The 288,358-nt window shown below is 42.9% G+C and overlaps 1 protein-coding gene across 1 annotated transcript; it reads right to left on the bottom strand.

Annotated features, from left to right (window-relative positions):
- Nucleotides 1–132,072: 132,072 nt before the first annotated feature.
- KIF26A (kinesin family member 26A) lies at nt 132,073–264,465 on the bottom strand. Its single transcript, XM_073349797.2, has 16 exons — nt 263,894–264,465; nt 259,849–260,115; nt 217,396–217,896; nt 195,611–195,777; nt 166,559–166,742; nt 149,050–149,259; nt 147,029–147,122; nt 146,289–146,551; nt 145,866–146,049; nt 145,389–145,548; nt 142,840–143,002; nt 138,820–142,207; nt 134,397–134,587; nt 133,900–133,920; nt 133,381–133,531; nt 132,073–132,754 (listed from the first exon to the last, which is right to left on the bottom strand). The coding sequence occupies exons 1-16, from the start codon at nt 264,026–264,028 to the stop codon at nt 132,576–132,578; spliced, it is 6,258 nt and encodes a 2,085-aa protein (XP_073205898.1). The 5' UTR covers nt 264,029–264,465; the 3' UTR covers nt 132,073–132,575.
- Nucleotides 264,466–288,358: the final 23,893 nt, after the last annotated feature.

The raw sequence follows: 288,358 nt of genomic DNA, 5'->3' as shown, positions 1-288,358 counted from the left end.
AACCCTAAGCCTTACTGCATGATGAATTTTTTCCCTTACCAACTGTATTCTCTTAAAGCTGACCTGCAAAGGCATTTTTTAAAACTGGGCTTGTGCTCTTTTATGATTTGTAGAAAAGGCCTAAGAGGTTGCTTTAAAAAACATTTTAAAAAAAGGGTGAGGGGAGCTCTGCTCAGTTTTTGCCCAAGAAATATCAAGTCTAGTATCCCTAGATGATATTTGAGCTCTCTGTCTAAGGCAGAGATATCTGAGTATCACCCAACCCCCCTGTGAGGAAGGACAGTGCTATTATCCCCACTTTACAAATGGGGAGCTGGTGCACAGAGAGGCAACATGACTGGGACAAGGTCAGACAGGAAGCCCAGGGTGAAGCAAGAAATTGAACCCAGAACTTTCAAGTCCCAGGCTAGCAACCCAGCCCCTAGGCCATCCTTCTGACACCTAACCTGAAACGTGGGGGATAACAATTCTTTAACAAATATCTTTTCTCTAAAATGTTAATCGTTTTTCGTAACACCATTTAATATCAGAGGCGTTAGCCAGTCTATCTAGAAATCCCTTCCCCCACTCATTTGTTCAGTTTGTAATCAGTTCTCCCACTCTCCATTCATCATAGTCTTTAAAAGGACAGAATTTCTGATATTAAAAAAAAAACCCTATATCATACCTGCTTTACCTATCACTAATAAAAACAGAAAATGGCACAAGATTTTCCCCTCCTTTGCGGACCACCTTAATACAAATTTATTTTTAGGGCTAAAATCCTGACCCCAGTACCTGGCTAAGTAGACAGGCCAGGCACTGGGGAGATGTGCAGGGGCCTGGAAAGAAATCCTATGTCCAAGTTAATGAGCAGTTAAGAAACTACTTAATAGAGGTTACTTCAGTCCAATAGCTTACATAGCCCATCCCCCTCAGGGAGACAAGGTGATCTTCACAGCTGTTCCCGTGCATCTGCCCATGCCTCACTTCCTAGACATTACCCTTAAAGTGCTTGCAACAACTGGGACGCTATGCCACACATCCACACTTTGTAGAGGCTCTCTCACTGGCTCTCCAGGGCCCTGGAAAGGAAGGGGAATGAAGTAAATGCTGTACTCAAAGAGGAGGAAGATGAAATAGGTTTGATATGAGGCCTCAAGTCACTGTGAAATAAGTTTACAATACAAGAGAACTTGCTGCAAGTCCAGCATTTATAATATCCCAGCACAGATATACTTGGAACTGTAACAGCAAAAGTTAAAGACTGCTTCCTCAGTCCTCTGTCAGTCCTTTTGGGGCTACAAAGAATGACCTTGCTCAAGGAGTGAAGACGCAGTGCAACTCAGGAGCAATACACAGCAATGGAAGGGCTGTACTATGGGGACACCAGTGCCATCACACAAACTCCCGCTACAAGGACAGAAGAATTAGGACAAAGCAGAAAGGCCTCTGCATGAAAAGAGGATAACTGAAATTGCCTGAAATCAGATTTTAATCACAATTTGGATTGTCTGTTCATTTTTCCATTGTGCTACCTGCTTTCACAGGTAACATGAACCCTTAAAACATAGCAAGAAACCAGAAGTCGAACAACTCACTATAGATTTTTTATGTTTGTACTCTAATGTGTACTATATGGCACAAAAAATCTTCTGTGCAAGCCATTCATATGTACATTGTAAACAAACAACCAGGGTATCATGCTATTGAAAGTAAATTAAAGAGTATGAACTAGGATATTTTCAATACATTTAAATGTGTTTACAATAAGTTGTGTCATCTTATATTTTAATTACTGGGAAAATAGCTAATTTCAAAATACTTAGAATATATTTAGAATACTGCCATATATCTTACTAGAAAGAGAGAGATGTTTATATTGCACACCAATAGAGTGACCAGATAGCAAGTGTGAAAAATCGGGACGGGGGTGAGGGTTAATAGGCGCCTACAAAAGACAAAGCCCTGAATATCAGGACAGTCCCTATAAAATCGGAACATCTGGTCACCTTACATACAAATGAGCCAGATTCTCTTCTCAGTTATAAGGGTGCAACCCTATTGTCCTCCAGAATTTGCACTAGTGTAATTTTTTAATGAACTATAATGGGTATTTGTGAGACAGATTACATGAAGACACTTATCCAAGGCCATTGGCAAGTTTTGAAGGATGACCATTGTGCAAGGGTTTTCAAAGTTTGTGTTACTGGTACTGTAAATTTCACTATTAGATGTCTAACTGCCACATCAGAGGCTGGGAGCTTGTCTATAGTGGGGACATTTTCAAACTGGATTGAAAACCATTTAAGCTAAACCAGTTTTAAAGATTTAGTGCCATTGGGCTAGACTCTCTCCTGCACCAAGTGGCCCAATTCCCAGGTCCAAGCCCAGCCCTGAGGTAGTTTAAAGCTGCTGATAGGCACCTTTACATTGTACAGCTGGGTTAGGTTCCTAAGATGCTAAGTGCAAGATGGTCATGATGGCAGAGAGCTTCTCTGCTCTTTTATGGCCCTTACCCTACCTCGAGATGCCATCTCCCACCTCCAATGAATTCCTTATTCTGGAAGGGAAAGATTAAAGGTGTAAAACCTGGAGTTGGCACATCTGTGCCAGTAGGGAGTTCCCATCCTACAGAAGAATTCTCTACTGGCCAGCTGCAGTCAGTTTCCAGCTTTTCACACCTCTTGAGTGGCACAAAAAAGCCAGAAACTGAGAGAGAATCCCGCCTATAGCATAAACTTGTTTTAAGGTGGTCTGACTCAAACTAGTTTTCAGGCCATTTAAAGGTCCCAGATGAAACTTTTCCCTGAATAGACAGGGCCTTGAGTGCCAGACTAAAATAAGGTAGCTTCTGTGCAAGACAGGAAGGGTGCCAAGAAGAGCAATAAACAGACAGAGCTACCATTCAAATCACTTCACAAAGCTTTACTAATGAAAGTATGAAAAGATACCCAAGTTCTGTACAAAGGTTATGTATATCATTTAACCATAAAAACAAATACTGTCATGTGTTCACAAGAAATTAAATCAATTCTGCTATGGGTTCAGTCCTTGATGTGGCAGATAATCCTATGTTGCTTGGGTATGAACTTTTCACGTTCATTCACAGTGAGATTTGAGTCTTTTTGGTGCATTGATAAATTTGCACAACACTAACATAAAATGGTGATAACCTTGCTTCAAACTGCAGTTCTGTCTCAGAGCAATCGGTTCTGTTTTCCCAGCACATTGATTCAATCAGCTAATCCTAATTTTGGTATAGAAAAAGGCAAATCCTCACTTGAAGCTGGAATTCTCCTGAAGAATTATATAAAGTTATGTTCAGGATCTTCTTCACATAAAGAAGATCCTGAACATAACTTGGCAGGGTCTCATCCCCAGAGAGTTCCACAGAACCATCTGTGTGACTGTATCCATCTCAGCCAATACTGTGAATTGACCCAAGGACCTCAAGTCTCAGCTAGGCATTGTAACTGGGAGCTTTTACAGACTGAAGTCCACAGCAGTTCAAATGCTGGGCAAGCCCCCACTTCTGTGATAGCTGCCATCTTTGCTGATACTGTGTGATGAACCAGAGACTTTTAGATCTACAACTTGAACTACAGAAGCGGCCTTATTAGCTAGAGGCTGTAATAAATTCACATCCTCTGTGGATCAGGCACAGAAGGGGAAGCATAACACACTCACCAGTGGGTTTACATCTGCATTTTAGGGGTATGCCTTCCTCTTACTCGGGTGTCATAGAATCATGCGTACATGCATACAAATTGGATAATCACATTCAGTAAATCATACCTTTCCCAATGATATCTTACATGAGCCATCTTGCATAAAGTGTATCTTAGTTATGCCATAATCATACCATAACCATATTTCTATGAATAATATGGGGTGTAATGTCACAGCACCATCAAACTAGGCTGAGAGGGTTTTGTGTGTAGATGGTAGGGGGGCTTGGGGCAACACCAACCCTTATTTTTCCCAGCATTTAGAGTGTTCATGCCCAGTTGAGGTTCTGTATTAATCAGAGAGAAATCAATGCCTAACTTCCACCCTGCACCTGTTTTCACTTTAGTCAAAGATGCTTCTTTGTACATGCTCACTGTACAATGAACTTCAATCACTGTTAAATACCCTATGTAGTTTGCCACCCAATATTAAGTAACCTGTATTAATTGTCCATTATGTATAGCCAGAATATTAATGGATCTTAACATGCCAGAGTGTGGTGCAAACTGCAAGCAGTTTAGTGAAGTGGTGTATCCTGAGTATTATTTAAAGTAGTGTATTGTACTACTAGAAAGCAAAGTTCAAACAGATTCTTTTGGCTTGGTTTACTTTTTGAGTTAAAACATCAAATGAAAAACAGGATGCAAAAATAACCTTTTGCTCTGAAAAAAGCCAATATATCAAGTGGCTCTAAACTAGATTAACAATCATCCCCATTGACATTATACAACTTTACACTTGGATTCCTTAATATTAGAGAGGTACAAGATCTAGTATTCCAGATCTCTGGGTAATAAAAAAAGATTCTTTATTGCACTTATGGAAACTTCATAACTACAGAAAGAAAGAAAGAAAGAAAGAAAGAAAGAAAGAAAGAAAGAAAGAAAGAAAGAAAGAAAGAAAGAAAGAAAGAAAGAAAGAAAGAAAGAAAGAAAGAAAGCGGTCATTGGAAGATTTAGGAAAAGCACTTCATTCCTCATCTGTTTTAGGTGCTGTACACACACTGAGTAGGAGAGATCAAGCCCCAAATCGCTTACAACCTAACTAGACAATACAGACAAAGGAAGTATTATTAGAGCTGGGAGAAATTTTCTGGACAAATAGTTTATTCACCAAAACCGGCATCTTTAGGTTTACTAAAGCTATTTGTGAAGTCATGTCAAATTTGCTTAATCCCTCAAATTACTTCTAGTTTTAACCTCCCAAAATGTTTTTCGGGCTAGATTCTCAAAGGGACTTAGGCTCAAAACCAGCTTGCAGGTTAGGGAGTTTACCTGGGACAGGGGGACACATGGGCTTCCAGTCACTGTTCCAATGAATAGCTGAGTATTTACACAAAGTGGAACAGCTTCGACAGGAGAGATTCCCCACCCTGGAATACTGTATATCCTAATGGTTAGGGTACTCAGCTGCAATGTAGAAATCCCAAGTTCAAATCCTTGCTTGAATCAGACAAAGTGGGGGTTGAACCCAGGTCTCCCGCATCTCAGGTGAGCACTCTAATCATGGGGCTATCGGACATAAGAGAAGCACCTGTTTTGTGAATGGGATTGCCAAATTTCCTTCAATATCATTTTAAATATCTGATAAAAATACCTGAAATCAAAATAAAGGGTCTTGTTTTGGGTTGAGCAAAACATTTCATCTGACCCAAAGTGAAAATTTTAAACTTTTTGTTTCCCCAAAAATTTGAAAAAATGTTTGTTCAAACTGAAAGGATTTTTTTTCAACCATTCATTCAGCCAGCAAACAAACAAACAAAAACAATTATGCACACAGCTCTAACCAGATCCTTCTTGGATGTCTGTTGGGGTAATGCTACCGAAGTGGGTGAAGCGATGCTGACTGAAGAGCTGGCTTGCCGTGTGCACAGTTTGCAGCTTCCAAGTCAATGTTGTTAGCTAAAAAAAAGAGTCAAACACAAAGTATTAATGATACTAGTAATCCCTACAGGCTAGACATTGTCTAGTGAGCTGAACACAAGACCTATACATATCTTAATGTCAGGATACCTCAGTCTAACTGACAGAACATTTCCTATTGTGAATTTCATACAAACTATTTGGGAAAAGCTTACTAACAGTCTAATCTAAATCAAGATAAAAGCACTGTATGAATAGGGTTGGCCTATTTAGTTGTCATGTACATTTTACATGGTGAAGATCAACACAATTTTCCCATGTAACTTCAACAAAAACTGAGCATCAATGAGACATAATTTTGAACGTGAAAAGGGCCCTTATTAGAATACACAGCATACACTTTAATATACTGTATGCAGACATCAACAGTACAAAGCATGAGCAGTACATTGACAAGCTTGTGAAGGAGTGATGTTCTTTGCAGTCATCATTGCATAGTTGAGCAGGGTATAAATATTTTATATTCATGCTGTCATATTGCAAGTTGAGCTGTTTATACTAGAAAGGGGTAGGTGCAATGCAACTATTCCCCTTTTATATCTACTTGCAAAGTCAGCAAAACGTTTGCTTGTTGTACGCATTGGCCCCATTCAGACATAAGAATTATTCAAAGAGAGCACATGGCAGCCAGTTGAAAGCTGTTGGAAATGGCATCTGTGTGTCTGATCATGAGAGGAGCTGAACCACTGGGTCTTAATCCAACATCCATTGAAGTCAATGGGAATCCTTCCATGGACTGCAACAGACATTGGATCAGGCCCCAACTGAGCATCCACATCTCCCAGTGGGGTTGCAAGTGCTCGGCCCCTTTCAGGATCAGGCTCTGGGTTTGTGCAACCTGGAATCTATCCATGGATTAAAAAGAAGAAAAGAAAGGAGGCTATATGAATAGCCTAGAAAGGAGGCTATACGAATCCATATATAGAAAGGAGGCTCAACCAATCCAGCTGTTCTTGAAGGAGTCATCAGAATCACCTACGCATCACACTTCTAGTGGTGGAAGAGCATCTACACCTGTAGGAGCAGATATCAAAGAGAGACATCACACTCAGTGTGTGTGTTTGGTACTGATGAGTACCTTCACATGAAGCAGTATTTCTGTAATGATCATGGAACCACTTGATAGAAATATCAGCAAGACCGGACACATCAGGATTTTTTTTAAAAAAACGGTTCTTTGACAGCTCACTAATCACTTCCTTCCAAGAGAAATGGAAGTGAAGATTCGACAGCATGCAGTGTTGGGCACTAATTTGTACAAGCTGTACATTTTCCCTGAAGGGCACTGAAGCCTTCTAATGAAATCAATTAAAAGTTTAATACTTGCATGGCTTTCTTTCAAACACTGGATCATGTGGCAAGCTGAAACCTCTCATTAAGTGGTCAGCCAGATTTCCAGACATCCTGAAGCATTGAGAGGGATTGAGTAGATGACATCCCAATTGTTCTGTTATATTCCTCTACAAACCAAAAACTTTAGACTTCAGTCCTCCCCCGACCTTATTAAGTGTTATAGGGGAGGATTCTGGTTTATTCAGTCAACCAGAGCTTAAGGTGTCATATAACTGCTCACCCTGGTACAAAGGTTGTCTCATGTTTACAAATACAAACAAGTTGCCGAGACCATCTTGGTATTGCTATTAATTTCCATGCTCTGTATTGGCTTCCAACTGATCACAATCTAAGCTCTAGTGTAACACTTCATAGAATCAGAGAATATCAGGGTTGGAAGAGACCTCAGGAAGTCATCTAGTCCAACCCCATGCTCAAAGCAGGACCAATCCCCAATCTTTGCCCCAGATCCCAAATGCCCCCCTCAAGGACTGAACTCACAACCCTGGCTTCAGCAGGCCAATGCTGAAACCACTGAGCTATCCCACCCCACTTACATCTCCAGCTCTTCCTCAGCACAGACTTTGTATTTTACACATCTGCAAGCCTCTGAGCACAACAACAGGTCTTCATTTTCACCAACCTCTTTATCTGAATTTATGTTTACTAGGCAAGTATTTTTCTCCTTGGAGTCAGCATTTGGACACAGTCAGACTTCTTTCTAGTACTTCCTCCAGTTCTGAGCCACTGAAAACACTTTTGACTGAAACCATACATGTTTTTTGGCTTCTATTGATTGGGAGAGAAATCAGGTTCTAGCACTCTGATTTAATCAGCACTTGAATTTTTCAGAGCAATACTGCAGACTATAGTGTCACTACCATTCAAGCACCTTATTTGAGTGGATTTTCCTAATGACTGTCATTTTAGAACTGGTCCATTTTATGGAAGAGGGTTTTGGTTGTTTTTTTTTAAATGGTTCTGAATAAGGCAAGCCATCAGATAATGGAGAACTCACCATGATCTGGTGACAGTAGTAGTGACACATGAAAAGCTAAATGTAGCAGGTGCAGAGAAAGCATATATCCACACACCTTGCTGCACATTCCCACACTCATTGCAATCTACTAATGGGTGCATAACTTTATATGCAACTTAAAGGGAAAAAATTGAGAGATTTCTGTTTTTTCTTCAAATATCTTTTCTTACATCATAAGCAGCTCAAGTACTGCATCATTCTTCTCAGATAATATGTACTGGACAATAGGAAGCAAAGTCTCCTCTCTGCTACACCAAATAAAAGTGTACTGCGTTAACAGGAGTTACTCAAGCAACTGATTATGCCAGTCAAGTATAAGTGAGGAGGATCAGACCCTGGGTATTTCCAAGTTATTAACTAGGAGAAAAGACCATATATGCAACTTGATTTTACCATGGAAATCCTTTATTCTTAATAGTACAACAGATTTTATAATATGCATTTATTTTGTTTATAATCACACTGCATAGCATTTTTATAACCATTACATTATCATCAGTACATGGTTTATAAACCAGCTCACCAAGTTTAGACTTGAGGGATCCTACATAGCACTATTGCATCTGTTTTTCTTTCATACATGATTATTAGACAAAATTAATTTAATCTACACTGCTTTGATGCCATTAGTACTTCTGTCCTGAATACCTTCTACTGTCTAAAGAGCTGGATTCTCTCTTGTGCTAGAAGATAATGAAATTAAAAGCAGCTCTGAGATCGGGTCCATTCACCCCAGGTGCGCCTCCTTGTGGCTGGTAATTAGCTATCACCCCATCTGGGGCCCCCTTCCGTCTGCTGCTTGCACTATGGCCAGTCTTGCTCTCGGTGACTCAGGGTACTCCCTTTTCATGACTCGGCCCTCCAGCCAGCTCATTATATCATACCCCCTCTTTCAGGGAAACGGAGTCCCACCAGATAAGCTGTGTGAACAATCTCAGAGTGTCTTCCCTTCCAAGTTTCCAGCCATTTTCACCATGGTTAGGAGAGGAACATGGGCCTTCTCACTGCTCTAGCCCAGGGACCCTATGACTAGCAATCCAGGTCTGCTCAGTCTCAGACCCCGTTGCTGTTTCCTGGACCCCTTCCTACCCCACCTCTCTATCTTCTTGGCTATATCTGGGTTTACGACTGGTGATTCTTCTGCTCCCATTCTCAGCCTCTTGCCAGGCTCCATAGTCCAAGGTAGGCCCCCAGGGTTTAGCTTCTCCTTGAATCTCCTCCTTATCCCTGACCAACTCCCTTTTCCTCTAGGGAGAGACTGTAGCTCCCCTCCCTGCTCTCACTTCCTGTTTTATAATCCTAGCCCAGCTCCTCCCTCAGCTGGGCTTCATCTGCCATTATGTTTTATTAATCGTTGGTTTCCCTCCAGGTGCAGTATATATGATTAACTGGCCCCTTCTAATCCATATAAACCCACTCAGGGCTTGTGCGAGGTGGACCCCACATAACAGGATCCCTTATATCATTTACAGCAATCCCTGTTTTTCTCCAGTAATGAAACAAAAGGGGGCTCCATAGTGCCCAATCCAATGCCCACCAAAGTCAATGAGAGTCTTTTCACTGACTTCAATGGCCACTGGATCAGACCACTTCTTTAATTAGGTGTTCTTCATTACTTCTTTGCACAAGTCCACTAAATCTGCAATATTAGTGGGCTGATGTTTTCTTGAGGAGTAGAGCATGTACTGTCTGAAAACACACACACTGGTATCACATAAGCCATTGATTATCAACCTTTTTAGTGAGCCACACAACTGGGTGGTTCCTTTGGATGGTACTAATTATATAAGGCACTATAGCATAGATTGAAGGCACAGTAGATGTTGTTCAGAGGCTTTCCTTTGGTTCCCCTCTCAGATGGGCTTTCTACTCCCTTATGTGGATGAACATTCAATAAAATGAGAGATTTCTATGACCTGCATACAACTGTTTGTGACTGATACAGACCATAAAGCCATCTGTTAGGAAAGCTCAGTCATCAAATTATTAATGCCCATAGCCTGAAACCAGTCCTAAATAAATAAACAATACCAGAAGGCTTAGCAAGAAATTCTGGGAAGTTATATACACATGAACTACACAGGGCAAATAAATCTCCTTAGAAGATTAAGAATGGACTTGATAAATCACTACACTTGCCTAAACCTGAGGAACAGGCCTCTAAATGACTAGAGTGCAGGATTGGTGGGGAATGCTGCATGTAGAACTCAGTGTTGCCACCTCTTGGGATTTTATTACGAGTCTCTCAACATTTAGTGTTTTTATTAAAGTCCAAGCTCCCAGAGTCACATTATTATGTGAGATTCTCAGTTTTCATTTTTAAAAAAGTAAATTTCTACACACAATAGTTGCAGAGACAAGCTTGAAAACATGACCTATGTCTATCCCAATGGCTCAAAAACCATACATCAAAGAAAAAGAACCCAACATTTTATTTATTTTAAATCTCATGATTTAGGGGGCCTGATTCATGATTTTTGAATACTTCAGGTTGGCAATATTGAGAACTACAATGCAGCCCCACCATCACCACTATTCCAGCCAAATCCCTTCAATAGCCATCACAGTGACGACACACCAGTTGTGCGGTGTTGGTCACTGGATTTGTGTAAATTTGGTCACCTTGATCCTCTCATGCCACATACCACCTCTCTTTAACTGCATCTGTCCCCAGTGGCCCATGAAGGGCTGGTGTGGAGACCCTTTCTGCAGAACACATGGCTACAGAGAAAAGAAGGTACTAGCTGACATAATAATACCATTTTACTAATAAGCTAGAAGTAGCACAGGAAAACATGGTCTAGGACCCAGGGCACCACATCGGCCGCAAGCAGAGGGTAAGGCTAATTTTTCTGAAGAGGAAACTGCCTGATTTAGGGCTGGCATTGATGATTCCCCAAAGGGAGTTCTATGCAGGCTCCCCTAGCCATATGTTAGTCGCCATGCTTCAACGTTTCATGGAAAAAGAGTTGAAGGGAAAAATTCTAGACTCAGCTTGGGGTGCAAAGAGCGCCAAATGAAACAGGAAACAAATTATAAAGAGGGTATTCAAAAAAAAATCCTCTCTCTCTCTGTGCAACACCCAGAGTAACACAAGGGGAAGATGCTCATGTTGTCAAGCTACAGAACTATGATTTAGGAGAACTTGGTTCACTTCTTGGTTCTGCCACAGAGTTCCTGTGTAAACTTGGATAAACTACTTTAATCGCTCTGTGCCTCAGTTTCCCATTGGTTAAATGAGGATAACAACCCCTTCTGTTGTCAGCCTTGTAAGCTTCTGGGGACAAGACTGTCTCTTTGATGGGTTTGTACAGTGCCTAGTGCGATGGGCCCACTCTGCATACCGCTGTATTTTCAAAAGGGTAATATTACACTGTGGGGGAGATGGGGAGAGAAAATATTGCTGCCAGTGTCAGAAAAGTTCAAGCAAGCAGTGATCAGCTTCCCTTAATGACATCTTGTGCCTCTGAATTTCCTTTTAGCTATCTCATCTTCCCATTGCCAAAAGGCTATTTTCTTATGTTTTCCAGCACACTGACTGAGCCATTTATATACAGGCCTCTATTTTAGACCAAACGCATGCACAAATCATTCCCTGCCAGGCAACTGAATCCTTCTGCTGCAAGCAGCAGTGTTTCTCTGTAACTGGAATGCTTTATGTGAAACACTATTGATAGACAGCCACCAGCATTAGGAATTCCCGCCTCCCCTGTATTCATCCCACCTGTTCCACAGAGGTTCCTTTGTGAATCTGGGTCAAGCCCCACATCCTCTCAGGAAAGCTATAAAGTGCATTTTTCACCTACTGCCATGCAACAGGTTTCCTCTGAGAGCAAGGAGACTCAATAGATCAGTATTTTCTAAATTACACATGTCGGAAGATATTCCAGGCACTCTATAATTAGCCAGCAAGGAAAAGCATTTCTGATTCATTAGGTCAACTTTAATGGTTTCCTCATTAAAAGTTTTTGCTGTTAAGCTGACAGAAGCTAGAATTTAATAGTAGCTTCCAGCACTTTCTTTATTAGCTGATCTCTACTGAATCAGTCTTTATCACCTGAAGAGAGATTTTAAATAGAAATTCCTCAGCCCCGAGCAACCTACATTGACCAAGGGCCTGGAGATTGTTCTGCCCCTGCTTTAATAAACTGCCCTTATATATTGCTGCAAAGGTCAGTCCTCATTAGTGATGGTCAGGCAAGTTTTAATGGTTTCTATTCCAGTGCCCACCCATGTCCACTTCGATACTAAATGGACATTATATATGTGGGAGTTTATAAACATGGATCTCCTCACTAAGCAGGATTTTTACTAACACCTCAAATCACTCCAGCAGAATGACAAAAAACACATTTTCATCAATGCACATGATACTTTTCTTTTCTTACCCCAGAAATCACTTTCCCCCATTCATAAGTGAGCCATGCTACACATGACATGGTTTCAATCTCCTATGTCTTTACCCATCTGCTCTCCTTGGTCCATTAACAAACTAGTTTCTGTAATCTGGCAAAGCAGTCCAATAAATTCCTGATTGATTGAAATCAGGATTTAAGAAGAGCAAGAGGCGTGACCTCCATACCTGTAGGTAGAACACTTTTGTGGATGGCTCATTTGACCCTAAATGATCATGGGTAGTATCTCACCCAAACCAAATCAGACCTCATTCGAATTTTGGTGTGGATATGGGTGGGTAGGAGTGTTTTAAATGGTCTGTTTTCACTTCTCAATAACAAACAAATATACAAGAAACCACACTTATTAGACAGCCTTCTTTCTTAAGAGAGAAAGCCCCTTAAGTCTCTCTATATATTGAGCCTGATGCACCCTGGTGTTACAACTGGTTTATACTGGTGTGTCCCATCTGTTTGAACAGAGTGACACCAGTATAAAGCTGGAGTAATGTGGTGGAGTATCTGACCAATTGAGTACAACGCTGCTCCATCTTTATTAAAAGAATTGCCTCCACTGAGCAACCAAATGGTTGATTCCCTCAGTGGTTCCTTAAAACAGGCCTACTGTACTTTAGTGCTTATGCAGCACTTTATAGAGGAAGGTTGGTCTTGTGATTAAGACACTGAACAGGGACGCAGGAGACAGGGGTTCACTACTTAGATAGGGGTTCACTTACATGGATTTCCTGGGTGAGGCTGGTTAAGTGATTAAATCTCTCAGTGCCTTAGCTCCCCAATGCAAAATGGAGGAATTCTGCCTTGTCTATTTAGATTGCAAACTCTTTGTTGGCCGGGACTGTCATTGACTCTGTGTGTGTGAAGTGCCTAGCACACTAGGATCTTGATCATATTTGGGGCCCAGAGCAGCTAATGTGAATACAAATAAAGAACATATTAACTATTATTTTAAGTGTCATATGAATATTAACCTTACTGGGCCACAACTAAGTATTATTTTTCTGCGCTTTTAGAAGAGGAAAGAGAGGCAGAAAGGTGAAGTGACTTGCCCCAGATCATACACGAGGGTTGTGGCAAAGGTAGTTCCTGACTCCAATCTTTGTGCTCATTTCTTGGCACCATGTTGCCTTACATTCTAATTGTGTTAATCTGGAACTGAAAGGACAGTTCACTAGGAAATCTTCAATTACACACCTTGAAAATGAGAAGAGAGGAGTATTTTGCCTTGGCCACTGCACCTGACCTTGCAGACTGCAGTTGCTTCAGTAGAACCATTATGGGAAAGTTGTATCATGTCTGTGAACCTCCTGGTGGGTTACACAATACAATATTGGAACGCTCAGCATGGAGAGGTGACTGGCCATATATGAGCAATCTTGCTGGCACAGAAATGACCTTGGCATCCTTCATCAGCTCCTCATGATGTTAAATGAGGATTAATATGTGGGAGGAGGGACAGAAAGAGAGGGTGGGGCAGAGAAAATGTGTGGGCCGTAAACTAGCAATAATCTTTAGAAGTCTTTCCCGGACTCCCATGCCATAAAAGGTGGCCGTTGTTCTCAGTAACCTCGCTGAAATAACTCACCATGATGGCATTTTACAGACCTAGCATAAAAATCTCATTTTAATGATGAATGAGGAAAGCAATGAGTTACGGTTTATCAAGCGCTAGAGTAGCCCTGATGGGTGGGCACCTTTGCTGCTTCTCAAGCAGCCTCTCTGGTGCTATCCTATTAGCTCTCAGGCTTTCTGCTGCTGTACAAGAGCTGTAACCTTGATCTCTCCATGAGGAATTAACTGTGTTGCATGATCAGAGCCACTCCAACAGGTTTCTGGCAGCCACAACAGTGTCAGACTGAAGCAGGGCTTTACTTTGAATGAAGAGCTGCAAAGCCACAGATTATTCACACCACATTTTAAACATGGCATACAGTCCTAGACCCTTTCCTGTTTATGCAATGTAACATTAGCCAGGCCTAGATAAGCTGCTGAATGGCATATTCCAGGCTGAACAGAACGATCCCAAGAGTAGAGAGGGGGAGGGAAAGGGACGGGGAGCATATGGAATCAATTAGAAATGGCATGTTTGCAAGGATGGGTTATAATCTGAATCATCTATTAAAGCATCCGAAAGAAGCTTTTCTGAAATTCCGTCTTGCATGGTGTTGCATAAATCTGGCTGAAATGTGTTTAAATGTGGAGATTTTGTTTCTTCATCATTTTATGTATTGTTTCTTCATCATTCATAGAAAGCACCAGAGCTGACAAGAGCTGAGACCCTGCACACCATTAACACCTGCGTACAGGGACCAGGAGTGGAGCAGTCACCTACGCACCCTGCTTAGTCAAGAGAGGAAGTCTACGATGGGCCTACTGGAAGGTCAGAGAATCCATGTTTATGCAAATCCACCCCATGCAACTGCCACAGAGGGTATATGCTTACTGTTCCAGCTTAACACTCTGTTCTCTAGGGGTGCTGCAAAGCAGCCCTGCTGCCTGACACTGGGCCCTCTGCCTTCCACCTGCCTAGAGCTCAAGGGCTCCTGTTTTATGCAGATTCAGTGGATTTCACCCTAAAAGAATAACAACCAATCGCTCATTAACATCAGACATGCAAAACAAATTTAGCTAAGCTGATTACTGTAATGTAGTAGCCAAGAGCACTGTTCAAATTGACATGGGAGACAGAACATCTTTGATACCTTTAACACAACTAGCTGTCTCTTTTTGTGGAGTATCACATTTCCTAATTATCTTAATACTTTAAGAATTAGGTAATACCCATGTGTAGTCACTCACACAGGGCTGAGTTCAGTGTCTCCCAAGTATTACAAAATACTTACTGGGAATGCTAATCTGATACCAAAGTCTGACTGCAGTAGACACAGCAGCAGGCATTGTTTCTTTAGATTATGCCCATTCAGAGGTGAAAGTAAACCGGTACTGTCCAGTACAGCGTACCAACAAGAGCCAGTATGCCGTGCCAGACCGGCTTCCCGAGGCTGGTGCTTTAAAGGGCCCAGGGCTCCCCTGGGGCAGCGGCGGCAGAGCTCCGGCACCACTTTAAACAGCCAGGGGCTCCGGCCGCGGCGGGGAGCCCCGGACCCTTTAAAGCGCCCCCCGAGCCCCGCTGCCAGAGCCCCGGGGTAGCGGTGGCAGGGCTCCGGCGGTGATTTAAAGGGCCCGGAGCTCTGCTGCGGTGGCGGCGGCCAGAGCCCGGGGCCCTTTAAATCGCCCCTGAGCCCCAGGGCTCCCAGCTGCCCCTGCAGCTGGCAGCTCTGGGGGTGATTTAAAGGCCCCAGGGCTCCCCGTCGCAGCCGGAGCTCTGGGGCCTTTAAATCGTGATTTAAAGGGTCCGGGTATTAAAGGCCCTGCCTCTTCCAGTTGAGGCCACGCCCCTTCCAATCGAGGCCACGCCCTTTGCTCAGGACTCCGGAGTACCGGTAAATCCTTTAAGTTACTTTCACCCCTGTGCCAGTAGGAGCACCTGGGTAAAAGGCAGTGTGGGGCAACAGGAGACAGAAAGCATCCTGTCCCCTTGTAGTGTGGAGGCCACCTTACTATCTCCTTTAGGATGGTATAAGTCCACAGAGGTGGAGGTGAAGCAGTCCCTGTGCTCACCTACGTGCACAGACTGCAATTCTGCCTGGCCCTTATATGGGCCAACAAGTGAAGGAAAACTCCTGATATCCCCCTTCCCCAGTACCTCCCTCTACAATACATGCACTGCAGGTCCTGCAGAATCCAGCTCTTCCAAATAGAGTACAAACTAATTATTGCAAGTGTGCTAATGCTCTGACTTAACCAACCTAAGCAAATTTCCAGTGAAGGTTAACATGCCATTCATTCACCCTATTACCATATGTCTAGGTCTGGAAGAGCAATTGGCAGGTGAGGTTACACATCAGATACAGCACATGCTGCAATACCTTAACACGACAGGGCTGGTTAAGGATAAAAACGGAGGCCTTAACTCTAACCCCATTTGAGTTTCAAACCCAGATTTTTTCTGGGCATGTTTACATGCAGGGTTTAAAGAGGAAAACAAAGAGCCCTAGATGTGATTTTCCTATAGTCCCTAATCATTGTAGGTCAGAGTAAAGAAGCATGTAATGCTGATGAGTGTAGCAACATACAATACAAGACACTGAGCAAGGTAGGCTGATGAGCAGTTACTACTTTTCATTGCTGAAAAGACTGGAACTGGTTCTCTGCTCACTTTACACTGATGGAATTATTCCTAGTTTATTCTAGTGTGAGTAAGGAGGGTGGTGGGGAAATCAGACCCCCATGTGTGACATGAACATAATCACAGCTGAGATTCAAATTTGGATCCTGGGGAGAGCAGAAAGTTAGACTGCAAAGAACTGTGCTAAACTTGTCCCAAATATAAATCGCTCTTCTGTGCATCATATTTACAATTAGAGCTTCCTTAATCCCTGGATTATTGATACAATAGACAGTAGCTGCTTCAATCCAAGAGAGTCACTAAGCTCTGTCACTTCAATGGGAATTTGCATACTTAAAGTATCTGGATATCATACAGTCCATCTGTGTAACATGCATAGTCCATACGCTCAACTGTGGTAATTAACTGTGGTAAACTTCCTCACAACACATTGCTATCATGTATACACACTAGTATTTTGGCAACATTTTGTCTTTATAAAAAAAGATCTAAGGCATTAAAGCACGCTATGAATTAAAGTCCAGCAAATTTTACTTGTCCAAAAATGGAGGTGCAGAAAAGCACTGAAATCACACAAAAGAATTAACTGCATAATGAAAGCCTAAACATTTGAAACATCTAAAGCAATTTAAACCATATGTGGCAAATCACTGCTCCCAGGCTGAGCCTACATATACCAAGTTTTCGCCTCCGGCAAATTTGTATAATCATAATTTAAATCCTTTAAAAAGAAAATCTTATAAATAAAGCCCAGACAGACTTCTAACTATCAAATCAGTGAGTGAGCCTAGAATCATGAATTGTATTCACCAATTAAAAAGTGCAATGAGAATCACTTGCCTCTCCTATATATCTCTTCATATCCAAGAGGGAAGATGTATTTCAAGGTTGAATTTTTAATAAATAGGATGCTAATAAAAGTAAGCCATGATACCTGGAACAATGAGCTCGCTAGATTTTACAGGCTAAGCAGAGTGAAGCAGTAGCACTGATCCAAAAAAAATCAAGATTTCTGTTCCTTGGAAAATTCCAATGTTTCGGCACTTGTTTAGGTCCCAGATCAGGGTGAGAAGCCAAAATATCAATTTTTTCACAAAATTAGAGTTTTTGAAAAATTTTGATTCATAAACTTCTAAACATTTCATGTTTGCAGTATTGTTGTAGCTGTGCTGAAGAGAGATAGGAGAGAGACAAGGTGGGTGAGGTAATATCTTTTATTGGGCCAACTTCTGCTGGTGGAAGGAACAATCTTTCAAGCGTCACAGAGCTCTTCCTCAGGTCTGGGGAAGGTAAATACAAAGTGGGACAGATCGATAAGCATAACAGATTCACTCTGGGTACCTTCCCCAGTCCTAAGGAAAAGCACTGTGAAGCTTGAAAGCTTGTCCCTCTTATCAACAGAAGTTGATCCAACTCACTCACCTTCTCTCTTTAAACATTTCAGTTCAGTTCAACATTGAACGGCTACCATTCTGAAACCGCAAAAAGAAAAGGAGTACTTGTGGCACCTAAGGGATTAACAAATTTATCTGAGTATAAGCTTTCATGAGCTACAGCTCATTTTATCGGAATGAATGCATCTGATGAAGTGAGCTGTAGCTCATGAAAGCTTATGCTCAAATAAATTGGTTAGTCTCTAAGGTGCCACAAGTACTCCTTTTCTTTTTGCAGATACAGACTAACACGGCTGCTACTCTGAAACCTGTGTCCATATTGAGCACCTTGATTCTTTATCAGAGTTGTAATTTGGATGCCTCATGCCCTCATTCTCCTCTTTTGGCCACGCTTCCTGGTTGGACTATCCCTCCAGTGAAGCACCATGGCAGCTGAGCCAGAGGGAGACCCTGGTGTATTATGGGAGGTGTAGCCCAGCTAGGGAGTGAAGCCCATAGGAGATAACAGAGTCACGAGGCATCCAGACTTCAATTCCCATGAGGCACCATGGCCAGTCAGGGGGATAGATTCACACTGAACTGAGGTGATACATCCCAATATTATCTGATAAAAACATTTTGTTTTATTCTAGTTGACCCGGCATAAAATATTTTGTTTTCATTTTCCTGACTGAAAAATAAATATAATTCTGCAAACAAAATTTTCCCATCAAAAATTTTGATTTTGCAGAAAACATGCAAATATGGGCAATTTACATTCTATCTAACTTCCCTTTGTAATTTCAACTGGATATGGTAGTCCTCATGCCACGTCATGTCCTGTCATCTAACATTTCTTATGCTGTAATCATTGCTGCAATTCAGCCGAGCAGTGGCTGCACTTTAATTACTAGTGTATATTAAGTTTGCACAATCAGTTAGAAATTGCTTTGGGGCCCATCTGGAAGCTCATGTAAGATCATCATCACTATACTGATACTTAGGGAAGAAAAAACAAATGCACAAATTCAGAATGGGAGATAACTAGCTTGACAGCAGCACTGCTGAGAAGGATGTTGGAGTTGTGGTGGGTCACAACCTCAGCATGAGTCAACAATCTGATGCTATTGCAAAAAAAGCAAATGCAATGTTAGGTTGCATAAACTGAGGCATAGCATGCAAGTCATGGGAGGTGATAGTACCACTCTACTTGGTGCTAGTTAGGCCTCAGCTGGAGTACTGTGTCTAATTTTGGTCACCAATGTATAGAAAGGATGTGGAGAAACTGGAAAGGATCCAGAGGACCGTGACAAAGATGATCAAAGGGATGGAATGCAAGCCATACAAGCAAAGGCTGAGAATTTGGGTATGTTTTGGAAAAGAGGAGACTGAGGGAGGACATGATAGCAGTTTTCAAATACTTGAAAGGCTAACATAAAAAAGATGGAGAAAAGTTGTTCTCTCTCGCCACAGAGGGCAGGACAAGAGGCAATAGGTTCAAACTACAGCATAGCAGATTTAGATTAAACCTCAGGAAAAACTTCCTAACTGTAAGAACAACAGGACAATGGGACAGACTGCCTAGGGAGGTCATGCAAGCTCCTTTGCTGGAGGTTTTCAAAAGGAGTCTGGATAGCCATCTGTCTTGGATGGTTTAGACAAAACAAATCCTGCATTTTGGCAGGGGTTAGACTAGATGACCCTTGCGGTCCCTTCTAATCCTGTGATTCTATAAATATCACACCCAGGATAGATGGGTTTGGAGAAAAAACAAAACACCAAAGTAAACAGAATTAATTTGATTCCTACTTTGTTGCAAACCTGATTGCTGGCTTTATATTTAGTGTAAGAATGACATAGACTCAGACGTGTAGGACATGAAGGGACCTCAATAGGTTATCCAGTCCCCTGCACTCAAGGCAGGACTAAGTAATAATTAGACCATTCCTGGCAGGCGTTTGTCTAACTTGTTCTTAAAAACCTCCAGTGAAGAAGATTCTACAACCTCCCTAGGCAATTTGTTCCAGTGCTTAACCACCTTGACTGCAAGTTTTTCCTAAATTCCAACCTAAACCTCCTCTGGTACAATTTAAACCCATTGCTTCTTGTCCTATCCTCAGAAGTTAACGAGAACAATTTTTCACCCTCCTTATAACAACCTTTTATGTACTTGAAAACAGTGATTGTGTCCCCTCTCAGTCTTCTTTTCTCCAGACTAAACAAACCCATTTTTTTCAGTCATTACTGGTTCTGAACACCCAGCTCATAACACTTCACAAACATGTGGGAAATAATGACTAGAAAGCAACAGAAACTTTTTGATCCTGACAAAGGCTTGCTGTTGTCAAGAGGTGTAAATTGTTCTGGTGCTTTATAGGTACAATGCTTTACCTGTTTATTGCATGACTCCACTGCATCTGGATCAACAAAGTATTCATCCCAGCTGTGGGTACTTCAGCTCTAAGGCACCAATCAAGATTTATAACTAATATTTTGAACTGTGAAGTGTTACAGCACAGAAGGGTTCTGTGAATTTTCCCACCAGTGTTTTCCTCTTACCCAACCTATGCTGAAGAATTTCAGTCTACATATTGCAGAAGGGATGCAGAAGTCAATGCAAGGCCTGCTTCCTCTGAAAGGTTACTACATGACATAAAAGGTAGGAGTAAAAACAGTGCTGTAAAAAATGAAGCAGGTGGCTTATCACAAACACGGAAACAAAACTCCCCGATCTTGGAAGGGAAGCAAAATCTTATTAAAGAACCAAGAGGAAATGCTTAGGCAAAGCAGACATCTTGCAAAGCAGTTGGTGAAGAGAGAGACAGATTTCTGCATAGTAAACAAGCTACAAAGTTCTCCCCAAGAAGAACCAACAAGCCACTTTGAGCTACTGCTATGTTTAAAGCATTTCTCCTCCATTCTGTATTTTAAAATCTTATTTTCCTGTCTGTGTTTTTACAGCAAGAGACGCTAGAAGGTTACCCATTTTGGGGAGATCTACTTTGAAGTGCAATGCCACAACTAGATGTCAAATTGTAGCAAGTTTCTCTGGATAACAACACTGTTCAAGAAACATACCAAAAGTTATCTTAAAAAAGACATCTGTGTGGAGAATTTATTTTGAAAATGACTAAATGATAGTACTACTCAATTTGCAAAATCTTGCAAGGAGCTTTGTTGTAACCCGGGTCTCTGAAGTGGGAGTGGTGAGAAGGATTTGTCCATGAAAAACCTGCTCTGACAATATACCATAGAAATCCTGGGACAGCGTGACAGACTTATGATAGCCCAAGGCTGTATTTTATCCTCTGTATTACACCAACTGCTGGTTGAGCTTCTTGCTGCTGCAGGCCTCCTCACACACCAGGGCTGCAATCTTTCATCCTTCCCAGCCCACACAACTTATAGCGACCTATATTCTCCATATATCAGTGTGTGTCATTGATAGAGCAAACAAAATCTATACGTAATTTTTAGTGAAGGAGAAATCTAGCTCCTTCCATCACAGCTGCAGAGTAACCCATGGCAGAGGGATCTATCTATCTGATTCCATTGTGCATAGAGAGCGCCAGCTGCGATGATGCCATTCAGGAACCTAGGCAGAGGAGGGCTGGGGGAACGGGGGGGCCAAAGCATTTGCTTGCTGCACAGATCCTCCAGGCTTTGCTGCACAGATCCTCTGCCACCACCTCCTGTTGGATACACCAAGGTCACAAAGCCGACGTGATCTCTGTGGAGCAGCTCTGCAGCCCAAGGAGGAGGATGTCTCCTCACATAGTTTCCTTGTGAATATAATAAGCATCCTGCCCACTGCTTCATCTGGACCTCTAGCTTAGAGACCCAGTTCTATATTCCTTCCCTAATTACTTGGAGCTGGCGTTTTGGACAGGCAAACAATGTAGAATTATACCACAGAAAAGGAGGGAGAAGCTACCACAATTTTTCTTATGCTCAGGCGTCAAAGTCAACAATGAATGGGAAACAGTCTCACATGTCCTGCCTAATTCTGAACCTAATGGGTTAAATTAAAAGTTTAATCGAAACTCCATCATTACTGGGAGTGCAGCATCCTTAAGAGAGAGATTGGAAAACCAGGAAAGATTGAAGGAGAGGGATACAAAATTCCAATACAAAGATACATAGAGCCCCCTAGCAGTATTGCGTTTATTTAACATCTGCATAGAGCATCAGCAGGCTGCACAAGGTTACAAAGAAAGCAAAGGGTTTGCTTGACAAGACCAACAGTATTATCACTGGTGCTTAGTGTAGAAAAGTTACATCACTATTAAGGAGGTACCATAGCAATTAGGAATGCAATCAGAGAGCATGAAGATCCTTATTCTGTAGCAGCACCATGGTTCTTCGGCCAACTCTAAACAAGCAGCAGAGCTATTATCATATCCCCGAATAAATGCTTTACTGTTTTGCAACAGCCATTGTTGCAAAAATCATAGTATTAGAGGGACACATCAGGACCTGTCCTTTGCAGGGAGATCTCATACTCTGAGGTGAAACTTTTCAAAGTAAACTTGACAAATAGTTTTTGTAGTTAATCTTGAATTACCCACTGTGACTCCTGGGAGACTGGCAGCTGCTGTTGTTTTGGTCATGCTCCAACTGGCAGTTCATCTCCCACACACACAAATCATTTATGCCCACTGGCTCGGACAGCAAACAAACTGCCAAATAAAACAGAGAATAAAATAAAAGGGAGAACTTTAAATTTAGACTATTTTGAAATGACTAGATCTGCTACCAAATAATCTCAGGGTGTATTGATTCATAAACTATATGAGTGGAGCAGAGGTGATAAATTGTATGTGCCTACCAAGGGCTATATTTTTTTGTTGATTTTTATTTTTGCTCGAAGGCGATTAACAAATTGCATTTTTTAAAATATGCCACAGGCAGGACTAAATCTCTTCAGTTTGCATTAGCATAATGCAAAATATGTAAATATTGTGGTAAATGAAAATGGTTTTTATTGCGTTTTGGAGGGGCTTGGGGTTTTTCTTAGATCAGGGGTAGGCAACCTATGGCACACGTTCCAAAGGCGGCATGTGAGCTGATTTTCAGTGGCGCTCACGCTGCCCGGGTCCTGGACACCGGTCCAAGGGGCTCTGCATTTTCATTTAATTTTAAATGAAGCTTCTTAAACATTTTAAAAACCTTATTTACTTTACATACAACAATAATTTAGTTATATATGCTAGACTTATAGAAAGAGACCTTCTAAAAACGTTAAAATGTATTACTGGCACACGAAACTTTAAATTAGAGTGAATAAATGAGGATTCGGCACACCACTTCTGAAAGGTTGTCGACCGCTGTTTTAGATGAAGCCTAATTGTGAGTGGTTTGCTTCTTAATTTGAAACGTATAACATGGAGAGTGGCTACCATAGATTCCACATTGGGCCTAACCCTGCAATCCACGCTCCTTTTTCCTCAGGCACCATTTCCATAAAAGTAATTGGGAGTTTTGCCTGAGCAAGGACTGCAGAACTTGGCCTGTTAGAGTGACAAGCAGATAGCATTAGCAAGATAGTGCTGGTGTGCAGTCACCAAAAAATAAAAGCAACTCATGTCTAGACATTTCACACAGACACTGGTCATCAGAAAGAACAATTACTCTATTAAGCTCGAATTTATGAATAATTCACTACTTTAGGCTGATGACAAACCCAGAAGTGGTGGAGTATTTGATCAATAATGATTTCTGAGGTTTTAGGAAGTCCAGCATTTTATAACTGAAGCAGAATTTAATTAAATTCTGCATTTGCTAGTTTAATTATATACTGTGGATTGTCAGCTCCTCATTTTTTCCTCTGAATTGTGTGTGAGGGGATTAAAAACAGTTCCCCTATTACAGAAATAACAAACACACTTCTTGCCAGAAACTTGTGACATGACTATTAAAATCTGATTCCCCAGGGGGTTTTCAAATGCTGCATTTTTCACATTTCTGTTGCCATTAAGCATCAAATAGTCTTTGAATAATAAACTATTAGATAACATAACTGTGGATATACTGGAATCACATTGGAATCTGAGCTTCTGGCACTGAGGTTTGCTGTAATTACAACAACCAAAAGTGAAATTGATTTTGCTATATGCTCACATCCAACACCGTGGTACCCCAACCCCAGATAAAAATTCCAACTATAGAGCTAGAATCTTTCTCTGGGGTTTCAGTCTGAGGCACATCCTTCAAACCTGTCATAGGTCTCTCAGTACTTCAACCATTTTTTCCTCAGTGGGACTAGTCCCACTATAAAGAGACCACTTTAAATACGGTATCATGGGATTCCATGTTTATTGTCCCACAAAGACTCCAGATTCAATTATCTCTGCAACTGCTGGTCCTGCAAACTCAGCTTGGGACCTAGAAATCAAGCAGGGTTCTTTCAGTGCTTGGGGCAGTTCTTTCAGGAAAATGGAAAAGACCTCGTTAGCCATTAAGGCCAGGCCTGTCAGTGCAGGCATGTTCTCTTCAATATATTTCTACTGCTCTTTCCACTTTAGTTCTAAATATTTCCAGTGATTAGTCTTCCACCACTTCTCATGGAAGACTGTTCCACAGCTGTATAAATCTATTACTATACCATGCTCATCCATGTAATATCTGGGCTCTAATGTCTCACTGTCAGGATATTTCCCTCCAATATTTAGCCTAAGTTTTCCTGTTCTTAATTATTCATTGTTACCATATACTCCTCTGTGCCAAGATGAATAATCTCCCTTCTTGGTATTTTCAACAATTAAATCTCTATAGCCAATTATCCTACTTCCCACCATTTCACCCTCGCCCCTTTTTCCATCCTCTGCTAAGACAAAGACTTTGCTCTTTAAATCTTTCCAAATAAGTCACTCCTTCCAACCTTTTAATAATGTTGGTTGCTCATCTCTGACTGCTGTTTGTCTACACCATTCTGGTAATGAAATGCCCAGAACGGAACGCAGTTATGATTCTTCACTCACAGAGATCCTGATCCAAACTGACCCTTCAATGGGCATTGGATCAGGTGTCTAGAGTCTAACTCTTAGAGAGCATCTCCCCTCAGCGTAGCACCAGCATGTACAGTGCTTAGATCAATGTAACTTATGTCGCTTAGGGGGGTGACTTTTTCACACCCCTGAGCAATGTAAGACACATCGACTTAAGTGGTAGTCTAGACCAGCCCTTAATGCCTTTTTTGCTCTGTGGCATAGTACTTTTGAATGGCCTTTCTTGCTGTCATATTGCACAACATACATAATTCGCTGTCCTCTTCTTTCACCTCTACGTCTCTTTTAGTATTTTTTAAAACATTAGGAATGAAAGGGGAAAAAACTGACCACCACTTTCATTACACCATGGGTAGCTAAGCAGTCAGATCATCAACTTTCAGTCACTACTAGCCTTGGGACAGATTTTCACTAGCAGCCTGGTAGTGAAAGGCTATACAGACCTGTGGCTGTAGCTGAAGTGTGCAGAATACAAGTCAATTCCCACATTCACACTCTTCTGATCCTGTTGCATCTCTGTGCAAGGCTGGCTCTGCTGCACCATTTTAGAGCAGCCTCAGGGCTGTTCTAACTCACTGTGTATTGCATGGATCCTGGAGGACATAGTCAATGAACAGCAGGTCACAGCAGTGTCCCAGACAAACCCTCTTTTTCACTGGTATGTTGGCAGTCATTGTGGGGAAATAACATACGAATCCCTACTTTGGCTCTATGCCATTGAAGGATCATTCTTACATAGGGATGATCAGACAGGCTACTTATAAAATGCCAGTAGGGACCAGATTGTGCCAGCAGTGCAATACAGAGCAGACATACTACACTGGAAAATCTGCCTTCCATATCATCTGAATGGTCACACGCTACAAAAAACTCCAATCAGATCTCAGCTTCCACAAGTACGGTGACAACTGGGGTTCCTTTTCTGTCTGTCATAAGAACTCACGTAAATTCTATCCTGTGAGATCTTGTAACCAAGCTGATTTACTGTGGGCCATTATTCCTTCCCCAGTAGAAATAATTTCTTATGGTTGTAGTGACACACACTATGCCCACTGCTGTTTTAGTAGATATGAAATCAACCTGTGTCACCACTGAAGTAACACTTAACAGAGCACTCGAAGACTTTCTTCCTACAGCCCACTCCATTCTGCCTTTCATCTTGGTTTTATTTAGCAATTGTTCCAAAAATATTATTTGATTAATTTTTTTTTATCTAATCTTTCTCTGACTATTTTGTTCACCTTCTACAAGTAATCTACTGCCTGCCAAAAAGCTTCACGGGCAGGAATGTTCAAAGCACTAAATATTGCAAAATATTCACGGAACAAAAATTTTGAATGCACATATTCACCCTGAACACCTGATCGTGTTATGTTCTCCCAATCAGGGAGAAAGCCATACTATAATCTGGGGTGGGGGGGTAATCAAAAGAACTATATTGCCAAACCAAAAAGAGATTTTAAAAAATCAATCAGGCTTCAAAACATCTAAGATTTCTTTTAAAGCCAGAAGTTTGTTTTAAAGACTTTTTTATGGGGAGGGACCAGTGTGTTAATAAACCTGCCTTCTGTTTTTGAGCTTCTGGAATGTGCTAGGGGGTCACATTTTCATGCTTTTGTTTGCGATCATGAGGGCTAGAAACTTACTTTTTAAAAAAAATTTGAAAAGTCTAGATTTTTCAGTGTTCACATGACTTTTAGAAAAATACCAATTATTGTGAGACTCACAAAACAATTGGTTCTATGGCCCATATTATACAGGAGGTCAGACTAGATTCTTCTTCTGGCCTTGGAAGCTATGAATCTATGAAGCTGTGAGCATTGGCAACACTGTACATTCTGAATTACAAATATTGAAGACTCAAAGCAGTTCTTGCTGCAAATAACCGACAGTCTGCAAAGTGTCTGCATAAAACAGATTTGATTATGAACAAACACACACACTTACTTTTATGAAAAATGTTAGTGAACAGGAAGTAGGGCTATATTCAATTAATAAATTATTCATTGCAGATTGTGCTCCCAGGTTCACCTTATGTTGGACCTTCATTCTGTATTTTTGCATCTGGCCCAAAGGATGGTTCAGTCTCACTATACATGATAGGAGAAATGAAATTGCCAAACACTGTACAGTACTTCTGTGCTTTCAGTTTTTTCTGGCAGGTGGCACTTTGTTAATTTAGCCAGTTGTCACTATAGATAAAAATCATGATGCTCCACAGGGACATGTACCTGGGCTCCTCGTTTTTCCGTGTGTATGTGCCTCCACAGAGCTACATTTTGCTTATGCGGGGATAACTACATTTACCTGTTGGTTATTTTGATGATTCACCTGTTTCTGCTCAAGACTGTTCCATTAACAACAAGAGACATGGCAGGGAGGCAAAATTGTAGTAGGAAAGATATTTATTAACAATGCTGAGTGCCCGGTGTAACATGCTGGGATTCTGGAGTTTAAGGGGTGGCAGCGTGGATTCAGATTGAATTGCTGAGCCCTGAGGTGCTACACTGAACCAGATCACTCCTGAAACCTGAACCTCTTTCTCCAGTTCCACTCATCATGCTAAAAAGACTCATTTATCAAGGCATGGAGGAATAAAAGCTTCCTTTAGTTAAACTCAGCCACAAAAGTGAGCTAAAAGGAATTTTAGAGCAAGCCCAGCTGCTTTTAGGCCTAATCCTGGGAGGTGCTGACTGCTATCAACCCCCTTATTTCATCACAGTAAGAATTTCCACCAGCTGGTGCTTTTCTTTGGGTATGTCTACACTACAGAATAAGGTCGAATTTATAGAAGTTGTTTTTTTAGAAATCGGTTTTATATATTCGAGTGTGTGTGTCCCCACAGAAAATGCTCTAAGTGCATTAACTCGGCGGAGTGCTTCCACAGTACCGAGGCTAGAGTCGACTTCCGGAGCGTTGCACTGTGGGTAGCTATCCCACAGTTCCCGCAGTCTCCGCTGCCCATTGGAATTCTGGGATGAGATCCCAATGCCTGATGGGGCTAAAACATTGTCGCGAGTGGTTATGGGTACATAACGTCAGGCCCCCCTTCCCTCCCTCCCTCCGTGAAAGCAAGGGCAGACAATCGTTTCGCGCCTTTTTTCCTGAGTTACCTGTACAGGCGCCATACCACGGCAAGCATGGAACCCGCTCAGGTACCCGTCACCATATGTCTCCTGCATGCTGGCAGATGCAGTACGGCATTGCTACACAGTAGCAGCAACCCATTGCCTTCTGGCAGCAGATGGTGCAATACGACTGGTAGCCATCATCGTCATGTCCAAGGTGCTCCTGGCCACGTTGGCTGGGAGCGCCTGGGCAGACATGGGCGCAGGGACTAAATTTGGAGTGACTTGACCAGGTCATTCTCTTTAGTCCTGCAGTCAGTCCTATTGAACCGTCTTATGGTGAGCAGGCAGGCGATACAGATTGCTAGCAGTCATACTGTACCATCTTCTGCTGGGCAGGCAAGAGATCAGGATGGCTAGCAGTCGTACTGTACCATCTTCTGCCAAGCAGCCATGAGATGTGGATGGCATGCAGTCCTTCTGCACTGTCTGCTGCCAGCCAAAGATGTAAAAGATAGATGGAGTGGATCAAAACAAGAAATAGACCAGATTTGTTTTGTACTCATTTGCTTCCCCCCTCCCCTGTCTAGGGGACTCATTCCTCTAGGTCACAGTGTAGTCACTCACACAGAAGGTGCAGCGAGGTAAATCTAGCCATGTATCAATCAGAGGCCAGGCTAACCTCCTTGTTCCAATAAGAACAATAACTTAGGTGTACCATTTCTTATTGGAACCCTCCGTGGAGTCCTGCCTGAAATACTCCTTGATGTAAAGCCACCCCCTTTGTTGATTTTAGCTCCCTGAAGCCAACCCTGTAAGCCATGTCATCAGTCGCCCCTCCCTCCGTCAGAGCAACAGCAGACAATCGTTCCGTGCCTTTTTTCTGTGCGGACGCCATACCAAGGCAAGCATGGAGGCCGCTCAGCTCACTTTGGCAATTAGGAGCACATTAAACACCATACGCAATATCCAGCAGTATATGCAGCACCAGAACCTGGCAAAGCGATACCGGGCGAGGAGGCAACGTCAGCGCGGTCACATGAGTGATCAGGACATGGACACAGATTTCTCTGAAAGCATGAGCCCTGCCAATGCATGCATCATGGTGCTAATGGGGCAGGTTCATGCTGTGGAACACCGATTCTGGGCTTGGAAACAAGCACAGACTGGTGGGACCGCATAGTGTTGCGGGTCTGGGATGATTCCCAGTGGCTGCGAAACTTTCGCATGCGTAAGGGCACTTTCATGGAACTTTGTGACTTGCTTTCCCCTGCCCTGAAGCACATGAATACCAAGATGAGAGCAGCCCTCACAGTTGAGAAGCAAGTGGTGATAGCCCTGTGGAAGCTTGCAACGCCAGACAGCTACCGGTCAGTTGGGAATCTGGAGTGGGCAATTTGGAGTGGGCAAATCTACTGTGGGGGCTGCTGTGATGCAAGTAGCCCACGCAATCAAAGATCTGCTGATATCAAGGGTAGTGACCCTGGGAAATGTGCAGGTCATTGCAGGTCCCATTGCTGCAACGGGATTCCCTAACTGTGGTGGGGCCATAGACAGAACCCATATCCCTATCTTGGCACCGGAGCACCACGCTGCCGAGTACATAAACCGCAAGGGGTACTTTTCAATAGTGCTGCAAGCTCTGGTGGATAACAAGGGACATTTCACCAACATCAACGTGGGATGGCCGGGAAAGGTACATGACGCTCGCATCTTCTGGAACTCTGGTCTGTTTCAAAAGCTGCAGGAAGGGACTTTATTCCCAGACCAGAAAATAACTGTTGGGGATGTTGAAACGCCTATATGTATCCTTGGGGACCCAGCCTACCCCTTAATGCCATGGCTCATGAAGTCGTACACAGGCAGCCTGGACAGTAGGCAGGAGCTGTTCAACTACAGGCTGAGCAAGTGCAGAATGGTGGTAGAATGTGCATTTGGACGTTTAAAGGCACACTGGCGCAGTTTACTGACTCGCTTAGACCTCAGCGAAACCAATATTCCAACTGTTATTACTGCTTGCTATGTGCTCCACAATATCTGTGAGAGTAAGGGGGAGACATTTATGGTGGGGTGGGAGGTTGAGGCAAATCGCCTGGCTGCTGGTTACGCGCAGCCAGACACCAGGGTGGTTAGAAGAGCACAGGAGGGCGCGGTACGCATCAGAGAAGCTTTGAAAACCAGTTTCATGACTGGCCAGGCTACGGTGTGAAAGTTCTGTTTGTTTCTCCTTGATGAAACCCCCCGCCCCTTGGTTCACTCTACTTCCCTGTAAGCTAACCACCCTCCCCTCCTCCCTTCAATCACCGCTTGCAGAGGCAATAAAGTCATTCTTGCTTCACATTCATGCATTCTTTATTCATTCATCACACAAATAAGGGGATGACTACCAAGGTAGCCCAGGAGGGGTGGTGGAGGAGGGAAGGAAAATGCCACACAGCACTTTAAAAGTTTACAACTTTAAAATTTATTGAATGCCAGCCTTCTTTTTTTTTGGGCAATCCTCTGTGGCGGAGGGGCTGGTTGGCCAGTGGCCCCCCCCACCGTGTTCTTGGGCGTCTGGGAGTGGAGGCTATGGAACTTGGGGAGGAGGGCGGTTGGTTACACAGGGGCTGTAGTGGCAGTCTGTGCTCCAGCTGCCTTTCCTGCAGCTCAACCATACACTGAAGCATACTGGTTTGGTCCTCCAGCAGCCTCAGCATTGAATCCTGCCTCCTCTCATCACGCTGCCGCCACATTTGTGCTTCAGCCCTGTCTTCAGCCCGCCACCTCTCCTCCGGTCATTTTGTGCTTTCCTGCACTCTGACATTATTTGCCTCCACGCATTCGTCTGTGCTCTGTCAGTGTGGGAGGACAGCATGAGCTCGGAGAACATTTCATCTCGAGTGCGTTTTTTTTTCTTTCTAAGCTTCACTAGCCTCTGGGAAGGAGAAGACCCTGTGATCATTGAAACACATGCAGCTGGTGGAGAAAAAAAAAGGGGACAGCGATATTTAAAGAGACACATTTTATAAAACAGTGGCTACACTCTTTCAGGGTAAACCTTGCTGTTAACATTACATACATAGCACATGTGCTTTCATTACAAGGTCGCATTTTGCCTCCCCCCACCGCGTGGCTACCCCCTCAACCCTCCCCCCTCCCTGTGGCTAACAGCGGGGAACATTTCTGTTTAGCCACAGGCAAACAGCCCAGCAGGAACGGGCTCCTCTGAGTGTCTCCTGAAGAAAAGCACTCTATTTCAACCAGGCGACCATGAATTATATCTCACTCTCCTGAGGATAACACAGAGAGATAAAGAACGGATGTTGTTTGAACGCCAGCAAACATACACTGCAATGCTTTGTTGTACAATGATTCCTGAGTACGTGTTACTGGCCTGGAGTGGTAAAGTGTCCTACCATGAAGGACGCAATAAGGCTGCCCTCCCCAGAAACCTTTTACAAAGGTTTTGGGAGTACATCCAGGAGAGCCGCAAATGCCAGGGCAAAGTAATCCTTTCACATGCTTGCTTTTAAACCATGTACAGTATTTTAAAAGATACACTCACCGGAGGTCCCTTCTCCGCCTGCCGGGTCCAGGAAGCAGCCTTGGGTGGGTTCAGGGGGTACTGGCTCCAGATCCAGGGTGAGAAACAGTTCCTGGCTGTCGGGAAAACAGGTTTCTCCGCTTGCTTGCTGTGAGCTATCTACAACCTCATCATCATCATCATCATCTTCTTCATCCCCAAAACCTGCTTCCGTGTTGCCTCCATCTCCATTGAAGGAGTCAAACAACACGGCTGGGGTAGTGGTGGCTGAACCCCCTAAAATGGCATGCAGCTCATCATAGAAGTGGCATGTTTGGGGATCGGACCCGGAGCGGCCGTTCGCCTCTCCGATTTTCTGGTAGGCTTGCCGCAGCTCCTTAAATTTCACGTGGCACTGCTTCGGGTCCCTGTTATGGCCACTGTCCTTCATTCCCTGGGAGATTTTGACAAAGGTTTTGGCATTTCGAAAACTGGAACGGAGTTCTGATAGCACGGATTCCTCTCCCCAAACAGCGATCAGATCCCGTACCTCCCGTTCGGTCCATGCTGGAGCTCTTTTGCGATTCTGGGACTCCATCATGGTCACCTGCAGCTTGCCACGCTGGCCAAACAGGAAATGAGATTCAAAAGTTCGCGGTTCTTTTCCTGTCTACCTGGCCAGTGCATCTGAGTTGAGAGTGCTGTCCAGAGTGGTCACAATGGAGCACTCTGGGATAGCTCCCGGAGGCCAATACCATCGAATTGTGTCCACAGTACCCCAAATTCGAGCCGGCAAGGCCGATTTAAGTGCTAATCCACTTGTCAGGGGTGGAGTAAGGAAATCAATTTTAAGAGCCCTTTAAGTCGAAATAAAGGGCTTCATCGTGTGGACGGGTGCAGGTTTACATCGATTTAACGCTGCTAAATTCGACCTAAAGTCCTAGTGTAGACCAGGGTTTGTGAGAAAAGTTGGCCATTTAGGTGCATTTGGATCTGAACTCAACTTCAGAACAACATATGGGAACAACTTAAAATTGTTCACCTAACAGCAGGGAAACAGCAAGTCACTCTGGACAATGATTCAGAGGTGTTGTTACATATATGCTTATGTTGTACTGTCATTGTATCAGTGTAATTCTTTCTTGGCAGGCCTTCCAGATCAGACTAAGTACTACAGGGTCTAGCAGACCAAAACTCAGCTCATAAATCTTACAAGTGTAAGCGGGGGAATAGTCCCACTATTGTGGGGAACTTTCCTGGCTTCTGCATTACCCCGGGCTAGCGAAAGGATCTGAGTCCTCGCTCCCACTTCCTTTACTCAGTGACCTCCCTGCCCTTGAGGGCTCCCCTTCCACTCTCCTGTCTGGCAGAGTCCTCGTAACCCCAACAAGGCTGGGCCCAGGATTCCTGGGGGGCTCGACCCACAACCCTGCTGTGGTCATCTAGGACAGGGGCTTCGGTGTCCCCACTCCGGGGTACTCTCTCTGCACTGGGCACTTCTCTGACCCACTGACCATTACATACAAGTTAAAGCAAATGCAAGTTATTTCATCAACAATTAATTTTAAAAAGAATAAGGAAAAATGGGAAAGGTTAAAGGGAACACAACAACCGCTCTATGGCAGGGAACATCACAAACGATGTCTCTGGAATGTCAGGGCAGTTCACAGTCTGTTCCTTGTAAGTCCCAGGCCTTCTTCTCAGGCCCTGGCTGTGCTGTAGGGATGCTGTGGGTTGGACACTTGCTCTGGTGGTGGCCACACGCTCTCAGGCTCTAAGTGGTAGGATCCTTCTTCCCAGTGTCGCCCCTGCCCTGTCAGGGTTATGATCCAAGCCTGGCCTGCAGAGCCTCTTGGCTTAGGCGTCTCCCTGTGGTGGGCCCGCTGCCCAGGGTCCCCCTCATTCTCTCCAGCTGCTCACCGCACCCAGCTGCGGACTGGTCCAGCCCCAGCTCCACCGCTCTGTCTCTGCACTGCTGCTGCTGCTCTGCCTCCAGCTCCCTGGGCTGCTTCTTTGGCCCCTCTGATTGCTACAGCTCTGCTCCCAGGACAGGTCCGCTCTGCAGGCTGCTTCGGTGACTCTGCTCCCAGCACTGACCTCTTCCTGGGCTGCTTTTCTGGCCCCTCTGGATCTGGCACAGCTCTGCTCCCCAGCTCAGCTTTCTCCTTAGCTTGGCCCCACTCTGTCTGACCCAGGCAAATCCAGCTCACACGGAGGACGGGACCTCCCTGGCCTCCTGACTCTCTGATAGCCTGCCCGCCCTGTCATTCAAGTTGACCTGGAGCATTGGCCTCTCCCCATTGTACCCGGGGGCTGTCAGTCTCAGGGTCCTGATTCCCCATCGACCCTTCCCCCTTTTAGTACTGGGAGATAGCCACTAAAACACCCCCACTGAACAGTCCCCTTACACAAGCAAAGCCACAGGAGCACTCCGCTCCCAGTTTAGGCTTGCCACAAAGCAGGATTTACAAAAACAAAAAAAAAAATCTTCTAACTTTAACCTTCAGTGGCTGCCACCATTTTCTCTTTCCTGACTAACCAGCTACTAATCAGACCAGCTATGCTGGCCTTCTCCCCCCTGCATGGAACTCCCATTGAAGTCAAGGGAGGGACTCATATAAAACTTCATGGCAGGATATGACCATGTAGGACTCCTGGCCTGCCTCCACCCGTCCAGAAAAGACTAACATACCACCCAAGTCTCTTCTAGGCCCTTCCCTCAGGGAACAGGGTGTTAGTTGGAGTTTTTTTTTTGAAATAACAAAACTATCCCCCCTAACCAACACAGGCTATAGGGGCCTAGAGAACTTTCACTGTGCCCCACTCTCTGCTCCAGAGCCAGTCACAGAAGCCAACCTCCTTCCTGCAACTCTCCTCCTCCTCTCTCAGCCCTTTATAGGCAACACTTGACCCCTCCCAGCAGGGTCTAATAATCACACAGGGTGAGCTGACTTGCCAGTGCCAGGCCTTGAAGGAGCAGAGCACCCTGTTACAGGCCCCCTCAACTGAATATGGCAAGAGAACACCTCTAAAATATCAGCAACAGTGTCACTGTCAGACCCAGGTTTATTTTAATCAGGTTGATAGCCAGGTATACCACAACTGAATACTGCAATCCATTGCAAATTGCTCGTTGGTATCAGTTCTAGAAACAAAACCTTGTGAGCTCAGTTGTGGCTAATAAGCCACAGCCCTGAATGAGGGGCGGGCTGACAACTCTGCCTTATCCCTTCCCCTTTCTTTTGGCCTTGCTTTCCCAGGGGAACAGGAACAAGCAGTCTTGCTATTGTGCCAGGCACAAGGAGCACAGAAATTGCTATCGTAAGTGGTCCCTGCTCAGCCACACATGGTGGACGGTGGAGAAATGTGTTTCTAACTCCCCTCCTTTTTAGGCTGTAAGATCTTTGGTGCAGGGAATGTCATTCACTCTGGCCTCAATCCTGCAAAGTACTGAGTTCTCTGGCCCCAATTCAGCAAAGCACTTAAACAGATGCTTAAGTTATTGGGACTACTTGCAAGCTTAAAGATAAGAACGTGCTTAAGTGATTTGCTGGATCACTGCTAGAATATTCAGCACCTGCCAAATTAAGTCCTATATATTTCTACAGTATCTGGCACAATGGGTCCCCAATATGGTTAATGCCCCTGAGTGCTAGCACAATATAAAATGCTACATTTAAAAAAAAAAACTATGTTAAAAAATAATTTAAGTTGCAAAGTCAAGCATTTACAAGTTAGGAAATCCTTAACTTTCAACCTTAAGTCTGCCCCAGTGAGAGTCCATCTGTGCACTGACTGAGGCAGGGTACTATGGAAAAAATAGCATGCAATCATGTAATTAAAGATTGTGTCATAGGATATATGCACAAGCGACAGAAGTCACATTGAACAGGCAACTGTAAATCTCACGTTTCCTACCGTTCAAATACTGGACTTTGCCACCTAAATATTGTTTTTAATAGTTATATTTCTTAGGAGGGAGGGGTGTTTTGTTTTAAGAAAACAGGTTAAAACAAATTCCATTATGTACAATTATAACAACCCCCTCATCATCAGGATTTGGACGCTTACCCTCTATCAATGACTTCTCCCACTTGATCTGGGGTCTGGGGGACAAACTGCATTAGCTTTCAGCATGAAAAGTTTGTTACTACAAAGAGGGGATGGGCTACTGGTGCCATGTGCTTGGTTCATGAGTGGTCAGTGGGAGCCCACCCTGGCGCGCGCTCTCGCTCTCTCTATCAAAATTTTCCTGAAGTACTCAAATGAGAAATGGTGATTTTTAACTGGTTTTAATTCAGTCAAACCTGAATGAAAATGCCTATGTCAAAGAAAAGGCACTTCTCTAGGCCAAGGGCTTTCCCACTGCCAGATTTCAAAGGAAGTGTTGGAGCTTCATCAGCAACAACAACAACAACAAAAAAGGGGCGGGAGGAGTCCTGCAAAAAAATTTATAATGAAAAGGGATACTATAGGGATCATTACCATCGCTCCTATAATATTAAAATAATAATAATTAATAAATCCCTTCAACTATATCATTGCACAGGGCCTTTGTGATAGAGTTTTCTGACCCTATAATGTAGATTATTCTTGTTGGTTCATAACACAAATTCTGTTGTGCCATTTAAATCTCACTTTATCAGTTACATACAGTTAATCCTGAGGAGTAATTTGATTATTTAAATTGCTACTCTTTCAATTCATCTGCATTATTTTTAGTTCCTTATAGCCTCTGTGCTTCTCTGTTATTCACCAATTCTGCACTTGGTTGCTGACTAGTGCCTCATTAATAGTTAACATTTATTGTATTTTATCTTTGTCATTAATATTAATTCATTTGAATTTGGAAATATAAATTTGGCTGATAACCTCTCTTATTTGATTATTGAACACCCGTCTATGGGCCCGGTCTTTCCGCCTCTACTCATGTTAAATAATACCTTACTCCATGACTTGCCATTTCTACTCATGTTGAGTAGTGCCTTACTCCATGACCAGTCACATTTCCTATTCACAGAGTGCTAGATTTTTACTAACATGGCAAGAATACGGAGGAAGTAAAACCACCCAACCCACCTGTGCAGCCACATTCAGGCTGCAGATGAAGGACAGAGAATGGAAGGAGAGCTGGATACTCCTCCAATGAAGTGGATAGGAAGTGGATGGGGCCACTGCCCTGCTCCTCCAAAGCACCAGCAAGCAGGTGTGACCAGGTGCAAGGAAGGGACTAAATTGCATTCCAAAAAGTGGTGAAATAATATATTCCCTCACCAGAGCAAGGAAGGACTTGTAACTCTGATTCACAATTCCTGCCGAGTGCTCTTCCTTCTACATGCGATTGTATATTCAGGGCTGAGTCTGAAAGCTTGATCTTGCCCACAGTAAGTACTACTCACCTGGAATAAGGTGGCACAATCAGGTTCTAGATCTGCTGAGTGACAATTTAAATTGTTTTTGTTAAGACTGGTGTATTTGTTTTATTCTAGCAACATGTAATTTTATGTCCTAGTTGACATTAAGCACTTTGAGACCTTGGAAAGAGAAAAATGGATAAGAAGGCTAATTAATGCAATGATTATTTTCACAGCTGCAAAATAACTTTTCTGAATTTTTCTTCTTACAGTTCTCAAATGCTCCTCACAAACCTTCCTGATGTACAGGAGGTGCTGAGATGACTTTTACAAACCAAGGCCAAATTGAATGAGTAGTTTATACATACAATATAGTTGTAGGTGCCAAATGGCACCAATCATCTTTCCAGTAAAGATGGAAAACCCAGAAATAAAAATAACTAGAAGCCCAGTCATACAAGGTTCTCAGTGCCCTCTGCATGCACAACTTCTAGTAGAGGGCACTCAGCATCTTGCAAGATCAGACTCCAACTGCCCACCTCACCATTAAGTAAATCACTAAACACACATCATTGCTTCAATTTTTCCCAGATATTTTACTTTTGAAGAGCTGACACTTCTATACTGCCTGTCATCAGTTATGTGGCTTACCCCTTAAAAATTCCAGGTATCCACAGATGAGTACAGATACTGACCAAACTAGTGAGTGATTTGTCTATCCCTAGTTGCTTATCTAGATCACGATGATGTCTGAGCTAAATATTAGCTTTAAAACTTAATGTTCATCAACAAATGCGTATGTATTCGACAACTCCACCGAGGCACTACCCAGAGTAAAGGGCAGTGTGGAGTTACATGCCCCCAGAGGGAGCATGGAGAGGTGTGCTGCCTCACAGAAAACATCCCTGAACTCCTCAGCATACTTCTGAGGGAGTAGAGAGAGCAGCCCATGTACCCCTGAGCACAGAACCTGCGGTTCCACCTCGCCTTTACTTGGGCTACAGAATAGGGAGCAAGAAAGCTCCTTGCATCTGTACCCCGCTGCCATTGTGTATTCAGGTAAAAGGAAGGCAGACCTGGCCATTAAGTGCGCAAGGTTTGTGGAAGACCAGTACAGTAACTGAGTTTTAAAGTGGATACAAACCATTCCCCTGTTTAAAAAAAAAAAAAAAACAATCCAAATGATAAAAGGAACAAGTCAGCATTTATTATCATCATCATCTAAGGCTGCAATAAATGCTGATGGGGCTGTACCGTGGAGAACCAATGCCAAACATAAAATAGGTCCCTATACTCTTCAGACAGAGAGAGAAGGGTAATAAAACTAGAGCACACAGAGTGGAGAGCAGCCATTAGAGTCAAACACTTCATGGGAAAGGCTGATTTTGAATAGCTCCTTGAAGGTGGAGACAAAGGGTATGTCTACACTACAAAATTAGGTCAAATTTATAGAAGTCGGTTTTGTAGAAAACGTTTTTATACAGTTGATTGTGTGTGTCCCCACACAAATGCTTTAAGTGCATGTAGTCGGCGGAGTGTGTCAACAGTACTGAGGCAACCGTCGACTTCCGGAGCGTTACACTGTGGGTAGCTATCCCACAGTTCCCACAGTCTCCGTCGACCATTTGAATTCTGGGTAGAAATCCCAGCGCCTGATGGGGCTAAAACGTTGTCGTGGGTGGTTCCGGGTACATATCGTCAGGCCCCCATTCCCTCCCTCCCTCTGTGAAAGCAAGGGCAGACAATCGTTTTGAGCCTTTATTCTTGAGTTACCTGTGCAGACGCCATACCACGGCAAGCATGGAGCCCGCTCAGCTAACCGTCACCATATGTCTCCTGGGTGCTGGCAGACGTGGTACTGCATTGCTACACAGCAGCAGTTTATTGCCTTTTGGTAGCAGACAGTGCAGTATGACTGGTAGCCGTCATCGACATAGTCCTGGGTGCTCTTTTAACCGGCCGCCTGGGCAAACATGGGAGTGACTCAGCCAGGTCATTTCCCTTGTTTTGTCTCTTGGCGATTGAGTCCTACCGGCAGTGCACTGTCTTTTAACCTCCAGCTAGCAGAAGATGATGGCTAGTCATCATACTGCACCGTCTTCCGCCGAGCACCCAGGAGATGACGATGGCTAGTGGTCGTACTGCACTGTATGCTGCCAGCAAGATGTATAAAGATAGATGAAGTGGCTGAAAACAAGAAATAGACCAGATTTGTTTTGTATTCATTTTCTCCTCCCTCCCTCCCTCTGTGAAATCAACAGCCTGCTAAACCCAGTGCATCTGAGTTGAGAGTGCTGTCCAGAGCGGTTACAATAGAGTACTCTGGGATAGCTCCCGGAGGCCAATACCGTCTAATTGCGTCCACAGTACCCCAAATTCGACCCGGCAAGGCCAATTTAAGCGCTAATCCCCTTGTCGGGGGTGGAGTAAGGAAATTGATTTTAAGAGCCCTCTAAGTCGAAAAAAAGGGCTTCGTTGTGTGGACAGGTGCAGGGTTAAATCAATTTAACGCTGCTAAATTCGACCTCAACTCCTAGTGTAGACCAGGGCTGAGGGAGCTTGGCATATCTTATTGGGGAGGTTACTCCACTCATAAAGGGTAACATCAAAAGTAATATGGACATAGGCATGGGCAAAGGGTGCTGTTAAACAGGGTGGAATGTTTAGAGAGGGAATATGAGAGGAGACACTAGGAGATGCTTGTCAACACAATGCATAATCAGCCTGTGGAACTCACTGAAGCAAGATATCACAAACCCCCAAAACGTAGTGGGATTTTTAAAGGCTTAGACATTTATTTATATGTATATATACATACACACACATACACACACACACACATATATATGGCTAATGGATATATCTACAATTACATTAGAAAGCATAAAAATAACTGATAATGGATAGAATGCCTCCTGCTCCAAAGCATAAACCAATTGCTAACTGACAAGGATTATTCCGAGAATTCCTCTATGGGCAGGCTACATGATGGGGTTTATCATGCTTTCCTCTGAAGCATCTGTACTGGCCACTGTCAGAAACAGGATCCTGGAATACATGGGCACTGATCTTATCCAATATGGCAGTTCCTATCTTCACTGTGTTTCTTTGTTCCTCAATGTAGGACAAGGCCTGGAAACTCTAGGAAAAGATGTTTTGAATTTGATATAGTGCGATAAAGTGAAGAGTATGTTACTGGATTGGTGAAATCTTATTATAGAACATACAACCAGTTTGGGATCTCTTCCCTGCTTCTTGACAGTCTGACCTGAGTTTGGCACTCACAGTTGGTTGTGAGCCACTCCAGACAGCACGACACCTGGCAAGATGGATTATATGATAGATGGTCACTTTACACCCAAAATCACAATAATGTTCAGGTTACTCCCAGTCCCAGAGGACCAATCACCGCAGGTCATTTGTACTCAGATCTCAAACCAAAGACAATGCCTGTAGCCAATCCTGTAACGAACTAGCTAAAGATTTATTAACTAAGAAAAGGACTGAGAATTATAAGACTAAAACAGGAAACATACACACACAAATGAGTTACAGTCTTAGATTTTAAAAGGTAATATAAAATATTCTATAATAAGCAGCTCTACATGTCCTTTAGGACAGACCCATGAGACGCAGCATGGAGATCTCTTGCTTATGTCAGAGTCCAGACAGCAAAGAGAGATCCAGTTTCTCCTTGTCAGGGATTTTTTATACCCTTCACTCCAGATTCCACATTGATGGGATGAGGATTCCTATGCAGGCCTCCCCTTCCTGGAGGGAGTTAGGAATGCAGTCAACAAGGTCTCAGTCCTTTGATGAAGGCAAATGAGGCACTGTGTAGCAATGGGCCATCTTGTGTGCAGGACAAGCACTTTACGATAATGAATGCTTTTTCCCTGATTAGTGACTTACACAATTACAGAGGTTTACAATACACTCAGTATAACTTTATACCATGGAATACACAGATATGATAAGTAGGCTAAATACATGCAGCATCCTACAAGCATTCCATAAAGTCTACACACTAAACACATTCTTAATAGCTAGTTTAACTGTACTAATCTAAGTAAACCAGGCTGGTTTCCAACTATGCCTTTGTCAGTATTCAGTGAGGCCCTGAGCCTTGGTATGAACTGGCACCCAGTCTGCCAATGTCACAGTTGCATCTCTAATTTATGTTTCACCTGGTGAGAAGCAATGACAATGGCTTTCCTTGAAAGTTGATACGTCTCTCTCTCTCTCACACACACACACACCTCAATACAGGGTGTGTGTGTACGGAAACTTTTAATTAGAGGAGGCCTTTTTGCACTGCATTCAAGGACACTTTTGCTAGAACTCTCATTTACAGGAGTGGTAATAAGAGTACAAATAATTGTAGGACAGTAAAAGGCACTTGTCTCAAAAAGACTGTCACATCTATGTTAATACTATACCAACCTGTTTGATTTCTTATTGTGCTCTTTCCAAAAGAATGTTGAGCCAAGTGCATTCATGCAAGGCATTGAAAGAAACAGCTTGGTAACAATATGTATAACATTCAGTCTTCTTAGTGTGAAATAATGCTGTCTGAATTATCTGCTTGCTCAAGATTAGAGATAGTCAAATTATTTGTAACAAATAAAATTGCAAATTTAGCTTTTTCTTCTGTTTGCAAATCGTTCATAAACTGATCCTGATATGAGTAAGTATTCAGTGAATTGTTAGGCAAATAGCGGTTAGGTTATGGATCACAATAACTTTGACTATGTGATTGATCACTAAAGTCACATGGTGTTCTTTCTGCTCCCCGACTAGATGACTGAAAGATTTTAAATAGAAGAGTAAGAAATGCCACTTGATGAACAGTGAATAATTTTTTTTAAAATGTATTTTTGATATAAATTTTCAGAGAAATAATCTTTCACGTTAAAATTCATGTGGCTTTCAGGACTCAAGACCCCTGAGTGCTATCATCACCAGGCTACAGATTACTCCTGGGGGAATTCTGTGCCATGCACATGCACAGAATCATGTCCCCTGCAGATTTCCTTCACTCCCACAGAAAATACATTCTGATCGGGAGGCTCTTCAATTTCACCCATCACCCACCAGAGACTCCTTTGGCATCAGAAGAGAGAACCGCTAGCTCCAGGCTGAAGCAGCCAGCTGCGGAGAGGGGAGAAGAGGGGGAAGAGACTGCTTTCCTCACAATGCCTTGCCCATGGGGCCAGGTGAGAAGGCACGGGATATGGAGGGGACGGACAGAGCAGGGTACACAGGGTTGCTGGAGGTGTCACAGATCGGGGTTCAGAAGGGCTAATGGAAGGCACAGACTGGGGTGAGGGCACAGGAGCTAGTGGGGTGACAACATTGAGCCAGGGGCTGAATGGGAGTGGGGGTGCAATGCCACATGGGGATGGGAGGTGGGAGGTTGCAGGGCCAGATGGGGGTGGATGAGTGGTTGTGCAGGGACAGGGCAGATGTGTCTGATTGAATGGGAAAGGTTACGGGTCAGCCAGGGTCTGCATGGGGGAGGCTCCCCAACTCCCTAAAAATCCCTTCCCCTACCAAAAAACGGTTGCATCCTTCTCCCACTCACACGCAACAACCCTCCAGATTCACTCCTAGCTTCCTTCCCAGCAATTAGTTCCCTCTCCCTCAACTCCTCCATTACTCCTGACTCTCCCAAGCCTTTGCACTGCTTCTGAGGGATGCGGGAAATAAATTTCTGTATTGTAGTTTAAATGAATTATTACTCAAAGTTCTATATTAATATGCCTAGTAAGGAATCTATTCATCAAAAAATATTTCCTGAATCTTTTTTGTTGTCTGTATTGTTACAAACATAATAACGGGTATTTTGAAATATATTACCAAAATAATTGGAACTGGCATGATTATATTGTTATTTCAACAAATAAAATATGCAGAATTTTAAACTATGTGCAGAATTTTTAATTTTTTACACAGAATTCCTCCAGGAGTAACAGAATCTCTCTCTCTGGCCCAATGACAATACAAGTATTTTATACTATTCTAGTATTTTATACAAAGTGGAACAGCTGCAACAGGACAAATTGAGAGATACACTTCCCAAAATACCCTGCAAACTGGTGACTAGGGCACTCATGTGGGAGATGAGACCCAGTTTTAAAAATCTGCTTCACATCACATAGAGGAGGAGGGGAATTCAGGCCCAGATCTCCCACATGTCAGGTGAGTGCCCTAACCACTGGGCTAAAGGTTATAAGGGAAGCAGCTGTTGTGCCAGCCATTTTGTGACTCTAGCTTTTGATTTCCCTTGCTTTTATTTTTAAAATGTCTAGACGCAAAAGTTAAATACAGTAAAACCTCAGCGTTACTAACTCCTTGGCAATGGAGGTTGTTCGTAACTCTGAAATGTTTGTAATGCTGAACAAAACATTATGGTTGTTCTTTCAAAAAAGTTTACAACTGAACATTGACTTAATACAGCTTTGAATCTTTACTATGCAGAAGAAAAATGCTGCTTTTAACCATCCTAATAAAATGAAACAAGCACGCAAACAATTTCCTTATCTTCTCAAACTTTTTTTTTTTAAACTTTCCCTTTATATTTTTAGTAGTTTACATTAAACACAGCACTGTATTTGCCTTTTTCTGTCTATGCGTGTCTCTTCTGCTGCTTGATTGTGTTCGAGAGTGCCTGGTTACAAATGAGGTGTGTGGTTGACCAGTCAGTTTGTAACTCTAATGTTCGTAACTCTGAGCTTCTACTGTATTGAACAAAATGTTTTATTCAGCCCAAAATGAAATGTTTGTCAATTGTTTTGATTTGCTGAAATTATTTGGAATTTTCAGTTCCATTTCAGGTCAAATAAAAAAATTCGATTTTTCAGAATTGCCAACAAACTGAAAAAAGTCAGTTATTCATTCAGCTCTCATTCTGGCCTCATTATGAGCAGTTTTTCAGGGACCCCTTTATAAGGACCCTCACATGACAGCAATTATCAAATTATTATTTGATCCTCGCATCTCTGTACATGCTTGTCTAAGCCTGTTGCTGCAATATCACACAAGTGACCAAACCAGTCACATATGGAGGAGAATTTAGCAACCAAGTGCTGATTATTGTAAATAAAGACATTGTAAAAAGAAAAGGAGTACTTGTGGCACCTTAGAGACTAACCAATTTATTAGAGCATAAGCTTTCGTGAGCTACAGCTCACTTCCTCAGATGCATATCGTGGAAACTGCAGCAGGCTTTATATATACACAGAGAATATGAAACAATACCTACTCCCACCCCACTGTCCTGCTGGTAATAGCTTATCTAAAGTGATCATCAGGTGGGCCATTTCCAGGACAAATCCAGGTTTTCTCACCCTCCACCCCCCCACACAAATTCACTCTCCTGCTGGTGATAGCCCATCCAAAGTGACAACTCTTTACACAATGTGCATGACAATCAAGTTGGGCTATTTCCTGCACAAATCCAGGTTCTCTCACATCCCCCCCACCCCCATACACACACAAATTCACTCTCCTGCTGGTAATAGCTCATCCAAACTGACCACTCTTCAAGTTTAAAATCCAAGTTAAACCAGAACATCTGGGCGGGGGGGTAGGAAAAAACAAGAGGAAACAGGCTACCTTGCATAATGACTTAGCCACTCCCAGTCTCTATTTAAGCCTAAATTAATAGTATCCAATTTGCAAATGAATTCCAATTCAGCAGTTTCTCGCTGGAGTCTGGATTTGAAATTTTTTTGTTTTAAGATAGCGACCTTCATGTCTGTGATTGCGTGACCAGAGAGATTGAAGTGTTCTCCGACTGGTTTATGAATGTTATAATTCTTGACATCTGATTTGTGTCCATTTATTCTTTTACGTAGAGACTGTCCAGTTTGACCAATGTACATGGCAGAGGGGCATTGCTGGCACATGATGGCATATATCACATTGGTGGATGTGCAGGTGAACGAGCCTCTGATAGTGTGGCTGATGTTATTAGGCCCTGTGATGGTGTCCCCTGAATAGATATGTGGGCACAATTGGCAACGGGCTCTGTTGCAAGGATAAGTTCCTGGGTTAGTGGTTCTGTTGTGTGGTATGTGGTTGTTGGTGAGTATTTGCTTCAGGTTGCGGGGCTGTCTGTAGGCAAGGACTGGCCTGTCTCCCAAGATTTGTGAGAGTGTTGGGTCATCCTTTAGGATAGGTTGTAGATCCTTAATAATGCGTTGGAGGGGTTTTAGTTGGGGGCTGAAGGTGACGGCTAGCGGCGTTCTGTTATTTTCTTTGTTAGGCCTGTCCTGTAGTAGGTAACTTCTGGGAACTCTTCTGGCTCTATCAATCTGTTTCTTTACTTCTGCAGGTGGGTATTGTAGTTGTAAGAAAGCTTGACAGAGATCTTGTAGGTGTTTGTCTCTGTCTGAGGGGTTGGAGCAAATGCGGTTGTATCGCAGAGCTTGGCTGTAGACGATGGATCGTGTGGTGTGGTCAGGGTGAAAGCTGGAGGCATGCAGGTAGGAATAGCGGTCAGTAGGTTCCCTATACCCTATACCGGAAACCTACTGACCGCTATTCCTACCTGCATGCCTCCAACGCAGACAGGCCTGTCCTTGCCTACATCAGCCACACTATCAGAGGCTCGTTCACCTGCACATCCACCAATGTGATATATGCCATCATGTGCCAGCAATGCCCCTCTGCCATATACATTGGTCAAACTGGACAGTCTCTACGTAAAAGAATAAATGGACACAAATCAGATGTCAAGAATTATAACATTCATAAACCAGTCGGAGAACACTTCAATCTCTCTGGTCACGCAATCACAGACATGAAGGTCGCTATCTTAAAACAAAAAAATTTCAAATCCAGACTCCAGCGAGAAACTGCTGAATTGGAATTCATTTGCAAATTGGATACTATTAATTTAGGCTTAAATAGAGACTGGGAGTGGCTAAGTCATTATGCAAGGTAGCCTGTTTCCTCTTGTTTTTTCCTACCCCCCCGCCCAGATGTTCTGGTTTAACTTGGATTTAAACTTGAAGAGTGGTCAGTTTGGATGAGCTATTACCAGCAGGAGAGTGAATTTGTGTGTGTATGGGGGTGGGGGGGATGTGAGAGAACCTGGATTTGTGCAGGAAATAGCCCAACTTGATTGTCATGCACATTGTGTAAAGAGTTGTCACTTTGGATGGGCTATCACCAGCAGGAGAGTGAATTTGTGTGGGGGGGTGGAGGGTGAGAAAACCTGGATTTGTCCTGGAAATGGCCCACCTGATGATCACTTTAGATAAGCTATTACCAGCAGGACAGTGGGGTGGGAGTAGGTATTGTTTCATATTCTCTGTGTATATATAAAGCCTGCTGCAGTTTCCACGATATGCATCTGAGGAAGTGAGCTGTAGCTCACGAAAGCTTATGCTCTAATAAATTGGTTAGTCTCTAAGGTGCCACAAGTACTCCTTTTCTTTTTGCGAATACAGACTAACACGGCTGTTACTCTAAAGACATTGTGTTATCTTTATCTATTGTTTTCATTGTTTGTTTAGACTGTAAACACCTCCAGGTGGTTCTACACTTTGAATTCATCCGTACAGCACCAACCACGCTGTTCAATATTTGAAATCACCCAATTGATTTTCAGGGCACACAGCAAGGCTCATCATTTTAAGTAAGCTGCTGACAAAGCAACAGACATGTTGGCAAAGCAAGGCATTGTTTATCAGTGCCATGATCACACCCTTAATTTCACACGAGTAGACTGCTGCACAGAGCCTTAAATAAATGTTCCCCAAATAAGTATAGGTAAACAGTTGTGCAGGGGATGAAAAGGCCGCTTAAAGAAATGAAATGTTTATCATTGTTTACAGTTATTTAAATAACAAATTACATGAGGGCTATTGTGCCATACACAGTTAATGACTCAAATCCTCTTCACCAATAAGAATAAATCGAGTCTCCATGATAGCCTTTCCTCACAGGAGAGACTCTTAAGACCTGAAATCATCCTGGCTGCCCTTTGTTATCCCCTCTCAAAAGCAATCATAGTTCTCCACAGAAAAATGTGACCAAGCTTAAACATGGTATTCTAAATGGAGTGTAAGCGGCACTTTGTACAGCAACAGTACTGCATTTTTATTCATGTTCTGGCCCTCTAGATTCATGCCAATATTCTGTTTGCCTTTTCTTATTTTAACTGCAGTCATAAACCAGGCTGATGGCTTCAGGTTTTCTACAACTCCTCCCCAAATACTTTTCCTGGTCACACCAGCATGACTATTCCATTCAATACATACTCCTTAATTTGGTCCATTACCCCAATAAACCACAATTTTCCACCTGCCTGAGATAAAAATCAGGTGGGAGGCATGACATTTACTAGAAAAATAAAGCTTCTACATAACCAGCCTTTTATGTTCAACAAATAAAAGATATAGCTTCTGTAATGTACACATAAAATGTAAAGGGGTTAGTGTGAGCAAATTGAAGATGGTCCAGGGAACAGTGGGCTGGAAAAATTCCTAATAAGAATTCCAGAAGCTGCAGGCTGTGAACAAGCAGCATTATCTTCCAGACTGAAACCAGAGGGTGTCTGAATTTAAAATCTTTGGATCTGATTATTTTCTGTGCTGACATCTATTCAGTGCAGCAGTAGGGAGAGGCGGGAGGGCAGAGTCAGGGAGCTGCCCCAGTCGTGGCACATTACGCCAGTTGAGACATAACAGAGTGCCAGCAGGCTCCGCCCCACCCCTGACATGCCCGATGCAATCTTTACATTAGAGTCAGGTGCAGGAGGCAGCTGGCATTGGTGCCACTTCTGCCAGCTTTATACCAGCTGAGAGCTCCCCCACACCAAGGGAATTTTTAGCTGGCCACTTAGGAGCAGAGTTCAGCCATTTGAGTGGCACAAACTGACTGAAATAGGAGAGAATTTTGCCTTCGGTACAGGGAGGTATCCTCTCTTTTATCTATTGTCAAGGTTCCTCCCCCACTCTGAACTCTAGGGTACAGATGTGGGGACCTGCATGAAAAACCTCCTAAGCTTATCTTTACCAGCTTAGGTCAAAACTTCCCCAAGGTACAAAATATTCCACCCTTTGTCCTTGGATTGGCCGCTACCACCACCAAACTAATACTGGTTACTGGGGAAGAGCTGTTTGGATGCGTCTTTCCCCCCAAAATACTTCCCAAAACCTTGCACCCCACTTCCTGGACAAGGTTTGGTAAAAAGCCTCACCAGTTTGCCTAGGTGACTACAGACCCAGACCCTTGGATCTTAAGAACAATGAACAATCCTCCCAACACTTGCACCCCCCCTTTCCTGGGAAATGTTGGGTAAAAAGCCTAGCCAATTTGCATAAGTGACCACAGACCCAAACCCTTGGATCTGAGAACAATGAAAAAGCATTCAGTTTTCTTACAAGAAGACTTTTAATAAAAATAGAAGTAAATAGAAATGAAGAAATCCCCCCTGTAAAATCAGGATGGTAGATATCTTACAGGGTAATTAGATTCAAAAACATAGAGAACCCCTCTAGGCAAAACCTTAAGTTACAAAAAAGATACACAGACAGAAATAGTTATTCTATTCAGCACAATTCTTTTCTCAGCCATTTAAAGAAATCATAATCTAACACATACCTAGCTAGATTACTTACTAAAAGTTCTAAGACTCCATTCCTGGTCTATCCCCGGCAGAAACCAGCATATAGACAGACCCACAGACCCTTTGTTTCCTTCCTTCCTCCCAGCTTTTGAAAGTATCTTGTCTCCTCATTGGTCATTTTGGTCAGGTGCCAGCGAGGTTACCTTTAGCTTCTTAACCCTTTACAGGTGAGAGGAGCTTTCCCCTGGCCAGGAGGGATTTCAAAGGGGTTTACCCTTCCCTTTATATTTATGACATCTATGTTCTTGCTTTCATATAATTTCTATGAAAATCATGATCAAAAAGGCCTTTAGGGTTTGGAGTGTCCTGTTGTTTACAGGAGTCTAATCCTGCTTTGTCTTACTTTACATTTATCAAAGTTAAACTGTATTTTCTAGGAACTTAAGCAGCCATCTAAATCCTTCAGAATCCAGTTGTGCTGGTTTTCACTACTGCACATAGTTCCAATTGTGGTAAAATTAAAGCTTTAAAATCAGACTCTTGATACTGTTACCCCAAACATTGATCTGTATTGTAAACAAGTGTTTCAAATCCAAAGTCCATTTTCACAGGCCTTTTTTTTTTTTAAACTTCATCAGTAATCCTTTCCGTGGGGTCCAATTAGCTATTGTTTTTGTACCGGATCAATTGAGGGGTTTTATTTTCTGCTTTTGTTCCTCTTCTACTGATGAAGAGGATCCAGTCTTTTGATAACCATTGCCACTCTATTCAGTCCACACTTGTCTTAACTTGCCCTCGCTCATCGGAGGAGATTAACATACTCCTCTCCTGCACAACTCCTGATTTCCCTTCTCTCTAAGGACGGAAACAAAGTAAGTGGTTAAGAAAAAATCCACTGTTTCCTCATTCTCTGTCTACATTCCCCCAGTGAATTAATTCTCTCACATGTCTTCTGGGTTCTGTAAATGTATTTGAAAATCCCTTGATCCTAGACTGAAATATGCTGCACAGTTCCCCATGTTCAGAATTTATTTTTGCTCTTAATTATTGATACAGTTGATTTGTTTACACAGTAAATTGTAGGTTTATTTTTAAAGCCTTTTACTTGTTGCTTCCATCCTGCCTTCAGATGGTTTTCCCAGTTTCCACAGTGGTATCTGCGGCTCTTTTGCCCATGTAGTTTTTTCTGTACCCCCGGGCAGAATGTCAGTGGCAATCCCTCCAACTGCTGGCCTGCACCTGTGCTACAAATTAATGAATTCTAATCAAAACACCTCAGGGAGTTTCACAATCTCTCAAAGTCACTTTTATGTTGCTTCATCTAGCACTCCCACCTAAACAAGTGTTTCAAATTGGATGATAGCACCTGAGGGTTTACTAGATCCGAGATGGTCCCATTTTCCAACCTTATTAAATCAAAGTACTTGGTTCATTTCCAAGGAATAGATCCAAACTGTCCTCAGGCTATACTGACCATTCAACAAACTGCATTATAAAACAATTCTATCCTAGTGTACCTTTAACAGCCTTCCTTAGCTTTTGTATGGTTATTATTCCAGTCAACATCTGAGTGATTTAAATCCCCTACAATCAATCTCCAGGCCTCCTTTCAGGTGCCTCTTATCTATACAAACATTTCAGAAACTATTTTTTCTAACGGTCCTGAAGGTCTGTAGCAACAACCACCTCCTTTTTCATCATCAGCTTCTCTCCATAGTGTCCCTGCTGTGTAAGCCACAATACATTTCTCTTGGGAGACCCAATATCATCCCTCAGCAATATTGCCTGCTATCCTAGTCAGCTTTGTGTCCTGACGTTTTAAAATCCCAGATATTTTCCTGGTTGGTTGTACAAAATATCTTCCTAATCCCAGGTAACATTTACTCACTTAGAAATGAGTGATATCCCGTTACAGAATAGTGATGCTTTTTACCAATACCCAGGCAAATTCCACTTGTGGAGAACCTGCATATGTGAAGTACAAGTAACTTTATAAAAGTCAGCAGTGTTCTTGATGCTCTTTCTCTAACATTTACAGTAGCTGAAGGAGAAAAGTTTAGTTTTCAGAATAAATTGAAAAATAAATTTCCCTGAAAAAAAAAAATCTATGATCGTGATCTGACTCCAGCCAACAGTGTGGAATTTGTCGGCTGATTTAAAATTAACAAAACATCAAAATGAAATCTATTATGAACATGTACAAACTACACTGGACCCCTGACCGAAGATGGGATTCCCTCTCCCCCCATTTTCATTAAAAAAATGTTTCTTTTTGTTTCTACTGATAAAGACCATGAAAAATCTCTTGTCCCCAAAATTTGTGTCTCTTTTTAAATCTGCTACAATTTACAAAGCTTCATTTTACCCCCATGAATTGGAGGTTCATTACAATTTCTGTGAACTAGTCAATGGCTGCTAAAGGGGTTGTCAGTTAAAATCCAATGAAATTTCTATATGATGCTCACAATGGTGTGACAAATTGAGATAGAAGGCAGGGGCACATGAAGGGTGCACTAATTTCAATCAACTCTTTCCAAGTGTGTGAATGCCAGAGTGATTGGATCTCAAATTTCATCATATGTGTGAGTATTGCTTTTATTGTGAACATTTACATTAGCAGTTTAATCCCTTTAGGAAAAGAATACTGAAAATTGGTTTCAAAATGTTCCCTTCATTAAATCTGTAGCAATTTCTCTTGAAATAAAAGGCACAATCTGAGCTGGTAAGAACCTAACAGATGAACTGTTAGAAACATTAGATAAGGACCTTTCAACCCTTAAAAGGAAAGAAATTTTACTGTACATTTCCCAACTGAATTATTGCAACATTTTAAAGTCATTTTGGGGAATGGAATTTTAAGTGAAGGGCTGCAATATAGATCATGTGTTTAAAAATATGCTATAAAATCTATACATTGAAGTCAGGGGGGGTATGATGTACACAATTTTTTCTTAACCTTCATTTTATACACATTGAACTAAATGGTGTCATTTAGGCACTACTCTACATCGGGATAGCATGCAACTGGACCACCCCACAGGAAAATCATAGAGGGACTGTGTTTCAGGAAGCACCTTTCCACCCCAGTACACAGGAGACCTTCTCAGGCTATGTCATCACTTGACTCCTTGCACCTCCCTCACCCGCTACTATGCACCCAAGCTGGTGCAAGGGGCAATCTGGCCCCCCTGTGGGAGTTGATAAGTCACCCACATATTCTTATGTCATTTTCACTGATGCATGCACATCATGCTACCTATCCATCAATCTTAGTACTTCTAGGGAGCCTTTCACCATCATTTCCGAGTACAGGGTACAAGACAAAACCGTGTGCTTACTCAGATTTACACAACTCCCATTGAAGCCAGTGATTCGTGTGTGCCTGTTACAAAGGGTAGAATTTGGCCCACTAGCACTTTAATTAACAACAGAATTCGACAATAGCGGCCTCTGCTTTTTTGCCTCTCCCATTTGTAGCAGCTTTGGCATCCTGTGGTACATTTGTGTGGCTGTTCTCCATCACTGTTACTATAATTCCTTGTCTTTCATTACTGGGGGGGAATTTTGTCCAAAGTGGAGTTTCCTCTGTAAATGATCAGGAGTAAGCTGACTAATCTTCTGCTTATATGCCTGTTTTAAAAAAGGGGGTCAACTGACAGTCCAGTCAATGTACACTCTCCCCCAAGAAGTGAATTCAAATTAATGTCTTCATCGACATAATGGGCCTCCTTCCATAAATATGCTGAGAAAAAAATGACAAAGTACCTAAAACTTGAGCAAAACTCCATCTGCGGCTAGGTATAATACCCACCCATTTTTCAGAAATATTTAAGTCTTTTTTTTAAAACTACAAATCTATCATGGAGGATTAAGAGCAACGTGATACCCACAGCATTAGGCAACTCTTGGTTTGTTAGTGGTTGAAATAAGCATGTCCTTGCATTTTCTACACACACATTTCAAAGCATCTGTAACTTCCACTTCTGGGAAAATTGCTGTTGCATTATGAGAAAATAGTCACCATGTAAAAAAACTTGACACCAAACAAATGTCAACATACACTGTCCACACACAGAAAAGCAATGGAATAGGTTTAACTACCTTCATTTATATGGACAAAACTTAGCCACGCAGTTGAACAGCATTTTAGGAAATATGGTGTAGACTGTGCCTTTAAGAAACCCTGTAGTGACACACTCCAGGAAATGCAACCACAGGTAGACATAGTTCATCCTGAGTAAGCTGGACTTAAGGTCTGTTTGTTGGAAAGGCTTGGGTTGTATATTTGTTACCTGCCTCCTTGTCAAATACCAAACTAGGCACATTAAATGGGCTTAAAATAACAGTGACCCATGGCTCACAAAAATCAAATCCCTGTGATCCACTGGTCTTCATATTGTATGACAGATTCAGAATAAGATATACAGTACAAATATATGAGTGGAGGAAATCGGAAATGATACAGATGGATCAAGTTTTCTAGAACCACACTTTCATGATCTCACATTCTGGGGTCAATAATTTAATAGAACAGTCAGGGACAGAACAGTCAGTCTCGGTAGAATAGAAGTACATTCACATCTAACATGACATTGATAGCAATATGGTAGTCAAGAGACATATTGTGGCATGTTCCTCTGTTCTGATAGCCCATCTTTCTCAAATACATAGATTCTAAGGCCAGAAGGGATCACTGTGATCATCCCATCTGACCTCTTGCATAGCACAGGCCATAGAACTTCTGCAAAATAATTCCTAGAATATTTTTTAGAAAAACATCCAATTTTGATTTAAAATTGTCTGTGATGGGAAATCCACCACAACCCTTGGTAAATTGTTCCAATGGTTAATTACTCTCACTATTAAAAATTTATACTTTATTTCCAGTCTGAATTTGAGTAGCTTCAATTTACAGCCATTGGATCTTATTATGCCTTTCTCTGCTAAATGGAAGAGCCCATTACTAAGTACTAATTCCCTATGTCGAGAGACAAGGTGGGTGAGGTAATATCTTTTATTGGACTAATTTCTGTTGGTGAGAGAGAAGATTTTGAGCTTACACAGAGCTCCTCTTGAGACTTCTTCAGACCTAAATAAGAGCTCTGTGTAAGCTCAAAAGCTTGTCTCTCACCAACAGAAGTTGGTCCAGTAAAAGATATTACCTCACCCATCTTGTCTCTGATATCCTGGGACCAACTCAGCTATAACACTTGTCCCCATGAAGGTACTTATAGACTGTAATCAAGTTCCCTCTTAACATTCTCTTTAAGCTAAAGAGATTGAGCATCGTGAGTCCGTCACTGATTTCACATCCTTTAATTAATCTTATGGCTCTTCTCTGAACCCCCTCCAATTTATCAACATCTTTATTGCATTGTGAACACCAGTATTCCAGCAGCAGTCACACCAGTGTCAAATATAGAGGGGAAATAACCTCTCTACTCCTAACCAAAATTCTCCTGTTTATTCACCCCAGGATCACATTACATTAGGGGTCTCAAACTCAAATGACCACGAGGGCCACATGAGGACTAGTGCATTGGCCCGAGGGCCGCACCACTGACCACCACCTCCTGCTGTCCCAACCCCACTGCACCCCTTTGGTGAGGCCCTACTCATGCCCCGCCGCTTCCCACCCCTTCCCTGTCCTCATTCCAAACCCTTCCCTGAAAACCCCACCCCAACTCTGCCCCCTCCCTGGCCCCAGGGGTGCAGGAGGGCTGTGGCAGGGGACTCAGGGCAGGGGGTTTGGCTAGAGGAGGGGTTCAGGGGGCGGGTCCAGCCCAGCGTGCACTGGGGGCAGGGCAGGCTGCCTTGTCCCCCGGTGCATGCTGGGCCAGAGCCGCTCTAGGTAAATGGGGGGGGGGGCGTGCACGGGGAGCTGGCAGGCCACATAAAATAACTCCACAGACTGCATGCGGCCTGCATGTTTGAGACCCCTGCATTAGGTCTTTTGACCACAGTATCACACTGGAAGTTCATGTTCAGCTGATTATCCAGCATGGCCCCCAATCTTTTTCAGAGTCACTGCTTTCCAGGATAGAATCCCCCACCCAGTAAGGATGTCCTACATTCTTTGTGGCTATTTAGCCATATTAAAACATTTTCTTGTGCCCAGTTTATCATGTGATCTAGATTGCTCTAAATCAGGGACCTGTCCTCTTTATTATTTATGATTCTCCCAATTTTTGTATCGTCTCCAAACTTGACCAGTGATGATTTTATGTTTTCTTCCAGGTCATTGATAAAGATGTTATATGGCATAGAGCCAAGAACAATCCCTGCAGGCCTCCACTAGAAACAGACTCCTCAATGATGATTCCTCATTTACAGTTAAATTTTGAGACCTATCAGTTAGCCAGGTGTACTCCATTTAATGTGGGCCATGTTAATTTTATATCATTCCAGTTTTTTAATCAAAATGTTGTGTAGTACCAAGTCAAACACCTTACAGAAGTGTAAATATATTACATTAACCAAACTTGTAATCTTATAAAAAAAGAGATCAAGTTAGTTTGACAAGATTTATTTGCATTAATTATATTTCCCTCCTTTTGTTCTTTATTAAAAGAGTCCCATAACAGACACGCCATTATCTTGCCCAGGATTGAGTTCAGGCTGAGAGGCCTCTAACTACCGAGGTCAGCCCATTAACTCTTTTTTAAAATTGGCACAACATTTGCTTTCTTCCAGTCTTCTGGAACTCCCCCAGTGCTCAAAGACTTATTTAAAATCAACACTAATGGACGAGCAAGCTCTTCAGCAAGATCTTTTAAAATTCTTGGATGTAAGTTATCTGGACCTGCTGATTTAAAATTATTCTAATTTCAGTAGCTTCTGTTTAGCATCCTCCAGAGACACTAGTGGAATGGAAAGAGTATTAGCATTCTAGCAGGAGACTGCATCATCTATTTTCCCCCAGATACAGAACAGAAATGTTTATTGAAATTATTGATAATTCTACCCTTTCCATCCAGTAATAGAGCAATACCATTGTCAGGATTCTTTTTGTTCCTAATATTTTTTTTAAAAATCTCCTTCTTATTGTCTTTAACTCTCCATGTGTCCCTTTGCTTCCCTTATCAAATTTTCTATAATTCCTAACTTCAGATTTATATTCTCATTGTTATTACTCCACCCCCCCCCCTTTTTTTTTTTTTTTAATTATTAAACACAGTTGCCTTCATTTTCCCCCTCTAACCTAGGTTGGTTTTTTAACCAGCACGGTCTTCTTCCTCAATTGTGGGATAAGGATCCTTGTCCAAAAAAGGTTAGAAGCTAAGATCCCAATTCAGAAAAGCATCCTTATACAGGAAAGTACATAAGCATATACTTAACTTTAAGTTCATGCTTCACTGGGACATGAGAATACACTTAAGTGCTTTTCTGAATTGGGGCCTAAGGACAATATATTAGCAAATATAATAGAAGCATATATATTTAGTCCTTAAATTCAGTGGAAGTCCTGCTTGAGTAAGGCATGCCTGTGCATGTCCTTTGCGTATAGGGCCCTTGCTTCTCAAATAGCTCCAAAAGTTTCACAAAAGCAGTATTACATCTTAAAAAGAGTTCCCAAATATAGCTAGAATATCAAATTCTAGATTCCATGATAGACTTAAAAGAAAAGATGTTCTGAACTAGAACAAAGAAGCAGTCAATTTAACAAACTCTGCCAGAAAATTCCTCAAAGGAATTTTATTGAAAAAAAGCGCTTTGTGCAAATTCATTATATTATAAACATTCGATACTGTCTTTAAACTGCCAGAAGCCCAGCATTAACTCATAAATGGCTGGGTTTGTGTGTGCACAAGCATTCAGTCAAACAATTAAGGACCAAATCATTAGACTTTGTAAAACAGAAGACAAATGTTCAAGCCAATTTTGTTAAATCTGGAAGTCACACAAGAGATGTCTGGATTTTTTAATATGCTCCTTTCTGTGGTGCCAGAGATCATTCTTGCTGCTGCATTTTGAAGCTGCAGCTTCTAAAACAATGATGCTGGCAGAGCTACAAACAAGGAATTACACTAATCCAATCTGGATGTCACTAACGCATGTAAAACTATTTTCAAGCTTCCAAGGGTCAAGCAGGATTAAATCCTTGCTACATTAATAAAATAGAAAAAAAAAAAGAGTAACAGCCTTTAAGTATTTACATCTAAAGTGGCCAGTTGAGTCCAGAGTAACTCCCAAATTGACAGATATGGGCTACAGTACTTTGTCCCAAAGAGTTCATGGAGTTGATTTTTGGTTGTGCGATTTTTACTGCCAAGAATCAAATCCCTTTATCCAAATAAAGCTCATCTAGCCATGAACCTTTGCAAATTTAAAACGAGTACTTGTGGCACATTAGAGACTAACCAATTTATTTGAGCATAAACTTTCGTGAGCTACAGCTCACTTATAATCCTGCAAATGCAAGCCTGCCTCACTAGGGACTGTTACAAAATATATACTGTAACTAACAGCCACCTGAAAAACAGCAGAAAATCTTTGCCATAACTGGAGATAAAGTCAAAATACTGGGTTATATTCAGATTAATCTCTTCCAACCCTTGCCCCCCAAATTTGGATTCTAATCCCTGGATCTGAACCTTACCTAACCTTTGGTTTTCGTTCTAGCTCAGACCCAAAACCTGAGGGGAGAGCAATTCTTCATATCTAGTTATTCTGATAGTAATGACATGGTGTGACGCACTCTATATGATTTTATAAAAATATGCTAATGAGTGTGAATATAATGTAACTGGAATATGCTTCATACAAAAGGTCTCTTGTAAGGTATCATTACAAATCTTATAATCTACAGAGTGTGGTCATCTTATTTCTATAAATGTATCACTCTTGTATCTAAAACTAAAAATATAAAATAAAACTGAGGGCCTATTGTAATTAGGCAAAATGTAGACTATTAATGGTGGTTTGGAATCTTGATGGCTCCCATTAACCAGGACAATTGTCTGTAGATGGCTCTGTTTCACTTGTAAGTCTTCCTGTGTGCTGGCAAGTGGGTAATGAAGTCTTACGGTGAAATGTGATCATGTCACCTGAACTGGAACCCATCTTTAACCTGGTGCTTTCCATTGAGAAGGAGGGGGTGAGAACCAAGAGGGGGACAAAGGATTCCTGCCTTATGCAAATATATATAAGTGGGTGAAACAGAACAAAGAGGCAGCCATCATGAAAAATCCCCTAGCTACTACCTGAGCTGGAACAAGGGCTGTACCAGGGAAAGAATTGTGCCCAGACTAGAAAGGTGTCCGGTCTGTGAAATAAACTTACTGAAGACATCTCTAAGGGTGAGATTTTATCTGTATTCAGTTTTTATTACTGTACTAGACTTAGACTTGTGTGTTTTATTTTATTTTGTTTGGTAATTCACTTTGTTCTGTCTGTTATTACTTGGAACCACTTAAATCCTACTTTCTGTATTTAATAAAATCACTTTTTACTTATTAACCCAGAGTATGTATTAATAATTGGGGGCAGGGCAAACAGCTGTGCATCTCTATCAGTGTTATAAAAGGCGAACAATTTAGGAGTTTACCCTGTATAAGCTTTATACAGGGTATAATGGATTTATTCCAGGCAGGGCACTGAAGTCCTAAGCGGACAGGGCAGGAAAGCAGGAGCAGAAGTCGTCTTGTGGCAGGCAGGTGGCAGTCCCAAGGGGGTTTCTGTGATCCAACCTGTCACACATGGTATGATCCATAATGCAGGTAGTGAAACGATATGAGCCACGATGCAGGTAGCCCCCATCACAGTAAGATGTAAGGAATATGGGATGGCTGGGTCATGCGAGACAACAAGATGTCAGATATGTTGGCCAGACTGTACAGGAAATAGTCATGGGACAAAGGCCATGAGGAAGACCTAAAAAAGGTGGTTTGAGATGCTGAAGGAGGACAAATTGGTGTCATCTTGGAAGATGCACTTGGACAAGAATGCGTGGCAACAATCAGCCCTGACTGATGGAAAAGAGAAAAAATTGTTCTGATACTGACCAAAACTATGGGAATCCTCCCAGAAGAGCTGAACTTTCCAACAGTCAAATGAAGTAGGAATCTCAGATGACCTCCTGGGATTTTCATCATTTGAGGCAGGAATCTCATAAGATGAGTGCACCAAAATTTTGGTGCACTCAAGACCAAACACTAAGCCTAGCACTGGCTTTGAAGTCAAGCTCAAAACACTAACCTAAACCTAACAGGATCTGGATCTGAACAGCCCTCTTTGGTGCATTTCTACAGTCTCAGGAAAAAAGTACTGTATGTGTTTGAAAGGGTAAACAAAGGGACAAGGCCCAAACCTGAAGGATCATTTATATGACTCAATGTAGACCCAAAGTAACCAAGCACTAAAACAACCAAAGTATGAATGTCCCAAATGGCCACAGTAACATCCAAGGTGATTAAACAAGCTCCTATAGACAACAGTAGTAAACACTATCCAGAGATTCAACAAAACTAACTCTGGAACTGCAGTCTTATTAGTCATAAGTAAACAATTACTGTACTATGATCCAGCTGTAGATGGATTGAGATTTCTTCACTTGTAGTCTTATTGGAGTTGATTTCATGAGAAGTTGCATTCACACTACCTAGACGCATAGTTATAAAACATTTAGAGCTTTATTAAAAATTAGTCTGTAATTACTAATAATTTCCAGGAAAATATTTTTATGAAATTGACAAACGTCACCAACTCAGATTTCCTCAACTAAAGTTTCCAAGAAAGATCAAAACAGCAATCTAATCAGTCACAAACCTCTTCTCCACAGCTCTTAGTGCAGTTCTCTCTAGACAAAGCAACCTGCAATGAAAATGCTGGTGCAAGGGGATGAACTGGTTCCCCTTTCAGTGACCCTAGATAGTTCTAGTTTATAGACACAGAGCATTTCCCCATGGAGTCCATTCAGATACTGTGAGGTAACAATTTTAGCAGACTGAAATACACTGTGCTATAATATGTTGTAAAAAAAAAAAAAAAAAAAACACACTTACCCACCAGACAAGCATGAACTGTGTAAATAAGAGTAGATTAAAGATTTAGGTTCAACTGAAAACAGCTGAGGAGAGAGAAGAAAAAGAGATAAAGGATGCCATACCACAGTATCACTATGGGACCAGGGGGCATGGATCAGCGTTCATGTCACACTCCCGTCTGTGCCAAGCGTGGGCCAAGGAAGCGAATGATCCAACCAGCGGACATTTGGTGATGAATCCTGGTCATGTGCCGCCTGAGGCATGTTGCACATATGCTAAGATGATGATGTGGCCACAGGTCTAACCATGGGATTCCTGTAGCCACAACAATCTCAAACCAAACATGGAAATGAGTAGTTATCCAATGGGGTGGCATTAAACCATGTTTCCACAGGCCACTGTATGAATAACTATTATCTGTGACATAGTCTTGTGCATAAAGGCTCCATCCTGCTCTTACTGCGGTCAGCAGGAGTTGGTTCAAGCCATATAAGAGAAAGAAAGCCATCACAATCTGCAAGGGAAGATGTCCAATTAGGATCTAGGCCTGAGGGTTTAGAATGATTATCACCTGCCTACAAAGAGTTGCTGGCATATCTTCCTCCTAAACAGCTCTTGGGGGGAAAAAACCCACCACCTTCCCTAGCTTGAGAGCACCTCGCATTAGAGTGTCTCCACTAGTGCTCCAGGCCACCAGCCAAGAGCTCTATATCAGAGAATGTCCCAGAAAGCCTGGCTCGAGTGTTCAGCCTCACAAAGATCAACCATAGGAGCCACAAGTGTTGAATTTATGAGAGCTGCCGAAAACCTAGTAGCTTCGCCTGCCTACTAATAATAGAGAAGGGAAAAGGTGGTGGTGGTGGAGGAGAAAAGGAAACAGTGTAAGACAAGGAGAAGGCAGGGTGGTCACAAGCCAGAAGACGTATAATGATAAACACTCACCCTCTAAAAACTACTGTATGTGCCACTAGCATCACTGTACTGAGAGAAATTGAATTTCTTTAATAACTTCACAGATTCCAATTTAATATTTCAGTCATAATTTTAGCACATCATAATCCGGTTATTGAGCAGTAGTATACTATTGGTCAGCCTTGCTCTAGCTATACTCCACCCCCCCACCCCACCCCCCATGAATCCAAGCTGTCCATGTGCACTACCCACACTGGAAGAGGCTATTAAATGATCATACAGATATAAAAGACCCACTAGAGCATTGAGTCCATTCTTTGCATGCACAGGATATAGCCAGTGGCCCATGGAACACATTGCATGCTATTTTCCACCCCATGCATGGTTAAAAAAAGGAATTAACATGCTCGTATTCAAACTGCTTTCAGCCAAACTATCCAGATGCTAGTGCCCAGCTGCATATTAGTAATGTTCTGTGGGCAGAACCCCATGGCTCCAACTTGCCTGTCCTGCTGTGCGGAACATCTGAAGGAAAATGAAATGTGAACATAAGTCACAAAAGCCAAAATTACATTCTTAGCCAGTTTCTGCATGTGCATCACATTAAAAAATACTTAATGTACAAAATAGATGAGAGAGAAAAGGAAAAAGATAACCCAGACAGAGATACCTATAGAAAGAGAAAAGATTTCCTAGCATTGGCTTGGAGCTAGTGGCAGGATTCCCAGCTCACGTAGACATACGCACGATAAATCTCATCTAGATAGCAGACTAAGGCCTTGTCTACACTTCGGGGGTAGGTCGACTTAAGTTACGCAACTCCAGCTACATGAACAGTATAGCTGGAGTCAATGTAGCTTAGCCTGACTTACAGCAGCGTCTACACCGTGCTGGGTCGATGGGAGACACTTTCCCATCGACTTACCTTACACATCTTGTTCCTGTAGAGTACCGAACAGGAGAGCAATCTTCACTAGACCCTCTAAATCGACCCCCAGTAAATTGATCGCCTCAGCATCAATCCCTGGTAAGCCTCGACATGACCTAAAAATAGTAGTGTAGCTGTAAAAGCATGAGCAGTGGCATGAGCTAGCCACCCCAAGCACACACACACACACAGGTTCTCCTAGGGTTTTTACTGGGGGCAGCTAGCCCATGCCAGCACTGCCTGGGCTACCACAGCTCCACTACTATTTTTAATGTGCTAGCTAGAGGAGAAGTAGAGCGAGTATGTCTATGCAAGCTGGGAATCACACCCCCTTCTCCAAATGTAGACGTAACCCTGGATTCTTTTGTACTGTTCTTAGCACCACCACCTTCTTGATCTCCCTTTTCCTTTTGGCGTTTTGTATGTTGCCAAGATTTCTTTTGTGCTACGGTTGCAGTTTTTTCATCTGAAAAATTATTAAAAAGTAACTAATAAATGATTGTGGGAGTAGATGGCTTAGGCAACTCATAATAGACTCTAGAGCCGTTTGCCCTGAGGTTGGCAGTTCCAGTCCAAGCCAGGTTGTAGTGACTAGAGCTGGTTAAAATGTTTTCAACTAAATGTTCTTCCATCAAAAAATGTTGTTTCGTCAAAGCCAAAACATTTCATGGGATGGACTCTGCTCACTTCGAGAGAGACAGACCCAAATCACAAACCTGACCTTTCTGATCCAAAATAGCTGTTTGACACAATTCAGTTTCACAAAAACATTTGAAAGCTTTTGGTTTTGTTCCAATGCAGAAAGAAAACAAATTTCAAAACCTCAAAAGTTGTCACAAAACAGAACTGTTGTTCTCTGGCCAGCTCTAGTAGTGGCCAAAAGTTGTTATCTTCTGATGATTTGCTCAGCAGCCTGACATGAGTTACTCAGGGTGCAGGTGTGTTACATTAGCTAATGTCATAAAGGGAAGAGTAACCATCTTTCTGTATACAGTGCTATAAAATCCTTCCTGGCCAGAGGCAAAACCCTTTCACCTGTAAAGGGTTAAGAAGCTAAGGTAACCTCACTGGCACCTGACCCAAAATGACCAATGAGGAGACAAGATATTTTCAAATCTGGAGGGGGGAAATGGGGAACAAAGTGTCTGTCTGTGTGATGCTTCTGCTGGGAACAGATCAGGAATGCAGCCTTACAACTTCTGTAAAGTTAGTAAGTAATCTAGCTAGAAATGCGTTAGATTTCCTTTTGTTTAATGGCTGGTAAAGTAAGTGTGCTAATGGAACGTATATTCCTGTGTGTCTTTTTGTAACTTAAGGTTTTGCCTAGAGGGATTCTCTATGTTTTGAATCCAATTACCCTGAAAGGTATTTACCATCCTGATTTTACAGAGGTGATTCTTTTACTTTTTCTTTCATTAAAATTCTTTAAGAACCTGATTGATTTTTCATTGTTCTTAAGATCCAAGGGTTTGGGTCTGTGTTCCCCTGTACAAACTGGTGAGGATTCTTATCAAGCCTTCCCCAGGAAAGAGGGTGTAGGGCTTGGGAGGATATTTTGGGGGAAGACGTCTCCAAGCGGGCTCTTTCCCTGTTTTGTTTAAAACGCTTGGTGGTGGCAGCATACGGTTCAAGGACAAGGCAAAGTTCGTACCTTGGGAAGTTAGTAAAAATAAGCTTACAGGGTCTTTCATGCAGGTCCTCACATCTGTACCCTAGAGTTCAGAGTGGGGAAGGAACCTTGACAGCTAACTTCACAGATTGCATCATATGGTAGTAAGCAGTCTCAGTAAGGAGTTTAAGGACTTCATGGATCTGACTAAATGAATTACCCTTTTATCTTTAGGTTTTTATGGCACTAGATACTTTTCCTTAAAGTTTCCCAACATTGCTACCATTTGTCCAACTCTACTGGTAGTAGCGAGAATTCTAGTACAGCCAACACATGCATCCACCGGAATATTAAAATGTGTCATCCCGACTCACTTAGTGTAGACATGGTGCTGGTAGCTACACAAACAATAAAAACAGTGGCTTACTCTAGGACAGAGACTTCTAAATGGTCCCTTCACACACAGGATATTGGTGGAGTCATGTGGGAAGGATTAACCTGTCACATCTTGTTCTTTGATGAAACAGAATGCTTCAGCTTCTGGGGTTGTTGGCTGCCACCAACACTTAAATTACACACAATGCTGTAAAAGACAAGGGATCAGTATTTAAACGTGTTGGGTATGCAAAAAGTGAGGAATACATTCTCCCCTCAAAAGGGATTCCTGTGTGTGCTTTTACATACTCTAGGGAGGGAGACAAGCTGGTTTGTATTGTTTAATATGGCCATTCTACATCTCATGCAAAGAGAAAAAATTATATTAGTAAATCTGATCATGAAACACACACACCCAGCCTAACCTGAACTCATGGGCTTCTGAGTCAAAGTGCTGTAGGCGATGATTACAAGAACATGACTGGCTTTTCTCAATAAATTAGGCACCACAGTGAGCCCAGATGGCCCCCTAAATGTAATAAAAACATATGACATTAGGAAAATGTTAACCATTTCAGTATCATGAAAAGTAACTGCTGGGTCTCTAAATTCTATTAATTTTCCATAGAATTGCCATTTCAGATGACAGCATAACAGCAGTAGGTCCTGTTTCAAAGCCTACTGAAAAATGCTTAGTGACTGCCATGGGCTGTGGATCAAGCCTTTAAACTATAAAGTCTTCCTTTGCATTTCTGCAGCACCTGGCACAAACCCTCTGTAAGTGTTCGGACTCACCCGGAGGTGCCTCCTGCTGGTAGTCATCGGGAATAAGTGCATCCAGCCACCAGAGCGCCCTCTGCAGGCCAGTGATCCGCCTTACCACCAGCCCCCCCCCCCGTGTCCCGCTCATGACCCGGTGCCCCTTTCTCTGGGGTGCTGCCCCCCTGGCAGTACCACCACACACTCAGGTTCTGGGTCTCCCCACCCAGGGGAACCCCCACCCTCTAATCCCACCTTGCCTCAGTCTGGGCTACTGCCAGTCCCCACTTAGCCCCTTGAATCGGGGCAGACTGCAGTATATATGCCACTCATCACGGGCAAGGGGGTTTTGGACCTGCTGCCACCGCCTACCCATGGGCTGCCCCTCTGCAACCCTGCACCTATTCAGCCTGTAGTCAAGCCTGCAGCCTGAGGCTTTCCAGGCCAGAGCTCCCAGCTCCTCTAGCCCTTCCCCAGCCCTGCTGCAATCTAGGTGTCCTGCCTGGCACCTTGCAGCCAGGCCCTTCTCCCTCTACAGGCAGAGGGAGACTGACAGGGCTCCTAGCTCACTGCCTCTTATAGGGGCCAGCTGGGCCTGATTCAACTGGCCACAGCTGTGGCTGTTCCCTTAATCAGACAGGGCTTTTCCCCACAACCCCAGCCCTCTCCCAGGGCTGGCTCCAGCCTTGTTAGGGCTGGAGCAGGTAACCACCCTGCAACACACACCCTCCCTCAAAATCCCACACCCTGGGGAAGGGGGGTCCTCAAGCCTGTGCAACCCAGAGATGTCCTGCCAGCCACGCTCGCTTCTCCTCACCATCTTTCAATTTGCAGGACAGATCTTCCTTCTACTGGTGGGCTTTTTGGAGCCCCACCTCAACATGGGCCTGTTCCGCCGTCTCCAGCTACGCATGCAGGTCCGAGTCCCCCAGGCCCTCTTCCTTCCGGGTCTGGGTCCCTGCTGCTACCTGCTCGACCCCCACCTGGGCCCCAGCCTCCTGCTGGGCCCATGTGGTCTGGGTCTCACCCTCAGCGACTAACCCTGGGACAGCCTGGGTTCCTGCCTCCCGCAGGGATCTCTCCGTCCCAATTGCCGCCTCTATCAGTTTGGGCCCTTCTGGCTGCACAGGCACCTCTTCTGGCTTCTCCTCAGCTCCTCTGAGGGGGCAGTGCCTCTTTATATGCCCAGGTGCCTGGCAGCCCCAGCAGGCATCCCGCCTCCATGCTGCCCCGGGTCTCGGCATCTTTCTTTTTTCCCCCTCACCAGGCCAACCCTCCCTGGGTTGCCCTCGGCCATATTCCTCCAGGCAGAGTACTCCCGCTCTAGGTGTCCCCTTTGCCCACAGGCCCAACACGCCCGCAGCTACCTAGGTTCCTTCACCCAGCAGACTGCTTGGGCGCTGTCCTGTTTTGGGGTGAGCTCAGCCCCGTAGGGACAGTCCAATCTTAAGTGTCCCCACCTGCCACAGGCGTAACACATCCTTTGTTCCACATCAGGCCTCCTGGCCCTGGCACTTGTCTCCTCTTCTGGCTTGTTGCAGTTCCTCCCGAACTCCCGCCAAAGGAGTTGCACTAGGGCCCGCTACTCCCTCGCTAGCTGAGCCATCTGTCCATGGTGGGCTTCCTGCGCCTTCCACAATTCTTCCTGGGCCTCCCGGGTTCCCTGCAGGATGTCAGCTCCCTTCCTCTGGGACGCTGATACCAGGGCCCATGCTGGGATGACACCCGGAGTCTCGGCAAAGAGGACCCCAGTGTAGTTGGGATCCATCCTCCCCTGCTTCTCTACCTTCTCTGTCTCTGGGCAACAATCCTAGTGTCCTTGCCCTGGCCCCTAGTAGAGGGGCAGACCGCATGTGCCCACATTCTCCACCACTTCTAAGCGGTCGGACTCACCCGGCAGCGCCTCTTGCTGGTAGTAGTCAGGAATTAGCACATCCAGCCACCAGAGCGCTCTCTGGAAGTCGGTGATCCACCTTACCGCTGGCCCCCATGTCCCTCCCAGGACCCAGTGCCCCTTTCTCTGGAGTGCTGCCCCCTGGCAGTACCCCTACACTCTCAGGTTCTGGGTCTCCCCACCCAGGGGAGACCCCACCCTCTAATCCCAACTCACCTCAGTCTGGACTACTGCCAGTCCCCACTTAGCCCCTTGTATCAGGGGCAGACTGCAGTGTATACACCACTCATCACAAGCAAGGGGGTTTTGGACCTGCTGCCACCGTCTACCCATGGGCTGCCCCTCTGCAACCCTGCACCTATTTGGCCTGTAGTCAGGCCTGCAGCCTGAGGCTTTCCAGGCTAGAGCTCCCAACTCCTCTAGCCCTTCCCCAGCCCTGCTGCAATGTGGGTGTCCTGCCTAGCACCTTGTAGCCAGGCCCTTCTCCCTCTACAGGCAGAGGAAGACTGACAGGGCTCCTGGCTCACTGCCTCTTATAGGGGCCAGCTGTGCCTGATTGAACTGGCCACAGCTGTGGCTGCTCCCTTAATCAGACAGGGCTTTTCCCCACAGCCCCAGCCCTATCAGGCCCGGAGCCAGTAATCACCCTGCTACACCCTCCCTTTCGCCTGCCTCCATTTGTCTCTGCACAGGATCTCAACAATTTCTGGCAAGAGAAAATTGACAAAATACAAAACAATCTTCTCCCTCCCCTCAGCTTGCTTTCCCTTCTCTCTTCCCCTCCTACTCTCCAGTCACAGACGTAGGAGTTTCTCATCTGTTCTCCTCCTCTAACCCCTCCACTTGCCCCAGTGACCTCATCCTAAATCATCTCCTGATCTCATCCCCTCCCTTACTCATCTCTTTAACCTCTGCCTCTCCTCTGGCTCTTTCCCCTCACAATACAGACATGTTTTAGTCTCTCTCCTCTTAAAAATATCCTGACTTTGCCTCTCCAGCTACTGCCACCTCTTCTTTTCATTTCTAACTTCATTGAATGCACCATTCACAATTTGGAGTTCCTCTCCTCCAGTTCCAGCCTAGACCCTCTCCAATCAGCTTCCACCCCTTGCACTCCACTGACATCACTCTCGCCTAAGTCAATAATGATCTCTTCCCAGCCTTATCTCCATTCCCATCCTCCTTGACCTGTTAGTTGTCTTTGACACGGTCAGCCATGCTCCATCTTGAAATCTTGTTCTGCTTTGGCTTCCATCGCTCTATTTTCTGCTGGTTCTTCTCCTACCTCTCTAATCACCTTTAGCATGTCCTTTAGAAGATCCTCCTCATGCTTCCCCCCCCCCCATCAACTTTCTGTGGGGGTTTATGATGGGGAACACTTACCTGTGGTACTGCATAGAAGTTAGGTACTTTGGTCATAATTCTGCCCCTGTCTATAGCATCCCCTGTTGCTGGGTCACTTTGGCACAGTGGTGTTCTCCTTTCCAGTAGAGGGTGACTTGGCCCCCTAGTCATGTTACCACTTAGCCCACCCCCTTCCAAGGCAGAGGATGCGGGGAGTAACATAAGTCCAATGTCTCACAAAAGAGAGTCTTCAGCCAAGTCCAGGCTTCTGTGGGCTGCATGCCCTTACCTCAGGACTTATAGAATCATAGAATATCAGGGTTGGAAGGGACCTCAGGAGGTCATCTAGTCCAACCCCCTGCTCAAAGCAGGACCAATCCCCAACTAAATCATCCCAGCCAGGGCTTTGTCAAGCCTGACCTTACAATGTCTATCTCCCTTATCGCCAGGGGGAAGAGGTTTGTGTCCCCTTCGTGAGACAGGGTTGGTAGGGGAGACCAGGCCCTCCCTCTCGCCTAGGCTCCAACCCAGGGTTCTGTGAGAGACAGAGATATCAAGGCTTTGCTTCAAGCCTGCCTCCCTGGGCCACCTCCCACCACTCACTTGCCCACGAGACCTTGAAGTCCTTCACTTAAAGTCCAACAGAAAATAGCAAAAACAACCGAATCTTCAGCCGAGCTAGGCTCAGCTGGTAGCCTTCTCTGCATGCTAACCCCACCTTCAAACTGACCCAAGTTCCTTGGTTTAATTCCCACTGTGCAGGGGCTCTCACAGTCTCCATCAACCTGTGGTTTCAGGCAGGCTACAATCCCTGATCAGCCCCTATCTCTAGTCAGGCTCCCAGTTCAGGACTCAGCCTCCCAGTCAGCCCAAGAGAAAAAGCTCTCGGCTATCTCTCACCTGGATTTCCTTCCTGGACCCTCCTCTAGGGTCTCAAATGTATTTGATCATGCCCTGCTTCTTTTTGTCTGTAGTAGTTCACGGTCCCACACCTCAGGCAACCGGCCAGCAGCCAATGCTCTCTGGCCACTCAGCTCTGAAGGCAGAGCAGAGTGCAGCAGCAGCTGGCCGGGGCCTAGCTCTGAAGGGACTGGCACCGCCAGCAGCAGCACAGAAGTAAGGATCTCATTACCATATCATGCCCCCTGACTTCTCCGCTGCCGCTGCCGGCAGCACTGCCTTCAGAGCTGGGGGCCTGGCCAGCCGCCCTGCTCTCTGGATGCCCAGCTCTGAATACGTGCAGTATTTTTTTTTCCTAAAGCTTCTCAGGCCCCACTCCAGAATACATTCCGTGCTCCCCAGGTGGGGTGCACCCCCCCAGTTTGAGAACCTATACTCTAAGGCCTGTGGTAGCTGCTGCTTGCAGGCTCCTCCCTTACATTAAGGGCTTCTGCTCTGCCCTTGCTTGGGAGCTATCAGAATAGGTTTGTCCTCCTGTCCTGTCTGCTGCCCTTTTGTGCTGCCCAGCTCTGTTTTTAAGCTCCTCCTCCAGCTGGAACCGGCTCTGCAGGTGTAGTGAGGTGGAGCCCCGGAGTCCAGAACTGCTCCTTACCCCATTCTTTCCTCATGTGGAGTTTATATACCCCATAACTGGGTTCCACAGTGCTCCCTCTTTGGTCCTCTTCTGTTATCCTGCTACATCTTAACTCTGAGCAATATCAGCAAAAAAATTCAGCTACCATCTTAACGTGGATGATTCACAGATCTAACTCTGTACTCCATACGTGTCTCCAGTCCAAACTAGTATCTCGGCCTGCTTCTCGTACATCTGCTCATGAATGTCTATCCATCAGCTCAAGCTAAATGTATCTAAAACAGAGCTCCAAATCTCCCCCCATCCAACTCACCCCCAAACATTCCAAGCTATCTTTTTTTTCCAATCACTGTGGATACCACCACCATTCTGCCTGTCAGACCCGTAACCTGGGTGTCGTCTTTGACTTGGATTTCTCTCTAGGTCCTCACATCCAGGCAATGTCTAAGTCTTGCAGATTCTTTCTGCATAACATCTCTAAGATACAGCCTTCTCCATCTACATAATAAAAACTTTCATCCATGTCTCATCATCTCATGTCTCAAATACTGCAACATCCTTTTCTCTGGCCTTGAGAAATGCAACCTTGCCCTGCTGATGTACTGCAGCTCCAAAGATCACATTCTTCTCCCATCACTTTAATCATGTCATCCCTCTCTTTGCATCCCTCCATTGGCTCCCTCTTCTATCATATCAAACTTATTTATCTTTACTTTCAAGGCCCTTCATGATTGATCCCCACCCTACCTGTCATTTCTTATTCAGTATCAACAGGTAGACTCCTGCCTCCAAACAGCCCATCACACCAACCTCAATGGCCCACTTGTTAAGTTTTCAAACAAGCACTTCTGTTTTCAAACAAAGCCCTCATGGGTTTTCTCCCACACTACCCTCATGCTTGGGAGGTGCTCCCCATAAACATCCACAAAATTACTTCATTGTCCACCTTCAAAACCCTCCTTTAAAAACCCTTCTGGAGTCTTACCCAAAAAACACCACCCTTGACAATGGTTGGGCTGCTAGTGTACCAAGACCTATCATGCGGACCAATAAGATCTCACTGTTTGCTTGTACTCCCCCATTAAGTCTGTACCCATCTAATGCCTCGTCTTCTACTTAGATTGTAAGTTCTTTGGGGCAGGGACGTTCTTTTTGTTCTGTGTTTGTACGGTGCCTAGCATTGTTATTATATTCCCTATTGCTGGTAGTGCCCACTGTTGCCCTGGCTTTAAGGGGTGTATATGTATATACCCCAGAATGTGATCAAGCTAATTGCAACCATATTAGGTGCACTCAGCCACTATAAAATAGACCACCACATAGTTAGAGGATTAATTTAAAAGCAGGCTTTCAGAAGCAAGATCATAACTGACAGTTTTGCTAATCAGTATTTAAAAAAAAAACTCTAAAAATAAATTTTATATATAAACAGCCTTAAGTCTAAACATCTCTAATAAAAATGTATTAAAATTTAAATAATCATTTAATACAATCATTATAGCTTATATGTTTTATAAAAAAATATAAAAAGTTTAAATAATAAAGTATATTTAAAAGCAGTCTTCGGGAGCCATCCTAAAAAAAACGTTCTCCTGACAGCTTTACTCCCCGGCAGGGAGGCGTTTGGCCAGCACTGACCTGTCGTTAATTCCTCAATACTATCTCAAAATAGAGGTAAATAGTAAAATGTTCTAAACCTATTGCTTATGTTTGTGTGTGCTTAAATCTAATGAACTGCAGTGTTAGACAAAAGCACGCTTACTTGCAATACTCCTTGATCGGACAGAATTGCTAAGTTCCTGTTAATTTATTCCTTACACCGCCTAAAATAAAATAGTTAAATTGCCCGTATTGGGGGTTCTGATAACCCCAGGTGACAACCACAATTAAGACTTATTTATTTTTTGTGCTATTATAATGCTTAAAAGGCTTGTTCATGGACCAGGACCCTGTTCTTGGTCCATGAATAGAGCTCCTAAGCACTATAACACGACTTGTTCATAATCATAAATAATAAAAGTATTAATTGGGGGCACTATCAGTGACAGGGGTTATAATAACAATGAAGTCCTTAAGCAAAATGCTCAATACACACAGCTGTTAATCTTTTCATCAAATGCAGCATGTTTGGGAATGTTAAGTATAATTTAGCAATAAAAATGCACACTAGTGGAATGATTCAAGATGGCTGCTGCTGTTACTAGTACTTTGCACCTCGCTGAGATAAGCGTTGCCAACTCTTGTGATTTTATCATGAATCTCATGAGTTTTAGGGTTTCTTTTAAAGCCCCATCTGCTGAAATCAATGTTGCATCATCTTTCACTTCAAAAAAATAAGTATGTAGCCCTCATGGTTACCAAAAAAAAGCCCCAAAACATTAAACAAGTGAACCCTAAAGGCTCAGAAACCAGAAGGCAAATAAAAATAATTTAACGTATTATATTTTAAAATCTCAAGATTTTTAAGCTAATCTCATGATTTTTGAATATTTGGAGTTGGCAATACTGAAATAAGATCACATGGCTGAGTTAACACAGAAAACTTTATGAAAAATATTTTCACGTGTATAATAAAAACTCTGTGATTTGGAGAGTTTTATTTATGGAAATAGCTCAAATATTGAGCGACTTTCAGAAAACAATATTTACTTCAACCTAACTAATGCTGTCTGTTAAAGGAGAAACCATTTTAAGTGCATTAGATCTGAAATTGTACTACCTGACCACTGATAACTGGCAGTGCAAAACTTCCCCTAAAAACACTTCTGACTGAAAGTTCCAGGCATAAAAAGGGAAGCAAGCTTTCACCCACACTTTACACAGATGTTCCTCAACAGAATTTACAAAGTAATTCAAAAGATTTTTTTTGCCTAGTAATATATGGCTTAGAACTAACGAGCTTCAAAGTTCAGACTGCATCTGAGCTAGCCAGATCCAACTATGTATTAAGAATGTTTTATTGATTCACATTATTAATAATAGTATAATATAATATAATTAATATTCATATAATATATTAACATCTATTTTGTATATTATATTAATATACACTATGTCTATTTAATATATTAATATAATATGTATTAATAAGGCATTACACTTCTATAGCACTTTTCTTTGATCTCAAAGAATGCTACAAACATTCATTAAAAGCCAGATCTAAAGCCCATTGTAGTCAATAAAAGTTTTTAGTTTCCTAAAGATTAAGTATTTTTGTCCAAATCCACACAATGTCATTTAAAGAGCCAGAAAGAATTTTTTAGGGTCCCTGATTCCCAGTTCCGTGCTCCTACCACTAGACAACATTTTTAAAAATATGCTCTATTTCGAAAGGAATTATCTGGGGAAAAGTTCTATGACCTGTGTTATATAGGTGGTCAGACTATATGAGCACAATGGTCCCTTCTCGCCTTGCAATCTATAAAATGTCTCCATTTTGTCATGGGCAGCATTGTTTTCCTAAATTAATTTGCCAATATGCAATGGACATCTTCCTCAGTTCATAGCAAATAAAATGAGGGATAATTTTAGAGCAGAAAGTCCTGCAAATCATCTATTATTCCATGCTCCTTCCCAGTTCTATTCAAGGTCGCTATTAAGTGGTGCCATTTTAATATGCAGTCAGTCTCCTTTAGTATGCAAACTCCTAGGCTCCTAGGACAGGCCTTACCGAGACGCTGTGCTGCATTTTTAAATCCTATTAGATTATTTTGTAGTGGTCATTAAAAGTAAAGTAGAGATTTTTTTTAAAAAATGCTCAGATTAAGAAGCAGGCCAACAGTCTACGTAACAGCTTTAGCAAATAAACTGAAGATATTCTCAAATATTGAAAATCTGCTGCCAGAGGAAATGAGCATGGTTTCTAAATCCGCTTTCTGAAACTGTTGTTGGAGATAGCAGGATAAACTGTTGTAATCCTAGTTCTGGAAGCAGGGATACCACAGCTTTCAAACTGCTGTAGGCAGTAACCGGGAGACTTTTTTTCCTCTCTTCCCCAAGCCTTAAACCTGTTTCCAGCTCAGTGAAGTGGGAAATACAAACAGTGATCCCATAGCCAGTTTCTGCCACCAAGCAGATGGCAACTGTTGGAAGCCAGCTACACTGATCTTTGTCATTGAAACTTTATTGGGAGCGCCCACCAATGTGAATAAATGTCTTCAGACGGACTAATTAAAAGGGCTCTTTTCATTAGTTAGGACCATCTGCTAGGCCACAGACCTGGTGGAATTGCATACTAGTGGAGGTGACTAAGTGGGAGTAAATACAAAAAAGTATCTCAAGGCCTATAAAACTATTGTGTTCCAGAGCAAGATTAATGAGGTTTTCTGTGAAGAGCTCCTTACATTTTCAACTGCCCAAGAAAAGGAAACAATCCGTTTTCCCTCCCCAAACAAGACAAATTACTTATTTAGACAGATACCACAGGAGCCCCTGGGCTCATCCTCAAGCCAATCTTTGCTGCAGGCAGAAATACCAAACGTTTCTGGATTTGTCTCAAACTGCTGTGCCCTCCAGTTGTTTCCTTGCACGTCTATATTTTAAAAGCCTTCTCCAGCAATTCGCTGCAGCAAGGAGCAAAAAGGAGGAGAGAAAAATAATACAACCAATTTTTTCCATTACCCAAGAATGACAAAGATCAGTCTCTAAAAGATCAGAAAGAGAAAACTACACCAAGCTCTAAAAAAGCATTTGAAAGCTGAGATACTGATCCTGAGGCCTTGTGGGAGGGGACCCCTGTCAAGTTCCCATTCATATTCCAAGGCAATTCCTATAAACTCCATTGAACGGAATTAAGCATTGTACAGTCTAATTGTTTTGCCTATGCGAGAAACTTCGGTATTTTTTTGGGAAATTACGGCATGAGGTGTCAAATTTTCAACTTAACTTCCATTCCTGGATGCCGATTTTGCTACCGACAACTCTTTTCATCTACAGAATTGTTTGTGTTTGTTAACTGTGTTTTTAAGTTAAGGACTGAACATTCAGCTCATGCCAGATTCCAGTTTTGGGGGCCCACTTTTGGGTGCTTAACAGATGGCAAAAGTGGGTGCCCACCTGTTTTGTGGCTGCCAGCAGCCATTAGCTCATACAATTGTGGCAGGCTGGTGCCCAACTACCTGTCTTTTTCGTTTGTGTTTGTACAGTGCCTAGCACAGTGGGGTTCTAGTCAATGGCTGAAGCTCCAAGATGCTACAATAATATAAATAATAATGTGTGCAATCTTCTGTGGATTTTTGGTCCCTTTTAGTGTGTAGTTCACATAAGCGGTTTATGTGTCTGCTACTAGCTCCACTGCCTTTGAGGTTACATTGAATAATCAGATTATCTACATGTAACAATTTATGGCAGTTACACAGACTTCATGGTAGCCAACCAGCTGTACATATCCAATGTGATGAATAGAGCATATGTTTTCGTTTTGAGACCATGGCTCAATCACATTTACTGAAGACTATCTATGGATTTAAGAAAAAAGAAAAGGAGGACTTGTGGCACCTTAGAGACTAACCAATTTATTAGAGCATAAGCTTTCGTGAGCTACAGCTCACTTCCTCAGATGCATATCGTGGAAACTGCAGCAGGCTTTATATATACACAGAGAATATGAAACAATACCTATTCCCACCCCACTGTCCTGCTGGTAATAGCTTATCTAAAGTGATTTCCAGCACAAATCCAGGTTTTCTCACCCTCCACCCCCCCACACAAATTCACTCTCCTGCTGGTGATAGCCCATCCAAAGTGACAACTCTTTACACAATGTGCATGACAATCAAGCTGGGCTATTTCCTGCACAAATCCAGGTTCTCACATCCCCCCCACCCCCATACACACACAAACTCACTCTCCTGCTGGTAATAGCTCATCCAAACTGACCACTCTTCAAGTTAAAATCCAAGTTAAACCAGAACATCTGGGGGGGGGGTAGGAAAAAACAAGAGGAAACAGGCTACCTTGCATAATGACTTAGCCACTCCAAGTCTCTATTTAAGCCTAAATTTAATTTGGATTTAAGAGTGACAAAGTTGGCTGAAGTAATATCTTCTATTGGACCAACTTCTATCAGTGAAAGTTTGTGTCTCTCCCCAGAAGTTGGTCCCGTAAAAAAATGTTACCTCACCCACCTCGTTTCTCTCATATATCCTGGGACCAACACAGCGACAACACCACTGCAAACTATATATGGAGCTGGGCCATTCACAAAAGCAATCATGGCTCATGCATTTCACTCCATGGGTCTTGGATTCAATCTGTGCCTGTTACTCATCCACTTGCTAGTGCAATGGCAGGTGGTCTGAACAAAACAGCTCTGTGCCCACTTTTTGTGTGGCGTTACCTTGAAAATAGCAGGAATATCAAGTTTTGTCTTCCCAACTTTTCCTATAAGAGTCCTTTGAGCATCAGAGAAATGGAGCACAAGTCTCCAACTAAAAGCATGAGTGGGTTGACTCTCTCCCAAAAAGATTTTTTTTTAATCCATTTGTCAGTAACTTAGTTAAATAGGTGCTATCCAAAACAAAGGCCAAGATTTCAAAAAATGGAGCCTAATAGCTCTTCAGTCTATGTTTAGGCACCTAACCAAGTAGCCTGATGTTCAGATGGGATCTAAAGCTAGTGGGATCTGCTGAATGCTCAGCAATGTTAACACGAAGCTAGTTACGGAAGTGCCTACACATATGGACTGACAAGCCTGGCTTTACGCGCCCATTCTTGAAAATCTTGGCCAAAAGTTTTAGACAATCTTCCATTGTCACTTGCTCAGGTTTCACTTTCATGGCACAGCAACTTCTAATATGTCATAGTATTATTATAAATCATTTGCATTGTTAGGACCATGTGTTAGGCCACAGACCTGGGGGAAATACTACATGGGATTAAACACAACGAAGTATCACAAGGCTCATAAAACTATTGTGTTCCAGAGCCAGACTAAAGACGTAGTGCAAATCCTTAAATTTGCATCTGCCCAAGAAAAGGAAATAATCAGTTTTCCCCTTGAACAAGATTTAAATTACTCAGGCAGGATCATCACTTGCATTGCGGTAGCACTTGAGAGCCCCAGTCACAGACCAGGGCCCCACTGTTCAAAGTACTATACAAACATAAAAACCAATGGTCCTGATCCCCGCCCCTACCCCCAAAGAGTTTACGTTCTAAGTCATAATCCTGCTAGTTCTCCAGCCATCTACAGAGTCTTCCAGGAAAAATGAGAGGGACAAAACTAATTTCTTTTGTAAAAATTGCTGGAAAAAAAACATTTTAAAGAAAAAACATGTTTCATGTCCTTATATACATTAAAAGGGCACAAATAATTTCCATTTTCCTTTACCTGTCACCTCGAACATGCAAACCCAGTTACACACACACACAGGGAGCTGGCTAGCCAACCAACTCACCAGGCACTTTAAACATACCAAAAAGCTCAATATGTTCCTATTTGCAATATTTTGTGACCCTTGCAGCATTATCCTTTTTTAATTATTTCCTCATTTTATGGCTCTTCTCTTTCAGGCAAGCTGGCAGCCAATATTTCCTCTCCACTAGCCAAGGGACCAGCCAAGTGGCTGCCTTCACAGCCAATGTCAGTTACTGAGCCATAATCAGCCAATATGAGCTGTGAATGCACAGGACAGCAGCTGATTTCCTTCTTTTAGAAAATGAGGTTTGAGGTTGAGGAACATGAGGATTCTCTCTATTGACTTTTGTTCATTTTTGGACTAGCTCTGAAATTTTTGAGCCAGATGAGCTGATGTAAATCAGCACAGTAAAAGGAGCTACACCAATTTGCACGCTCTGAGGCTCTGGCTTTTTAAATAGTTTCCTTTCTTATTTCTGTATCAGAGGATAAAAGAGCCATTTAAACTTGAACAAAACAAAACATATCATGCAACCTCCAAGCAAAGAGAAGCAAAGTCCTCCAACAACTAGACCATCTCATTTAAACAATACACCTCTACAAAGCAAGTAAATCTCTTGATTTTAGTTGATACAGACCTCCAAGGCACATTGAGAGAGAGAGATCTTTCCTGATATGTGAAGCTAGTCAAATTATTTGTTGTGAAGAAGTTATTCAGTGACTTCATCCCATTTTTCCAATTGCAAATCAGTCCTGATTTCTGTGACTCAGTCAGTTATGGCAGCTGAATAGTTTGGGTAAATCAGTCCCAACCTATGGGTTGTTACCACTCATTTTGACTCTTTGTAGTGTGTGATTGGTCACCTAAATCACTGGGATGACTGAAGCTTTTTAAAAAACAGGAGAATAACAATTTGAGGATTTAAATTGTGTCCAGGTCTTTGCTGGCCCTCTTGCCCATAAGTAAATTTCACCCACAAAGAATAGCTATTCCCTCAATACCAAACAAACATTCACAGGATCAAAATCCATAGGAACAATAAGAAATTTGGTTTCAGACTTGTGTCTGGGAGAATATGAAGTACCATTTCTGTAAACTTTGGGGAAGTTCAGATGTATGTTAGCCACTAAGTAAGATGCTCCAATGAATGATACATCAGTCAGTTTAACAGCATTTCATTATAGCCACAAACTGTGGAGTGCACCTAGAATGAATGATATGTTATTCTGGATATGGGAAAGGAACAGCAACTAGAGGTGGTTAATATTTCAATCTCCCCTTGATGGGAAATTCCTCTTTCCTCCAGTTTAGACCAGTTCCACTAGTCTACAAATCATTATGATCCTTTAAGTTTGTATCCAGTATGTTACTTTTAAAGGGGTTCTTTTCTGGCAAGCACTGCAGAAAGTTTCTATGTACAGACTTGATGTGTGGGATACTATAAACTGTTCTTATGTTTAAGGCTCCAACTCTGTAGCAAAGTAAATGTACACAGTTCATTTCAACCTAAAACACAGATTAAAACCCTGCGTGAGAATAGCACAGGGCTTGAGGAAGGGATGGGGAGGGGACTGGGAGGAGACTGTGATTTGCCTAACATGGCTGTGCAGAAAAGTAGGCACTTTACAGAAGTGGGAACATTATTTTCCTCATTTTTCAAATGAGGAAGCTAAGATTAAATGAGTTGCCCAAGATCACACAGTGTCAGGGTTGGTAACAGAACCCAAGTCTCCTGACGCCCAGCTTTGTTTTCAATCCACTAGATCATACCTGTCACTTAGGATTCCATGACCGGGGCCTACTCCCAACACCCTAGAGGAACAGAAGGGAAGGGTCTCCCTGTTTCTCTCGCAGTCACCCAAGAGAGTTGTGTGGTGTTAAGAGCTCACAATAAACATCCCCGAGACCTTGTAGAGCTCCTTCACCAAAACCAGCAAGTCTAGACATGATATTACTCATGTTACTCAGGCTACCCCACCCTCCTTCCAGCCTTCTTCATCCACTATAAAGAAGCAACAAAGAGCACTAGGCCAGGGTGATGGTGTTTTTAATTCTTTGCAGGTCACTTTTCATGTGGACCCACAGCCTGACACAGTGTCTCCCTAACTCCATCTTAGAACTCAGCCAAGGTGATGGAGAGACCACAGAGTTGGCCTTTCCACACTCGTAATCAGGGGCCGGGAAGAGAACTCTTCACCCTAGCTCAGGGAAAAGCCCCATCATCCCCAACCCCAGCTCTTAAGAGGACTAACAGTGTAAAGATAAACCCTCACAATAGCTATAGGCTGTGTCACTTTTAGATCAAAGAAACCTTGAGAAGAGAGACAGTTGTCAACAGAACCACTGAAGAGGTTGGTGGAGGAGAGGGGGGGTTGGTTGGTTTGCTTACTTGCTTTGTTACTTGTTTTAAAAAAGCCTTTCCAGTTTCCTGTCTTACAGAAAGATGTACTTTTAAACAACCTTCAGGACTTAATGAAAAGCTTCTTCTACTTTGATAGCAGCAACTAGTAATTCCATGCAGCTCACTGCATTCTTCAATCCCAGGCCATAAAGAACGTAGACAGCAGTTTGCTCAAGATAGTAAAAATAAAACACTGCTGACATTGGAGGTTTGGAGTATTTACCTTTTAGCATATCTCTAAGGAATGGTTTTAAAAAAATCTAACTTCAGGATCAAATAAAGATCTATGGACCCAATTCTCCTTTAATTTACAGGGATATAAATCAGGAGTATCTGCACTGAAATCAGTGGAGTTGTACCAGCATAAAATTGCTGTGAGTACAGGGAAAATGAGGCCCTATATTTTGAATCACAACATCACTTCACTTAGTTCTGCTTTATCCTTATGTCACAAGGAACACAAATTCCCCTGGACTGAATGGCTACCATATACATTAAAAACACCAGTCACAAGGATCACACTTACCTGCTGTGTGCTTTTAATAACTGTTTTTTCCCCTCCCGTATACATTTCTTTGTGATTTTCGCTGAAGAGTAGACCTGTTACTCTCCCTTCATTCATAACCATCACTGGGAATCCCCATACAATACAGGACAACTGCTTCCCTTGAGACAGAACATGCCACCTGTGTGACATCTGCAATCTCTGCCAGCCCAAAGATCAAGAATCCATTTTTGAACTTGCAACTCTTTAGTCCAATGAGCAATGCTGAGCCTGAAGCATTGTTCGAGTAATGACTGTGGATCTCTTGAAAAGAACATAACTGTGGGCATAAAAGCTAAAAAAGAACATGAATAAGATGTATGAATATAATACTGCACTGAATGTTCGAAAGAAAAACCATTTAAAATAGAGGTTACCCTGGAATGGAAAATATTGTTTATAGTAAGAAATCATGCACATGAAAGCATTGCAGACTGTCATTTCACCCCAGTGCAAAGCCTGGATTATGGACGGGGGCATGGGAAAGGGAATGATTCATGTGCTAGCTAATGCATCCTGTGATAGCAGCCTGAAACTACCAGCAGCGAAGGAAGCACAGCAAAATGAGTAAGACCACTCAGCTAAACATGCCATTACAATGCATGCACAGTTGGTTTATTACACACAGAGCAGTGGAAGACTGGTACTCATCGCCTAACAGCATATGATTAGGCTCACTTCAAAAGTGGATACAGTCAGGTAATGCTGGAGTTCCGGCAAACAAGGCAAACAATGAAAAGCCACATGCATGTAAAAACTGGACAAACTTTTCCTTCCTCCAGATGACGTGCTTGGGTAAAAGCAGAGTAATATTTTCTTTCACCACATGTTAGAAGATAAAAAGAGGTTATAAAATCTTCCATTTCTTGATTACATGAGACGATAAATGCCAGCTTATTTTAATTAAAAGGACAGAACATCAGCATTTAACAAGGTTGATAGGCACCGCCTAGAAGACAACTTGCCTTTACCTTGCTGCAATATGCTTGCTTATTGTAGGAGTGTTCCTTTCTCCACTCCACATGTGAGAAGTACATTGCTTGGCATGCTTTGTACTTTCCACCCAAATTAAAATAATAGGTGAGATGCTGCAATGCCCATCGTAGTTAGATATGTACTGATTGGGCTCTACTTACTTCCACCGTGCTTTCTTCCACGTTCCCTCTGAGCAATTTTGACTTAAAAGATTCCACCAAAGCAGAATAAAAGGCAAATCTTTGAATGTCTTAAAAAGTCTGTTGCTATCCAACAGCCTGGCTCTAAGTATTTTTAAGGTATTATATAGCATCATGGATCATGACTCCATAGTTAAATGGTCTTTGTTATACACCCCTGTTTTCAGGGTTTTAAGTCATCCAGTAAAATTCCCTGAGCTCAGATTTGACACACAATGTTTTTCTTACCAATTTAAAAAATAATAATGGATTTGGACGTTTGGCAGTTGTAAGAAATGTAGCAAGTTTAATTCTGTGGTGCAATTTTGATCTTCTCAAACCTGGCTTTCATTTAAATAATGGAAGCTGGCATGCAAACAGTGCACGACATAGCTAATTTTTGATATTTTGAATGGGCAGGGCTGGCTCTACAGTTTGCGCCGCCCCAGGCAGTGGGGAAAAAAACTGTCACCACGGACGGCAAAAGGAAGAAGCTGATGATGATTTGTCACCGCGGCTGGTGGAACAGAGAAGCTGCCACCGAATTGCCGCCGCAGCAGGAGGAACTGCCATCCCTAGGACCTGCTTGGAACGCTGGTGCCTGGAGCCAGGCCTGTGAATGGGGAATAAAAGGTTGAAACAGGGCAAGATTTGAGCTTCACAAATGAGGAAACCAGAACAGCCAGACCCTCAATTGGTATAAATTGGCATAGCTGAGTGCTGTCTACTCCAAGCATTCAAAAACCATGAGTCAGCTTTCCAAAAATTAGGAGTTTAAAATGGTTTAAAAATCTTCTGAATTTGTGAAAATAAGTGAAGTAAATAATAATGTCTCTAGGGTACGCAGTCACATTTCTAACCTTTTCTTCACAACCATGAGGGTTAGAAACTCTCATTTAAAAAAAAAAAAGCAAGCGGAGATTCTCTTGACTTCAGGAGCGGTGGTCTTAAGAAAACATTAAACATCGCAAGATCTGTGCTAAAAATCACAGTAGCTGGGAATGCTGAAAGCTCCACTGAAGTTAATGGAGCTGCACAAGTTGAGGACTTGGCCCATGTTGTCGGACTTTCAATCTAGACTCTTAAGATCCTTTTCTTCAAGTTTCTAGCTATGGTTGTGGTCTAATGGCCTGAGCACATGAGTAGGAGCCAGAGATCTGAGTTTTAATTCCTAGTCTGACTCTGATCAAGAGAATTTCACCCTGTTTTGTGCTGGCCCTCTGCACAGGGACAGCTGAAATTTCCAGTGCTGGCACCTAATAATGGAGTGTTATGGAATAACATGCCCAAAGGAGAAGTTTCTTTCTAACCTCCACCTATTAAAGGTTGCCTTAGCACTTCATTTTTCAGGCAATACAACATTTTGATGCTATTGAATGTAACTGAGGTTGTTCTCATTGTCCACATAAATGTCTAATCCTTTTATGAAGCCTACAAAGAACTTAGCCTCAGTGGTATCTTGTGGCAATGAGTGCCACAGGTGAACGGTGTACTGTGGAAAAAAAAAAGTATCACTTTAATTCACTTCCTATCACATGCATTCAGTCTTTCCTGGCTATACAATTGTGCTGTTAGGAAGTAAAGGACTCAGTCCTAAACTACTTTGGAGAAGAGCCCAGCGCAGCTGAGGAGAGGGGGTCCTAGTACATGTTAGAACAGCCTTAGAGCTGATCTAACTTCTGCCAGCCTGCAATCACCCCCTAGCACCATTGCACTGGTGAAGATCATGCACTCTCTCCTTGCCCAGTCTAGCCTGTAATCACCACCTCCTGCTCTTGTGGGACCCCAGCAGCATGGTGGCATAGAACCTTTGTGCCAATCCGGCAGCACAAAGAAACCTTAATATATTGCAAGATCCAGCCCTAGATCAACAGAATGTTGCAGCCTGGACCCTATACTTGTACACTGTATCCCTTTCCCCTCCAAAGCACCATTTTAGTCAACTAAAAATGCATCGTTTCAGAGTAACAGCCGTGTTAGTCTGTATTCGCAAAAAGAAAAGGAGTATTTGTGGCACCTTAGAGACTAACCAATTTATTAGAGCATAAGCTCACGAAAGCTTATGCTCCAATAAATTGGTTAGTCTCTAAGGTGCCACAAGTACTCCTTTTCTTTTTTTAAAAATGCATCGAGCAGCTATCATGTACTGCGGCTGCTGTGGACAATACACATTTCCAAAAATTCCCGGATTGATTTTTTTTCCTGTTAAAAAGAGACACAGGGACATTCAGTACCAAAAAACACACACTTAATGTCAGTTCTTTCTGTAACTCATGTCATCACCATTATTTCTTCCTACCTTTCCTTCTGTTTGAGTCAGACGTGGGGTTACTGTTTAAATGCATCTGTTTAATTGTGAACTGCTCTTTCCTCAGTGAAGCAGATAAAAACTAAGCAGATTGCTGAAATCTTTAAAGTCTTTGATCACTATCAGGAGGACATGGCTACTTCCCCTCCTCCTTCCTTCTTCAGGATAAATTGTAGGGGCTTATTGAGAGAATCAAATGGAGATACCAAGCTTCAGCCCTTTAATTAGAGCAGTAGGGTGGAAGTAAATAAACTCCGACTTCTTCCTTTATGACCTTCGATTTCTGACAGGGACAAGTTACTCTGAAGAAACGTATTAATAACCAAGTTTCTTACTTGAAGAGGAAAGTGTTTGATCTTCCATCTACAGTAGAGAGGACACTGCTTACTTACCAAAAACCTCCGTCACTAAAGCAAATCTAGGGTAGGCTATAAAAATTAATTACTTTTCTTTATGTCTATTTCAGCTGAACCGGGTGCAGGGCACTCTGCACTAGATCTACCCAGTCTTGTTTTTTAAATCAGCATGGATTATTGTCATCTACAGTTTGCCTTCTCAAAGTCAACAGAATTGGGTACAATTCTTTCTGGACAGTATTCAGGGCAGATATATTTGTGCTAGGGTGACCAGATGTCCCGATTTTATAGGGAAAGTCCCGATTTTTGGGTCTTTTTCTTATATAGGCTTCTATTACCCCCCCACCCCCATCCTGATTTGTCACACTTGCTGTCTGGTCACCCTAGTGGAAGTAAAGCTCCTATGTGCGACGTCTACTGCAGTCGACGGTTTTAATAGTTTCATGTTTTATTCACCTACTAGGTTATTAAAATAGACAATCAGCAGATGAAAACTTAGAGACAGATTCTACAATGATGTAAATCCACATAGCTCCACAGTCGACCTATGCTGATCTACACCAGATGAGCCTCTACCCTTATTTCAACAGTGGGGTTCACTGGCTGTGCACCATTCAAAACAATCCTGGAGAAGAGAACACAGTATTAGTTTAAGAAAATAGGGCCAGAACCTCAAATGGTTGAAACGGCTGTAGCTCCATTGACGTCAACCAAGCTAAATCAAGTCACATTAGCTTTGAATCTGGCCCATAAAATATATCTTAAGGCTTCAGACAGTGCCAGTGAAACATCAGGGGGCCAGATCCTCAGCTAAGGTAAATCATCATAGCCCTACCAACACCAGTGGCGCTGATGCAAACCAGCTGAGGATCTGGCCTGAGGTTTTCTTCCACATAAATCTGGACCTAGGATTCATTCTCAGAGGCCAATGTTTTGTAATATGCATTTTTGGATAGTTTGAGCATATTAGGCAACCACATCTTTTTAATGATGTTGTGCAAGACTAAAAAATATTAAAGCTATATTTCTCGCCTGTGCTCTCCAAGCCACTTGTCTGATTCTGTGTGTGGAAATCCAGTTCCACTCTCCTCTCAGCAAACACCAGGCAAAAGAAAATCCCTTGCAAGAGCTTCCTGTTGCTGCATAGCTTGTTCCCAGACAGAGAAAAGGCTTGCTGTAATTTGTCCCTTTCAAGCCTTCTTATTGCAAATGTGGGAGCTGCACATTCCTCTTTTACGCTCACCTTTTTATTATGTATATTGCATCAGGAAGGGCTTTCTTGCTCCACAGGACTGTGTAAGCTACCTGCAGGCAGGTGTGCTGCCTCTGAGACACAATGCAATCTGTAAGACCAGAAAAGGTATTTGACACCATTTTTAGATACAATAGGCCTGCTTCTCCTCTCATTGACACCAACACAATTCCAAAAGGCTGAAAGGGGCTGACCTTGTGGCTCAGCTATTAGGCTGCGACTTAAGAGACCTTGGTTCAATTCCTGGCTCTGTCATGGGCTTTTTCTGTGATCTTGAGCAAGTTACTTTATCTCTTTGCTCCTCACTGCCCTGTCTATAGTAATACACCTCCACCTCCCACAGGTGTTATACAGCTAAGCTCATTCCTGTAACATGCTCTTCATATGTGATAGTTGAGGACGGCCACAAAAGTAGACCAGACTCAACTACTCCCAAGTTATACCAGAGTAAATTAGAGGACAGTCAGGCCCCTAATTTTCTTATAACTTTTTAGATATTTACTAATTACACTCATTTAAAAATCACTAGTACCATTGTGTTAATATACTCTTTATGTGAAATGGAAAACCCCCAAATCCTTTAATTTGGGTACAGATTTTAAATCCAGATATATAAGTGGATTTAATGTACACAGAGCCTTTCAGATCTACGTCCAATAAGCCCCAAACACTGAACTGCATTGCCAGCTGCCGCGAAACTCTAACTGCGGAAGAGTCTAAGCAAAATGGTCCAGAAAAGAATTTGGCTAGGTACCCCCACACACACACAAAATTCCTCCTGCATGAAAGAAATGCTTCTCTGATCAGAATTTTAAGGATTAGGATCATTTCTTTTAACATAGTCTAAACACAAAATGAACACAATGTAAAACAAACGAGGCAATGATCCCAAATACACTCTGTATCCTATGTCTAACATACACTTGTTTTCACTTTGGTAAATATACAAGATCAAAAGGGTATAGCCAAGGGGTATAATTTTCTCCTCTTTTGTCAATCCCAAAATGTTAAATGCAGGTTCTTTCCCAGCAGTCCGTATACAAAAGGATGAAATGAGCAGCAATGAACTGCAGTCTATTAAATGTCACCCCAAAATAGATAATTACCACATGCACATTAAACTGATAGTAAAATGGAAGCTTGTAAGGAGAGGACTATCTAATATATTACTGAATCTTAATTGGCGTGGCAATGAATCCTCTCAGAGCTTCAATTCAAAGACTTCCAAATTTCACCAAGTAGATTATGCTAAACATGGATGACAAGAATATGCCAAAAGAACAGTGCAAAAATCCAATGTCTACTCAAATATGCAGAAAATACACTTGAGCAGTTAGAGGTAGAAGTCCTGCCAAACCTCATGGTTTGATGCATATTTGAGTATAGATTCTATGTGGAGGACTTGGCAGAACTGCTGTGTGACTTGCAGGTTGATCAGTTCCATTGAATGTAGTCCCTGAGTCCCATCTCCTTACCTGTTGACAGCCCAGTGGTGGGACACTAGAGTGATTCCAGACAAGATCACATATTTACCTTGCAGGGTAAGAATGCATGTGAATGGAATAAATACTAGCCTCAGTATGGGCCTCAGTGACCGAGTTCAGTTCAAGAACTAGATCCTAACTTTCCGAGTTCATGGCTGTTTGTATTGGTACTTTGGTTTATTCCATTACCGAGAAAGGGTCAAGCCACACATAATCATGACTGGATCTTTCCTAAAGTTCAAGGACTGTTCAGAACTGGGTCAAGGAGGATTGATTTGGATCCATCTCTAGCGACTATTTAAGTGAACATCTCTTTTCCTTAGAATTCATTCGACCAATTCATTTTCTAATAACATAGTAAAAATATGCAGCTAATAAAAGTGTGGAGGTGAAACAGAAAGACTTCTGCAATGAAGAGGTCAGTACACACTAGAAAATCCAAACCTTAATTGATAATTAAATGGGTAAGTTTCCTTCTTTTTTAAATGGATTGCTGCTAGGTTCTCTTACAGGGATCATAAAAATGGCTTCATTCAAGTTGCATGAACAATATCCATGAACAGTTAAAATTGGGTAGCAAAGGAGAGGGAAAAGAAAGTGTTCCTGTCCAGACAGGGCAAAGCAGGAAATTGTGTCACATTGCATTACGTCAACTTACAGTTACAGAATTGGCTGGGACATTTTGTACCAAAACCAAAGTAAATATGCTTTTGCTTACACGAACTAGAATATTTTAAATAGATTATATGGCTCATCCTCTCTTACTGATAACCATCTTTGCCTCCCCTAATCTACTCAGACTGACATTTGCTGGGGAAAAAAAGTGTCCTGTTGGAATTACAGAATCAGAGGGAAAATTACCTACTGATGATCAAAAGGCAGCAACAAACATCTGAAGAGACTCTTCTTTTGCAATATCCACAGTTAAATCCTCCATGATTTTAAGGTCACGTCGTGTCACTGATCTGTGTATGTAAATCTTCATCGAAACCAATGGAAAAGTCCTGAATAAAACTAGGTGGCAGAATATAGCCTTTCTAGCAAGGCGACTAATACATTCCACACATCTTACATGAACTCAGTTTCTTTAATTCTCAATACCCAAAAGCTGTTGCTTGTAAAATTATTCTCCAAAGTCTTCAGCTTTTTGCTTAGCAGTGAATTTTCCTTAACAAGTGCCTGTGAGAACACCTCCATGCTCTCAGTTTCAGGAAAAAAACAAGTCTCCTTGCCCACTCACAGCAGATTCTTATTTAAATACCCACAGGAGACTTCTAGCTTGACAATTTGTGGGGTACAGTTTTTAACTCTTTAAATGCTCCTCCCTAGCCTTAAGGGCAGACAATATAACTGTCCAAGAAACCTTTGTCAGTTCTTCCAGTGAGTTCTCCAGTTCCACAGCACAGTGTGATGGAGAGCAGCTAGCTGACATGGGCAGCTTGTTCTCTCTCTCTCCAGATTTTCAGTAGTGCTCATTTGGGACCAGATTTTCCGAGTGCTCAGTGGTAGGGTGCTGAAAATCTGTTCAGTTCACATGGCAGTGGCTGGGTGCTGGGCACTTGAAAACCTGGCCCTGAGCTTCTTTGAAAATCTGGCCCTGTGTTGCAAAGCTGCAGATCTTCAAAAGCATTGTTTGCAGAGATGTGCTTGAGGCACCAAATCTGGATGTAGATGTTATTCTGGGGAAGTTCTATGACCTATGTAATATAGGAGATCAGACTAGACAATCACAGTGGTCCCTCCTCGCCCTGGACTCTATGAATCTTGATTATTTCTCTGGTCATCTCCCCATTCCAGATGAAAATAAGGAAGGCTTCTCTTGTCCACAGTGTCTGACAGCAGACCCTGTCCAGCTGGTGCTGATAAGATGCAGATAGACAACAATTGGACTTGAAGGCTCATCAGCTTCTGTCTTTGGTAAGAGTTACAGCACCAGCACCCCAGACTTTACTTCTAGCACAGAGATCAGTGGCAGCCGAGTGTAAGAAAAAAACGGGCACTGTTCAGATCATGAGGTTTCATCTTTCCCCCAAAGTATTCATGTGCTAGGGTATACATCACAATCATCATGCAAAACGTCATAGGCAGAAAACTATGGGTTGATTTCTTTTTTGTGCAGAAATATCCATATGAAATGGCATTACATGCAATTAAACAGCAGGTCATAATGACATCTGCACCCAAGACTTCGTGGACTGAGTTGTGTGTGGTCCTAGATGCCACCATCCTCCCTCCATCCAACAGCAAGTGTTAAATCCTGGGCCCACACTTCTTCCCATCTGCTCTAGGCCATGTGATGCTTGGAAATGATCCAGGACCGATGCTGATCTTGCAAGCATTGGTTTCTATGAGCTTCTGCGTTTTGCAGTTGTCCTTCAGAATCTGAAGCATATCACATGGACTGGTTCATCTGAGAAGGGACCTGTCCAGTAACCCACATTTGATTCTGCCTGGGGATGGTAACGGCAGCAGCCCTGTGCAAGGTCACTATGGTAACTGTTCAGCACATACATTTTTCGCTGCTAAAGTGTAATGTTTGTAGGAGTTGAGCTAGAAAGCAATTCCCTGCACAGTGTGCTGGCAAGGAAAGTGGTGGCCTCTACCAACTTGCTGGCAGGAAAACTTTGCCCACTAGAGCTTTTAAGCTGGAAGGTTCCTTGCACCAGCATGTTGGCAGGTGCTTTGCAGCATTTGAAAGTTGAAATTTTTCAGTGCCAGTGCAAACTTTATTATTTTTTCATGCTTTGTGTGTATAAAAAGATCTTCTACGCTTTCCACAGTATGCATCCGATGAAGTGAGCTGTAGCTCACGAAAACTTATGCTCAAATAAATTGGTTAGTCTCTAATGTGCCACAAGTACTCCTTTTCTTTTTGCGAATACAGACTAACACGGCTGTTACTCTGAACACCAGCTTTGCAGATTGGGATAGAGACATTAGAGCTGAGCAAAGTATGTTTAATTGTTCTTCTCCCCCATTGCCTTACTTATGACTGTGTGCTTATTGCTACATTTGGAAAGTCTTTAAGTGCGTGAAGCATTCCAATGTAAATGAGATGACTGAAAAAGTGTGTTTTTCAGATGTGCCAATGGACTAATTTCTAACAAATGGAAACTTCAAATCCGTTTAATCGGGTACTTGAAGTTTACAAGGAAAACGTCTACTCCAGCCAGACAGCAATCAAAAACTTATTTATATTACTGTAGCAGCCAAGAAGATCACTACCCTATTGGGGAGGGCACTGTATAAACATACTGTGACATTCCTTGTCCAGAAGAGTTTACAATCCTAATAGGCAAGACAGAGAGAGGGTGGGAGGGGAAATGGGGTGAAGCATCGGTCAGTGGCAGAGCCATGAATAGAAGCCAGGTATCCTATGTGCCAGTCCAGTGCCCCAGCCACTGGACTATTCTGTCTCTCAAATACCTTTTCTTGTTCTAATTTAGAGAACAATAAAACCTATAATAGAACCAAGATGCACTATTTTACCCCCAACACCAGACACAAGTGACTATCGCTGAGGGCTCCTGTAAGCCACTGGGCAGGTACACCAGCCAGGAAAGGTAGACTTAAGTTCACACAACATTTCGGCTGTTTCCTCAGGGCCAGCTTTGTTATTACAAAGAGATGCAGAGCAACACAAAGCACTTCATCCCCGCCACCAGAGGCCTTTCCAGCTTTCAGCAGCCAGGAGCGCAGAGGACACAACTTTCCCCCGAGGTAGCCTTTCCCGACAGTCTCTTAAGACTCTTTCTCCCCTGCCCCCAAAGTCTTGCCTCTGCCCTCACCTTCTCAAGATTTGGCCAGTGCTTTCCTTCATATAGTCACCAATCTGTGGTCCCATAACACTTAGTCAGCTGACCCCTCTCCGGCATGTCTGAAGACTACCACCCCCAGCAATCCTCAAGCTTACGAGGCTATATACCTGTAGCAGAGCACTGGCCATGCCTATGTTTATAGGCCAGCTCTCTGTTACAATTTATTGTAATCTTAACTAGGCAGAGATGACATTCTCTCCAATTCCTGTGGGACGCTGGATAAAACAAAACGACCCCTACATCACCCTTACCCATCTGTAAATTGATATAACAACATTACAGGGGCAATGCAAGTTTTAACTTTTGTAAAACTCTTTAAGAGCCTCAGATGAGTATTACCTGGAGTAGTAGGGCAGGGATCTTGCTTTACACTAAGATTCGTCTACACTACTCAGGTAGCGTCAATATAATTTACTCCCATTTTAAGGCCAGAGCAGTGTAGTGATAGCCTAGTGTAAACAAGAATCTGGCCTGTAACATTTAGCCCAAGCTAAAACTAGAATATGAGAAGCTCTTGCTCACATATCAGGCTCGATCCTGACACACTGAAATCAAGGAGAATACTGCCATTGACTTCAATGAGAGCAGGGTTAGTCCACTCAACCAGCATCATCGCCTCACAGTTTAGGACCTTTGCAAACTGTTAAACAGGAAACTGTTATTTCCTGCAAATTGGTCTTGAGCTCTCTGAAGTGCAAGAAACTCGCTCCCCACATAGTTCGTTCTCTGTGCCCTTTAGATTAGTGAAATTGTAGATTTGTTCTCATTATAAGAAATAAACTGATTAGCAGATGGCTATTCATTTTTCCCCTCTGTCAACTCTAATGTAATACAAATGGAAATCTTATTTAAATGAAAGTTCAGAGTTCTCACAAAAATCAAAATTCCTGCACACTAAGTACATTTTTGCAAATGAAGTGAATCCATCTTTTAAAAAGGCAGTTTATTTTGATTTTTGACTGTTTGATAGTTTACAACATGATTAAAATATATTGACCAGCTGGTTTAAAACAAATATGATTGAAAATTAACTCAGACATTAGATTCACACACTTCATTAGTTGGGTTTTATGTACTGAATGGTTATTCTTCAGGCTGTTTAAGTGCCATTTTGTTGTCGTCTTTGTTTCAGCTCAACAGCTTTATCATCATGTCAAGCCATGTTTTGTAATGTGTTCAAAGAGGACAAAAATCCAAGCATGAAGGAACCCTCTTTCAGTCAGCCAGAGTATCTTCAATGCCTCTAAATCCCAATCTTTGGCCTTCAATTTTTATTTCACAACTATGCAACATTCAGTGGAATGTATGGTTGGAATGTCATAACAATTATAGTTCCTATTGCAAGATTCAGATTCAAATGTGAAAGAACTTGGCAACTGGGTAGCCCAGAACCCTGGAAGATGGTGTAATCGAGTGGATAAGACAGTGGGGACCAGGAGGCAGGAGACATGGGTTCTATTGCTGACGTGTGGGGGGGACTTTGGGTATGCCATTTCTAACTTAGAATCATAGAATCATAGAATATCAGGGTTGGAAGGGACCCCAGAAGGTCATCTAGTCCAACCCCCTGCTCAAAGCAGGACCAATTCCCAGTTAAATCATCCCAGCCAGGGCTTTGTCAAGCCTGACCTTAAAAACCTCTAAGGAAGGAGATTCTACCACCTCCCTAGGTAACGCATTCCAGTGTTTCACCACCCTCTTAGTGAAAAAGTTTTTCCTAATATCCAATCTAAACCTCCCCCACTGCAACTTGAGACCATTACTCCTCGTTCTGTCATCTGCTACCATTAAGAACAGTCTAGAGCGATCCTCTTTGGAACCCCCTTTCAGGTAGTTGAAAGCAGCTATCAAATCCCCCCTCATTCTTCTCTTCTGCAGGCTAAACAATCCCAGCTCCCTCAGCCTCTCCTCATAAGTCATGTGTTCTAGACCCCTAATCATTTTTGTTGCCCTTCGCTGGACTCTCTCCAATTTATCCACATCCTTTTTGTAGTGTGGGGCCCAAAACTGGACACAGTACTCCAGATGAGGCCTCACCAATGTCGAATAGAGGGGAACGATCACGTCCCTCGATCTACTCGCTATGCCCCTACTTATACATCCCAAAATGCCATTGGCCTTCTTGGCAACAAGGGCACACTGCTGACTCATATCCAGCTTCTCGTCCACTGCCACCCCTAGGTCCTTTTCCGCAGAACTGCTGCCTAGCCATTCGGTCCCTAGTCTGTAGCAGTGCATTGGATTCTTCCATCCTAAGTGCAGGACACTGCACTTATCCTTATTGAACCTCATCAGATTTCTTTTGGCCCAATCCTCCAATTTGTCTAGGTCCTTCTGTATCCTATCCCTCCCCTCCAGCGTATCTACCACTCCTCCCAGTTTAGTATCATCCGCAAATTTGCGGAGAGTGCAATCCACACCATCCTCCAGATCATTTATGAAGATATTGAACAAAACCGGCCCCAGGACCGACCCCTGGGGCACTCCACTTGACACCGGCTGCCAACTAGACATGGAGCCATTGATCACTACCCGTTGAGCCCGACAATCTAGCCAGCTTTCTACCCACCTTATAGTGCATTTATCCAGCCCATACTTCCTTAACTTGCTGACAAGAATACTGTGGGAGACCGTGTCAAAAGCTTTGCTAAAGTCAAGAAACAATACATCCACTGCTTTCCCTTCATCCGCAGAACCAGTAATCTCATCATAAAAGGCGATTAGATTAGTCAGGCATGACCTTCCCTTGGTGAATCCATGCTGGCTGTTCCTGATCACTTTCCTCTCATGCAAGTGCTTCAGGATTGATTCTTTGAGGACCTGCTCCATGATTTTTCCAGGGACTGAGGTGAGGCTGACTGGCCTGTAGTTCCCAGGATCCTCCTTCTTCCCTTTTTTAAAGATTGGCACTACATTAGCCTTTTTCCAGTCATCCAGGACTTCCCCGGTTTGCCACGAGTTTTCAAAGATAATGGCCAATGGCTCTGCAATCACAGCCGCCAATTCCTTCAGCACTCTCGGATGCAACTCGTCCGGCCCCATGGACTTGTGCACGTCCAGCTTTTCTAAATAGTCCCTAACCACCTCTATCTCCACAGAGGGCTGGCCATCTCTTCCCCATTTTGTGATGCCCAGCGCAGCAGTCTGGGAGCTGACCTTGTTAGTGAAAACAGAGGCAAAAAAAGCATTGAGTACATTAGCTTTTTCCACATCCTCTGTCACTAGGTTGCCTCCCTCATTCAGTAAGGGGCCCACACTTTCCTTGGCTTTCTTCTTGTTGCCAACATACCTGAAGAAACACTTCTTGTTACTCTTGACATCTCTTGCTAGCTGCAGCTCCAGGTGCGATTTGGCCCTCCTGATATCATTCCTACATGCCCGAGCAATATTTTTATACTCTTCCCTGGTCATATGTCCAACCTTCCACTTCTTGTAAGCTTCTTTTTTATGTTTAATATCCGCTAGGATTTCACCATTAAGCCAAGCTGGTCGCCTGCCATATTTACTATTCTTTCGACTCATTGGGATGGTTTGTCCCTGTAACCTCAACAGGGATTCCTTGAAATACAGCCAGCTCTCCTGGACTCCTTTCCCCTTCATGTTAGTCCCCCAGGGGATCCTGGCCATCCGTTCCCTGAGGGAGTCGAAGTCTGCTTTCCTGAAGTCCAGGGTCCGTATCCTGCTGCTTACCTTTCTTCCCTGCGTCAGGATCCTGAACTCAACCAACTCATGGTCACTGCCTCCCAGATTCCCATCCACTTTTGCTTCCCCCACTAATTCTACCTGGTTTGTGAGCAGCAGGTCAAGAAAAGCGCCCCCCCTAGTTGGCTCCTCTAGCACTTGCGCCAGGAAATTGTCCCCTACGCTTTCCAAAAACTTCCTGGATTGTCTATGCACCGCTGTATTGCTCTCCCAGCAGATATCAGGAAAATTAAAGTCACCCATGAGAATCAGGGCATGCGATCTAGTAGCTTCCGTGAGCTGCCAGAAGAAAGCCTCATCTACCTCATGCCTCTGGTCCAGTGGTCTATAGCAGACTCCCACCACTACATCACTCTTGTTGCACACACTTCTAAACTTAATCCAGAGACACTCAGGTTTTTCTGCAGTTTCGTACCGGAGCTCTGAGCAGTCATACTGCTCCCTTACATACAGTGCTACTCCCCCACCTTTTCTGCCCTGCCTGTCCTTCCTGAACAGTTTATAACCATCCATGACAGTACTCCAGTCATGTGAGTTATCCCACCAAGTCTCTGTTATTCCGATCACGTCATAGTTCCTTGACATCACCAGGACCTCCAGTTCTCCCTGCTTGTTTCCAAGGCTTTGTGCATTTGTATATAAGCACTTGAGATAACCTGTTGATCGCCCCTCATTCCCAATATGAGGCAGGAGCCCTCCCCTCACAGACATTCCTGCCTGTGCTTCCTCCCGGTATCCCGCTTTCCCACTTACCTCAGGGCTTTGGTCTCCTTCCCCTGGTGAACCTAGTTTAAAGCCCTCCTCACTAGGTTAGCCAGCCTGCTGGCAAAGATGCTCTTCCCTCTCTTCGTAAGATGGAGCCCGTCTCTGCCCAGCACTCCTCCTTCATGGAACACCATCCCATGGTCAAAGAATCCAAAGCCTTCTCTCCGACACCACCTGCGTAGCCATTCGTTGACTTCCACGATTCGACGGTCCCTACCCAGGCCTTTTCCTTCCACGGGGAGGATGGACGAGAACACCACTTGCGCCTCCAACTCCTTTATCCTTCTTCCCAGAGCCACGTAGTCCGCAGTGATCCGCTCAAGGTCATTCTTGGCAGTATCATTGGTGCCCACGTGGAGAAGCAGGAAGGGGTAGCGATCCAAGGGCTTGATGAGTCTCGGCAGTCTCTCCGTCACATCGCGAATCTTAGCCCCTGGCAAGCAACAGACTTCTCGGTTTTCCCGGTCAGGGCAGCAGATAGATGACTCAGTCCCCCGGAGGAGAGAGTCCCCGACCACAACCACCCGCCTTCTCCTCTTGGGAGTGGTGGTCGTGGAACCCCCAACCTCAGGACACCGCATCTCATGCCTTCCAGCTAGCAGAGTCTCCTTCTGCTTTCTCGCCCCAGACATATCATCTGGTCCACTCTCCGCAACGGTACCTGTGGAGAGAACATGAAAGCGGTTAGTTACCTGTGTCTGTGTTACTGGAACCCGGACATTCCGCTTACCTCTTCTGGAGGTCACATGTTGCCAAGCTTCTTCACTGGCCTCTTGGCTCTGTGCAACCTGCTCTATATCTTTAGAGCTTTGTGCCCCTAGAAGCCTATCCTGAGTTTTGTCCAGAAAATCCTCAGTTTCTCGTATGCAACACAGGGTCGTTATCTGTTGCTCCAGACCTTCAATCTTCTCTTCCAATATGGAGACCAGCTTGCACTTTGTACAGACAAAGTCGCTTCTGTCCTGTGGAAGAAAGACAAACATGGCACATCCAGTGCAGGTCACAACAGCTGAACCCCGCCCCCCCCTTCCATATCACCTTCCTACTATGAGCTTCCTCAGAGCAGTTTGCAAGACGTAAGCCTCACTGGGCTCACTCCAGGCGAACTCCCAGGCAAACTCCTGCTGTGAGCTGCTCTGCTGTCCCCCGCTGCGCAGCTGGTTCGCCGCCACTCAGCTGGTTCGCGAAGCTCTGGCTATTTTTAAACAGCCAGGCTTCCCTGACGCAAACAAACAGACACCCTAATGCCCGCCCCCTGCAGGCTAGCAGCTAATCAGACACTCACTCAGGATCTCACACTGCCCTCCCAGCAAACACACGCTCGGATACTTCCTCAGCAAGCAAACAAACACACACTCGGATACTTACCAGTCCCAGGCAAACTCCTGCTGTGAGCTGCTCTGCTGTCCCCCGCTGCTCAGCTGGTTCGCCGCCGCTCGCATTTGCTCGCAACTTGTTTCCTCGCATGCCTTTTTTCAGGCTTGTCTACTTAGATTGTGAACTCTTTGCTACAGGGACCATCTCTCGCTATGCATTGATACAGGGCATAATACAATGGGGTCTGATCTTTGATGGGGCCTCTAGGCACTACTGTTAAAAAAAACCACACACAACACCACACCACACTGACTCGACAAGAAGATATTCTGTTATAGTTGCACTATATCATTAAGACTGTCAGCATCTCCAGAAGAAACCCTGTTTCTCTGGGTATTTAATTTACAGCTGGGACTGCACATGGCCAGAGGGGGCTGAGTAGCAGATCCAGATTCAGGGTCAGCACCAAAAAGCTTTGGTACTCCACTCCATCTTGAAATCTTCTCATTAGGTGCTCTGACCACGTTACACACTTTGTGCTTCAGTGCCAATCTCAGCATTGTCAGTATTAAAATTGTCAACATGTGTAAAGCCTTTTGTTTTCTTCAGTCCCAACCTTGATGTGAGTTACATTGTTTTGTGTATTAATATAATTATTGGAGAAATTACGTTAGGTGTGGCATGCCCAGAAAATGCACAAAAGTTAATTACAAGGCCTGTAACTGGGATTCATACAAACCTCCAGTGTTCGCTGCAAGCTAGAGTTCAAATGGCTCTCGTCCAAAATGCTTTACTCACTAGCTTATGTCAATAAGCAAAGTCCCCACAGTAATTCAGTCTCATTTATTTATTTTATGTATTTGCTCAACAAAGAGACTCAGCAACTTAATTCAGTACTGAGATGCACGGCAATTATGGTCACCGTTGGAGTGTTTCTGGTTACTCTGCTAAATGATGGCAGCACAGAAAGTCAACGTCACATTCACAGCAAGACCAGGAATCAGCCACTGCACCCCGCCCCCCATGTTGACATGTGTTCATCCCCACACAACCAACACAGTGGGCAGGAAGGGATTGCCTATCATATCCCTTAATCTGCTGCTCTATACATCGTACCCACCAAAGTCCAGCAGAGAAGGAGCAGCAGGAGCCAGAAGATACACCAACCCAGATCCAAGCACAGGAAGCACACAGGAACCCTCCATAGCTCTCCCAGGAGATATGGGCATGTGCAACTCAGAAACTACCCAGCTGCCCTGACCTAAGCAAAAAGATCCAAGCAATCATCTGAGATATAAGGTACTGCACAGATCAGTACCCACGTATCAGGTCAAAATGGATCAGTACAATCAGATACAGATCAAAACACCCTCTGTAACCAGAGGATCATAGTGCCCATGTGATGGCAGAGTCTCCAGAACCATTCCGTGGCCATGCAGCATATCAGTCCCTTTCATGCAATTAGCTGTGAGCTTCACCACACAAACAGACAACACTGCACATAGACATAAATTGGGCAACACGGAGACCACAAAAGGTGTAACTGGGTGAGGGCAGCATTATACAGTGACATCCATGACTAAATCATGGAAGCTGGTTCATATGGGGTACCATCCAGCCAAATTACCCAGAAGGTAGGAGCTGCATGAGGCTGCTGCATTTTAGCATTTCTCTCATTATCTTGTCTTAATTTATGCCTGCTTCCAACACCAATGGCTGGCTCCCCAGCCATCACATGCCAAAGGGTTTGCCATTCCCATCAGCAAATATATAGTCCCCTAGCCTTTCCCACAGCTTTGAATGCAGCTGCCTTCCAGCTCTCCTCTCTGTTGTAAAATCAGAGAAGGCTGGTTTTCTGTTTTTCTCCATACCTAATGGTCTATGCAGCTGCAAGTTTGGCTCATTTACACTCTGATAACAAACTGGGTCTTGCAGTTTAGAACAGCTCCTAAAAACAGCGGAAATAGTGGATTAAAAAGGATTTGTCTTATTAGCTAAACACAGTCTTTACAGTCTGAACATTTATAAATGGATCCATTTTCTCCCAGACAGTCAGCGATAAATTGTGTCCTGAAACTTAAGTCAGTTATCAAAACATGTACCATACTGCATGAGACCACTGGAGCCCAGTCCTGGGCCCAGAGGTTTATAGGATCTCCAGGAGCACTGTGGCAGATGGAAGTAGATAGAGGTGGACAAGATAGTTCCCAATCAATTCCCCCTCTTATTCACAAGAGAAAATTGTGGTTTTCAAACTCGTTTTTGGTCTCTCTCAGTTCTCTACCCTGCCTGGCTGGATACACAAGATGGTTACTTTAACTCCAGGGAGGTTTATCTGGCTTTCTGGGATGTACATGCACAAAGGGCTACATAGGTTCAAATCCCAAGGAGAAGTTAAGAGAAAAAAATTTAAAGGTTTTAAAACCATACACATTGAATATTTAATTACTAGAAAGGATTTGGCACAGCACACAGTAATTCAGACAAATTCCTGGAACACTTCTAACAAACTCCTACAACAGATAAGCTCTTCTTAATCAGCATGGTGCTCTGATAAATCAGTTCCTGTTTCCTAACACTGGAAGTAAACAACAAGTAAGTGTTTGAAACTTAAAAGTCACAGTGAGAGGGTCTGAGTTTATATCCGATTGCCAGTGAGCACCTGATTTCCTATCACAGGCAATTCGCTTGTACGCATGAGTCCATATTCACTCTCTAGTCCCAGTATATTTGTACGGGGATTTTTAATATCAACCCACATGGATATTATTCCACTTGCATGCATTACAACATTTTCTGGAGCATATGAAACAAATAGCAACTTGTTGAGGTGAGTAATAGTAATAATCTACCTAATCATAGTCAGTTCAGTTGCGTGTTGCTCATGGGCATCTTTTACACATTAATTTCAAGACTAAATAGGCAAGATCAGAGCAGTTAGTTAACAGAAGTATGCTCATAAAACCACCCTTAGTTATAGACACACATAGCGCTCACCTATTTTACAGCAGCCTCTGATCTGGGAGTGTGTCGTTTAAATAAAAGTTTAACCCATTTGTTCCCTTGGTGCATCAGGAGAGTTAAATTGGGTGTTTGGTTTACATGACTTTGGGGACTGATGTGGGAGAACTCCAAGCACCAATTCAGACTGAGAGAAGCAACTTCCATTGATAGCAATGGGAGTTTACAGCAGAAATGAATTTTATCTGCTATGCAGGCACCTTTAAAGATGGAAGTGACAGAGAATCAGTCCCTCTATGATGCTGTGCCATAGTAATCGGATTGGAAGAATGTGAGTATTTGGGAGTTATTATTTAAGCTACAGGTTCTCCACATGGAGGTTGCAAACAGGTGTCAGGATCCTGGACCAATCATATTGCTAATTCTTGGCTAAATAGAGGGGTGAGGGGTGGAAAAGGTTGAGAACCACTGGCTTAAGCCATTCTGGCATTTTAGAAATCAGAATGGTGAAACCTGGAAAGTTTTCCCATAGATTTTACTTTTAAAGACTGGAAAATGTGAAATATATAGGAAATAATTCCAATAAAGAAAATCTGGACAAACTACAATAGGGGGAATGGTTAGAAGCAATGACTGTAGGTTTATATTGTCTTTGAGCTTGAGTGCCTAACCAATACGATCCGATGAAGCCAGCTGTAGCTCACAAAAGCTTATGCTCAAATAAATTTGTTAGTCTCTAAGGTGCCACAAGTCCTCCTTTTCTTTTTGCGGATACAGACTAACACGGCTGCTACTCTGAAAACTAATCAATATAAATAACTCAGTGTTACAATATCCTCTGCATTGACAGATCATCTGTAAAAGTAGACTGTTATTCCTAATGTCCCTCAAAAGCTGTCCAAAGAATCAAGCACCTTTACTATCTCCAGTACAAATCTGTTCCTAAGGAACATTTCCTAAGGAAGGTACAGTCTTCATCACAGGTGATGGATGATACCCTGGCTGAGTGATCAGGAACTGCAACAACTAATGGGAGACATGCTGATAGTGGATCAAGAATTAGGAACCGAGCCTTAACATTTGGCCCTTGCAAAACTTTTAAGGTAACACTTGAGATTCACAAAAGGACAATAATGCATGTTACATGAAGGGGAGTTCTGCATGGAGAGCTTACAGGATCAGCTCAGAGAGCACATACACATTTCTACTTCAGAACCCAAATTTCTGATTGAAATTCTAATTTTAAACACATACCCTTTGTTGTTGTTCCTGCCGCTACCCGGTTCCTGCATAGGCCAAGGTGAAGATTTTCAAAAAATGAGTGGCCAGATTCACAAAAGTGCTTTTAAAAGAAATCAGGCCACATTATATAGGTGCCTAAACTTGGATTTAGGCCTAACTTTCAACACCCTTTTTAAAAAAAAATAATAATAATAATCTTGGCCTACATTTGCCAATGTGACTTCATAAAAGTGGAATTATGCAACAGCCTGTCTATTCTGTACTGGGTAGAAAATTCCTAAATACAATACCATGGTTTGACATATCTAACTGAAAATCTTTTAAGGCCCATAAGCAACTGGCAGTTGAATGGACTATGATTGGTGGGTTATTACTGTTACTCAGCCTTAAGGGGGAAAAGATATAGCATCTCAATGATCATTTTTGATCAATAGGAATGTTACTATTAACCTCTGTCCTTAGATATTGACCTCTGGTTTTGATATTACAACACCATTATTGCATTACATTTTATATACCACCCTTCACTCAGTGATGTCAACAATGTTCACAAATATTAACAAAGCCTCAGGACATTCCTGTACGGTAAGTATTACTACACTGTTTCCCAGGTGGATAGACTGAAGCTGACAAGTTAAGCTCCCCCAAGGTTCCATACAAAGACGGTAGCAGATTTCGGAAGTAATAATGAAGAGAAAGGATGGTTTGCAGTTAAAGCACCAGACTAGTTATTCGGGTGATCTCAATTCATTTCCTGGCTCAGTCATAGAGTCCTTTGGGAACATGGGCAAGTCACTTAATCTCAGTCTGTCAGTTCCTCATATGTAGAGAGGGACTAAATAATACCTTCTCTCTCTCTCTCTAAGTCTTCATCTGCCTTGTCTATTTTAGACTACTATCATCAGAGCAGGGACTGTCTGTCTATTACTATGTGTATGTATCAGAGTAACAGCCGTGTTAGTCTGTATTCGCAAAAAGAAAAGGAGTACTTGTGGCACCTTAGAGACTAACCAATTTATTTGAGCATAAGCTTTCGTGAGCTACAGCTCACTTCATCAGATGCATATCGTGGAAACTGCAGCAGACTTTATATATACACAGAGAATATGAAACAAAACCTCCTCCCACCCCACTGTCCTGCTGGTAATAGCTTATCTAAAGTGATCATTAGGTGGGCCATTTCCAGCACAAATCCAGGTTTTCTCACCCTCCACCCCCCCACACAAATTCACTCTCCTGCTGGTGATAGCCCTATAACATTCATAAACCAGTCGGAGAACACTTCAATCTCTCTGGTCACGCAATCACAGACATGAAGGTCGCTATCTTAAAACAAAAAAACTTCAAATCCAGACTCCAGCGAGAAACTGCTGAATTGGAATTCATTTGCAAATTGGATACTATTAATTTAGGCTTAAATAGAGACTGGGAGTGGCTAAGTCATTATGCAAGGTAGCCTGTTTCCTCTTGTTTTTTCCTACCCCCCTCCCCCAGATGTTCTGGTTTAACTTGGATTTAAACTTGAAGAGTGGTCAGTTTGGATGAGCTATTACCAGCAGGAGAGTGAGTTTGTGTGTGTATGGGGGTGGGGGGGATGTGAGAAAGCCTGGATTTGTGCAGGAAGTGGCCCAACTTGATTGTCATGCACATTGTGTAAAGAGTTGTCACTTTGGATGGGCTATCACCAGCAGAAGAGTGAATTTGTGTGGGGGGGTGGAGGGTGAGAAAACCTGGATTTGTGCTAGAAATGGCCCACCTAATGATCACTTTAGATAAGCTATTACCAGCAGGACAGTGGGGTGGGAGGAGGTTTTGTTTCATATTCTCTGTGTATATATAAAGTCTGCTGCAGTTTCCACGATATGCATCTGATGAAGTGAGCTGTAGCTCACGAAAGCTTATGCTCAAATAAATTGGTTAGTCTCTAAGGTGCCACAAGTACTCCTTTTCTTTATGTGTATGTACAGCACCTAGCACAAGGCGGCCCTGGGATCTCTAAGCACTGACAGAATATAATTTATCTGAACAGGACAAATTCTCTGCTTGTGTAAGTGGGCAAAACTCCATAGGAAGTAAACAGAGATGAGCCAGTTTGTACCACCCTTTGTCCCCCTGACTCTGACCGTATGATAACGCTCTTTCCCACAGTCTCACTAAATATTGGTGAGTGAGAAATGCTGGGCTGACTGCTGAGAATTTTGTGTGGTGAGGAAAGTTAATGCTTTGAGATTTAAACCAATTGAAACCCTTCAAGGGATTTTTGGGCAACAATTAAAAAAAAAAAATAGGCCAATTTTCCAGGGTGGCCTCCTGGCCCAGAAAAACTCTGCAGCATCAGCATTTACAGCCTGGCATCTCTGTAGCACCACCACACCTTAGTCAGTCCTGGGGAACTGCAAGAGCCAGCCGTAAACCTCCAAAAGTCTAGGAGATGAGTTTAACTTCAGAAGATGTTATTGTACTTCCTATTGAGGGCCAGAGATTCTGATCCCCTTACTCTCACTGAGTAACCCTGCCTTTGATTTGCTGGAAGTTCATCAACCCCGAGATGCTGCCACAAAATCTTTCAGGTGCTATGAATCAGCACTTTCCAGCAAAGTCATAAAATTCCTGACCAGCTTTACGCACAAGTATTGCCAGAACAGGTGAACTTGTGCTTGCTGTCAGCAAGGTTCGCTCCTGCTGCATCCTGGGTCAGGTGACTGTACTGTTGCAATACCTAGATGGATAGAACAGATTGGTGTTTCACCTTCACAGCTGCAATTGTTCCTCAAAGCATAGTCCCCCAATGCCCCTGATATGCTTCTAGTGACCACTCTGATTAAAGCTCTGTACTCCATAGCAGACAGGATACTTCACTTGTCAAATACAAGCACATCTATTTTATGCATATAGGGCCCAATTCCCTTCTCACACTGGTGTATCTCCATTAATTCCTGTGGATGGGAACTGCATTGCTACTGCATTAATTACAATGAGTGCAGTCTTCTTGCTCCTTACTGGATGCAGAACTTGCCAGGCCAATTTGTAGCATCCTCATAAGTGAAATGCAGAACCCTCAGACCACCATCAAATTGGATGAAAAGGCAGTCGTCAGTGATGTGGGACATTGTTATCTTTGGCCAGAGCCTAATGTGGGATTCTCTCATTGGCCCAGGTAGGAAGGTTGGCTGCATATTGACCCTGGCCCATTCAAAACTGGTTCAAAAGGGCCCATTAGCAGCAATGCAAATCAAAGCCAGGTACACACATGGTCCAGTCAGTTATAAGAGGCTGGTTTCTGATGTCAGCTGCAGACCTTTCTTCATGCCACATCAACATTGCAGAGAAACCAGGGGAGGGCAGGTGAGGTCACAATGGGCTGCTCGACAACAAGCGTTCTCTCGGGTGTACAAAAAGGTTTGTGTATAGTGGTAGGCTCAGGTTTGCCCTGATCTTCTCCATCAGTCTTGCTGTAGCCTCCTCACGACAGACCTGTGAGGAAGCGGTGATGCTTCACACAGGAAGCCACGGCACCGGTGTGGATCAAATCATCCCAGTTACTATGTGCATGGTTGAGTGTCATTGTGTGTCAGCCAACGTGGCGTGAGATGAATGGAGCCAGACCAGAGCACAGGATTCTGCTGCACAGTAACAGAGGGCTAAACGGGACGATCAGAAAGTTGGAGTGTTTGTTCCCCACAAAGTGCCAGCCAATTTGCTTAGACCGTTGTTATGCATACTCACCTTGCTGCAGTTTTCTTCAGGTGGTTAAGATATGTGAGAGAACAACCTATGGTTGTTGAGGTAAACTGTGTGGGATTCATGTTTCAAGCAATGTCCTTTGAGGAAGATATTCTGTTCAGCCAAACACAGCGTCATCAGCAAATGAGTCTGGGGTATGGACATGTTGTATTGTGTGCAACTGGAACAGGATAGCTAGTGTGGACACCCTGCACCATCGCAATCTGCAACAGATCGATCGCACCATCACAAATGCCCATTGTGCAGTTCTGTAGGGTAGTGTTCATATGAGAGGACACCAAGACACGAGACACACAAACACAGAATAAGGGGGTGAGGGGAGAAAGGAACGAAGTAAGGCGCATTTTCACAATTCTTTACTCTATCTCATCTCTTAGATTCAGTGGGGGAAGATGCATCCCTCCATGGTTCTACAATGAGCATTTTGCACTTGGATTTTAGATAAGATAATCTGACACCTTAAGGATGGCCTGGAATGGACTGAAATTGCTTTTAGTCTCATAGTCCTGTGATATGCCAGGAAGCAGTGGGAGAGTGGTCGAGGGGACATATATAAGCCCGAGGCTAATTAAGGTGTGGTTCCCTGTAGAGGAGGGAAGGTTACTACAGGTTAATTGGAGCACCTGTAGCCAATTAAGGCCCTGTCAGGAACTTTTAAAAAAAAAACAAAGCTTGCTTCAGGCAGACAGGGTGGAGTGAGAGAGGACTGGAGTTGGGAGGTGTGTGGCTGAGAATTGAAAGACCAGAGAACTGGAGGAAGGGAGACCCTCCCCCAGCAGAGTAGGAAGATTCCTTCCCACAGCATCAAGGACCGAGGGTAACCCTACCCACGGAGAAAAGGGGAAGAAACCCGCAGGGGTTAGGTGGGGCTGGGGCTCAGAGTGAGGAGCAAACCCAGACCCCTTCCCCACTTCCCTCCTCTACCACCTTCCTGGGCCACTAGCGGGGCACTTGGTGCCTCACGAGCAGGGGTAGCATTATAGCCCCTCTGCCAAGAAAAGCGTGGGACCCACCGTACAAACACTGGCCATTTTGTCACACTCCCTGTAACTCCATCATGTAATGCTCCATTCGAATTCTATTGCATTATCTTGCTCAGCATGACTTGATTCTCTGTATCTTACCTCATTCCTCATAGTACAGCCTGTTGATCTCAGTCTTGCTCTGAAATTCTCAGGACTATTAAAGTACAAATCGTACAGAGAGAGTTATATTAAACCTTTTCATACAGTCAGTTATCAGAGGCTCTCCATGTGTGCTGGAAGTTCCGTTTCCCTCCCTATTTTGAGAGCAAAATCCTGGAACTAATAGGAAAGATCCTTGGGTCAAGCATTAGACAGAGAAAGAAAACTGGGAGTGTTTGGCTTTTCCAGCCTCTTCCCATAGTCTGCATGTTCCACTACATCTCTCCAAGCAAGCAAGCACTAGTCGTCAGTTCATCATAAGGGAATTACATTTCTTAATATATTTAGTCCACAGGACCAGCAAAGTTGCACTGAACAGAGGCTTCTAATAGAACATTATGTCTGTCTCCCCAAGCACTCCATTTGGCATGATGTAAAAGGCAGACCCCTGTAGAGAAGTCAATCAGAAGGAAAAAAAGAGTAGCCCTGGTTCTCCATTTCCATAAATCTAAGGAGTGAAAATTAAAGACCCCATGACATCTACATCCATCCACTACACTCTCTGGGAAAAGATGTTCTGATTCCATCAGGGATGTATTAAGATCTTTTCAAGAAATGGAAGTGTTTGTGGAAGCTAAATTATTAATGTCCTCCATAGAAATCATATTTATTTAAGTTGGAGAAGGATGGATTTTTCTGTGCTCAGCATTGGCATCTCATGGGAAAATAATTCCTTTAAAGGAAAACTGCACCTATTTTGCTCACCTATATGACCTGATAATTGATGAGGTAAGAATCAGTGTATGCAAGTGCTGACCCCAGTGCATGGCTGTGTTGAGGCTGCTTTGGGCTTCCCAACTGGCAAAAAAAGCAGCCTTAAAGTTCAAGGAGCAAATTCTCAGTGGGGGTAAATCATTATAACTCCGCTGACTTCAATAGAGCTATGGTGGTTTATACCAGCTGAGGAGATAGCCCAGAGTATTCCAACCACAAGGAGATCCTTTGGTGCTGAGCCAGTGTCCCAGTGGAGGGGGCAGGTTTGGGGTGTCCCTGCATCTCAACAATCCCTGACAGCTGTTCTTTGGAGCCATCCACAGCTGATGCAAGTTAGACTGCTCTAATTTATGCCAGGAGACTGTAGGGTGACCAGATAGCAAGTGTGAAAAATTGGAATAGCGGGTGTGAGGGTAATAGGAGCTTATATAGGAAAAATCCCCAAATATTGGGACTGTCCCTATAAAATCGGGACATCTGGTCACCCTAAGGGACTGGCATGTTGACTTAAAGCCACCTTTGCATTCCCTCTACCCATAAATCAGATATTTGAGCATTTGAATTTAAAGTTAAATTTTCACTAATAAAGTTAAACCACACAGATCTGTGTGCAAGTGAACACAATAGGGTTTTGAACAGTCTAATCAAACTTAATTTTTATTAATTTGAACAAATATCAAACAAGAACTGTGTCCCATTTTGCTCAACCCCTGTTGATGACAAGTTTTGTGTGGGTGTCTACCTGTAAATGTGGATGCATGAGTGAGCTCTCACTTTTCCCACCATGTGTACCACTGACTTTTTAAAGACTTGGTCCAATAGTTCCATTTAATATTGAAAAGTCTATTCCATGCTTGATTCTGTTCCTGGTAAAAATAACTACATGCAGTATAGATTAACATAAAACAGTCATTGATTTATAGATCCCAACTGTCCCAGAGAATGTCATAAATGCACGTATTCCTATCTGCATTTCTAGTGCACCCTATTCTAGGCACAACAACATCTCTACAGGCTAGATTTCATGTTTGGATCTGAAAGATGCACACAATGACATGTTGTAAGACAGCTTTTGGGGATTACATAGGGAGGAGGCGGCTCAGGATTCTTGTTTATTTCAAACACATGTAACAACCTGTGTTTGTTAAATGATTTGCTGATACAGTATTTGGCTAATACAGCAGCATCTGATTCAGACTGGTATTTAGATGAGAGCTAGTTCCAATTCAGTCCAGAGAAGAGGGGATGCTAGCTAGCTGAGGGAAGTAACAAGAGGAGGGATCAGAAACATCTGCTCCTTCAGTTGTGCCTTGTGTTATTAAAGTTCACAATCGAGGGGTCCTGTCAGACTCTCAGCTGCTTCCAGATGTCAAGGCACCAGCACTGAGCAAGAGTGGTGCTATTTTCCATCGATGACAGGCTAGGAGAAGACTGAAACCACTCCTTTTGGGCCTTCCCACAGCAATCTAACCCATGGTGATCACCAGGCAGGGCCGGCTCTAGGTTTTTTGCCACCCCAAGCAAAGAATTTGCCACCCCAAGCTCCAAGAGCACAACTGCCCAAACAAAAAACAAAGGTGGCCAGAATGCCACCCCTGGAATTGTGCCACCCCAAGCACTTGCTCGTTTTGCTGGTGCCTAGAGCCGGTCCTGCCTCCAGGCTGCAACATGCTCTTCGTGGAGCTAAATTTGAAGGCAACTTGGAAACTCCAGCTAGCTGCCAAGTTGTGGATCATAGGCTCAGCTCATTTCCAGCTATAATTCAAAGTGATGGTTTAAATCTAGGAATTCTTTTGTGGTTGGGTTACATAGTTAACCTCATAATAAGTGACTCAGTAATAGCTGATGCTAATTACAATACCACCAATTCGGTAGTTTTTTAGCATTAAGTATTTTAGTCTTATTTTAGCATTAGCTTCTGTAGGCAGAGGCAGTATAGTCTAGTGGAGAGGACCCTTGGCAGGAAGTCTGGAGATCTGGTTTGTATTCCCAGCGCTGCAGTGGCCCTTAGGCAAGTCAATTCACCTCTATTCCCCACCACCACTCTTTGCCTATTTAGCTTGTTAACTTTAGCTGCCTCTTGCTACATGTTTGCAAGGACCTCGCACAATGGTACCCCACTCTCAGGTGAGTCCCTTTGGTTCTAGTCTAATAATACAAATAATAGTCATTAGGGCTGTTGATTAATTGCAGTTAACTCAAAAAAATCAATCACAATTAACTGAAGTTTAATCACATTGTTAAACAATAAACTACCAATTAAATTTATTTTTGGATGTTTTTCTACATTTTCAAATATTGTTTTTCAATTACAACACAGAATACAAAGTGTACACTGCTCACATTTTTATTACAAATATTTCCACTGTGAAAGTTATAAACATGAGTATTTTTTAATTCACCTCATACAAGTACTGTAGTGCAATCTTTCTCATGAAAGTGCAACTTAAAAAAAATCTACGTTTGTTAGTTACATAACTTCACTCAAAAACAATGCAAAACTTTTGAGCCTACAAATCCACTCAGTCCTACTTCTCATTCAGCCAATCGCTGAAACAAGTTTGTTGTTTACATTTAAGGGAGATAATGCTGCCCACTTCTTATTTACAATGATGCCAGAAAGTGAGAACAGGTGTTCGCATGCCACTTTTGCAAGGTGTTTATGTGCCAGATACGCTAAACATTTGTATGTCCCTTCATGCTTCGGCCACCGTTCCAGAGTGTATGTTTCCATGCTGCTGATGCTCATTAAAAAAATAATGTGTTAATTAAATTTGACTGAACTCCTTGGGGGAGAATTGTATGTCTCCTGTTCTATTTTACCTGCATTCTGCCACATATATCATGTTATAGTAGTCTCGGATGATGACTTGGCACATGTTCATTTTAAGACTACTTTTACAGCGGATTTGACTAAGAAGGTACCAGTGTGAGATTTCTAAAAATAGTTAGAGCACTCCACACAAGATTTAAGAATCTGAAGTGCCTTCCAACATCTGAGAGGGATGAGGTGTGGAGCTTGCTTTCAGAAGTCTTAAAAAGAGTAACACTCCAATGTGGAAACTACAGAACCCAAACTACCAAAAAGGAAAATCGACTTTCTGCTGGTGGCATCTGACTCAGATGATGAAAATGAATGTGCGTCGGTCCACACTGCTTTGGATAGTTATCCAGCAGAACCTGTCATCAGCATGGATGCATGCCCTTTGGAATGGTGGTTGAATCATGAAGGGACATATGAATCTTTAGCACATCTAGCATGTAAATATCTTGCGATGCCAGCTACAACAGTGCCATGAGAATGCCTGTTCTCACTTTCAGGTGATATTGTGAACAAGAAGCGGGCACCATTATCTCCTGCAAATGTAAACAAACTCATTTGTCAGACTGTAGCGAAGTGAGACTCACTGGTGCAGCACCTCCTGCTGGTCGTCTGGGAATTAGCTCTTTTCCAGCATACAGAGCGCCCTCTGCAGGCCGGTGTCTCACCTGCCACTGGCCCCATGTCCCTCCCGGACCCCAGTGCCTCTCTACCTTGGGTTCTGCCCCAGAAGTACCCCCTCGCTCTGGGTATCCCCTCCCCAACCCTCTAAACCCACCTTGCCTCAGTGGCTACTGCCAGTCATCATCTAGCCCCCGCTCACTGGGGCAGACTGTGGTCTGTAAAGGCCACTCATCATTGGCAAGGGGGTAGGACCTGCTGCCTTTGCTTATCCCCAGGCTACCCCTCTGCAGCCCCAGTACCTTTCACAAGTCTTCAACAAGGCCTGCAGCCTGGGGTTTTACCAGGCTGAAGCTCCCCAGCTCCCTTTGCCCTTCCCCAGCACTGCTCCACTTCAGGTACCTTGCTCCCAGACAGCTAGCCCTTCAGCTCCAGGGCTAGAGTGAGACTCCTTTCAGCTCCTGGCCCCCAGCCCTCTTATCAGGGCCAGCTGAGTCCTAACTGAGCTGGCGACACCTGGGGTCAGCTACTCCAGTGTTTTCACTCCTTTTCCCAGCCACAGCCCTCTCCAGGGCTGCTTTTACTATTGGTTCCCCAGGGCAGCCCTCTCCCAAGGCTGTTCTAACCCCTTCAGGGCCAGAGCTGGGTGACCACCCTGCTACACAGAGCAATTGGCTGAACAAAAGATAGGACTGAATGGACTTGAAGGCTCTAAAGTTTTACGTTTTATTTTTGAATGCAGTTTTTTTGTACATAATTCTACATGTGTAAGTTCAACTTTCATGATAAAGAGATCGCACTACAGTACTTGTATTAGGTGAATTGAAAAATACTATTTCTTTTGGTTTTTACAGTGCAAATATTTGGAATAAAAAATATAAAGTGAGCACTGTACACTTTGTGTTCTGTATTATAAATGAAATCAATATATTTCAAAATCTAGAAAGCATCCAAAAATATTTAAATAAATGGTATTCTCTTATTAAAGAGTGCAATTAATCACGATTAATATTTTTAATCACACAATTAATCATGATTAATTTTTTTAATTGCTTTACAGCCCTAACAGTAATCATTTGTTCTTAAATTCCGGTGGTTGACATTCTTACAGTTTCATAACAGGCTCACTTTATAAACTGATCAATTAAGCAGTTTCAGGCAAGTATAGGTGAATCAGGCTAGAACAGTAAGGCTACAACTTTCCACGTTTGCTCATACCATGCCTCATTTTCATTCTGTTTGAGCACAGGTGTGTTAGACACACATAGCAGACTGAACTTGCTTTGCAAAAGGGTGTCAAATCTTGAAAAAGCAATCATTTTAAGTAGAAAGCTGCTTCTAGTCTCTCAAACACCTTGACTATTTCAATCTTTGGAGCAATGCTTTTCCAAGTCAGAGATCAGAACTGTGCCTTGAAAGATTATTAAGCCAGTACTTAAATATGATGGAGACTTTATTATGGTCTCTTAGCACACTGAATTCCCATATTTCCAATGTCACAAACACTGTTACTTTTCAGCAAGTGGCTGCTTACTAGCAGGCAATTCAGAAATGCCAATTTTTGTGAGGGACTTGATTTTCGAACCCATGTTCTTTCCTTGATTTTTGTGTGTGAAAACAAGCAGTTTTGGCAGGCTGAAAACTGAAATCAGATTTTACTGTGAAAGTGGCAACATTCAACTGTGAAACTGATGGATTCAGTGGACTTCACCAGTTTTATAATGAAATGCTTGGCTTGCTAATTAGAGAAATATCAATATTTTGCCTGGTATCAAACGCACGACTAGTATTTACAAAAGGTTTGTAGGGTTTTTTGCAACTTTCCAATGCCAAATCGGCAGTTTGCCTTTAGACTGTGGAATGTTCTCCAGTAGCTAGAGCAATGAAGGGGGAGCCAGGACTTCTGACTTCTATTCCATCGTACCACTGACTCACTGGCAAATCATTTGCCTCAGTTTATTCATCCATAAAACGGATTTAATAGTACTTTCCTAGCTCACAGGGTTTTGTGAGATGAAGGCCTGGGCTACACTGGGTGTGTGGGGGGGTCCGAACTAAGATACACAACTTCAGCTACGCTATTTGATAGGTGCCGAGGTGGAGTACAGGTGTCGATTCGGGGATCGATTTATGGCATCTAGACGAGACATAATAAATCGATCCCCGATAGATCGATCACTACGCGCCAATCCAGCGGGTAGTGAAGGTGTACCCTTGGTGAACTGATCTTTGTAAAATAATCTGAGATGAAAGGCGCTACATAGTATATGAGCAAAGCATCACCGTAATTATCATTCTGTAATGGGTTCACTGTCAAACTGGGATGATGTATCTAGTGAGGTGCCACAGGGGTCAGTCTTGGGTCCAGTACTGGTCAATATTTTCATTAATGACTTTGGAGTGGAGAGAATGCTTATAAAATTTGCAGATGACACCAAGCTAAGAGAGGTTGTGAGCACTTTGGAGGACAGGATTAGAATTCAAAATGACCTTGACAAGATGAAATTCAGTAAAGACAAGTACAAAGTACTTCACTGAGGAAGGAAAAAAAATCAAGTGCACAACTACAAAATGGAGAATAACGGGCTAGTCAGTAGTACTGCTGAAAGCAATCTAGGAGTTACAGTGGATGACCAATTGAATATGAATCAACAATGTGATGCAATTTCAAAAGAAGGCTAATATTCGGGGGGGTATTAACAGGAGTGTTGTATGTAAGACATGAGAGAATTGTCCCCCTCTACTCAGACCTGGTGAGGTCTCAGCTGGAGTACTGTATCCAGTTCTGGGTGCCCCATTTTAAGAAAGATGTGGACAAACTGGTGAGAAGCCAAAGGAGAGCAACAAGAATGATAAAAGGTTTAGAAAAACCTGACCTATGAGGAAAGTTTAAAAAAAAATGGGGCATGTTTAGTCTTGAGAAAAGAAGACTGAAAGGGGACCTGATAACAGCCTGCAAACATGTTATGGGTTGTTAAAGAGGACAATGGCCAATTGTTCTCCAGGTCCACTGAAAGTAGCACAAGATATAATTGGGTTCATCTGCAGCAAGGAAGATTTATTTTAGAAATTAGTAAAAACTTTCTAACTATGAGGATAGGTAACCTCTGGAATACACTTTCAAAGGAGGTTGTGGAATCCCCCTCAGTGGAGGTTTTTAAGGAGAAGGTTGGACAGACACCAGTCACACATGGTCTAGATTTACTTGGCTCTGCCTTGGTGCAGGGATCTGGACTTGATGACTTCCAGCCCTGCATTTCTATGACTCTGATTTTCATTTCTGAGAACTGAAAGCTGCTCAAGAGTGCCAACCAAACTTGAGAAACAGTTTACTGTAAAACTCTTAATCTAATTTATATTGGAAGAATTAATAGCCACTTCAAACTAAATTGTATTTGAACACAACTTTATACAAAAGTACACTCTGATGGATGCTCAGACCCTCTGGTGGTATTATCATCAGCACTATTTTTCCTACATTAGCATGACTTCAGACTTTGGGTTTGTCAATCAAAACTTAGTTGCATTTTGTAGGTTTCTATACAAGTCTTGTACATAACTTTCAAATAAAGATTACTCTGCAAAATGACTAAGACTCTTCTTTCTGTAAATAATAACTAAATAGGTAAATAAACAATTAGCCCCTTTCTGCAGAGAAATTAGGTGATCAATTAAGTCTATTGCAGAAAAACTTGAATTACTCTGATTAGTCTCAGCTACTTAAATTTAGAAACAGATGCCTCGTTTTGCTAGTCTAGTGATTAAAGTCTGCCTTCACACAAAAAATTGGATTATGCACACTAAAGACAATACCTAGGATTTCCCGCCCCCCACACACACACAGCAGATGGCCTGCACAATTAGTGACTTTTAAAAAAAAAATTGTAACTACAACTCATCTGAAGCTAGGATGTGGTTGGTCACAGTTACCATGAACACTCAAACCAGTATGGAAAACATTAATGAACCTTAGACCACTGTAATTTTCCACTCACTTTAGGACTGGTCATAAAGAGCAAAACTGTCATTTGTCCTACACATCTGTTCAGGGGAGTAACAGGAAATAAGGCACCCACTTATCTCCCCGTGTGGCCTACCCATATGGCGAGCAACAGCATGGGAGATGCAGAAAACAGTGCTTAATTTGTGCCGGGGCTTGCCAGGGCTGAGCCCCAGCACCTCTAGGCTTGGCGTGTCAATTATGAAAGTAAAATAATTGTTTGAGCCCCGGCACCTCTTTCACTACAAATTAAGCACTGGTAGAAGATCATCATCCACAGAGGTGCTACTCCCTCCCCTGCGCAAGTGGGCAGAAGCAGGGAGGGAGGGAGGGGAGCCTTGGATCTGCCCTTCTAACGCTCTGGTCAGTACAGAGGAGGAATAATCTGTGCCAAGTGTGGAACTGGAGCACATTACTGCCCCTGGAGCCAGGGAGGAACCAGGGACCACACTGTGACTCAGACACAATACGGCCCTTTGTCTATTCCTAAAGCAACACAACCGGCCCTTACTCAGATCCTTAACTGGTGTAAATTAGCTTAACCCTTTTAAAGTCAATGAAACTACATTAATTTAAACCAGCTGAGGATTTGGCCTGAAATGTTGAGTGGCCTTATTCACCGCTGGCTGTTTCTCTGCCATTCTACAAGTCCATACTAAGGCCCTGATTCAGCAAAGCACTGACTCTCATGTTTAAATAAATTTAGCAGGTGTTTAAGTACCCTTCTTAAATAGGTATGTTTTCCTGAACTGGGGTCTAAGGGCCAAAGTCTGTTCTCACCAGTACCAGTTTCAGTTTGGACTAACTGCATTAACTTCAGTGTAATTGTTTCACATGTACACTGTTGTAACGAAGGTCAGAATCTGGAATAAATGGGGTCATGATAAGAAAATACCATGACCAGGCTACTTTGCGTGATTGTAACCTCCAACAAACATGGATTTATCAGCTACAGTAACATCCTACTTTCTCCATTACTGATTATTCATACCAGCTTGAGAGAAAGTTATTTACCAACTTTCCTCGAGAGAAGCAAAACAGTCTCACATTTTAAATCAGAAGTTCCCTGAATCATTCTCAGAAATAAAGTCTGTTTTATTAAATATTTCTCTGATTTATTAACATCCTAAGCACTGAGTATTGAAAGTGAAGGATTAAAATTAATGCTTCACCATATTCATACTTCTCCATATACCTTTCACTGTCTGCTGCATCAGTTTCCATACTCTGGGCCTCATTTGTATAAAAACACTGCAGATTTCAAAATAGGATTCTATAAGACATTGACAGAGGGAGATAACATGAGAGAGAAAATATAGCTACTATGAACCAGGCACTGGTGTAAATCACAGGTAACTCCACTGAGGTAAACAGACTTGCACGGGTATAAAATTGGCATAAGTGAGAAGAGAATCAGGCCAGGATATTGCTGTATCTGTTATATATACACATCCCTGCTAGAGCTCCCACTGGCTGGCCTCTCACTAGGCTGTTGTGTTTGGCACCCACCTCACTGGGCCCGCTGTGCTATTTAAGCCTCTGGTGTCTGAATGGAGTCAAGGCATTGCCCCAGCTGGGGTCTCTAGTCACACTCTGGGGTGCAGATCCTCTGTCTAGCAACCTTTTCTGAGACTCCACAGTCCAACTGCCTAGGCTGTGCTGACCCCTCAGGCTTCCCATAGTTTAAATACACCCTCTCTCAGAATCCCACCCTCTCTCAGAATCCCCACCAGGGGAACACAATAAGTGAAGAAAACCAATACACAGATGGCATAGGATTCTAAAAGCCCTCACTCTTTACTTTACGGTGTAGCATAAGCAATACATAGAGCTAGACAAAATAATAAACACACTTCTATGTATTTCCCTGCCTCAGTTTCCTTACCATGCTGGAGGGTTCTTGGGCTTAGGGCAGTATCCTCTAGGGCCATCCAGGTTTCCTATCTTGCATGTGGCTTCTCTTCCAAATCATGGAGTCTCTCTCTCCCTCCTCCCAGGCAGCTTCCTTTCACCTTGGCTGGTCCTGCAGTTAAACAGGCCCCCCCGCTACAAAAGCATGCCCTTTTTACCTGTCCAAATTCCAGTGAGTCCCTAAACTTTATATGTTCTGCCGCCAACACCTGGTTCTACACTTCTCCAGCTCCCTGCAGAGAAACTTGGTTGAACTGGTTTCCACAAGTTTCAGCCAATCCATTATCCCAAGGTGTTTCCACCGGAATAGGTGACCATTTTAGGTCTAATGACCAATGATTGTATCTAGTCTGGTAGGTACTCGATACAGCCCCTATCAGCAAATACCACATAGAGTGGTATTCAGAAATACAGCAGTTTCATAACATCAACCAGAATTCATAAAGTGCACATAGGCAAATTCCCCAACATCACACAACATTTCCTAGCAATTATCTGTGGCCAAATATTCTTGTGAAGTGATGTCTGAGTTTATAAACTAAGCAGGGTTATGTGTGCTCAGTACTTGGATGGGAGACACCCAAGGTACATCTTGCTGCTGTTGAAATTAATCATATTTTGTTCTGACCTCATTCTCTCTTTTGGTGTTAGGCTAGAGGTGCTGTACTATACATGGTATCTATAATCAGCACCCTGGTTGCTGATAGTCATTAAGATTAGAACGGGTTGGGAGTTTTCCATTTAAATACGGTTTCATGGGAAAATGCCAATTTGTCAAACCCAAAATGTTTCCTGGAAACACAATGAACTTTTGACCCTGTGTCAGGCTTTCCAAAACAAAAACTTAACAGAATTTCTGGTTTCAGAGAAATCTTGGGGGAAAAAATGGTTTTGTTCTGAATTAGAACAAAGCTAAATTTCAGAACGTTGAAATTTGCTGTGAATTGGAAATTCCAAGTTTTGGCCAGCTCTAATTAGCACCCCATTGCACGTTTTACAAGAGTTAATGTAGCCCCGTTGTCCTAACTGCATTCCAGACTCAGGGAATCTGAGTTGACCTATTTCAACGTGGTAGCCGTGTTAGTCTGTATCAGCAAAAAACCGAGGAGTACTTGCTAAGGTGCCACAAGTACTCCTTGGTTTTTTGTTTGTTTTTTTGAGTTGACCTAAATTCCCCTCTGATTTGTCAACTGGTTGCCATATTCTCCAGCACATCCTGTTCTAATAGGTCATAAAGTGTTTATGTGAATCGTTAAGTAACTGCCATGGTTTACCTCATACATGGTTGTATTTCAGTGGGGAGTGAAGTGTTCCCTTTATATTCCCTTATTCCCATCACCTTCAAATCTCCTCCCCAAATCCCCAAGCCCCCCCAAACACTGGTTTATTGATGCTTCATTAATATTTGTAAAGCACTTTGAGAAACATGGATGAAATACAGTATCAAATTTTATTATTACTAATTAACAACCTATCCATTCTTTATGGAGTATCGACAAGGAGAAAACAAAGTTTTTTTAAACTATTAAAACTACGCTGGTCGCATAGCAGGCCATAGCCTCAGCTGATGCAAAAAAATCAGTCTTGCTTCACTGAAGCCAGTGGAGTTTTGCTGATTTACATCACTTGAAAGACTGGCCATAAAAGCTTTACAAGATGGCCTTTGTGTATTTGGGAGGAGGTTTTCTGGCAAGCCTCATGTTCTTTCCCCTCTCTTTTCAAGGCCTAGTGTCACAGGGATCATGCCTTTGTCCTTGTCCAAACCTACCAGTGCCTTCGGGCTTCAGCTAGGAAGAGTCACTCAAGATAGAAACAGGTGTTCCCAGCCTTTGCTAGCCCAGACATTTCAGGACCAGCTTGAACCTCCCCTTTTAATATGGTAGCAATTGGAGGTCCCAATAGAAATGAAGGCCCCATTGTGCCGGGCACTGCATGAACACAGAGGAAGACAGGCCCTAACCTAATGAGCACAGAGAAAGGGTGCTCTGTGACTAGTCTTGTCTTTAGTAGAGAAACACTGCACACAAAGATTACAGATTTCCCACTGTTTGAACAAGTGCATGCTGGAATTTGTGTTCCTAGACCATACCTTCATGGCTGCAATCTGATCCATATTAATAATAAATTAATACCCATCATGCCATACAATTAACAGTTACAAATAAACCATCTGAAATTAACAACAAAAATCCACCTAGTTCCTGAAGCACCATGTCATCTACAGTGCCCTATCATGTGGCTGTTGAAGTCAATGGCTGATAACATCAGTGAAAGCAGGATGGAGCTGTCACCGTGCCTCAGTGGGTCACAACTGGAGGATACCAAATTCAGCACAAACTGCTGAGAAATAGGCAGACACCCCAAAACTGGTGGTTATTCTTCCATAAGATGTACCAGACCAGCAACAAAAGGAAACTTCTGTCTCACCACACTGGCTAACAAGAAGTCAGAAAAGTCATCTCCTTAGATATTCCAGTCCTTGTATCACCACTAGACTTAGTGATGAGTGGTTATTTAAAACTAATTGTATCAAAGGGTTCTTGTGGTCCCAAAGGACCAGCCACATACCCAGGATAATAGCTAACTTAGATCTTACCCAATAATCACGCTGTTGCCAATCCTTTAGTATCTAATACCTAAAGGTTTATAGAAAGAGAGGAAGGAAGGGTTCCACCCAGGGTGCCACCTGGAACTGGGGTACCACTGAGTCTTCTGACCCATCAGGCTGGGCTCCCTCTCTCACTGTGCTGCTGTGACAAGCTGCAGACCCACTCCCAGTCTTACACTTCTAACAACATACACACAGGTAGGGACATATCCAGCTGCAGTTACATGCAAGTTCTCTGACCAGCCACTGCATGAAGCAACAGTAGAAAGGCTTCAGCCAACGTAACTCTCAGCTCCCTGAGCACACCCCCCCTCTAGAGAATAAACCCCAAATTATACCATCTTGCACTGCACAGGGATTTGTACAGTGTAAGATCAGAGAGTTCCCCTCCCACCATGTGGAGAGGAATATGCAACAGCCTTGGCCCCTTGCACTTACAATTTCTCATGCATTTCATTCAAACTAACTGGTTTAGATAAAGCAAAAAACAAAAGTTTATTAACTACAAAAGATAGATTTTAAGTGATTATAAGTAATAAACAGATCCAATCAGATTACCTTGCAAATAAACAAAAATGCAAACTAAGCCTAAGATACTAGAAAGACAGGATATGAATTAGCAAATTCTCACCCTGTCTGAATATACAAGCAGGCTGAAGATTCTTAAAACACAAGCTACACTTGCTTTGCAGCTTGGAATCCCCAGGTTTTCATACACAGGCTGGAAATCTCTTTGGCCTGGGATCAGTACTTCCCCCAGTTGAGTCTTTGTTCCTCATGTGTTTCCAGGAGTCTTCTTGTGTGGGAGTGAAGAAGAGATGATGTCACTCCCTGCCTTGTACAGCTTTAGCATATGGCAGGAACCCTTTGTCCCATACCTCAGTTTGCAGAAAAACACTGACATCCCAAGAGGGAGTCCAGAGTCATGTGGCCTGGTCACAGGCCTTTGCATACCTTGCTGAGTCATAGCAGCCATTACTTACAGGCTGTCTGGAACATTCACAGGAAGGTTATGTTCTTCCTTCTAGGGTCCATTGTCTTTGCTGATGGGCACTGTCTGGTTTCTTCATTGTTGTACAAAAAGGCTAGTTGTGAGTGTCACCCAGAGTAAGCACAATTGAAATACAGATACATAGGAATATTGACTAACTTTAGATACAGAAATGATACATGCATACAAATAGGAAAAATCACATGCAGCAAACCATAACTTTTCCAATGACACATCACATGGTATGGTTTTGAAGCCCATTTCAGTAGGATTAATCAGAACAGTTTCTACAGATTTTATTTAGAGTAGAAAATTCTTTACAAAAAAAAAGGAAAAACCATAGGGGCTTTTTCAAAAATAAAACTTCTAGTGGAAGACTCATGCTTCCTGGGATATTGCTACATAACCAGTTACTTGTTCGTGTTAATTCCACTAGTAGATTCAGCACACATATTAGAAAGAGGAGTTTTTTCCATGAATTCTGAAGGGAGCCCTGGGTGTTCCTGAATATAACTGAATGAAGTTTGCTGATTCATTGTGTTTTACCTTGTGTTTTCTTGGAAACAGTGCATTAATAAAGTAACTTTATCAGGTCTTGAATTAGTAAGCCAGGAAAAGCATTTGGTTTCCAGGATCAAAACCCATTACTTACAGCCATTAAATATTTACCAGATAGATAAACCATATACAAATAAGTTGCTGTCTGGCTGTATCTTTCCAGAGGATATGGTATGTGAAAGGGAATGCACCTTTTCAATATTTTTTTTTTTTTTAGGAAAAAAAAACACGAAACAAGTTTAAACATCAATTCACTTGGATTTAACAAGCTAATGCACTGGCCTTACAAGTTAATATGAAAATATGGGGCTAAATCCCCAGCGGGTGTAAATCACATAGCTCTGTTGACTTCACTCAGCTGAGGTTCTGACCTGTGATACACAATCATCACCATTAAATATGTCTGTTAGGCATATCAACACTGGCAGCATCATTTTAAACATAACTACTAAGGCAGTATGGTCGAGGGAACAGGGTGTGGGCCTAAGAATCAGGACACCTGGATTCCATCCCCAGTTTTGCCACTCACCTGCTGTTTAACTTTCCCCTCCCATCCTTTGTCTATCTTGGCAGGGTAGGGGCTGTCTCTTACTATGGATCTGTATAGCTCCTAGCCCAATGGGATCATCTGGTCACTACCATAATACAAATAAGGAACAATTGGCAAGAATGCAGCAGATGCTTTAGACACCAAGGTGCAGGGCAGAGACCTAGCAACACAGCCTAAGAGGCCACAGCAGCAAGAACTGAAGAGGCCCAGCTGAGCAGGAGGAATCAGAAGAGGGAAGGATCAGGGAGGCCTGGAGCTGTCAACAGCACTTTATAGGAATCACTGCACACAGCTTCTGCAAGGAAATCTGCATGCACCAGGCTTTGGCATCTTCTTTTTATATGTTTATTTTTCTATGTTATTGCAGTTTCCCCCTCCCCTTTGTTTCTGTCCCAAAAAGCTGCAGGGAAAATTCTGCTTTTCCCCTCATTTCCTGTCTTAAATGAAGACAATGTCTTGCTCTTTGAAAATTAATTATTTCAAAGAGGGACTCACAATTCAAAGCCTTCTTTGAACTTTACAGCATCCCATATGTAGAGGTTTTGCTCCGCAAACACTGAAGTATGTGACTAAAGTATGTTTAAAAAAAATGGTTACCTACAATAAGTAATTCCTTCCACCCAAATTTTGGAACAGCAGTAGCAACAATAACTTACTTGAGATGCCAAAAGATAACCCTGCCTTACTGTGATCCTGCACAACCTCCACCCTTAAAAAAAGATACTTAGCATAATGCAAGAAATTGCTTCCCACCGTGGCTCCTATGTGCTTACATGTTCTTGGTGATCCCAGCTCAGATCTTCTTCCCTTTCCTAATTCAGCTGCAGCTGTGTAAGCTTTTTGGCACTGGTAAAAAATGTGTGAGGAGTTTGGTTTCCTCTTTTTGCACTGTGTGAATCTAAATGCACAGGCTTCCGAATGTTAATTCTGATCCGGGCTCAAGATATATCCTTTCCTGACTTAAGCTCTGCACTTACCTGCCAAAATCCAAAGGTGGGACTCAATAGGTGACAAAGACCCAAAATGAGAGAGAAAAAAATGATTCATGCAGGAAACTTAATATGCTGTGAGAGTCATTCCTTTTGTGTAACTAATCATTTCTGTATCCTCAGTGTCACAAAACTGTCTTTTGAATGTAAAAAAAGGTTCACCAGATTTGTGCGGATCATCATTATGTTTCAGTCTAGAGTGGATTTACTGGGCAGGGCATTGGACTGGAAGTCAGGGTTCTAATTTTTAGCTCAGCTGCCGACATGCTATGTGACTTCGGACAAGTCACTTTCCCTCTCTGTGCCTCTATTTCCCTCCCCATCCTTTTTCTGCCTTATCTGTTTAGCCTGTAAGCTCTTTAGGGCAGGGACTGTCTTTTACTACCTGTTTGTACTGCACCTAGCACAGTGGGATGTCAATCTCAGTTGAACCCTGTAGGTACTAACATAATGTAAGGTCGAGTCCGGCTGTATTGTAGCCTGTTACCATAATGGCAGTCAACTTTACCCCCTGGTGACTGGCTGATGCCTCAGGAAGTGTTAATGGCTTTGGATGGGTGAGTGGCTTGGGAGGGTAGCTCGACCCCTGATGGAGGAAATGCCATCAAAATGGAGAAGAGTTAAGCCAAAGTTTAATCAATGGCAGCTACAGCCCAGAGCCAAGGGTGCCAGAGCCCTCCCCAAAGTGAGCGATGCCAAGGGCCCCCACTCCCCAAGGCCATGTCCCCGGCCAAGCCAGAAGCCAGGGCTGAAAGCAGCCCCCTGCCCATGTCCCAGGCTCCCCACTAGGGTGGGTGTAGAGACCCAGGCTCCCCACGCGGCTCTCCCCAACACAGCTCAGGCCGGTGGGGGGGAAAGGAGGGGTGGCCTTGGAACTGCAGCCCGGCCATGATAAGAGAACCCGCCATCTGCCTGTGGTGAGGGGGCCTGAGCACCTCCTGGCCTGCGTCCCCACCTCCTCAAAGCGGAATCACATACCCTCTACCTCCCCTCAGAAGGGTGGGGAACCCAGGGGGTGTGGACACAGGCTGGGGGTGCTCTCTCAGAGGGAATGCAATGGGAAACAACCCTCTATTCCCTCCCCCCCATGAGAGCTATTATGGCAGAACAAAGGCAAGGCGATTCGAGTGTGACTCTGGACAGTGAGACACCAAGCCAGAAGGTGCAACAAATTATATGGGGGTGAAGTTCTGATCATTAATATATATATCTATAGTGCAATAAAAGACCCACAGCATGAGGTCTCAGGGTCAAGGCTCCAGTGGAAGCTCAAATGTCTACACAGCTATTTTTAGCCCCACAGGCTGAGCCCCATGAGCCAGAGTCAGCTAACCCGGGCTCTGAGACACAGTGCTGCAGGGCAGACATACCCAAGAGTACCACTTGCTGTTACAATGATGCGGTACCAAATCCTTCTGGAAGTATAGTGCCTGATGTTTGCACCAAGGAAGAGAATGACCTGAACCTTCATAAACAATAAATAATAAAATGAGTGACACCCCTCAAGGTGAGGTATCGTTGTAAGGCCTGTCTGTGCTGCATGTGCTGGCAAATGGACTGATGTTGCCATAGCAATAAATGAAAAATCTAGAAAAGCCAGCATTGTAAATTAAAGCCAGTTTTTCCAAGCTCTAAAATATCTTCTTGTTTATATGATGCCTATTCACTAGAGTGTCGAGAGCACCTCACAGCCACATTGCAATTCTAAAAGAATTACCAATACAAGGTCAGATCAATTAAAATGCATTTCAGATCAAATCACAGGAGTCGTGCCAAGAGCGCTGCAAAAGGGATTAAGCCCATGCCATTCTGAAGGGCAGAAGGCTGGGCAATCCAACAACATAGGGTGGTAGAAGCCAAATTACAATGAGTCATCCATTCTGCTTTATGATGGGGTGTACTCACCACTAGTGGGGCCACCTCCTGGCCATCTTCTCACCCTGCAGACCCTTCTCACTCCAGGACCTACAGCCTCCTTTTCGTGACTCAGCCATCTGGCAAGATCACCATACGTGTCCCCTTCCAGGGACGATGTAACTAAGTCTTTCCCCAACAAAGCATCTCAAGCTGTCTACTGTCCTTTGCATCTGTCCGCTGCCATGTCCCCATGACTAGTAGGGAAACCTGGGCCCGCCTTCTACTCCAAATTCCAACTCAGGGGCTCTCCGGTCAGCAGCCAAGGCCTACCCTGCTATTCCCCTGAGCCTTCTCCTACCTTCCTGGCTTTCCCCCTCTCTAGTTTCACCAGCCTCCCAACTCCCTCCTCTTAGGGAAGGGCTGTGGACTAAACTTTAGCCCCTAACACATCTCCCAGGGAGTGACTACAGCCTCTGTTTTGCCAGCTTCCTGACTTATATAGACCCATCCAGCTCAGCCTGCTTCCAGTCAATTCCCTGCTCCCTGGCTTCTCCTCCAGGTGCAGCCTAGGGAGTTAATTGGTCTACCTGGCCACCTTAACCATTTCAAACAATGTGTGAGGTGGATACCCCATCACACACTCCTGTATGTCCCCGGGACTGAAAGCTCTGTTCTTGCTGGTGATACACTACATATGGTGTCAAAAGCTAGGTAATAACCTGGTCCCTTTCCCATTGAAGTCAATGGCAAAACTCCCATTGATTTCAATGGGACTGAGTTGCACAGTTAGTTCTTTGATAATTAGGGACACCAATCGTAAACTTTTAAGGTTAAATTCTGCTCTCATTTACTCTGATGTAAACCCAGGGTAAGTCTAGTGATCCTCAACAGAGTTGCTCTGGACTTACACCAGTGTAACTGGGTATATAATTTAACCTTTGGGGGAAAGCCTGGCTTTTCCCAGGCTATGTTGACCTGCCAAGAGTGTCTACAACATGCCAGTTAATGTGGGCAGTGTGTTGCAAGGGGCTACATTCATTTTTTATATCAAATATGCACCTATCATATTTCTGGACACATTTACAATAAGTGAAAAAACATTGGGCTAGAACCTCAGCCAGGGGCACATGCACCATGCTTAGTAACCACTGGTAAATCCTTTCTAAAGTTAAATGAAGCAGTGGGCGGTGGAAGTCAAGAATCTGGAAGGGAAGGATATGAGGGGCACTTTATACAGAGCCTGTATATGGCTCACCCTGTGCTTCTAAAAGTTCCCCCAACATCTCTCTGACCTGTTGGAATGATCGGAGGAAGGGAAATAATAAGTGAACTGATGTAGTCTAAAGTGAGCTGTCTTAAAGACATATGGTGCAATACACACACTTCTATCAGGCAGTTCCCCCTAAAGTATAGTCATAAATCTGTACAAACACATACCTTGTCAAGAGTGATGTCTTACTCTACGCATTTCACAAACAACAGATCCTACAAGTCATATTCTGCATAAAGCAGCTTCTTTCATACATTAGCTAGATAGATAGGATTAGATTAGATGTATCAGGAAAAGTCTTGGCGTAAGTTTCTGTCTGTTAATGTACACAGCAACAGAAAAAGAAATGTTTCTGTTGTCTCATAGGCTATTGTTAACAAGAAAATCATGGGCCAGTTCCTCAGTTGGTGTAAATCAACATAGCTCCATTGGAATCAATGCTGCTAAATTGAATTGCACCAGCTGAGGATGTGGCCCAATACACACACACACACACATATTATGCATTCAAGAGGGGGATAATAAAATGTTTATTTGATTGTATTAAAAGTAGAATAATCTCTATAAAGCATATTATTTATTATTTTATTATTATTTTATTCATGCATAACTTAGGTCTCAATTCAACAAAGTCAAGGAGATTTAAGCACATGTTTAGGTGCGTTAGTGAATATGGATAGGATTACTCACATGCTTAACTTTAAGCATTAATTTGAGTGCTTTGCTGAATGAGGGCCTCAATGCATCGGCATTTTTAATTTGTATCCAGTTATGTGAGCTTTCACATCTGATCTGGAGCCCACCCTGTGACTGGCATTTTTGCCTAAATACGCTGCATATAGCCACAACACAGAACAGTTGTCTGTGGAATTATGTTTCACACATCATGTTAAAAATAAAATAGAAGTGTCTGGAAAACAAGGGTTTATAAACTAGAATCAAAATACCTAGAGCCTTGAGATAGAGATAATTGAAAAGTCTTTCTCATGCTGAGAAAAGAACAGATAATTTCATATTTATATTCCATTCTGCATTAGTATTGGTGCTTAGATACGACAGTGATGAGTGGCCTAGAAATGCCGTTAGATGGATAAGATTAGCTGGGCAGTACTGTAAATAGAAAGATTTCACAAATATGTAAAATATGTTTTACCTGCACGGTGCAAAGAGATGGAAGAAAATCCATCAATTGAGAAGTGCATTTTAATCTCTATCTCCAAAGCTCACCTATCAGTAGTTCCATAGATGGGTGCTGCTTAAACCAGACTTCAGCACAACTAATTTCACTGACTACTTGGTTGGTCATCCAGGCTTGCAAAACATGGGCTGGTGCAATGTTTCCCTTGCTGAATGTGCCATCTCTGCTTGAAGCGCACTGTCTGGCCATGGATCCAAACTATCACCCAGTCCCCTCACGCTGGGTGAAATTTATGCCTGTGCAGATGGCCAGCCAAGAACTATGCACCACTCAAGTTCCACATGAGGCCTCACAATAGGGCTGGAGTAGTGCATTGGCATTTTGCGCCTGGCCCATTGTGGAGAGCTGAATTTCACCTTCTGACAGTGAGGAGATGAAGATCTAGTACAGCAATCCCTAGCATTGCAGCAGAGCTGTGCTGCAGAAGTTACGTGTTTTGGAGTAACCTGGGGTCTCTTATTCCTAAACTTGGTGGAAGGATCTAGGAAGAAGAGGGGATAAAGAAGGGGTTACTCAATTTGTACAGTTCTTCGAGATGTGTGTCCCCCTATGGCTGCGCCACTTCGGGTGTACATGCACCTCTCGAGCCCTTGATCAGAGATCTTCAGGTAGCGTGTCCATTAGGCCTGCGCATGTGCCCTAGCTCTCCTTGTGCCAGACACTGAGGCTATATAGGGGTTCACGGGCAAACTGCCCTCGGTTCCTTCTTGACCCAAACATCTCCAAGAGAACAGTTTGAAGCAGAGGGGAAGGAGGACAGGTAGTGGAGCACATGTCCCCTCCAATGGCACTGACACCAGTTAGATATTAATGACTCTGCTCTACAGCCTTCGCTAAGGGCCATGTGGTTTTTGGCTCATGCAGTAGAGGCTCGTGCATTTAGCTCCAGAAGTCCTAGGTTCAGTCTTGCCTGCTGCCGATGAGGTCTGCAGGTGTAATACACACATCTTGAAAAACCATAGTTACTGCACAAAGTGAGAAACTTCTTCTTCACCTTTGAGTGGTGTCCCTTTGGCTGGCTCCACTTCAGGTGTCTTTCAACTAGTATCCCCAGATGGAGGAGGAAGCTTCAGAATAGAGTCCAGCATTGAAGACAGTATTGCAAAACCAAGTGCCGCATTGGCTCTGTTGGCATGGATCAGGGTGTAATGTTTCAAAAATATATGCTTTGAAGCCTTCTAAGATCCAGGGTATGGAAACAGGATTCCAAGTAGAGAAGTATGCAGCTTCAGAAAAAACACTGGTAGATGAATGGATTGGTTAAAGTGGAATTCTGATAGAACCTTTGATAAGAATTTAGGGTGGGGGGTGTAAAGAGACCTTGTCCTCGAAGAATACTGTAAAGGGGGATCTGCCATTCGTGCTCCAATCTCCCCAAGCCTATAAGACAAAGTGGTGGCCATCTTCATAGACAAATGGAGCAGAAAGCAAATTGCCATTCAGTCAAATGGAGGTCTTATAAGGTAATTGAGTACCAGGTTGAGGTCCCAGGTTGGGGTGGGGTCTCTAATCTGCAGGTAGAAATGCCTCAACCCCTTAATGAATTTAGATGACACTGGGTAAGCAAATATAGAGAATCCTCCTACAAGAGCATGATCTTGTGTCCAAATGGACCTTAATCAATCTAATTGCTAACCCCAATTTCTTCAGATCCAACAGATAATCCAGGATAACTGAAAGCGGCACCAAATCAGGCAGGAAGCAGTGACAACACCACCACTGGAAGAATCTCTTCCATTTCTGCTGGTAAGTTGCGCAAGTTGGCCTTTTTCGATAATTCAGTAACACCTGTTGTACTTCTCTACAGCAGGAGGCTTCTAACCTCATGAACCATTGAGGAGCCATGCCCTGAGGTGGAGAACCACTACTTTGGGATGAAGCACATGACCAACATCCTGTGACAGGAGATGGGAAATAGTCAGGAGCTTGAGCAATGGTTGGACACATAGGTGACGCAGTTAAGGGTACCAAGCTTGACTTTGCCAGGTTAACACTATAAGAATAACTTTGGCCTCGTCCCATCTGGTCCTGTTCAACACCCTTAGTATGAGGAGCACTGAGGAAATGCACACAACAGGTCCTTCTTCCAGAATAGAAGAAAGGTGTCTCCCAAGGATTGGTGGTTCAGGCCCTCTTGTGAGCAGAAAAGAGGGCACAGATCCACCTCGGGCAGTTCCCTTCTTGGGAATATACTGTGGAGAACTTGGATGTCTAGCTCCCATTCATAGTCCTGTGAGCAGTGCCTGCTGAGGACCTTGGCTCTAGTATTCTGAATACCAGGGAGGTAGGCTACTGAAATTTGGATCTGATGAGCTATTCACCAGTTTCATAATTTCGTGGCTTCAGCACAAAGAGGGTGGGGGGATCTTGCTCCTCCCTGCTTGTTGATCTAGAATATTCAGGATACATTTTCCGTCATGACCCTTACTGATTTGCCCATGATGACAGGCAGTGATCCTCCTCCACACATGCTGGAACTAGGCAAAGCAGACTCCAAAGTGAGGGGAGGAGAGGACCAATGGAGGATTTGAATCCTCGACGAACCCATCAACTGTTGCCTTGAAGATGACTGAGTGGATGTGGAGAGCAGTTGGGCGGCCCTCTTTCTTTGAAATCTATGTCTCTATTTAGCAGGGTTCAGTGGAAACTGAGCAGGATACAATCTCTGGGCTATCTGTGACCTACTAAACCTTTTCTTATGTGTAGGTGTATATATGCCCAGGGACCATAACGTAGCCCCAGAGTCCTTTAGAGCGTGCTAGGACCCACATGTGATTTCCAGGAAACGTTTTTGGCCATCAAAGGGTAGATCCTCCACTGTGTTCTGTACTTCTCTCAGAAACTCCTAGAGTTGGCGCCATGATGCCCTGTGCATTGCTACCAATGTGGAGATGGACCTGGCAACAGTGTCTGCAGCATCTCAGGATGCTTGAAGAGCCATTCTGGCCAATAATTGGCCTCAGAGATGATGGAGTGGAGTTGCTCCCTATATTCCTGTGCTGGGTGTTCAATAAAAGCTCTGAACTGGTTATAATTTGTAAAATTATATTTGGCCATGACCATCTGATAGTTCACTATCCTAATTGCAGGGTTGCTGATGAATCAGCCTTTCATCAAAATCTTTTCTGGTCTTTGTCATACAGGGTAGACTTAGAGAAGTGCTGTCTACCCTGCTCATTTACCACATCCACCATTGGGGAGTTAAGCAAAGGGTGGGAGAACAAAAAGTCAGACTCTTTAGGTGGGAGATAATAATTCTTATCTGACTGTTTATCTGTGGGCAGGATAGTGGAAGGAGTCTCCCACACTGTCTTAGCTGGATCTAGGAGCGCCTCACTGACAGAGGTAAGACCACCCTGGAGGGTGTTGCTGACTGCAAGATATCCAACAGTCTGTACTATGAATTGACCCCTTCAAATGGAATTTTGGAAGCTTTCCCTGATGTTTCCAAAGTCTTCCCTTTCTTAGGGGACATATGCACTAAGGCTGATGGGGTGCTAAATCTCTCTGGAGACAGATGTATGCTGGTGGGGGGAATGGGGGGGCTCCTGTCTGACTCAGAAGCTGATTTAAGGGAGTGTTTCATCATTAACAGTCTGAATTTAATCTCCCTGTTCTTCCTTGCCCTGGACTTGAGGGCCAGGCAGAACCTGCACTGCTGGGAGACATGGAACTCCCTCAAGCAACAGACACACTTAGAGTGGCCATCGTTCACAGGTATAGCATCTCAGTGCGAGAGGCGGCGTTTCAAGCCTAGAGAACCAGATATGCCCTGCCCAGAAAACAAGTTCCACCAGAGGGAAGCGAAAGAAAATAAACCTCTCAGTATTTAACTATAACTATAACAACAACTGTCTTAGAAAAATAGACTTGCTACGGCACCATCTCAGGTCGAGGCAATTGAGAAGGAGCTCAGGGTGGTTTACCTGCACACACCTATTCAGCCTCAGTATCCAGCACAATGAGGCATAGCGTTCATGCGTGGGCCAAACAGACACTAATTAAAATCTCCACTCAAGGGCTTAAGAGGAGCATGCATATCTGACATGGAACACCCTTAGGGACACCACTAGAAGAGAGAGCTTTTCCAGTACCATGGAACCTCCTCTTAGCTACATAGTATCATTATCATCAGCTTCAGAGTCTCAGGCAATCCTTTTAGATAGAAATTAAGCATGTGGAAGAGGTTAGGAATTCAAAATTGCAGTCCACAGAACAAAGCAGCCCTGTTGGGCACAGAGAAGAGTCAGTCTAGAAAGAATTAGCCCTGCCAGAAGTAACTTGCATGATTTTTCTTGCATCGTAGGTTACCAAGGTTTCATTTTATACCATAACAAATTCAACAAGATCACTTCCTTAAGTATGCAATTTAATGGCCCTCTTAGATCATTAAATCTCCATGGAAAATTACTGAAATAAACCATCCAGCTTCATTTTGCAATTACTACTTGTGACCTTATATAATGAAGTCTTCCACAAAAAAAAGTCTTGAATCATACCCATAGAATATATTTGTATCAATTTTAACTGGCCAGAACTGCAAACTAGAAAGGAAGGAGTGTGATAAACTAAAGGATAATTGAAAAAAAATTGGGAGATAATTTACTGTCCACAATTACAAAGGGCAGGATTTGCATGAAGACAAGCTTGCACTTTCATTCATGGTGCCTCACCTCATTTTGCATCCGTGTATTGTTTGTGTCACTGAGCCAGAGGCTAAATGAAACTGAGGCTGGATCTTAGCTGTTGCTGGAGCAGAAAGGCACTATTGGCATGTGGACACAGAACGAAGGAACCCTGAAATGCTCCTTCTGTAGTTACTATGTGGTAAACATAAGCATAGTTAGATGCAATGGAGGTATTTATAAAAGGACGCTGGGGTGATCTACAAACAATGTACAGTTGTGTATTTAACCAAATTATTTTGCTGTAGTTTTTCCATTATGTTTATATAATTTGGGGGAGCTTTTGTTCTTTAAAGATTTTTAATAGTTGAAAAAATAAACCTTTTGAGGATGAGCGTGGAGTGCGTAACAAAGAGGTTCGTACCCAGTCGAGATTGTGATAGTTTATGTACTAGTTAGATTCTTGGGTTTCATTCTGTTTCATGAATAAGTGATTGCAGTTCTAGGAATTACTTTGGATTTACATTACTCGTGTAATGGAGATTGGAACCTGGCCCAGTTGTGTGTATGGGTCATATCCTGTGATCGGTTTCTGCATAAAACTCACTTCAGCAGGAGTTTGTCATCAGTGGTGGGATATGGCCATGTATCTTCATTGGATAGTCATACTGGCAAAGTCAGCACCATGGAGCCTATCAACATTAATCCACCAAAAACAACATTGTTTCCTTTTCAAAATATGAGCCCATCTTTCCTTGGCCTTTTCACTTCATATAGCAAGAATCCCAGGTTGTACTGCTGTCTGGCCAAGTATACAGGAGTGCTGGAACAATTTTCATAGTGGAGATGCTGAGAGTCATTGAACCAAACTGTAAACCCTGTATATAATGGAAACCACTTCAAGCAAGGGGCTGCAGCTGCACCACCGCCCCCCCCCCAGCACCCCTAGTTCCAGCACCTATGCAATTATGTGTTTTTCCATTTTTGCTAAAAGGTATTTGACCTTGCTGACTCTATGCTGTCTTTTTTGAGGGTTTTTCATAGCAGGGATAGATTTATTTAATTGATAAATAGGCTTGTGTGTAATGATTCTGTAATCCAAGCTATTCATCTTTGGAATAATTGCTACTCCTATAATTGTTTCAAAAGAATTGTAAAAATAATTTGAATGTATAGCCCCATCCTGCATCCACTGAAATCAGCAGGTGCTGGATCGGGTGGAACACTTTGTAACAACTCTGCCACTTCTAGATCAATCTCTCTTCTCACAGTCCAGGGCTCTATAGAGCTAACTTGCATTGGCTATTTAGAATATTGTCTGCATGAGGCATGGGATACAGTCCCATTTTGCCAGAGCTTTACACCAGAATCCAAGCTGACCTGCTCCACGACCTGGAAAAAGAGCTAACACAGCAATAGAGGAACACAGAAACTGGGCCCCCACATTCCATCTATAGTTTGTGCACCACCAAATATGATTCAATGTGCAATACATAAAAATGAGCTGGACTGTACCATTTCCTTGGGAAAATCAAGGGGAAAGAGGGAAGGAACACCCTGGTTCCCCTTTGTAGAATTTCTTGCAAACTCTGCTATCTGCAGGATAAAGAATCCCACCCAGATATCCAAACCTCCCAGATCCCCTGCAATTTGCTGGAGGCTCTGGACTACTTGTGACTTTTCTCCAAGTCACATTGCCAGAGCTTCCTACCCCTGAAGAAACTCTGCATTTAATGAGGAGGAGGAGTGTATGTTAACTTTCTTGCAAATTCCCTGCTAATTAGTTGGAGGGAGGGAGCAGTAAGACAATGCACAGACTCAGGAGACATGGAGACTCAGGTGCCATAGAGACAACTGAACCCACCTCCCATGTGGAGATGGATCTGGCCCAATAAACCGTAAATCACCTTGGGTAGGAGTCTTCCCATTGGGTGAAATCCTGGCTCCACTGAAGTCAGTGTGTTTTAAATAATATTTAACAAAACTAAACTTGGATTCAGGAGAACTGAGTTCCATTCCCAGCATAGCCACACATTTCCTGTATGACCAGGGGAAAGACATGCATGATTAGATTTTTAAGATGTATTTAAGTACCTAATGCTATATAATTGTGCCTTGCACTCCTTACATTGTATTGCAGCATAGAGAAAATCATGGAAATAATAAGAAGCAATCGATAACAATAGATGTATCTTTTATTCACAGATAAAAGCTGAAGCAAGCTGTTATAATACACATTTGTACAAAGGATTTGAAAAAACCCATAAAAAGCAAGATGATCAGAAAATATGATTCATTATGAAATGTGATATTACATACACTATTAAACTTTTTCAAAAGTATTCGCTTGGCAACAAATTTATCAATAGTTTCCACGCTTAGGTGGTCTCCTTCAAAAAAGCACAAATCTCATGCAGCATGTATAAACTTGATCCTGAGGGTTTGCCTTCCTTAGAAAAACTGTAAAAAGATATACTATTTGTCTTAAAGTTCATAATGCAAAAACCTTTATTTATAGTCAAAACTATATAAAAATATGGACCTAACTTAAAATTTACAAAAACTAACTTTTTTTTTTTTGCTTGTTTGTTTTATGGTTTTGGTAATAAACATAATTCTCAGTTCCTGTAGTCAGAGAAAAACAAACCACAATGCCCTTCTAGACTTCCTCGAGTTCGGTTAACAACTCTAAAAAGATCGGATCCATGAAAACAGAGGTTAGTAACCAAGGAAGTAGTTAAGCAGTTATATATATATTTATATATAAATGGAACACAAACATTTATTTTGACCTGAAAAAGGAATAATACAAAAACAGAACATAAAACAATCATCTTGAAATTCCATAATACACTTCTTCAATAGATAACTGTTCATAAAAATATCTTGAATCCTAACCAAGAAAACAATTATAATACAATTTTAGTTCTGCTACATAAAACAGCTTTTCTATTAAACAAGAAGGCAAGTTCAGGTATGAAAACATAATTTACTTATTGCTTGTGCTACAATGTTGTTTTTTTTTACATATAGTCATAAATACACTATACAGTATAAAATATTTCATAGGAATACATTTTGTGGTCTGCTTAGGTTTGCTGGCTTTAATTCTAGCACCAAATACAAAATGAAAATCAAATGAATTTTAAAGGCACTTTCATTGTTTTCTGTTTGTTTTTTAAAGTCTTGGTTTGTACTAGATTTTTCTGCTTTTCTCTGTTAGAAACAATGTTTATTTCTATTTTTATCCTTGTACAGTTCAGGTCACGTAGAGGCACCATAATGATTTATAAACATTCCAATTCCTCATCTGTATCAGTCTCTACAACATTCATCGTGGCTTTAAGTCTTCACATTTCCGCTTTCACTTCCTAATCCTTTTTCTTCTTCGTTTTGGACAGTTTGGCTCCACTTCCTAAAGTCCCTTGAAAAACCACCTTCAAACTTCCACTTCTCGAACTCCATCTTGCAGATCGGATATCATCCCAATATCAAAACAGGTCACTATCATGACATGTGACTTGCACAGATTAACACACTGCTCTAGTTCCTCTGTCACTTGTTCCAGTGCCTCCAGATACTCCTGAGACTCCTGATCAAGGTGAGGGTCCACCTCAACTGTTTGCGAAAAACCAAAATGTTTATATGAGAAACCGTCTACAATAAAAAATGATTTCAGATGCAGAATTTACCATCTTCCGTCAACAGTTACTGGTATCACCACATAAGAAACAAAGTCCTAGGGTAAAATCCTGTCCCCATTCAGCTCAAGTGAGTTTTGCCATTAGCTTCACTTGAGTCAGAATTCCAGCCCTAGGCTCCAATCTAGCAAAAAATGTAAGCATCTGTTTAAGTGCTTTGCTGGAATAAGGCTCTGATTTCAACACCTCAGTTTCCCATCTGCAAAATGAGGGCAATAATACTTATTCCTGGTGTAAAATACCTCTGTGGCTATAAAGCACTATATAAAGTATTTATTATTAATTATTATTATTATTATTTCAGTCTTCTTATAGTTTTGCTAGTTTCTGAATTCTACTTACAGTACCCCAGTATTGCAAAGCAATCCCATACCACACCAAACTTCATTGCTGTGCAAAGTTCTTTAAGGCCCCAATTCAGCTAGCAATTTAAGCACATGCTTAAAGTTAAATAAGTTAAAGTTACTCGTTACTTAAAGTTAAGCATGTGCAAAAGTTTCTTGCTGAATCTGGACTTCACAGTGACTTTGGCGAAATACTTACACTCTTCTTTCCACTTATTTGGATCCATCATCAATCTGCACTTTGTCTCTTCCAACTCTTCCTTCAGACATTCATGTTTTGCCTTCACTTCTCTAATCTGCTGATGGCGCCTTTCTAAAATCTTCAGCTTGGTATTGAAATACATCAGACCCTTTAAAGGCACAGAAAGGCCACTTCATGAATCTGTCTGGCCTGGCCTGGCCTTTGTCAGCACCACCCAAATCCTACCCACCTCATTACATTGTAACATTTAACAGCGTTTTTTTTCTCTTCACTTGAAATGTGCATGAATGGATTCTAATCTACAGGAACAGCATGCCACAATCAGTTAAGCATTTATTGCACTTTTCTAAATTAACATACATCTCTAATATACTCTGAAATTGCTACTGTTTGTAAAGAAATTATTTTCTCTACTACTGCAAATAATAAACACAGTCTAATCATGTTAAATGAAACTCTGAACTCTTTAAGAACATTAAGACATAGGAATTTGTAGTTATATAAAAGCATTCTTACCTTTTCAACATCCTGGAAAGGCTATTTTGGAAAAAATGGGGGGAAAAAAGGCATCAGAAGAATACAGAACTCTGGTCTCCAAAATAGAATTAACTGAATTGTTTTCCAATTACAAGTAAATTAAACTCTCAATATCCCTGATTTAATAGAATTCTAACCAGGATACTTTATGTCATTTACATAAAGAGTTAATGACCCTGTAGTAGAGAGAGGCTGTAAAGTTTCATCAGGCAGGCTAAGATTATAAAGTCTTCTCATAATGTATTCATTGGTGTTCTCCGTTCATGCCATCAGTCATGTTGAACACAATTAATTGTAGACAGTAATTATTTTCATTTTCTACGTTAAGGGCACCCCAACATATGAATTGTAAAATTAATAATTATAGTGCTTTAATTGCAATCAATTTCCTGCATGCCAAACTAGCATTCAAGCAGTGATTCTGCCTGTATATTGTAATTTAAGTTGTCTGGAGTTGTTGTAAAATATGTACTGACCTCAGTTTCCTCTTGTCTGTGTCGCTGTAATCGTTCCACATCATCAATCTCATAAACTTTAATTTCAAATGGCTCTTTTAAAGTGCCTGGCAAAGGTGGTAGATCAACCCACTGGCCAGTGACACTGGGCTTTCTTCCTAAGGATGTAGCATCAGGCAATGGAGCAGGAATCAGTCTACGACGCTGGAGACCTTAAATAAATTTTTTTTAAAGTATTTTGCATCACATGGGACATTATGCATCCAAAACCTAGGAGTACTAGTGTATTGCAAAATATGACAAAACAAAGAAAATATATAGGTTTTCAGGATACTTTGGGGGAAATGCTTTTTTTTAATCCTTTTCTTTTAATAATGTAAGGCAGTTAGGCCAGATCTTTGAAGTTATTAGGGACCTAACTGCAATCTGAAATCAATGGGAGTTAGGCATCTAAATAGCTTTAAGGATCTGGGCCTTACTGTTTTGATGGGCTTTGGCACGGTCCTTGTTTGTTTAGTGGTGGTAAACAGCAGTAGTAGTTCTCCCAAGGGCCATCTAAGCATCAGTTCCTTATGCCAGCCTTCCTAAATTTTGTCTGCCCACTTTCATGAGTGAGTACCTTTCTTTTTTGTGAGTAAGTATGATCTCATTCATTTCTTCACTCTGGCAAAAGTAGTCAACTAGGTAATGTGACGAGGCTGATAACGTTTGATGATTCTGACAGGCTATTTGTTCTATGCCTAGGTTAATTCTAAGCAAGACTTGTTCAGATGAGGTTTCCACTTCATTCTACAGAACCACCCTCACTCCACCCCATTGCATAACCAACCCCCCTTTTTCTTCTACCGTAACAACAGCCTGTTGGCCAACTGGACTGGCACATGGCCTCCTCTAAACTCAGCATCCAAGCTGCAAAATGATGTGGGATTATTTCAGTGGAAGTTGAAGGCTTCTGGCACTTAGGGCAGCAACTAGCTATGCTACAACCGTAATTCTCCTCTTTCGTGTCCAAGCACATCACTTCCACAATGCAACAGAGCTGCAAAGGCCAGGGAACCAGGAAATTCACTTGCTACTTAACAAGGGTCTCCCAGATTTAAGAACAACACTGTTACCCAGTAAGAAGATATATATATGCATACAGATAAGTTGGAAGTTGCCATGCAAACTATGAGAGGCTAATTAGTTAAGATGAGCTATTATCCGCAGGAGAAAAAAACTTTTGTAGTGATAATCAAGATGGCCCATTTAGACAGTTGACAAGAAGGTGTGAGGATACTTAATTGGTTAGTCTCTAAGGTGCCACTAGTACTCCTTTTCTTTTTGCAAATACAGACTAACACGGCTGCTACTCTGAAACCTGTCATTAGGGAATCTAAGATTCCCCCCAATCTAAGAATCCTCCCACCTTCTTGTCAGCTGTCTAAATGGATCATCTTGATTATCACTACAAAAGTTTTTTTCTCCTGCTGATAATAGCTCATCTTAACTAATTAGCCTCTCACAGTTTATATGGCAACTTCCAACTTATCTGTATATCTTCTTACTATATGTTCCATTCTATGCATCCGATAAAGTGGGCTGTAGCCCACGAAAGCTTATGGTCTAAGGTGCCACAAGTCCTCCTGTTCTTTTTACTGTTACCAAGATGCATCAGGGCAAAAATTTCACAAGGCAGAGACTGTCTTGTACCCATAAAAAAATGGGCATCCAGACATGTGCTGGTATTTGCCCATACAAAGCTGAGCGCATTGATGCAGACATTTTTTTCAGTCATGTGTCACCCTCTACTTTTTGAGAGACTAGTTCTTAGTGATGCATCTGTCATTAACCAACAAGTGTACAAGCCATGTTCAGGCAAAACCGAAGCCAGTGGCACTGATCCCCAGATCACTGGAGCCAATGACACAAAAACAAGTTGAAGTGTAAGAGTGATATTACTGCTTGTGCTCTTTGTCGCTTTGTGATGGGGAGTGTGAGCAGCTTCATGCTTGCTGATTCAGAGCTCAGTGGGAGAAATGTACATTCCCTCTAGTGACTCCCTTTTAATGGAGATTCAGAGGAACACTGCACTCCTTGAAAGGAGTTGCTTCCAAAATTTTCCCATCGCAGGACGGAATCTTTGAGGGAGAAGTGAAGTAAAATTATCCTCAGTGTCTGGAGTCTCATGGGAGAAAACCAGAGGTATGGCATCTTATAATTATTGCCTCTCTTCTTCTGACTGCAGCTGAGTGCATCAAGAGGGCAACATTTCACTGCTGCTTAGAAGAGTATGACTGAGGCCATCTCCAAACCTGGGTCTCCTACATGGGAGTCAAGTGCCATGAGATCAGGTCAGTTACTTTATAAACTTTACGAATGGTCAATAAAGAGGTGAAAGCTCACCAGGCCTCATTGAAAGTGAGATATTTGCTGTATGTGCTTAAGGAGTTACCTGGTATAAATATTCTTAATAAATGAATCCTGGCAAATATGGGACCTCCAGGCAGCTGGGCCACATCAATTTAGTCTATTTTGGGTATGTAATCAACAGGGTATCCTTTCCACAACTTCAAGTTATTCAATCTGACTGTGTCAGGCCTGATCCTCCCCATGAACTAAAATCCCAATCCTGCAACTGCCTTCTGGCAGCTGGAAGCCCTCTGAAGTCAATAAACAGATGCAGTCAATCGCATACAAGCAGATGAACTTCATGGTACCTAGTGGTCCCAATGTGAAGTCATTGGAGCTCCATATGGACATAGGGGACTACTTACACAGAAGGGGTTGCAGGATTAAGGATTAGGCTTCCATTGGCTTTGATGGGACTAGGATCAGTTCCCAGGATGAGTTTCTCTAGCACTGCTTTCCTAAGAGCTAAAATCCAGCAGAAGCAAGTCTCAAATCCACTTTGACAGGTTAGTATTAAGTTACCCCAGGAACATGGCTAACATTTCCTATTGAATACTTAGGCCAATAATGGGTCTATCAAACATTTCCTGTTTGTCCAATATTGAATAAAAGTCCTATGAAGTTCCACTTCATGTATAAAATATATTAGTGTGTCAGAGTATGAAGCATTCAAAAAGTAAGGTATAATTTACCAACGAAGACAATTTCAGCTGAAAAAGAAATAATTTGTCATTTTTAAAGACCTTCTAAGCATTTCCTGGGGCAAAAACAAATACAAATCCATCAGTGAGTAATGCCTTCTCAATACGTGTGCAACTTTACACAGCTGTTAATATTGATTTGTAGGAGAGCTTCATGTGCTATGAAAAAAGAACTGCTGCAAGTGTTGCACAAGGTCTCTGAACTGATTTATTGCCTATCAAAGCAACTCAGTTGCTTTGACCAGAAAGCACAATAACATATACATCAGTTTAACTCGTTTAGTTGTGCTGGCACAAGCATCATGTGCACCTACAGAGACTGCAATAATTACACCTTTCCAATTGACGTGTCAGATTCAGCAAGCCCATGCTCAGAGGAGTAGTTCTTACCCTACTCCCACACATAGTGCTACTAGAAGTTAAAGGTTGCAGGAGCAGCCTTTCAGTCAGGAGCTATCATTGCATGAATTGCAGTGAATCCCCAATAACGAACATGGTATTTCTGGCTGGAATAGTAAAAACTATTTCCAAAACTTGGACATTAGAACCCTGATTCTGAAGCCGTTACTCTCATTCAGTACCACTTACCCACACAAGCAGCATCAATGAAGCCAACAAGTAAATGCCACTGAAGGTCAATAAAGGTGGCGGAATTTAGCCCTTGTTAAGCAGCCAATCACTCTGGTTTTGTGGTGGACTTAGAAGATTTAGGACAAACGTAAGTGAATGGAAGTCACACCTCTCTGAACAAAAACAGTTACACTACTTAGGGTCTATCTATCCTACCCACCAGATCGGCGGGCAGCGATTGATCCAGTGGGGTTCAATTTATCAAGTCTAGACTAGATGCGATAAATCAACCCCCGAGCACTCTCCCATCGACTCTTGTACTCCACTGCCGCGGGAGGCGCAGACAGAGTCGACGGGAGTGGCAACAGTCTACCTACCACAGTGAAGACACCATGGTAAGTCAATCTAAGTACATCGACTTCAGCTATGTTATTCACGTAGTTGAAGTTGCATTGCTTAGATTGATCCCTCCCCCACCCACCCCCTGCAGTGTAGACCAGGCCTCAGGCTTCTATCTCTTTCATAATTTAGCTTTAAAACTTGCTTTAAAAACTACAGAGCCTATAATTTTGTAACGAATTAACAGCATTCATCTACAATTTAGTGCATCTTTTATCCATATGTATATCTTTAACGTGGCTAGGCATCTAAATTCAAACTAAGTGACCTACCAGTTTACTTAAGAAGCACAATAAAAACTCAACATCCTAAAATATGAGAAGAATATCAATGAATTTCTAAGATGGCTGAAAACGCAAGCCTGAGTCGTGTTAATTTTTTACCTGTCGATCTTTTCTTAGGGGACTTCAAACTCCTCATGCGTCCTGGTGATGACATTCCGCTTTCACTCATTGAGTCATGTGCGGAAGAGGCACTGCCTGTTGCTTCGCTATCACGAATCATGCTTTCATAGCCACTGCTGCCACCACTGTGGTAAAAAAGAGCTGTCCTTCCCATTGCTGGTGGCAGTTCTCCACTTAAAACACTGCTATTATCACTGCCGTGCCCACTGCTATACCGCTGAGGCCTCCGGGGCGCAGTTATCTTGCTGTAAGGAGATGGCAACACTGGAATTTGTGATTTTTCATCGCTGAGATTAATACCACTGTCATTCCCGCTATCAGAGTCTGTGGAGCCTCTGAAATGCCCCATTTTAACAGAACTGCCAGATACCAGCTCATTAACCCGACTGTTGGCTGCCCTAATTGCTTGCTTTGTCCCCATAATAGTTCCTCTGCCAGGTTTGTTGTTGACGCCCTGCACAGATCGAGGGATTGTTTTCCCACTTGGAGGAATGCTAGAGCTTTTTCCAATAGACTGAGTCAGTGATTTTACAGAGGAGCTAAGCGACTTTGACCCATTTGTAGAAAGGCTGCGGTTTTTGTTTCCACCTGCTTGAGCCTTCTGGTTAGTGGTACTTTTTGCCTGGCTGTTTTTACAGGGTAAAGGTGCAGTATGTGATGGTGGTGAAGTCACAGTAGAAGCTACAGGGGGAACTCCCAGCCGTGGGACCGATCGTCCCGTTCTACCATTGTTGATGCTAGCGTTGCCATTTTCCCTAGTTGTGTTTGCTTTGGATCCAACCGATGTCAGACTATCACACCTTTCCAGAGACATGTGACTCTCATATCGATGAACACCTTCACTTTTAGATGCCTTAGTCTTTAAACTTGAAGTCATTTTAGGCAAAGAATGGTCTCCCTTGAGGCTTGTTTTACTGCTAGTACTTTCACTAACCCAAGATCCAGCTTTTGATCGCAATTCTGCCTCTTCCTCAGCTTTTGCTGTTACAACTCTAGGACAGTCTAGGCCTGCAGCTTTGCCTCCACTATTTGCGACCACCACATTTTTCTGCTCTAGGCTTGATTTACGTACAGGAGGTGTTGGAGGTATGGTCCCATTTGGCCTAGGTAGCATGCTTGACTTTTGTGGCAGAGTCTTCTTTCCCAAGGATGTTTTCAGGCTGCCAACAGGAAAGGCAGCTTCAGAACTTCCCCTGCTCACACCTTCTGATGGAGCACTATTACTGTGTGCTACTGGCATCACACCCAGCGTAGTGGCTCCTCTCTTAAGCTGTGGCATTTTCATTGCTGCTTCAGATTTTTTAGTGGCTTCACTGGAAGATTTGCAAGCCATTTCACAACCATCTACAACCCTCTGGGAGCATGCAAGCATAGTCTGAGACTTAGTTGGCTTGGCTGCACTGCTGAAGTATTGGGCAGCTTTTGTTGGCTGCTTATCAGTACCAAATGTGTGAGATTTTGGAGACAGCAGAGATTCTGCAGCTTTTGCTTCCAAGTGACTATCCATGCGCACCAGCCAGGGATCTTCAAAAATAGCGTGTGGATTCTGCTGTTCCCTGTAGCTTACAGTGGCATCATTGTGAGTCGGAGATGAGGTAGTTTTTGTTTTCCTAGGAAGACTAGAATGTATTGTTTCTATCACCGGTGTACCTCGAGAATTGCTAGATTTAACTTTTAGGGGCTGATCAGCTACACAAAAAGCACTTTTCATCTGAGATGCTTTGGTTAATTCAGAGTTTTGGGGGATTTTGTTGATGCCTGAAGACATTTTGCTAGAACTTATACTCTCAGTTTCCAGCTCTGAGAAACAAAATCCACTGTCATTCAGGGAGCTTTTCAATGGGGTGGCTACATTGGGCAAATCCAGATTAAGAGGTTCCTTGGACTTATTACAGCTGTAAGAGGACTGGGCAACAAAACTGTCACTGGACTGGGCTCCGTCACTTTCAATTGTACAAATGCTAACTTCACTAAGCCAAGAACTGATGGAGGAACGTCTGCTGCTGGAAAACGGATCCTCAGCAAAGGGCAAAACAATATCAATATTTACACCAGTAGAGCTTGCCTGTGAGGTATAAGCATCAAACTCATCATTTATACTGCTAATAATACTAACGGGCCTGGAACCTGATGCAAGAGCCTGAAGGGAGCAGTCGCTGTTAAAGCTAATGATACTGGCAGGCCTTCCATTATCTAAAATTCCACTGATGGATAGTTCCTCTACCACTGTAAAAACAAGCTCGTCCTCTCCATTCAGCTCCACAGGCTGCTGCAAAGTCACTGTGGTGGTCAGTATATCCCGGTCAAAACATTTACCTTTGAACGCCGAGTGGAAACTATGTACCTCGATAGCGCCAGATTGATTCTGGGTGTTACTGCCAACTAGAAATGTGCTTCCTACCAAGTTGTGCTCAGGTTTGCTAGTCATTTGCTTACTCATTCCCACAGGAGGAGTCCGGATTGCACTGCTATTGTCCAACTCTGAACATGCTTCTTTGGACTTGAGGGTCTGATCTCTCTGTTGTGGAGGTGGGGGCGCAGGGCTTGGTAAAGGTCGCTTCACATATGAGAACTTCTCTTTCACTACAGGTTCAGCTGTGGCCTTACTCTGCTCTTGACTCCTAGTAGGGTTATATTTCGATGATTTCAGCGAATCTGTGATTGTCTCTTTCTCTCTCTCGCCATCCGAGGCTGAGCCCAGTTTTTTGCCTTCAGCTTTGGTTTGCAGTTTGGAATGTTCCGCTTTGATGTGAGGGGCGTTCTTTTCATGACAGCTGCCACCCCTTTGAACAGCAGCCTGGAAATGAAGATTATGTCCTTTTTTTGGAGACATTGTTTCCTGTGGAACAGATTTTTTATACGCTCCAGATGGAGAAGATGGTTTTTCATTTATCAGTTTAGACTGCACATTTTCTATCACTGTCACAGGACTACAATTTGATGCAACAGGTGTTTCTCCACAAGCAAACTTTATAGGTTCCTCACTTCCATCAATGAATTCTAACCTTTCTTGCAATTCAGCAAAAGTGTTGCACTTAAAATGGTCCTTGTCAGAACTTCTAGCAATAGCAAAGTTGTCCTTGCTTCTCTTTTTGTTAAGGGAAGGAATTATGGGAACAAACTCTGGAGGCCCTTCATTATCTGTTAGTTCCCTGTCAGACAAAGCTGCACCGTTTGGACCAACATAGATGACGGTGTCACAAGATTGTTCACTGCTGGAGGAATAATCAGGATCACTAGAAATACTCAGTGCAGGAAGATCAGGGTCAAGTGCTACAGTTCTTGGGTGAAAGGGTCTCAAGTGAGGTGGTCTTCGTACATGGCCTTCTTCACATGAACTTTCTCCTCCAGATGAGCTGGATGCATACTGTTAATTATAAAAAAAGAAAATCTTTATTAATATTAAATGTATTTATAATAAGAGAGGAAATCTTGGGCTCATTATGTACTCTGCTTTGCTTTCACCATCAACCACAATTGTGTCTAGTGGAAACCTTTACAATATGAAGTTAAATAACAAAACTTATCTATATACATTTTAAACATGATATGATTATTATATTAATAGGTTTACCACAGATAAGTTTCATAACATCAAAATATTATGTTGTCTTTCAATCTTAGCATCTTACATTCTTTCCTTATTGTTTTTTGATTAAAACAAATTGAACCTTTAGCAATAGCCCCATATAATAATCAAAGGAATTTTTGCAATAATCCCACATAAAATCAAAGGAATGTGTGTGTGTGTGTGTGTGTGTGTGTGTGTGTGTGTGTGTGTGAAAACGTGCCTTGCATAAAATTAAAACACAAATGTTTCAGGACTAATAATCAAGTGGAATAACAACAGCTTTGGGCCAACACGTTTGTCAATTTCTCTACCAAGCTTTGATGCATTTTGTATTAGTTCTCATTGTTTAGAAGTCCCATATTCCCCCACCAAGGGGTTCAGAGAATAAATTTTCAATTAAATTAATTGCAGCTTGCTTGTACACCAACCTTGGATTTCTTCTTTCTCATTCGGTGGATTCGTGATGCAAGCTGAATTGTCATGAGAGTTTCTGCATAATTTGCTGGGGAGTCAGAAATATGAGCAATCATGGTTGTTCTACAGTTGATGTTCCCAAATGATTCTCTCAGCAACATAGTCAACTTGTTGTCCCTATGTAATAAATAATAATACTAAGATGGTTTAAAAGAATTCTAGTTCCTTTTGCAGACTCTTCTAAAATACCAAGTATTATGGTTTCATTTTTATAGTGTACATGTATGTATGGTATAGGTAGATCTGAAATATACATGATCTGTACATATTTAAAACATGTCTAAGCATATATACACACACACAGAGATAACAAATTTATTCCTCTACCTGCATATTTTTAGAGGTGTAAATTCTTTGTTAATTTGGGCAAATCCAAGAACTATTCACTTTACTGGCAGTTCATCATGATACTTAGTATTACCCAAACAGCTTACAAGTACTATCTTTTATCTCGTTAGAGCTTATCTCTGGTACTTTGAATGCACCATCACCATGTTACCTAACCTACATGACCTACAGATGAACAGTTCGTGTAACAAGGAATAAAATAACTTTATATGGCTGAACAGACACAGCCAAGAATACCCTAACAAATATATTATTAGGCATCAAAGATACGTTTAAGCCCTGCCCCACCTAATTTTTCCTCTGCCATTTTAAAAGAGAGACCATGACCTGGACATTCTGACCAGGAGCATGGTGCAAAGAAATCTCCCTGTCCTCCTTGTCTTCACAGAGGAGGGAGCCCATACACCAGATCCACACCTTGTAGCATTGAGAAGAAAGAATTCCACAAAGCTTCCCCTTAGTAAGTGACAATACAGCCATCCATTGGACGTTGCACTGCCTGATGCAGCAGTGCACTGAATGTTCCACTATTCAAAGGGAGAAAAGAGATGCCTTAAATGCCCACCTATTTGAAAAGTCTGATTACTCAAACACTCATCCATGCTTTATAGCCCGATCTGTGGCTATGGATGTGGCTACAAGCTCGCATATACCATAACGTGCACGTCTTTTTGGGTGGATACAGCTATATCACAATGCTCATACACTGAAGTACTTATGACATTTGCTATAGTTCTTCTATGTGGCTTAGGTGCAGATTTAGGGCCAGATCCTGGCTTCCATTCTGCCCACTCTGCTCTGGCAGCACAAATCCGGTGGGAAATTAGCTTAACTGGCTGTCCGAGGATTTCCCTTGGGGAATCATTAGATGGTGTACGGCCAACGTGGTCTTCAGCCATAGCCAGTGCAGCTGAGGAGTCATCATGCTCTGGAATGCCACAGCTGCCAGAAAAGCTACTTAGGGGCTGTATGCAACTGGCACAACTTAGAACACTCCTGAGGCTGCTACAAGTTGCTCCTCAGAACTGGCACAGCACCCAGTGGCCTGTGTCAGGAAGTCATCTTTACGCCTTTGCTCACTGAGCTGGGCTTGGTGGCAAAGGGCTTGGTCCTGAGGCTCTGGCCATTCACTATTCTAGTCCATTCGCTCAGCTGGCAACTGGCCTAAGGAAAACACCTGCTTTCACCTAATACAAAATGAAAGAGCACCTGCTCCATATTCCACACTGGATAAATATGTGAAATGACATGAGAAATAAATGAGGCACTAACTTACAACTCATCATAGCAAGCAACAATTAAACTCTGGTACGAAAGGCCAAATTCTACCAGTGATGTCTGTGGCAGGGATGTCCTCTTTAGACTGGGCCCCCTGCAGATGTGAATGTATTCCCTCACCATGACAGTACCGCCAAGCACACTCTATAAAGCACACATCGATGCTCACTTTTGTCAAGTTACCATTCCCTTTTCCACACAGGAACAGAATATGGTCCTGAATGTATTTAAATGCACAGTTTTTATTGGAAACATACATATGTGCAACCTGCTGAACAGGGCATATTATTTATAGCACTACTGATATGATCCTCACCACTCTGTTACATGCACAGTAAAGCTGGTTGATGTTTCTCGATATTTCAAGACCACCTCTAAATTTGAAAAAAAAACAACAACAGGGAAATAAAATGTCCCCTGGTTTTCAACAAGCTGGCCAAAATTTTTCAAAGTTTCAACATTTCACAAAAAAAGAAAAACATTTCTGCAATTTTTTCAAAGTGGACAAGCTCCCTTCATCCAACTTAGGTATATGCCACAATGCATATGATTTTTCAGACCGCTGTGCATACCACCACCACATTATGGGACTCTAAAATCATAGAATCATAGAATATCAGGGTTGCAAGATCTCAGGAGGTCATCTAGTCCAACCCCCTGCACAAAGCAGGACCTAATCACCAACTAATCATCCCACCCAGGGTTTATCATACATTACATGAACATAAATGTCATAAAAACTGTACTGGAGGCCAGATATATGTTGTCATATATGTGACTGGCAAAACTTCCATTGACAGTGCAATAGATTAGCAGGCCCTTGATATAATTTTTTTGCAAGCTATATTTAAGGCAATGTACACAGTAATTTACTTACTTGTATGGTACATGTTTAGCACCATTAATTAAGGCCAAAATTACATTGCCCAGGGCAGACAGAGACAGGCACAGGGAACCTCCCCCATCTCGGCTCTTGCTCAGCACTTTTTCACAGCTTCCTAGATCAATCAGATGCAAACGGCTCCGTCCTCCGGACACTAAAACAAAACAACGTTTATACACACATTCACCTGAGCAAAAGGACTCACAGCAGATTAGCTATGCAGAATTTATTCAAATGACAGAAATAATGAATGCAGTGTGGGGTAATGCCTGAATTAAATATTAATGGGGCAACATGTGAATTGAACAAAGAAGATATTAGCCACATCTACCAAGGTTTGTCCATTCTCGACTGCTTGGGGGGCTTGGTTGGGTTCTTTTTTTAGTATACTGCATATTATTTTTAATCTAAATGTAAAAATATTTATTTCAAACTAAATAAATACATCAAATTTGGAGTGACTGATCTTACTTCCTCCTTTGCCACTCTTCTCCATGCGATACTGGTAAATGTGAAGAGTGAAGAGCATATGTGAATTCCTCCTGTCTTCTTCATCACACTCAGGTTTACTGGTACTTCTGGCAGCAATTGCAGCATCAAGGAAAAAGGCAGCTTTCTCTGCTGTCGGGGCCCTAAGCTCACTTTGGTTTTGAAGCTTGAATATAAACAAGAAAATGGCTAATTAAGGCAGGGGGGAATGTTTTTTGCTGATCATACTAAGTCTCTAGGGCGATAAGAGAAACAAATATGTACACCATGGGAGTGGGGATTATATATTAAAGACAATAAAAAAATTTACCATCTTAAAAATTGTCATCATCATTGTCAGATAAAAGGAAATAAAAAACAGAGGAAAGTCAGACTGAAAAGCCTATGTTGCGATAGCCATTATACCTGGGTTCCACATATCGGATCCTCTCTCAAATAAACCCCTGGAGACTGACCATCCTGAAGGCTGCCAGTGGCTACTTCAGCTAACAAATCCTTAAGGTTTTCATCTTTGCCACTGATCTCCACAGCAGATACTCTAATAGAGAAACGAGTCCCAGTTTTTTCTTTGCGTTCATTGATTAACTTGAAGAGCCAAGAAATTGCACAGGGGATAATACCAAGGCTTTGTGTGGAGTTATCTTTGCCAATCATGGTATAAGATTTACCTGGAAAGGAAAGGAAAATATAAAAACTTATCTTTCAAGAATAAAACAGTTTCTTCTTATGCAGCTCCCAATTTACATTATATGCCATGTGCTGTACAGATAGCTTGGGCTAACAAATGCAAAAATGATTTGTATGTATTTAATTATTAATCAGTTAGTATTTATTCAATTAATTTTGCCATTTTTGTAACTCAAACCCAAAGCAAATTAATTTTTAAAGTATCTCTGATCTTTTGATTTTCATCATAACATGCCTCGAAAAGCTTGTTCCTACATAAACTAATCTGATGTTACAGTTTACCTTTTCAAATTAGAATTTAAGATCCCAGTGTAGAAATAAACCATGATAAGTTGGCAAAGCTAATTAAAAAGAAATTCTAATCTATTCGTATACTCCAGATTTATTGTTCCAGAAGCTGACAGTATGTAATTACCAGACTGACATAGTAATTAACTGTAACGAATTTGGGAGCTCACCAAGCTTGACATGACCAAAGCAAAATATGCAACCATCTGCACCATTCACAACAGACTGGATTACTTCTGCTACTGTTCCAGAGCATACCTCAGCCTGAAAGAACAATTGGAGACAAATAAGTTACACAATTCACTCTTTACTTCTCTCCTACATGAAAAGAATGATTCAATATTTCTGAAGCGTAACACTTTTGCCCATTTTTGTGGCATTATTTCTACTATTTTAGCAACTATGTTCCATTTTTCAAAAATAAAAGCTGCTATAGCAGCCTAAAATAGTTTTCAATTCTTTATACCAATTCCCTTGGAATATCGATTCTATGACTAATGTAGCAATTGAACACTATCCAACCAAGCTTGCTGCTGGTATAATAGCTTAGCCAAGGGTTTTCAGTAAGAGTAACAGCTTCAGTGAAATGAAGCCAGCCAAAGAGTGCTTGTAGAAATTAAAAAGCCATTCATACTGGAGAAAATGCATTGAAGATCCCTGAATAAGAATTTCTAAGTATCTGATTTCCATTTACTATGAAAACAATAATATAATTGGTAAAGGGAATTCGCTAAATTCCCTAAGTGTACTAAAAACAATTTATCAGTGTATGTAAGGGGTTGAAATATATACCATGATTTATTAAATATAGCAATTGATGGCATACACATATAAGGCCATACACCAGTGAACAATGAGCATAGATACATGCCAGCAAGCCTGCCCATAGCAATGATGATGCAGGTGGAAGTTGGCCACTCTGATTCTAGTCACCTTGAAACAGCGGAGAAATGCTACCTCAAAGGCCCTCCAAGAGAGTGTTGAAGAGTGTGGCCCAGAGATCAGAGTGAAATCCTGTCCCGACTGAAGACAATGGGAGTTTTGCCATTGACTTCGATCAGGCCAAAATTTTACCTCATCTCCTTTTTGTACTGCATGTGCAGCACCCAAATCATCAGCAGCTGCTGTGCACAACCACCCACATAGATTATTGCAACTTTCAGTACAAATAGACTATACTGGTCCCTAGGGCTGCACTACTGGGGCATTTGCAATTGCGCTGTGCGTCTGAGTGCGTAGTTATGCCTTTTCCTATGCACTTGCCAGACATTCAGACCGCAATGTGCTTATTCACTGATCCAGTACCTGAGATAAAAAGGATGAAAAATGTTTTTTAGCCAAAATTTGTCTTGTTCATTCAAGCTGTAAAGTAACATTCTCAACATGAATTATTTGGAGTTTCATAAAATTGAATGTTCTGATAGAGAACTATTTAAAGGTTGGTCTATGTCCAGATTTATTTTAAAAATCCTTTGTTTTAAAGCTACTATAAGTTTTTTTTCTGCTCCCATTGGGTGGTCTTGACTACAACGTCACCAAACATATCCCCTTTCCTTCTGTGCACATGTCTGCCTGCTGCCCGTCCAGTTTCAGCTCTACTGCTGTTATTGTGCATAAGACAGGCCTTGCAGGGCCTGGAGAAGGGCATGCATGGTCAACAAAACAGTGAAACTGACTATTCAGGAAGTGATGTGAAATGTAAACCTGAAAAAGAAGAGAAAAATAAAAATCTTCCCTGCCCTCTTTCAATTATAGTAATCTTATGGGGTTAGTTGTAACCATTGTCCCGACTCAGCAAAGCACTAAACTTTAGGCACATGCTTAAATCTGTCCCTAGGTAGCAAAGCACTGAAGTCAATGGGTTGTACTCCTAATCCTATTGATTTAAAAAGGGTTACAACATATTCAGTTAAAAATGTAAATTTCAAGTTGACTGTGCCTTTAAGCAGCACTAAAAATACAGGGAAAGTATTCATTCAGCAAATTTATCTCCATGGATGTAGCTTCACTTCTGGGCTAAATTGAAACCATGTGAGAGTTTATCTACTGTCTATTAAATTACCATGTTTTCCCAGGAATTATACTAACTCATTCAAACAAAATTTCCCAGAAGCAATAAGGAACTCTTATATGAATTAAAATGATGTGCCCACGGGAAGAGTTGTTAGAGTTAAATGCTTATCTCCAGTACCTGAGAAGCATCCTGAGGGAATACTGCATCAAAGGCAAACATCTTTGGGACAGCAACAGTTCCTCTCCTGTGACCTAAGTTGGATGGTCCACTTGCAGATGGATCATAAAGAGTGATTTGCTTTTTTCGTGGATCTACCTTTAGAAAAGACATGGATTCGGACGTGTCATGTGGTCCTTGAGAGGGACAAATTCTCACCATCACCTTCACCTGCAAGTAGTTACAAGGAAAGTGACAGCTTTAGTTCCTACTTACAGCTAATGTAAATAATTGCATAGTATCCCACCCCCCAAACTATTCCCTGCTCCCAAAACTTGTACATTTTTAACAGTTCTGTGACTCAGAATGACTTCTCCATATACTTACAGCCAGATTTTCAGCACTGGCTTCCACTCTTGTGCCTGCAATGAATTAATTTTAAAAGGGTTCACTTTCACTTTACCATTTAGATGTCTAATGATGGATCTCTTGACAAAGAGATCATGAACAGGATACTGAAAGCTTCTCAGTCATTAGGAAAGAAAGCTACATAACAAAGTCCTGAAATCCCACAACATAACCCTCTCAACAAAAATAAAACTTTACAATGCTTTTGTGCTCACATCTCTCCTCTATGGCTGTGAAACCTGGACACCATACAAATGGCATATCAAACAGCTAGAGGCCTTCCATATGTGGTCTCTGCACGCCACTATGGGGATCCGCTGGCAGGACAAAATTATCAACCTGGAGGTTCTCCAAAAGTCAAATGCCATAAGCATCAAGGCCATGCTGATAAAAGCCCAACTACACTGGGTTGGACACATCATTAGGATGCCTGAATATTAACTCCCCAGAGAAAAATCCTATGGAGAATTGGCACAAGGACACCAGAATCAAGTGTCTACAAGGAAAAACACTACAAGGACAGCAAGCACTACAAGGACAGCATCAAAAAAACCACACACTATGGTGCAATAAAACCAGATTATCTTAAGAAGGCTGAGTTAAATAGATCAGCATGGCAACACACAGCACTCAGAGCTTTTCAAGCCTTTGAAGAAGACAGAAATAATCGATTGTTAGCTGCAAGGGAAAAGCATCATACTACTGCTATAGTGACCAAGACGCTCACCAATTACTTTGTCTGCCTGATCCGCTCATGAGCATGCGTGTCATGCTTTGGACTTCAGAGTCACTCCAGAATCCACAAAAAGAGAGAGCATGAAAACGTCACCGTCGAACCAACGGACTACACGCACACACACACCCCTGATTTGCAGGCACAATCAACGCTCAGTGAAAAATTGTGTCCACAGAAAAGGAGAATGTGGCAAGATCTTTTTGTAAATCAGGACCTTAATGTTCACAGACTTTGTGACCTAATGTACTGACAAATCCTTCCTGAACAGCTGTTTGAATAAACCAAGAATGAAACAAGATGTTGTAAGCAACAAGTCCTCGGAGTTCTCACTTTCTCTCCTCCTAACCGCTGACATATCTTAAGTCCAATTCCGCCAATACAAAAGTGCTGTTGCTGTAACCCACATGGTCAGAAGCCTTTTGCAGCTATAACTTATTGCTAGGATCTTCCCTGGAGACCGGAAGCGTTATTGTCTTTTACATGCTCTTTGCACAGGTACAAATGACTACACAAGATGCAGGGCAGCAGGCCCTAGATCCTCAGTGCACCACTGTCTAGCAGATTCAAAACTAAGAGAAGTGACGTGTTCCACCAGTGGGACTCTATGTACATTGTGTGACATGTTTAAATTATAAGCAGAATGGTAGAGTTATGTCCTAATCCAAGTACAGGAAAATCCTGCTGTGTATGAGATACCACTGCTGGTCAGCGTTTAATTTTACATTATGGAACAGATCCTGAACTGGTGTAAATTGTCATAATGCCATTGAAGCCAATGGAGCTGGGACAATTTACACCATCTGAGCCCCCATCTGTCCCCAGGTGCCCAGTTGTACAATGGGCGTCAATCCTGAGCCCTCTCCACTTCAAAACACCTATTGACAGTAAATAAAAACCAAATACTCCTCCTTTTAATTATCCTTTCACAGTCCAGGTGTAACTGTCTGCTAGCAACCTTTCCACTATGAATCCAAAAGAGCCTAAATATCTACCTGATCAACCATCCAAAATACATACCAAGCCAAATATAGCACACACTTGTAACCTGCAGATTTGACTCAGATATAACGCCAGGACAGCTTTGAATGGTGGGTGGGAAAAGAAAGTCAAACTTGTAGAACTCTGACTGGGGATATTTCTAATGTTCGACAATTATTTGTTGACTTTGACCTTAGCTTTGCATTTCCAGGCTTTCCAACACTAGTTTATTACAACCACAGTGTTCTAATAATGTTGTTAACAAATTATGTCTATTTACAACATTAGCATAGGTTCTTTTTGTCTTTTTTTTTTTTTTTTTTTTTTTTTAAAGATTTCGGCTCTTTTTATTACATTTGTTCTGTGTAAACAGCAGTTAACCCCAGCCATTTCCCCTTTCATTCAAAAGAAAGAACAGCCAAAAAGAAAATGAACTGCCATTCCAAGCTTATTTAAATTGATGCTGAAACAAAACGTAAAGCGCCAGATTATGCCTTTAAGGGTATGTCTACACTACCCACCGGATCGGCAGGCAGCGATCGATCCAGCAGGTATCGATTTATCGCGTCTACTTTAGACGCGATAAATCGACCCCCGAGCGCTCTCCCGTCGACACCTGTACTCCACCATCGCGAGAGGCGCAAGTGGAGTCGACGGGGGAGCAGCAGCAGTCGACTCACTGAGGTGAAGACACCACTGTAAGTCAATCTAAGTATGTCGACTTCAGCTACATTATTCATGTAGCTGAAATTGTGTAACTTAGATCAATCCTCCGCCCCGCACCCCAGTGTAGACCAGGGCTAAGACACTCATTTGTGCTGAGGGCAGTGCAGAGCTTCAGTATGGATTGCAGCTCAGAATGGCACCCAAGCAGTCCAATATGCAGGAGAATTGTGCAGGTTGTGCCATTATTTAGGATTGCAGTGCAAGGACAGGAGGGATACAGCCTTGTCCCCTATGAGGTGTAGACGGGTCATCCAAGCCCATGGGATTAATGACAGACTTGGTTGGACTCATCCCAAAGTACCCTGCTGAATTGGGGCCTGCGTCCTTATTAACTGTTGGCTAAGGTATTTTGGAGGTTGTGTTTAGATGCCCTGCAGTTCTATTTTGCATAGCACACTCAGTTCAGAACGCTAAACCGCGTGTGGCACCCCCGTATATTCAAACAGGGGGTGTTAATACCCATTTTTGGCATCACAGGAGTTATTTTTCAAAAGTTAGCCCTGAAAACTTTCCTCTATTTCTCCAAAGGAACGAAGAGGTTAAAACAAAAACCAAAAAACCCCCAACACCCTATTTATAGGCCCTTCAAGTAAACCTTACACAAGGCTTCATGGAGGGGAATATTGCATCCTCCGAACAGGTTAGCCCTGGTAAGTTGGCTCCTGATCTCAACGCTTTGCTTTCTTCTCTCTTTGGTACTGATCTGAATATGAAAAGACAGTCCTAGAAAATAAGCGAACCTTAAAATAAATGAAACAGCTGCTTCAAAAGGGAAAGTGCATTACAGGTGACAGCTTCAAGGCTGATTCCCCATAAAAGCTGCATGAAGCTAGCTTTGTGTGCTAGAGTGCTTCCCTCAACCTTGACATATCACCAGGATGTTCAGTAAATAACCTTCTTGATGAAAAAAAAACAAAACCAAAACCACCACACTTCAAAATTACTTGATTAAAATGAACTTTAAAATGTATGCTGTTTTCAAAATGCATCTATAAACTGTACTTTCCTTTCTCTCTTACACCTATTATTATTGCAGGAGGCACCGGTATAAAAGGAAAATTGGTTTGCTCATGACCTCAGCAGCAAGTTACCTCCAGTAGCAGCATGCTAGTCCCTAAGCAAACAGGGTTTCACCCTCAGAAAAAGCAACATGCATCAAGTCAGCCTTTCAAGTCCATCTCTCTGGAGCCAGAGGATACTGAAATCTCTCACCATAATGGATCAGATTCTACATCTATCTGGCCTCCGGGGTCATGTTCATTTTTAAAGTGAAAGTAAGCTTTCAAGAGAAACGGAGGAGGAAGGTGCCTTCTTTTTTAGTGTTTTGTCTGTAACAACTGGTTTTGTGTATGTGCAGAAAACTACTGACTTCAGATTAACCACATTTTCCCATTCCCAGGTACATCTGAATCTAAATGATAGCTAATGTGATTGTCTACTTCAGCTGTGCCTTACTCCAGTTATGCCTTACCCATCACTGTTGAAAGGCCATACACCTGAAAATGTAGGGCTAAACTGTGTAACTCTTACTTATATGGGTGGGCCCATTAACTTCACTGGGGAATAGAGGAAAATTGCTTATGTAAACACTTGCCAGCATAAGCAAGGACTGTAATAGTAACGGACCAGCCACACGGGAGGAAGGGGTTCGTGGCTAATCTTGGATTCAGGCATGTGTTTCTGGGAGCATGACAGAACACTTTGTTGCTTCATGTATCTTTCTCCATGTCCTCTAGTTTAGAACCCGCCTTGTTTGACAAGGTCCATATTCTCAGCTGCAAGGGTTGTGCTATGATACAGATGCAGCTTAAGAAGGAAGAGGAATATGATATTAGAAACAAAGGAAAATAATGCTATCCTGACTGCCTAGCATAGGAGTCCTCTGGCAACCCCACATTCAACTTCTTCACAGACTGTTCCTCCTGAGATGCCGCTCCAGTATTCTTTGTGCCCATCTTCCTGGAGCTCAGATACTGCAGTGATAAGGGCATGTAGAATAACAGGAAGCACAATGAGAATCAGCACAATGTTACATGGTTTCACATTACATCTGAGGCCCAGATTCAAGGGACTGAAGGTCAGGAGCAGGTTTATGTCAACCCACCTAGAGACCTGTGAGGTTCACAATTACTGGTCTACCAAAAGTACAATTCTTTATTATGTAGGAATATGAGTTTATGACAGGCAAGATCTAGGAGCACTAGAAAGGCAGCATACTCCTTGCTGTAAGAATTAAGTCCATTGAATCTCTCATGTGTGACCCCATCTGACTCTCCTGGGAACAGCATGCTGTGCTCTGGAGAGAGCCACTCCCAGTGGAAAGAGAGTCATCTAGATGTGAGGACATGGGGTGGAGAGGATTAAAGAAAATAACACAGGAAGAAGGAGCTTGGAGGTCACAAAAAACATTTTGACCCATAACTAGGAGAGTGGTTGATACCCCAACAACCCAAGTTCATTGCCTCAGAGCTAAACAAGACATCATGAGGATATAGCCTGCCCACTCAATTGGAGTGAAGGAGAAACCCACGTTTCAGTACCTGAGGCCATCACCACCCAGAAAAGTAAAGCAAATGCATCTTTCAGCACAAGATACATATTTCATAATTCATTAATCCCTTAGTCCAATCCTGGTTATGTACACTGATGGCTGAGCAAATGTAGAATTGGAGCAATCATACCTGCAATACAGTCAAATGCATTTATTCACTTACAAAATTAAATATTTTCACAAGAGCAGTGATTTAACGCAACCTTGGTGCAGCAGTGACTTGCATACCAAACAAATAACAACTGGGTTAATTTAAAAGTAGGTAGGTTAATTTAAAACTAACTAGAGTCAAGTGCACCAGCGTCCATTTCAGGCTCTGGAATTACACCCCAGATGTACACCATAGAGGCTATAATGGGGTAGTTAAGGATATTAACTACCAATGGCTATTAAAGGATATTAACTACTACACTGGATGGAGTAGTAAAAATATGAGAGAGTCAGTGAGTCTAGAAGTGGGATAGAGGGAACAAGTAGGAAGGGAAGAAAGTTGGCCTGAAAGAGAAAAGGGGAGACAAAAGGAGAGATAACAGCAGACAGAGAAAAAAGCAGAAGAGACAAACACAAGACAAGAAAGACAAGATATATTGGCTCCAGAATACTCATTTCAGGCCTCAGAAAGTGGATTAAACAAGAAGAGAGAGTCAAGCCCTTGGCAAAGATGAGGACAATAAAAATAATGGAGGGATGCTAATTTATTCCCATAAAAAACTATTTTACACCCCACTCCCTCGCAGTACTCACAATGACCACACAAACAGCAGACAAAGATTGCTGCAGAATTTCAGAGCCAACCCTATAGGAACGCATAGAACAATCTGTGATTTTGCCAACTTTATATTCCTTTAAATGAAGCATATGGTTGACATTTTCACTCATATGGTAACGCTGCTGAGGTTTGAATGTTTCTAGTGGATTCCTTTCTTTCTCTTGTCCTTTCTTTCTCTTTATAGAAAGTAAGGCATATCACATTTAACTGTTCTCTTCAGTGTCACTATAAGTCACTGAGTAGGAAAAAACGTTGTAAGTTGGATATAAATATACATCTAGAGAGAGATGGTGTCAGTATTGGCTATGTGGCCAGTTGCAAAGATTAGGAGGAGGAATAAGAATGGGGGGAGGGGACAGGTTGTACCTCCATTTGATTTCTACAAACAAAACTAAAATAAAATACACACATAAAACACCACTACACATCCGTATAACTCATATTTTTCTTTAATCATGAAGCCTTCTGTATCATGCAAATCTAGTATCTTGTTAATTAACTGGCTCTGTGATCTCGTGGGTTTTGAACACCATGGGTTAATAGTAAACTGCTGAACTTTCCAAATTCATGTTTCTGCAGGAATCAGGAGGTCAGCAGAATTGCTGAAGGAAATCCTATTAAAATCAAAAGTGTTTGGGAAAAGAAGATGATAAACATATCCTGAATATGCCACAGGAGATGAAGAATTTAACAAATAAATAAATAAATAATTTGGAAAGCCCTGGAAATGGGTGGCATGAGGTCAGGGTGTGCCTGCCCCATGTACAACAATGGGTGGGACTGTAAATGTCAGTGGTTAGGATGGGAGAAAGATTCACAGTAATCAGGAATTTGTTTTTTTCCTTTAACATTTATCTATTTGTCAGCCTACAGTAGGAGTCAGGGAAAAGAAAGGTTATCAAAGCAAACATCTGCAAGCTGAAATTCACTCACTTCTACCATCTAATGGCAAATGAAGTGGAAGGATGCTGAAGAGTGCAAAAAAAAATGTTTAAAAGGCTATTTTATGCATGTGCAGAACAGATTTAAGGGAGACTTGTAAGCAGACATAGGCTGATGGCTGCTCAAAATTCAGGCTCCACAGAGTCAGAGAGAAACAACCCACCTGTGTTGATGACAATGCTAGCTCCCATAAAGCCCGATATACAGCCTTTCATATGAAAACATATTACAGAACAGTTGAATGGTTATAGACAGTACACCCAAATGTTGTTCATGCTTTTGGGAGAGATAGGCCTGAACCAAAATTCTAGATTTGAACATTCTTGAACTTTGGGTGGATCAGAACCGGACTCATATTTTACAGTTCTGAACCAAAACATCCCTGGGTTTTGGGGGGAAGTCTGGAACTGGATCTGAATTTTGCATTATGGGCCAATTTCTAAAGAGTAGGTCATATCCACATGTTAATCAGATCCACAGATACAGGGCCAGGTAGGATCCCATCTACTCCTCTGTTACCACTCTGTGCTGAGGAGTGCCTAGGGGAACTTTGTGTAGCTACGCATAACTCTCAGTGCAGGTCAGTGCCTCAATGGCATGACTGAGCCCGCAGTGTGAAACAGGATACCAAGATCACATTATGTAGAGTTACACATGAGGAATTAGTGAGGCTTTGGGAGTGTGACGTGTTTGTTTTATGGCAGGTAGGAGAGTATTGAGTCTTAGACCAAATTGCAAAACAGAGTCTTGAAGCAGTTTCCAGAGAAAGTCAGGTTGGTTGTTTCAGGTGTAAAGGAAAAGGAGTCTGCCACCTGCTTGAGGAGAGACAGGGAAGAGGAACAGAAAGAAGCCCCACATTCAGTAAACCCAAAGAGTAGGCTGGCAAATAGAAGCAATGAGGTTGAACAGTGGGACAATTCAATGAAGTGTCCTGAAGCCTATCAGGGAGAGTCTATCCTTGATTCCAGAATGCACAGAGATCCAAGAAAGAACTCTAAGGCACTGTTTTGACTTCAAGGCTTTCCTTTGTGTTTAAAACAGACTGGAGCTGGAGATTAGGCAGGATACAAAGAAAGGAATTATAGCAACTGAGACAAAAGAATGGTGGGTAAGAGTGGTCAAGACGGTGTTGAACATGGGAAATATTTCTACAGGTTAACAGGCATGAAAAAAGAAAAAGTCAAGTCAAATCTCTAGGGTTTCCGAAAGTACGAGTGAATATGCGATTGGTGCCCTGGGTCAAGATGGAGATGGAGTTTTGTCTCAGGCTGCTCATCTTAGCAATCAGTAGGGTATATATTTTGGATGTTCTAAGTTGAAGGAAGATAGTTCAAAGCCACAAGCTGATGAGATATGAAGCTGGTAGAAATCAAGGATGAAGATGCATCAGTGCAGGAATTTTCATCCCAATAGAAGTGATTTCCAAAGGTGAATTCAGGAAGAAAGGTGCCATTTGGGGAAGAGATGACAAAGCCAATAACACACTCTCCTAAGGAGCATTATAACAGATAGATCTAATAGAAGAGAATTACCGACTGCCAGTCATGAAAATGGATCTTTGGACAGATAGGAAAGCGCAGAGGAGGAAGATATCCATGACTCCACTGAATTGTGCCATATGATCAAGCAAGATAGGAAGGCTGATTGAAATCAAAGAGGTAGGAAAGATGGCCTTGTGGCTAAGACACAGAACTAGGAATGCTGGACTCCATTTCCAAGTCTGCCACAGACTTCAAGTGTGTCCTTAGGCAATGACTACAAAATATACAAGTCAGGAGAGAATGACGCCATTATTTTTCTAGATGACCAATAAGAGGTACCAAATATTTTACGTGTTTAACCTTAGGGAGATGTACAAGGAAAGACAACGTTAATTCTCTGAATAACCAGTTTGCTCATTAGTAATGTGAATACTAAGGGAATTAAGACTCTGATTCAGCAAAATATTTAAACACATGCATAACTTTACACATGCGCATAATCCCTTTGAAGTCAATAGATCTACCATATTCACATGTTTAAAGTTATGCATGTGCTTCAGTGCTTTATTGGACTGGAGCCTACAGAGATGTTGAGGTTAAAATTAAAAGAACAAGAAGGAAAAACAAGAAAGTATATGCTAAAGAAGAATTATAATATTTTGGTGTATGAGTTTGCAGGTCCAGACCTTGCTATTAAAATGAGCTTTGAACATTTTATTAGTCTATATTTCAGGAATTATATTGGCATTATACTGGAATCTATTCTAGACATTTTGGTGATGCGCAGCATGATCACAGTATCATAATCCTTAAAATGAACAAGCAATTTGGTCTTTAGCAATAAACATCATTATAGCATATTTGAACAGTCAATATAAATTCCCTGGGAACTTGCATTCATAACAGGCACTGCCCAGACAGGGAAGTTAATTTTGTTCAATGTTTTCAGAATGGTGAGTTATAGCAAATTAATATAATAAAGTTATTTATATATACACCATTCTGAATTAAGATTTCTCACCAAGAAATTACACAGAATTCATTTTCATTACTGGCCATTTTCCAATGAAATTGCTTATTTCTCAACTACTGTGTAAATCAAATTACAAAAGTCTTAGTTCAGAGCCAATATTTTTCATGGATTTAATTGTAACTGACAGATATACAACCCTTACAAAATTGGTTTACTGTGGATAGTTCTTACAAGCCTTTCACATTCTGCCACTACCATTATATAGCAAATTTATATGCAAAACTGCTATGCTAGCATAAACTATTTAGCTCCCTTGGGAGAACCTAAAAAAGCACTTCTATATTGTACTCTTTAGAAAATGGCCTCTATTAAGCAAGAATTGATTCTATATTCCCAGATGATACCACACAAAACTACTCCTTTTTAAACATGGGAAAAAAGAAAGAAGTGTATTTTTATATAATTTTCTGCATTGTGTTTAATATGTTCCTTCAGCAGGGATCTTTATGTCATGGGTTCTACAAAATTGCATACATAGACTGAAGACCTTTTAGTAAGACATATGATGTATATTGGAAATAATACTTTAGTCATTAGGAACAAGCAGCAATAAAGATGGCAAAATTAAGTACCTATTTGTTATTCATCATCAAACTATTGTAAGAACAAGTGAGTGCTGTATACAGTACACTTAAGAAAAGTCTACATCATCAGTAAATCATGTTAGAGGTACCTTGACTATAGGCTGGGAAAAAAATATAAATGAAAGTAAATGTCTAAAGCAAATAAAAAATGAAGGAAAATATGAATATGCCTTTCCAAGACACCAGTTTGGGAACTCAAATTCTCCCTCTTAATGCTCCATATCAATTTTCTCATGTAGAAGGATTCTGACATTCTAACATAAAAAAATTGACAAGATCTTTGGAAGAGACAAGCACTTAAAGTTGCTCTTGTAAGTGATGCAGTATTATAAAGAGTGTGTTGAACAGAACCCTGGAAAAAACATTTTGCATGAAAAAGGCTTCCTACCACACTAAAGAAAAATAGCAAATTAGAATGCTATGCAGCAGCCACTGTAAAAAGGATGTCTTTTTAATACCACAATATGATAAATTATCTTAAGTAGCACATTAATGTCAGAAATTGAGCATAATCTAACTTCTTTCCAGTGACAATATTAAATGGCTTTCAGACATCTTTCCCACTATTCTGACATTAAATTTAACAACACCCAGTGAGACCAGAAAAATGATTCCGTTAAAAGAATCATACTGCATAGGATCATTGCCTTTTAAGCAGGATTCAACTAAATGATTTGGACTCTGGTGTTTTCGGCAGATTCATGGGTAAGAGATATAATTTGCGACATAACATTTTTCAGTAGTGAGTGAAGTTCTGTTCAGAATACAGTATGCCATTTGTAATGGGATTTTTTGTGCCTGGGGGGGTAGGTATTGCTTATTATACTAAACACAGGTCCCAAGGAAACCTTTCCATTATAACTTAAGAAAGTTTAAACTTTTCCTCCACCTGACATTATTAAAAATTCAAGCCACTTGTTAGCACCTATGGCATTGTATAAAATTTTACACTATAGGTACAGAAACAAATTGGGCCATCTATCTCTAAACAAAGGCTTAGATGTAAAATCAGGGATTTGCATTCTGGGGCAGATTTACATGCTCCAGATGAAACTCCGATGAACAGGGAAAATAGGTGGTTTTTGGAATGGAACAAAAGATACTCCGAAGGCAATGTCTATGCTGCAGCTGGGGGCATGCCCCCCAGACTGGGCAGACAGACACACGCACTCTCTGCTCGACATAAGCGCTTTAAAAATAGCAGGGTGGATGTTGCGGCATGGACAGCAGCACAGGCTCGCTGCCAGTGGGTTTTTGGGCTTGTACTCAGGCAGCTGGCCCACATCACTGCCCGTGCCACAACGTCCACATGGCTATTAATAGGGGGCTAGGTTGACCAGAGCTAGCACATGTCTGTGTATCTGGGCTGGTTTCCCTTTAGAGAACACTGGAAACAATGAAGAAGACAAAATAGAAATTAAAATGCTTTTTAAAGTATTTGAAATTTGCTTTAATAAATATATTTACAAGAAGTACTATATTCAATCCACATATAGCCCACATGTTGCCATCAGCCCATAGCAGAACTCCCACTCATGTGACAAGGAGCAATACAGTTGGGCTGAAAGCAAATTTCAACCTTTAGACCAAATTCTCAACAGCAGCCTCTCATTCTGCACCTAAACTGAGCTAACACAGCTTACTCAGCACTCTGGGCTTCTCCCCTAATTCTCCACACACACATGCTCACATAAGATCAATGGTTTTTGCTGAGCTCCCAGGGTTTGGGGAACCTCTCCCCCTCTCCTGAAACTCCATCAAGCCAGCCAGCAAAAGGACCCAGCTGGGCCATGAATGATAGGACCAAGCAGTTAGATTCTACAATATAAGGACAGTCACTAGAGAAAAACCTAAGGCAGACATTCAAGCTTTCATTAAGCAAATCACTTAAGCATGTGCTTAATTTAAGTCGCTGCTTAAGTCCCACTGACTGAAGCCCCAATTCAGGAAGCACCCCTATTCAGGGTTACACATAAACACAAGCTTAACCGTGAAGCCAATGAATGGGACTTAAGCACCTACTTAAAGATAAGTACATGCTTAAGCACTTTGCTGAATTGAGGCCTCAGCCACCAGGGATTTTCCATACTAGGCATGACATAAAATATGGGTCAGTTTTGGAAATACACAATCAAACAAGGGTTTTAGAGTCCAGATGTTGAAATTAAATTATCTATTTTAAAAAATATTTAGCCATATTGGGATACAGTACATTTTGCTGTAACAGTGGTAAATATGTTGATAATACTATGAACCACAACTACCTTTCCAGGACTCCTGCAACCCTCTACAGTTCTGAAGTCTAAAAAGCTAACCTTTCTCCTAGCTCAGTCACAGAGCTAAATTTCATCTGACAAGATCATTTAGAGATACATACACTTGGGGGGCAGAAATTTTTGCAACTTGTAATATGTTTCTTTAGTTCTTTCTGTCCTTTATCAGAAGTATCTCACAAGAAAAAGAATACTAAGCAAAAAATACAATGAATGACTGTCATTTAATTATTATGTGCTTGATTCACTAAAGAACATATGTTTAGATTCCATGCTGTTCATAAGACCAAACCAGCTGATTCTTCTGAGTGTCTGCAGCAAAGAAGCAGATATGTTTTGTAATTATTAAAGTGTTTCTTCATAAATTATAGTCAACACTATTTCTTACACTGCAGCTCTCGTGGTGACTGCTAACAGGGCATCACAGTACCACCACCTTGAACTGTGGTCACTCCTGAACTCATTAGCTATAGCAAGGTCAGGCATGGTCCACAGTGGGATGACATACCTATAAAGAAAAACACAGGTGCTGCACAACTGATATGGGCAAATCAGAATTAAAAATATTCTGGAATGGTGCTAGAGGAACCTATGTTGATGTGTTTTGGATGAGACATAAAACCAAAGCCCTGGCTACTTGAGGTCACTGAAGGGCAGGGATGGTTTGACCTGGACAAATTAGGTCATTACAATGGGTCAAATTCGTCCCTGGTTTAGCCATGGATGATCTGCCCCATTTTCCCTACCTTAAAACGTCCTCCTGTGGTTTCAACTGGAGAAGCTAAGAATCACTTTGCCTCCTAAAAATCACTGGGTAATATCAGAAGTGCCAAATGGCAGCCATGTTCTGCCCTACAAGTAGCTGTAATTTTTATGCTAGTTGAATTAGCGTTCTATATTCACAGCAACATTTGCCTCTCCCCTTTGACCCACATATGCAGATTCCTACTGCACATTCTGAACACAGAACTCCCACTGAGGTCAGTGCTGAATATGATTTGTCTATACCATTACACGACTTAATATCAAAGCATTGGAAAACGTGCTGTATGGCAGAATATTGCACTGGAACCTGCGGGCAGTCAGGGAACTAGATGAGCTCGTAGGTCTGTTTTCCATCTCTAATTTTTGTGAATCGATATAAAATCAAAAGTTTTAGCCATGCTGTTTTAATTGAATCTTGTAAATAAAGGGTCCAATCTTGAAAGCCCCTTCCACATAGAACTCCTATTAGCTTTCCATCAAAGACCACAATACAGATATTACAATTTAATATTACGCTGCTAACATTCTGATCATAGTATTATAGGGCTTCTAATAGTGCTTTTTTTTGTTTGTAAGGGAAACACAGGTTTTGTACATTACTTTCCCCAGTGAAAATTCACATTGGTCTGTTATATGACACTCCCCAGGGCAGAGAGTTGGCCTTTTCTGTACATGTCTGGCTTGTGTTTAAATTATCCAGGCTCAAATGCAAACATTTGGTTTTCAACTTACAGATGCATCTTATCCACCGTGGGTGGGATCTTGCAATGTATGGAGCACCTCCTGGAAGGTACTCAGCACCCTCAACAACCACTGAAGTTAAAGGAGTTAAAGGCAACTCAGTCAAGACTAAGCATATGAAACAAAATAGCACCAAATTAGGAGTGAGGAAGGAAAGTGCTGCTCTAGCAGATGCCTAACCCAAGGTAGCCACATACACAGAACCACAGCCAGCAATGAGGCCAGGCACACAGCTGACTCTGGAACCATCAAAGAAAGTAGGGAGCCTGCCACAAAGACAGATGTTGGATGTTCCAGTAAGAAAAATACATGCCAGAGTCCAGCTTCTGCAAAGCATATCCCCTGTGTGAGTGAGCCATCTGGTATTATTCTCCAGACCGCAAGAAAAAGCAGAAATCAGTGTTGAGCAGGAAGAGTATTAAGTACAATGATGGCAAGAGGAGACAGGATTCTTCAGTTACCAATGAAGTTAGAGGCATCTGCCAACTTTCGTTGTTTGTTAACTGCATTGATATTTAAAGTAAAATGAGGGAGAAGCAAATGGTTATTTATTCCCATTGCTGTCACCATCACCAGAAAACTCTATCAGCCTGAGGCTGTATCTGCCCACAAAGAGCTAGCAGGTGAAAGGGGAAAATATAAAGGAAGAGTATTACAGCGCAATGGGATAAATGCCACCAAAGACTACTTGCTCATTATCATTTTGATACGGAAGGGTGGAGATATAAACGTCAAGTGTTATAGCACATACATGGGCTGATTCTTTTCCTCTGCCCAATGACTATTATCATTAAGTTAAATGAGGAATCCTTTATGCAGAATCATGATTTTTACAAGCAGCTACGGTATTTTTGTTTTGAAGATGTTTTTTAGAAAGTAGTTTTCCCAGTGAAGGACTGCTTTACAGCAACGCTTAAAGCAGTGGTCACCAACTGGTCGATCACAATCGACTGGTTGATCCTGGAGCCTCTGAGAGTCCATCGCAATCTCCGGAAGCTAAAAGTCCAGCGCGCAGCGGGGCTAAGGCAGGCTCCCTGCCTGCCCTGGCCAGCACCCCTCTGAGGCCCCTGTGGTGGTGAGGGGAGGCTAGGGTCTTTGCGCATTGCTCCTGCCTGCAAGCAGCACTGCTGCAGTTCCCATTGGCCAGGAATGGGGAACCACAGCCAATGGGAGCTGCGGGGGTGGTGCCTGCAGAGAGGGGCAGCACGCAGAGCCACGTGCTCTCCCAGGGGCCACAGGGGCATGCTGGCTGCTTCCGGGAACAGCATGGGGCCATGGTAGGCAGGGAGCGCTGACGAGGAGCTGCCCGAGATAAGTGCCACCCAGCAGGAGTCTACACCCCTCCCTCACCCCAACGCCCTCCCGGAGCCAGCACCCCATATCCCCTCTTGCACCCCAACCCCCTCCTGTACCCCAAACTTCCTGCCCCATCTCTGAGCCCCCTCCCAGGACCAGCACCCTGTACCCCAACACTCTGCCCCAGCCTGGAGCCCCCTCCTGCACCCAAACTCCCTCCCAGAGCCCAGACCCCCTCCTGCCCCCCGAAAACTCTGCCCCATCCTGCACCCAAACTCCCTCCCAGAGCTTGCACCCCTCACCCCCTCCTGCACCCCAACCCCTGCCCCAGGCTGAGCCCAAAGCCCCCTCCCACACTCCGAACCCCTCGGCCCTACCCACCCCGTCCCGCAGCCCAACCCCCTGCAAGTGAGTGAGAGTGGGGGAGAGCAAGCAATGGAGGGGGGATGGTGTGAGTGGGGCAGGGCCTCATGGAAGGGGAGGCATAGATCCTGGGTTGCACTTAAATTAAAAAAGTGATCTTGCGTGTAAAAAGGTTGGAGACCACTGGCTTAAAGGGATACAGCCATATTAAAAATCAAGGGCCAGAGAGACTGGTATAATTGCCTTCTGCATGACCAAGGTTGCTAAACCCAGGCCTTCAACGCCACACCACGGTACCCTTCCATTCAGCTAAAGGTGCAACTCCATGAGTAGGTGGCTAGAGCAGAATGTTATCTTTTACAGTCTACAGTACCAGTGACTACAGGGGAATATGACACACTTCGTCAGTGTGTTACATACTTCCCTTGTTAGAAGAAGCCCAAGATCCTAAATATTAGAGCTCAGTCTAGCTCTGTGCAGAATGGTCCAGCTTTCTAGCAGGATCTGCTGTTTTCTATCAGGGTTTTTCTCTTTGTTTAGTTGCCCCCTGCTCTGCTCCATTCTGCTTATGGACAGAAAAGTGATCTGTACAAGATTATCTTATTTGCAGGATTCCCCTGACATTTTACTGATCTGGAATCCTGTATGCGATCATGAGTTATATTTGGATTATCTATTTGAGGATACTGGACAAAACAGAACTCCCCTCAGCAAAATGAGTGGTCCTAGTTAATACTACCAGCTCCACCAAAAGGGATGGGAAGAAGGCAGGGCCATTGTCAGAGGTGGCCACCTATGGAAGGGTGCACAGTCTGAAGCCCTTTAAGGTGCACAGAAACGGCTCCTGCAAGCATTTGCGAGCTCTAGGGACACCGTATTTTTATAAAACACAATATCTTGCAGAGCTCCCCCAAAGGCAACATAACTCTGCGCTATCCCTAACACAAGGATGTGGCTTAATGCCACAACTTAGCCCTAAGTCTGCAGGAGAAGAGGCAGACAGGGTAAATGGCATATGCTGCAAATGTAGAAACAGTCTCTTAAATTCTCCCTTCCCTCATCACTGACTCCCAGGTAAGAGGTACTAAACTACTTGCTAATTTATTGCATTCAAAAATTCATCTGCCTGCTTCTTATCAAATATATGAAAAAAAATCGGGGCAGAAATCACATTCTCATTTGTAAATGTCCTCTTAAAAAACGTGTCTCATAGAATGGTAAAGCTACAGACATTTCACTTCCATTTAGCAAAAATACACTGGCAAAAACCTTTATCTCCTTCAACTCACTGATTTAACAGAATACAATACAACAGAGTGTCATTTAAAAGTACTTAGGCAGACAATTTATTTATGTTAATGTTGAGTTGTATGGTTACTTGAGGTGCATTTTTAACTCTCCTCTGCACGTTAGGTACTTTAGGTCCACCTTGAAATATTAATCTCTTGTAACCTATGTAAATAAGTATTCAGACACTGTAGCTTGTGCTTTTAACATGTCAGAAATATACATAAAACTCTAAATAATTGTCTTACGTTTTACCTGATTTTATTTAAGTAAAATTAGTGCAAAATTGACAATTTAGCACTTTTAAAAGATGCCAGATTTCCATGGCTGGAGGCGGAAGGCCTGTTTCTCCTCTCACTTATTCCTTTCGTTTCACTTTTATGAAGTTGACACTTGTCCACTGGAATCTGGACAGAGACCACCAACTCATTTTTATAGGCCACCCAAGAGTCTACTCACAGTCACATCTAAACAGATGTGCAAGACTCTGTATCCCAGCACTCCCCTGAGCCACCTAATCCCTGCCTCTATGCTTTAAAATGTATGGCTCCTTAAAATTAGGTAGGAAATTGTAAAGAGACTGAGATCTCGAATTACCTTTCCAATGCCAGGGTTGTCCTTGATTTTTGACACTGCTCTCAAAAGGCATGGCGGTGCTGGGGGAGAGCATAACTGCAGTATGCCACTAAAGTTGGTGGCATAGACAGAGAAGTCGTGAGAGCGTGGCAGGGGCGGATGGTACTTCTTTCTCTTCGAGGACAGGTTAAGCTTCTGTGCTGCTCTGTATAAAGTAATATCAAGAAAGGACAATGTTACTCTGAGCTCAATGCAATTTAGAGCAGTAAAACAGATGTTCATTGTCATCACTGCCTGTTTAACAAATCAAGTCATTTCATTCTAATCAGATTTCATAAGGACACACCATCAGGAGACTAATCGAAGGAAATATGGGCAGAAATATGGTTGGCAAGATATTCATTTAATTTCTCCCCCAACAGAGTTCCAATTATAGTCTTAACTTTTTTTCCCTAACAGCTTGGCAGATGAGTCCAAGACTGCTGAAATCTCACTGACATCATAAAAACCTAAAATCATCCCCCTGTCACTAGCAGGACCAGATGGCCTTTGCTGGTGATAACATTTATGAAAGTGATGTTTTGTGTGCTAACAAGTTACCCGATACAGAAAAATGACATTCCAATAGACTGCAAATCAGATGAGTGCAAGTCTCTCTACCATTGGCTGCATTGAAAACTATTAGATAAAAGAGAATCCCTTCAAGACAGATTTTCCCCCCCCCTTAATTCCATTCTTCCTCATTAAAAGGAAAATCCGTTAAAGAGACATGCTTTAACGTGCCAAACAATGATCCTGCTTTTGAAATGCAGAATTTCAAAACACAAAAGATGAAGAAGGAAAACATTTAAAACGTACAATTAAAATTGTAACTCTGTTCTTTGTGAGTAAGAATGGGATTAGAATCAAGGTTTCTGCTAATCCTTAATGATGGCACCAAGCAGGATATCAAGGAACCAAAATAAAACTTAGGCTCTGGAGCAAAACCCATATGTTCTAAAAATCAACCGGTGAACTTAACACGAGAGATACATTCATGTGCATGTTCCACATGCCTAGGGAGTGAAATCCTGGTTCCACTGAAGTCACTGGGAGTTTTGCCACTGACTTCAGTGGCACTAGGATTTTACCCATTCTGCTCACCAGTTTTCCAGTGTATCCACGGGCTGCAGATCTGAACACTTTTATACGAGTAAATCTCCCAACTTCACGGGCCAGATTTCCTGAATAAGGAGTGTGGGATCTGACCCAGAGACCATCAGTGGAGAGCACACAGAGACACATTCTGCAACAGTGCCAAGAGATGCTCAATTTAATGTCTGTACCCCTATTAAGATTAAAATAAGTAAAGATGCAATAAGTTATAGTTCTGACACCTTTGGGCCCAACCTTATAAATATGCCAACATTCCAGTTCTGAAGATGGATCATTCACTGGATTGGGCCCATTATACAAAAGCCTGTCACTCTAAATTCATTATTTCATGAGTATGAGGCTAGTATTAATCATTTTATTGTTAATAGTTGTGACAAAGTTCCTCCTCTGCCTTGGTGGGTCCTGCGCTTATTGGCGGATTTGCTCGCCTCAGAGGTTCATGGCAGCCCTCAGTTTGGCCACTTTCGTGGTTCAAATCTGCAGTTCACTCAGTTAGCCTCATCACTAGCCAGCATGGGGAAAGGAAGAAGAACAATCCCCGCAGTCTCTGCTGATCCACCTAATGGATCGGGGAACAGGCCAGAGACCTTCCCCTCTGGTGGAACCCACAGTCCAGGTCAACTCCTCCGGTATCAAGTAGGGAGTTGGGGGGATGGAGGGATGGGGGGAACCCGGGCCCGCCCTCTACTCTGGGTTCCAGCCCAGGGCCCTGTAGATTGCAGCTGTCTACAGTGGCTCCTGTAACAGCTGCGTGACAGCTACAACTCCCTGGGCTACTTCCCCATGGCCTCCTCCCAAACACCTTCTTTATTCTCACCACAGGACCTTCCTCCTGATGTCTGATAATGCTTGTACTTCTGAGTCCTCCAGTAGTACACCTTCTCACTCTCCGCTTCTTGCGCCTCTTGCTCCCAGCTCCTTGCACGCACACCACAAACTGAAGTGAGCTCCTTTTTAAACCCAGGTGCCCCGATTAGCCTGCCTGTCTTGATTCTAGCAGCTTCTTGATTGGCTGCAGGTGTTCTAATCAGCCTGTCTGCCTTAATTGTTTCCAGAAAGTTCCTGATTGTTCTGGAACCTTCCCTGTTACCTTACCCAGGGAAAAGGGACCTACTTAACGTGGAGCTAATATATCTGCCTTCTATCACTCTCCTGTAGCCATCTGGCCCAACCCTGTCACATAATTTACACTTGTATCATACCTTTCATCCAAGGATCTCAAAGTACTTTACAAACATTAGGTCTGGCAACACACCTATTAAGCAATAATTATTATACTTGTACAAATGGAGAAACTGAAGCAGAGAGAGGTTATGAGACAGATTGTGTCAAAGGGGGTGGCACATAACTGCCCTGTCCCAGGATTATCTCTGGAATATGGCACAAACTTGCACAAAGTTATATAGATAGTCAGTAGCAGAGCCAGGAATTGGCATGCAGATCTCCTAGCTCTAAACAATAGATTGTGTTCTCTGTACAGAGATCAGCACAATGACCAGTTGCATTTCTTCATAACATAAAAGCAGCAAACTCCAGGGAATCATAAATGCCAATGAACAATCTCTATACCCACTGGACTTTCTAAGCAGTGATAATGAACCCTTAAGTTTTCAGTAGCAGTGCAGCCTGAGTTAGTTGCACAAATCCCATCATGGGAGTTATGACGCTAAAATCCCAGTCAACTCTGAAAATGCATATCTAAATTCTGAAGCAGGATTTGAGACAAACCAATTGCTCAGGAGCACAATAGTTGCAACTGTAAATTTAAAACTTAAATGTGTCATAAATATACGGTTTTACTGTATAGCAAAGACACTCAATCTGTTGGGTACGTCCACTGTGGTACCACACTTGGCATTACTTTCGATAGCCAAGCAGCAATCAGCTCTTGTAGTTATTTAATCATATTGCTGATTGATATGAAAGATAATGTTTATTTCCTTGTTTTCACACTATGATCCACTGCAGAAATTATAAAAACAGCTCTCGAGAACGTCTTCAAAGTACAATCAAGATATACATGAAGTCCTGATGAAATAATTATTGTTTCCATAAAGTCTGCTGCAGCAATCCCCTTGAGAATCATATGTGAAAGAGAACGGGATATAAAGAATGGATTTACACATCCCATGTTTATTCAGGCACCCAGATCAAGTGCCAATAGATAACTTAAGGTGCACAAAAAAGGCCAAGTTAGAAAAAAACAGGTCAGCTGTACTGAGGTGTGATATCTCCCAAAAGAGCCAGCTTATAGAAGGCTGTCCATTTAAAAAGGCAAGTGAAAAACAACACCACTGGGCCTAACCTTTTAAGTTATCATATGGAGAAAGAACAAATTTCAGACTGTTCCCTTGTATAGTACACACACTGTGCATCTCCACCCTTTGTGTAATCTAAACAGGCACAGTGCCATACGTTAGATCAAGCAATTAAGTGTTTTAGTACTGATATATTCTCTTCCTAAGAATTTGGCGTATAATACTTATTTGGCCCAGGGACTGCATGTCCACATAGGGAGTCAGAAAACAAGAAAAGGAGAGGAAGTGGAATAGCTGTCCTAGAGAATAATCAGCATTATAACAAGGACCAGGGCACTTGCAGTACTAGATATTTTTATGAGGCTTACGTTTATAGAGCATCTTTTCTACCCAAAAAGCACCCTGAAGTGCTTGTGTACTATAAACAAAGTTTAGTGGGCTACACCTGCACACACATTTATGCCCAATGCTGAAATGCAGCCACTTATGGGATGGAACCACCACAGACATTCTGCAGCAGTCACATCAGTGTTTTCAGAAGATGAAAGGAATGGATCCAGCTGAAAAGGCATGAGGGATTTAGATAAGTGAAATGTAATTATCGGCGTTTGGAATTTGGATAAGAGAGTGAGCTTTTCCTTGTCCTTAGCTCTTGCAATGAGTGCCATCCGTCCATTAAAGAGCACAAGTGGTCAGAATCTTAGTAATTTATATCTCAGTCCAAAGCCAGCAGTGCAGTACACTTAATACCATACTTGGACTTCAACAACAAACCTGAGGGGAGCAGTGCCACATACTGAGTCCCCAACATCACTTCTTGCAGCACCAGCATTCTGCTTAGTGGTCCCCCATCCAAATCCCAACTAGTCCAAAACACAGCCCACAAATGGTATGGCTGTAGGCCTGGATAAATAGCAAAACCCCATCAGACTTCACCAACACTTCTTCTTGAGGAAAATTCATAACAGCGTATATATTCATAAGAAACTACTTTTGAAATGTTTAAAAATGCTGGATTTTCCATAACTTGTACCCAACTAACCAGTACAGAACATCTGGCTTAAAGTTTCAGCCAAACCCTAGCCCAGCATTCCTTTTTCCAGGTCTAATTTGTGCCCACAAAATTGCTACTGCAAAAGGGAAAATTTAGCTTTTGAAAATTCTGTCCTTTTGTAGCTTGGAAGGCAGCACAGTCGACTGGTTAAAGCAGAGGGGCAGGCATTAGGAGAGTTGAATTCTGTTCTCAGTTCTACCACCACATTGTTGGGTGACCTTTGGTGACCCCCTGAGCCTCTCTGAACCTCAATTTACCAACCTACAAAATGGGGCTAACAATACTTACCCTTCTTTATAAAGTACTTTGAGATCTATGGAGAAAATCGTTACGTAAAAGTTAAGTATTATGATCATCTATCTATGATGGTTTTCCAAGCATTGAGCAGCTTTACTACAAACACATACTCTCACGCTTCCCTCTCCCACCCCAGCCTTTTCCTTTTCCTTTTCCCCATCTAACTTATGTTGTTTATCTAATCCTCTATCAAAAATCCTTGCAATGGAACTAAGCCTTGGACTCCGCACGCTCATGCCTCTCTCCCTTTCCAATTAAAGCTACTGAGACACTGGTGTATATTATTTTTCCTTCTAGCTGTGAGATCTACTGGCTGCATTTTGCTTAACTCTTTTCATCTTTAATAGAAGTTGTCTTTTAAGACACTCTGGAGAGTTCTTTCCTCATAGCTATGTGTCATGGAAGAAAATAAAACTAATATATGGCACATGAAGGAGCACTCAAATATCAGTGACAAGGGACAGTCTCTAACCTACTCCTTCCTCCACACAATTTACAGAATATAAGGTTTTCCGCTGTGCATGGATGAGGCAACAAGGCAAAGGATGAGAAGATCAATTAGGTAATGTTTAGCACAAAGGGAGCAAGGCTGTAGAATAAACGCAGCTACAAACCCTACCCACTAAAGAAATACACATTTTTAAAAGTTAATGTGACATTTCAGACATTTAATTGTACAGTAAAGGCTCTATACCAGGAATCAGCAACCTTTGGCATGTGGCCCGTCAGGGAAATCCGCTGGCAGGCCAGGCCAGTTTGTTTAGCTGCAGCTTCTGCAGATCACAGATCCCACTGGCCGCGGTTCACCGTTCTAGGCCAATGGGGGCTGCGGGAAGCAGCAGACAGCACATCCCTCGGCCCGCGCCACTTCCCACAGCCCCCATTGGCCTGGAATGGCGAACCGCGGCCAATGGGAGCTGCGATCGACTGAACCCGCAGACGCTGCAGGAAAACAAATCATCCCAGCCGGCCCACAGATTTCCCTGACGGACCGCGTGCCAAAGGTTGCCGAACCCTGCTCTGTACTGATTCTTAAAGCTTAAGTTCACTAGACAAGCTATGGACATTATAGCTGTGAGAGTAAGTGCCGTAATTGCACTCCCTTGTAATGTATATCTATACCATAAAAAAAAAAAAAAGCTAGAATAGAGGCTTTATTAAAACTATGTGCATATGTAATGCCTTTCATCAGAAGATTCCAAAGCATTTTACAAACATTTCCTCACAGCAGTATTCTTAAACTTACCATTTTAAACATTATGTAGATGGGTTAATTGAGGTATAGACAGTTTAAGTGACATGCCCATGGAAACAGAGCAAACCGCTGGCAGTCAGGAATAGAACCCATGAGTCCTGATTCTAGCTCTTAAGCCACACTGCCAAAAATAAACTACAGAAGATACAATTCAGTACCAGTAATTACTTAGATTTTTAACAGAGCTTTAGCACTCTGTTTTCAAATCTATATTATTTATCCATATCTCTCAGAGATAATTTTTATTATTTGCATAGCAGTGGTTCCTGGAGGCTTCAATGTGGATCAAGGGTAGGGAGCAGCTGGAGCCATACAATTTCAGTCCATATACTAAACATCCTTCATTTTGAAGTGTTCACATGCAGTGTTTCAGTTTGGCACATTACAGATATTTATAGAGAAATTTTTAATCTGGATTCTGAAACCCCCTTAATCCCCCCCATAAAAAAAAAGGTTTTGGAGTTTTGGATCTGGGTTACTCTTTACCATTTCTACTCTCTATTCAAAAACCATACTCATTTGTTCTTCCCCAATTCCCATCTAACAATGCCAGAACAAATTTAGCAATTACTACTGTGTTGTTTAACAGCTATTCTTTTACCTGCTTTCCACTGCAAAGCAACTTGAAAGGAAGCACCAGGAAAAGTAACAGAGCCCGTCTTTGTATCTGCAGTTCCAGTTATTGTTTCCTTAATTACTCGTCAATACTGACAATAAATAGACGGATGTCCTTACAATACACCCTCTAGCAGTCTATCCTGAGCCTTCCGCAGCAAACAGATAAACTTTGTTGGCATTATTACTAATATTATTGCTATTCATATTTGATCTGTGCTTCTAAAATTGGAAATGTAGCACAGAAAACTTGCTAAAAAAAAAAATCCCAAACAACATTGGCCTGGTCTTCCTAGAATAACTTTAACAAAACTTGGAGAATGTCTACAAGTTAAATGAAAGATTTGCAATCCCAGACATCCATAAGAACATAAGAGTGGCCATACTGGGTCAGACCAATGGTCCATCTAGACCAGTATCCTGCCTTCTGACAGTGGCCAATGCCAGACGCTTCAGAGGAAATCAACAGAGCAAGGCAATCGTCAAGTGATCCACCCCCTGTCACCCAGTCCCAGCATCTGGCAGTCAGAGGCTTAGGGACACCCATAGTATGGGGTTGCAGCCCTGGCCATTTTGGCTAATAGCCATTGATGAATTTATCAAATTCCATTAATTTATCTAAATTCTTTTTCTGAACCCAATTATACTTTTGGCCTTCACAACATTCTCTGGCAATTAGTTCCAAAGATTGACTGTGAGTTATGTGAAAAGTACCTCCTTTTGTTTGTTTTAAACCCGCTGCCTATCAATTTCATTGGGTAACTCCTTGTTCTTGTCTTACGTGAAGGGGTTAAAAAACACTTCCTTATTCACTTTCTTCTCACCCTTTATGATTGTATAGACCTCTCTCATATCCCCCTTTATTGGCTCTTTTCTAAGATGAACGGTCTCAGTCTTTTTTTAATCTCTCCTCATATAAAAGCCGTTCCATACTCTAATCATTTTTGTTGCCCTTCTGTGTACCTCTTCTAGTTTTAAAATATCTTTTTTGAGAAGGGGTGACCAGAATTGCATGCAGTATTCAAGGTATGGGCGTACTATGTGTAGAGATTATTTATGAAAGATTGATTTGGAGACGCTCCCTCATAAGGGACTGTGTTCTGAGTTTGGGAATTTGGAGATGTGCCCTGGAGGCGAGGGTTGGGAACACCACATGGCTGTGTGTAGCAGTTCACCAGAGATGCTCTCCAGTTTGTTTTATTAACATTTTATTCCTTTCTCATTCACTGGTTTGTTATTTAATGAACCCTAAGATCGTTACATGGCATCAGAAGTGCTGAATGAGAAGGAAACTGCAGTCATTTTGAAGTTAATTCCTGTGTTTGCAACTGAAAGCAGAGACAAAGGGAGGTACCAGAGAAGCACATGGAGCAGCAGGCACAGAGATTTTTGCATGTATTGGGGAGCACAATAGTAGCTTGACTAGTTTACGAAGGGGGAAAAGCCAAAAGTGGATGTGTTGCAACCTCCTTCCAGTCTGCAACTGTCAAGCAACATTGCAGAGAACTGGAAAAAATTCAGAGATTTGAATTGTATTTAGCAGTCATGAGGCAGAGGAGAAAAATGATAAAGTGAAAACATCAATCTTTTTGCATGTTGTTAGGGAGGAAGCATTGGATATTTACAGCTTTCAGTTTGAAGAAGGTGAAAGCATGAAGTAAAATGCTGACTAAATTTGAGACTGCCAAAAAGAAATGAAACCTTTGAGACATACATTTTTTACATGCATGCAAAAAACTTATGACACCACAGAGCAGTGTGTCACAGAATTAAGGAAACTCTGTAAAACCTGTGATTTTGATGAGCTGGCAGAGTCTCTGGTCAGAGATAGAATCATTTGTGGCATTAAAGACAACATGTTAAGAGAGAGACTGCTCAGTGAAGAAGACTTAACTTTAGAAAAAGCTCCTCAAATATGCAGGGCAGCAGCAACTGTGAAAGCACAAGCCAAAGAGCTGAATTCACCAGAAGGGGTTATCAGTGTACTAACTACAAAAGAATATAGCCAGAATAGGTCCAACCAAAGAGTAGAACCACTCGCTATGAAAACCACTGCTGGGGGAAGACTGGGTACAGACAGTCATGTGGAAGGTATGGATCATAGCCTGGCCCCAAACAGTGTGTTGGCTTTGGGAAACTGTCATAAATGTGGGAAAAATAATCATTATGCAAAAGGCTGCAGATGCCAAATGCAGAAAAATCAAGTATATTCAGTAAAGACAATCTGGTTGAGGAGTTTTTCATAGACTTACTGGGCTCTAGCAAGCCTGACGAGAGGAACTGGATATGCCTGTAACAGTGAATGGAACAATCATTCTACTGAAATTGGACACAGGAGCTCAGGTTAATATTCTGTCTGAACAAGATTATGAGAGACTGAAAATAACACCAAAAATGGGACCAAAAGAAATAGAAGTAACTGGTTATTCTGGAACAAATATGCCAATGAAGGGAAGGTGTGTCGTTAGCATCAACCATAAAGACACCATGTATAGGCTCCCTTTCATTGTAGTGCCAAGGGGTGACACCAAATTTAGGCCTGGACGCATGTGAGATACTCAATCTGGTAAAATGCGTGCTCTCACTACAAGATCACACTGAACTTTGCTATGAGGCACTCTTTTCAGGAATATCATTATCTGTTTCAAGATTTGGGTTGCTTGCAAGGTGAACATACAATCTGGCAGGTGCCTTCAGTTATCTATCCATTTAGAAAGGTGCCATTTGCACTCCATGATAAATTCAAGGCTGAGCTTGCAAGCATGGAAGCAATGCAAGTAATACAAAAAATTGAGGAGCCAACTGAATGGGTGAGCTCCCTCGTCACTGTGGAGAAAGGTAATGGCCAGCTGCTACACATACGCTTAGATCCCCAAGACTTCAACAGGGCTATAAAAAGGGAACATTTCAAACTACCAAGCAGAGAAGAGATTATGGCTCAATTTTCAAATGCTCAGTATTTCAATACATTGGATGCGTCCCCACACTTTTGGCACTTTTGACAATTAACTGAAGAAAGTTCAAAACTATGCACATTTGTAAGATACAGCTCCTCTCACTTCCCCTTCGGCATAGCTTCAGCACCAGAAATGTACCACAAAACCAGACAGACGATTTATGGATATATTAATGACATCATCGTCTGGGGCTCAACGAAAGAGGAGCATGATCGTAGAATTTGGAAAGTCCTGGATGCAACTAGAGCTGCAAACCTCAAACTAAATAGGGAGAAGTGTGTTTTAGGGGTTACAGCACTGACTTTTGTTGCGGATACTATTTCCAGCAAAGATGTAAAAACTGATAAGATGAAGATTTCAGCCATTGAAATGATGCCACATCCCCAGTCAAAGAAAGTTGTCCAACGGTTCCTGGGAATGGTTAATTACCTCAGGAAATTCATACCTAATCTATCCACAAAGCAGCAGCTTTGAGAAAACTCCTAGGGAATAAAAATGAATGGTATTGGGGTGCAGAAGAGGAAGAATCATGCACACTGCACAGTACTAACAGTAAGTCAGTGATAGTCGGCATGAAGGGAATCTTCTCCAGACAGGGAATTCCAGATAAAGTCTTTAGTGATAATGGGCCACAATTTTCCAGTGCAGATTTTAGGCAATTTGCCATAGATTGGGATTTTCATCACAAAACATCAAGTCCAAATTACCCCCAATCAAACGGGCTTGTGGAAAGGTCTACAGATAGTAAAGAATCTTATGCAAAAAACTTTTGACAGTGGGGATGGTTTGTATAAAGCTTTATTAATTTACGGAAGTACACCTCTGGAGAATGGCTTTTCCCCACCTCAGCTGTTAATGGGAAGAAGGATCAGATCTAATTTACCAATTACTGAGAACTTGCTGAAATCTCATCACAATGAAGCCATACAGAAGATGAAAAGAAAATCAGAAGTGGAAGCAGAAATATTATTTTGACAAAAGGGCGTGTGAGCTCCCATCTCTGAACGCAGGTGACAGAGTGGGCCTGAGGACTCACACCTCTAATACTTGGGGCCAAAGAGTACCATTAAAGAACAGCTGCATCCAAGGTCTTATATAGACCGGGGGGGCTGGGAAGAGGGGGCACATTTCGACGTAATCAAAGGGATCTACGAGTAATCCCAGAAAGATCCAACACATTGACAGCTGATGTGGATTCTGGCATTTCCCATCTGACTGATCCTTTATCATCAACACACGAAGGAGAAACTGTCAAGGAACAAGAGAACAACTCAGACTCTAATGAAAGGTGGATACTGAGAGGATCAGAGCGGGAAAATGATTTGCTAGCCTGCCTGGAGAAGGGGTATTTGGGGAAAGTGAGTGGTAAATACTCACTCCAGAAAGATATGCTGGTAACCTCTCCTCTCTAGGTAGCTGACACATTGGGTTTATAGAAATGTACTAGATGGGTTGAGAATTTAATGTATGTGTTATTAGATAGTTAACTGCTTTTATATATGTAGATAAGAGTGAATTAATTTTTCTTTAAGATGTAGAGACATGTTTATGAAAGATTGTGATATGGAGACATTCCCTCATAAGGAACTGTGTTGTGAGTGTGGCAATTTGGAGATGTGCCCTGGGGTTGGAAACTCCACTTGGTTTGTGCAGCAGTTCACCAGAAACACTCTCCAATTTGTTTTATTAAAGATTTATTCCTCTCTCATTCACTGGTTTGTTATTTAATGAACCCCAAGATTGTTACACCATGGATTTATATAGTGGCCTTATGATATTTATTGTCATACTATCTATCCCTTTCCTAATGGTTCCTAACATTTTTTTTTTGACATTGAGTGAACGTTTTCAGAGAACTGTCCACAATGACCCCTTGAGTAGCATAGATTTCTATATTCAGTTCATTTCTTGGCTGACAGCAGGCTGTGTCTACACAAGACTAGATTAAGGATAAATGAGATATATTAAGATTAAGGGATACTGCATGTTAGAGCTCAGTAAGACTTGGATCCTCCAAAAAAACTTCAGGATCTTGCTCTTCCTGTCCTCCCAACCTCTTTTCTCATCCTTTCCATGAACAATTGATTTCTTCCACAATCTCTGGGCCAAATTCACAGATGGAGGAAAAAAAATCAGCAGAGCTGTATTTATTTCAGTGGACCTCTGAGCTTTACCCCTAGGATATTGCTCCCTAATGAGACAGCGCATTCCAGCCAGCTGGCCATTAGCAATCATACAGACATTAGGGCTTGTACTCGCTAGTCCATCCCAATTCCCTCTAGCTGGGGGGCCTGAATCCAAATGATCCTTGCTTAATAATAATGATAATGCTCACTACTTAGCACTTATACAGCATTTTACATATTCGAAGTACTGTATGAACATTCATGAGTTAATCCTGATAAGTATTCGGTAGGTTTGTCTGTACAAACCCTTAGTTCACAGCAAGCTGGGGTGTAAATATACCTGCACTAGGCTGCCGTGCACAAAGTGAACCCTGTTGCCATGTAGTAAGAGTTCCTTAGTGCACTTTGATCTACTCCTCGCCCAAAGCAAGGCACATTAAAGTACACCATGGAACTTTTAGCGTATGACAGCAAGGTCACATGGACACTTATCGTTAGGGCTGCCAACTCTCTATCTGCAGAAAACCGAACACCCTTGCCCTGCCCCACCACTTCTCTGAGGCCCTGCCCCCGCTCACTCCATCCCCTTTCCCTCCATCGCTAGCTCTCCCCCGCCCTCGCTCACTTTCACGGGGCTGGAGGTGCGGGCTCTGGGGTGGGCCGGAGATGAGGGATTTGGGGTGCAGGAGGAGGTTCCGGGCTGGGGGTTGGGATCGAGAGCTTCAGAGTGTGGGAGGGAGCTCCAGGCTGGGACAGGAGGTTGGGGTGTGGAGGGAGTATGGGCTCTGGGCTGGGGGGCGGGCTCTGAAGTGGGGCCAGAAATGAGGGGTTCAAGGTGCAGGGAGGGGCCTCTGGGGTGGGACAGAGGGTTGGAGGGGGTACGGGCCCTGGGAGGGAGTTTGGGTGCGGGAGGGGGCTCAGCATTGGGGCAAGCAGTTGGGGCACGAGCGGGAGTTGGGGGTGCAGGCTACAGCCAGCACTTACCTCAGGCAGCTCCCGGGAAGTGGTGGCATGTCTCTCTGGCGCGGTGGAGGTGCGGCCAGGTGGCTCCATGCACTGCCCCAGCCTGCAGGCACCACCCCCGCAGCTCCCAGACACTGGAAGCTGCGGAGCCGGCACTCGGGACGGGGCAGCGCGTGGAGCCCCCATGGCCACCCCTATGCCTAAGGGCCAGAGGGAGATGCTGGCAGCTTCCCTGGAATCGCGCGGAGCCAGCCAGGCCCCCTGCCTGCCCCAATACAGGCAGCCAACCAGACTTTTAACTGCCCAGTCAGCAGTGCTGACCAGAGCCACCAAAGTCCCTTTTCGACTGCGCATTCCGGTTGAAAACTAGATGCCTGGCAACCCTATTTATAGTATATCTACGCTGCAATTAAAAACCCACGACTGGCCCATGCCAACTGACTCGCACTCAAGCTAAGTGGCTGTTTAATTGAAGAGTAGATGTTCAGACCCAGGCTGCAGCCTGAACTCTGAGACCCTCCCACCTCACAGGGCCTAGAGCCTGGGCTCCAGCCAAGCCTGAATGTCTACACTGCAGTTACATAGCCAGCCCAAGTCAGCTTGCACGGGCCAGCAGAGGGGTTATAGTTGCATTGTAAACATACCCTTAGTGTGTGGCAAGATTGTGAGAGATAGATTTACACCCTAGCTTGCTGTGAACTAGTGTTCATATAGAAGGCTTAATCTAAGAGCAATCTGGTCTACAGATGAACAGTGAGTCACTGGTACAGAGGGATACAGAGTTCCTGGATTATGGTTTTATGCTCTTCCCACTAAAACATGCTTAATATGACTGCTTGTTTACACAGTCAATCACTGGCAATAAGACTTTTCTCATATTAGAATCTTCAGGCAGGCATGGCTACCAAACGTTTATTTAGCCAGTTAGTCAAGCAATGAACAAGCCGTTAGTGCCAGCTATTTCCATCGGTCACCTTGCTCAGGGGACAATTCTGTATTTGGATCACAATGTAAGGCATCAAAGGGTGGCTTTTTTAGAAGGGCTGCCTTTAATGCAGTTTGATAGAGATTTATAAGATGTCAGTTTAAGGTTAAGTTCCTGCCTTGCCTCTTACAATTGCTCCATGAGGTAGGATAACCCTGCCTTCCAGGTTTAAATTTAGCTCTCTCACTTGGAGCTGGGGCTATCAGCTACTAAATCAGAATGGCAGAGAAATCAACTAAGTTAACACAGTAAAGGCCCAATTCTGCTCACAGTGAAGTGAACGGAAAAATTCTCATTGATTATTGTGATCTAAGGAATCATCACAGTATTATTCTTAGGATCTATACTTTTTCCACATCAAGAATTATGGGCCAGATACTCAACTGCAGTGAGCATAGGGTCCAAGCTTTCTGGACCTCCACAGCCAGAGCTAAGACTGAGAAACTGGCTAATTTATACTCCATGGTAGCAGCCAGTAACTATGCCCTGCTTCTACCAGTCTAGCTCTGCTCACAAATGCTGTAAAATGAAATAAGCACAGATGTACACATGGCTGTACTTCTATACTCACTATTTATTACTGCTCCATACGACAAACTGTTGAAACCTGTGTAGGTTAATCTTTATGTAAGCAAAACTGTCAATATTGAATATAAAAATATATGTCAATTCCTAACTTGTGTAGAGCACATAACTACATATAGAAAATTTAGCTACCTCAAAGCCAACCATGTTTTCATATCCCCCTATTTCATAAACAAACCAAGCTAACGCAGGCAGAATTACATCAATCCAATCCCAGCATTCTTCCTAGACAAAAAGTTGGACTTTATTTCCCAGCCTTTAAACGGCGCCTCCTGCACAGATGGTATGGTTCAGAAAATAGAACTTTAGCTTCATTTTTATTCAATCAGGAAAAGCAATAAAGCCATTTTAAAGCTCAAAAGTAATGAAACAGAAACAACTGTATTAACTAACCATTCATTATTAAAGTAATTATATACACAGAGCACTTAGCATTTTGCCCTGCAATACCAGTCATAGTAAACAAAACAAAAAAAAAGAGCCAATACTAAAATGACTTTTCAGGCAATAAATTACTTGTTATAGTGTATTATGTTCTATGATATTTATCAAACACACATCAGGTGTATAGGGCAAAGGCATTCTGACTGGCTGATGTTGACTCACCCGGACCAGGGGGAGGAGCAGAGGCATTTGTTGCGGGGGAAGTGATAGGAGGTGAAGAGTAAGATACAGCTAAGATGGGTGCATCTGAAGCATCTGCTACTGGCCACTGTCAGTTAGGAAAATGGACTTGATGGACCAGTCTGATCCAGTGTTTCCATGATCCTAAGCCACCCATAGTATGGATACGAGTCAACGTGTATTAATGCAGAGCCTATTTTAGCATACAAAACCCAGTGATATTTATCCTTAAACCCTTTGTATTTCTCTTCTCCGTAAGTTGTACCAGATCCATGATTACTTCACATCTGAGAATACAGTGATGGGCCCTTCCTAGCACCAGCGAAGTTCTAGTCAGGGCATTGACACTATCTATACTGCCAAGCAAAATAACTTACTTAGGGGGACATTTGTTATCCCTAGTTTGATCAGGTTTAATAGGCACCGACAGTATTAAATGATTCAGTGGAAATCATAGAAAGGCAGGAGCTCCAGGCCCACACAATGAACTATTTTTAAATGGACGAGGGACTTGGATGCTTCTTAGGATATGAAGTTGCTGTGATTTACTTAATTCAAAGTAGTTCTAAAACGGATCTTCTCGGACATATAATGGATTGAAATTGTATTGCTCAAATTTAAAATATTACCTAGCAGAGAAATGAAATAGCCTTCCCCTCTTGTGATTATATATAGGCCTGTGAAGTGTGTATCTTTATTATTATGGCTGAGAGGCACTGAAGCTTTTTGGATCCAAGGATCCTAGGTTCAAATTCCAGCAAAGACAGACAACTTTCCCACTGAAAAAGCACTTAACCAATTGAAGAGATGTAGTTGCTTCTGCAGTATGGACCACTACTGAACTGCAAAAGAACTCACCAATTCCTTTCACAAGGAAAATCTTCTAAAAAGACAGGTTTCAGAGTAGCAGCCGTGTTAGTCTGTATTCGCAAAAAGAAAAGGAGGACTTGTGGCACCTTAGAGTCTAACCAATTTATTTGAGCATAAGCTTTCGTGAGCTACAGCTCACTTCATCGGATGCATCACTTCATCTGCATCCGATGAAGTGAGCTGTAGCTCACAGAAGCTCATGCTCAAATAAATTGGTTAGTCTCTAAGGTGACACAAGTCCTCCTTTTCTTTTTCTTCTAAAAAGAGATACTGCATGTTCTACACTATGAAAGAACATTTTGGGACTTGTAGCTGGACAATCTCCTTGTAGCTAGATTCATTAATAGTATTGAAACTGGGTTGATTTCATGCTACTCAAGTTGTTTTCACAAGAACTTTCATTTTGTTGTTTCCCTCCAATGAGTTTGTCTTAGACTTCCTCACAGCTTTAGATAAACACAGGCAAGAGCTGTAGGGCCCAAAAATTCAGGGATGTTCCCGGTACAGAATTCCCACTGAAATTAAGAGAATTCTGTAGGACGAACAGCTCGCATATGAAGTGAACAGCACTGAAATGATACCGCTGGAGTATTCCTTTTGGGTAAGGTTACATTGCCACTTATATGTGATGTCTATCAACTATGTTGTGATTAAAGATATTTGAAAACATACACTGCATCCTTTTTGAAAACATTAACAGGGGCAAAGCAATCTAGAATACAATCCACGTTACTTAAAAGTCTGCCTTGAAGATTGCATAGTGTACATGATAAGCTATCCAGTAATGCATGCTGCAACTCAACAATGAGAATAAAATATTCAAGTAAGCAGCAGGCAGCTTTTATCATTACGACTGTCGAGTCTGTCAGTTATAACGAAGCATTACATTAGTTAAAATATATATTGCATATAAGAATGTAAAAGTCACCAATAAAGTTAAAAGAAACAGGTGCAAACTGTCAAATTACAGCCCTGCTGGAAAGTCACGGTTATCATTTTACCTATGGAACGCTGCATCCCTACTGAAGCAAAATCATCAGTGCAGCTGCCACTGCTGCTGAGCCAAGGGTGGAAAAACCTAAATATAGGAAACAAAACGAGGGCTGAAGTTTGGGAGTTAAAAAGGCAACACAATAAAAAAAAGCAAAGGCAGATTGGAAAGACCAAAAATGCAGAAAAAAAAGGGAAGAAAGAAAGAAGTTAGGAAGGGGAGAAATATGGGAACAGAGGGAAAGGGAAATATACTTAGATAAATAAATCTAGTGTTAAGGGAACAGAAAGCGAATAAATGCAAATATCCACAGGATAGGACTCAAGGTTCCTCCTGAATATATCAGGCTCTGCCCAATTAAAAAGCCATAAGCGCCACCCTCTCTGCAACACTGCTAATCCCTTCCATTGACTCCACTACACCCACCCTGTTCTGGCCCGTTCTGTCATTCTCTAGAAGTTCAAATTCGTGGAGTTCTGATACTAGATTTTCCCCTTCCACATATTTATGAGACATTTGGTTTCAACTGATTTTATCTAGCTCTCCCACATGTCACAAGTGGTTTAAAATGTATTCCCAGCAGCAATGCCGGCATCAGCTCCTATAGATAATAGGTGTTAGGCTGAACCAGCTCAGCAAGCCCCGGAGGCTGCATCCTGTGCTCCAGAATCTCATTTTTGTTTAGCTAGGCTGCTCTGTGTTTAGTGCTGATGAAAGTCAGCCCTCATCTCCTGAGGGATTAGCCTCAAGGTACAAGGATCTATAAGGTAACTGGATGGATAGCTGTAGAGACTGGATGTGTTTTGTTGAGTACTAATTCTGTATTTATTGTGTCACAAAACTGAATAAAAAGACACAGGACATTTATTGTTACTAGGAAGCTACTAGCAAGTGTGCAGCGAACACATTCCAAGGTATTTATCCAGCCTGGATGGGTGAGCTGTACACTTTGCAAATGATTTTTAAAGCATTCTACCAGGTATAATGACTAATATTTACCAGCCTGGTTCTTCTTCTTCCTCTGCCCTTTCCCTTTCAGCCTCCTGCTCCCTTTGGAGTCCCTATTCCATCCCTATGAATGATTAAAGTGACCCAATGTCTCATTTCTTCCCCCCCACCCCCAACCCAGGACAGGACTAGTCAACAGTCAGTCCCAGAAGTCCCAGGAGCCTTACAACAGGTCATCTAAGTGTCTCATTTTATAATCAGCAACTCCCTCTGACTCTTCCGTCCCAGTTGGGGGCATGGTGGACAGTCTGGGAAACCGTTCCCCCCGCCCACCCAGTCATATCACCCAGGGGCACAGACATCGCAACGTTTCCAGGCCAGAGACACCGAGGGGCCACCCCCCACACTCACCAAAAAATGAGGGACAGATAGATGGCACCTGCACCACCACCAGAAGCGGGGCCTGTTCCCATCCATATGCCCTCCTTCTCTCACACAGCCCCAGTGTGAAAAGTGACCCATTTTTTTTTTTTTGTTTTGAGAATCTGGTCACCTCCTCCATGGTTTCTTGACCTCCACCTACTTCACCTCACCAAAACCTGGCTCTTTCACTCCAACGTAGTCTCTGCTGTTTCCATTTCTTTGAGTGCCCCCTCCTTCTCTTGCTGCACTGGCCTCCTCTTTCTCTCCATTTTCCCATTTCCAGCCTGACCCTCCTTCCCATCCCACTTCTTCTTGTTTGCGGTCCATGCCTTCTGGCTAGCTACCCCTCTCTCCTATCTCCATCCTAACTGCTCTTCCTTCCTATTTCCCTGATTTGGATGCCTGGCACGCTCTCTCCCTGGCTCTTGCTATGATCCCCTTCCCTCATCCTCACTGACTTCATTTTCTATGCTGATGACCCTTCTAATCCCCTGGCTCTATATGCCTCTTGTTAACCCTGATCTGCAGCTGAGGACTGATTCCCCCATTCTCCATGACAGTCACTCTCTTGATTGTTCTCTTTCTCATCTCTCTAAAGCCCCCCTCTCTGATCACCATTTGCTCTCTGCCAGCATTGCATAGTCTCCCCCACCCCTGTCTAATCACTGTCCTTTTCTGATCTCTAGTCCATTAACCTCTCTGACTTTTCTACTGCTCTCTTTGTCTCAGCTTCAGTCTGTTGATGCCTTGGAATCTACCTTACCTCTTCTCCTGACTGCTGCAACTCCTCTACACTCTCCCTTTCCTGAACTATTGTTCTGTGTATTTTCTTTGTTTGCCTTGTTAAACTCAGACTGCAAGCTCTTCACGGCAGGAAACCTGGCTTACTGTGTAAATGTATGGTGCTATATTAGTGATATTATCAGTAATGTGCTTCTGATCTTCCCTCCCTCTTTGGTCTGGTGTTCTGAGAGTCATTTCTGCCTTAAAGAGCAAAGCCTGCTTGATTCAAACATGACTGTCTAGTTCGGATTCATCACAGAATCCCCCTCGTGTGTTAACATGAAACAGGATGCAACCTACACATCCATTGTTGCTCTTATTTATAGACAGTATTATGCTGCCACCGCAAATAGGAACTCATAAATTGCCCTAAAATGTTACAAGATATCGTACAATTCTACAGTCCCTGCTCTTCCTATTGTCACTTCTCCATGATGGCATAACACTGTGCTAAACACCACAGGGATGTGGCTTAAAATACACACACACAGCCAAATTGGTGCATGTGCTACAGTTTCCAGTGCAGGTGTAAATGTTGTGGTTTATTAAACTTAAGGAAGAAGATGTCCTTCCAAACAAAAATTAAACAGCAACAATAGAGACCGGGGCATTGCAGGGGGATTAAAGAGAAAGGGTTAATGTTCCAAGTAGTAATCAAGGACCATTAATACTAGTCAGTCACTGCTCCCCAGGAATGGCCCTGTACCTAGCTCATTATTGCTATTAAATGGCAATCTGAAGATGAAATATACATGGGGATAGGGATATATTTATCAGTAGGGTAGCTTTAATTGGGATGTGCTGGTACTGGGCTTTTCTAGCTAATTAATTCAAATTTTATTTTTTTCTATCATACCAAGAGAAAGCTCAGGATTTCTTGGGTGTGGATTGTGCTTAATGAGGAAATTAATAATAAGTGACTTAGCTTCATTCTCCCCCTCATTCAGCTGGACTTCCATTGCTGTTATTCTTAGCAATATCAAGGACTACTTTTGACTTCTGTTTCAGACTTACAAATTAGTCTTCACCACAGCAAGCCAGCACTAAAAGGTCTAATTCAGTATCTGATGAGTCAAAAATTCCCTTTATCTTCTAGTGAACTACATAACTTTTAACCCAGTTATCCACTTTATCTGTCAAGAAGATTTAAATTATACCAACTCTGCACAAAGCTATGATGCCAGTCAACCCCAGCCAGGTAGAGAGTAAAAGTTTACAGCTATTAAATATAGAGAACTGGTGAACTGTATTATGAACTCAGTAGAAAAATAATGCCTGTATTTAATAGGATTGCAAGTTAGACTGACATATTAGATTGATTTAGCTACAGTTTTTTAATATAGCAACTTTAAAAATGTTAGAGTTTTGTGCTTTTTTCCCCTCCATTAAATTCTGAAAGTACTGATAGTCATGGTATAATCAGGTTTAATAGGTTACAGGTAATATTAATAGGTTACAGGTAATATGCCACTAGTATTCTTAATACATCATAATCTTCTTTCACGGAATTTGCATCACTGTCATAGTGAACTACAGATTTTAGGTTAACGCTTTTAACACGTTTCTATGGTTACTTTCCAAGGTCACATCACAGAAGTTTGAATAGCAGTTCAGAAAGACAAAAGGCAGTTTGCATCCTTTGCTGTATTAAATAATTTATGAAAGTTAAGGTATTGTCATGGAAAAAATATAATAGTAAAAAAAAAATGGATCTTAGGTCTGATTTCTCATAGATAGTATAAAGCATTGTGATACAGTATGAAGTCTCCCTAGAAGGCTTCATGAATTAGAACATTTTGACTGTTCATATGGCAAAATATACTAAGGAAAAAATTCTGAATTCAGATCCACACATGCAAGTCTATGGGAGCTGCATGGATGAATCTAAGAGCAGAATATAGGGCTATAAAATTTTGCCACAGATAGCTTTAATCTTATGCAATAGGTGATGCCTGACTTTTTCAGAAAGTATTTTAAATATAAAAATGCAAAAATAAACAGCAAAATGTGGAACCGGCATGATAGCCTTTATTCCTTCCATTAGGTTTTCATTCAAAGCCATACAGATTTCATAACCATTGTTATCTATCCCCCAAACATTCCAAATTTGACTAGTGTAAAGCCTGTAAACACAATTTTTGAAGTCCTGAGCCTACCGCTACACTAGATCACATTAAAATAAATATTCAAGATACAGTTTATTGGAACTAATTGAAGCATCTGAGGCTTGGAACAATAACACATTAGTCATTTAATGGTTGTGGTAATATTGCTATGCCTTTCCTGAAGTTTCATTAGATACACACTGCTTCAATACCCTAATCATATGCTCAGTCACAGCACAATCAGTATACTGAGTACTGACAAGCTGTCCCACCATGCCTAAAGCTGATAAGGTGTCTGCTCTGTGAGTAACCTCAATTATTGACTGTATTTTATGGTCAATCTAACGACCAAATGGTTATCAGTGAACCATCAGGTGCCTGTAATAGGATAGTGACCCTTAGTTTATATGTACCATTATTGCTCATTAGTGAATAATTAGATTCTTTAATCCACGACTCACATGAATTAAAATATGATTGAGTATCCTGAATCTACAAAAAGCCTACTAAGTTTCTAAATATAATGCATACTATTCACTGTCTGGATATTTTATGACCTTGATAAGCAAATGGACTGATGAATAGAATTTTTCCTGGTGAACAGCAAAAAACACTATGCATATAAATGGAGAGTTTTCTTGCACACTCAAGAGTAGGCAGGCAACAGAAAAATAATGAGTCTGATTCAATGCTGGCTTACTCCATTTTTAACAACTTAAATGGAGTTACCCCAGAATAAAATTAGAATATATTGGTGAATTGGGCCCTATAGGCAAAACTCTCAAAAAGTGCATAAATTATTTAGGAGCCTAGAATTTTACCCTATATCACAATGGAGTGATTCAGTAACCCAAGTAAACACAGTAATTAAAAAGATATTTGATAAAACAAAAATGGTAGCATGGGTATTAAGACACTGCAACTACAGTTAATTATCCTACTTTCGATGGAAGTCATTTTGCAAACGCAAACGTGATTAATTGGCACATACACAAATACCTTGCAAAAGCTCTTAGCAGTGTAAGAGACATATAGTATGCAAGAAATAACATCCCTCATAAGCTAATTTGGGAGGAAGAAAAGAAGATGGGCTATTCCAAAAATCTACCAAGATAAAGATTTAGGAAGAATTACTTTATATATTGTTAAAAGAAAAGGAGTACTTGTGGCACCTTAGAGACTAACCAATTTATTTGAGCATGAGCTTTCGTGAGCTACAGCTCACTTCATCAGATGCATGCCGTGGAAACCCACGGCATGCATCCGATGAAGTGAGCTGTAGCTCACGAAAGCTCATGCTCAAATAAATTGGTTAGTCTCTAAGGTGCCACAAGTACTCCTTTTCTTTTTGCGAATACAGACTAACACGGCTGTTACTCTGAAACCTTTATATATTGTTGTTCCTCCTCCCATCATGTGATCCAGCCTTTTACAATAGGGGTTTAAATCCCTCTGATTCTTCAATAAACATCCTGCCACTGCTCAAATCTTACTTCAGTCTTGTCTTTCTGTGTCAGGGCCAGCCACAGATGGCTTCATTGAAGTAGAACTCCTATCGAGGAACACAGAAATCACCACAACTGTCACAAGTCACAAACAGGCCGAAGTCACAGACTAATGGTGATTGCTTCAGTTTTTAGGGGGCTTGATTTTTCTCTCTCAGGGGAGTGGTGTTTTCCCTTTTTGGTAACTAGGCAATTAACCTCTCCCCCAGTGCACTCTCATTCCTAACCTCTTCCTCTCTCCCTTTCTCCTTCCTGCTCTTGGAAATTACAGTGCTCCCTCTCTCTGAGGTGTTCAGTCAACAAAAGTTTTACATCTTATAACAGCCTTATATGGTACCCCCATAAGAAACAGTGACAACAGGACTGGGCCCACTTAGTAGTACTGTAACTATAAAGAGTTTCATTTAGTAAGAACAAAGCTTTTCATACCACTTTCTTTAGGAAAAAAAACAATGGTTATAAAATTCAGATTGCTAAAGCTAGGCAGAGTTCATTCCCTGACAGTTCTACAAATACTAGACTTCAGATCTGTTCCACTGTACTTTTCTTAAATCTGATCAGTATGGGACACAGTTCTACTCCTCTTATACAAGGAGCCTCTTCTCTGAAGTGAGAACAGAAGTTGGCTCTGTATCTGTCCTTTTTATTTTGTTTTATTAGAGGAAAGCCTTCTTACTCTGCCAGTTTCTTGCTGGAAATCTGTTATTTCTGCCAAACCTTGTAGTCCTTACTGAGGTAACACTCGCACTGATTACAGACTGCAGGTTCTGACAGTTTGTTTATATTAGAAAGACAAGGTGGGGGAGGTAATATCTTTTTTTGGACCAGCTTCGAGAGACAAGCTTTCGAGCTTACAGAGAGCTCTTCAGGTCTGAATGTGACAGAGTCCAATATTGGTCAAAACGTTTTTCTTGTAATACAGCAAGGGATGAGGGAAGATTAAAACTGACTTTATTCTGCTGACACACTTGCATCCATGGTTTTAATTATTTGGTTTTGATTTTGGATGCTCAGCACCTCCACTTCAGAGATTTTTGCATTTCAAGCTGATGAATAAAATAACAAAATAAATAAAAAAGCAAAACACATAATTAAGCTTGAAGAAGTTGAGCAAGCAGGTAAAATGAAAAAGAGCTCTTTACTCAATATGCAGATTCAGATTGCATATTTATTAACCAAAGAAATGCATTCTGTACAAGGGCTACTTAAATTATCTTCATTTGGAATCATGCATATATTGTAGACCCAGAAAAATATTTTGCTGCAGAACTTAAATTATATTTACCCACCTGAAGCCATGTTCTCCTGTTTACTATCTTCAGAGCAACTAATTGTGAACTTACAAATATAGGGTTATAATTTGGGGTAAGAAACAAACATAAGCAAATAAACACAGTACAGATAACTCTCCCCTCCCCCCAGGCATGGCTAAGCATACAATAATGAAAAGGGGAGAGAGCAACACTCAGTAAAGATGCAGATTTTAATGTCAGCAGAGATGCCAGAAGGTTGGAGCGGGCTGTAAAGCCATGAACCAACCAGAGGCTGCCCAAACATGCCTGCATACCTCTAGTTGGCCTTCCTGACTGATATAAATGTTGTTTCCCTAAGAACAATAATACTGAGCCTGAGCCTGGAAATATTTGTTCATGTGAGAAATCCCATTAAAGTGAATGGTACTACTCACCTCGGTAAAGGTAGACTCATTATTTGGGCTTTATTGTATTTCAAAGTAATTTAAACTACATCTGCAATATGCTAAAATTTAGCTTACAGGCATACTTTTATTGATCTACTTTATTTCTATGACTAATAGAATAGGTCTTTTCCCAAAACTAAACAAAAAGGACGTGAGTGAAAAATTCCAACTATCAGGAGAGCTGGTCAAAAAGAAGGAAAATGATTTTGCACAAACCGACAAATTATTATTAATAATCATATTTATTACAGTCATTTCTAGGAACCAACCATGAACAGGGCTCAATTGCATGAGGCACTATTCAAACACAGGGTAGTAGACAGTCCCTGCCCTAAAATGCTTACAATCTAAATAGGCAAGACAGACAAGATAGGCGAAAGAAGTAGAACATACAAGCAGAGTGAACAATGCGATGGCAGCAAACAACATGTTGATGCCATTATTCCTCTCTGTTTTATTGAGGGGAGAATGGTGTTTAGTTGAGAGGCAGATTAGCTAAACACAAAGACAACAGAAGGGAGGGGGGACATAAAAGGAAGGGAGTGAAGGGAATAGGGCAGGGAAGAAGAGGAAGGGGAGGAAGCTGGAGGGTATGAAAGGCAAGAATAGAATGAGGCAAAAAGATTGAGGGAGGAGGTGGGTGGCAGTTAGAGCAAACAGCCAATCAGCACCAGGTGTCCGACCAAAAGTATAAAAAAATACTCCAATGACATCAATAGCCAGTAGTCCCTGATTAAGCTGTTTCTGCAGGTGCTCAGGTCAGCTTCAATCTCTGCCTGGCTTTTTTTCCTAAATATTACGTGGCTGGGGGATTTGAGGCTGGTGCTGCATGAGTCCTAGCCCCCAAATGGGGGATTTCCTTGCCCAGTTCTGGGACCAAGGAGTGCTGGAAGGAAGGTGCGGCCCTGGGCAGCAGTATCTGCTTTAACTGCTTCTGAAGTTGTTTCTGATTCACAGGGTTTGAAATTAACCTATTTTCCATTTTGGGGGAAATTTTCTACAATATTTTAGCCTAAATTTTTATAAAAATCATATTTCAAGTTGTTTTTAAACATTTTTGTTTGCTGAAAACCTGGTTTTCAGTAAGAGAATGAAAGTTTTTGTATATGAAAAAATCCTAAAATAATTTCAATAAAACATCATAGCAAATTTTGATAACTGATCATTTTTCAAGAAGTTTCATTTTTGATAAAAGTCATTAAAAAAGAAAATTCTGCAAAAAAATTTCAACTCACTCTGTTATTTAGTTAACAGTTGAACAAAAGACATTCTCCTAAGGAATAATGATAGGTAACAAGCAGCATAACTAATGGATTTTAAATGTTTTAGCCAGAATTTAAGCGCTAAATCGGTAAAATTTTGATTCAGTGGAAACAAAGATGGATTTATAGAAAGCATTTACAGCTTGATCCAAAACCCAGTGAGGTCAATGGGAGTTTTTCCATTGACTTCAATTTATTTTGCATCATGCCAATAAAAATCATTAAAGAAGAAACCAGGGTTAAAAAAAACCCAAAACTACACTCTTAAAGAGAAGGCAATTTATCTGGACAGTTGCGCCCCATGATTTCAGATATCTGAGATTGAGTAAGAATTTTTTCCTCCCTTAAGTCCTACTTCTCTGTCTTCTGGAGTTTGCAGTGAAGTTATCACATTGTACTTGCATAAGATTGTGTACATACAAACTTGCACTGAAATAAATCCAAAACAACTTGAACTAAATCAAAGTAAGAGTGCCCACACACAGAATTTGCACAACGAAGGGTGTGAATTACCTTCTAATATAGTTATTTTGTGTGTAGAGCAGCAGTCATAACAGGACACAAATTCAGACTAGTATTTGTCTTTAAATAGGATCATGGAAGAAGAGAAGTGTGAGGAGTTGCTCGCCCATACCTGATGTACTGGAGTCCCACTGAGCCCGCCCATTCCACCACCCTGGGCTCTCTCACCCTGTCCTGTTGTGCCGGGCCCTCAAGCCTCCTCTAGCACACACACAGGTAGGGACACACCCAGCTGCAAAGGCATACAGACACTGAGATCAGCTCTGTGTGGGAAGACTCAAATAAGGGATTGCCTAGCACTGAAGTGCACACCTCCTTCGGGGTGCAAACCCAAAAATATATTGTCTTGCACTGGATACAGATCTATACAGCGTAGGCTCATGAAATCCACTCCCTTTCTCAATGTGGAGGAAGATATGCACAGCTTTTCCTGTCGTCCCGGCCTCTCCAGTTATGAATTGCACAAACTGGTTTTGGAATAAACAAAAAACAAGTTTATTAACTACAAAAGGTCGATTTTAAGTGATTATAAGGGACAGCAAGCAGAACAAAGCAGATTACTGAGCAAATAAAACAAAACATGAAACCTAAACTTAATACATTAAATTAACTGATTAATAGTAGCAAATTCTCACCTAAATTTTGTTTTATGCAGGTTGCAGAGTTTCTTGAAGGTAAACTGCACTGCTTGCAGCTTAAATCTCCAGGTATTCCTTTCACAGGCTAGACCTTGATCACCAGGGCTCAACCCCTGGCCTCCCCCAGTTTAGCTCCTTTGTTTCTTTAGGTGTTTTCAGCAGTCTTCCTGCTTGGGCGGGGAGGCAGCGGAGAAGAACCTAGATTAACTCACTCCCCAGCCTTAAATAGGATTTGCATATAGCGGGAATCCTTTGTTACTCAGTTTGACCACCGCCCCCTCTTAAGGGAAAACATTAGAAGTCCAAGATGGTGTCCAGTACCAGGTGACATGATCACATGACCCTGCAGTGTCAAAGCAGCATCCCAGGAAGGAGGGACATCAATAGGACTTTGAAGATACTAATCTCCCTAATGGCCCATTCCAGGCTGACTGCATACTGTCGGGTGGGCATTCCCCAGATGAAAACACAGTTGTAATTGTTACATAGTCAATATTCCTAACTTCAGATACAGAAATGGTACATGCATACAAATAGGATCATCACATTCAGAAAATCATAACCTTTCCAATGATATCTCACATGACCCATCTTCCATAAAACATATCTTAGTTATACCTTTTTCCTATCATAGCGATATTTCTATGAAGAATATGAGGCATAATGTCACGAGAAGTTGGCCTGGGAAGAAGCAAAGGCTTAATTTAAACTCAAATACATCAGAAAATCTGGCAAAAAGATATTGAAAGGAGAAAAGAAAGGATGTTCTGTGTGCATTATATTAGCGAGTTTTCCCAGCATGAAAATTTCTTAATACTATTTGAAAACTTGAACATTTGAACACACTGAACTTTCCCAACAGAATGTTACAAATTGAGTTTTGTATAGAAAAGAAACTGAAAAGCACGAAGGAGACCCTGAAAGTTTGTTCTGGGGTTTTTTTTAGAACTTACTTACTATCTGCTCAACAGTTTTCCATTTAAGCAACATTAGCAATTAGAGCACCAGCATTTTCACCAATATAGTTCAGTAACCATTTTCACAATGAACCCCTACTGTGAAAACTCTGCCAGTTGGTCCTAACAATTTATTACAGGCTATACCTTGAAATTCAAGCTTTTAGCCAGAGAGCCTATTTTTTGTTACCATTTACAGGGGGGGAAATGCTATTTACAGGCGTATGTTATGTTACTGCAGCAGTTCTCAAACTGTGGGTCGGGACCCTAAAGTGGGTCACGACCCTGTTTTAATGGGGTCGCCAGGACTGGCATTAGACATGCTGGGGCCCGGGGCTGAAGCCAAAGTCCAAGCCCTGCCCTCCAGGGATGAAGCTGAAGCCCGAGGGCTTCAACCCTAGGTGGCAGGGCTCAGACTTTGGCTTCAGCCATGGGCAGCAAGGCTCAGGTTAAAGCCCCCCAATCCCAGGGCTGAAGCCCTCAAGCTTCAGGTTTGGCCTCTGTTCTGGGAGTCAGGGCTCGGGCTTCGGCCCCGCTGCCATGCTTCAATCCCCCTTTCCGGGGTCGTGTGGTAATTTTCGTTGTCAGAAGGGGGTCGTGGTGCAATGAAGTTTGAGAAACCCTGTGCTACTGTACAACAACCTAAATAAAAAGTGTTTTTCATTTTTCTCAAATAATCTCAAATGTCAAAATATAGACTTACCCTTTGGGGTAGATGGGAAGAAAAAATAGCTCAAACATGGATGCATGTCAATATGGTACCACTATGAGCAAATTTTTGATAAGCAATATTAGCATGTGGAATGAAGGGTTTGCTCCTTTGGTTATACACACACATACCATCTTGTAGATATGTAGCTTATAAGGCCATAAGGGACCAATATGATCATTTAGTTTGACTCCCTGTATGGCACAGGCCAGAGAACTACCCCAAAATAATTCTTAGATCAGCAGCTGGACGTGCATGAACAAGAACAACATCTGATTTTACAAGTTATACTATGGTACATGTCAGCATTTCGGATAACACAACTGAGTTCTTCATGCACTCGTACAAAAGCTGGATTGGCATAAAGAGGGACAGCCTTGGCTTCAGTCTCATTAATAATCCACAAAGTTTTAGTACTTCTTTTGAGGAGTTTCTGAAAATGTATGTCAATTGTGTGCATAACATTGATGACTGTACAAATTATAATAGATGTAGATGATGTTCAAGCATCTCTTCTCAGTTCTGCCAGTACAAAGCAGCAAAACCCCTGCTCAGAGGAAGCCTATCATGTGGTGGATTTGTTATATGTAACTATACCCATTAGGTCTCCAGAAATAAAAACATGACCTCAGCAATAGTGCAAGGCCAGTGTCCGGAGAGGATGGTTACCTCCCTTCTCAGCAATTGCCACCATACACTAACATGAACTGTTATTCACAGTGGAACCTTCAATATATAACCACGTAATATCCATTAGCAATTATGTAAATTGTAAAGATGAACACTACCTTATGAAGAATGAAGCCGCAGCTGAAGTACCAGCAGAGGCCCCAGCAGGAGCAACCAAACTCTGCGAGGTCAGTGAGCCGCCTGTTCCAGTTTGGTCACAGTTGTTCAGCCCTGAGGCGACGTGAACGTTAGGACCTTCCCGTCCACCCTCTGTTGCCGTTTCTGCCTGAAGAAAAATTTTAAAGATACATATGCGGATGTATACATATGAACATAGATTAAATGTATGACAGCCTGTGCTTAAAACATAGCCACAGCAAGGAAAAAGTAATGAATGTGGACAAGCATGCCATAAAGGACCCTGCAGTGGAGAAGGTTAAAACCATGACCACAGCAGACAAGCAGAGTAATACGGAGACCCTTTGTTCTGGGTAATGCACAGTTAAACAGTTTGACAAGCATGAAGAAATGGAAAACGATAAGCAGAACCCTTTTGTTTTACCGTGTTATTTTGCGGATGGCAGAACTGTTTATCTGGTTCAGTTATAACTGTCAGGAATTATTTCTCAGTGGCACATCAACTACTAGACCTATCTGTTTAAAAGGAGCTAAACAAACAAACAGTCATATTTGTAACTTGTATTCATATGAGCAGCAACGAGAAACAAGTAAAAACATCAATTTTTTAAACAAAAAACCTATAAGCCTCTGCTCTGCTGTTTTTCCAACATCATCGGTCTCAACGGCACAAGTATGTTACATTTCTCCTGCAAATGGTATCTGTGCAAAGAACAAGAGTGCCTGGGGATTAATCATTTTCAGTGTAAAGACCCAAATCAGTGGTGTTTGGGGGAGGTTTTGGTTTGTTTGGGGTTTTGTTTGGTTGGTTTTTGGCCAAAATAGCAGGGAAATCAGTATTCTGAAACAGACAGTGTCATGTAAGTATCTGAGGTGTAGGCCTATTAACTCTTCCATTGCCAAGTTTCATTAAGCTAGTTGTGATGTCCATGGCAGTCTGCAAAAATACACAACCACAGAGCTGGAAAAGTGTCCTTTTGGGGAGAACACGCTGTATTTCCAAGAGTACAAAAAGCTTAATTAAAGACGACACCACAATAAATATTTGTCAGAAGAGTTAATTGCTTCATATATGATAATATAGGATCTTTCTGTCATTTGAAATACTCCTCTGACATTTACAACTAATTAACTAAAACAAATTCAGGAAAAGGAGACAGCCTTGTAATGCAGCACAAATGCAATTAAATACTCCCTGGGATGCCACCAAATGTTAAATTCTAGGCCACCACAGATCAAGTTTTAAAGAACTATCTGCTACACAGACATCATAGTGCATCCACACTTACAGTCAATACCTCAGCTTTGTCACACACTGAAAAATCCAAACTGAGCTTCTCTCATCAGAGTGGGAGTGGCAAAATTCTTCAGATGTCAAGCAACTCCTTTCTAGTCAGTCACTTCACACCTGAAGTGCTGCATGGAGTTTCATTGCGGGCCCAATTTTCAAAAAGTGCTAAGTGCATCTTGACAGGTTCTGGGCACCCGCTATTCCCATTGAAGTCTAAGGATCGGATGCTTACAGAGTTTGGGTGGTGGGGTTTGTTAAGTGGTTGATGCTTTTCCCCATAGCAATTCACTAAAAACATTTTTACAGACTGATTTAGGAAACTTGACTCCAAGAAAGAATCTTCCAGAAGGCAATCCATAAATTCCATGTACACCTTTTGTTACTACAAATTAAAACTATAGGGCCAAAGTCTGGTCCCCATTGAATTTCACAAAAATTTCTTCATGGAGTTCTATAGCACTGGAATTTACGCAACAGTGTTTTGTGGCTAGCAGGAGAATCATACATTTAAGTTACAAAGTATTACAGAAGAAGCAAAGATTTATGAACTACTGGTTTTTCTGGGCAGACGCTTCTTAATCTAAAGCTAAAAGTAAAATGTGCACAGCTAACATGATACTTCATGGAATTTCAAGGCGACAGATATCAGAGATTTATGATGACTCAGTAGAACCTGTTGAGTGGATAACCGTTTTTTGCACCACACTTCTAGTCTTACAGTAGGTTACATCTCTTAACAGCTATTCATTTAATACAGCTCTATTGCTGAATGAGATATTTTTATGTCTAGTATGCATATAATGAAAGTGGATTTATCACACCTTTTTTGAAGCTATTATAGCATGTGGCCCTATACAGATAATGGATAACAATGTAGATATATACCCACCAGCTCTTACCCCTTTCAAAATCCACAGGCCTAAACTTCCAAAACTGCCTAGTGATTCTGGACACTTCAATTTTTTGAGTCCTTAACTTGAGAGGCCTTAATGGGGCCTGATTTTCAGAAGGCAAATGCTCTATACTTGCTGAACATCAGTCCCCTGCAAGGGGTCTCCAGTTCAGCACACAAAAGTTGCAGTGCCCAAAAGGTCGCTTTGAAAATTTAGCCTGCAGTTGCCTAGTAAGTGAAATGATTTTACTCTTTGCCTCTTAGAGAGAGATTTATATCAACGAACAACAGGTGGGACCCAAAGGAGAGTGCAATGATTCTTGGAAAGGAAAAAAAAAATGAGAACGAGGCATGCACGATAAATTAATCAGTGAAATAATGTATTTAAAGAGAATCCATACCTTTCCATTAAGTCTTTAATTACTCAATTAGTATTCTTAAACTCAGAGGTAACATCAGTTTTGCCATATATTGACAGAGAAAAACAAAAAGGTTCTTCAAAGCTTAGGATTCATTTCAAATAGTGTTTGCACCATCCTGAGCCAGCATGCCCCCTTGTGGGGTCCCAGAACTCGGGCTCCAGCCCAAGTCAGAATGTCTATACTGCAGTTTTACAGCCCTGTAGCCCAAGCCCAAGCCAGCTGAGACAGACCAGCTACAGATGTTTAACTGCAGTATAGACATACCCAAGTGGCTTAGGAGCCTAAATGCCATTGACTTTCAGTTAGACTTAGGAGCCTAAGTCCCTAAGTCAGTTTGAGACTAAATCCCAGCCTAAGTGCCTAAACCCCTTTTGAAAAATGATAGACACTGTGACGCTGAGCACAACAATGCCTAAATACCTTTAGAAATTTGGGCCTTAGGCTCTTTCAAAATGTTGCCTTAAGAGCCAGATTCACTGTTCATTGATATCTGTGAAAAGACTCCCACCTAAATTAACAGGCATTGGATCAGGCCCTAAAAGTGCATTAGTGTTAGAGAACAGTAAGCACTACTAGTGTTTGGCACGAGAAGTGGTCTGCTCCTGAAGTGTTGATTCTAATCAGGGACTGACTTCCCATTCCTTGGCTCTGCTGATGGGTCACAGGAGACCAGAACTGATTGTAATAAGTGCTTCACACAGGGGCAGGCTCAGCATCCACACAGCAGGGAATGCTCCCAAAGATGGACACTCACAACCAGCCCAGGGAGCCTTTTAGAGAGAATGTTTTCTAACTAAGTGTGAAGCAAAGAGGGAGGGGAGGGAAGATACAGAAAGGGATGGTGGGGATATGATTGGGAGAAAGATGGAGAGAGAGGTAAGGGGGAGGGGGGGTTAGGGAAGGCAGAGAACAAGAGTGTGTATGGTGTCTACCGGTCCTGTTAGCAAAGAAATTCTCTAGACCATTCTCTGATAAGCAAGTAGAGAGGCAAAAATGGAGCGTGGGAGGAGAGAGAAGCCAGAGATGAAAGAGGAAGGAGAGAAAAGCAGAAAAGAAACAAAGTACGAGGGAAGGTGGACTAATGCACAAGTAAGTTCTGCCAGTGCCAGCCATCAGAGAAAAGAAGTGTTGCTGATTCAAGAAATGCCAGTTCAGGCATTAGAAAATCGAGCAGGTCCGAGTCACTTGCCATGAGGTATGAAAACTAAAAACAAAAAACTTGGAGAACCTCCCATTCACTGCAATTTGTCACAAATAACAATTTCAGGATAATTTCAACTATGGGCCCTGAAGGATTAAAGCAAGATAATGAAAGGAGGTGTTGCTTTTAAATCGTGAGAATTACCTCATCCACAGTGCTCTTCTGAAGGATGTATTTTGAAAAAATCATTTTCCAGGGGAATGGGAGCAGGTTTGTTGATTGTTGGGGCATTTTTTTAAACTACACAAGTCTGCACAAGGAGATGACTTCAATAGGCTGCTGAAAGGGAACTGTGCCTTCGCTGTTTACTAAATTTTCATAAATCATTCATGATCAAGTGCAGAAATCACAACCTTGTCATTATAATGTGTTACTGACTGCACTGAATATTTTAACTGCCATAGGCTTCTGCTCCACAAGATTAATGGTTCCTTATAAAAATAAAATAAAAACCTTAACCCTTTGGAAACTGAATAATCCTCAAGGGAGAGATTTCCACAACTGCTCAGCATTGGATTTAACTCCACTCCCTCTATAAGTCACACACCCATTGACTTCAATGAAAGCAGAAGTAGGCCGACACTTCTGAAAATCTTACCCCATGTGTTTTACATTTCAGGACTGGCTGCCTGGGATTTTGTAGGCGTCTCTAGAAGGTGCTGTGGCAGGGGAGAAAGCTGGCCAGTGGCTGGAGCAACCAGGTCGGGACTCCTGACCTAATCTGCCCTCTCACTGTGGGGAACCTCTCTTGGCCTGTGCAAGACCTGCTAGGTCCCAGGGCCAGTCATGAGGACATGCACACACCAGAGTCACAAGCACTGCTCTTTGGCCATGGTGCTCCTGTTGGAAGTCAAATTATCTGAGCTGCGAATAGTGGCCATACATTTTGTTTTTTAAATTAGAAGATTGAAATACGACAGGGATGGGAGTCTTAAAGAGAGTATAGGGTGAGCACCAGGAACCTGGGGGCCTGGGGAGGTGAAGAAACTGAGCACCCTAGCAATTCTTGCATAGCCTCTCAGTGTTGGGCTGGTACAGTCCTACACATCCCACCCCATCTCTCACCCCAGTTAGCAGCAGAGGAGAGTTGGGATGGAGCTGCTGTGCGGGTTTATATCTTAGGTATTCATAGGGTGCCAATCATAGTAATAGCCAGATATCAATCACTACCATACGGAGGTTTAAAAAGACGAATTCAGAATTGGTGGCTCAAACTCCAGCTACTTGTCTTCTTTAATATGTTTGAAAAAAGTCCTTGTAATTCTTTACACGACACCAGGGAGCAGGCTGGTTTAAGGGCATAACAGGCAGTTCCACTGAGGCAGAGGTAAAGGTATTGCAGTAGGTCTGTTGAAGCAGATGGAAGATGGGGCAGGCAGGAGCATGAGTCCATCCAACATAGATGGGGAAAGAACTAGCAAGGAGATGTCTAAATGGGCAGGCAGGGAGTCAACCAGAATCAAGTGGGGAGGGATTAGCAAGTGAGGGGGTAGGGAGGGAGCGGCTGATCCAATTTGCTTCAAGGGGCAGAACAAGCCAAAGATGGTGTCACATGTTCCCTCACTCTGCAGGTACATTCACTAGGGTTCAGGAGCACCAGGGAACGGAGGCCTTTCTCTGTATACTCATACATGGATCAGTGCTCTCTATTGCGACCGTATGGCAGGAGCTCAGGAAACATCTGCCTAGTTTCAAATACATCAGACTTTTCCAAAATTATATTGTAGATAATTTCACAATACAATATATCAGATATCCAGGTTCATAAGATTTTGTCTACCTATAACCAAAGTAACAAAGTAACTAACAAGCTCTTAACTTATTAATAAAAGTTTGAGGTCCAAAGCCAAAAATTCATCCAGAATGTTTCCAGTCTCTGGACACTGGCCTTTGTCCATTGTTTCACAGATGCCAAGGCCAGAAGGGACCATTGAGATCATTCAGTCTGACCTCCAGGATAACACAGGCCACAGAATTTCCCAGAAATACCCAAAAAGCCAGCCTGCTGTTGCTGTGCTCCAGTGGAATAGTAACTGTAAAATCATGTGCATAAACTGGCACTGGGGACAGAGAAGAAACAAACGTTGAGATATAAAAGTTTACACAGATGCAGAGAGAAGGACAAATAAATTTGTGGACAATAAAATAAAGGTAGAAGAAAACCAGAAAGGAAAATCCCAAGAAAAATGGGTGGAGGTGTAAGAGAAAGGAAACAGATAGGATTTCTAAACATAAAAACCAAAGGTAGCTTCATTTAGGAGAGAAGTATAAAAAGGACACAAATTAAAGTGGACGGGTCCAATTGTCCTCTCACTTAATACAGTTTTACATATATGTAACTCTACTCATATTAATGGAGTTATTCCTGATTTACACCAGCATAAGTGAGATCAAAATTGGACACAGTTTCCTTTCCAAACACTGGGCCAATCTTGCAAGAATTCTGCATGCAGAATTCCAACAGAAGACAATGCGGATTTTGTATGTGGTGCTCTTGCAGGATTGGGCCTGTGGTTTTGCACTGGAGTTTGCGGGGGGGGGGGGTTCAGGGGGGTTCCCTTTAATCCAATAAGTTCCACTTTAAAACTACAGTGGTAACAGCTAATTAAATTGTCGAAATTGCTTGGCCTAACAAGTTTGCATCTTATATAAGCTACTGTTTGTACATGAAATAATGATAAATAATTTTACCCAAAAGCAATTCATGCTAAAACTCTATGACCTACTACCATTAACTGGAACAAATCTGATGTAAATCACTATCTGGGTAATTCTCAGACTGTAAACCCTCCTTTCCCCCAAGCATGGATGACAGGGTGCACATACCTTGGAAGTGAAATTTCTCCCTTTCAGACTCATTGTAAAGGTATCATGAAGTAAATGCCCATTTGAACTGAAACATGTTTGGGATAAACTTTTTACGAGTGTGTTTCCACTGGGACTTGTTATAAACTAGTAGGGCAGTTTATAACTAAAATACACTACTGTAGCTGTTTTACAACCTGCAGCTGTGCTGTGCTAACAAGAATACCGTCTCCCGTAATTTGTACCTAAACCTGCAGTGTCGGCCTTTTATGTGCATCACACTCTCTCTGTGAATCAAATACAGAGTTATCCCAAAAAAGGCACCACTGCCAGCTACAAATGGGAGTTTATAACACCTCACTATTGTTTCATCCTGAAAATTACATCAGAAAAAAAAAGCAGAGGTAGAATTTAGTAGAAATAGGAGGGTCTGTCCACCATCTCACACAGCAGTGCAGCAAGCTACCTCATAGGAGATTCAAAATAATGAGCAAACTCAGGGCCCTCAGAATTTGGATTAATGTTTGAGATTGAGGGCTCAGTCCTTGCACCCACTGAAGTCACTGGGAATGTTGTAACTGAATTCAATATGTCCAGAATCAGATGCTGAGAGCACAGAAGTGGGGCCTGATTCTTCACGGTCATGCACTTTGGGCCAGATTCATGCCTGTGCCGGTGCAAGGATGGAGAGGAGACAGCTTGTGTCTGCCTTTGCTTAGGGTCTATGGGGGCTATTCCTGCCCCTGGCACAGGCTAGGGCAGCTATTAGGGCTTGTGCCTCTGCTTCAGAGATCCCAATGAGGTCATAGGTGTAGTTTTTGGGGGGTGCAGGGGGACATTGCTCCCCCAAAGAGAGGAAAGGTGTGGGGGAGGGAGGGTCATGTGCCATTCCCTCCCCCCCATTTCTGTGAGTGCAGAGCTTAGGGTTGCCAACTTTCTAATTGCACAAAATCGAACACCCTTGCCCTGCCCCTTCCCCAAAACCCCATCCCTGCCCCACCTCCCACGCACTCCATCCCCACTCCCACCATCGCTCACTCTCCCCCATCCTCACTCACTTTCATTGGGCTGGGGCAGGAGGTTGGGGTGAGAGCTCCGGCTGGAGCTGCAGGCTCTGGGGTGGGGCCAGAAATGAGAGGTTCAGAGTGCAGGAACAAGCTCAGGGCTGGGGCAGGGGGTTGGGGTGAAGGCTGCAGGCTCCAGGAGGGAGTTAGGGTCTGGGAGGGGGTTCAGACATGTGGGAGGGAGTTGGGCTATGGGAGGGGGGTCGTGGCACAGGCTCCAGCCAGGTGGCGCTTACTTCGGGCAGCTCCCAGTCAGCAGCGCAGTGGGGCTAAGGCAGGCTCCCTGCCTACCCTGCAGCTCCCAGAAGCGGCCAGCATGTCCAGCTCCTAGGCAGAGGGGCCGGGGGGCTCTGCACGCTGCCTGCGCTCGCAGGTGCCGCCCCCGCAGCTCCCATCAGCCGCAGTTCCCAGCCAATGAGTGATGCAGAGTCAGTGCTCAGGGTGGCGGCACTGTATAGAGCCCCTGTGGCCACCTCTATCCCTAGGAGCTGGACATGACAGCCACTTCTGGCAGCCCTGCGCCACTAACCAGACTTTTAGCAGCCTGGCCAGCATTGCTGACCACAGCCAGCAGGGTTCCTTTCCAACTGGGCATTCCGGTCGAAAACCAGTGCCTGGCAATCCTAGCCGACCTGCCCTGGAGGGCCTGCTCTGCTCTACCTGAGTGAGATAGGTGAGGGAGAGGGGCTCTGTGCTTCCCATGCTGCCCCCTCCTCCTGCCCCAGCATGTTTCGGCTGGCAGGGAGCAGAGGGGGCGGGGCGGAGCATCTGTTCTCCTGTGCTCTGGGTCCCTGTCTGGGCAGCTGGATGCCACCTCCTGGGTCCTAGTGCCCGCCACTCTACTGTACAAAGGTGAATGCCTACAGGGGGACAGGGAGAAGCGAGAGTGGGGAAGCAGGTGGGATAGGAGATGGTATGGGGCAGGGGAACGTGGGGAGAGGATGGGGAAGAGAAGGGGATACAGGAATGCGGGGGGAGCAGGAGCAGGCATGTGAAGTCCCCTTAGCAGCAGCAGCCACCCCAACAGGGAAGTGGTCACAGCTGTACCACAGCAGTGACGTGGCTGCAGCAGCCGGTGCTGGGGTGGCTGCCAGCAGCAGCTGGGGCTCCCCTGTTAAGTCGGAAAAATTCCCTCCCCCTCCGAGCACCAGCAGCCCAGATACCACTCCAGGCAGGGGAAAGAGCCAGTGAGCCAAGGAAACTGGCTTCAGTATTACTCCTGGGGGAATTCTGTGCCAAAAAATTAAAAATTCTGCACACAATATTTTTAAGTTCTGCAAATTTTATTTGTCAAAATAATACTATATAATCATGCCTTCTTTCAAAATACCTGTCAGCAAGTATGTCTGTAACAATACAAACAAACACAAAAATTCCCCCAGGAATAGAGCATTAAAGAAACCCCTATGACAACCCAGTTCCTGTTTCTCTGCCCCCTCCCTCCCCCCAGAGCCCAGCCAGGGGGCCAGACATGCACAACCCCTCCCCCAGAGAGCAGCCATGGCGCCACACCCCCATTCATTACGCCTGAACTCCCTCCCTCCTGAGCCCAGCCATGGGGGATGCCCAGCCCACCTACCTGCACCCCCTCCCTCCCAGAGCCCAGCCATGCCCCCCAGCTCAGTCACCCTCCCCCTACTGCCCAGAGTCCAGCCATGCCCCTCCCCCTATTGCCCAGAGCCCAGCTGTGCCCCCCTCTCCAGCCCAGACACCCTCCCCCTATTGCCCAGAGCCCAACCGTGCCCCCCCCCGCCCCCAGCCCAGACACCCTCTCCCTGCCACCCAGGGATCCAAAGGGAGAAACAGCCTGTTACAGGCCCCAGGCTTGTGTAGAGTTTCCTTCGCACCATCGTCTCCTTCCCTCAGGGCATGCTGGAAGCTGCAGCTGCTAGGAACTCTCTACTCTCCCCCCCCCCCCGCCCCAACCCCCTGCAGTGTATTCTATCTGCAAGCTAGTCTCTGCCAGGTTCAGCAGCCTGTAGTGGCAGCCAGCAGCACTGCAGCCCGTTTCTGTGCGGGAAAGGAAATTATATGCAAAAACCATTAATTTCTGCAAAATTCTGCATGGAGCGGTAGTGCAGAATTCCCCCAGGAGTATCAGCATGCACATGGGTGTGTCCGTATGTGTATGCCCACTTCCCCACATCCCCACCAATATAGAGGTCAAACTATGCCTATGGCAGGGGTGTGGGGCCACCACAGTCACTACTTCTCATCCACCCCCTGAAATGCCTGCTTCTCCTCTAGGCTGCCCAGGTCCCTGCTTTGGAATGCTGCTGAGGCCAGAGCTGCTGCAGAGGCTCCCCTCCAGGGCATTCCTTGGGGAGGAATGGCTATGCCTGTTCTACAGCACTGAAGCTAGTGCAAACAGACCGTCAGGCATTGAGAAATCTAGCCATTTGTGTGGTCATTTGCACTCATACAAAGTGGGTGTAAAATGCGACCATTCTCATTTAGCAGCATTCTACAGCCACTTCACACCGGGGTAAATGGCCACACCCAGTCCCAGGCAGTGCAAAATCAGCTCTGTGCCACTCAGTATCCAGCGGAATCTCTTTCTTACCTCTACCAGCTGATTAACACATTGTCAAATAAACTCTGAGAAACCTGTGTGCCCTCCTAGATGCCCTGTATAAACCTGGCACCCTCAGATTTAGGATCACAGAGGAAAAGGCAGCCCCAAATGAAAGGAGTCTCCTGCTGGATATTCCTCATTTTCAAATCACTACTTTGTGGGGGATGGATTCCAAACAGTCTCAGTGGAGTAAACAAAGCCTATGCTTGAATAACTGGGATCTGTCTGCCACAAGAAAACCTCACCTGACATGTTTTATCAACACACATTAGAAATGAATGCAGCTTCCCAAAGCCAAAATGTTTTAAACTACCACTTTGGTCACAATTAAAAATGGACTGTTTGCCCAAATCTGCAGCCCATGGTTTCTTGGTTGACTCCCCTGACTACACTGACAGAAGTCGGTAGTTGAAAGCAAAGGGAGGCACTTCCAAGCTTGAAATAATATACATTTACATCAGCTTAGGATTTGTTTTCCTCACATAAGACAAACCAGAGCAAAGGCCTTTCCATTAGTGCAAACTTCCAATAGCCCGATATTTCTTTAAGGGAAGAGAAGAAAGATGGTCATGTATGCAAGGCACAGGACTTTGAATCACGAGACCTGGGGTGGCCTGCCCCTGGCTCTGCCACAGACTTCCCATGGGATTCTAGGCAAGTCACTTAATCTCACAGTGCCTCACTCCATCTGTAAAATGGAGACTACAATACTTTCCTACCCGAGAACATCCTCATTAATATTGTGAGGTGCTCAGATATTCTGATCATGAGCAGCAGAGAAATCCCAATAAAGAAAATAAAAGGCAAAAATGGGAGACACTCATTCCTAATTTCTATTTTGATCATGCTTGGGCCTGTGTGTTAAATTTAAACTACTTTAAAGAAAACAATTTTAGGGACCAACCTTCCTGTCAGGTACCAGAGTACATGTCACTGTGCAGCTAGTATCTTGCTTAAAAATGTACAAGTTCTGGCCATCTGAGGGGAGAATTGGGCCCTTAGCACACACAAAGCTACTAAACAAGGCTCTGTGACAGGCCTAAAATTTATGCTGCCCTCTGGGCTACATGCATGCTGACTCCTCACTAAGTCAGCCCACCCCAAGAGAGTTTGGTCAGTAGGCAAAGCCATCAAAGAGAAAGAACACTGGAGTTCCAAGGCAGGGGATGGACAGTTCATATGCGTGCAGTGCAACTCCTTTATCGTCAGTGCCCTCTTTATTTACTCCTCTAGAGTCAAGCAGCTTGTGGAATTTATTACAGCCCGAGAGCTCGATTAACACAGATGCACAGCGACTTAACAGTTCTTGATCGGGGTTGTGTTGGTTCTTTTTGAAACCAGACCAGAGTCTTTCTAACCTTGGTATGTTAGCAGGAGGTGCGGGAACTCACACATGCCACCTCCGATCACTGGAGAGGATCAGAAGGGGAGGGTATCAAAAGTGATGCAAGGGATCATCGCCAATGCATGGATGGACAAACTGCCCCTTCCCCACCCAGTCATCAGAGGAAGAGTCCCTTCCCCTATCTATCCATCCAGCTATTTACATGACCCTCACCACCATCCCATCTGAGTTCCTACCCTGATACATCACTTTTAGTTTGAGAGACGTGACAGAATGGGTGCTGAGCCTCTCTCTTTGTCCAACAGCACTGAGCTGTCAGTCAGTAGCCTTCCCAGTCATCATGTGGCCTCTTTCAAATTCTGCCCTGAAATAAGAGCATGAAGTCAGACAGGAAAGAACCTACTACCCTGTGTTAGGACAAGGGATTTGCTCAGTGAATCTTCTGATGTCACTCCCTCAAGCCTGATTGCAAACATATGGCAACTGGGCAAGGCAGGATGACTCCAGCCCCTAGAACAAGGTCAAATTTGGGCAGCCAACCTTCATGACTGCACAGCTGGGGAGAGCGTTAGAGAGTCAAACTTAAAAGAAGGGCTAACTTTGCAGAAGAACTAAATATAAACTCTGTATAAACCATATCTTTGTGTAACACAGTTAAGAAATATACATAGATTTACTTCTCTAAAAGTGTTATATTTTTAATCTTACAAGTACTACTTTAAGATTCAAGGCAAGCCTCTAATTATTGATTCTTAGTTACACTGGGAAATTACCTCATCTTAGTCTTAAAATTCTATTTATAAGCCTAATAATCTCATCATTGATTACTGTGAGTGTATTCTAATTATATATCCATTACCTCCCCAACAATGAAGTAAGATCAATAATGCACATAAATGAAAAAGGAACTTAAATGCATACATTAATGCCATTTCAACTAGCATTATTTTATACACCATCTAGAACCATGCTACAACATTAACAATACAATAAATCTTTTTCAATTAACATAGTTGGTTTGACACCATGTTCTGTAGACCGGCAATAAATTCCATTAAATATACATATATGAAATGCATGAGAAGTCTAGGCATTCTAGCTACATACTATAAATTCTCTCTCTATTTTTTTTAATTTAATGGAACAGTTGTTTTGTAATGGCTTTTTATGTCTGAGTTTCAATAACTAAACCAAAAAAAGGGAAAAGCATCTACTACCACGGTGTTTTTGTCCATGTTACATGACCCTCATATGTATCATAGCATTCCACCACTCAGGAATGTCATGATTCTGGTGCTTAGGTGCTGGGGCAATGGTGTATTTCACCGGCCTTTTAAAGAGTATGTCGAGGATTCAAGCCCCTCAACTGGAGTAGTGTGTCCAGTTCTGGACGCCACATTTCAGGAAAGATGTGGACAAATCGGAGAAAGTCCAAAGAAGAGCAACAAAAATGATTTAAGGTCTAGAAAACACGACCTATGAGGAAAGACTGAAAAAACTGGATTTGTTTAGTCTGGAGAAGAGAAGAGAGAGGAGACATGATAACAGTTTTCAAGTACATAAAAGGTTGTTACAAGGAGGAGGGAGAAAAACTGTTCTTCTTAATCTCTGAAGATAGGAGAAGAAGCAACGGGCTTAAATTGCAACAACAGTGGTTTAGGTTGGACATTAGGAAAAATTTCCTAACTGTCAGGGTGGTTGAGCACTGGAATAAATTGCCTAGGGAGGTTGTGGAATCTCCATCATTGGGGATTTTTAAGAGCAGGTTGGACAAACGCCTGTCAGGGATAGTCTAGATAATACTTAGTCCTGCCTTGAGTGCAGGGGACTGAACTAGATGACCTCTCGAGGTCTCTTCCAGTTCTATGATTAGACAAATGAGAAAATTTTGTCCCATCAAGTGCATCCACCAGTCCAGGCCCAAGACTACTTGTGTCAAGTCCTCACAGGTCTGAAAGATTCTCTCTTGTGTAACACCGACAGACCCCAGTTGTCAGAGGGGGATACTGAACTGGGACCTTTGGAACTTGGTGCATGAGCCTCTACTGCAGAGGTGGGCAAACTTTTAATATGGAGATATACCTATCTCACAGAACTGGAAGGGACCTTGAAAGGTCATTGAGTCCAGTCCCCTGCCTTCACAGCAGGACCAAGTACCATCCCTTATTGTTGCCCTAGATCTCTAAGTGGTCCCCTCAAGGACTGAACTCACAACCCTGGGTTTAGCAGGCCAATGCTCAAACCACTGAGCTATCCCTCCCCCCTATAGCCTACAGGACTGTCCTGCCCGGCCCTTGAGCTCCCGGCCGGGGAGGCTAGCCCCCCGGCCCCTCGCCTGCTGTCTCCCATCCCCCGCAGCCTTCGCTCGCCATGCCGCCAGCACTCTGGGCAGTGGGGCTGCGAGCTCCTACTGAGCAGCGCAGCTGCGAGAGCCGCCGGCCTGCCCCGGTGCTCTAGACTGTGTGGAGGCATGGCTGGCTCCAGCCAGGCAGCACATGCCAGTCCTGGTGCTCTGAGTGGCATGGGAAGGGAGCAGGGGGGGTTGGATAAGGGGCAAGGGGACAGTCACGGGACAGGGAGCGGTTAGATAAGCGTGGGAGTCCTGGGGGGCCTGTCAGGGGGCCGGGATGTGGATGCGGGGGGCAGTCAAGGGAAAGGGAGCAAGGGGGGTTGGATAGGGGTCGGGTCCCAGGATGGGGGCGGGAAGTGGGAGGGGGCGGATGGGGGCAGAGGCCAGGCTGTTTGGAGAGGCACAGCCTTCCCTACCCAGCCCTCCATACAGTTTTGGAACTTCCATGTGGCCCTCAGGCCAAAACGTTTGCCCACCTCTGCTCTACTGCATGAGCTAAAAGCCATACAGCTCTTACCTAAGGTTGTAGAGCAAACTCATTAATCTCTCTCTCTAAGTGGTCTCAGTGCCACTAAATGGGACAGAACACCAGACTCAGGTGTGTGAGTTATATTTGCACCAAGCGCTCAGGTAGAAGCCGATGAGTTCCAGATGACCCTGTCAAGCCAGGTAGCTTATTATACTGCACCCACCTCTGAAGAAGGGTGCCTATTGGAGACTGACCCTAGGAGACAACTTCCAAATATCCACAAAGCATATAAATAGTAAGTATATAAATAGTTACAAGTGCACCAATTAGAGGGAGAGGACAAAGGAGAAGAGAGGTGAAGGGGCCTCTAACTGGTGGATGACCTAGACATAAGACCAATAAACAGCCAAGATAAAACTGTCCTATTTGTAAGGTCCACATATCCACCTATCAAAAGCCTTACTACCACTGGGACATGAGTGGTAGGAACAAAAATAGGTAAGTAAACCAAAATTAAGAGAACAAAAAGCTAACACTGGTAGCCTGCAGTTCACAGTATCCAAAAGTAGAATATTCAGACAATGAAATGTTGTTGTAATGCTTGCTGAATAACCAAAATATGAACAAAGTAACAGCTTTGCAAATTTCAATAAGAAATTCTATTTCTGACAATACTGTTACTATAGTCCTACTGGAAATACCACTACGATCTTAGTGGAATGGGCTTAAATGCTTTGAGGCGTCACTCTGTTAGAGCCAATGTAAAACTCCTTCATATCCAAATTAAGTCATGTAAAACAGTGACCTTCACACCTTATGGGATGAAAAAAGTTTTGGGTTTTAGACAGATTCTGATCTAAAAAATGTGATATTTGATGACCTTTCTGAGGTCCAGACTGAAGCTGGATTTCTGTCTCATGGGGAAGATTGTAAAAAAGGGAGTGGGATGTTCTGATCAAATGCAATGATTAGTTGATCCGGGGATCATAAAGGAGCACATAAATAGTGCAAGTGACTTATGACAAAGCAGAAGAAATGGAAACTGGCTGGATGAATAGGAACAGGGAAGGTCCCTGTCAAAATCAGTTCAGCAAAGGAAGTACATGGTTAAAACCTCTTGGGTGAGAAGAGGAAGATTCTCCATCGGGATGTACATTTTAGGATACACTTGTTGAGTGGGAAATTCTGCCTTCATATGTATTCACCTAAATCCCATTCAAGTGAATAGGAGACTCTTGCCTGAGAATTCAAGGACAGACTTTGAATTGTGATTAAAATAACCGGGCCAGATTCTCAGATGGGGTAAATCAGCATAGTTTCTTTGACTTCAATAGACCTATACTGATTTACACGAGCTGAGGATCTGGCCGTATCTGGCTGATCTAGCAAGGTACTTAAACACATGCATAACTTAAGACATATGAATAATTCCACAGACTTCAACTGGACTAATCATGTGTTTACTGGCAGTTGTGTGCTTAAGCACCTTGCTGAACAGGGGCATATATTTGGTCATCTTATTCTGCATGTTACTTCTATTTTTCTAATAATCCAATTTTCCAGTTCTCCCACTGAATTTTTTAAAGCAAACGAGAACAGCAGTTCTCAACCGGGGGATCCGCAAGCCGTTTCAAGGGGGCCGCAAGACCCTGTGACTCAAGCCCCGATCCCTGGCACCGCACCCCAGCAGGGTTGAAGCCAGAGCCCCGAGCCCTGGTGCTCCCTGTGGAGCAGAAACCCTGAGCCCATGATGGGCAGAGTTGGCAACATGGAGGGCAATCCCCCACCTTCCAAACTGCAGCACAAGAGCTTGGCAGTCCCGGTGGCAGCTCCATACCTCTCCTCCCCGCCCCCCTTCTCACCCCCTGGCCAGGCTGGAGGCAGGAAGCCAGAGCTGGGCAGTGCAGGGCAGCTGCTGCTTTGGCTGGTGCCATGGAGCAGGCAGCGGCAGCATTCCCTTGTCGCCTGCTCATACCCCAGGCTGAAGCTGCTCCTCAGCTCCCAGCCCCTTTTGTTCCTGCAGCGGCAGCCTGTAAGAGCCCCCCCACAGTGGGGAGGCCCAGCTCTGTGGCTGGCAGACCCCTTCGGGAACAGGGACCGCAGGGGAATCCTCCCAGCACACAGCCCCTAGTACCCCCCTCCCTGCACCCTGAGCTATCCTCTGCCAGCACACCACCCAGCTACCCCTCCTCCCTGAGCCACCCCCATCTGCACACAGCCCCAGCTACCCCCTCCCTGCCCCGAGGCCTCCCCACCCCCACTAGGCCCTGGAGTTTTATAGCATATCGAGTGGGACCTCAGAAAGAAAAAGGTTGAGAACCCCTGAACTAGAAGATTTAAGAAGCTGCAATATTTTTGCAATATAACCGGTACCATTTGTTTCTATTCAAATCCCATGTCACATTGTTTATGTTTTGGCATAAAATGCAAGGGAAAACAATTTGCTGTAATGTTTTTACTGCACTGGGGATAGCTACATTAAACTGGTTAATGTAGTATATAAATATATTTACCTGAAAATGTACAGAAAGACATAACTTTTCCTGAGTCCATATATTTGCACGTTTCTAAAAGGTTATATATATTTACATTGATTTATTAGCATCCTGACCAAATTCCAGCATAGGTAAATCACATTTGGCATGCCTGAGCTTCCCCGTGCAGTTCTTCATTCCTATTCTAAACTTTTGTGTAGTGATGCTATGCATTGTTGGACCTTTGTCACGTTTCACCCCAGAGGTGAAATTGTATTCAATTTGTTAGCTTTGAGACAAAAAGGGCTATTAAAAATAATATTCACACTCTTCAACAGCCAGACACAAATCAATTGTCTTAGAGTTATATCACCCCAAAAGGAACATCTCTAGCTGGTCAGTAGTTTTTTTTAAACTGTTGACCAGAGAGCAATCAATTGAAGCAACTGATCACAAGACTATCTTTTGAACCTTATTCCCTATGTTTTTCCCCCTACATTTTATTCTGTCCTGGTTCCCAAACCGTTTTTCCCCAATAGTTGATCCTGCAACACATAACACTATAATTTATACAGCACCCAAAGTCTACTAGATGCTTTAAAGATGCATCCCTGTCCCAAAAGTTTACAATCTGAGTTCCAAACCCATATAAGAACTGCAGCAATTCACTAAACACTGCAGCTCACAGGTGGGCATTATTGTTTGAGAGGGGTATTTAGGAGGGAACACTTTGATTTGAAGATTATTGTAAAATATTCATAGTTGTTCTGTCTCCCAGATAATATTTTTACTATATTGTCCTTGAAATTGGTCATGCGTGAAAATTATTAACATACAGAAAATATGTTCTTACATAATGGATCTCATGAACTCATGAACATAATGGAACTCTATGAACATACACTCTGAGGCTCTTTTATCTGTAACCTTGAAGGGTTACACCTCTGCCACAGACTTGCTGAGCTAGTCACTTAGTCTTTCCATTGCCCAGTCTTTAAAATGGGGATAATACCTAATTCACATGCTGTAGTGAGTGTTAATTCATTAATACATGTAAAGCACATTGAGCTCCTTGGATAGAAAGCTACCACTTAGTGTAGTAAACACATTATTTCAAGAAGGATCCTCTCTTACACATCCTGTATATGAACTAGAGCTGGCCAAAAGTCAGAATTTCCAGAATTTTAGCGTTTCAAAATTTGGTTTCACTCCAAAACATCTAATGGTCCTTTCTGGTCTTAAACTCTATGAATCCACATTTTTCAAAACTTCTCACAAACCGTAAATCTTGCAGAAGTTTCATTTCCAAAACACCAATACATGGTGCTTTCAAACAAAGTGTGCAGGGCCGTCCCTACCCATTTTGGTGCCCTATCCAGGCCCAGCCTGCTCCGCTCCGCTTCCCTGGCTCCCAGCCTTGGGGGGCAGGGGGGAACCACCCCCCAACACTCACCAGCAACGCGGAGCAGGCTGGGGCCGGGTCGCTCCACTTACCGCCGCCGGTGAGTGCAGGAGGCCCGACCCCTGCTGCAGTCCTCAGGAGAGTGGGGGCAGGGCTGGGGCAGAGCAGGGGAGGGGGCTTTGTGGAAGCGGTAGAGTGGGGGCAGGGGATGGGGTGGAGGCCATGGAGAAGAGGCGGAGCGGGGGCTGGAGCAGCACGCAGCTGCGTTGGGCACCAGGAAATTTGGTGCCCCAATTTCCTGGTGCCCCACGCAGCTCTGTACTTTGCACATGGGTAGGCCAACCGGTTGTCCCACAGGACAACAGGTTCTAAAAGGGTTTCTAAATTATCAACTGGCGAAAAGCGGCGCCTTAGGCTCCGACCCCGTGGGTGCTCCGGAGCTGGAGCACCCACGGGGAAAATTCTGCCCCTGGCCCCAGCTCGCCTCCGCTCCGGCTCCGCCTCCGCCCCCGAGTTACGCTCCACCCTGCTCTGCTTCTCCACATCCCCGCCTTCCCACGAATCAGCTGTTTGCGCGGGAAGCTGGGGGGCTGAGAAGCAAGCGGCGGCTTCGCGCTCAGGCCCAGGGAAGTGGAGGTGAGCTGGGGCGGGGGGCGCAAGGAGGGCCACCCGCGCTGCAGCAGGTAACCCGGGTGGGGGGGGGCGCTCAGGGGAACCGCTGCCCGCCCCAGCTCACCTCTGCCTCCCTGGGACTGAGCGCGAAGCCGCGCCTGCTTCTCAACCCTCCCAGGCTTCCCGCGCGAACACCTGATTCACGGGAAGCCGGGGGGGGGGGGGGGCAGAGAAGCAGAGCGGGGCAGCGCGTTCAGGGGAGGAGGCGGCGGGGAGGTGAGCTGGGGCTGGGGCCAGGCACGGGGCAGGGAGCTGCCGGTGGGTGCTCTGCACCCACCAAATTTTCCCCGTGGGTGCTCCAGCCCCAGAGTACCCACGGAATCGGCGCCTAAGGCGCCACTTTTGATGTGATCAGTGGGGGAGCGACCATTCCCCCTGCTGCCCCCTAGCTTTGCTACCCCGCCCCTAGGAGCCAGAGGGACCTACCGGATGCTTCCCGGGAGCCGCCCCAGGTAAACACCGCTGGGACTCCCCACCTTGCCCCCCAGCAGGTCCCTGTGGCTCTTAGGGACAGGGCGGGGTAGGGTGGGTACCCACTACGGTGGCCCACGAGACCCTCCTGCCTGGTTCCGGGGGCAGTCAGGGGACAGGAGAGGGGGGTGGACGGGGCAGGGGTCCCGGGGGGCGGGGCAGGCCACAACCCCCTCATGGGGTGAGGAGGGAACTGCTTGTTAAGATTTTGGCAGCTCATCACTGGGTAAATCCATCTGACTTCCATGGCGATACTGCAGATTTACATCAGGGTAACAGGTGTGTGTTCGATTGTTTCACCCACCACTGAAAGTCACCCCCTCTAGGATGCAAACACAGTAGTCTTTCTGTAACTGCAATATTACACAGCAGTGTTTTTAGAAGGCAGTGTTCTGCTGAACTTGGAGCTCAATCAGCTGAAACTACCAAACAACCTTAGGCAGTGATTATGTACAAGGATGTAGACTGATATACAGTAGTATGCCAATCTGAAATCTGTCCAGAGCCAACAGCTCCAGTCTTGCAAAATCTGCTTCAGGATATTAAAATGGCCACCAGTAGACTTCAATTTGTCTAGATCTCATCTGAATGGGGGCACCTCCAGCAGCACAATGATGGGGTATTCGGTCAGTATGAAATTTTACTTTTTTTTTTTTTTTTTTTTTTTTTAAAGAAGAGTGTCTCCTACATAGCAAACAACTTTTGGTCTGTTCTCTTGAAGGTCTTTTAATGACCAATACAGATCATACAAAATTAGTAACTGTCATAAATATAAGGGGAAGGGTAAACCCCTTTAAAATCCCTCCTGGCCAGAGGAAAAATCCTCTCATCTGTAAAGGGTTAAGAAGCTAGGATAACCTCGCTGGCACCTGACCAAAATGACCAATGAAGAGACAAGATAATTTCAAAAGCTGGGGGGAGGGAAAAGCAAAGGGTCTGTCTGTGTGATGCTTTTGCTGGGGACAGAACAGGAATGGAGTCTTAGAACTTAGTAAGTAATCTAGCTAGATATGCATTAGATTCTGTTTGTTTAAATGGCTGAGAAAATAAGCTGTGCTGAATAGAATGGATATTCTTGTCTTTGTATCTTTTTGTAACTTACGGTTTTGCCTAGAGAGATTCTCTATGCATCCAATGAAGTGAGCTATAGCTCACGAAAGCTTATGCTCAAATAAATTGGTTAGTCTCTAAGGTGCCACTAGTACTCCTTTTCTTTTTGCAAATACAGACTAACACGGCTGCTACTCTGAAACCTGTCTCTAGGTTTTGAATCTAATTACCCTGTAAGGTATTTACCATCCTGATTTTACAGAGGTGATTCTTTTTACTTCTATTAAAATTCTTCTTTTAAGAAACTGAATGTTTTTTCATTGTTCTTAAGATCCAAGGGTTTGGGTCTGTGGTCACCTATGCAAATTGGTGAGGATTTTTAATCAAAACTTCCCCAGGAAATGGGGTGCAAGGGTTGGGAGGATTTTGGGGGGAAAGACGTTTCCAAACAATGCTTTCCTAATAAAAATAAACCCATATAAACGTTTGGTGGTGGCAGTGGAAGTCCAAGGGCAAAGGGTAAAATAGTTTGTACCTTGGGGAAGTTTTAACCTAAGCTGGTAAAAGTAAGCTTAGGAGGTTTTCATGCAGGTCCCCACATCTGTACCCTAGAGTTCAGAGTGGGGAAGGAACCTTGACAGTAATGGACACTCTTTTCAAGGTAACAAACTTCTCTATATGGCTTTTTTCCAAAGACAGATTTTCCATGTTATAGAGAGATGCATATAATACAGGAGTTGTTTAAAAACAGACATCACTGGAATTCAGAGTCAAAAATACGACCTTAATGGGCACAGAGCAATATATGAACATTCTGAACAGCCTTCTTCTGTAGTAGTAACTGTCCTACAATAAATTAAACTTCAGAGTTCCTATTTCTCCCCTACCGTATATGAATAACTTCCACTGCAGTCAACAGGGCTCCAGAAGTTCAGCATCATACTCAGAATCATGAGTCAAATTCATCCTTGGTATAACTCCCCTGATGTTTATGGAGTTACGCCATGGATGAATTTAGCCACTGGTGATTTTAAACCCAGACACCTCGTGTGTGAAAGTTAAGATCACCATCTGTTATAGGCAAAGCTGAAAAGTGTGCAAAGAGATTTGTAAAAAGGTTGTTCTATCACCTGAGATCAGAAGCAAATTAACAGTTATATATGCTGGAAAAAATCATTTTAAAGCTCCTTTCAACTCTTAATTTCTCAAGACATGGTTCAAAGCAATTTGAGCTGATTCCCCAAAAAACTAATAATCTTTTTATCAGAGTTGCCAGTACTTACTAGACAAGCTTGCGGAAGAAAGCTGTTCACCCTGGAGATACTCCACATCCCCTCAAGGTATTGCTGAGCCTGGATAGTCACGGAGCTCAAAGCACCACTGAGGCCGCTGGGAGCCACAGTTACTTGAACACTGGAGTTTGGAAAACTGCTTGTGCCTTGAGGCCATCCAAGTCCCTTCTTTCTCTCTGTCCCAGAGAAAAGATTTGTTGATTTTCCGGACTGTCTACCCACCTGCCCAGAAACAAGCGGCAAATCCCTTTGGGATGACACAGTCACCATCCTTGGTAAGACACCTGTCAATGCTCCAGAACTTTGAGGGAGGCCAGGTACTTCTTGATAGCTGGCTTGATTAAGGGTGTGGATCATTTGAATGGCTTCCTGCTTCAGCTGATTCAGGTGGGTGGCGCAAATTTCACATCTGCTCTCTCCTTCATTCCTGTTTTTCTGTAAATAGTCAGGCACTTGAAGCTTGTCAAAAATTAAAGCTGATAATCTTGGGTCCTAAAGGGAAAAAAAAGTAGAAAAAAGAAAATCAGTCCAAGACAAGTACAGAAAAAAGGAAATACAGTCTACAACTCACTCTTCATCCTTAGTGGTACTTGTAGTGAAGGTATCTTGCTAACTCTTAGGCTTCAGCTGAGTATCCTGGCAGACTCGCAGCCCATAACTGATTAATCAGTGTTAAGGAGCTTCATTTGTATAATGCCCAGCATGAAAATTATTATCAGAGTTTAACAGTGGAACTTGTGGTGCACTTGATAACTACTCATTTACTTACCCTTCTAATTAACTCTCCTTTTGAAATGTGCCCATGTTTTTCACGCTCTGCAACAATGTTTATGGTGCAGACCCTACTAATATCGTAATGCACTTCAAAGGCATGCAATCATCTTAAACCCATGAAAATTAGACCGCAGAGCACTAAACAGATTAAAGCGTGACCTGGTAAATATTTTGTGGTCCTTGCCCTCAGTGTTGAATAATCAAGCAGCATCAGAATTAGTTTACCAGATACTGACCGCAGTTGGCTCCTCCGTTAGTTGGGAACTACATTTCTGAAAATTAAAAGGAGTACTTGTGGCACCTTAGAGACTAACCAATTTATTTGAGCATAAGCTTTCGTGAGCTACAGCTCACTTCATCGGATGCAACTGTAGCTCACGAAAGCTTATGCTCAAATAAATTGGTTAGTCTCTAAGGTGCCACAAGTACTCCTTTTCTTTTTGCGAATACAGACTAACATGGCTGTTACTCTGAAACCTGTCATTTCTGAAAATTGTGATCTAGGCGATGGCAATATTTCCTTACGCTACAACTGCTTTTATGAAAAATACATTTGGAGCCTACCGCAACCTTCAGAGGTGGGCATGCCAAGAAGCTGATTTGAAAGCAACACCTATTTTGTTTCCACTAAATAAGCTTCTCTCTTTCAAAGTCATTTCATGCCTGTCCAGACACTTTAAAACCCATCGCTGTGCTTCCAGTTCAGAGATACAGTAACCTATCTCCTAAAACACGCAACTGCCTCTCCTCCCCAACAGACTATTCTAAGGATTAGTGAAGAGAGTAAATCCAGCTCTGTTAATCCGCTACCGAATACCTAATGCTGTGCAACAAAACTGACCAACTCCAAGCACTCATGTTGAGTTCTCCAGACAATTAAGGGTTTAATGAAAGATCACAGAGCAGCCCAAGGTTTATTTGTTTAATTAAAAAAAAAGTGAAAAAATGTTTAATTTGATTGTTAATGATGAGGGCAGACAAAGCTAGTAACATAGTCCTATCGTGTGTGCGCTTAGAGTGTAACCAGATTAGTACCCTTTTTTTAAAAAAATGTGCTACTTTATGCTAAGCTGTGATTGCTCTCAAGGAAATGAGCAGCTTACTGGAAGACCAACATATCTGATTTTTAATTATAATATACATCAGTAAAAATTGTTTTTAAAAATCCTGACATTGATATTTTTGCTTTGCTTATTATTCTCTTCCAAGGGAGCTATTTCCCTGCAGTTTGAATGTAAAAAGTCCAAAAACACTATTTAACAACTCAGGCAGAATCTTGGACTTGATTTCATCATCAGCTGCTGGAGTACTCTTGCAATGTTTTCTTAAACGTATCTCACAAAATACAACACTGCTGTTGATAGAAGCTGTTAAGAGAGTATTTAGCATCACACCATTCATTAGCTAATATCATTAACTATTGTACTTCTTTTCATTATGCTCCTAAATTATTGCCCCTTAAATGAATATCTAAACACGGATATGTCTAAGCCTTGGGAATTATAAAGTATTCGTGCCGACAGCACTACACCATTAGAATGAAAAGAAGCTCTGTTGCTATGCTTGGACAATTATGTCCCCAGCACATTGTATGACTAAACTGATTTATGGACTCAAATAAAGGTGCTGGTTTTACTTTGGCTTTGCTCCTTTTATGAAGCTTGACCCTAGTAAAATGATCTCTGAAGTTACAGGAGTTGCTCACAGTCATGACAGAGGAAGCCCTTCCCCTCCCCAATCTACTGAGAGATAACACATAAATAAAGAACCCCCGATCAGGCAGGAAGGAGCAATTAATATTTTAGGAAAAAGAAAAGGAGGACTTGTGGCACCTTAGAGACTAACCAATTTATTTGAGCATAAGCTTTCGTGAGCTACAGCTCACTTCATCAGATGTAGCTCACGAAAGCTTATGCTCAAATAAACTGGTTAGTCTCTAAGATGCCACAAGTACTCCTTTTCTTTTTGCGAATACAGACTAACACGGCTGTTACTCTGAAACCTAATATTTTAGGATCTTCTAACCCACCCCTAAGCAGAAATGAACCTTGACAAATAGAAAAAGAAAAGTCTAGTTTTTCTCGGGACAATCCTGCACACACTACTGAGCACTGTAAATAAATACTGAACATACTCTCACTGTCTACTAAGAAAACTAAATGGCACTAAGCTCAGTAGCAAGTGTTTCCAGGATAGAACTCTCTGGGCCAAACCCCGTGAACAATGACACACCTGATTAGCTTTACTCACTTGAGTCGTCCCACAAGAAACACATACTTTCAAGGTATAGTGCTATTTAGTTCTCTTACGTCAGTGGGACTAATCATGTGACTAAAGTTAAGCCCAAGCATCAGTGTTTCCAAGCTCTGGCATTATGTGACTAATAGGGCAATGCTAAAATGCTATTAAATATTTAAAATAAGCAAATTACTACATGAAAATGTTTTCTGATCAAAAATGTGCTTCTGATGTAAAGAAATCAGTAAGCCTAATTCTGTTCCTCCTTACGCCTAGTTTCCAGCAGGGTAACTATTGACCTCAATAGACTTACTCCTGATTTAAACCAGTGTAAGAGAGAACAGAATGAAGCCCATCACACATGGATATGTGAAGTGAATAACACCCGTTCAATCAAATGTGCAAAGTTACAAAATCAAGGTGATACAAAAATGTTTTGAGAAAACAACTTCTTTAGGAAATTACACTACACCGCTCATGTAAGTGTATTGTAGTGTAGATTTAAATATCTTAATTCACTATAAAAACAGTCTCCCCTTTCCAGTGGTTGGATTTTATCAAGCAGTTGCAGGAGGCCGTTTAAACTACTCAAGCAGTTTCTCTAATCACTTCTTGAAGCTCAGCCCATCCTCCTCCAGCTTCTCACTGAGGTACCAGCTGTGCACAGTTGGATTACTTTTATTTTTCCACTCAGTGTGACAAGAACACCTGGCTCACGGATGGGTGTGAAGGGTAAAGGAAACACAAGTTACTGTTAAAAACATTAAACGTAACTTAAAAATTAAGCCAGCCCAATGAAAGGGATTTCACTACCCTGTGACAATCCTGAGTCCTAGTGAATCTCCACTTCAATAGCCTCAGCTCTAATAAGCCTTATGGGGAAGTTACACTCACATGTTTTACAGAGGGAAGAAATTAAAGTGACCAAATGTGCTCTGTGCACTGCAAGCAAGAGGGGGGGAAGGGGAATGAGAATTCCAACCACAATTACTGCCTCACAGACAGAAGGAAAAGAGTCAGACAAGGAAGGTTATGTGGTATGATAAGGACCTCAACATTTAAGACGAAGCAGTGCTCCAACAACATTTTAATCTGTTACACTACAAAGGATGGAGCAGTTGTCTTTTACGCTGTAGACTGATATGTTGATCTTTCACTCAAAGCGCATTAACAAACCACACAGTACTTGTCACACCTATCATGCTACCTCTCTATAGCTACTTTGTGTACACCATTAGTAATTATCTGCAGAATGCTTGAATGAGTTGAATGGTACAGTGCAGTTTACACTGATAGTTTCCCCTGTTTCTGAAAACCTAATTTCACTTTTAAGCTTGTTTGCTACTGTATGTGAAATCTGGAAGGGCATAATCAACCTGTAGTAAAGGCACAATCCAGCAAACACAGGTGGTCCTATTAGAGCCAATTGCACTGAGAGAGAGCCCAATCCAACGCTCCATAAAGTCCCAGGAAGTAAGCACTATTCACATGAATAAGATCCATGGCTTGGTCCTGCCAACCTTTAAGTGAGATGTCCCTGCTCACATGAGTAATCTCACTCACTTCAGTGGGACTACTCACCTGAGTGAGGATTACTCACACAAGCAACAGCTGCAGGATTGAAGAGTAAGGAGGTAGATTTTAAATACCCTGATTCTGTTCCCAGTAAATCTATGGGTAAATCTCTCATCTACTTCAACATGAGCAGGACTGGACCCAAAGTTTGCCTTAAGGTTTTATCTTTGATGACAGTAATAAAAATAATTTCACAACAAGCACAAGTAATGAAAAGGTAGCTTAAAGAGAGAGAAAGAGAGGAGAGATCGGTAATTTTAAATTCACACTTCTCTGATTTCTGTCTCAGCTATTGCATTTCTGCCTAATCAAATTTGACAAGGACCAATGAATTTGCAGACTATAAGGCTGCAATATATTCCATTTGCTACAAAAAAGAAAGCATGTGTTTTCTTTAGTTAATATTTTTTAAATAAAGGTTTCAAAGCATACCTCACAACTGTAAAATACAAGGGGCTGACTCAATTCCCATTGAAGCTGATAGGAATAGTCCTATCCACTGTAATAGTAATTGGATCAGGCCCCAAGTCCAGAATTTTCAGAAGAACCTAAACTTCCATCTAGGCATCAAAATAAGCAGCCAATTGTAAAAAAGGTCAGTACCCTATATGCCTTGATAGGAGCAGAGCTCTTTTGAAAATCTGACCCCACTTGTGGGTGCTGAGCCCTTGACAATCTGGCTCTGAATTCTTTTGAAATTTTGGCCCCATATGTGCATTTACTTACTTAAAGTCTGCAGATGGGTACTTTTGTCTAGGCAACCCCAAGAAGCAGTACTGGCTATTCTGCCACTGCAAAACAGAAAAAGTTTAATCTTTAAATCTTACCTTCAGCTATTTACTTCATATGCCCACGCTAACCAACAGGAGAGAAAGAAGAAAAGCATCTGGATTTTCACTTAAGAAGCTGCAATCGTTGAAGTAATACCCACCCATCTTGTAACCTTATCCTTTTAGTGAGCATTTATACCTGTAGTGTGAACAAATGATGAGAGAAACAGCCAGCAACCATCCTTACTAATTACCTACAGGTTTCTCCTTGTTCATATAATTCAAGTGAATCTTGAACAATATGCTGCATTAAACTAAATTCTTTGTTTTAAAAGCAAAATATTTGAAGAAAACTAAATGTCATTATTACCTTAAAGATAGACCGAGGTGCAAGACATTTTTCAAAGATGCTTTCTGAGAAAGGAATGTGAATGTACTTTCTCAGTGCAAAAGGATCAATGTTAATGACTTTTTAACTTAATTGCCTTTCCAGCTTTCTGCTGTGTTGCTTACAAATTAGTTTTTACCTTACATGACATTGTGCAATATCCACTAATATCTTCTATATTGATAAACAGTTTGAAGGTTGAGGATTGTGTTCAATTATCTATTCACTGATAGAAAAAAAGAACACAGTGCTCAGCAAAACCAGAGGCCATTCAGTGTAATCAGAGAAAGAGCAGGATGAATGATTCATTTTGAAAAACCTCAACCACAAGTATCATGTAAGTGACATCATAGGGCAGGCACTAATTATCCTATGGAAGGGAGAATATGAGTTATGTTTGTTCAAGTAACCCATGCTGTAAACTGACAATCCTCCTGCCATGTATCTTCGTAGTATATATGCAGTAAAGAAAAAAACTTGCAAAAACCCTCACAAGAAAAGTATTGACTAGATGTCACCATTTTTTAAAAAAGCTAAATGTATCTGAAAATTGTAAATGTACTTGAAAATATCTCTCTGAATAGGGAGGCTTGTGCACCACATCTTCAGAGCTACTAAAATGTGCCTAAGTTTGAAAACAACTACATGCCTTTTTAAGGCCAAATCTTGCCTGCTCTCCCCACATGAGTACCACACTACCTTTAATGGGACTATTCATTTAAGGCAGGAGAATTTGGTCCTCCCTGTGCAGCTGTCAGTAGTAAAAGTCTGCAAATTTTATTTAAACATTCATTTCATATTCCGTGTGGGGGCCAAATCCTCAGCTGATGTACCTCAGCATAGCTCCGCTGACTTCAGCCAGCTGAAGGCCTGGCCCTCGATCTTGTGTTTTAACTGTAGCTAACCCAGAGAATTTTGAAAATTGATTTGAGCATATTTGAATACCTAATTTATAAATATATTGCATTCCTTTACACTGACATTCATTTGTATAAGCAAAGTGAAGCGCTATGTTAAATCTTCTTGAAAAGAGTTGTCATCTTACACTAAAAACGATTGCAATGTGTTTAGTTATTCTAAACACTCAACTGAGCTCTTTTTAATTCCATTTCCTGCCCACTTTAATGTACTTTAGTGGCCTGCAGTAAAGTTAAAGCCATAGGTGTGTGTCATAAAGATGAATTGTGCTATTGGAATGCATAATACAGTGGAAACAGGAAATGAGAGCAATCTGGTTTATTTACATCTCAGACGCCCATCAGCACCTCAGCCTACTCCCCATTGGTTACAAGGTCCTTTCCTGTTATCTTGTTGCATAGGTCCCTGCAAGGATTTGACTTGTAACCTCTCACAATGAAAAGGTAGAGGCTGATGGCTCAGAGATCTGTGTTTGTGAACAGGCAGGCTATTGAAGCAAAAAGCCCTGCAGTGTATTTAGTTGAAAGAAAACAAAATAAAGGTAATGGTTGTGATTTAAAGTAATTAAAAGACACAAACAAAATGTAGAACCCCAAAGAGATCCCCTATCACAATTAAATTTAAGTCAATACACAGGAACCAGACTACTTTGGAAACAGTAATTACTATCTTACAAAATATTACTTTTAATCTCCTTTCTTTACGATCTAATTAAACAGATATTTTACTTGCATTTGAGTCAATTTTAGTATTCTGTGTATTCTATAAACTACACATCCAAACAAGTATGCAATTTTATGCTTATTTTAATAGAGTACAACTTCAGTTTAAAATGATGACTTTTAATTTGTACATTTATTGTTGGTTTTAAGTAAACCTTTAATTTTTTTTCTCTCTCTCTATTCTGTGACTTACTGTAACTTCACAATGCAAATTCAGCACTGATTTTGTTCAGATGAAAATGTGCTCTTGTAACATCCATTCGCTACTTTTTCTCTATCATAGTAACATCTTTTACAATATAAACGTTTTGGAAAATAGTTATAAAGCCATCACTGCACTTATAGCTAATCCGCTGTGTTTCAAAAGCTCTCCTTTGAATCTTAATTTTAAAAAAAATGTTTAGACAAAAACCTTTAAGGGAAATTGGATATCTTAAATGAAGCTTGATCGGTTTTCTATTTTTAATTATTTTCCTCTTTGAGGCTGGGGAGTGAATTCTCACTGGTGTATTAGTGCTTTAACTTTGATAATCTATTGAACTGCATGGAAGAACAAAACTTTTCTTTTTGCTTAAAGAAAATGTAGTACTTGTGAAACGTGCTAGATTGACATCTCTAAAGACTGTCCTCTATGAACCACAGAAGTCCAGAGTCTGATGCCCTTACACATGGCAAAGTAGTGCCTTAATCCATGAGTAGTCTCAATGATTTCAATGGGACTGTTTGAGTAGTAAGGTACTACTGAATGCAAGTAAGGGATCTAGAATCTGTACAGTGTACACAATTCACACTGCTCTGTCAAAATGTGCTTCAGAGGAACCACCTTGTCAGGGAGAAAAGGATATTTTAGTCTCTACCCATTCAGTCCTTGGACTCTGCTGAAAGCGATGATTGTGATGGTCAGTTTTGAGAAGTTTTTCTTGTCATCTCTGACAAGAAACAGGATTGAGACCAACATCCCATTTCATACAGGCACTGGAGAGGTAGGAGATGAACAACAATTTGGGACAGATCTTCAGCTGGTATAAAGGATGCATATTTCAACAGAGCTATGTTCATTTATATCGGCTTGACATCTGGACTTTTCTATTTGTACAGCTCAAAGCTTCTGGATTCCTACCTCAGTGAAAATGTCAACTTGGAAAACCTGGACATGACTCTCTGGAAAAAATGCTTGGAGTACACAGGACAGCAGTATACAGACTCTCGTGTTGTTCCAGTCAAGCCATCTCAATCCAACTAAACGGATGCTTAACACCAAAAGTTAGGAAGTTGACATTTTTCCTAATTTTTTCATAAAACAATTCCTCATACATTTAATTTCACCTTAAAAGGCCAGCACATGGCATAACATCATACCCATTTAATGTATCTTTCACTTGCTCATTTTATGAATTACTTTTTTAGTGAATGAACACTTGAGGAATATAAGGGAATGGTTCAAGCTTTCAGAATAGCCAGGGCTGCCTATTGTGTATTCCTCCTAGAAGCTACAAATTGCCATATGCAGATGGCTAGTTAGCACAGCAGGAGGTCTATCTATCTCACACGATAATTAAAGTGTCACTGCTTCAGCAAAAACTGACTTGCTGGCTTGACTTGACTTTAAATTTACAGTGGTGGGGATCACATCCTCTCTGTGGGGTGAGACTTTTCCCCCTCCCTCCCACTTGGACTTTGTTCAGAAAACTAAGCAGGAGGGGAGGGGGCGAAAGAGGAGGAGATGGAATCCTAACTCCCCAAACCTACAGACAACCCATGTGTGGCTTCAAGACCATCTCTCCCAGTCCCTTGACTGGCACAGGGTTCCTGTGGCAGTGCTTTGAAGTTTCCAGTGTAGACATACCCTACCTCTCCACTCCTCCTTTGAGCCACTGCATAAGCATAGATTCCATGACCTTTCCACCTGCCCGCCCCCTGAAGACAGCTCTGCACTTTTCAGAGGTGGTTCAGACACCCCTTTTGCAGCCACTCCACTTACCCCTTTCCATCACAGCCCCACAGCGGGTCTTAAGTGATGTGGAGAGGCATTACAGTCACACTGCCAGGGCCAAATCCTTCTCCAGATGCCTCTGGTGCCATACAGGTAGCTGACTCCCCCTCCCGTGTGGCAAAGGGAAAATATGCAAATAGATCATGCGGGATCATCCCCCAAAGAATCAAAGAACCTTTCTAAGAAAATCCCTTGGCCAGGAGATAATGATCTCAGTCACACAAATGGGAGCTGAAAAAGACTTATTAAACAACCCAGTTTCTCCCCTCTCAGAGCAGGACTGTTCTCTACAGTTTCATTAAGCAGGATACTGACCACACATAATGACAGGTTTCAGAGTAACAGCCGTGTTAGTCTGTATTTGCAAAAAGAAAAGGAGTACTTGTGGCACCTTAGAGACTAACCAATTTATTTGAGCATAAGCTTTCGTGAATTACAGCTCACTTCATCGGATGCATCTGATGAAGTGAGCTGTAGCTCACGAAAGCTTATGCTCAAATAAATTTGTTAGTCTCTAAGGTGCCACAAGTACTCCTTTTCTTTTGACCACACATACTTTCTATGCACAGCACCATGCCAGGGGAAGACTACAGTCTTGCAGACTGACCTGCTATTTGTGCTCAGGTGCCATGGGTGGGAAGACAGAGGCGCCAACAGGATAGATTTTAAATGCCCTACTTCCCTTTGGAGGCTATTCACAACCCATGCAATTCAATGTCAGCAAGTTTTTCAGCCTGCATTTTTCTTGCCTTAAGTTTCTGCTTTTACTCCTAGTTGTACACCCTAAATAATTCTTCATCTCCTACATATTTACATAGTCTATTATCACAATCCCCCACACTCCTTAGCAGTTGCCTAGCCAAGATGTACACATGTAGACAAATGAATCCTTCCAGCCACCTATTCAAATCTGTTGCTCTTCTCTTCATTCTCTCCAGTTTGTCTGGAACTAGCTGGAACTGAACACAATATTCCAAGTTACAAATAACCAGGCACCAGAATTGATAAAAGTGCGCCAACTTCAGTACCTTCAGCTAGAATAGCTAATTGTAGGGGGCTCATTCAAAAGCCAAGTAGATGCTCTGTGAGAGAAAGTAAACCAGCAGTATTTGATAATAAATGGAAAGACATCCACAAGAGAGCTGATGAAGCACCAGTTATGGTGACAACAGGGTGGCATGACACCCATCTGTCTCTCCCTACTGTGGATTTTATCACATCTTCATGAAAAGTTTACTAGGTAAACACATTGCTCAGCAGACCCAGAGACATTTCTTCCATGTTTTCAGGAGGAACAGATACCATGTAACAAAAGTAAGTTTTCCATCATACATATAGGATGGGTAGACAGAGGTATCAGAAGATCTCTCATTTAAGATGAAAACAAGGGATAATGAGATTGATTATCATTTTAGGATTGCCCCCAAAAAAATAAAAAAATCCCAGATTGTTATATTACTATTTACTTAGATTGTTAACTCTTCTTTTTTTTTCTGTGTTTGTACAGCTCCTAGCACAACGGAGTCCTGACCCATGACTAGGGATCCCAGGTGCTATGGTAATAAAATAATAAAGAATTATTATCATTGTTTATTTACATATCTGCACTTAACTGAACAGCACAGGATAATTTCTTACCTATTAAATAAAGTTGTTTCTAGTACTTCTATCCTATGCCAGGTCAGACAGGCTGTTTGCTTCTCCCTTCCAGCAGGTGAAGGCAGGAGAAAAAAGAAAACACTGTCCTTACATAAGAAGCTTATTGGCTGCTAATCTCCAGCTGAATAGTCTAGGCGCAATTATACTAACTACAATAACTATGGGCAATAAACCAAACTTCAGCTTTAACCCCTTCAAATTACTGACTGAGGTGTCTGGTCTGTCTGGACTATTTTGAGGAACCTACCTACCTAAGAGACAAAAAACTATCTTATTGGCTGTTCTCCTATGCCAGCCGAAGTAAATCAAAAATATATAGGTGGGATTATCATGGAGTGGTAACCTGCAATACCTTTGTGGATAACAGCTATCACTAATGCTGATTGAAAGTTTGTAGAGAAGCTCAAGTTCTTACCCTGCACAGTCTATGTGGAACGGAATCTAGTCCCACACAAAGCAGAGTGACTCCCCTTTGCAAAGTCTCCCTGATGCCACACATGAGCCAACAGTAGAGCATCCTTTAGAACTCCACCAGGATCTTTTCAGGACTGCCATACAGAGGGTGTAGTCCTGAGAGGAACTGAGCACCCACAACTCCCACTGAGTTTAATGGGAGCAGTTGTGGGCACACAGCATCTTTGGGCGTTCTAGGGAGAAAAAACGAAGTGCCCTAGATAAGACTTGGTCTTCATGAAAAGTGAAATAAGGATCCCATACAACTCCTCTACACTTCTCCCAAAGGAAGAACCCATTCACAACACAGAGCCAGATCCTCTGCTGGAGTAAAGGAGCTATGCAGTTTACACCAGCTGAGGCTCTCACCCATTGGCTTTAAAATAAGAACCTCTCTAAGGCTCAAAAGCTGATCCATCAAGTCTTGCAGAACCAGAAAGAGTTACCAGGCACAGGAGTTCTTCCAATGGAAGCAACATATCAGGGATTGTTTTAGGGATACTTAATCCTATCCCAGCGTAGGGGGTGAACTAGTTGACCACTTGAGATCCCTTCCAGCCCTACATTTCTGTGATTTCGTTGTTAGCTGCTCTAAAATACCCCACACCGTCTAGGGATAAACAACTCCAAAAAGGAACTGAGACAAAGTGTACACTACTGAGGGCTGCTACCCAATCTTTATGGGAACTAACATTTAACCCATTGTTGAGAGCCTTCCTGAAAAAGAAAAGACGGCCACAACCAAATGTGACAGTGACTGCTTAAACCAACAATAAAGTAAGCTAGAGAGGGAAAAGAATAAAGTAATATAGGCCACTTCAGGATGTGTATTGTTGAACTGGGTGTGCCTATTGTGACATGAAGAAAAGGAGTACTTGTGGCACCTTAGAGACTAACCAATTTATTTGAGCATGAGCTTTCGTGAGCTACAGCTCACTTCATCGGATGCTGTAGCTCACGAAAGCTCATGCGCAAATAAATTGGTTAGTCTCTAAGGTGCCACAAGTACTCCTTTTCTTTTTGCGAAGACAGACTAACACAGCTGTTACTCTGAAACCTGTTATTGTGACATGGACATTTGACTACAAAGAATCCCACGAAGACTTCCAACATTTCACATAGGCAACCAAACAACTGGTAACTACTTTCAATCCAAACTGACCCGGGTCATATTAAAACCAGAGAATGAGAATTACCATTCTCCTGAGCCATCTAGTCACCCTTACAGGATTTTTAAACAATTCTGTTATCGAATGTAGCTTCTACAGACGTTACACAAAATAAATACATAGGATGGGGCATGGAGACCTTATAGCCTGATACCATAGTGCAGAATTGTGTTACTCAAAGCCTGAATTTATCATATAGTTTAGGAGTTCCCAAACTTGGTTTGCGGCTTGTCCAGGGTAATCCCCTGGCGGGCCACAAGATGCTTTGTTTACCTGAGCGTCCACAGGTACGGCCGCTCACAGCTCTCAGTGGCCGTGGTTTGCCGTTCCCGGCCAATGGGAGCTGTGGGAAGTGGCGCTGCCCGCCAGTAGCTTCCCCTGAACAAGCCACGAACCAAGTTTGGGAACCCCTGAATTACAGTGGAATGTTTTTATTGTCATTTGTTTTCTAGGCCCTTCTGGAAGAAAGAAACCTAACTCAACACATGTTAGGAAGAAATAGTTGGTATTAGTGAATGGAGGGTTTCTTTAAGAAGAGAAATTACAGCCTCAGAGTGAAATCCTGGTCCCACTGAAGACAAAGGCAAAACTCCTTCGACTACAAAGGAGACAAGCATCCCTAGCCTAACCCAAAATCAGCTATGAACATTTTTATTTCATTGAGCTGTCTGTTTATTTCGGTGGAGGTTCATGCAACAAATGTATGCAGAGTTTTTGGATGATGAGTTGAATTAATATGGAAAATTCCTCCCACTTTAAAACTGAAATACTGTGGCACTAGATTTTATTGTCTCAATTTTTCAATAAAAAACCTCAATGATCTATGTTTTATTGCTATTATAAAAAGGAAATATACATTGAAAAAAGAAAATCTGTGTATATATATGTCTTGCTAATATGGTTATGATAAAACTTGAAAGCCAGGGTGTGTCTACACAGGAGCTAGGAGGTGGGCTTCCCCGCGCAGATCGACTTACATATGCTTGCTCTCCTCAAGCTAGCGTGCTAAAAATAGCAGTATGGCCACAGCAGCAAATGCAACAGCTCAAGCTACCAGCAAGGGTTGCTACCCATCCAGGTTTTACCCCGAAAGTCAGTTTTTGGTGTCTGTGTCCAGCTGCCATTTAGGGTTGCTAGGTGCCCAGTTTTTGACTGGAAAGTCCAGTCAAAAAGGGAACCTGGCAACTCTAAATGGCACCCAAACTAAAAGTCCAGGTCCCACAGGGTGGAGGGAGGCACCAGGTCATTAACTCGCGACAGCCCCTGCTCAGGCGGGGCCACCTCTTACCTGCAGGCAGGCTCCTTGAGACTATCCAGCAAGCGACGGGAGGGGAGAAGGAGAGGAGCGAGTAACAGGGGCCCGGGACGGAAAAGGCGGAGCAGGAGCATCACCGTGGGGGCCTGGTTATCAGCAATTAGAAAGGTGGCAACCCTACTACCTGCCCAAGTACAATCCTACCCAACTCCTGGGTATATACAGACAGTCCCTGACTTATGCAAGCGTTCCGTTTCAGAACACCTTGCGTAAGTTGAAATTTGTGTAAGTCAGAAACGTATCTCCAGCCATTACGCCAAAAAAAAAAAAAAACCCTCCTATTTCTATCTTACAGAAGTTTTTCCGTACGCTCAGATTTGCGTAAGTCAGGTTTGCGTAACCTGGGGAGCATCTGTACTCAGGCAGCCAGCTCAAGCCACCACCCATGCCACTGCATTCACACTTCTATTTTTAGCATGCTAGCTCAAGCGGAGCTAGTGAGTGTATGTCTACCCACAATGGGAATTACGCCATTCAGCTGCTATGTAGACATCGCTAAGACAGCTCCAGTTGTGACTTTGGTGTAGCTGTTCCATGGATCCACAGAGTTTAAGGCCAGAAGGAACCATTATGATCATCTAGTCTGGCCAAAGAACTTCATCCAGAAGAACCAGTGACCCCAATGATCCTACTTAATAAAAAGGACACTTCACTATCTCTTAAAATTGCACTTGTATTCACACCTGCATACCCTCAAAAAACAAAGTGCATTTAAAGGAGTGGTGTTTTTACAGCGAATGTGAACACTGTACAATAAAAACATGTCTGGGTAGATCCGCGACTGGTGTAAACTGTCATAGCTCCACTGGAGTCAATGGTCCCATGCCAATTTACATGAGCTGTGGCTCTGACCCCAAAACTTTACTACCTAAGACACAAATATTGTCATCTTGAGAAATCTGAACGACTTCCTGAATTCCCAGCTCCCAACATAGCCCCCTCAGGACACTGACTGTATAATGGTAATATTTGATTTATCCTTGTAGTTCTGTTCTCAGAGAAACTCATTATGCAGCACTATGCTCAAAAATGTGCATTTTATTGCACAAGACTGAGGCCATGATTCACGGGGAAAACTTGCATGGAAGCTATGGACTGGGACCTTGTAACTCCAGCTCTGATCAGCAAAGAAGCACGGGTATATAAATTAACCTGGGTATTTCATAAAAGCTCCTGCATGTACAAGTTAGGCAAGAGTGGCGAAAGCCCATATTCTGAAGAGCCATTCAGCACAAACAAAGGCAAGTCAAACAAATAAAAAAAGGGAATGACAAAGCAGCACAGCCAGCCCACTCAGCCACCTAACTACATGACAGCCCAAAGGCATCTCCAGAGCCATCAGAACAACTGTCTGTGGAACCTGCCAATGAGCCAGATGCTGCCGCTGGAATAATGCTTGTGTTAACATAAATTCAGAGATGTGAGATGCTTAACAGAGAGAGAGAGCAATCAATCTTCACGATTATCATGTGGCTGCCAAGCTTTACTACTATGCCACAGAGACATGAAAACAAACTTCGTCAGAAACATTTTGATTCTCTTTGACAGCCAACTTCTTTTTTTCTCCCTTCTATTTAAAAACAAGCGGTGATCTGGGTGTAACTATAAATGACCTGATGCTTTTCCTGCGTTAACAACAGAACCAGGAAAGAATATCATTCGCTAAAGAGCTCCCTGCCAAAAAGCCAATGAACTTATCATACAGTTTAGGAAATTCCTATCTTGCACACCAATTAGTGACCCAACAATGATTAATTTTATGATCCCATCTTGACTTACAAAGAGAACTTCCTTTGGGGCTCAACTTTCCATTACCCAACATGTGGAAAACTGTACATGATGGATGCACTATGCAGACCAAAGGAAAGTAAGTAATTTTTTTAACCTTGATTCCACCACACTACTCATGTTTTTGTCTTCCCACAGGAGATGCACTTTGAACAGTTACTTCCTTTCCTTGCCTTCACCTCCTACCCCTGCCACACACAAAGTGGCTCTTGATCAAAACAGAAACAACAACAGGAACTAGCAGCTACTAGTTACAACTGGATCAAAACATCTTTATGCACTAACACCTCAGCCAATTCACTGTCCTTGAAAACCCTGCTTTAATGCTTTTCTGCTCTCCCACACCAGAAACCATTAATGAAAGTGACTCCTTTTCACCCTGAAGCATCGCATATTAAAAGTCACTGCTTTTTAATCACAACCCAATCAGTCGTAGGCACTCACATCTCAGAGCTCCAGAAAGCAGCTGAGCAGTATATTTGGGCACCTGTATGGTGAGAAAATGTACTGATAGAAAAGACAGGCTGGATGTTTATCCATTATTTATTTTATTTTATTTAACTAACAAAGGCCCCACTATACAAAATCCAAATCTGTGCTGTATACTAACTGCTGTTGGAATGGCTTCGCTGAAAGCACCAAAACACCATTACTGGGTACTGGGCTTATAAAGAGTTAAATACAATTGAGCACATACAGACAGATTGATATGCAGTTTTCCACTGACTTACAAAAACCTTAAAAATTAATGTAGTTACTGTAAGTGCAGGGAACAGAGGCAAACAGGCATTTCTACAACACATGGTGTGTTTGGTAGAAAAGCAAGGCACCATGCCCTTGGCACAGTCATGAGATCCTGAGGTATGGGCACCCCACTCCTTGCCATGTCACTATTCTGGGCAGTGGCCACAGAGCCACTTGGAGACCTCCCAGCCAGGTCACCTGCCTTTAGAGGCAGAGTCCATGAATCTGTCTCTCCAATGCCGTGTGTGGCAGTGGGGTCTCCAGGGAGTGGCCACAGAGGCTTATTTTGTGCCAGACCTTGCCAGGGCTGAGCCCCAGCACCTCTGGGCTTAGCAGTTCATAGCCCCAGCACCTCTGGGCTTGCTACATCAGTTACAAATGTTAAAAAATGGCTTGAGCCCTGGCACCTAATTTCTTGAGCCCTGGCACCGCTTCCCTTACAAATTAAGCATTGGAGGCGGGGTCTCCAGCAAAAAGTGAAAACCGAAGAGACAACATGGAAGCTGTGGGTGCCCCCACTCAGTGCAGTTTAAGCTGCAGCTGACTGACAGCTCTGACATGGAGGTCTCATACTGTCAGCACCTTCATTATCCCAAAGAGCTCCCCACCCCACCCAACGGTAATGTTTTTGAGCTCTGTGACTGAGCCCCTCTCAAATCCCAGACCCCTCTCCAGACACACATTCCCCGCAGAGCCTCCTTTCTCCCATGCAACAGTTGCCTCCATGTCCCTACAAGGGGAGAGACAAGGGCCAGGATCACCAGAGGCCCAATGGAGGGGCATGAGCTTCTGTTTCCTCCACAGCTCCACCAGCAATTTGGCTCTGCTCCCCTACCACACAGGGGAGCAGCACACTGTCTGTGCTGGGGCTTGTACTAACCTGGCAGTAGTAGTAAATATTTATACTATGGTACTGTCCATAGGCCCAACTGGGAGTGGAGCTTCATTGTGCTGGGAACTATACAAACCTAGAAAAGAGAAAATATCTGTCCCAGGGGATTTACAATCTAAAACATTTTGATTTCACCCCAATGTACCATATAGAGCTATGGCAACTCTGAAGTCCACAGTGCTGTACGCATGATGACAAAAAAAATACTTCACAGAGAGAAAGCTTATTCAGAAACTGTCTGAATGAAATAGTAAGATTCAGTCTGAAAAATATTGAGTATAATTAAACAACCTGTAAAGACACAACTGACAGAAACACTTACTAACCAAAACCATTAAACATGTTAACGAGTGCATGCTGCAATTAAAACTTTGCAAAGCACTACAATGTACACCTGGTTATCGCTCTGACATCTGCTTCAGTTTTATATGTGTTTATAAGTTGGACCAAAGAGAAAGATAACTGATTTTATGGACTGATCATGACAAAAATGACAACATGTTATAGTTTACTGTTCACCAAAAGTGGTATAAAAACTCAAATAAAGCATGTGTACTGTTCAAAATACTTACAGTTACCGCATTTTATAATGAACCATATATAACCAAATGGCTTTCATCCTCTATTGAAGAAGAATAATTTTATTTTAAACTAAGGATCATGTCATAAAATGAGAGTGAATTCAGAGTTTGAACAATCACAGTTGTGCTGAGCATATTTTTAGGCATATGGCAATTTTATAATGGTCATTGGGGATGAAGAGCTAAAATTCTATTGCAGGCTCTGAATTTAAGACTTTTCATATAAAGCTGTGCCTCTCAGGAAACGAAGAATTTGTTAACTGTGTGACTGCCATGACCTCAGAATATATTAGCTGTTACATTTGGAAGTCTTGTTCAGTGTAAAAGAAATCAATTTTTTTGCTGTAGATCCAAAAAGTCACAACTAAGCCTCTTTTCTTTTGTTTTAAAAATATTCATTACAGAATGCAGAATACCATCTTATATAGACTAAGCATACACCCCCAACACTCTGCAGCCACAATATGCAATATAATGTTCCCAAATAACTGCCCTGATTACTATTGTGAGTCTAGCATTTAAAAAGTTCCTTCCTGTTTAAAAAGTAGAAAGCCAAGTATATTTTCCCACCACTTGCCATTGTGTAAGACTCCTTTCAATTTGCAGCAAACTAACTGAAGATGGATTACCTTCCAAAGTGAAATTTTTAATTAAGCATTTTTCTCTCATTACAAATTTCCTAAACACATCTCTTATCTTGATGACAAATCTCAGAGTGCAGTAGGTGCACCTACAGACATCATGCTCTTGAAAATATTAAAGATAAATAATCAGGATTTCCATCATAACATAACATGAAATGAACAAGATATACAAAAGGTGCTACACACAAATAGGGCCTATCTGAGGGCTTTTTGAAGGGTGGCTGTTGATGGACAGCTTCCCTCTCCTCCATATGACTGGAAACAGCATAACTATTAGCAGGTCGGAGGAGAAGCAGCTGATATGCTACACTAACGCAAAATTATATCTTCCCTTTGCAATCAACCCCATGCAATCATGTGCTTGGCATACGGACACATGCTCATCCCTCATATGCCTGCTCTCTCTAGACATATCCCAGCATGAGCACTCCCCCACACTCCAAAAAAACCCATACAACCTCTTTCCCTAGGCTGCCTCCCATCCATGTTACACCCAATTCCCCATGTTAACTCCATCCCAGACAACCTCACACCCATCACTCTTCCTGCCCCTTGTGGGATAACCTTCCCCAGGCAGACCCCCTTCCCACAACACAATGAAGGAAAGAAATGGGTGTAACCCCATCCTCACAAGAGAAAATGAGAAGTGGGGCTTATCAGAGCCTGACCTTTCACACATACACACACAAACACAGAAGGGAGACAACAGGGAGTACAGTCTTCTACACCAGATCTTCTTTCAAAAGCCTCTCCCAGCCCAGCCCTCTCTTCAGTGACTGATTGATAATACTGGGCACACACAGATGGAAAAATATCAATTGGATCAAGATAGTACACAGGTCTAACAACTGTTCTACTGATGCATCACTAACCCATCATGCACATGGAATCTCCCTCATTCCTGGGCGGTCTACCCTGCACAAATGACACTTCTCCACCCTCCTCAGAATTGCTACTATTTCTCTCTGAAAAGCATATAAGAGCATTCTTCATTCCTCTAACTGACAGAGCCTGGCGACAAGCTAATGTTGCAAAAAGAAAACCAAGCGCAACTCTTGCCACACACTCGTTTCCCAGTCAAAATTGCTACAAACAAAATTCTTAAGTGAGTGATGCTTTCAGCACAGGGCAAACAGATCCAAAGTTTGCATATAGCAAGAGCAAGTTAATAATTTCCTTTATATTCTTTTTTTAATGTACTGAGTTAAGTGATCTATTTTGATGGATTATCTCTTTACAAATCCTGGACCCAGGAAAGAAAATCACAGAGACTTCTCTCCATCGGTCTCACTCCCAAAGAAAAGGTACAATCCTTAGGGAGATAGTTTAAAGTGCCATTTAGAGATGCGAGTAAAATAAAACAAGATAAATAATAAGCATTATATAGAGCGTTATATCTTTGAATACTTTTAACACATGATCTTCACAACATCTCCGTACAGTAGTTTATCATTCCCATTTTACCATCAAGGATACTGAAGCACAGAGAGATAAATGCCCCAGCTTTTAAGAGCACACATCCAAGTTGAGCACACAAAAAGCCAATGAGCACATGTATGTAGGGGCTATATGTGAGCTAAGGTATATGCACATGCAATTCACTGACTTGCATGTGCACACTGAGTAGTGTGCACATGCAAAAGTAAGTGGATGCTTTTAAAAATGTCAGTCTATTTTACCTGCCCAAGGCCCCCCAAGAAATCTGTGGCAGAACTGGTACTAATACACTGGAGTTTTAACTCTCACGCCCCACTCATTCCTCTCGACCATGCTGCTGATTGAGCTGGTCAAAACAATTCAAATTTCAAAAATGTTTAAGGAATAACAGGGACAAATTTGTTGCAAAAATTCATCCTATTTTTCCACCTGTCAGTTCCCCACCTATTGGCCAAGACCTAAAGCCCACTATTCAGTCAAAAATCTCATTGACTGCAGTAAGAGCTGAGTAAGAACTTCAGGTTTGACCCTTTCGAAACACCCCACAGTCCTTTAAAAATCATTAGGTTCTTCCTCTCATTAAAAGTTATTACTAAATTCCATTCTTTCAGCAAGTGAAAATGAGCCGGAGACAGTTCTATTTTCCCTTTCCCAGAGAATCTTGGGAGGGACTCAATGAGATTCTGACTGAGGATGGGCCTGAATCTAGAGTGCCCCAACAACATTTTCCAATGTGCTATCCCTTTCACAGGATCTGGTGAGCTGGCTGAATCCTGATAGCATGCTACAGGAACCTAGACAATCCAAACAGCAATGAGCTGCCCGCTGAAGTCACTGTGAGTCTGTCCATTGACTTCAATGGGCTTTAGGTCAGGCCCCTGCACCTTTTCAGTTGACATTAACATTTGCTGCCAACTTCCTAAATCCTACACCCACAGAGACAGGTAACTTGCAATAAATTGTTTCAGCTCCTTTAGCTTGTATTTTATTCCACATGCACTAACAGGCCTGATTAGCTACATGTAGCAGGGGCAACATTATGCTTCATAAGCTATTTTTCTATTTCTGTAGAGATCATGCAAGTTTTTATTTGTAACTATGTTTACACATTACCTCACTAAGTAAACCTAAGTGGCATTATTGTTATCCTTTCTAAGGCTCCCTTAGAATAGGAACATATAAGACAGGATTTCCTCTAGCTCTGCATATCTAGTTACTCTACAGTCATTAATGACAAAGCACTGGACTGAACAAAGACTTACCATCAAATGAGTGCTCAAAAACAACCCATAACAAAAATATGTCTGTCTGGGACTCCATATCTCTATTCCCTGTCTTTAAACAAAAGTGCTGAGGAGACATAAATTTGCTTTCAAGAGTATTTTTTATAGAAGCAAGGAAAACCGAAGAGCTATACATTTTCTTGTAGAATGTGTTTTTAGACTGTGACAGATTTACATTTAAATTAACTGAGTCTTTTACACAGCATTTTATACACTGATTCTCCTCTCATTTACACTGGTGTAAATCAGGAGTAACTCCACTGCAGTCAAAAAGAATTATATAAATGTAAAAAGTGACAGAAGAATCAAGCCCTATATGAGGAGCTCTTGACAGTCCAAATCAATGTTATAGGGTCTTCCAACAGAGGGTGATAGCTACAACATTTTGGTATGGATAGTATTCACTTATCCCTGTGATTTTAAACCTACCTAACTTGTCTGCGATTGAGCACATTTGAAGTTTATCAAACCAAGTTCTTAAAAGGTAGGAAAAATATAAATGATACTGTCCCAAGATCTGTAAGTAGGAGTGGACTTCAAGAACCTGGATTCCTCGGGTTCTCCATCGCCCATTAAATTTCGGACATGAGCATTGACTCTTCCCCCTCAAGGATCTACCTCATAGTGGAGATGGAGCATATGGTGACAAAGTCTCTCTTCTCCTGTCACACATCTGAGGACCATACTTTATACTCTGCCCAGCCCTGCAGTACTAACCAGATAGCCAGAAAAGTAGGATGCCCAGTTTCATTCTCCCTTTATATCTATGTCATTGTGTTGAATCACCCACTAGAGGACATTAAGCTTTAGGGGTATATTTTCAGTAGCATGAGCTACCCTTCATAGCTCCCTGAAAATTATCAGGAATTTAGGGCTAAATTATGTCCTCCTGAGGTAAAAAACATGGAAGCACAAAATGGAGACAGAAAACTTCATAGGTGGTAGGCTTCATTCTGTCAGGGAGTGGCATTGCTAATGCACGGAATGAATATCCCAAGAGCAAGAGGAAAATTTTGTGATATCAGGGTATTCACCTTCATGCTACTTCCTGAGGTGCCCATCCCCCATGGCAATATGTCTCCCTCAGAAGTCATGCTTCCTTTGGACGCCTGCCTGTTCACCTGGCAAGTACTTCCTTCTCACCCTCAGGGGCTGAAAGTGCCAGGCAGGACACAAGATAATACTGAACAGAAGCATGAAGGAGATGCAATGGCTTCTTCAAAGTTGGCAAGAGAAGAGAACGATGCTGCTTAAGGTCAGTCCTTTCCCTCCAAAATCATATAGGCAATTTCTGCATATCCTCTGCTGTTTCTATACCCTATATACATAAAAGCAAGGGGGTTGATCTGGCCAAAGAGCGTAACTGACAGAGAATCACATTGAAAATGTATACAATACTCCACCTGAAACACGGATGATCTCCTTAATGCTAACCACTTCTGCTTGCCTGAGATCATTCTCTAGACCTGGCTGCAAACACAGCAACTCCTGACCCATTAGGCAACCCTCACGACCTTCTAAAGACTTTCATCATGCTTTGACTATGTTGACGCTGATTCTGATCACACACTGATTTCACTCCTCTGTAACTCCATTGCCTTCAGATGAGCTACTGCACTCTTGGCTTACACCAGTCCAAGATCAGACTCCGCCTCTTTTCCTTGTTCCAGCATAGGCTTAACGGGTCTTGTTAACCAGGATGAAAAAAGCTGACTGTCCAGTTAGCCGGTTTGCATTTTTTTTTCTGCACAGTCATAGTCATTTTTCAGCTCACTTCACTTTGATGTGGATTAGTGGCTTCTGTACCATTACACTTAATGAGATAATGATCTATTCCACACCTCTCACTACTCAGAATCAAAGAAAGCAGGAGTACAGCCTTTATAAGTAGAGGAGATGCGCTGGGCTAGTTTCCCACACTGGCAAATAGGAGTACCACTGCAGTAGTGAAGAAGAAAGTAAGTCAGATGAAACTTGGACCAACAAAAGAATTAAAATGGAAATCACAGTATAACAGAAAAACACTGGAAATGATAGATATCTGAAAGCCCACACTCTGCAAACAACTCTTTGATATTTTGATTTGTATTCATTTTTAAGGACCAAATACTAATCTCGGCTCTACATTAAGGGTCTCTTCTACATATTCTGCATTTATTGCCAAGGCAGACTCTCCACTGATATCAAGCCTTTTTGTAGTAATATGTTGCTCACTAAAGACTTTTCAAGTCAGAAAAGCCATGTCTTCCCACAGAGATATCAGATATTTTCATTCAGCCACTGAACCAAAAATATCACTTATTCACTCAGTCTAGTTGACAGACAGAGAGAATTTTTATAACATTCACAGTTACAGATTCTATGGTTAAGAGAGACATTCCACTTTCATTAGGAACCCATATTCATTCATTCCAGCTTCTTTTAAAATGCCTCACGGGGGCTGAAACTTCACATGCCTAGTGTCAGTCCAAAGGTTAACTTTTTTCAGAAGGTTTGTACTTTACATTTCTGGGTTGTACACCTGTTGGATCAGCTGTTTCACAGCTATACATCTAATAGACCCTCCATTTTTTATTCTTTGCATACAACTAATCATACTTACCATGCTCCTCATCCAGTGAAAAAAATAATATGAAAATCATTCTGGATTAGCCAAAATGAGGCATATAGATCACACAAACCCCCCACATAAGGAGAGACCAATATGGAATATAGGTACAGATTCAGTTCTATGGGTCTGATTTCCCCATCAGTTACGGTAACATTTTGGGGCTCAACCCAGTCCAGTAAGAGGTTGTGTCACCACCTGCCCTATAGGTGCCTCAAATGCTCTCCTGCTAGGGCTCCCAGCCCGGACACCAACAGCCAGCAAACAAGCCTGCAGTTTCCTGAGGGTCTGTGTGCTGTGCCACCCAGGATCAGCACTCTGACCCCAGCAGCCTGCCTACCACACAACAGCCCCTGGTCTCCACCAGCCTTGGTTACTACTTGAAGAGTGACCCCAACATGATCCCAGGCCCAAATTTCTACAAAGCTGTCTGCCCCTCAAGTGTCCAGCCCTCTTCAGGAACACTCAGAGAACTTCGTTCAAAAGGGTCATTGCTCCTTTAAAGAGACAAAAGCACAGCTTACTACTTTAACTGGAGTTAACCATCACTTCAATTCAAACATAGCCCTGGGTTGGTTTGGGTTAAAAATAAAACAAGTTTATTTAATCAAACAAAATTAAAAAGAGAGGTTTTAAGTGAGCGCAAGTAAAAGGGATAAAGACAAAAATGGTTACAAGCAAATAAAAAGTACAAATGCGCTTTCTATTGGGTAAGACTTAACTTAGCAAGCTACAGTCTTTGTTCAAGGTCGATTTCTTATCAATCATTCTTCTTTATAGCCATGGCTGACTTTCTCTCAGTCAGGACTTTCCACAGAAGTACAAGGTGTTGGTTCCCTTTCTTCCTAGGTGAAAGATGCCAAAATGGCTTTCTATCTCTGTTTATATCTCCCAAAGTTCATTGACCCCCGTTTCTAGAGGCAGGGTGACCTCTGCTGTTCTTCTGTTCCTGTGGACTTTCCATCCCCCTACTGATTTCTATGTCAATGGGGCTCCCATTGTTTTGATTCCCCATTGCTTAATTTACAGAGAAGACAAGTAGACAGCTGCCTTCCCTCCTGTCTGGGATAAAACCTTTTTCGCTCCCTTTGTTTGGTCACAGACTTTAAAGCATAATATTAGTGAGTACCTTTAATGCCTCACATAGTGTTAATACATATATTTCACAATGATACTATTCACCTGTGTGTCACCAGTTTGTGTATGATACCTTACATGAACACATTTTAGATACAGATTAAGACAACAGTGAGTTGGGTTACACTGAGCTGGTCAGCCCACTGAAACTCTGCTACATATGGGAATCCCTTGCCAGATGGCATGGGGTGCTCTTAGGATCACACTGCCCTCATTACAAAACTGCAGGAGGGTTAGTCACTGACTGACCTGGGGGCAGCAGGTCAGAACCCTCTTTCCTGGGCAGAGCATCTGCCACCGTATTATTTCCCCTTTATATGGAAAAACCCTGTTTTGCCTCCTTTATCTGTTCAGTCTCCAAAACATAATATCAGAGAGTATCCATAACTTCACCTACCATCCTGTTACAAACATTTCACAGTGACATTAATGACCAGTGTGTTATCAGATATCAAATGATATATTACATGCCACTTTTTAAATACCTAACTTGAAACCAGTATGTCAAACCTCACAGGAATTGCTGACACAGAATAGTGACCTACCAATGGGCCGCCATGTCACAGTTACACTGGTGTAAATCAATAGTAACTCTACTGAAGTCAATGGGCCTGATTTTCTCTTCATTTTACTTTGGTTTTATACTCCAATTTCAGTGGAATCACTCCTGATTTACTTTTTCAAGAGATGAGGCCTGGCCCTATATCTGACAGCAGCTGGAAGTAATAGCATGTACACTGCAAGATTCAGAACTATAGACCTGTGAAACTTAGAGGCTCTTACCCAGTCCCACTCACAGCCCAGGAAGGGCATGTCAGAGAAGTGGTGGGTACATCGTGTTCTGGCTATTCTCTGCAAGCAGAAGGCCAATGGGAGCTATTGTAACCAGTGCATAAGCTAAGAGCAGCCTGGGGCTGCTCCGATTTACAAAGACCCCCTGAATAGCCTGAGAATATGGGAAACACAAACCCCTCCCTTCCCCCCGATGGAAGAGCTGCAACTTACCGCCTATATTTCATAGCTATAGTACATCAAACTGCTTCAGCGTCATGCATATTGAGCAACCTTTCAATCACAAAAGTATTTTCCACCTATTTTACTCTTGGTTAACGTTTTGAAACCTAAAACTAGTGACTAAAAGGCAACTTCAGCAAAGGCCGGTCAAGTGGCTTTCAGAATACACAAGGTTATAGGTTAAAGAATCTTGTAGATGTAAGAATATAAGCATGAAATTCTACAGAAAGACCCCCAAGGGATCCCAATTCAAGTGACTAGGCATAAAGATGTAATTAAAAGCCATAAATCCATCAAACCAAAAATATGTAAACTTAATACATTAACTCATATATATTCTTTTCATCCTCCACATTTGGCTTACTCTAGACTCTTTTTGAGCCTACAAATAAAAAATTAACATTATCAAAAGAAGTATTTCTTTATGTGGAACATGGGTTATCAATAATAAATGGGTTTTATTTTATTTTTAGAGATAATTGCTGGAGGAAGCTCTCTCTACAGACTGAGAGACCTTGGGCATATTATCAATTACTCCAACTATGTCTCCTCTTTACAAAACCCACAAAAGGACAATATCTTACAGCATTTCAGTGCTACTCAGTCATACAAACAAAATTCCCCTTCTGAAAGCTTGTTTGAGGAATGTCAAATACACTCTTCTTTCTTTGCAACAAAACCTTTATTACAACAAAACAGAAAAACTGCTTGCTCTGATCACAATCATGCAAACTGCACCACCATTCTCAACATTTTAACTGGAGGTTGTGAGCCAACCTTTAACCGCAAGTTATGGGCAAGATCCTAGCCCATGGTCCATCTGCAGCATGGAGTTTTCCAGATCTTCACAGCCAATGGATGTGCCACTTCACCAGAGATTAATGTGGATCTTGAGAGAGGTCTCCCCTTGGAGGTGGATGGGCGTAGAGCACATCTGGAGCCAGACAACTCCTCCATGTCTCAAGAAGTGGAGTCTACTCCCTGTCGCCAACAATCATATATGGTAGTTGGGGCACTGGAAGTCATATCAGGAAAAGCAGTGCTTACCTGATGTCCCAATGAAGGTGGATTGCTCCATGAGTGAGTAATACATCTTGGACACCAAATGCGTCTACTGGCCCAGACAGCAAACTCCTAGGTGATCATTCTAAACCTGGATTTTCAGCCAGAAGATGGATCTTTTGATCTGAAAATTCCCAGTCCATGGTGATGGGATGGGAGGGTAGCATTGAGTCCTCCAGTGAACCCCCAGCCCTTGTGCAAGGAGATTGCCGGGATCCTAATCCAGACACTTCCTTACCTTCTCCCCCAGCACAAGATCCACATGGGTTAATACAGGCCTAGTAGTAAACTCTATGGCCCCAGCAACGAAGGCATAGGGTCAGGATCTGTGGGGGCCTGCAGAGAGAGGCAGGAAGCACATTTGTATAACATCTTCTCTCCCAATCCTTCAAACCACGCTGTGGTTCCCTAACATGGATCAGGAGCAAATCCCTCTCTCCACTCTACTGACTAGCTCCTACCAGTCTCAGGACCAGTTGGCTCAGTGCAGAACAGGCTTACAAGACAGTATGGGACTTTTGCTCCTCTTACCGGTGCATGCAGAATTTGGCCTTCAATTTGGATTACTTGTCTTTCTCATCAGAAGCTAAATTGTCTTCAGCCCCTTCTCTTTTATTGGAATCATAGTTTTTATACTCCAAGCAGTCAACACCCTGCTGCAACCGGTGTATGCGTTTAACACAAGGCTCACAAAATGGGTGGCATTGCTAGTACTTTTAAAATAAAGTCATCCTGAGGAGCATCCTATATTTCTATTGCTCAGCATTTCTTCTTCCCAATTTCAGCCTAGAAACTAAACTCAGCTCTGATGCTCTAAAAACAGTAATAGAAGACAGCATAATACAGGAAGAAGTCAGTATGTTTCTTAAAATAATTTTGAATGTAGTATGTGTGAGATACTAGATAGCCATTACCATGAACCACATGGAAATAGCTCACTTACTGGCTTCCATACAACAATTTCTTATAGTTAGGATACAAAGGGCAGTAACACATTATTCCCAAATAAATGAGATAAGTTCAGTTGACTTCAATGGCCATTTATACCAGCTGAGGATCTGACCCCACATCATTAAGCCTTATAAAGGAGAGTTTTTTAGACAGACGCTGAAAGGTATTTAATAGGCCAATTTGGGAATCCAGCTACAAGTGACTGCCTCTCAGCCTATACCTCGTCATAACAGTTAAGGTCATCTGGGATGCTCTGGTTTCCATTTGTAAGTGAATTCCCCAGCACAAGCAATAGCACTTTCACAGTAGAAGGTCTTCACCTTTGGAACTAGCTCTGGAAGTCTACCAAAGCCCATGTGAACATCACGACAGGCACGTGTATTTGGTTTAGCCTGGCTATTTTTTTTCTGGCTGTTGTGCTTGATGTTCATAGTAGTTTGGCTTCTGTTATGCAGTAGCTGCAGCATGGGTAGTAGTTTTTATGCTTTTCATTGATATGTTCTGTCATAGTACCTAAAAGCTCTGGTAGCAGGTACTCAGAAAGGGCCTAATCACAGAATCATAGGACTGGAAAGGACCTTGAGAGGTCATCTAGTCCAGTGCCCTGCAATCATGGCAGGACTTAGTATTATCTAGACCATCCCTGACAGATGTTTGTCTAACCTGCTCTTAAAAATCTGCAATGATGGAGATTCCACAACCTCTCTAGGCAACTTATCCTAGTGCTTAACCACACTAACAGTGAGGAAGTTTTTGCTGCAATTTAAGCCCATTGCTTATTGTCCTATCCTCAGACGTTAAGAAGAACAGTTTTTCTCCTTCCTCCTTGTAACAACCTTTTATATACTTGAAAACTCAGTCTTCTCAAAACAAACCCAATTTTTTCAATATTCTCTCATAGGTCGTGTTTTCTAGACCTTTAATCATTTTTGTTGCTCTTCTCTGGACTTTCTCCAACTTGTCCACATCTTTCCTGAAATGTGGTGCTCGGATCTGGATACAATACTCCAGTTGAGGTCGTATAAGCGCAGAGTAGAGCGGAAGAATTACTTCTCATGTCTTGCTTACAACACTCCTGTTATTACATCCCAGAATGATGTTCTCTTTTTTTGCAACAGTATTACACTGTTGACTCCTATTTAGCTTGTGATCCACTATGACCCCCAGATCCCCTTCCCCAGTACTCCTTCCTGGGCAGTCATTTCCCATATTGTATGTATGCAACTGATTGTTCCTTCCTAAGTGGAGTACTTTGCATTTGTTCTTACTGAATTTCATCCTATTTACTTCAGATCATTTCTCCAGTTTGTCTAGATCATTTTGAATTATAATCCGATCCTCCAAAGCATTTGCAACTCCTCCCAGCTTGGTATCGTCTGCAAACTTTATAAGTGTACTCTCTATGCCATTATCTAAACCACTGATGAAAATGTTGAACAGAACCAGACCCATAACTGATCCCTGTGGGACCCCACTTGATATGCTCTTCCAGCTTCACTGTGAACCACTGACACCTACTCTCTGGGAATGGTTTTCTAAACAGTTATGCACCCACCTTATACTAGCTCCATCTAGGCTGTATTTTCCCAGTTTGTTTATGAGAAGGTCATGCAAGACAGTACCAAAAGACTTACTAAAGCCAAGCTATACCACATCTACTGCTTCCCCCCATCCACAAGGCTTGTTACCCTGTCAAAGAAAGCTATTAGGTTGATCTTGACAAACCCAAGCTGACTGTTACTTATCACCTTATTATCTTCTGGATGTTTGCAAATTGATTACTTAATTATTTGTTCCATTATCTTTCTGGGTACTGAAGTTAAGATGATTGTCTGTAATTCCCTGGGTTGTCCTTATTTCCCTTTTTATAGATTGGCACTGTATTTACCCTTTTCCAGTCCTCTGGAATCTCTCCTGTTTTCTAAGACTTCTCAATGATTATCGCTAATGGCTCCTCAGTCAGCTCCTTGAATATTCTAGGAGGTACTTCATCAGACCCTGGTGACTTGAAGACATCTAACTTGTCTAAGTAATTTTGAACTTGTTCCTTCCCTATTTTAGCCTCTGATCCTACCTCATTTTCAGTGGCATTCACTATGTTGGACGTCCAGTCGCTACTTATCTTTTTGGTGAAAACTGAAACAAGAGAGTCATTTGGCACTTCTGCCATTTCCACATTTTTTATTATTGTCACCCCCACCCCATTGAATAGTGGGCCCTGTCCTTGGTCTTCCTCTTGCTTCTAATGTATTTGTAGAATATTTTCTTGTTACCCTTTATGGGCTTGTCTCCAGTACCACTTACTTCGATGTAACTTACGTTGCTCAGGGGTGTGTAAAAGTCATCCCACCTGAGCAACATAAGTTACATCGACTTAAAGCAGTGTCTACACTGCACTATGTCAACAGGAGATGCTCTCCCGTTGGTATAGCATGTCTTCACCAGACGCACTAACCCTAAGCCTCTAGCTAGTTTAATCTCATTTTGTGCCTTGGCCTTTCTAATTTTGTCCCTACATACTTGTGTTATTTGTTTATATTCATCCTTTGTAATTTAACCTAGTTTCCACTTTTTGTAGGACTCTTTTTTGAGTTTCAGATCATTGAAGATCTTCGGGTTAAGCCAAAGTGGTCTCTTGCCATACTTCCTATCTTTCCTATGCAGTGGGATAGTTTGCTCTTGTGCCCTTAATAATGTCTTAATAAAAAACTGCCAGCGCTCTTGAACTGCTTTTTCCTTTAGACTTGCTTCTTATGGGATCTTACCAGCCAACTTCCTGAATACGCTAGTCTGACTTCTTGAAATCCATTATCTTTATTGTGCTGTTTTTCCTCCTACCATTTCATGATCACTTTCACTCAAGCTGCCTTCCACTTTCAAATTCTCGACCAGTTCCTCCCTATTTGTCAAAATCAAATCTAGAACAGCCTCTCCCCTATTAGCTTTCTCCACCTTCTGAAATAAAAAATTGTCTCCAATGCATTCCAAGAACTTGTTGGATAATCTGTGCCCTGCTGTGTTATTTTCCCAACAGATGTCTGAGTAGTTGAGGTCCCCCACCGCCACCAAGTCCTATGCTTTGGATGATTTTGTTAGTTGTTTAAAAAAAAGACTCTTCCACCTCTTCTTCATGGATAGATAGTCTGTAGTAGACCCCCTACCATGACATCACCCTTGTTTCCTACAATGAGAAACGCTGATTGCCCTCCAATTCTCATTGGGAGTGTAATCCAGACCCAAAATCAATAACAAGTAAATAAAATATCACAAGCTAGGGCATCATCAGACAAACTGTATCCTTGAGAAATTGGAGAATTGGTCTGAAATCAACAAGATGAAATTCAATAAAGAGAAGTACAAAGTGCCACACTTAGGAAGAAAAAATCAAATGTGCAGCTACAAAATGGGGAATAGCTGGTTAGACTGTAGTACTGCAGAAGAGGATCTGGGGGTTATAGTGGATCACAAACTGAGTATGAATCAATAATGTGATATAGTTGCAGAAAATTGCTAATACGATTCTGGGGGGTATTAACAAGAGCATTGTATGTAAGAAATGAGAGGCAATTGTCCCACTCTACTCTGCACTAGCAAGGTCTCACCTGGTATACTGCGTCCGGTTCTAGGCACCACACTTTAAGGAAGATGCAGACAAATTGAAGAGAGTCCAGAGGACAGCAATAAAAATGATAAAATATATAGAAAATCTGACCTATGAGGAAAAGTTTAAAAAACTGGGCATGTTTAGTCTTCAGAAAAGAAGACTGAGGGGGGAACCTGATAACAGTCTTCAAATATGTAAAGGGCTGTTATAAAGAGGATGGTGACCAATTGTTCTCCAAGTCCACTGAAAGTAGCATAAGGGCGTAATCAGGTTAAACTGCAGCAATGGAAATTTAGGTTAGATATTAATAAAAACTTTCTAACTATAAGCATAGATAAGCTCTGAAATGGGCTTCCAAGAGAGGTTGTGGAATCCCCCTCACTGGAGGTTTTTAAGAATTAGGTTGGACAAACACCTGCAATGGATGGTCTAGGTTTACATAGTCCTGCCTCAGCACAAGGGTCTGGACTAGATGACTTCTCAAGATCTCTTCTATTGCTATAATTCTATGATTCTACGCTTAAAAAGAGAGGGTAAAATGAACTGAATATGCCTATTAAAACACTCCAGCAAAATCAGTCCATTCTCAGTGAGATCAGTATTGATCAATATATTAACTCTACAAGTCTTCTACCTGGCCTTAATGGTAGCACAAAATACATTTCAACATTTGTATGTTGTGGTAAAATCGGATACACTTTAAACATAATCCTTTGAATGCTGTGAAAACTAGAACTAATGCTTTGCTTCCACAGTTAATGCTGAGAGCCTTTCAATGTTCACCCTAAATAGAGGTATCAAGTTTCAGTTTTGTTCAGAATGCTTTCATGTCATAGTCACTGAGTAGTGTAAAATCCCCCAACAACGTTAGCAGAAGATTTGCTAAGAGTTAAATGAAAATTGATCATTTTCCCACTCCCATCTCGTGTTCTAATCAATTCTGTACAAGTACTGACGACATATGGTAATACTGGCCTCCATCTCAATGAGAAATTCAGATCAGTTTACTAAATTCCAAGAATACTGAATAAAGCCTGAATTTAAGGCATGATTCATGGGGAGAGGAATAGTTCTGTATATTTAACCTTTAGTGTTGGCACATCTTCAGATCCTGCCATAAGCATTAATGCAATTTGCATTAGCACAATATGTAAGCAACAAAGCCTGATTCTAAGTGCTAAAAGTAAACACGCAAAAATGAACATGAACATGTGGCTGTTTAAAATGAATGGTTTTGTTTATATCATTTAAACATTTTTTCCTACATGCAAATGAACATCTCTTAATTATTACATTAAAGCAGGGGTAGTCAATAAGCAGACTGCGGGACAAATCCAGACCGCTAGATGCTTTTGAACGGACCCTGAAATCTTTTTATTTACTTGTTATCATTATTGTAATGTTTTAATTATTTTCTCTAGAGTCTGGACCTTGAGTATACCTTGACCAAGAAATTTGGATCTTGACAAAAAATAATTGACTACCCCTGCCTTAAAGCTTGTGCAACTTCAACATTAGAGAAAAGTCAGTCAAAATGGACTACTTGTCTGTGTGTGTGTAGATACAGATGTGTTTTAAAGAAAGGATGGTGTCCAAGGTTTTATAGTCTTGGGTCAACAATAATTAAGTATGAACCATAAAGTTAAACAAGTTTGATGTGTGTGCTGTTCAATAAAAGCATGCATTATACCTTCAAACACAAGCCCCTGCAATACAGACTATTCCACTTATGCTACTGCATCACCCAGAGCATCTTTTAAAATAACATTTACACCAACGGTTTATATTCATTTTAATTTACTTAGAAGAAAAATCAGTTATTATGCAAAGTTACATACACCCCTTGCTGGTAATATTCATTTGAAAACAATATTTTGTGCATCTCTACAAACATTTTCTTCTTTTCATGTTTTTAATAATACATTTTTATTAAGAAAAAACAAGATAACCCGTTTTTAGTACATTTCCATAACAGCATCACTTTGCTACTGGATGAATACAACAGTACAATAGTTTCTGCAATCTGGCAAGGATCCACCATAGTTCATCAATACAGTAATCTAACGATACAAGAGTAAGAGCCCATTGCAATATACAGATAAGCATCTTCTAGGTACTACCATGTCATCATTAAACCTCTAATCCATTCTCATGCTTCTGAGCTCTTATCTGTTCCCTAAACACGCTCCACTTGGCCCTGACACACTCTGCACCACCCCATACTTCCTGTTCCACAGATTCGCCGGGTCCCTGCTAGTTAGCTGTCAAGTTTCAGAGCTATTTTAAGTCAGACTCATTTTTACAATTCTAATGGATTATTTCCTAAGGTTCCTGGCTTTGTTTCCGGTTCCTAAAGCATTTTTTCTCTTCAAATGATAGTGACCCACTTGCAACCAGTGACCCCAGCTAGACAGCCCCCACCCTCACCCCCAGTTTAAAACTACCAGACTTGGCAACCCAGTTGCAAGTGAGAAATTCCCTATTGCAGCATCCAATTGTCACTGTCGGTGCCAGTTTTTATTATTAATTACTATTTTTATTATGATACACCTAGATACCCCAACTAATGTCAGATCCCTTTGTGCTAAGCACTGAAAACAAAAAATAGTAAGAGACAGTTTCTGCCCCAAAGACAATACAGACAAAGGGAAGGAAAAGAGACTATTGTCCCCATTTTACAGATGGAAAATGGAAGCACAGAGAGATTAAATGACTTGCCCAAGTTCACACAGGAAGTCTGTGGCAGATCTGAGAATTAAGGCCAGATCTCTTGAGTCACAGTCCAGTGCCTTAACCATAGACCATTCTTCCTTCATTTGAACTCAGTGGGAGCTGTGGATGCTTAGAAGCTCTGAAAATAAAGTCCTAGTTTTCTCACGTTGGGCACACAAAAACAGACACATAAAATTAGCAGACACATATGAAAACTCTGACTTAAGTGACTTCCCAAAGATGACAGAGCGTGGCAGAGGCAGGAACAGAACTCAAGTTTCTTGATCAGTACATTCTTTTCTCGACTACATTGGCAATGTAAGTAGGGAATACTCCTTCTAGGACTAGGGGTTCCAGGTCAGAGGATGGGGATAGTATGTATGATAAGTTGGGTTCCACAGATTTTCACCTATACTAAAAAAAGAGAGCCTGGTAACCTTAATTACACAGACCTCCCTCACTCTTAACCTGAGTAACATCCAACCAGATCTAGCTCATGAAGGTAATTCAGTTCAAAGAAGGAAAACAGAGCCTTTCTAAAATATTATTCCATGCAGGAAATGTATACAAATCCAGGTAGAAAGTTTCTTCCTTCTAGAAAGGATGGTGTAAAATAGTGGTCTCTTCATACGAAAAATCTGTTCAAGAGCAGGCCAGTTTAAGCTTGCCCTCCCCTGTTTCAGTGTGTTCTCAGTAGGTAGAGTGATTTGGACTCAGATAATGCCATTTCCATGGGGTTGGAGGTCCGTGTATCAAGGGTATGGAGAAAGAAGTGAGGAGGATCCTACTCTGGGTAGAGAAAAATCTCTTGGTGATTTTGTCAGCCCACATTCCAAGAGTCTTGAACTGTCAAGTCAAGAGAATCAGTCACAATCTGCAGCAGCAGGAGAGATGAGCACTGCCTCCCACAGTCTTGCTATTAACATGTCAGAAGTTGGTTGGGATCACGTAGGTGGAACTCTTGGCAAAAACAATAAAACAATACTACATATTTCAACAGGTTCAAAGTAACCTCAGATGTTAGGAGCAGATGCTCTTTCACACCCCTGCAATTTTTAACTGGTTTATGTGTTTCCTCCCTTTCTGTCTAATAGGCCAGGGTGTTGAAGAAATTAGCTCAAGAAAGAGCAAGAGCAATACTAATGACCCTCCACCAGCCCAGGAGGCTGCAATCTCAGGAGCTAATTGTGGAATCATAACTTCCCCCATTTCAGATCCCCCTGTGAGACGACCAATTGCCTCAGGCATCAGCGCTGCATGATAATCCTGCTCACCTGTGTTTTAGAAGGGCATGCCTGACAATCCAAAATGTTTTAGGCAAGCTGATTACAACCCTGCTTCAGTCCCATGAGCTTTCATAGCCTTTTACACAGCATGGGGACTACTGCAGGGCTGAGGACACACTAGCTTACCTGGTAGCTCATTTCAGTACGTTTGATCTGACATTGTCACTATCCCCTTTATTAGGCTCCACATGTACCTGAAAACCGCATCTGATCTCATAGCCTGAAGCACTCGACAGCCAAGTCTATGCAAGATTCCGTGTTGCAGAATTAAATATTAAAGATGCATCCAAAAAATGCCCTGTAGCTCATATTTACTAACAAAGATGCACCTTCTACACTGAGGCATCTTTTGAAATGTTAAATACGAAACATTTTAAAGGGAATTTAGTGCTCATAAAAGGCACTGAAAACTGGAACATCAAAACTGGAGTTCCCTATTCTCCACCGGGTAAGTACAGAGTGTTAGCACAAGCTTCCCCCATACCATTCCCCCAATGTGTGGTAACACTATTACAGCGGGGACAGTTTGCGGGGTTAAAATAGTCCCACAGCAAAATAAAGATGAATCACAGGTTAGTCAAGGCCTGGTAAGTCATTCCAAACGATCAGCTGACTTCACCAAATTCCAGACCCAACTGCCCCACATTCTAAAGAGCTCAAAAGATAAACTGAATATGGAGGGAAAGAAAGCCAACTCACAACAGAGAACAAGGGCTACCTCACCCTCCTTAAGAAGTTCAGATCTCTTACATACTCAGAGGCACTAGAAGTTGTGAGGGTCATTCACATGTGAATTGGATCCTTGCTTATCCAGGTAAGCTCAATTGTATGAGTGAAATCCAAGGAAGCTCACCTGGATCCACTACTGATGACCTCCTTTAAACCTTCTTCAGAGAAGACTATTAACCTACATCCCTGAAGCATGCAATAGTCCAACCAATATTTCAGAAACTAACACTAGAAGCCAGAGATCTCACAAACGACTACCCCATCTCCAAGCTTCCTGTCCCTGGCAAACTGACTGAATTAAGCGGTTGTGACCATACTCTGATAGCACCCAAAGTGATGATGGGCAACTGGTCATCAAGCGCCCTCACATACTGAGCCCCCCAAGCTTCAAACCTGTACCCTCTCTATTTTTTTAGCATACATGTGAAACCCCTGGGAAAGGTCATGTGATGCCCCAGGTTCTAGTGTCACCAATATGAAGAATAGAGTGTCATCAGCATCTCTATGACTAATGCTATCACAAAGGTGTCACAATACCTGCATGAAATAATCACTTGGATGAAAACCAAGCTGGCTGGAGCTCAGTCCAGGCAAGATCCAAAGAGTTACTAGCAGGAAGGGGAAAACAAACTTTGAGGAACTAGCCAAGACCCTGACAACACTCTCTGTGGAAGGGATCTCCTTCTGTTTGCTGAATTAGTGTGAGGCCTTGGAGTATTTTTAGTTTCATCACCGTTCCTTGATAACTAGATATCAACAGTAATCAGGATAATGTGCTTCACCTCCTGCTTGTCAGGAGACTATAGCCTTTCTTTTCAGACAAGGACCTACCAACCACGATACAAATGTTCATCAACTCAATACTGGACTACTATATTTCCCGCCTCTAGAGAGAGCAGTCATGGCCACTCAGACTGTAACTTGTGCAACATATAGCTAGCCCACCTCTTGAGAATACAAGAGGCTGAATACAAGAAGCTGGTACTCAGCTCTCTCCAGTGACTCACTCTTACCATTAAAGGAGCTAAGGATGCCTCAGTTTCAGTCCCAGCTCTGAAACTGGCACTTCCTGTGCTCTTGGCCTCACTTAAGCTTGGTCTAAACACATAGTTTGTACCAATATAACTATTTGGGCTAGTGAAGTGATTTTTTACTGAAAGAGTTAACTATACCAGTATAACTACGGGCCTATTGTGAACATAGTTATACTGGCATAATGGTGTCTTAACCCAGTATAGCTTATCCCTCTTCCCATACAGGAATGGAGATGGATGGATGGATGGACAGACAGACAGAATAAAGCACCTTTACATCTATATAGCTGCATCCACATTTGGGGACTGTACTGCTCTAACTATACCAGTATAAGTAAGGAGGTATAACTGTTGTGTGTAGGCCAACACTAACCTCTCTGCCTGTTTCCCTCCTTTCTGAGGTCCATATGCTGCTTTGACATCTCTTTAGAAATGAGACTTACTTACCTCACAGGGGCATTGAATGGATTAATTAATTAACATTTGTCAAGTGCTGTGAAGATTTTAAACACTAAGCATTATTATTATTATTATTATTATTTAAATCTACATGCCCATTCAATCCTTGGCCTCTCTTGTGTGACTGCCAACAACTATGCCAATTAGTGCTAATTGTTGTGCTGTGGTTTGTGATGAGGATATCTGCCAAATGGGAACGAGACTGTGACCACCAAGTATTTTCCTATAGGTCACCAAACAGCTGTCAAATTATAACAACTTTCAGTCATTACCAACCGGGTCTCAATTCAAACCAGAACGCCATTAGTAAAAGACTCTGTATCCCATTACCAATTCCCTGAGGCATCCAGTCTGCCAGACAAATACAAAACTTTTTATTAGAGATAAACCAAGACTCATTCTTTTTTATTTTTTTACACAGAATAAGTACATGGCCCAGTAAACGGACACTGATACTGCAATATTTAATGCTAATCTGTGTTACTTCCACATTAAACTTTGCTTGCTTCTACACATGCTTGATTAAAACTACATCTTAGTTCACTTTCAGGTATCATTGTGACATCAAATAGTAAAGAAAACACAGAAAGAAGGGAATTGATAGTGTAGAGTGTAGTAAATTTCTTGTTTAAGAACTTGGTTCTGGAGTTTTAACTGAGGCTAAGATTAATATTTTTCTTATCAGTTGTCCATATATGGACTTTCAGGACTTTAAAAAGATAACACAACAAATGTGTACCAGTAGACACTGAATATCTCTCTAGCACTGAAACCTCATTTTAAGTTACCTTTTACTCAAAGGGCAGCAGCACAAAGTTAAATTAATCATAGTATTCTCAAGCAATTATTATCCTTTAAGGCAGGTTACAGAAACTCATCCTTTGGACAGCAAACAATATTTTGACTTTTTACTCTAATTTGAATTCAAACCCTTATCAGCTGCACCATGTATGAGAATGCAACTTCCCTCTTTCATCAATAATTATGTCCTTCTTTCATCTATAAACCACCCACCCACCTTCCCAAAGAGCCTCTGTACCAGGTATAGAGACCTTTCTGAATCTGTGCTGAAAGATTCCTTAATTATCATGGCAAAGGCCACAAATCCTTTGAGCACATAGCAAGTTCAAAGAAGTAGCCTTCTTGTGTTTACTCATCCCATAGTATGTTAATTCCTTGTCATTAGTTCTATCTTTATTTTCAATGTATGGACTTGCCACTGTCTGAAAGAGAAGCTGCTTTTTCAAATATTGTTATGTAATTAAACAAGAAAGCAAAATAAAAGCTGCCTTGCTAGCACATTATGAAACATTATAAAATGCTCAACCTGCCAACACACTGGTTCAGATCCTCAACTGTTGTAAATCAACATAGCTCCACCGACTTCAGAGTAATGCCAGATTACACCAGCTGAGGATCGGGACCATTGACCATTATCTCCTGTTGCCTTCAAAGTGCACTGGTGTACAGTAAATTAATAGGGACTCTTGCTGTTGATTGTGTTGTCTTCCTCTGTACTAAGTAGTTTATTTGCTGAACTAAATGTATTGTGGGCATTTGAAAATACAATTTCAACCATTAAATATCCTGTAACTCTACAGCTTCAGCTCTTTGAGATTATCATACTCTACTCAATAAACTAACCACTCTTTGTATCTATTACTCTAAGAACAAGTTTGTCAAGGTTTTAACACTGCGACAGCTATTAAATTATTACTTTCCTGTGCATGCTTTGAACCCTGAAGAAAAGGGGGATTAATTTACCCATCATCAAGTACTTATCAGGGAGGTTCCCCGGAGACTTACACAAATGAGACCACACAAACAGGCCTTTGGAGACAGGTCTCTTCACCTGAACACCTGGGCAAGACCCATTGACTTTCCAGCATATGTATTTTTTCCCATGACAAAGATCCATTCACTTTTCTATCTAAATATAGGACCCCATTACTTTCCAATAAAGGCAGAAACTCCTATAAGAATAATAAGGATTCAGGCATTGTATGCTTCGTTTAAAGCCAGTATATCACATACACTTAACAATAGGAAATTAAACTTCTATTCACCATTCATGGGGATCCAGACAACAGGAGGTCCAATAGTGCTGCCTTCAGTTGAGATAAAGCACATGACATTTTACACTAAAGAAATAAGGACTTGATCCAAAGCCCACTGAAGTCAATGGAAAGACTCCTATTGATTTCACAGGACTTTAGATCAAGCCCTAAGGTACTATAATCTGAACTTTGCATACTGACACTGCAGTACAATGCACCTCCAAACAAAACTATATTTAGATTCAATGGGAATTCTGCAGATCATACAGGAACTCTTTGAATGAAAATGAAGGTCAAGAGGGTTTGGCTTCCTCTGCAGACCTCTCCCCTCCTTCTTGCAAACATCCAGATAAGCATTGTTTGGAAAACAATGTTACTTCCAATGCTATCAAAAATGTAATACACATTTTGTCTGCCTTGTAAATGAACTACTAGGGTTTTCTGTTCTATGTTGTCCCACTACCTAATCTTTGTGATCTGTTAATGTGTCTAGTCATGATTGTATATGCTTTTTACTTATAATGGCTTTTAAGAGTGATGTTTCACATACTTTTGCTAGAAGAACATATTAATAATATAATGCAACTAACATATGCATATCATATACACAGAGGAAGACGACGACTGTGCAGATAAACACACTACCCATAGGTAAAGCAATGCATATGGCAAATGAAAGCCCCAGAAACTCATGCATTATACACTCATTCATTATCAGATATTCATCAATGTCTAGTAGAAGGCATAAATGCATGAGAATATGATGTGACCAAGATTTGCCCTGGTGAGATTAAGAACAGGAGTCAACCCACCAAGCAGAGATGTGTATTCAAGCATCCAGACATTTAGGGCCCAGCAAAACCATCCTTCATAAACTTTCTTTCCAAATTATGTGAATGAAATATGTAGGCACATCGGGAACATCACAGTTTAACATTCGGTAGCATTTTATGGCCTCCATGAAATGAGCAATTGTTAGTGCCACTTTAGTGCTACTGCCAATTGTTAGTGATCTTGCAATAGAACAAATTAATGTCCTGTAAAGCACAGTTGCCGTTTCAGCTCAGACTATCTCCAGAACTATGTGACTGGGGCTCTGAGACACAGGCCACTTACACCAACTTCTACCAAGTTTGACAAAGGGCACTTCTGGCACTTCATGTTCTTAGTGTGAGGAAAGACTGCACAGTCTGGACTGACTTTGATCTCTGATACAGTGTGTGTTCCTGACTGCATGCCACACAATGTTTAATCTACTTTCCAGCTCACACTGTCAGCAAAAAGTAATGTTGGCAATCAGCTATTTGTATGTACTGGGTGAGTTTACAATGGCTGCAATTTCATTGTGCTAAAGAAGAGTTTGAAATCTGAAGTCTTTGAAATGTTTTTAACCATTTTTAGTACTGAAATCACTCATGTTATAATCAAATCACATGCAAAATAGTACAGACATAGAGTGATCTAGATGTATACTATATAGAGCCCTAGATCTGTACTCATAGACTTGTAGACTTTGAGGCCAGTAGGAAACATTGTGATCATCTAGTCTGACCTCCTGCACATTGCAGACCACAGAACCTCCTCCCCCCCACACACACTCCTGTAATAGACCCATAACCTCCAGCTGAGTTATTGAAGTCCTCAAATCATGATTTACAGACTTCAAGTTACAGAGAATCCACCATTTACTCTAGTTTAAATCAGCAAGCAACCAGTGCCCCACACAGCAGAGGAAGGTGAAAACCTGCAGGGTCTCTGCCAATCTGACCTGAGGGGAAATTCCTTCCTGACCCCAAATATATTAGACCCACCAGCCTGACAGCTGGGAAAGAATTCATTGTAGTAACTCAGAGCCTTCTCCATCTAGAGTCTCATCTCCAGCTGTTAGGGATATTTGCCACTAGCAGTCTCAGATGGGCCACGTGCTGCTGTAAAGCAATCCTACCATACCATCCCTTCCATATACTTATCAAGCTCAGTCTTAAAACTAGTTAGGGTTTTTTGCCCCCTCTACTCCCCTTGCAGCTCTGGATCAGCACTATGCAAAGATCTAGACTTGCACTATGTATAGACACAGGTATTTACTATGCAGAGATCTAGCTCTGCAGCCTAGCAGCTAGATCTATTACTCTAAAACAGCGCAGAGACCCAGAAAAGTACTATGCAGAAAGCTAGATAGCAGTAGCACTGAGTTGCAGATGCTGAGCTCTAGACAGGTACCAGGAACCTTGGCTGCACAGCTCTACACATGCTATGTGTTAGATAGCCCTCCTCACGCAGATTTGTGTAGTATACAAAGATCTAGCTGTAGCCAGGTACTGGGTGGCCACAGTGTAGAGCTCTAGGTAAGGGCCCCACAGCTCTCCAGCTGTGTGCGCTCCAGATGCGATTGCGCAACCCCATTCCGCGTGAGCCTGTGCCCGGGCAGGGGGCAAGGGCCCGGCTTACCGGCAGGGAGTTAGCTGGGCTGCTGCTGGCGGCCAGTTTCACGGCTTGCTTCTTGAGTTCGGCCAGTTTGACCTGGCAGTTCTTGCACCATCCTCCTTTCCCGGTTCTCTCGAAGTGCCCCAGCTCGGCCAGCGAGACGGCCCCAGCTCCCTCCGGAGCGGGGCGGCTGCCGCAACGGTCCTCATCGGCGGCAGGGGGCAGCCTCTTCCTAGGGGCGAGCTCCAGAGACAGCGGGGCCGGCTCTCGCCCAGAGCTTCCCTCCGCGATCTGCAAAGAGAGAAGGACTCAGGACGGTGCAAGGAGCCAGCAGCTCCCGTTATCTGGGGCAGCCTGCAAAGAGGGGCCCCTGCGCCTGGGAGGGGAACCCTGCAAAGAGCAGCCTCCGGGCCGGACCGGTGCAAAAAGTCAACTCTGTCACCCACGGCCGGGTGCACCGACCGGCTCCCGCGCACGCTGCTCGCACAGCCTCCCGTGCAAAGTCCCCTCGCGCCTCCCAAGCGCACAGGAGCAACAAACTCCGAGCACCTGGGGGATCCGCGCGCGCAGGGCAGGGGTGAAACCTCTCGCGCGCTGCACCAGGCTCCATTGGCCTTCCCTGAAAAGTTCCGCCCCAACTTACCCCCGCAGCCCGGTGTTCAGAGCCCAGACACCTTCTCCCACCTGGGTTCTCTGCAGCCCGGATCATGGTTCCGGACCAGGCAGGTTTTTGTCACCTGGACCCTGACCCACCCGCGCGCCCAGATCCCAGCTCTTTGCAGCTACACTGGGCTGCGCAGTCCCGAGCTGTCCTGAAAGACCTTCCTGCCCATTGCCAAGTCCAGGGACCGGGGGCTGCAAAGTCCGGCTCCTTGGTTTCCACTTGCAAGGGCGGCTGCGGCGGCGGGCGGCGGCCTGGAGCTACGTAATATTTCCTCCCATGTTGTTGGAACTCAAAGGAGTAAAGTTTGGGTTGCAAGTTCGCGAGAGAAGCCCCGGACTGAGCCAGCGGGCGGAGCAGGCGGGAGGAGAAGGCGGAGGAGGAGTGAGCTCCCCACCTCGGGGCAGAAAGGGACCGAGCGCACTGGAGCGCGTTAGGAAAAACTGCTCCGAGAGGAGGAGGGGCTCCGCGTGGGGTGGGGTGAACGAGGTGGGAGCCGCTAGAGTCTGAGCGTTTCTTTGCCACATTGACCCTGCAGGCTCCGTTCGGCTCCAAACTCTCCGGAGCGTTCGTGGGGTGCCTGCCGCGCGAGCCCCTTCAAATAAAAATTTCCCCAACAGTGACAAGGGGGTTGCTTGTTGGGAGTGTGCATGGGGCAGCCCGAGCCAAACTTTCCAAACAGCTCTCAGGATCAGGTTTTTAAACTGCTACATCATGGGAGGGGGGAAGGGTGCCTGCGAAGGAAATGGGGTTGAACCCTGGGCTCTGCACTTCAAACTAGCAAGAAAGGAGGCATCGCTCGTCCTTTGAGTTACTCTCGCCGTTTGTTTTATGCCACGTGCCTGGAGAGCTCGCTCGCTCGAGGAATCTCTCCCGATGCAGCTCGGTGCCTGGCCCCAGCCACGTGTGCTCGGGTGGCGTTTGAGAGCCTCGCGCACCTTGCACAGGTGACTCTCCGCGCTCTCGCCCCTCACACACACACGCTGGAGTCTGTGTACCGCTCCGCCCGCTCCCATCAGCTCTTTAGGAATGTGCATGTGACAGCTGACCCGACAGGTGGAGAAATCCCCGTTCCTCAGCTAATTGTCTCCCTGGCTGCCGTTCCGCCTCCTGGCCTTAGCACTTGTGTTGCAGGCAGACGGGTGGAACCCTTCCTTGCCCCTGATTGCTACGCTCCCCCCCCCCCCGGACAACAAAGATCCCGCCGGTTCTGTTCTGACCCGCGGAGAGGATCTGGATGCGTTTTACACCTGCAAGAGTGTGACGGGCAGTGACTTCACTCTCGCAGGCAGGGTAGTTGCGTGGCTTGGGTCTTTGCTATTTATGTGTCTGAGACCTGCTTGCCCTGTCCAGCTACTGCTCTCGCACCGGATAGTCTGAGCCCTTCCAGTGCATAAGTACCTGAATGAAGCAACCGCGAGGGCTGGGGCAATATACTCTGGTCTCTGGTTGCAGGCTCAGAGCGGTCCCTGTGATTGGAGCGCCATCTGCTGGCCCCGTGCTACTCCGCACTTTGGTGGCAGAGACTTGGCCATGTGCTTGCACAGGTCCCCCGCGAATTCAGTCTACACGCTCTCACTCTGCGCTCCCCAGACCCACTTAGAAGGGGCGGAGGGGGTTCACTCCGGAAACACACAGCCACAAGTGGTTTCTTTAGTGTGCCTCATTGCAGAGCCGCTAGACTGCCTCGCATGCGTGCATTTGACTTTGGGCAGGCAGGTTGGAAACCTTCGGTTCCCCTCTGCGCACACATAATCCCCATTAAATACAGGACAACGATATGTACCAGCATTACACTCGCGCGATTTGTGTTTGACTCAGTATGGTTATAATAATAACGCGCTGCGCCTCTTGCAGCTCACTTTTGGACACAGGTGAGTGAAGAGCCACAGCCCGGAATGCGGGCTGCCGATAAAAGGTCTTTAAATGGAAAGTCTCTTTGGCCGCGTGACTTTAATCGCTCTTTAGCTCCCGGAGATTTGCACCTGGATTTTCAGGCGCTCAAGCAATGATCAGGGTGCGCTATAATGCGTGTCGCCTCATCAGGGAGACTGCCTTTACCAGGCAGACTTATCCCAGACGCTTAATCCGTAATGAAAGCTATTAAATGCACGCTTAATGGCTCTGAACTCTGTCGACTGCGCGCTAGCTCCCTTACGCTCCGCTTGATGCGCCACCTCCCCAGACTCTCTTGGGCGGCAGCGGTTCCCCTGCGAGCTCCGGCGCCCCAGCTGGCTCACGCGTGCACTAGGCAGCTCTGCAAAGCTCTTGTTCCCGGTGGGAGCCCAGCATCTCTCCATGTGCCTCTGATGACCGCCATTCCCCATCATCTCCTGCTGCAGGCGAGGTCCCCCGCGGAGTTTATGCGCGCAAATCGCAAACGCGCACAAGCCAAACAATGCATCCATCAGGGGAGGCTGGTGAAATCGGAAAATGTGACTCTCCAGGCCTAATTTACAGCAGCCGTTAAAGATCCTGGCCGGAGACCCTCCACTGTAACTAGCCCATCTGGCCACTCACAGCCTCAGGGATGCCCATGGCAAACTTCAATGCCTTTGGCCCCCAAGCAGCCCGCCCTTGCGAACCTTTAGCTGCCCTGCTGCCGGGGCGCTGCACTGTGCACAGCTGGGAACGCTTCATTAGTACCTTGTCCCTGGCATTAACCTGGGGGCAGAGGAGACAAAGACACACGCATGATTCTGAGTGCTGTGCCCGGTCTCCTTACCGTGTCTACTCAATGCGCTCTGCAGGTCTTCAGAAACTTGCTTAAATATTTCATGCGTCTGAGTAATGGCTGCAAAAGCCTCCTTCGACTCACAGTGTCGGGCTGGATTGCAGCTGGAAAGGGGGAGTGGGCCCTGGTTCCAGCTCCGGTTCTGCGCTTCGAGTCATGCTGCTAGAACTAATCAGGTGCTTTTTTAAAAACACTTTGGATAGACACAGGTATTTCTAAGACACCCCCATTTCGAAGGTTTCCTGTAGATTGAAGCCAACCGCTCCACGCTTTAAGCAAGGTGATCCGAGGGAGCCGCCCGGATCCCTTTCAGAAAGGATCATTCAGTGGCTTTGCTGTATTCCGCGCGTTTGCCATTGAGACGGTCATAGAGGAGCCCTGGGAAGGGTGTTTCTAAGCAGCGGTGTCTTTCCCGGATTTAATTGCTGGACTTTTATTGTGCAGCCTGGACTGTTCGTGGTGCTGAAACTGCACGTGGGCTCGTTGCACGTTTCGGAATTTACTTTATACGTAGGAACTAGGAGACACTTAAACCCTACCAAGTTTTCTTTTAGCTTCGGTCTACAACGGGGCGAAAATCGGTGCTTGCAGCCAAACCCAACTCGCCCACTGCTGCCCCTGGCCCCGAGCGCTTTCCTGTCCCAACAACCCCCAGCCGCGGTGGTCTCTCTTACCTTGCCTTTCCTCCGCAGCAGGTGGCTGGTGAAGCCGAAGATGATGTCCGAGTCCAGGCAGAGAGCGCCTATCTCCAGCAGGCTGGGGTTTTTCCTGGTGGCGCTGGAGGGATCGGGTGATTTTTGAAAAGCCATCGTTTGGTTTGAAATATCCGGCTCCCTGAGCGATGGCCAAGAACCACGCTGAGTGCGAGTTACTCCTTCATACTGGCACGCTGCGCAGGGCTGGGGGTTAGGGAGCCAGTAGCCAGGCAGCAAACCCACCAATATCTCTCGCTCCTTTTTATTTCCCCCTCTAGCGCACCTGGTCTGCTGGGCTCCTCCCGCGGGCAAGCAGCAGCAGCTCCGCTCAGCGTCCCATCAGAGCCGCAGCCTCTTCCCCTCTGTCCCCTGCTTCGCTCCTGCCGGCCATCAGCGCCCAGCCCGCATCGGGCTCGTCTGAGGATGCCCTTGCCGTTGACCCGGAGCGCCTCTCTCCTGCCTCCCCCATGCACTGGTGATTTCACCGGGGGAGTGCCAGGAAGGCAGGGCTGCCTGTGAAGTCTGTGATGACAGTTAGCAAGGGATGAAGGGAAACGCCCGAGGAAATACTTTTCCAGCCGGGGCTACCGCTCCCCTAAAAGCTTGTTATTAACCAGAGAGCCCGAGACACACAAGCAGCTGGCTCCGCTCCTCATCGGGGGCGAGGAACGGGTCTCTAATGGCTGGGCTGAAGGGGCGAGCGCCTCTCCTCCGCCACAGACGCGTGCCTGCTGCCTTCAGAGCGACTTCAGTGGCAAGCGGTGGCAGATGCATCCCCCCTCGGCCTCTCTGGCTCTCCGAAGCCCTGTCCAGCAGACCCAGAGGACACGTGGAAACCCTGCAGGCTCCCCCCGCCCGCCCCTAAATCTGACTCCGGGGGTGCAGCCAGGGTACTCCCCGCAGCTCCCCGCACCGCCACCCCCCGGCTTTGCTGCTAACGAGGAAAGTTGGAGGCAGAGCTTTTGCATTTGGTGGCTTCCTCCTGAAACGTCGCCTGCAGGGAGGGAAGGGAGGAGGGCGGGAGGCCGGCCTAGAGCTGCCTTGGCACGGCTGCCTGGGTGCCCTGCCTACATGGGAGCCGTATAAAAAGTGAGGCTAATTGCCGGCGGGGTGGGTCTCACCGAGAGCCAGCCTAGCTCCCCTGCCTGCCGGAGCTGCGCGGGCTGCTGCCGCCGCTGCCTGGCGCTGCAGGAGCCCCGCGCCCCCTCCACGCCTTGCCCGAGCCAATCCCGCCGGGGCTCGCAGCCACGGTGACATCAGCCTGCGGTGCCGGGCGGACAGGCAGCGCCCCGGCGCGCGGCGGCGAGAGCGAGCGGCCAAGGGGGCAGGGGCGCTAGGCAGCGCATTAATCCCCTTCCCTGTACTTCTCCTCCTAAGCAAACAACTCCCAAAGCGTTGTCCCCGCTTCGGCGTGTCTCCAGCGCGAGTGAGCAGAATAAACTATGCAGGGGGACCACAGTCGCCGAGCTCAGCCTTGTCTACGCGCCTTTAATTTCTAGTATTTAGGAGCAGCAGCGCAGTCCTGAGATTCACGCCTTCGCAGAGGCGGGATTCCGTAAGGGATCCAAACTGCCACCCCTCTGCTTTTCTCTCCCCCCCCCAAAAAAAAATTACACTCTTGACACCTTCCTATGAATGCTAGAACCAGTCTCCAGTCCAGTGATGCCCTGTTTACACTGAGCTGCGCCTGCCTAAAGTGATTCCTTGTGTAAGAGCTCACACATCTGCCAAGCCATAGGACACCGGATCTACCCTGGGTCCTGCCGGGTTTAATCAATTGCTAGTATAAACAAAAGTTTTGCCAAAGGAAATGGCACTAAAAAGCATCCTGGCTCTTGGTTACCCCCAAAATATACAGGGTCTCCCATTTCAGGCTTCCAGCTGATTAAAAAGCATATATTTTAGACCAATGGTTTTCAATTTTTTTTCCATTTGTGGAACCCTAAAATATTTCGAATGGGGGGCGCCTTTGGGAATCTTAGACATAGTCTGCGGACCCCCCCAGACCATAGCTTGAAAATCACTGTTTTAGACAGCAGCAGCAGCCAATGAATGCAGCGGCTTGTATAATGGCTATGGAATCTGGGATCCAGAGGCAGGCGCGGGATGGAAATTTGAATGAGGACAAAATAGTCAAACGTGTCTGGGGAAAGGAAAAACCCACCATGTGGGGTTTCCTACCGCCTCTCCTCCTCAGGGAGGCGTTTGACTCCAGAGTTGCACTGAGGTGGTTCAATGGGCTCCGAAACTATTAATTCCAAGCCAGTCCTCCCGGAGTCAGAGCCTTAAGCCCCCCCTCCAGCCCAGAACACGTCCTCAGTCCTCCCACCCAGAATCAATCCCTTGCCTTTAGGCCAAGTCTAGCCTCTCTCTCAACCTCCACAATCTCACCCAGAATCAGCCCCCTGCCAAGCCCATCCTATCCCCCCAGGTCCTCAGACCTACCAGGCTCAGGTCCCTTCTCCCTGTGAAATACTCCTCCTGAAATTCCAAACTTCTCACCAGTCAAGGTTCCTTGGCTCTCCTTACAAATGCTTTTAGGGACCCGTTTTGGTGGGAAATGTCTGGAAGGAACACATGGGCCCATTCCCCAAGGAAGATGAAGTTCCTGTTGGGAACATGAGCATGGGCAATATTGCTAGTTTTCCATGGGGGAAGAGAGAGAAGCAATTTCATGAGAAGGGTGAAATAAATAAATAAACCTTATAATTGTTGGTATTGCTTAGCACCTAGAGGTCCCAGCCCCAACTGTATTAGGTACTGTACACTCAAATAAAGAGACAGTCCCTGCTCCCAAAGATCTTACAATCTAAGTAAATTGAGGGCAGAAGGAGGGAGTTTAAACCCCCTGAAAGGGTAACAAATGTTGCTGGACATTTATTAGGGGGCAGGGTAGTGAATTTTCCAAAGTTCTACTGCTCCAGTGCCCCACACCCTCCATCCAGAGTCATGCCCCTGTCCCTTGCCTACTGCCATAACCACAATCCCCACGTCCTCACTGCCACAGGGAAACAGAGATGAATTCCTAGCCCTATTGAAGTCTATAGGAGTTATGCTGTTGACTTCAAAAGGGCCAGGATTTCACCCTAGGTCTCCTTCCATTGGCCTCTCCCGGTATGTCTACACTGCAATGTAAGCCGGGAGCTGGTAGAACTAAAGTTAGCAGAGCCTGGGTTTGCTAAGGCAGGCTACACTCACTTGCAATCCATTGTTGAATCCTAGGTCACAACCTGTGGCTCCATCATCTATGCTACATTCGTCAGGCCCAAGTCCAACCACCCATACCCCAGACTTCCCAGCGCCTTCCAAAATGTGGCCTTCTAGCCCTTTGTTCATGGTGCAGTGTGGGGAAACTTGACTGTCCATAGGACAAAGAAAGTCATCCTGTGGGATTGTGAAATGCTTTGGGGGGACTCCCAGAGCATGAGTCCAGCGGGGCTGCAAAGTATAGATAGTGCAAAGCGATAGGGTTTGAGCCGTGGGACCTAGGCTCAGACCCTCCACCCTGTGAGGTTCTGTGTGTAGACAGAAGGGGGGGGGGGTAGGCTTGAACCTGAGTTCCAGTTATGGGCTAACAGTGCAGTATGCATCCGATGAAGTGAGCTGTAGCTCACGAAAGCTTATGCTCAAATAAATTGGTTAGTCTCTAAGGTGCCACAAGTCCTCCTTTTCTCCATGTCCTGAGTCCCACCGGCAATGCGCTTCCCTCCCACCGCCCAATCCCCCATGTCTTCAATCCTACCGGAGTTCAGCCTCACCCCCTTTGCCAGCGAAAACCTCAGCCCCAGCAGGAATTAATTCCACCCCCATCCCTACACCCGCAGTAACCACGAGCCCTTCTCCCAGGCGTGGCTTAGCCAGCCGCTCTCTAAAAGTCCTGTGTGCGACATCAGTAATTAATGGCGGGTATTAAGTGAGCCCCGAGGAGGCGAGAGCCCCAATACCCCCAGCTCTAACCCCTAAAAGTATCCCTTTAATAAGCTCTGACAAAGTGAAAAATCCCCCAGGTGTCCAGGCGATAAACAGGCAGAAGGGAAAGTTATTAGCTTTTATTCATGGGCTCTAAACTGAAGAGAAACATCAGCGGCGCGATTGTATATAATAATAGACTAGATAAAGTCCATTTTTCTTGGGCGCTCTGAAAGCGATCCCCGAGCATTAAAACGGGTCTCTTAATAACCATCTTATCTCCTCGCCACAGAGTCCTGGCTCCAGATAACCAGACAGCCATTACCGTACCTCGGCAATAACCGCATTTCCATCAGGGGCCGGGCCACTTCAAACATGCTCCTCTTTAAAGGCACTCCGGGGGGCGGAGGGGGAGAGCATCCGCGGGCTGGCAAGTGTTAGGAGGGAACAGAACAGAGGAATTCTCCCCTTCAGCTCTGTAGCCAAAGCAGAGCCCCGCAGACGCTGCTTCCCACCGATTAGCACCTTGCCACTGCGGTGGCGCCTTTCAAGTTTTGCAGCCTCGGGTAAACTCCGCCCCGTCTGCAAGACTATTGGAGCCCGGGAAGCGCCCGGTCCCGGTGGAACGGAGGAGTGGGAGCACCCCCACGTGACCCCCGTTACCACGGTGTGGTTTATAGGGCCAGGAGCCCAGCCCCCCTTTCCCACAGGCGCGCGGGCCCCGCATCGTGAATAGTTCTGGATCAAAGGCCGCGCGGAGAGGGGACGCGCGAGCGAGCCTGGATGGCGCAGAAAGCCCAGCACTCGCCCAGCTGGGGCGGGGGGCGTGACATTCCCTGGCACCTTCGCACGGATGCAGGCCCCCAGAGCCCCTGCACAACGCTAGAGGCGGGTGCCCGCGTTACACAGGTGACACCTAAGAGGTGGCCGCGTTAGTAGGAGAGAGCAGCAGGGGGCCCTATGTGCGGGACCCCCCCACCCCCAGTCCGTGACTCCGGTGTGTAGCAGGAACAGGCCTGGCCCATGCTTGCCATTCCCTCCGCTTTGTGCCCCCGTTATGCTTCGGCGGGCAAGGCTGCCGGCTGGGGCTCTGCTCCGCCGCCCCGCCCCGCCCCGCCCCCTAGGCTATGTAGCTTGGCTGCAATCCAGCTCCATCCCCGGGAGGCGGGCGCTGCGCTGCTGGGAGGGGTGAGGCGCCGTCCGGAAGGGCGCGTGCAGAATGACCCTGCAGCAACGTGTCCCTGCTACAAGAACTGGGGTGCCAGAGAGCTCTGGCAAAACGCAAGGCAGCCGTGGCCCGATCCAAGGCCCGCTGGAGCCAGAGCCGGTCGGTAGAAAGAATCTGGACCGGCCCTTGGGTACAAAATGCTGCGCTGGGCACGTAGCGCTTTGACTGTTCTCCCCACTGTGCGGCCCCATCAGCCTGTTCTCCAGCCGCGCTCCTCTCAGGGCAGCCCCCTGGGGGTCTCCTCTGCTCGGCACATATGGGTGGGCAGCGCTGGAATCTCGGGGCACAGACAGCCCCCATCCCAGCCGGGCAGCGCCTGCCACCCCCCACCAGCACTGCACCGCAGGGGACTCTGAAAGGCTGGCCTTGCAAAGTGCTGTCTCTCGCTAAATGGCTGTAAGGTCCATTCACTGAGCACACACTTTCCTTATAAACCCAGCAAGCCATTTATGGCACATGACACTCAGGACTTCCATAACCTAAGAGTGGTCCTTATAGAAAAGGCACCCCCCTCCCCCGATCATATAGGGCTATAATGTTATGCCATACAGATTATATTGGATTTATTTATTAATATGATATACAGGTTATAGTGGATTTTTTAAAGTATATCGCTGTGATTTCACATTTAATTTACTAAGAATACAATGGTTTGGCCTAGAGGACCCAAGGGAAATCTAGCCAACAGTGAGCAAAAATCCATGAAATTCAATGTAGCACACTAATCATGGAGGCATTATAGTATTAATTGCTATAATGGTATACTTCTAATCTTATTTTACACCGCGCCACGTAATTTCATTGGGAGTGGGGAGAGAATTAAATTTAGTTCAATACAGGCAATCGTGTAACTTAATAGAGTAGTTTGACTCCTGCACACTTACCGGTTTGGGACTCATGCAATCCACAGAGGGGAAGGAGGAGAACAAACCACGTTTGACACCCACATAGAAATCTGGAAGCAATGAAGGAAAAGTGTTAGATTTCTGCTTTTCAAGAGGCACCCAGGCCGCATAAAGGATAATTAGAATTCGTTGTAAAGATGATTTATCATGTCTATCATTGTGCTTCAAAAGGCTAGGTCACCCATGAATGCTGATGAAATTTCAAAGATCTGATCCCTAAGGACTTTCCGCATCTGCTGCCCTCTGAGATGGGGAAATAGCCCAGGGCAAGCTTCTCATTAATACCACAGGAAAATATAAGCATTTTGTCAGACATAATATTTTTCTCCGGTATGATACCTGACACTATCAGACCTTTAAATAACGTGATAATAGGGCTCACTTTAAAGTTCACGTAGGGTGTTTGCGGGGTTTGTTGGTTTTTTTTTGTCTTTGTTTTTGTTTTGTTTTGTTTTCAATCAGAGGGAATGTTCTGTCTTTCTCTCTCTGTTAGAGTTTTTAAAATGAATCACCTTTTTCCCTGTAGCAAATGCTGCATGGGGCGGATGGAGGTGCTAAAAGTATCCTTTGATCTTGTTCCCATGCTATTCAAAAGGACATCAGAGCAAGTGGAAAGAAAGGAAAGCAAAACAAGACTAGTCCTAGACACTTATAGCTCATACATAGTTAAATAAAGCAAGATTAGGAAAATAACTCAACAAATCCCTTAAAAATAACCAGGAGTCCTTGTGGCACCTTAGAGACTAACAAATTTATTTGGGCATAAGCTTTCCTGGGCTAGAACCCACTTCATCAGATGCATGGAGTGAAAAATACAAAAATATATACTGAAATGGAAGTTACAGGAAGCGGAGCAGGTTGGAAGCACTGCCTTAGGATACAGGCAACTCTTCTTTCTAAGCATACCAAAATGTTCCCAAAATTCAATGGTCGAATAGAATTCTATAGCCACCATAGGCTTCAATTTATCGGTGACATATGGCAGTATTACTAACGACTACAACAGAACCAGAAAATTTAACATATATTCCTAGAGGAGATTATCCTCCAGTATTTTAATCTCTCTCTCTAATCAAATATAGCCCAAACATGCACGCACCACCACAAACATCTACATAATACACAGACGTGGTGTAATGGAGCAAGAGCTATTGATCCAGGATGTAATGTCTCAGATGGCTCCTCATCAATAAACTACTGGTTTGTTGGTTTTTTCCCCCCAAAAAAACTGGAATCTAGAACAGACCAGTCAGTTCTCATTGCTTGTTTCCACTGTTTATAAATGTTTTGTTTAATAATGAGGGACTGCAGCTTCCCTGGAGTGTAAGAAAAGAGCCAGTAAGTCTGAATCACACAATCTGTCTGCTTTTTAGCTTGTCCTCGAGTCTATGCTCGATTTTTTAAAAAAAAACATTTACCTGTAATGCTACAACTGCTGAGACAAAAAAGTAAGCCTTCAGCGATTGTTAGGCCCTGAGAGAAATAAAGTTCCTGCAGGGACACTGAAGGGGGTGGGAGGGAAGCTCACCACATCTGAGAGACAATACACAACTTTTAGAGCTAGAAACTCCCACACCACGTGTTGCTTGGATTCCTCTCAGAGTAAGTCATAGAATCATAGAATATCAAGGTTGGAAAGGACCTCAGGAGGTCATCTAGTCCAACCCCTGCTCAAAGCAGGACCGATCCCCCAATTTTTGCCCCAGATCCCTAAATGGCCCCCTCAAGGATTGAACTCACAGCCCTGGGTTTAGCAGGCCAATGCTCAAACCACTGAGCTATCCCTCCCCCTCAGATTGTGAAGGTATTTGGCACTTTTGTACCACCCCTTCTGCCAGAAATCACTGGCGAGCAGCAGTGTGATCTGTAGTTAGTATCAGGCATTAAGATGTATGTACACAACTATAACCTTCCTGCCATATCATCTTCCTCCTCCTGGGGGCTTCAAAAACCTAACTGTTCCGGGTATGTTTGAACCTAGCCCACCAAAACTCCACTCCACATAGGTACCGAAAATAGCCTACCGTATAGTAGCAGACAGGCCGGTAAGAGGATGAACTAGCTAGCCTTTAATTTTCAATAACGCACGCTCTGAAGTTTCAAGCTGCAGACTTTTTTGGCAGTAAGTCGTTCAAGGTTAATGGCTGGACTGTATGTAAGAGGACAATCTGTGAGGGCAAAAATGGCTGAGAGGTGGTTTAATCTCATGGCTCAGGATTCTGCGCCAGCTGAAATCAGAGGCAAAGCTCTCCCTGACTCCAGTAGGGGCAGAAGGAGCTCCTTGGGGGGGTCTCCTGAAGAAGTTCTCTGTAACTGCCTCCCAGGAGGGAAAAAAATCTCTTCTGGTGTCACCCAAGGATCTCTAGCACTGACAAAATATGTAAAAATAAAAATAAAAGTGAAGGATTATATTAACAGTAAACTACTCATCACCACCACCACTATCCGTCAGCGAGTCTGGAGAGAAGCGTGCTGTTATTCTGCTCTATCCTTTCATTTAATTCTGGGGTTAGCCTGTTAACCTCCCCACTTCCCCTTTCCACTTGGAAATATGGCCGTTACCTCACTTTCCCGCTCCTCTCCTGAGCTTACTGTTTGCAAGCCAGTCGTTCATGGCTGTGAATGGGATTCAATCCTCGTGTTAGAGTTTACACCCATCATGAAAGCGGGCCCCTCTGAATATCTTAGATACCTTTATGACCCCTTCCGAGCACCTCACACCCCTCCTTTGAGGTAAGGCAGTGCTATTATCCCCATTTTGCAGATGGGGAACGGAGAGACTAGGTGATTTTCCCAAGGGCGCACAGGGAGTGTGTGGCCCGGTTGCCCAAATCCCATTTTAGTGCCCTAACCCCTGGACCATCAATCCTCTCAGGGTTTCAGTGCATATGACTTCAAAGAGCGTCTGTTTCAATTATCAGTTTCAAGGGGCTCTTTTTAAAATTGGCATCCAGCATTGATCCCTAACTCCAATCTCACCACATCTTGTTTTGCCAAAGTAGATTCCTAAGCAAGTCCTCGCTTCAGTCCATGTCGTCGCCAGCCCTGATCTACTAGGAAAGCGATTGAAATTCCTACTGTAAACAACTGGTGAAGGTCAGGGTTAGGAAAGGCTGACATCTCCTAATGTAAGACAGTTGTGGGCCATCCTTTGCTCAGTTGGCCGTGTCAGAGAGGCGTGGGGATCGCTGTGTTCGAGCTTTTTAATTTCCATTCTAATTTGCAAGTCATAAAGAGAGACAGTTTGTAATCCACGCTCTTCCAGTCAATTTCTTGTCACCCTAATCATGCCAGTTTAACCCTCACTTGCTTGCCTGGATGCCTCTCACGCTTGGGCAGCTAAACGCTACTTACTCAAACGGTGTTAGTCTCTGTCTCTCACCGCGCCCACCATTAAAGAGGCTGAGTTTTATTAACAGTTAAATGACCTCTGACCAAATGGCTTTTGAGCATCAGGAAACTGGGGGAAATAAAAGAGGTAAAGATCCCACGGGTTTCTCCAGTGTTGTCCGAAGGTCCCTTTGTTTCAATTGTGTTACTTCTATAGGTTTCCCTGAGCGCTGCACTGGTCAGAAGTATTGCGGTGCCTGGATACACCCTCTGCCTTGCTGCCTGCTCTGGGGCTGGGTTCCGCACGCCTCAAGAGATTCCGACAGCAAAGATTATCCGCAGCTCAGGGGATCATTGCGGGATTTAAGGCGCATGGGACAGGATTCTCATATTTATCTCCAGGAAGGGTTCCTGTTAATCTGATCTCATTTTCTCAGGGAGGAAGGGAGAGTCAAGAAGTGCGAGCGTGTGCCTGGTGTGGAAGAGAGCGTCAGAGTGTACGTGTGAGCGGGGGCGGGGGGGGGGCAGAGAGTTACTCTAATTGGAGCTGGGAGCAGCCCTGATGATCTTTCAGCACCTGGGCCAGCGCCACAGGTCCCAGCGCTGCGGCCACAGCTGCTGCTTCGCGCTTGGTTGTAGGACCCGGGGGGATTCCCGCTGCCCAGAGTCAGCTGGAGCATTTAATGACACCGCGCTCGGCCCTGTAACCCGGAACGATCCGACCAGATCAGAATGGTGGGAACAATCAATTACTGCCTCCCACCTCACATTCGTGGGCGTTTACATGACTGGCCAGGCGAGAATTCATCAGAGCACCTACAGCCCCGCCGGAAGGTGCCTTTTCTTGTAGCTGAGATGGAAACAGGTGGCCCCTGGCGCAGGAAACATCTGCCTTTATCTCGGTATTGCTATAGACGGGCAGCTAACCTCTGGGCAGAAAAGGAAATCACGGTATAAATTTGATCGCAGGTACTTATCTGCCTCTTAGGGAGAGAGTTCATGTAATACATTCTAGGCAAAGTGGGGATATCCTTTTGGGATATTCCGTAGCCCTTTTTCATGCCCTGTAGAAAAACATTAGCTCAGTACAATGCACCCTCCTACTTCAGTGGGATTTATTCAGTGAACAGCCTCTTTCAGGAGCTGAGGAGATTTTGGCAGTTCTAATATTCTCCAGGTGACTTTCTCTGAGGGGTAGTTGTGACCAAGCCGGTAGAAATGAACAGTGCCTACTCTGTACCCACGTCTGACTGTAACCGAGGGCACAACGTAGCCCCAAGAATACAATAGTTATGAAAGAGGGACTTTCCGTTCCCCATGCATCCAGTCAGCAACGGCCAAAGAGAGCCCACCTCCTAATTTGACGTGGTAATAAAGCCAGCTTCTTACTGAGCTCGGGGGAAGCTTTTGCTCTTCCCCCTTTATTTTTTAACAACTGTATCCACGAAAAAAATGGTTGACGTCAAAATCACTTCTATATTACACAATGAATGTTAAGATGGTGCCAGCTAGCCTGGCAGGAGGCTTTAGGTCATGCGGTATTTTAAAAGAGCTCTTTTGCCCGTAGAACCAGACCACAACTCTCCTCTGTGGGCTGCGGCAATCGCGGTGCTGATGTTCTTGCTCTGCCAAGGAGTCCAAGTTTAAACTAGAGGACAATCTGGTTCGGAACTGGATGTGGCAAATGCAAATTGATTTGCAATCTACTTCCTTTCTGAATGGTCCCTACATTCTTGTGAAGCCCACTGTTTAAAGCGGTAGAGCTAAAAGGGGGGCTGTGATGTCAGATGTCACCGGGGCCAAATTCTGCTTTCAGTTACAAAGGTGTAAATCAGGAGTAACTCCTAATCACAGCCCTAGGATGATCCCGTTTTTTAACTGAGAGCTGAATGAGATCCTCTCACTAGGAAAGCATAGGCTTATGTAGCAGATGGGGTAAGCGTAGACTGTGTTCATAGGGATGAGACATGATGTTCTTTACTCGGGCTTAATCAAATAGTTCCCTTTTCCCTATAACACGGGTCAGACCGGAGGGCATTCCCTGAGGTCTGTTATTAAACGATTACTACAGATATTTCACAAAAGAGTCTTTATCAAATGAGATGCTCTAAAAAGTTATAACAGAAGGAGGCAGATTTGCCAGTCACACATAAAGGAAACATTTCCTATTCTTCGTGCCTCGTAACACAGAATGTGAGATCCTGGGAAGGCTCAGCGAGAGAGACTACTTTGTCCACATACTTTTTACAATCAAGATTGTATTGTACCGGACGAAGTCATCAGACGCCTCCCAGAAAGATCTCGCAGACGGTCCTCTCAAGAAATGTCTGTCTTGCTCATCCGATGCATTGTCCCCCTTGAGGGACTGGCCAATTCTTTTTACTGCATCTGAACATGAACGTGCATTATTTGCTGTTCTGTCCATATCAGTGTACATTGTTAATCCCTTGAACAAACAGAACTATTCCATTTTCTTAATTCAATATTTAAACATACTTGATTGGAATGAGAAAAGTGTACAATTCCACTAAAATTATGTTGCTTTGTCATAAAGAGGTAAAGAATAGAGCAGGTTTTTACTTTTTAACAGCAAATTATCCCTCTGAAAAGAACCAGTTATATGAGACAAGTGGCTTTGACTCCCAGCAAGGGACAGGGATTTTTGACTGGTCTTTTTATCACAGCAATGTTGTTAATTTTGAAAGAGAAACTTGAATCTCAATTTGCTACTCAATTTAGAACTAAGGTTATTGATCAACATCCAATCACCATAGTTTTATGACAGCTCTCTGTTTAATGTATATACAGTAGAAACTCAGCAGCTCATGCTCAAATAAATGGGTTAGTCTCTAAGGTGCCACAAGTCCTCCTTTTCTTTTTGCGAATACAGACTAACACGGCTGCTCCTCTGAAAGGAACACCAGAGTTACCAACTGACTGGTCAACCACTCACCTCATTTGGAGCTAGGAGCACACAGTTAGGCAGCAGCAGCAGAGAGAGAGAGAGAGAGAAACTAATACAGTACAGTGCTGTGTTAAAGGTACTACTACTAAAAAGTAAAGGGAAAGTTAAAAAAAGGATTTGACAAGTTAAGGAAACTGTTTCTGTGTTTGTTTCATTTAAAATAAGATGGTTACAAACAGCATTTTTTTCTTCTGTATGGTAAAGTTTCAAAGCTGTATTAAGTCAATGTTCAGTTGTAAACTTTTAAAAGAACAACAAAAATGTTTTGTTCAGAGTTACAAACATTTCAGAGTTGCTAACAATCTCAGTTCCCCCATGTGTTGCTAATCTGAGGTGCTATTGTATTGAGTTACTATTTACACTTCGCATTTGTCAGCAGGTGGCGCTGCACCATCAATTACTGTCACGGAAACTATTAACGATTTAGACTGTAGGGCTGCAAAAAGCTTTTAAAAATAATTTCTGAGAATAGGTTTCAGAGGAGCAGCCGTGTTAGTCTGTATCTGCAAAAAGAAAAGGAGGACTTGTGGCACCTTAGAGACTCGGATGCATCCGATGAAGTGAGCTGTAGCTCAGGAAAGCTCATGCTCAAATAAATTTGTCAGTCTCTAAGGTGCCACAAGTCCTCCTTTTCTATCTGAGAATAGTTAGACACAAAAGGAAAGTAAGATATTTGCCTCTAAGCCAATTTAGGGTGAGCAGATGTCCGGATTTTCATAGAATCATAGAAGATTAGGGTTGGAAGAGACCTCAGGAGGTCATCCCGTCCAACCCCCTGCTGAAAGCAGGACCAACACCAACTAAATCATCCATACATGTTATAGAGACAGTCGTAATATTCGGGACTTTGTCTTATATAGGCCCCTATTACTCCCCACCCCTTGTCCCGATTTTTCACACTTGCCGACTGGTCACCCTAAGCCATATCATTTAATGGGCAAGAGGATCTTCGTATGAATATATAATACTGCTTAATCATATATTTTGCTACCAAAATATCAGAATTTGAAAGAAAAAGTTCAGATAAAATACAAAATAAAATAAACAAATGAAATAACAGTAACATTAATAATAGTTTGTATTTATGTAGTGGCTTTTTATTGAAGTCTGCCAAGAGGCTTTACAAAGTATGTTTTTTAACTCTAATAGACAGAATTCATTCTAACGGCATCAGTAGCAATAAATTCTCTTTTCAGGGTTACTAACTTTTTACATTGAAGTTCAGGTGTACATTATTCACTCCATTTCCTCATACCTGCTACTCTTCCCTATGAGACAAAGGATGAATCAGTGAATGATGCTTTGACAGTCTGAAAGAAAGACAAAGTATAATGAATATAATATTCCATGAAACCCATAAAGGAGAAATATGGACTGATGGTATCAGTGGAGCATGGTAAAACACAGAAAGAGAATCTATGACATGAACAAGCATAAATTAGAGTTTCTTGCTTAATATTACCATTGAAACATACAAATGGTCAATTAAACTGGAAGATCCACTCACTCTGCACCCACTTTTGCCCAGATATTTTCAGGCTGCAAATGCTTATTTGTGTCAATGTTTACAGACATGTGCACTTGGAAACAGCATGGCTTCCTATGTTCTTGCACCTCTGCCTATGGACAGTTACATAATCTAATCTAGCATCTAATGCAGAGAGTTAAAACATTTTAGGTTAGATGTGTCAAACACCTACTTGCTTTTCAGATCTAACCCATGTGGTGTATTTTTGTGGCACACATGACACATTCATCAGAATTTCAATTTTTATTAAAAATAAAAGTAAGCTCCAGTGGTTGTGAAGAAAAGCCTTCTTAACAGGAAATGAGCATGAACTGATACAATGATGGCTACCTAAGTCTGCTCACAGACTCAAACAGTGTCTCAGAGAGGTGAACTCCCCCTAATTCTACCCTATTCATTTTAGCGAGGTTTTAACTCTAAAGCCTCACAATTACTTTTTTAATGTCAGCATTAACTATTTCATTCATGCTCCAGATAGGCTTGAGTAAGAGGTCGGAGTGAAGCTCACAGGTGAGATTTCCAAGTTGTAGGTGGGAAGAAGATGCATACGAAAGAAAGGAGAGAGACAATGACAGGAAGAGGGAGAGAAACAGAGAAAGGGATACAAGGAAATAACAACAAAGGAGAGAAACAGCAGCGTTCCTAGCAGGGAATGGGTTCCCCTCAGTATATGACAACAAGGCACTAAGGCATTGTGGCACCTAGACAATCACCAGCACAACACTACAATCCACAAACTCTGAGTGGATGGTATCAGTTAAGTACCTAGGTAATGAATGGGGAGAGCTGGGCACTTTAGATGGCAATCCACAAAACCAGCGCATTAGCTAGCCAATGGGAGCCACTGATAAGAGATGCCTAAGTCTAGGCTGCAGGGAGGTGCCTATTTGTACCTGAGCTCCACCAATCAAGGGAAGATAGGTGTTCAGCCACCTAAGTCACTTGCGGTTCCCAAAACAAAGTAGCTGGGCAGAGGGAGAAAAAAGCCTTCCCTTGTAACCTTCAGCCTAGTGCATAGGGTACTCACCTAGCACATAGATCCTCCAGATTCAGGTCCCCATTCCCACAACACTCACACTGCCTGAGAGGAAGAAGTGATCTGAACAGCACTTGGGTACTTCTCAGGTGAGTGATGTAGCATTGGTCTATAGAGTTCACTCTGTGGCCTGATTAATGTTCAATTACACCATCATTTAATTAAAGTGGAACAATATCAACAGAAGGGATTGAGGGAACCCTACATCAGGCTGTCCCATGGTCCAATGGTTAGAGCACTCACCTGAGAGGTGGTCAGTGCTCCTTCAAATCTCTTCTCCCTCTCAGGAGGAGGATGGGGGTTGAACTGAGGGTCTTTTACCTCTGGGATGAATACCCTGTCCATTAGGCTAAAGCTTATAAAGGATGCCCTATTCCTGCCTCACCCCACCAGCTGCTTTGCATGAACTTGCCTGAGAGGCCTGATCCAGTAGGCACCCTCTGAGCCCACCCACGGATGGGCCCCAACACATGACTTAGGCCTAACTTCACCAGTTTGTGAATCACTCTGGGGTTTAGGCCAGAGCTAGGCACTAGAGGCAGAAACATAGGCACCTACAAGGTTTAGGTGGCAGCTGAGCATGAGTTTTGTGGATCACAATGGCGCCTAAGAATGGGCCTTAGGCACTTAAGTACCTTCATGAATGGTACCCTAAATTAATGATAGCTTAACACTGTCGCCACAGAAGGGCTTTATGCCACTTCCCATTCCCTAACATGTCCCTCTTAACCAAACTCCCCATTAATTTTGGTTCAGTCCCTCTCCTCAGACTTCAGAGTAACAGCCGTGTTAGTCTGTATTCGCAAAAAGAAAAGGAGTACTTGTGGCACCTTAGAGACTAACCAATTTATTTGAGCATGAGCTTTCGTGAGCTACAGACTCATATCCAGTGGTCCTTCCCATTTACCCCTCTGCTGGTTGTGGGCCAAACAGTCTGCTGTCACCATATGCTACATCCCCAGGTAGGGTGTTAGCTACCTCCCCATCCTCTGCTGATCCTGCAGCAAGCTGCTCCAGAAATTTCCCTGGCTGCTGAGGGGAGCAAAAGGAACCACCCACCACTTTCCCTAATCCATGGCACAGTGGGAGTTGATCTGATCTGTGGGTGGGCTTTCCCTGCCCCCTCTAGTGTTGTATTTTTTGCTTTCACCACTTGTGCTCCTTGATATTTTTTTCCCTAGTCCCACTACACAAGCCAAGGAAGGGAGAGGCAACATCAGCTCCTGCAGGGCCATGGGTTGTCAGGCAACACAGAGGGTGCAGAGGTCAAATTTACACCCAGGTTAAGGTCCACGGAGCTCTGGCTTTAAGGCCCAGGCAGGGCTGGTGACTGTAGAAAAGGTTAAGTCCAGTTGTTCAAATTTGTGTTTCTAAAGTTAAGCACTTATATCCACACATAGGTGTGATGGCCACTGACTTGTCCAACACCAGGGATTGAACCAGGGAACCAAAGACATGAGTGTGCACAAACCGAGCTCAAGAGCCACCCTCCATATCTGGGGTGTAATGACGCACATCCTCTGTGGCCTGGACACAGAGAGTAACAATTACCTACTGAACTTTACTGGTGGGTTCCAAAGGCCCTAAATAAATGGCCTGGTTTTTACTTATCACCCAAATACCCATGAGTGAAAATAGAGGCATTCATTCAGGTACCTATTGCTTAGTCTACACTTAAGTTTTACCAATATAACTATGTTTCTTGGGGTAAAATTATTTTAACAACAGTGTTATACCAGTAAAAGTCCTAGTGTAGACATAGTTATACAAGTAAGGCAATTTATGTCAGTATAGTTTATTTTGCTTCACCAAACTAGAATAAGTCATGCTGACATAAGCACTTGTATATTGGTTTAACTACAGCCACCTTAAGGTGGCTTTACCACTTTAATTATGCTGGCATAAAGTGGCAAATCTTTTAAAGCCAGACAAGGCCCAAGGGTAGACAAAGCCTAAATGTGGATTTAGAAGCCTAAATGTAGATACCTGAAAATGTTGGCCTTTCTGCCTTGGGATGTTAGACAGCACAGTGAGAGCCAATCTGATGGGGACATATTTTATGCAGCATCTAAAATTTCTGCAAAGTCACCTCATGCAGGAATGTAGATTACAACTTTTTTTAAATTTAGCTTTAAAGTGCATCTCAGAAGACACTATTTAGACCCTGCAATTGTCATATTACTACATATAATCTCTGGGATTAATCTGTAAATGAACTCCTATAGATTATCAATTTACTCAACTGCAGAGTGTTAAGCAACCCATCAAATTACTTATTTTCTCTGTGAAATATCTTGCCAGAGATATATGCTGTGATACAAACTCTTTCTGTGGTACGTTTATGGATCAACAAGTAGTGAAGAATAATTCTTTACAGCGCCTTGGAGTGAAATTCATAGGATAAACTTGGCATAATAGAAAACAAAATGTATTGAGCACTATAATATTTAGCATCTACAATTACAGTCATGTGTCAGTGCTCAAGCTCACACCAGGCCAGATGTGTGCTGGTTACTGAACAAGGGGTGAATAATAGGTGCCTACATGAGTGAATGCTGACACTCTTTAAAATATGGTAAGAACATAAGAATGGCCATTCTGGGTCAGACCAATGGTCCATCTAGCCTAGTATCCTGTCTTCTAAAAGCGGTGGGTGCCAGATGCTTCAGAAGGCATGAATAGAACAGGGCAAAGATTGAGTGAGCCATCCCCTGTCACCCAGTCCCAACTTCTGGCAGTCAGAGGTTTAGGAACACTCAGAGCATGGGGTTGTATCCCTGACCATCTTGGCTAATAGTCATTGATTGGACCTATCCTCCATGAACTTATATAATTCTTTTGTTTGTTAATGGTCTCATATGTTGACTTTATTTGTTAAGAATTCACGGGTTCAGTCACACACTGGAGACACAGGAGTGTGTACAAGGTTAGATAGAACATATAAGGAATATGTTATTCCAAAGAATGTGTGAAAGAGTTTTGGCCTGTAAGTCTGGAAGGATGCAAAGTAGAGTTTGACGTTTTACCTGAAGATTCTACTGGACCAAGCCAAACTTTCCAAATCTGTGTCCCTAATGTGAGGCTCCTAAATCCATATTTCAGCACTCATATGATCCGATATTTCTAAGAACACCCCATTGACTTCAGTTGGATTTTTGGTACTCGGTGATTCTAAAAATCAGGCCACTTATATTTAGGCATCTAAATATGGGTTTAGGAACCTAATTTTAAGCACTTAGATTTGAAAAGCTTGGTTTCAATGGGTGGGATTTTGGAGAGTTCCTAAGGGCTTGTCTACATGGTGAGTTAGTGCACAGCAAGCTGGGATGTGAATCTTCAGTGCACTCAGTCACATCTGCTCTCAGTCACATCTGCACAATTCCACTGAACTCAACGTGTGTTGCAAAGCTGTGACAGAGGGGAATGTGGCCAATTGTCTCCTAGAATTGTCAGCACAGAGTACGCAGATGGGTCACATTGATACTGGAAAGAGCATACTGATAGTAAAGACATCAGACAGCCTGTATTGTTTTAATTACAATAATTATTTAACCATTTACATTTGGCTCATGGTCAATGTTTTTCTATTCTAGCTTGTTACATTACTAAAATCAATGGGAGTTTTGCCTGGTAAGGACCATGGGCTCAGATCCCTAATCTATAATTAATATTATTCTGGCAAGTAGAAAGATTAAACTCATTAAAGCATTTTAGAGAAACCCACTATTCTCAGTATTTCTCATATATGTTTAAAAGTCAGGAAGAATGCTCTTATGGCTAATGTACTGGACTGGATCTCAGAACACCTGGATTCAATTCCCAGCTCTGCCACAGATTTTATGTGTAATGCTAGGTATTATCTTCTCACTACCTTTATTCCCCATCTGTGAAAGAGAGGTAATAATTTCCTTCCTCACAGGGTTGTTGTGTGAATAAATGCATCAATATGTGGGAGATGCTCCGTTACTACAGAGATGAGGCAATGTAAGTTTAGCCAGAGTTGTAGGTACTCGTACATATTCAAAACATAGAACCAAAAGGTTAAATATCCAACACAGAAGACCTAGCCATCCCTGTCAAAACTAATTTCATCTTCCAGAATACAAATTGCCTCTCTAATCAACCTACAGAAAGGAGTAGCCTCCCCTACTTACCAAGCCTACTCAGAAAGCATGGGCAAATGGATAAGCCTGGCACTTTGACCTGAAGATCAACAAAGTCTGACACTGGTGGACCACGTAGGGCATGAATTCCAGACGAAAGATTCTTTAGAGAAAACCCCCACCAAGTGCTCCCTTTCTTTTAAACCTGGGCTCTGTTAGCTCCACTACTCCTGCTGATCTCACTTGGGGCTGGTAGAGAGAGTCTCTAAGGCAACTGGATCCCAAACCATTTGGAATTTCCATGGTAAACCTAATGTTTGTAACCCCCTCACTTGGAGTCTTTCAATCAAGACTGCCGGTCTTTCTAAAACAGATGCTCCAGCTCAAACACAAGTTATTAGGTTCAGTGTAGGAACCACTGGGTGAAATTCTATAGCCTGCCTATGTTGTGGAAGAGGTCAGACTAGATTATCATAAGGGTCCCATCTGACCTTAAAATCTATGAATCAACTCAGTTTGGAAACTAACTGGAATCTAGTGCACACCTCAAAGTACCAGCATGACATGCTGTCTGCATGAAACAGCATCTAATAAATGGGCAGCCGTATTTTCCACTAGCTTGAGATTTCTAAAAAGAGTTAAGCTACATCCCCACATACAGCACATTGCAATAGTCTAGATGGCAAAGACATGGATCACTGCTACAAAATCAACGTCTTTCTATTCTGGTTCTGTCACACCAGTGCACACAAGCCATTAGAGTCATTCTGGAATTACACCTGTGTAAATGAAAAAAGAACTGACCTAATGTCTTGATTTCCTAACATTAATGAGCTACATTTTGCCAGATTTTTTATAATTTGGTATTGCCAAATCCAAACATTCAAAAATCATGAGGCAGGACCCCTCCCCAAATCATGAGATTGACTTAAAAATCATTAGATTAAAAAAATAAAATGCAATTTGAATTCTTCCTATTTACCTTCTGGTCACTGAGATTTTAGGGTGCACTTGTGACAAAAGACAGCGGAAATTCTCCACTATTCACATGAATCCAAGAACCAGGGCTTTAGGAAAAACACCTGCTATCAAAAGACTCACCATAAACTTGCAAGAATTTGCAGCACAATGTACCATGGACACTAACCAGCTTGATGAAGTAATTCTAACTACTGTTCTATCACAGTGGGAAAAGTTGAAACATTTGCCAGAGTAGCATAAAGGAAAAGAATGGAATAAGAGACAGTAGAGTGCTGTGTATTAGTAGATATCTTAGATCATTTACCTGCAGCATTTCCTGACAGTCTCACAGTATATGGGCTATGTATTGGTTCATTTTTTCCTCCCCCCCTCCCCCAGCTTCCTTATGAATTCAGAAATAAAAATACTGGAAATGTAGCTTGCTGCATGATTAATGAAGTGCAGGAACTAAACATTATTTTAAACATATTTCATATTGACATCAAAAAGACTTTAGAGCTACTTTATGATATTGTGAAGGTTAAACAAGGTAGGAAAATGAATTCCCTGCATGTGGCTACCATAAAAATGTCATTGAAGTATTTCTAATTTTAGTGCTTCATGTTCTTAAAATTGCTTCCTGTTGCACTCCAGGAAGAAAGACAAAGGTAATTCAAGTAACTCCAGCACATGAGGAACAAGTGATGTTTACCATAAAGGAGACTAAAGAGTTACAGCTCTGGCCAGATATGCTCATCTCAGGTTAAGAGTCATCACATGGGGACTCTAACCAACTGTCTTATAAAATACATTATACTATACAGTGTGCAGAACATTTCCATTCCAGCTTTCTGTACCTTGCGGAAAGATGGAGTCACTAGTCTGACATTAAAGAACAGGGAAAAGAAATCAGACTGAAAACTGGAGTAAGGAAGAATCAAATTATTTGGGATTTAGCTGCATACATACTAGCTATTGGCGCTCGCAGGTGTCCAACACAGACTCTGATACCCACCATCAAGGAGCAAGCTGCAACCTGTGGGACTATATAGATGAAGAGAAGCCAGAATGGCAGGAGGATAGAAGTGACTAAGGGGTGTCTAACTGCCAGGCAGGGATGGAGGGAGGCAGGCCAGATAGCATTGGGGGTCATGCTTAATCTGGGCACTGCCACATTGGCTGCCATTAATAGTGTCTAAAAATCATAAGCACATTTGAAATGAGACTCATATGAATTCTGAATGGCTGGATTTTTGTATGACTTGATGCCAACGCAGGGAATTGCCACATTCCTGACTAAACATATTAACCCTCAGGTTTCAGAGTAGCAGCCGTGTTAGTCTGTATCCGCAAAAAGAACAGGAGTACTTGTGGCACCTTAGAGACGAACAAATTTATTAGAGCATAAGCTTTCGTGGGCTACAGCCCACTTCATCAGCACATCATTCATAAGAACGGCCATACTGTGTCAGACCAGTATCCAGTCTTCCAACAATGGCCAATGCCAGATGCTTCAGAGGGAATGAACAGAACAGATAATCATCAAGCGATCCATCCCCTGTCGTCCACTCCCAGCATTTGGCAAACAGATGCTAGGAACACTCAGATCATGGTGTTGCGTCCCTGCCCATCCTGGCTAATAGCCACTGATGGACCTATTCTCCATGAATTTATCTAGTTCTTTTTTGAACATCATTATAGTTTTGACCTTCACAACATCCCCTGGCAAAGAGTTCCACAGATTGACTGTGCATTCTCTCGTTATCGTCATGCTGACAGGCCTTGGCCGCCCCATTGCTCTCAATTGTCAGCATCCACTCTCATGTATTTTAAATGGAATACACTTGGACCATTTGCATCTATAATTTTGTGTTTGTAATAATTTGTGTAGAGAAAGAATTTCAGGGCAAGATCCTCAGCTGGTGTACATCAATGTAGCTACACTGAAGTCAAAGGAGACAGGCCAAGTTATACCAGCTGAGGATCTGGCCATCAATAACTACCTACTGACTTTGCACCCATGGGTCAAATCCTGCTCTTCTTGCAGCCAGTGAGAAAACAGGAACTGGATTGGGCCTAACAATTCATGCCACTAACAGGCAATAAAACAATGAAAGTTTTATCATTATTCCTGCAAATGATTGCATACACAAAACCGCAGGTGTGAGTTAGCAGCCACGCTGAGTCCCCTTTGAAAATTTTGCTCATAGATGCTTTGAAGTAAAAATATTTTTATTAGCTTTAACAACAACAAAATGGTTTTATGCGATTACTTCAAGGGCTTGAAGAGGTGTGACTATGTCTTAGTTAAGAACTTAAGTGTGATGCTATCAAGGATGCCTTGCATTCAACAAAATGTTAATCAATGAGCAGAGTGGGACAAGGCCTAGGTCATCCACATACATGGGGTAGCATCCAGAAATTGAAAGAGAGAGAGAGAATACATAGATTTCTTCATTCAGGCATTCTATTTTTATTTGGCTTGGCTTGGCGAGCTTTGCTATGGGCTGCCAGCTGGATCTCTGACCACTTAGCTATCATGTCCAATGCATTATTGTGCATACTGAAAATATTAGGCACCAATAGCAAAAGCAGCCCACACAAAGGGGGAGGAGGAAAGGAGGAATGTTTTTTACTTCCTGCTCTTTGGCACAGCAGGCTAGGAGAAATGCATCTTTAGTCCAAGTCCAGGGTAGCACCAAGGTTTACTCTACCACTGCTTCTATCCTGGCCATAACCAGCCTTTTAATATCTTCACTATTCATTTCAGCCAGGTGCTTAATATCAGATGTCATTAAATGAAGCCAAAATTTAGGGTGAGCTTACGTTTTGCCCTAAAGTCTCAAACATTACATGTTAATGGCTTGAGCTGAAGACACGCTGTGCGGCAACATTTTACTAGTTTAGGCAGAAAAGAGCAGTAGCTGTCTGATTTCCCTCGCTTATGCCCCTCAAGTTTTCACTTAGCTCAGGCAATGTATCACAAGGAAGAGCTAGTTGCCAGCATATTTTAATATTTCATTGCATAGCTTTGTTTGTTTGTTTATCCAAATGGCTTGTTGCCCAGTTTATGAAAACTACAAGCCTGTCATCAGGAGCTCAACAAGTCTGACAAAAAAAGAACAATGGTTAGCATCAATCCAATTCAGAACATTTAAAATGTCATGCACGGTAAAACATGCATGGAGAAGACATTCCAATAAAGCAGTGACCCTCCCGGATTCCACTGAAAGGGTGAGAGTAAAGCATCAGTTCCCATGAGTAATCAGGAAAGCTTTGTCTTGACATTAGTTTGACAAAGCAAAACAGGACATTAAGTTTTCTCTTTCTTTCTGTGTGTACAAACTCCCCCAGGTTCACTCTGCCATTGTTACAGAGATTTTCTTTTAAAACAAAACACCCACTTTTCTACCAGGCAGCAGGGGTTTTTTTCAAGCTGTCTCAGAGCATTCTGCGCTCAGGCAGAGAAAAAATATACTCATCTGGACCTGTATGGTAATATTTTTTAAATGGAGCAAGAGGGAAGCATCTTCATTGATATCAAGAGGTCTCATCCCACATTTTTGTGCACTCAATACTCCTATTGACTTCAGCGGGCAGGCTGGATGTGGAAGGATGACAGAATCAGGTCCATTGTTTGTGGTGGTGAGGAAACACATTGAGCCAGATTTCCCAGCTGATGTAAATCAGTGTAGCTCCACTGAAATGAACAGAGTTACACTGATTTCCACCAACCAGGGAACCTGGCCCACGATGTTTTGCAAGTATAATTTCACCACTTCAAGGCTCAGCCCTGCACTACTTAAACATTCACAACACCCACTGAAGTTAAAGAGAACTGGGTGCACAGAATCATACTATTGTTTCTTTTTCAATATTTGGCAGGTGCTTGGAGACTGTGATGATGGGTGCCATATAAAAGAACCTAGATAGAATAGCATTGAATCATCAGACCTTTAAATGGGATAGGCTGCTAATCTTTTCCTTGCTAGACCATTTCAATTTTTGTCTCTGTGAACGAGGAATCATCCTGATTAATGAATATGGAGCTCAATCTTTGCCAAGTCCTGTACAGAATTTGTTTTTCCATTTTACCTGGGCTTGTTTAAGCCTGCCTAAGGAGGCCAGCCCCACAGTTTGAGAAACACTGCTAGAGGGCCACTGTTCCCTGACTTCCAGCTATATTAAACCCCATTATGTCATAATTAACCCTGCCCAACCTGTTCTGAGTAAGAGATGGTATGATTTTTACCTACTGCTCTAAACTGTCCCGGAGCAGCACATTCGTGGCACTTTTGCCTATCCGCATTCAGATATCTTGTTTCCCCTGGATGTTGTCCCACTGAAACAACACAGGGGTGAAATCCTGGCCCCATTGAAATCAATGTCAAAACTCTCATTGACTTCAATGGGGCCAGAGTTTCACCCCCAGCAATAGAACATGTGCACCTAGCGTGCTTGCTATAAAACAGTGGCAACT

Source organism: Lepidochelys kempii, chromosome 6 (genome assembly GCF_965140285.1).
Source record: "Lepidochelys kempii isolate rLepKem1 chromosome 6, rLepKem1.hap1, whole genome shotgun sequence".
Classification (NCBI taxonomy): domain Eukaryota; kingdom Metazoa; phylum Chordata; order Testudines; family Cheloniidae; genus Lepidochelys; species Lepidochelys kempii.
This window is presented reverse-complemented; position numbering and strand designations above follow the sequence as displayed.

Coding starts and splice junctions, on each gene's coding strand:
- KIF26A (XM_073349797.2), bottom strand. CDS start 264,028: ATGGCTTTTCAAAAATCACCCGATCCCTCCAGCGCCACCAGGAAAAAC. Junction 133,532..133,899: donor CTTTCCAGGATGTTGAAAAG/GTAAGAATGCTT, acceptor GTGCCTTTAAAG/GGTCTGATGTATTTCAATAC. Junction 132,755..133,380: donor AAATAAGTGGAAAGAAGAGT/GTAAGTATTTCG, acceptor TTTCGCAAACAG/TTGAGGTGGACCCTCACCTT.